Source organism: Cydia fagiglandana, chromosome 4, assembly GCF_963556715.1.
Source record: "Cydia fagiglandana chromosome 4, ilCydFagi1.1, whole genome shotgun sequence".
Classification (NCBI taxonomy): domain Eukaryota; kingdom Metazoa; phylum Arthropoda; class Insecta; order Lepidoptera; family Tortricidae; genus Cydia; species Cydia fagiglandana.
In genome coordinates this window covers 5,980,248-6,268,605 of record NC_085935.1, presented here as the reverse complement: position 1 = coordinate 6,268,605, position 288,358 = coordinate 5,980,248, and the positions used below count along the sequence as shown (strand labels likewise).

General features: G+C 37.5%; 6 protein-coding genes, 1 long non-coding RNA gene and 2 other non-coding genes across 15 annotated transcripts; 3 read left to right on the top strand and 6 right to left on the bottom strand.

The window, feature by feature from the left end:
- Positions 1 to 25,161: 25,161 nt before the first annotated feature.
- Positions 25,162 to 26,618, bottom strand: LOC134663543 (protein Wnt-4). The gene is made up of 2 exons (XM_063519939.1): positions 26,327 to 26,618; positions 25,162 to 26,138 (listed from the first exon to the last, which is right to left on the bottom strand). Exons 1-2 carry the CDS (start codon positions 26,395 to 26,397, stop codon positions 25,187 to 25,189), a joined length of 1,023 nt encoding a protein of 340 aa, XP_063376009.1. The 5' UTR covers positions 26,398 to 26,618; the 3' UTR covers positions 25,162 to 25,186.
- A 19,652-nt stretch (positions 26,619 to 46,270) lies between these two features.
- On the top strand, positions 46,271 to 148,699 carry LOC134663501 (sodium bicarbonate cotransporter 3). Of its 5 annotated transcripts, none has more exons than XM_063519876.1 (14): positions 46,271 to 46,433; positions 116,489 to 116,589; positions 130,593 to 130,700; positions 137,013 to 137,066; positions 137,550 to 138,032; positions 138,149 to 138,259; positions 138,868 to 139,946; positions 140,022 to 140,174; positions 140,310 to 140,459; positions 140,569 to 141,234; positions 141,312 to 141,551; positions 141,892 to 142,091; positions 142,290 to 142,389; positions 143,075 to 148,699. In XM_063519876.1, exons 2-14 carry the CDS (start codon positions 116,499 to 116,501, stop codon positions 143,165 to 143,167), a joined length of 3,528 nt encoding a protein of 1,175 aa, XP_063375946.1. In that variant the 5' UTR covers positions 46,271 to 46,433; positions 116,489 to 116,498; the 3' UTR covers positions 143,168 to 148,699. The 5 variants fall into 5 exon arrangements, with proteins under 5 accessions (XP_063375946.1, XP_063375944.1, XP_063375943.1 ...); XM_063519874.1 differs by lacking the exons at positions 46,271 to 46,433; positions 138,149 to 138,259 and adding exons at positions 96,194 to 96,402; positions 138,438 to 138,512; XM_063519873.1 differs by lacking the exon at positions 46,271 to 46,433 and adding an exon at positions 96,194 to 96,402.
- Positions 148,700 to 149,186: 487 nt separating this feature from the next.
- LOC134663494 (elongation factor G, mitochondrial) lies at positions 149,187 to 168,741 on the bottom strand. Its single transcript, XM_063519865.1, has 13 exons — positions 168,564 to 168,741; positions 167,908 to 168,054; positions 166,655 to 166,974; positions 165,970 to 166,208; positions 164,883 to 165,050; positions 164,244 to 164,455; positions 160,680 to 160,736; positions 159,889 to 160,070; positions 159,095 to 159,256; positions 158,415 to 158,533; positions 157,117 to 157,329; positions 155,905 to 156,106; positions 149,187 to 149,390 (listed from the first exon to the last, which is right to left on the bottom strand). The coding sequence occupies exons 1-13, from the start codon at positions 168,636 to 168,638 to the stop codon at positions 149,249 to 149,251; spliced, it is 2,238 nt and encodes a 745-aa protein (XP_063375935.1). The 5' UTR covers positions 168,639 to 168,741; the 3' UTR covers positions 149,187 to 149,248.
- Positions 168,742 to 170,838: 2,097 nt separating this feature from the next.
- LOC134663506 (leucine-rich repeat and calponin homology domain-containing protein) lies at positions 170,839 to 244,937 on the top strand. Of its 3 annotated transcripts, none has more exons than XM_063519885.1 (12): positions 170,840 to 171,057; positions 207,820 to 207,964; positions 225,251 to 225,483; positions 225,827 to 225,963; positions 226,423 to 226,669; positions 226,997 to 227,135; positions 228,036 to 228,110; positions 228,661 to 229,091; positions 230,161 to 230,357; positions 232,435 to 232,572; positions 233,081 to 233,158; positions 233,851 to 234,991. In XM_063519885.1, the coding sequence occupies exons 1-12, from the start codon at positions 170,868 to 170,870 to the stop codon at positions 234,532 to 234,534; spliced, it is 2,694 nt and encodes an 897-aa protein (XP_063375955.1). In that variant the 5' UTR covers positions 170,840 to 170,867; the 3' UTR covers positions 234,535 to 234,991. The 3 variants fall into 3 exon arrangements, with proteins under 3 accessions (XP_063375956.1, XP_063375955.1, XP_063375957.1); XM_063519887.1 differs by lacking the exon at positions 233,851 to 234,991 and adding an exon at positions 244,727 to 244,937 and having other exon boundaries at positions 170,841 to 171,057; XM_063519886.1 differs by lacking the exon at positions 228,036 to 228,110 and having other exon boundaries at positions 170,839 to 171,057; positions 233,851 to 235,098.
- LOC134663493 (cAMP-dependent protein kinase catalytic subunit 1-like) lies at positions 193,313 to 194,934 on the bottom strand. Its single transcript, XM_063519863.1, has one exon. The coding sequence runs from the start codon at positions 194,458 to 194,460 to the stop codon at positions 193,339 to 193,341; it is 1,122 nt and encodes a 373-aa protein (XP_063375933.1). The 5' UTR covers positions 194,461 to 194,934; the 3' UTR covers positions 193,313 to 193,338.
- LOC134663492 (uncharacterized) lies at positions 208,115 to 209,632 on the bottom strand. The gene is made up of 2 exons (XM_063519862.1): positions 209,367 to 209,632; positions 208,115 to 208,776 (listed from the first exon to the last, which is right to left on the bottom strand). Exons 1-2 carry the CDS (start codon positions 209,545 to 209,547, stop codon positions 208,241 to 208,243), a joined length of 717 nt encoding a protein of 238 aa, XP_063375932.1. The 5' UTR covers positions 209,548 to 209,632; the 3' UTR covers positions 208,115 to 208,240.
- Trnap-agg (transfer RNA proline (anticodon AGG)) lies at positions 215,808 to 215,879 on the bottom strand. The gene has a single exon. It is a non-coding gene; the product is annotated as a tRNA-Pro (tRNA).
- Positions 242,162 to 243,421, top strand: LOC134663547 (uncharacterized). Its single transcript, XR_010098153.1, has 2 exons — positions 242,162 to 242,948; positions 243,075 to 243,421. It is a non-coding gene; the product is annotated as an uncharacterized LOC134663547 (long non-coding RNA).
- Positions 244,938 to 277,264: 32,327 nt separating the features above from the next.
- On the bottom strand, positions 277,265 to 277,338 carry Trnat-agu (transfer RNA threonine (anticodon AGU)). The gene has a single exon. It is a non-coding gene; the product is annotated as a tRNA-Thr (tRNA).
- Positions 277,339 to 288,358: the final 11,020 nt, after the last annotated feature.

The window sequence follows — 288,358 nt, the reverse complement described above, 5'->3', positions numbered from 1 at the left end:
ATCAAAACGGTTCCATTACATAAACTACATATTTTCACATCACCATTCACTTCGTCAATCGGAAATCAATTACGACCATAAAATGGACATAAAATCATAACGCACCATAAAAAATACATCAAACTATACCAAATAACGAAGTACAAGTCCAAATTGAACGGGTCCAGCCGATGGAAATGAAGAGATTAAGAAGCACTGATATTCCAACAATGAAAAGTTCTATGTTATATTAAAAATGTATAAACTTAAGATGTTTTAATAAGCTGCAGTTAAGCATCGCTGACCGCGTCGCATTCCCGATTCTCAACGCACTTCAAGCAACCACTCTTAATTAAATAATCAAATCCAGTACTAATTTCATCAAACTCCTATCTTTCTATCATATAATTTTACAATATATACCTTATTTATTCCGTAATAAAATTTATTTTTGATTACACTGTTTCAGTTGGGAAGACAAATTTAGGATGGTAGCGGTCAAAATCTGGCCTACCCTTTATACTCTTCGAGCTTTAGATAAGAATTTAAAACGTTCTCGACGGTAATGTATTTTAGATTTAATCTGTTTTATATTGTTTTCAAATAGTTATCAACAATTAGGGATTATAAAACTCTGTTTGTAAGCCATATAACTTTGTAAATTATAATTGCATTTATATCCATACTGACTTTCGTTTCAAAAACACGACGTAATTTTGGATGCTTCAAAGTCCGCAAAAGAATTTGGATAATCGATATAACGAGTACTTGTGCATTTTACAAAGGTATTGTAACTCTCGGTTTTTAATCCACATCACCTAACATAACTGTAAATTCGCAAATAGAACAATTTCAAGACAAATCGCAGTAAGTGCAACAAAAAAATAATTCCGTTTCCAATTAAGTGCAGTTGAGTTAAGTAAGAAATTTGAAAGTGCTTCCAAACGTCTTAATGCTTTTCAGAGTTGAGGATACAAGTCTGTTATTAAGCCATCGGCATTGTTAGTGGATTAGGGTGTCCATTGAGACAGGTAACTGAGCAGGATATCGCACGTAAGTACGGTTTTTTAGGACAAATCCCTTTGCGGATGATTTGTTGTAGATTCGCTTCGGAACGAGTCTTTTGTAATGGAGAATACTTGACTGTTTGTTTTTCTAAGGTTTAATGCTTTTAAACGCTAAAATTAGAGAACTTAGCGAGGATTTAGTTAAATACACTTTTACTTATTATGCTTTAATGTAAGTGATCATCAATAACAACAAAGTGACTACTTAAGTAGGTATGACAAATCACATGATTGATACTGAATTAGGTAAACAAAAAATTACAAAAATAGTTAATCTAGGTATTTTGAATAATTAAATCGAGCTTGACATGTAATCACTACTAATTTCATGTCAAGCTCGATTTAAATACTAGGTACTACTACCTACCTATAAAGTAATATATTTATTATTTTTAGGTGATGATTAGATAGGTAAAAACGTAGGTAGGAAATAATATAATAATTCTACAAATATGTAGTAACACAAATGACTAACAACTTAAGCATCTTTGTTATCCAGAAAGTTTGATTCATTCGTAGCTATGCCATATTACAAAACCAAGTATATATGTATATACATACATAGTATAATACATACCTATAAGAGGAGCATCCACTATCTTTAAACGAAGCAGCAAAAATGCCTGTCCAAAGGAACTAATTCTTCCAATTAATATTGTATCGATTATCCCCAACACAATTCAACCCTTTCAAATAATGAATTTAATTACTGCGTCATTTTCCGTCTCGGTGACTTTGTATCAATTATGGGAGGCATTTAACCGCCATAGACAAAGAATACTACAAACTGACTACCGAAAAATTCGCTAAGCTTCGGACCCTCTAATTATTCATACTTGATCAGAGCTGTGAACGTTATTGTGAAAAACGAACTTATTCTTACCATTCGTAAAGCTATACGTTCCTTTGTTACAAAAGAAAAACGTCTTTAACTAAAGCACTTAAGTCTGCTGCTTTAGATTCCTTATCTTAGCCGGCGGTAAACGTAAGTTGGTAAAACTGTTAATTTTCTTCTAAACAGTTGACAATGAGTACTTATATTTTTTTAATATAAATCCCTTGAGATTCGCCATTTAAAGAATAACCGATCTTTCAGCGCATGGTTTAAAGGCGAGATTTAATTAGCAACTATGCTCGGTATTGAGTGGTTTGGTTGTATTGCGTTAAATTACCTTTGTGATATTAAGGGCTATTAGTTGTTTAGGTAAATTCTCGGTAGTGATTGTGGGTGGCACTTTGCGTTGCTCATTTTTAGGGTTCCGTACCCAAAGGGTAAAACGGGACCCTATTATTAGGGTTCCGTACCCAAAGGGTAAAATGGGACCCTATTACTAAGACTTCGCTGTCCGTCCGTCTGTCCGTCACCAGGCTGTATCTCACGAACCGTGATAGCTAGACAGTTGAAATTTTCACAGATGATGTATTTCTGTTGCCGCTATAACAACAAATACTAAAAACAGAATAAAATAAAGATTTAAATGGGGCTCCCATACAACAAACGTGATTTTTGACCAAAGTTAAGCAACGTCGGGAGGGGTCAGTACTTGGATGGGTGACCGTTTTCTTTTTGCTTTTTTTTGTTTTTTTTTTTGCATTATGGTACGGAACCCTTCGTGCTTGAGTCCGACTCGCACTTGCCCGGTTTTTAGAGATCCGTATACCCACTCAACCGTCCGGCCCGCGAGACTATTTTCCTGTCAACCGTCCGGGGTTTTTTATCGACACACGCCCCGCGCAGTGCATTCACAACTTTCTACAAAAATCATAACTACACTGCCATCTATTTTTTTTAGAGCTAACTATTCAATTAGGCTATGTTGTCGCATCAAGAGAATTAGTAAATAATGCCGAAACATTCCGTTAGATGGCTCTGAAATCAATTCTTTCTTCCACCCCTTTGGATAGTAAAGTAAGGTTCCCGCGGACGGTTAAGAGCATATTTTTTTCGGATACTATGCTATCGTCGGACGGTCAAGTGGATACAGAAGGACCTTGTTGAGATTTGCTTATTAAATGTCCTGTAGTTGGAAAACTTTTCGATGCCAATTTCCATTAGGATGGACATTTTTCACAGTTTCATTGGAGACCTTTGGGAAGCGTGACCTCTATGCTAAATTCAGTTTTAGAGAACGCATTGTATAAAAGCCGATGGAAACAAATCTTGAACGTAGGTACCACCTATTCCAACTGTAGACTAACTGCCGTATTCGAACTTCAAGATATTTACAAGAGACGACACGTACTAGATCCATTCTAGATACGTTATAGTTTAGATATCAACTAGATCTCTTTTGCAGCGCAATTCGGGCAACCAATGTCACTTTTACGTTAGATAGAGTAAGATATCTATTAGGTGTGAATTGGATCTCTAAGTCATACCTATCCTGTGGAAATCGTTCAAGAGTATCTCCAGAATCGCGCAAATGTCAAATTTGACAGGTTAGATCTTAAACATATCGTTATCGTATCTTGGTGATGTCTAAAAGATATCTAATAGATGTTTATTTCAAAATCCGAATCGGGCCCTATATTTAGTGGTGAATAATCCTTAGTTGAAGTTCAGACTGAAGAGAGATATTAAGAAAGTAGGTACGGCGCTACAAATTTGAAATGAGTCCTCTTTTGAACCGAGAGGACATTCTCTGCTGGTTTCTGTCTATTATATAATTTATTTCTTTATTTATTTAAATTTTATTGCACAAAATACAAATAAAATGTACAAATGGCGGTTTTAATGCCTAAAGGCATTCTCTACCATATAACCATAGGGCTAAACAGAGATGTAATAAAAATGGTGCGAGAAGAAAAGTAAGAGAATTTAATTAACTGTTAGGAACTTAGCTTAGCTTATTGAACAGATAAAACTAATAAAATATATAAAATGAATATCATCATCATCATCATCTCAGCCTATATACGTCCCACTGCTGGGCACAGGCTGTGACTGGCCATATGCCTATTACATAGTATTAAGCTTAATTATCAATATAAAACTTACATTTTAGCGGTGAAGGAAAGCTTTCGGGAGCTTTCTTGTCGGCCGTGTGTTTACGTTCGCGATTTTGATTGAACTTCTAAACAACTTAGGTAACTAAAAGCACTTGATTTCATAGTCCAGTCTTTATCACATGTATCCACAATAAAATTAATAGCTAATTGACTTAGTAAAAACAAAATAACAACAAGGGTTTGTTTACGAAAACATTTGACAGTAAGAGAGGTCGTTGACATTGACAGGTAAAGGCGCGGTGACGTCTAGGTATCGTTTTAAACCGCAAAATTCAAAAAGCGTGAGGTAGATAAAAGGTTTCAATAATTAAATAATTATTTTCTTATATATGTTTAAAAAACATTATTATAAAGGTAAACATGAAATACTTTAGTATGAACGCAATATTTGGAATCATAAAGGGAAAAATGTTAACTCAAACGTACTTTGGTTGTGCATGCGCGTACGTAAATACGATTTAAAACTACCCTCATCAGCATTTTATTATTAGAATATGGATCTTAACATGTAGGACATAAGGTTTAAGTAGTTGGGTAAGAGGTTCATAGATGGCTCAGATTAAGGTCATCATGGTTAATCAAGAGTAAATCTTAAAGTATAAGGCATAGGGACTACATGCGAAGCATGTCAAGAATCGACATTAAACGGCTTTATTAAATTATCCAACCAAAAATAAGCTTTAAGTAAAGTATGTAAGACTTATGTTTCGGTAAGGTAAGTGGGTATATTATGGGACGATGGTTTGTCTTCACTGACGACAAATGGAATGTCAGAGAACAATGGGTTGCACTCGCCAAGGTCAATTTTGTCGTCACTGACGACATTTTTGTCCTTGCCGAGGTCATTTATGTCTTCACTGACGACAGGGTGAATGACCGAGGACAATGGGATGTCTTCACTGACGACATGGGTAATAGTATAAAAGGATTGATGGGGAAGGACGCGAGTTAGTCTTTTACTAGCGTCCGGACCGACAACTGACTTTGGTTTTTGTATAGTACGCGGAGATTATTGGTGAGGGGTGGGGATACTCTATCCAATTTTTCTGAGTCGCTGGGCTTTATCGAGATTAAGACGCAAGTCCCAAATCTCATAGAGTAGCACTTGGAATTGTGTCTTTGTTTTGGCATGGCGGAAATATATTTCCGTTTTGTTGAAGCTTAGGCATCTTTGGTTAGAGTGTGCCCATTTTACTAATAGTTTTCTATAGGAGATTTTCAATAGAAATGTAGTTGTTTGGAAAGTGTTTACTTGTCCTAAATCTGAAAACTCCTAATTTTTATTTTTTCATATGATTCAAAACCAAATCAGTGCCTAGACATACAGTTTAGTCTAGCCTTTCATCTGCTATCCTAACGGTGACAAACAGCGGATGGAAGGAGGTCTATTTTGTTCCAAGATGAGGGTTGTCTTGGGGTCTGCTTTTTATCAACATAGCAGACTTAAAACGTCTCCCTCCCTAGCTTTTCGATGTCCAACTGTAGATGAATAGCAAGGACGTCACGTGCGCGTCATCCGGGGTAACCTGGGCTTGCTTGAAATCTACAGTATTCGAAGGCTTTGTATTTTAAATATATTTATTTATACCAATTATATACACAATAGGGACCTGCCCTATCCATGTTGCATCCCTGCCTTTGTGCAAAACGCCATGGAGGGGGGCAATAACTCGAGTTGATAGGTTGCAATCTCGGAGTCACTCGCCGAATGCTTAGCTTGTATTTAATAGGGACACACTTGCGTATATTCCAAAGTACCAGGGTCGATGGTAAGTACGAACTGTGCTTTGGTTATACTAAAGTAGGGACAGAGGATAGGGTTAATAAGGTAGAATCGCACACTATTACTAGGGAATTAGGGTTTCTTTAGAGATTTAGGGTCTAAAATTGAAACGGTTGATATTTTTCCTCGCTTAAAGACTTCAAATATGGTTTCTTCATTATAAAATTATGTGGAGTTAACTGTTACTGCTATTGAACTTATAATTTATCTGGGTAAAAGGGTATTTTCTATCTTATTCTAATTTTATCTATTAAATTTCTGGTCGTCTGGAGAAGAGATGAAGTACTGAGTAACATAATCAGGTTTCCAAGGTATTTATAAAACAAATTCTAAAATATCAAATTGAGTTGCTAGGAAATGCAGTCTATTCTGAGATGGAATATCAAAGAATAGCTGTTTTAGGGGACCTTTGGCAGGCAAGAGTAAACCAGAGGATACTTTGAGTGGAATTATACTCATTTTGATATTCATAAAAATTCGTTTTCAGTTTCATAGTAAATTTAGTATTTCGTTTATCGTTTTAAGAGACCAGAAATACAGCTTATATTTTAGTTTTGGGGAATGGAAATGGGATTAATATCCCTTAGCTTTTGAAATAAAAGATAAGTAATTTTGATGACTGATGAATATTTGGCACTTCTCTTCATAGTCATCTAGATACTGCTGAAAGGATGTGTAGCTGTCATATACAGAAACGGTGGGTAGACAGTCTCAAGGGGTGTGTGTCGTATGACAAATAGTTTTTTTTTTTAAAGATATGACTGTGATTTTAAATATAAATTTTTATTATGTGTTTTAATTTTTAATTTGTTTCTGTGCCTAATTTATTAATTTTAAATGTGATTTTATTATAATTTTATTTTTATTTTTAGTATTTTAATTTAATTTAACATTTATATTGTAATGGTGTTGTATGATTATTTATTATTGTGAGTCGAATGTATCAATGTATGGATCTTAGTTATCTGAAATAAATGTATTTTGATTTTTTTTGATTTTGATACGCATAAGTTCCGAAGTGTTGGTCAAAGCCCGTCTGGCTAACAAGTTAGGGTAGGTGTTCCGACTAACCTTGTTGACTGGACTAAGAGCCCCCAATCCTGCATCGGGCGTATGAGTAGCATCTTCGCAAGAAGCTGGTAGCTAATTATAATCTTGTAAAGTTAGGGTGTAAGCGGGCATAGCCCAGGAATGCTACTTATATGTTATCCCGGAGGCTTAATAGGCGTGGCAGGTTTTTACCAACAAAATTTTTAAACTCATTATATCAAGAATATATAACTTTCTTAATATTTTATATACTGCATTACCATACCATTCTAATATTTTTAGCAATACCATTTATACTTTACCTTAGAACACGTTGAATATGCTGCGACAATAACTTAATAAAATCTTCCTGAATTTTTTCTTTAATAACATAACAAATAATATTCTCAGTAATAAAATCTCTATTTTATGAACTAGGTAATAATAAAATAAAACAGAGTCCTAAATAAGCATTACTCATTAAAGGATCTAGGTTTCCGCGGTCCACTTCGAGGGGTCCTAACTGTAACTAGACGATTACGAGGCCAAATTTTAGGAGTATTTATTTAAGGGGATATTTATTTATATATATATTTATATAAGGTAGAGGGGACAAGGCCTCCTCTCGAGCGCGAGAGGGCTTGGGCTATAGTCCCCACGCTAGCCCAATGCGGAATGGGGACTTCACATACACCTTTGAATTTCTTCGCAGATGTATGCAGGTTTCCTCACGATGTTTTCCTTCACCGAAAAGCGACTGGTAAATATCAAATGAAAAATTAAAATTAAAATTTAAAATGAATATACTACTACATAATTCTCACATACATATTAATATATTACGATGGATACTACCTACTCATAATCTTGTTTCAGACTAGCCAGTAGAAGCGTTAGAGCGTATCAGATATTTCGGTCACGCTGACATTAGTGCAGCTGACTGTACCCGGCCACGAACTCACAGCAGTCCCCATTTTATCTCAAAACAAAAGCAAAACTCTCTAGCTACAAACGTCCTTAGCGCCCCAATATTCCCTACAAAATCCACCGCTTTGAAACAAGACTCGAGCATACTCCTCAGTCAGTGGCGCGTGTGATGGGATATGCATAATATCGCATTATTTAACATAATTAATTAAGCACCATGGACAGATCGACAAAAAGAAGTGAACGCAACCATGTTGTTCTAAAATGTCTCACTTCCATACTAATTCTGTAGAAACATGGGTCGTTTTTAAGTTGGACGGTGGAGCTCTTGGTATCGACATCTTCATCGAGTGCACTAAACATTAATAATCGGTGGTGACGGTCAGTTTCCGTTCTCGATTCGATACTCGCCTAAGCTCGTACTTTTATTTTTATTGATTATTTTATATTGGGATGTATCGATTAATATTCGATTGTAGTATTTGCGTAAGTATAGGTAATGAATACTTATTTTCTACCAATACTTGAATAGCAACAGCAGTGAAATAGAAGACCAAATAGATTATCATATAGAATGATGCTTTTCTTTTTAGTATTGTAACTCTGCATTTCTAATGCACGGAAATTAACTACCTAAGAGTTTAGGATATTTGGAACACAAATTCGCCATACCTAATTAATATAGGTATGTGCGATTGTAATGAAATGCACTCGCGAATGATAATTAATAATTTTGATGTCAAAATGTACGTTCGAATTGGCCTCCAGTTAATTATAATAGAGGTACTACTTACCTATAGGTAATCACGTGATATATATATACATACATAGGTGTATTACACATATTAAATATTATAGCGATATTCGTACGCAAATTGACTAAGTCCCACGGTAAGCTCACAAGTACATTTGTAGTGGTGGTTTGTTAAAAATAGATTCCTTGTCCTTAATTTATCCGAAAATGATATTATTATATCACATGCTAATAGGTATAGTTTTAGAGAAATGTAGTTCCAAGTGAAGCGCGGCAGCGTCGAACTTCTCCCCTCCCCCCTCCCCACTAAATGAGGGGTGGCTCTTGACGGCTCACGGTCTGTATCTGCTCATGACCAGCTAAGAATCAACTGTGCCAAGTTTCAGCACATAGGGGCAAAATGCAAGGTGTCGTGCACTAACAAACCAGCTGTCTGTATTACCCACTAGGCCAGACCGGTCGTTAAATACTCATATAAATTTACACATACATTTACATATACATACATATACATTTTGATATACCTAGTATATAAACTTCCAAAGTTAATGACCGTGTTTTAGCTTGAAATCGTATACCTATTGCCTGTAGATTACCTACTCACCTGTAAAATTCTGCCCGTCCTCCACCGCCCAGTGCTCAAAACAGCATAAAATGCCTGAGCAATATTAAATGAAATCATAAAAGGCCGGGCTTGATGGTGGGCAATTTAGACGTGTAACATATTTTTTATCAGTTTTGTCCCGAATTAGTGCTATCATTGGAACTCGATCGAATGGGTATTGGGTAGGTAGGTTATGAGGAACTCACGGCAATAGAATGGTAACTAGTACGGAGTATGGGCCCGATTCGGATTTTAAAATAGACATCTATTAGATACCTTTTAGACATCACCAAGATACGATAACGATACGTTTAAGATCTAACCTGTCAAATTTGACATTTGCGCGATTCTGGAGATACTCTTGAACGATTTCCTCAGGATATGACTCAGAGATCCAATTCTCATCTAATAGGTATCTTACTCTATCTAACGTAAAAGTGACATTGGTTGCCCGAATTGCGCTGCAAAAGAGAACTAGTTGATATCTAAACTATAACGTATCTAGAATGGATCTAGTACATGTCGTCTCTTGTGAATATCTTGAAGTTCGAATACGGCAGTATGGCCCAATTCGAACAATTCTTAGACCTACTTAAGAGATCACTGCGGTACGATACCGATCTATCAGTGTGACCCGGGCATGTCAGAAAGTGAACTACCTATCTTATATTATTTATTGATTATCAGCAGTTAATTATCACTACCATAGATGTGAGAAACGAGTTACGATCGAGTCATTTCAATGGTAGGTGCTCAATAGCCCAATCTTCAGGATCGATAAATAAATGAATCTCAACACTGCTGGATTTTTTCTTTTTTCCTCAAAAACAAACCACAATTCTGTGGATAACGGCCCGGCCCGGCGTCGATTATAGGCGTTATAATAATATTGTAGACGATACTTAGTCTATAATGCGTTGGTCATTGATTTAGTTATCCGGCTTTTTTATGAAATGGTAAATTATAATGAGAGTAATACGTATTTTTAATTAATACTTACATGCTTGTATTGTATTGTATTGTAGCTCGGGCGATTTTCCGCAACTCGACGTCTTGCGCCTATTTTGCGTGATAGGGGGTGGGCTAGTCTTGCCAGCCCAGCTCCTCGAGGAATCCTATCAAACCTTTGATGTTGAGTAGGACCTCGGGGAGGTCACTCGGGGATCCGAGATGTTTTGCCCTGTATGGGGCCAATCCGCTGCATTCCAACACCACGTGAGAGGCTGTTTCTTCTTCCTCCATGCATCCACGGCATAGGGGACTGTCTGTGACACCTGTTATAAAAAGATGTTTGTTAAAAAGTCCATGACCTGTTATGACACTGGTTACCATACTCAGTCGAACCTTTCCTAGTTGAAGGAGCGCCCTTGTGAGCTTACCGTTCATGCTAGGCATGGCCTGCTTGGCCTGTCTGCATCCAGTTTGGTTTAGCCAGTGTTCTGTGTGTAGTTTCCCTGTACGTGCCAGCAGCATTGAGCGTACCTTACTAAACGGTATCGGGAGGATCGGTTCCGGGCCTATCGCCCCCGCACCCGATCCTTGTCTGGCGAGCTCGTCCGCGGCGTCGTTACCTCGGGATCCACTGTGTCCTTTGATCCATTGTAAGGTGATCTTATTGTTCTGACATACCTCCATTAGTCGTTCGTGGCATTCGTGTATAAGTTTGGATGTGACTATATGGCTTTTTAGGGCCATTAAGACTGCTCTGCTGTCGGAGAGTATGCGGATGGAGGATCCTACTACCTTCCTTGCAGTGATGGCAGCCGCCGCGTTAATGATGCCCATGCACTCAGCCTGGAATACCGAGTTATGGGCTCCTAGCGGAGTGGTGATTGACATGTTCAGGTCTTCTGAAAAGGTTCCAGAGCCTGATCCGCTGTCTGTTTTGGACCCATCAGTGAAGATTCTCAGCTCCCGGGGATTGAGTCCTTCGTAGTTGTCGTCCTCAAATAATTGTATTTTGTACCTTTTGTCAAAGATGGCTTGTTTGTGAATTCGATCCGTGCCCGCCATGAGCACTGGAAATTCGCTGTATACTTTTTCCAGGCATGCTGTGTGAAGAGCTCCTGTGGTGTTAGACCATATATTGAGGGTTCGTAACCTTACCGCTGAGAGACTGGCCTCTTGTTGTATGTGTAGGTGCAGCGGTGAAAGGTTTAGCATGACCTCCATGGCTGCAGTCGGAGTGGACCTCGTGCAGCCAGTGGTGGCCGCGCATGCGAGCCTCTGGAGTCTTTGTAGCTTGTCTCGTACGTTGCCTAGGTTTGTTCTTGGCCACCAAACCAGAGCACCGTAGCAGAGTAGGGGGCGGATTATAGTCTTATAGAGCCAAAGGGTAATTTTCGGGTTGAGTCCCCACCTCTTACCAATCATCCTTCTGCACTGCCAGAAGACTACTCCCGCCTTGTCTATGCGTTTGTTGATGTGATTGTTCCAGTTGAGTTTACTGTCGAGCGTGAGCCCTAAGTACTTAACTTCGTCGGTCAGCTGTAGCTCAGTCTGGAAGAGTGTTGGTCTGGTATAGTTGCCAAGTGCCCTTTTATTGGTGAACATTACCATTTCTGTTTTGGTGGGGTTAACTGATAGGTCAAAATCTCTACACCAGCGTTCTACGATCCGAAGAGCTGCCTGGGTGAGGTCGCATACTGTACTGGCAAATTTACCTGATATTAATATTGCCAGATCATCAGCGTAGCCTATTGTGTAGAAGTGTTCCTCGTTCAGTTTGGTTATGAGGTTGTTGACTACTAGGTTCCACAACAGAGGTGAGAGAACTCCCCCTTGAGGGCATCCTCGCACCGCCGCTACGGCCTGCGGTTCACCTACATACCTTATTGTCCTTTGATTTAGCATGTTCATGATCCACTTTATTAGTCCAGGTTCAGCGCCGTGGCTTTCCAAGGCGTTCCCTATACTGGAAAAGTGAGTCTTGTCAAAAGCGCCCTCTATGTCAATGAAAGTGCCGAGGCACATTTCTTTGCCGTGGATGGCTCTCTCAATACTTACATGCTTAAAATGCTTCTAATAAAAATAGAGTCAGACCAGGAATAGTCTGCAGCGGATTTGATAGCCCACGCAATGAAAGTGTTATTTTAAACGTCAAACTTTTATGAAATTATGACGTATAAATGACACTTGCACTGCGTGGGCTATCAAATCTAGAGATGCCCCGAATAGTGAATTTGGCCGAATACCGAATACTGAATATTCGGCCCCTCTCTCGGCCGAATACCGAATATTAGGCGACCGAATATTCGGCATGACATGCGAACATTTTGAGTCAGAATTTTTATGAAAACTGTTCGCTAAAAAAGCACAACGTTTGCTAAAACATATTTTTATGTTGAACAGAATTAATGAATTTAGTTAGAGTCAATCAAATCAGAATCATGATAAAAATAAAATATTTTGTAATCAACGAATGCTCAAAAACGTGCCTTCGTAAATAAATACTTTTCAAGAATACATTTTAAATATTAAATATACCTAGTTTTTTAGTGTTCCGTACAAAACTTTGTTTATGGAACACTTATTGGATTATTGTGTAATTTTTCATTTTAGGTAGGTGCAACAGATATTCGGTATTCGGCCGAATACCGAATCTTCGGCAAAGAGGCCGAATAGGCCGAATACCAAATAGTTGCCGAATATTCGTGGCATCTCTAATCAAATCCGCTGCAGACTTTTTTTGGTCCGACTCTACGTACTTTTAAATTTATTGTAATTTTGGGACTGTAAAATAGAGCTGTCACAAAAGTTCCATTTTACGTTTCAAACTTTGGTTTCAAAAGTTATAAATAGTAGATTGCTGAGTAGGTAAAATTAGGGAATTAAGTTTCATGCCATCTGTTGGCCATTGTCCGTACCTACTTCTCAAACTAACAAGTTCGCGCACTGACTCACCTTATCATGGAGCTAGTTTTCCTACTCACCGCTAGAGGACAGAGTAGTCGCTATTGATGAAGTGCTTTCGCATTTTAAATATAGATGGCGCTCGTAAGTGTAACATTATGGTAACATTCAAATATTCAAACTAACAATAAGTATACATTTTTAAGGTTAGTAAGTGCATGTATGCATTTTATGCGTATAAAGTTATTAACCATAATCATTAATAAGTCAAGAAAATATTAATTAACGCTTAAATTCTTATATTTCTAATAAAAAAAAAGCTTATTGTAAGAAAACCCAGACTTGACCCAGACCTACGTAGTGTCTAGTATTAATTTACGCTTAAATTCTTATATTTCTAATAAAACAAACAAGCTTATTGTAAGAAAACCCAGACTTGTCCCAGACCTACCTATCATTTTTAAATTAATAGATATCCGTTTTATTTTTTAAAAGGTCCCATATAACCATTCCAGTCGCAGAATCATCAAAGTGGTAACTAAGTAAATGTCAGATGTGTCGTAACAGAGTCCACACAATGTGTCTAGAATTGTTTCGAAACAAAGTGTCGTCGCCGTGTGTACACTTTTCCGTAACAAGGTGTCGACACATTTGTGTGCACTTTGCGTGCGGTTTGCGACTAAATCTGACAGCAAATTTGTGACAGCAAATGTCAATATAAAATACCTCTTGAAAACCAAGGTTTGTCAAACTACTATTAGTGTCTCGTGTGCTCGTAATTCTAGTAAGTCATCATGGGCGATGCGAATGATAAAAATCGACCAAAACCATATAAACACCCAACACCCGTCAACCTTTTACAGCAAACTTTTTAAAGAAATGCAATACGCTACTAGGTCAGGCAACGAATGCTCAATAAAGTTGTAGAGGGAAATGCTCGGAACACAATTTTTGGCTCCTTAACTTGGTTTGGGCAAGTTAGGAGGTGAACATATCAAAAGTCCTCGGCCGTAGCCTTTGAGCGGGGGGGGAGAGAGGGGGCTTTGAAGGTCCCATTTTCCGGTTTTTCGATTATATCTTGGAAACTATGCATCGTAGCGACATGGCCACTTATAGAAAATGAAAGTTAATTTAATTTGTTACAAGTTTATTTAGTCAATTTTTTCCATATATTGAATAGTTTTTGAGATATCCGCTCTTGAAACTTTATTTAGGGCTCTCAATTTTATCTTGATCTCTACATCAGTGAAGGTGCTAGGCCGTGTTCCACAAAATTTAAAAACAATTTTTTTAGGGTTCCGTACCTCAAAAGGAAAAAATGGAACCCTTATAGGATCACTCGTGCGTCTGTATGTCTGTCCGTCTGTCACAGCCTATTTTCCCGGAAACTACTGGACCAATTAAGTTGAAATTTGGTACATATATGTAAATTAGGGACCCAAAGACGGACATATAACGTAAACAAATTGATTTTATACCCAAAAAATGACCATTGCCCCCCCCCCTTTATCTCCGAAACTACTAGGTCTTAAATTTTGAAAAAAAAATACACAAAATAGTCCTTTACCTATCACGATTATTAGGAGGACAGGAAAACCTATTAGAAATGTGCAGCCAAGCGCGAGGCGGACTTAATGTACGGAACCCTTAATACGCGAGTCCGGCTCGCACTTGGCCGGTATTTTTTAAACTCCTCTTGACGCTTAACCACTGAACCGATTTCGTTGAAATTTGGTATAGAAATAGTTTGCGTCCCGGAACAGGACATAGGATAGATCTTATAACCAAAATCATCTTTTGAAGGTGTGAAAAGTGGCGTGAAAATTTGTACGGACAATCAATAACCGCTGAACCGATTTATACGAAATTTGGGATGGTCTACAATTCTACATCTTTGATTTAGTTGAAAATGATAAAAAACATGACTTCAAACCTAAACTTAAACAGTAAGTATTAACTTCAAGAATTCAATTCTGAATTCCCCCCTGCACCACATTTCACACCTTTAAAGGATGATTTTTGAGATAACTTATTATGTCCTGTCTCGGGACTCAAAATATATGTGTACCTTTAAATTAAAACTGTTCAGCAGTTTAAGCGTGAAGAGGAGTTTAAAAGAAAGTATTTTAATAAGTTTATTTTTTTTTACTTCGGAATGGTGTCAATGTGATACCATAACTAAATTTGGTACTGTGAATTTATACGAAAACGATACCAAACATGGCCTCGTACCTAGCTTTACTGATGTAGAAGTCATGATAAAATTGAGAGTCCTAAATTCTTATTACTTGGCCTAACTTGTGTAGAAGGAAAAGGAAAAATAAAAGTCCTCGGCAGGAATATAAGACACAAATATAATTTTTAGAGTTACTATTTCAACCATCAAACATAAACATACCTTGATTATATTATTCTAGTGAGATACGCATATATAAACAAAAACATTAAAAAAATTACAAGGTCGAAATGTCACGGAGCTTGTGTGAGTTATATGTGAAAAATAAAAACTTTTATGACAAGAAAATCTGGACACAATTTAAGAATCATCCAATTGCGTCGAGAATCATCAGTATTTTTGCTTGTTTCATTACCTCCTTGCTTCTTTTTTTGTCCTTTGTATTCTGTAGCAATTGGTTAGATCTGAAAATAAAGATAACTTGCGTCGTCACGGATGTCGATTTATAGGTTTTAGGGAGTGCAGTATTCGAAAATGATGACCATTTTATAATCCAAGATGGCGGCTACGCATGTTGTCATAAAAGTCGTCATGAATATTGTTTTATAGGTTTTAGGGCGTGACAGGTCCAACAATAGGGTATATTACTGCAATGTTCTGCCGCCAGAGTGCAGCACTACCGACTCAGTAAATTCATAGACTAACTTATACATACTGTGCCTTAAACTGTTTTTTGACAAGTTTTCAAAGACAATAAAATATGACATTGATGCATCAAGGCGGTTTGTTAACAAGTGCCTACCGGTAAACGCGAAAATCGAAATTTAGTTATCCGCCTCTTTATCGCTCGAATATGCGAGAGTGATAGAGAGGCAGAAACCGAACCCTCGATTGTCGTGTTTCACGATAGGCGATATGTGAGTGACGTAGTGACGCATGTTTGTTTACTGTATGTGTACTACTAGTGCCACCTACGCAGAGCTTTGTCTAATATTCCCTATTGTCTACATCACTGTGATTGAAGTCACAGGCCTCCATGGGCTACGGTAATCTCTTACCATCAGACGGGCGGTGTGGTTGTTTGCCACCAACATGTTAATTAAAAAAAAACTCCACTATATCGCCAGTTAATAAGTACTTATTTTGCGAAGCTAATGACATTTGTCACAAGAAATACGACAATTGTCACGAAATTCCGACACAGAACTCAAGAATTACCGAAAGTTCTTTGAAATCTTGTGACAATTTCCATCATTATCATCATAAACATCGCAAAAGAAATACCTGTTTTTGCCGATATAATAAAGTTTTTAAAAATAATACAATGATGGTGATAAACAGGAATACGGCCCGCCCGATGGTAAGCGATAACCGTAGCCCATGGATGCCTGTGACGTCAGCAACAATGAGACTTGTCGAAATGTCGCACCTGTCACGTTACGTCACATTGTCACGCCAGGGAGTACATCTGAAAATTGTGTGTTCCCATTTGTCCCCATCCCGAAAAGGTGGGAAAAAATGGGAAATATTTACATGAAAATCCTATTCCATCTGTTCCCTACGGAGATAAATGGGAATACATCCGAAAATTGTGTGTTCCCATTTGTCCCCACCCCGATAAGGTGGAAAAAATGGGAAAGATTTACATGCAAATCCTATTCCATCTGTTCCCTGCGAGGATAAATGGGATTACATCCGAAAATTGTGTGTTCCCATTTGTCCCCACCCCGATAAGGTGGGAAAAAATGGGAAATATTTACATGCAAATACTATTCCATCTGTTCCCTGCGGAGATAAATGGGAATACATCCGAAAATTGTGTGTTCCCATTTGTCCCCACCCCGAAAAGGTGGGAAAATTGGGAAATATTTACATGCAAATCCTATTCCATCTGTTCCCTAGGGGTATAAATGGGAATACATCTGAAAATTGTGTGTTCCCATTTGTTCCCACCCCGATAAGGTGGAAAAAATGGGAAATATTTACATGCAAATCTTATTCCATCTGTTCCCTGCGAGGATAAATGATAAATGGGATTACATCCGAAAATTGTGTGTTCCCATTTGTCCCCACCCCGATAAGGGGGGGAAAAATGCGAAATATTTACATGCAAATCCTATTCCATCTGTTCCCTACGGGTATAAATGGGAATACATCCGAAAATTGTGTGTTCCCATTTGTCCCCACCCCGAAAAGGTGGGAAAATTGGGAAATATTTACATGCAAATCCTATTCCATCTGTTCCCTACGGGGATAAATGGGAATACATCCGAAAATTGTGTGTTCCCATTTGGCCCCACCCCGATAAGGTGGAAAAAATGGGAAATATTTACATGCAAATCCTATTCCATCTGTTCCCTGCGAGGATAAATGGGATTACATCCGAAAATTGTGTGTTCCCATTTGTCCCCACCCCGATAAGGTGGGAAAAAATGGGAAATATTTACATGCAAATACTATTCCATCTGTTCCCTGCGTGGATAAATGGGATTACATCTGAAAATTGTATGTTCCCATTTGTCCCCACCCCGAAAAGGTGGGAAAATTGGGAAATATTTACATGCAAATCCTATTCCATCTATTCCCTACGGGGATAAATGGGAATACATCTGAAAATTGTGTGTTCCCATTTGTCCCCACCCCGATAAGGGGGGGGAAAAATGGGAAATATTTACTTTCAAATACTATTCCATCTGTTCCCTGCGGGAATAAATGGGAATACATCCAAAAATTGTGTGTTCCCATTTGTCCCCGCCCCGAAAAGGTGGGAAATATTTACATGCAAATCCTATTCCATTTACGTACAAAAATGTCCCCCTGTCAACTTTCAATCGAGATTTAATCGATAATTTATTCGATTAATATTCAGATTAATGCAATTTCAATCTATGTTAGGTCGACTAAATTAATCGCGATTAAAATATGAGTATTAACTTTTTTTATTCCACGGCATGGCTCTTACACTTTGAGAATATCTGAAAACGAATGAACACAAGGAGCCATTTTGCAAATCCAGTAACTTTGTTATTACTTTTGACAGCGCGTGTCATGTGTCAACACAGAGTCGACACAAAGTCGAAACATTTGCGACTACTTTGTGACTGCAATATTTCTCAGCCTTAAACCATATTTATACATCATAATTAACAAGTTTCGTAGTATGTAAAGCGTTATTTCTGTTATTTAAGTATAGTATACGCATCGAAGTACTAAAAATGCATCAAATAATATAGTTATGAACACAGGCACTGAGAAGTAAACAATTTCATTTCCGGCTAAACTAAAACAATGTGGTGGCGCGTTGATTATATTACACTTAGTTTATCAAATCACTCGAGCAGTTTAATTCCCCATAATAATTTAAGTCCTATTGTAATATAAATGCAAACAATATATAATTACGTCTTGTAATCCGTTTTAGAGATGGCGTATTAATGTCACTTATTTTTATTTAAGCATTTTTCCATCTGACAGTTTCCATTTGACAGGAACAAAATGAACGAATGAACGAATGATTTTGGCATAAAGTAGTCGCAAACCCGAAACAATGTGTGCACACGGCGACCACACTTTATGTCACTTTGTGTCATGTGTCGACCCTTCCCCATTTCTGGTAACTGTGTCGACACGGCGACGACTCTGCGACTGGAATTGTGACCGAAACAGACGGTGTCGACACAAGATGTGTCAACACCGCGTCGTAACGGCGACTAGAAATGGTTGTATGGGCGTGCTTCATAAATAGTCTCCAAAATAATAATTCAGTTGCCAAATAAATATTTGGTACCTGCCTAAAAATAAACAAAAGCTGTAACGGCATTAAAATACAACTCATATTGATATATTTTAAGGCTCCGTTTTAGTCGCCAAACTATTAATTTTAGTACCCACTTCTATTATTATTCTCTTTATTTATTTTTCATCTTAAGTTAGGTTGTTTATAACATGAATATAAAAGTAAAATACAAAAGCACTTACAAAACAATGGTATTATTTTTTTTACTACGTTATAAAACGTTTGGCGAATTTGAATTGGGTTGGGGTATTGGGAGGAAGCACGTTTTCCTCGAGTAATCATTTCAAATGAGGGTAAGTAACTACCTAAGAAACTACACCATAAGTTTAGGTAAATACTACAGAAAAGCTTGGACAAGTTTAGTGTCAAACTGAGACAACGTGTACTTAATGGTTTATATTACCAGAGACTATATAGGTAGTATTTATGCCGGCGGCTTTCCTGGCCGCTGTCATATGCACAAAAATACAAATATAGCATAATGAAAGGATTTCAGGCATATTCTTATTTAGTGACTTTGTATTGGGGTTGGAATTCTTCTTTACTAATAGGGTATTTGACTTTATTTAAAATGGACTATATTACACCATGCATGAAATAAAGCACCAGAAGGTTGTTAGAGAAACGTAGACAGCAGTTATTTTTAGGCACAATTTCTATTTTAAAACCGGTATAAAACTTGAAAAATCGTTTTGAAAGTTCGAAAAAAGATACTTATTAGACTAGTACCTAGTCAAATACCCTATTATTATTAGAGTCTGCTAGTACTACAAACTTATATCATTATTAAGCCGATTTTGTTCAGTTTACACGCTTATCTAACTCTACTCTGGTCCTCACCTAAGCTTTGTTTCAACATTACCTACCTACTTCCAAACTAAGTACAGTATACACTGTATACTAGAACGCTACTTTGTTGGTTACATCAGTAATGTCACAGTCTATAAACAATACAGTGGTTCGACGAAGCCGCCTAGTCCGGGCAATCGTGCGGGGTGTGAGGGGAGAGGGGTGGGTCGCACCCGAGCTACATACATCGCCTTTATTAATAGCGCAGTACTATATTACTTACAGGTACGCTATCACCAAAGACATATGAGTCGCTTAACTTCAAACTCGGGTAAATCCATATGTCAGATTATGCGATTTTGGTATTATGAAAAGGTAATAGGGTAGATATTTGCTGAGAGGGTCGAATGGATTTACCCGAGTTTGATGTTAAGCGACACATATGTAACTTCGTATAAGATGAATAAAGTCTAAGGAGAAAACGTGCCTCGGAAATCAAGAAAAAGTAATTCTCGGATAGATGGCGCACACACCTTTAGCCTACGCTCGGCTAGATGGCGTGACGACTCCGTTTCATATTTAACAATTTTAACACATGGATATCAGTGAATGAACATGGATCAAAATGATATAATCATTTATCCATATACATACATTTTTTTGATAATTTTAAACGTTTTCGTTTTGAGTTTTAGTCGTGTGTCGATAGATGGCAGTAAATTTACTGTGACTACAAAATATACTATGACAGGACCCCTCTATACTATTCTTTTTGCTATTACTTACAGGGCTAGCATGTCCTATTTGAAATGTTACTGTTGTTAGTGCAGTTGTTTAAATATCTGTGACAGCCCTACTGTGTTATTGTGCGGTGTCGAGATTTACGCAAACATCAAAGGCGTCGGTCCACTGTTCCTTTTTTACACTGTGGTAATGTAATGTGTACCTACAGTCCACTTCGCAGATCACTTTATCCGCACGGGGCACGTGGCAGCTATCGATCCGATCCGTTCCTGGCTCCACCGTACAAAAATAAAATAATATTTTTTCCAATTCATTATTTTATTTAATATATACTTTGCAGGCCAATTACGTACACTGATACCAGAATCTCATCTAAATGATGTCGTTCAACTATCGTGCATTTCGCTCGTACGTGTCCGTACATGTATTGGCGCGAGCGAGACGCACAATAACTAGATGACATCATTCAGATATATCATTCTGATGTAAGTGTATTTCGAAGTGGTGGTGGCAAACACAGTGCCACTTATCCCTAAAATTTGTGTAGGTTTTATCTGAAGTAGGGGAGACCGAGGTGAGTTGTGACAGAGGAGAGTTGGAACATCGTCGATTTCTTGGAATCTATTAACTAGAAACTAGGTCGCAACAGTGTGCGTTTGTTAGCTCGTAACTTGAACTAACAAAAGCGCGCTAATGCGACCTAGTTTCCAGTTAATAGATTCCAAAAAATCGACGATGTTCCAACTCTCCTCTGTCACAACTCACCTCGGTCTCCCCTAACCAATATTCCTTTCTTTTCGAACAATAAAGTGTTTACTTAGGTTACTTTCTTACTTACTAGACTTGTTTGGTAATATTAAACATGTTTAGTATGTATGTATGTATGTATGTATGTAAACACTTTAGGTATCGTCTTGGGTCGTCCTATTCGTTTTTCGTCAAGTTCTTAAATTAGTCCTATTCTGCTTTCGTCACTCATTCTACATTGAAAGCCACCGACGATTGTGACGAATATAGAATAAGTGACGAAAGCAGAATAGGACTAATTTAAGAACTTGACGAAAAACTAATGGGACGACCCAAGACGATACCACACTTTATTGTACTTACATAAGATAGGTTAAATTACAATGTAACAAAAAATATATATAATGTACAAAGGCGAACTTATCCGTATAACCTATACCTACCTATACCATACCTATACCTATAGGTATGATATGACCTACTTACCAATCTATTTACCTCCCAGAGGCATAACAAAATTACCTTGTCCAGTAGGTTTACAAAAGACCGTACTTGACACTAAACACATATTTGAAGTGAAACAGTGTTTGCCAGACTGTGAATCAGTTTTCCCAGGATTGACGTAGGGAATCGGTGAACTAAGTGAGTCATGTTATACCCAGAGGATGCACCTTTACCTCTTTTTCTTCTTTTTAATCCTTTTCTATCTTTGAGATGTAGGCCTCCTTAAATTTTTGTCATTCTGTCCTAGGGTCCGATTCGGATTTTTAAATAGACATCTATTAGACATCTTTTAGACATCACCAAGATACGATAACGATATGTTGAAGATGTAACCTGTCAAATTTGACATTTGCGCGATTCTGGAGATACTCTTGAACGATTTCCACAGGATATGACTTAGAGATCCAATTCACATCCAATAGATATATTACTGTATCTAACGTAAAAGTGACATAATGGTTGCCCGAATTGCGCTGCAAAAGATAGCTAATTGATATCTAAACTATAACGTATTTAGAATGGATCTAGTACGTGTCGTCTCTTGTGAATATCTTAAAGTTCGAATACGGCAGTTATTTTGTGCCCTCTGAACCCATTTTTTAGGTAAAGACCTATGTAGTAATTGGCCTTTATTATTTAGGTATTTTTAGTGTACCTACCTAGTCGGAGACTAACAGGCCAATTCGAGTTTTAGTTATTCGATATGTTTCCATTATGATACTGATCTAATAACTGTAAAACTCGAATTGGCCTGCAAGTGTGGGCACCTATAGTCGCACCAATAAAAGTCTGCAGCGGATTTGATAGCCCACTCAGTGGAAGTGTTATTTATACGTCATAATTTCATAGAAGTTTATTGACGTTTAAAATGGCACTTGCCATGGGTGTCAAAATCGCGTGCGTGAGCTATCAAAATCGCGCAGACTTTTTACGGTCTAACTCTTATCTACATAGGTACGAGTACCTAAGATATTAAATTAACCTTTAGTAAAAAAAAGGAAAACCACTTCAAAACGTATAAAACAAAATGACAAAAACAATACGATCGAATTGGTAGCCTCATTCTTTTTTAAGTCGGTTAAATTCAACGAAATACCACGAGGGCTGAACAATTATATTCTACAGCTTCTACTAGTAGATACCTAGTTAAGTTTAGGTTAGTTAGTCAGGTTAAGTGATAGAAGGACTACTAAGGGTCGGTTGCACCAAACTGTTCGTATCGTTAAAGAGTTCGCTAAATTGTTATGTATGGAAAGTTTCATACTGCCGTATTCGAACTTCAAGATATTCACAAGAGACGACACGTACTAGATCCATTCTAGATACGTTATAGTTTAGATATGAACTAATTCTCTTTTGCAGCGCAATTCGGGCAACCAATTTCACTTTTACGTTAGATAGAGTAAGATATCTATTAGATGTGAATTGGATCTCTAAGTCATATCCTGTGGAAATATACGTAATATAATGCTGTGAGGAACAAGCAAATTTTATTTTTTATTTTGTAGATATCTAACACAGAAAAAACTGACACCTAACCACAAACAGAATTCACAGTAATACCATTCATGTATGCAAATAGATAACAAACATAGTTACAGCTGTTTTAATGAAATCAGTGGCGAGTAATTAGCAATGCAGATGGACTTGGCGGATCGTTTGCAATGCAGAATGCAGGTGCTAAGAGAAAATAGAACAACTAAAGCGCTTCTGAAAATAAGATTAAAATTTTCGTATACTTAATGATTTGAGACTCCGTTTTGTTAAGTTCTGGCAATAATAGGTACAGGTGTGCAAGACAAGTGACAAGTTTCCGAAAAGTTTTAGAATAAATTCACAAGAAATAAAGAAAGCTCTTTCTTTCAAAATAGACAATTTCGATTATAATACAAAAAATATGAGAAATACTCTTCAAATTGCTAGATCGATTTCTAGTTTTGTACATGTACATGCTTCTATAATGTATAAACAGTCTAGTCAGCATCGTTGATTATAAGTCAAGAGTATCTAGTAGTATACTATACATACATACATCACTGGCTCAGTGACCCAAAGAGGATCTTGGCCTCTGACACAAGAGTAGTATACTATAACGGCTCGATTCTGAAAATGTATTAGATCTCTACTAGACCTCAACAAGTTACGATATGGATAACTTAAAGATATTTGTAAGATAGATATGTCAAATTTGACGTTTCCGCGATTCTGGAGGCCCTCTTGAACGATTTCGACAAGTTGTGACTTAGATATCCAAGTCACATCTAGTCGATATCTAATGTAAATCTAGTTGATCTCTATATCGTTTCTAGATCTTGTGATTATCTGGTTTCCCGAATACGCTTGTAAGTCAAAAGTAGAGTCTTAAATGTATAATATATAAGAATTAGTGGAACTATGACATATACTTTTGAACGCGTATATTAGGAAAAGTACTCCATGGTGACTATTTTGTGTCTAATTAATTGATGTTTACTGTACTCGAAACTCGAAAGCTTTATGTTAGTACCTACCTATATTGATTTATTGATTTTATGAAGCCCAACATCTATCCATCATGTCCTAGTATTTGATTTGTCAGTATTACCGTAGGTAGCTGAACTAACTGAGGAGTTATATTTCATGAATTTTTTTTAAGATAGAAACATACATATAATTAGTCTTTATTATAATAGGTTAGAAATACAGTTAGTATAAAAATGACGCCTTACAGAAAATATTTAAACCTACTACGTACTATCACAGCTTATCACCCGGCACTCCCAAAACCTTGCAGGCTTTATCATAACCAGTCTTTCCTTAGAAGATACGACCTAAGGCTTACTCATCAGCAACTTAACGATACATTTTAAAAGCATGCCTAAAATCTGAACTCTAAGTTACGTTTTGTTGAGCTTATATTAAATATGATAAATGTATGTATTTTAATTGGGTTACTATTGTTTCCAAAAAGTTTAAAGTCATAATGTATTGTGTATTGTTTTCGCATTTTCATTAGTCATAATTTATTTGGTTCAGAAACGCGTCACTTTTCAGGATAACCTATCTATAGGATAACCTTACGAAAATCCTAAAAAGTTAACTGTTTCAGTTTTATGACTAAAGATAATATGACTAACAATACATTATGACTTAAAACTTTATGGGAAACAAAGGGACCCCATTTTAATTTTATATACCTATATACAACACCAAAAATTTTTAAGATACTTTTTGGATTCGTTCCAGTAAACTATAGTTTATAGTTTTAATTAGGTATACAACACAACGTGATCAATAAAGTAAAACATTTGTACAACAAGAAGATAAATAAATAAATTAAAAAATAAAGAGAGGAGCTCTACATATTTCATTTTGACTTCAATGGAGCATTGCCTTTACTCGATTAAATGCATATTTTCTCACCATCCGAATATCAGTAGTTGCACTTTATTTACACGTATAAATATCCACATCCTTGACACAAGTATCACACTTGACGATGCAGCAATTCACCATCTTGCACCTGCACCTAGAGCTCACAGGCTTCTTGGTCGTCAAGTACCCCCTCGCACAACACAAAGTCGCACAGTTGTCGCGGTCCCGACACACCCTGCCTCTCGTGCTCACACATAAATTAGGCGTCTTATGAAGATACACCAAGTTATTCTTATCTATATTCATTTTACGTCTTATTTTAGGCGCTATCGCTCTCTTTGTTGTGTAGTTAAGCAGCTTCTTCTTCACGGCGTGGTGATAGTGTTTTTTAAGAACGCCCATAGCGGAGTTAAAAGGCCCTAATCTCTTCCAGCAGGTTTTAGTAGTACAGGATCCGGAAAAACCGTGGCACTTGCAGACTTCTTTCATTTGCTCTCCGATGGAGTTGATGCCTATAACGACATCTTGCTTGAGGATCTCGGCGATCTGATCGTTGCCTGCGTGTTTGAAGTCCAGAAAGTTCCTTGTGATCCGTTTCCCGTATTTAAAGTCGTCACCGCAACCGTTTCTTTTCCATTCTGAGACATTTTTCCGAAAATTACCTTGGCAGGAACACCTTGTGAGGTCTCCAGAAGCACATCCTCTCGCTACTGCATGAGTCATAGAAGCTGCAGTGAGGGCATGTATAAAAGCAGTCTCTCTATAAATTTTGTTAAATATACTCTTCTTTTCTTTCCTATTAAATACTAGAGAGCAGTTCCATCGATCGTAGAAGAAAGCTTCCTCGCAAGCTTGTATAGCTTGTTCCTTTGCTTTCTCCAGAATGCTAGTTAAAGTAGCTTCCCTGCTGCACATCTTCGCTTGTCGAGGCGAAGATCGGATCAACTTGCATGTTCCCGGATGTATCACTTGAGATCTGTCTTTGAATAATGCTTCTATTGTCTTTTGTAGTACTGGTTGAGATCTGAAATAACAAACACAATTTGAAACACTGTAAGACGATTATTTCAATAAAAAAGTTTGTAGGTCATACTAAACTTAGGTAATAAAACATACAATTGTAAGTTTGTAGGTATTACAAAATTCTGTTCAATTTAGTAGAAATTATAATCATACAGTGAACAAAGGAGCAATTACATAACAGTAACTTACCCTTCAACAACTCTGGTCGCCATAACGGAAACCGAAAATAGTAAAACAGTAAGCACACTATAACTAAACATGGTTCAAATCTACAAATCACATTGTTAACTAACAATTGTTCCTAATTATTGCAATCACATCATGTCAGTGTTGGTCTGAATGCACTTTGACAATGAAGGAAGGTAACGCCGATAGGTTATCTGGGCTAGGTGGGACCATTCTTAAAATGGTAATTGTAAACTGAGAAATCAGTGTTCATACATGTGCGGTGTGCAAATAATGCAACGGAATGTCTACTATGGGAAAGAGATACAGCTAATATGATATTTTGCTGTTAAAATTGTAAAAATACTTTGGCGTAAGTGAATACTTAAGGACTGACACGCTTGTTGTAGTCTAAAGGATTCTAATTACACTTTGGTCGAAATTAGAGTCGATTGATTGATTTTCAACTGAAATTTTACTCTGAAACAAAAAGCTTTCGAACTCAAAAAAACTAGTGATCTTAAGTAACAAAGAAAAAAAAGTTTGCTCAATATTCTATAATCGACTCTGTAACAGATTTTCAAGTAGAAGTTCTCAAGTCCCTGTTATTTCTTTTAGCGTGATTAGATTTATTTAAAAAGTGTTTGGCTTCATTCTAGTCGATAAAAGACTATTTCTGTCCCTTTGTTAAGTAAGTATATATTCCTAGAAGGAATGCTGATTAACTTGAACTACCTATAATTCATAATTCATTTATTTATTGCTTTTTTTAACTAAAACCTAGTTCAAGATATTTTTTATTCTTGCCGGTAATTTAGGAACAAGAAAAGCAATTTGTGAAATTGTGAAGTATAGAATCCTCAAAAGTACAATGGTATTCAACACAAAATATTTTCCCTCAATATTTAAAGACCTACTCATACTGCATTCTAAATCACATGTAGGTATACTTAAACAACCTTTGAAGCAGAATCGTACGAAATGTAATTTTTCTTTACTTCATCAAACACTGATTTGTATATTCACATTTCGTATATTAAGATGTAAAATGTAACAAATCATCACGTAGACACCTAGAGGATAACTCAAAGGGCACAAACCAAGGGCACAAACCGAAGTCGTACTTAGTACTCATAAAACAAGGGGTATAATCTTTAGGCGGGGGTGACAATGGACCGCCAGGTAGCTAGTAAAATGACAATTTCCGTCTGCCTCGCGCGGGTAATTTGAGTGAGAATCGGAAAATACTCGATTCGTTGAATTAACACCAATGCTGGCACAAGGTGCGCTATGGTCGCTATGGATGATATATATATGTATGTAGCACTAGAACTCCACACCTATATTATTTTTTCATAATATTTTGGATGCACAGCTCTAGGTGTCTTCGACGGCGTATTATGGATGGCTTTATCCATCTTTATCCACGTCACAGAATAAATAATAGTACTAGGTACAGTACAGTACAGGTACAGTAATAGTACAGAAGACTCACTCTCTAACAAAATGCGTCTGTCACGATCAGCACAGATATGGCCGCTAGGTGGCGACAGCGCCACGCGCGGCTTATGGAAAACCCCAAAATTGGGGTCGAACGGATGTACTTTTAGCTACTTGTAGCAAAGCGACGAAATCGCGGAATGTGCCACGCCTGTCCACGTGATAAAATAACTGTCACTCACTGTTAACATAACACCCTGGGATAGAAAGTGACGGACACCGTTTTATCACGCTGACACGTAGACAAGAACGACCATCATATCCGTACTAAGTGGATAAACTAAGAGAAACCTTGTTACCATTATTATTTTAGGGGGCTAATTAAAATGGAATAAAGGAAACTAGTACATTACTTATAATACATTTATTTGACTAAACGACAAATATCTAAGTTTAGAAGTGTCAAATGTTAACTTATGACATTATAATATATTAAATAGCCTCGGCTAGCTTACTACAGACTTAACTAAAAATATGAGAGCAAATGTGGGTTTGGCGGCTACATTTCTTATGGTTGGGCACTTTGGGTACGTGGTATAAAAACAAAGGAAAATTATTTAAAGTAAGTTGGGCGCCTTGGAGAATATAATAAATTGGTTGTCTCTGACCTTTTAAGTAGTGACATTAGAAGGAAGGTACCACTGCCGACACACTAATGGAGACTCATGTCGCAGTGCCTCTGCATCCATGGTAGTTGTAGTAATAGCGAACAGGCCCCGACCGCCGGTACACCAAGCTGGCTGGGGGCTGCCTTACAGCCAAACTGTAGACTAAGTGGTAGGCCCTGTAACGAGTTACAGGTAGTAAGACAGGGTTCACAGACTTTTGACAAGCTGGAACCTAAATAAAGGAGAAAAATCGGTTCATGATTTAAAGAGCGGACCCCCGCATGGGCGTAAGGATTACGAATTCAAAAACAAGTAATTAACTTACCCATCGAGGAGAAGCGGCATACGTGGCCGGGATTGACCAGCATGTCGATTCGATGAGGCCTCCACCAACACACCATCGTCTCACACGACTTCCATATAGGATAAAAATCCGGGACTGTGAAATAAAATTCACCACGCTATTAAATGGAATCTTATGCACAAAACCCGTCGCAAAAATCACCAAAATACTCACTTAAAAAGGAGATGTCTCCCGATGGGATGTATTATAGCCATTAAACGGCTTTCATACGGCGAAACACCGCAAAAGAAAACGGTCCACGATCTTCATTTTGACAGGAAGAATAATGACAAGTCAAATGGCAGAGTTGCCACAGCCCGAACTGGATTCGTGCGATCCTAGGTGACTTTGGAAAGAAAACATTACCTTTCTTCTTTACTTTATTTGGACTAATATTAAATAGAAAGAAAAAACAATATTTGAAGACAATTTTAATTTACAAACCCCTTTCGAAAAAAAAAATAAACAAAAATGTAGGAAGGCACCGAAATTATTTTTAATCTAGCAACCCGGACCATGTTGTTATCGACTGGGCTCGCTAGATGGCGTTAAGGGTATCGAACGAAGACGGGTCACGTACTAAACAGTATTGAAAAAATGCAGAGTTAAAATTTTATTGTTACAGTGCTCCCCTACCCGAAGAAAATTTTGACAACGGCAAAATTTTGAGCTGGCCCCCAGCTCGCAAAACCACCCTCTCATTTTCTAGACGAAGTCCCAAAAAAAAAATCGACACTAAAGGCATAAAGGAAAGCAACGACCACCCAATTCGAACCCACGCATTAAACTATAATAAAAAAAATAAGCACAGCCGAGCTGTGCACAAGTTACCACCTACAAACTATAATATTACTGTACCGTAATATACACTACGATACCCTAAACGTATATTAACCTAAACGAAACTAAACGCTAATAAGCGAAGCTGTAAAGCTCCCTACCTACGCACTGCATCGCTGTATATCTTGGCGGCGCAGCGAGCGACCTGGGTCGCGGGCTGCACGTCCAAGTTATATGGCGGAATGTGCGTAAGGTAACAGATTATTCAATAATCTGTGGTAATGACTGAGTACAGTCAATTACCTATGTGAGTCAAGGACAGTGTTTGATAGCTCGGCTAAAGAGCCACTGAGCTACCAGTCGACACTCTTCACAGGAACACTGGCCCTGCAGTGCGAAATCAGGAATTTCGCCCTGCACTGCCAACGCTCACTGTGGATAGACGGCTTATAGCCAATGAAATTTAACTAACTAATATCGGTGACTGCTACTTTACACCATTCAAGTAACGCGCATTTATCAGGCCGTGCCTTAAGTCGACACAGGTCTGGACGCGGAAACGAGACAAAAACACAACACAACGATACGTTGACCAGCTGTGTCTGAACGACAGGCAGACGGTAACGTTCGAAACAACACGAGACACACAAGGAAGTCGACTGTACAGGCTCCATTTCAAGCAATGCAAGTCTGTCAGTCTGACACACAAAAATCCGATGTTTGCGGACGACGCTTTAAGGCATGTACCGCATAACAACCCCCTAACATCAACATTAACGTTCACGCATATGGTTTAAGTCATACCGCAAAGCGCTAACAAAAGAAGACGGCACTGCTATTAAGAGCTTGACGGTTTAAAATCCGCCAAAACCCGACCAGCCAGTGCCGATTGGAATACTGGTTTAAAACGCCAGCACCCCGGTAAAACACGCGAAGAGTCTTTAAATCGTCCTCTTCGCCCACCAACAACAAACAAACCACGTGACTGAGTTACGTTTGCTCAGACACGATCGAAAGAAAGTAATACGTAAACAAAACTCCTGCACGCAACCATAAAAAAAAACTCCTACCGAACATCAACAAAAAAAAACGCGCAATCACCGATAGTTAACTAATAAGTAAATATTTACTTCACCTAAAATAACAACAATAAGGAAAAAACTCGATTTAAGTCGAGACAATAGATAAGGAAAAGTAGGTAATAAACATAACTCCCGTACGAAACAATTGTGAAAACTACTACAATAAGATTCGACCTTAAAGGTAAACCGCTATTTGAATATCGGTAAGTTATTTAAAAAAAAACGTAAGTCAACAACAATAATTGTGACTGACTGTACCCAACCACGTCAAGAAACTATTTAATATTAATTTTATTTATTTTAAACTTCAACTCCAAACATCCCGTAATAAATTTAATAAATGTAAACTCCTGCTGACTGTACTTCACTATAACCTCCAAATTTGCTCCCTTTACATTATGTAATAAATTTATAATACGGTCCATCCTTTCAAACAAGATTACCATAGTAGTACAATTACCAGTAACTAATCCTTCACATCAAGTATATAAAAAAAAACAATGGAAATTAGGTATTACATTTTTAACACTACTACTAACCCTCCAGCAAATCATAAACTTTTGTTTGAAAACAAGTCACCAAAAAAAAATTGAAAGTAAAAAATAAATTAAAGTTTAAGCACTTAAGTACCTCACTACCCGGTAAGGGTTTAACCTTTTGTGAGTGACTCTCCGGTAAAACATGATATAAATCACAAAAAAAAATACAATAGTCAAAACATAGTGTGTCTGCTATCCGGTAAACTACAACGTCTTTTATGAAGTAAAAACTTTTAACATTAAGAGATACTAAGGAAATACATTTATAAAATAAATTGTCAAGTTTATGACATTTGTCTAAAATTGCTTTAAATTAATAACATCTGGAGTTTAAATACCAGCAAATGAATAAGTAATTAGACTACAACTCCTTTACAGTACAACCTAAGTATATAAGTAGACAATTGACAACATGTGGCTGTCCTAACCACAATTAAATAGTAATTATTTTGAATATTGCAGTAAACAAAAGTAGGTACAATAAAGCAAACAGGATGTCCAACCATAAGTTCCTTTAGCTAACTTATATGTGACTAAAGGGTGCTCGCCAAAAGAAAAGCCCCGCGATGGGTGACACTGTTACCATTATTATTTTAGGGGGCTAATTAAAATGGAATAAAGGAAACTAGTACATTACTTATAATACATTTATTTGACTAAACGACAAATATCTAAGTTTAGAAGTGTCAAATGTTAACTTATGACATTATAATATATTAAATAGCCTCGGCTAGCTTACTACAGACTTAACTAAAAATATGAGAGCAAATGTGGGTTTGGCGGCTACATTTCTTATGGTTGGGCACTTTGGGTACGTGGTATAAAAACAAAGGAAAATTATTTAAAGTAAGTTGGGCGCCTTGGAGAATATAATAAATTGGTTGTCTCTGACCTTTTAAGTAGTGACATTAGAAGGAAGGTACCACTGCCGACACACTATGGAGACTCATGTCGCAGTGCCTCTGCATCCATGGTAGTTGTAGTAATAGCGAACAGGCCCCGACCGCCGGTACACCAAGCTGGCTGGGGGCTGCCTTACAGCCAAACTGTAGACTAAGTGGTAGGCCCTGTAACGAGTTACAGGTAGTAAGACAGGGTTCACAGACTTTTGACAAGCTGGAACCTAAATAAAGGAGAAAAATCGGTTCATGATTTAAAGAGCGGACCCCCGCATGGGCGTAAGGATTACGAATTCAAAAACAAGTAATTAACTTACCCATCGAGGAGAAGCGGCATACGTGGCCGGGATTGACCAGCATGTCGACTCGATGAGGCCTCCACCAACACACCATCGTCTCACACGACTTCCATATAGGATAAAAATCCGGGACTGTGAAATAAAATTCACCACGCTATTAAATGGAATCTTATGCACAAAACCCGTCGCAAAAATCACCAAAATACTCACTTAAAAAGGAGATGTCTCCCGATGGGATGTATTATAGCCATTAAACGGCTTTCATACGGCGAAACACCGCAAAAGAAAACGGTCCACGATCTTCATTTTGACAGGAAGAATAATGACAAGTCAAATGGCAGAGTTGCCACAGCCCGAACTGGATTCGTGCGATCCTAGGTGACTTTGGAAAGAAAACATTACCTTTCTTCTTTACTTTATTTGGACTAATATTAAATAGAAAGAAAAAACAATATTTGAAGACAATTTTAATTTACAAACCCCTTTCGAAAAAAAAAATAAACAAAAATGTAGGAAGGCACCGAAATTATTTTTAATCTAGCAACCCGGACCATGTTGTTATCGACTGGGCTCGCTAGATGGCGTTAAGGGTATCGAACGAAGACGGGTCACGTACTAAACAGTATTGAAAAAATGCAGAGTTAAAATTTTATTGTTACAACCTTAAATTAAATATCATGTATGCCTGTATGAAAAATGTAGGTTCTACATACTTGTAACTATAAAATAAATAATATGTGCAACCTATAAGATCTCCTCAGCGCACTTAGACTCTAATAGTAAAATAGTTAAAATATGTTACAAAGATTATGAAATCAACAGAAATAAATTCACTCAGCGTGTCCGTTGTGAGTCCCGATCGCCACACGTGGCTCCGAGCGCAATTTGTGAATACATAATACATACAGAACCTACGGCCCAATTTGTGAACATGCTGTATATGTGAGTGAGTGAATGAGGAATTCGAATAGATTGTACAGGTTTTATTGTATTTGGAGCTGTAGTTAATGGTATACATATATGTATACGTGAGCTACGTATATCTAAGTAATTACGGCTTCAGTTCCTACTACTCTCTGGCGACTGCTGCGTGCTGCCCCATTGTGTAGGTATAGCAAAAGTATATTAATATTGATATATCACTGCGTGGAATGATGATGATGATGATTGACAAAAACTATCTTTTGTTCCCTGGGCCAGGCGTGGCTCACTCCGCGATTTCGTCGCTTTGCTACAGGTAGCTAGAAGTACATCCGTTCGACCCCAATTTTGAGGAAAGCCATAAGCCACGCGTGGCGTTGTCGCCACCTAGCGGCCATATCTGGGTTGATCGTAACAGACGCGTTTTGTTAGAGAGTGAGTCTTCTGTACCTAGTACTATTATTTATTTTGTGCCTGGGCCTTCAACTATGCCCATACCAATCTATGTTGTTTGTTAGCCAAAAAAAATCATTAGTAGGTACTCACTGACATATGATTACCAAATAGGTATCATTTAATTAATTTTTGTAGTGTGGCCTTAAAATTAACTCACAGATTACTTTTAAATTGGAAATATTAATATGGGCTACCTTTCACTTAAACATAATGTTTCATTCTTCAATTCTTGGTATAAGATTCGCCGTTTGCCACATCTAACGGCTCTATTCGAACTTTAAGATACCTACGTCAAACATTTCGGCTAGATATGATATGGATTAGATATGTAAGTGTCAAATGTGACGTTTCTTCAAACAAAATGTCACTTTTGACACTGACACATATAATCCATATCGTATCTAGCCGTAATATTTAACGTATCTTAAAGTTCCAATCGGGCAGTAAGGCATATCTAGATTTTCTCGTACACAAAATTGCCTTAACCTAGCCTAGGGCTTAAGGCAATTTCCTTAACAGGATCAGCGGCCGGACATGTCTGGGCATGTCCCGTTTACAAACGGCAACAAGTTTAGGACTCATAGGTCTAGTTAATCCAGTTAACCTTATGACCGCCAAAGTTTTGGATGAGTTGTGGTGCCCCTAGCACCATGACCGCTTTTAAATTATGGTCTTTATGTTAGAACACTGTCCAAGTAACCTATAAGTGTTCAGATTTTTAAGTAAGATTTATGCTTACTGATAGCCAATCTAAAGATGTTTTAACAAATTTTTATATATGTAATAACTTTTACAGGGTCCGTGTTTTCAAAAATAAACATTCGCTTAGATACCAAGGTACCTACCTACTTAGTAGTTTTTAGGTAGCCATGAGTATTATTTTTACTTGTTTAATGCATGTTGTATTTTTATGTACCTACTACGATGTTTATTGGGTATGAATGTATGATTGAGTTCACTAAACAAAGTCTCTGGAATATCTAATTAAACAAGTTTAAGACAGAAAATTGCATTCTTTGTTTGCTTTGGGCGCTGACAAAGTAAAAGTACCTATTTGAAAACATAGGCTGAATCAATCAATTAACTGGAATCCGTAAAAGAAAATGTTGACCCTAGTTTTTAGGGTTCCGTACCCAAAGGGTAAAACGGGACCCTATTACTAAGACTTCGCTGTCCGTCCGTCCGTCCGTCTGTCACCAGGCTGTATCTCACGAACCGTGATAGCTAGACAGTTGAAATTTTCACTGATGATGTATTTCTGTTGCCGCTATAACAACAAATACTAAAAACAGAATAAAATAAAGATTTAAATGGGGCTCCCATACAACAAACGTGATTTTTGACCAAAGTTAAGCAACGTCGGGAGTGGTCAGTAGGTACTTGGATGGGTGACCGTTTTGTTTTTTTTTGCATTATGGTACGGAACCCTTCGTGCGCGAGTTCGACTCGCACTTGCCCGGTTTTTTAGAAGATACTTACAATGTATTTTCTCATTAAGGTAAGTTTAATTATATTTCGAAGCTCCAAAGACAAACTAAGAGTAAATTCGGAATTTCATTTAGATCCTACTTGGAAAACATTACCACAGCGTCCACAGCTAGCTATTAGGGGATATATATTAGATAAAAGGGACAATAAACTGTAAGTACCTATGCTAAACACATAAATAATGTAGCAATGTAAAATAATCTGATTTTGATTAAAAAAAACGTATTTAACTGATTTGCAAGACCGAAGTGATCCCATAAGTGTTCCGTAAACAAAGTTTTGTACGGAACACTAAAAAATGTGAAAGTCGATTATCGAAAGAATGAATCTAACTAGAAACTTCTCAATTTCATTTGTTTTATGATATAACCCTGACACGCAGCGACTCCAAGTGCACTTCTCGCGAACGAATATGCGTTTATATTATATCAAAATCATAACATAACGCACTTTTAAATCTTAACAACGCTCCTGGAGGTCTAGTCAACTGAAACACCAGCATGTTTGGCATTTACTTAGCGATGCACTATTGTAATCTTGGCAATGCCCCTTCACCTACTTTGTTAGAATGAGTAGTGAAAACGCTGTAATGTTTTCGTGAGAATCACCCCTTGGATCTATCAACCCTACTTGTTGCTAGGTCGTTGCCCCCTGGCCCGCTGCCAAGTCGGCTAAGCCCGGTCTGAGAAACAACTCGGTCACCCTGGATTTCTCACGGCAAAGGGAATTCTTTTTATCTTTTTAATTGTAGAAATTAGATGGTTCAGGCAAAGAGAATCTGAAATAGAGATTTGCTGTCATGGTAAATTATGTAGCTACAGTACATTTACTGCCATCTTTAGACGGACAATTAAAACTGTTAGACCGCCATTTGACTTTGATCGTTATTCTTTCACTGATAACTTCTTAAATATTAATATTAACGCCCTCTACTCCAGAGTAGGCTGAAGGTTAAGGCGCCATCGCTCGAAAACATTGCACCATACCTGTCCTTTGGCCTATACATAATTTACTTTGACAATCCATCTCTATACACTCTATTCTCTTTGGTTCAGGTAGGTATACTTGTACTGGCTTTTCTTCGCGTAGTACGTAAAATTTCTCTACCCCAGTTTCGTCAAAAACAGTTCTATTACTTGGATAATAACTAATAACGTACAGTCTAAATTAACAGAAATCTGAAAAATATGAAAGTGTTATTTTTTATATGTTCGTAAGACCCCGAGCAATTTTTGTGCTTTTGGTACATTGTTTAGTTTCTAAAAGTTACACACAGTACAAATAGCAACGGCTCGATTCGGAAAATTTCCACAAGTTATGACTTAGATATCCAAGTCACATCTAGTCGATATCTAATGTAGATCTAGTTGATCTCTAAATCGTCTCTATATCTTGTGATTATCTCGAAATACGAATAGGCCTGCAAGACTCCTAAAACCCTGCCTCCTCCTCCCTGTGGCGATCCTGTGGGCGATGGGACACGTTAAGAGACATAAGAGTTCGAAATTCGAATTGAATTTGTTCTTTTACAAGTACGCGGGGACTGACGAGGATACATATTATAACATATATACAAACAGGGTGTTAGGTATAAACTTATTTAAAGTAAAATCAGTTAATCCTATTAACACTGATTATATCGGTGTCGCTTTCAGTACGGTTCTAACGAAGGTAGGTAAATACTTAGAGGAGCTAAGATCGATTTTATTGATATGAATAATGTTCTACGAAAATTAATTATTTCGGCACCTTGCCGAGGGGCCTAGGCTTAGAAGGTAGGTTTTAGGGATTTTTATTTTTTTGTTAGGTTCAGTTTTAGTTAATTTATTTTTTAGGTACTTGTATTAAGTTTGTTATATAATTATGATAATTAATAAAAAAAAAAAATATTTCCGAGAAATTCATTAATTGCTGAAACGCGCGTTGATTATATCAAAGTTATGAATTTAACTCCAATTTACCCGTACAAAATAATGTTTAGAATCAACTTTACATTAATCTGATTTGAGTGAAAACTGTTCTGATGTGTTATCAATTTATAATGATTAGCGTAAGAATAATTTATACTGTAATTTATCATTATGAAATAAATAAACTAAACTAAACTAATTAATCATGTAAGGCGCCAAATTTCGATGATTATTCGGAAACAATTATGTGGATAATATCGGAAAGGTTATCTTTCAGGTCAGTCTGCACCACAGAGTAAGTAATAGTATTATCATGTCTACAGTCTACCAGTCGGAGAACTAAGCTCTGTGCTGTAGGTAGGGGAGACCGAGGAGAGTTGTGACAGAGGAGAGTTGTGACAATATCGATTATTTGGGATCTAATAACTGTTAGTGAGCTCGCAACAGTGTGCGTTTGTTAGCTCGCAACTTGAACTAAGAAACGCGCGCTATTGCTACCTAATTCCAAAAAATCGACAATGTCACAACTCTCCTCTGTCACAACTCACCTCGGTCTCCCCTACCTTCAAAAGAACAGTAGTACCTATTGTTTACTCTAACAGTCTAACAAGTCTAACATAATGCCATTCGATATTGAGCTTTATTGAAAGGGCATAAAATGCTCTTTTGTTTTCTTTGGGCTCTGCTTCTAGTACTAGCACTACTAGCAACTACATCTGACCGTCGATAGACCTTATATCTTAGTAAATAAGGTTCTCAAATTGTCAGTTAACTGTGTGGGCGATGGTACATCGGGCGGTAATATACCATCACCCACACTGTTCACTGACCTTTCATAAACCTTATTACAGGTCCACCGATGGACAGTGTTACATGAATCACAAAAAAAAACCGGGCAAGTGCGAGTCGGACTCGCGCACGAAGGGTTCCGTACCATAATGCAAAAAAAAAACAACAAAAAAAAGCAAAAAAAAAACGGTCACCTATCCAAGTCCTGACCACTCCCGACGTTGCTTAACTTTCAAAATCACGTTTGTTGTATGGGAGCCCCCATTTAAATCTTTATTTTATTCTGTTTTTAGTATTTGTTGTTATAGCGGCAACAAAAATACATCATCTGTGAAAATTTCAACTGTCTAGCTATCACGGTTCGTGAGATACAGCCTGGTGACAGACGGACGGACGGACGGACGGACAGCGAAGTCTTAGTAATAGGGTCCCGTTTTACCCTTTGGGTACGGAACCCTAAAAAGTTAACAAAGGTGACATTGTGATATAAATATTTCTCTTTTATAACACAGACGCTGTCTCCGATGTAATAATATAAATTACCCGTGGCATTATTAACATAAGTAACGACCCTTTCATCGTCATAATAATAGGTACATACATACATCTGAAGAATAATATTTTGACAAAAATCTTTTTGCAGAGAAAACGACTTAAGGATGACTCGTTAGACCGGGCCGTGTGCGGGCCGGAGCTTCCGGCGCTTCGTTTTCTATGGAAAGCATCACGTGATCACCTAGCTGTTATAGAAAAGTAAGCTCCGGAAGCTCCGGCCCGGACACGGCCCGGTGTAACATGAGGCATCCTTTACTCTTAAACGTTCTATGATTAGTGCCCTCCCTAGTGGGAACATACGGCCCAATCGAATTTTAAGATACGTCAGTTAGTAGATTTTGAAAAGATATGGATTAGATATGTCAGTGTCAAAAGTGACGTTTTTGTTTGAAGAAATGTCACATTTGACACTGACATATCTAATCCATATCTTTTCTAGATCTATTAACTGACGTATCTTAAAGTTCGAATTGGGCCGACAGTTCAGAGCAGGTAATATCTACCAACTTTTAGTTTGTTATTGGTTATGGTATTAGGACCCCAAAACTGTAGGAAGACAGTCACGCGTATTCGGGAAACGAGATAATCACAAGATCTAGAAACGATATAGAGATCAACTAGATTTACATTAGATATCGACTAGATGTGACTTGGATATCTAAGTCATAACTTGTCGAAATCGTTCAAGAGGGCCTCCAGAATCGAGGAAACGTCAAATTTGACATATCTATCTTACAAATATCTTTAAGCGGGCCACAGACCATTAGTTTTAACTGTTCAGTCAAACTGTTCAGTTAAAACGTACGTGTGTAGGCAAATTTTGAACTGTGCAGTTGAACTGACGATCTAATCGAAATTTCATTAGATAAAGTTTTAACTGAACAGTTTGACTGAACAGTTAAAACTGATGGTCTGTGGCCCGCTTTAAATTATCCATATCGTACTTGTTGAGGTCTAGTAGAGATCTAATATTAGGTCCTTACATATGAAATTGGCGTTTCATATGGCAGAAATGAAAACGATTTTTTTTTATGCAACTATTTTTTTATTTAGTCAAAGTATGTACCATGGCTATCTATGCACTTTTGCCATCTCGAAGGTAGTTCATTGATTCCTTTACTAAAAAAAGTGTGTGAGCGAGAATCAATAAAATCTTTGAAGGCCGTTTGGACAGCCTCGTGAGAATTGAATTTTTTTCCTTGCATGAAGTTGTCCAAATTCCGAAAAAAATGGTAATCAGTTGGAGCAAGGTCCGGGGAGTATGGTGGGTGTCGAAGACATTCCAGTCGCAGCTCCCTTAGTTTTGCGGCCGTCAAACGTGCCGTATGTGGTCGAGCATTGTCCTGAAGCAGCAGTGGGCTAGATCGATTGACCAGTCTGGGTTGTTTAATGGCTAGCTTTTCCATCATCGTTTGCAATTGTTGACAATACATCAGCCGTGATTGTTTGCCCAGATCTTAAGAAACTGTAATGGATGACACCGGCACTAGTCCACCAGACACTTACCAGTACCTTTTTCTGAGTCAACTTTCGTTTCGGGCAGAATTTGGCTGGTTCACCTGGGTTCAGCCATTGTGAAGAACGTTTCCGGTTATCGTACAGGATCCATTTTTCATCACAAGTAACGATACGATTCAAAATGCCTTCATTATTGTGCCGGTTGAGAAGTGAAACGCAACACTCGACGCGTGTTTCTTTGTTTGCGTCGCTCAATTCATGCGGTACCCATTTTTCAAGTTTTTTCACTTTTCCAATTTGTTTCAAGTGAATCAAAATGGTTTTATCACTCACACCGAAGCCTGCCGCTAACTCTGACGTGGTTTGCGATGGATCTGCTTCCACAATTGCTTTTAATTCTTCGTTATCAACTTCTGTCTCCGGCCGTCCACGGGGCTTGTTCTGTAGGTCAAAATTTCCAGAACGGAAACGTTGGAACCAATAACGTACCGTATTTTCTTTTGCAGTAGCTTCCCCATACGCATTGTTAATCCTACGAGCCGTTTCTGCAGCACTAGTGCCGAGGTGAAACTCATATTCGTAAATATAGCGATATTTTAAGTTCTCCATATTGTGAACAGAACGATGTGAAAGAAAAACAAATGACGCGATAACAAATAAATTTCGTAATTCGAACACAGAAATACATGGTCTTAAATTTGAAATAAATTTGAATTTGGAATTCCTAGCCGAACGCCACATATTTTGAACCAAAGTTGCCAGTTCGCCAAACGCCAATTTCATATGTAAGGACCTAATACATTTTCAGAATCGAGCCGAGTGGCGCAGGCCATCTACTTCAGCGTAATGACGTCATCTTATTTCAGTCTGTAGTTCTATATAAGACCGGTAACTTCGAATGTATAGCGGCGGCTAAGTTCGCGTGAGACTTAAACTCTTGCCGCAAAACTAAATGACGAGTCAGATCATAATGCCATCTCTTTCACTCTTGGTTGGTCTTGACAAGGGTAAAGGAGATAGTATTATGATCTTAGTCGCCAGTTGGTATTGAGGCAAGTATAATGGCTCCTCTACACGATGGGCCAACGCCGGCCACTCCAAGGGACGCAGCCATGCGGTAGAATGAGATAGCAATATCACTTGCTCCCTCTAACGCATAAATGCGCCCCTTGGAGTTGCCGGCGTTGGCCCATCGTGTAGAGGAGCCATAAAATGAAATGTCGCTCCTGCTGTGCTACGCGAGAGCTACGCCGTAGCAAATGACCAAATTATACAGCCATCAGATATAGATATATCGGAGCGGCCGAAGTGCTTACAAATATGTGAACAAGGCGCTAGACTGTAGAGGGCATGTTCAGATTTCAGATGTTTTTGAACACCTCGGCCGCTCCAATATATCTGATAGCGACTGTACATTAAATATATTTTTTAGAAAGTTGGGTTGGAATTTGGGTCATTTCTGGTAAAATATATTAGGTAGGTATGACCTAGTTAATTCAATGAAAATCAGACTGGTTGGCTATGTAAAGATCGTTTTCAACATTAAATAGAGTCTGTTCGGAAAGAGAAGAGTCTTGGAATGTATTGGGCCCCATACCATATAATACATTCCACGACTCTTCTCTTGCCGCACAGACTCTATAGTTCGTTTTTTTTAGCATTAGAAAGAACTTGCAAAAAGGTAAGCGATCTTGACATGTCTTTTAATTGAAAAACGCTTTTTAAAAATCAAAAACTATTGCTTATGAAAGCAGAAGAATCTAAATGATCGTATTAGATTCATAATTGTTACATATTTGCCGTAACTTATTTTTAAAATGTGTTTTTCAATTAAAAGATACATCAAGATTGTTTACCTTATTTCTAATGCTAAAAAAACGAACTATAGCCAAAATTAAATGTAACGATGCTAATGTGTGGAGTGACGAAGTTTGAAAGTAGCCCCAGTAACGGAGGAAATGAGAAGCACTAGGTTAGCGTGGTATGGGCATGTAATGAGGAGGGATGAATGCCATATAGGCAAAAGAATGTTACGGCCTGGCCACGACATTGGTCTAAGGCGATCGGCGGCGGCGACCGGCGGTAAGTCGCAAAAACAATAACCCGGCGACGCATAATGCATGCCACGAGCCTTGTCGCCGAGCGGCAACGCGCGCGGCGTGCACCGGGCGACCGGCGGCGGCGGCGAGCGGGGAGGGGCGCGACTCGAACATTTGTATCGAGCAGCGCGGGCGATGCCACGACTTTAGAGCGGCGCGACCGGCCTAGGCGGCGCGACGGATCGAGCGGGGCGATGCGGAACAAAACATTTTGTTTTTTTTTCGAGCGACATGGAGACGGAAGGGTTTATTATTGAAATTTTAAATGTACTTTCGCGTATTTAAGTATGTTGTGACGTCTCCACACTTATTCTTGTGTAAGTACTCGTTTTTTGGGTGCTTCATATATACGATACATAAAATACTAAACTAGATGTAAATAAATTTGTCGTCCTGTATTTAGCCCATGCACCCATTGACAAACAATGAAATATATTCTAGGCGTTTTTGAAAAAAAAACATGCCTTTAATTACGTCTACGTCCCAGCCGCTCCTAGTCGCTGCCGTCGCTACTGAAAGTACGTGGCATGCCTGGCGGTCGCTCGCGTTTTCCGCCCCGCCCGCCGCCCCGCCGATCGCCTTAGACCAATGTCGTGGCCAGGCCGTTAGGGATGAATGTTGATGGACGGAGAGGGTATGGTAGACCCAAAAAAGGATGGATGGATTGTGTGAAATAGGATATGAGAAAGAAAGGAGTGAGTGCTGAGGACACGAAAGACAGAGGAGACTGGAAGAGAAAAGCATGTTGTGCCGACCCCACATAACGTGGGATAAGGGCAGGGGAAAGAATAACGATGCTAAGGGTCACAATAGGTATTTTTTTCTCTTTTTCATTAAGTACTAAGTATTTGGCTTTGACATCGGGTAAATATACTACTTTCGCATCAAAGCACAAATACATATTCATGTAAAACCTAAAATGTCTTCCGGCTTTTGTTTTCAACAAAGACGATTTGACGTAAGCGCCTAAAGAAAATTGGTCACATAAGCCGTTTGTTACAACGCAGCACAATAGACATACATTTACTTTTAAAACAGCGTACAATACAATACAATACAAATACTCTTTATTGCACACCTCATTACAGAAAACAATACAAATAATACAGGAAGAAGAGGTTAAACAACAGGCGGTCTTATCGCTAAAAAGCGATCTCTTCCAGACAACCTTTAGGTAGCGGAAATTAATAAATTTATGTCATGTCAGTAGGTGTTTCAAATTCAATATAAGAATTTTAGCACAGAAAAAAACACAATACAAAACAGTATAAAAGACATACAAATAAAAATAAAATAAAATAAGATTTACATAAATACACATATCATACATACATAAAATTATATACATATACACATATATATACATATATATACGTAAAAATGCCAGCTATAGGGAAAAGGAAGCAGGTAAAAGTATTACGGAGCAGATAAAAAGTGAACTTTAACGAGTCTCTTGAAAGAATAAGGAGACTGGGCGCACCTTAAGTCTGCAGGCAGAGAATTCCATAGTCGTACAGATTGAAAAGTGAAAGAATTTGTATAGAATTTAGACGAGGATGACGGGACAGAAAGAAGCAAATTCTGGCGCAAATTCAGCGTAAGTTATCTACAGAGTTGAACTCTGATACGCCATTGCGGTTTTAGCAGAGTAAAACACCCAATTAAAAAGGGCTTAAGTGCGCGAGTATTGCATGGCTGTTAAGTCCTTTTGGTTTAGGTACGTTCAGGCCAATGCCCGTCTAGCCAGGATCGACCTGCGGCTCGATTCGGGAAATGAATTAGACACTTACTAGATATGAAATAGTTAAGATATGAGATGTTCACCTGCAAAAGGTACCTACCTTACAGCGGCTGGTGCCGCGATTCGAGAAATGAATTAGAGATTCACTAGATATGAAAAATAGTGAAGATATGTGACGTTTCCCGGAAAAAGGTACCTTATGGCGACCGGCGCTTACGTCGCATAGCGCCGCAATAATATTAGAGCGGCGTTAGTAATAGCGTAAGCTTCAGCCGCCATAAGGTATCTTTACCTGTGGGACGTCACATATCTTTACTATATCGTAGGCATCTAGTTAATCTCTAATTCATTTCCCGAATCGCGCCGCTGCGCTATTTTCATTCCCACTTTAAAGTGGATGGTAAAGTTGCTATTAGGGATTGGAGAACCATTTGTTAAGCAAAGTGGACACAATGAATCCTGTTCGATTTTTATTTGAAACCAATACTAGATTCGGACTAAGCTAACTATGCGTGGCATTTCTAAACAAAGTCTGGCACTGTTCTAATGATAAATTTCTTTGAAAACATGACGTTTACAAATGGCACTTGCTCACTTTGTTCCGTTCAACTGGTTCAAGCCAGAGCGGCTACCGCGAATACCGAAATTCGCAAATTGCGGGGATCTTTCTCTTTTACTCCAATGAAGGCGTAATAAGAGTGACAGAGAAAAATGTCCGCAATTTGCGAACTTCGATTTTCGCAGTTATAGCCCGGTGCATAGTTAGCGTAGATGAACTCCCAGTCTTGACCCGTATCCCACCAGTAGGCCTAGGATAGGAGGGACGCGAGATAATCTCGCCCGCGAAACTCGAAACACCCTGACTAGCACATGATTGGCGCGACAGTATCTCGCGGCGAGATAGACTATCCGTACCTCTTTAATTAACATAGAAAAAGACGGGTAGTCTATCTCGCCGCGAGATACTGTCGCCCTAATCATGTGTGGCCTACACGGAGGGGTAGTTTATCTCGCGGGCGAGATACTGTCGTGCCAATCACATGATTGCACATGGCACATGCCTACAGGGACGGGTAGTTTATCTCGCGGGCGAGATATTGTCGCTCCATCAAACATGTTAGCCCCGCAGTTTCAACTTTCAGTCAAAGGTGTCATTACCGCGTCAAGGAGGTCATCTCGCAGTGGCCGTCAAGGTTTACCGCGACCCCGGTGAAAATTATATTAAACGCGAATTTATATTTCAGCATTACATCATTTAGGTACATGATGTAATGCTGAAATTGGAATCCTAAACCTACAATAAAAAATATGTAGACTTTGCTTTAGATAAATTAGCGAGACCTTTTTAAGGCGGCTTGGTGAGGATTATTTACCTCTTCGTCAGACGGTCAACATGACTTAATTAATCTTAGCGTTAAGCCGAAAATTAAATTAAGTATATCGTCACACCATTATAAATAGGCTTGTTGACACATGTTGAATTGTATAATTAAATCTAGTTTCAATAGATAGAAAATGAGCAATTTATCAGAATAAATTGGAAACTTAAAAAATATACCTATGGGAATAATAAAAAATACAAGACCTTTTTTTCCGTTTTGTTACGGTTGTACCTGTTGAAAACCTTAACCCAACGGACCAAAAAATGTGGGGACACTTTTTTTCAGTAAAAATGGAAAAAGCGCGTGATTTTGAGCAGAATTAATATAAAAATGCCCAATTCTAACACAAACATTTTTGGTACAACTTTAAATAGAAATGCCAGATTCATAAAAAAATGTCAAATACCCTATTCTCGTAAAGGCACGAGATCACTTACCTACAAGCATTGACTTTTAAATTACTTCGTAAAGACGGTGCCTTGTGTCTGTGTCAAACTGGTGGTAGCCGTGAAAGTACGAAGTGGCACTGAAATCGAATTTCTTGACTGTATACGTGTACGTTTTAAATTATTATTGTAATTTTTGGCAGCAATCCGTTAAATATTGTGTCATAACAGATACACCTACATCAAAGTAATCCCACAGATGCTTCCGACAGCCCAAATGGTACTTTTGATGTGTCTATTGTATTCGATACGGCTGATGTAATTTTCAGGGATATAACAGTCTTATTTCTACTCAAATAAGCGTAAAACTCACTAATATATCGAATGAACTTTCCACACAAAAATCACCTTTGTATCGTATGTGTTACAGCCTTTTAAAGTGCTTTATATTGAACTCGAAAGCTTTCCAGCTGTAAACATTGCGTTGAATTTTGTATGGAAATCGGATAGAATGAAGACATAGCTGTGAGTGTGCGTTGAGGCAAGGCGGGGTTATAGCGCATGCGTCGTGGCTCCAACAAATAAGGGATGGTATTCGACCGGGTGCTCGCCTGAACAAACCAGCGTAACCAAGACCTCTTCATACACCTAGTTGTTACGGATCTCCAGGTCTAAAGTGGCTGGTTCTTTGGAATCAAATTGCTGGTATGTGGTTATAGGAATGTACAGACAGCTCCCAAAGCCAGATCAACTCGCTGCTTCTACCGCGGTACTCATATCTCGTGTTTTATGAATGCATGTGTTTGATTATTGTTTTATAAGTGAAATATACAAGTAAACAAGTTAAGTGAGGTGTAGTTAATTTTTGTTTGAGGACTCGGAGATGTGCTGAATTGGTGAGTTTTGATTTTAGAATTAAATGTGAAAGTTTAATATTACACGGTTTTATTTTTATTTGATTTTAATGCCGGTTAAGTACGTTAAGTATTTTTGATGTGCCTTTGTTTAACACGTTTGACTGTATTTTGACTTAGCATACTAACCTAATACTGGTTTATACATATGTGGGTTACATGTACGATTGTACGTCCTCGTGAGTGAAATATATTGTTATTTTCATATATTCGTCACATAACAGTTATTTACAATAGGTAAACATTATTTGAAATTGTTTAACAATATTGAGAATTTAAGATTTATTTCATAACTTTGTAGCCAGCCGCAGCAGCTGTTATTGAGCCACCGATCTGATTTAAATTTGTGCAATCATCAACATTATGCTATTTTAACCAACTTAAAAGTTTAAGGCTTATAATAACTCCATAATAGGCAGTAAGTATTCTAGATTTTATAAATAAGCTATTAAACTCAATTTTACAAATAATTTTACTTTCATACTATACGTAAGTACACGGTAGGTAACTATATCCACAATCTGGTTGGGCATCGCCCTATGGGCATCTCATGACAGGTTTCGTTTAGATAACTATTCTAATATTTAAATATAACGATTCAATCATTGTTACCGCTATGTTACCTGCTGCTTCGAACAAAACTTTGTTCACGCATCACTTTTGGGACGGGTCTTGCAAAACGGTTAAAAGGTGTGTTTCAAATATGTGTCAGTATGACTAGTAGTATTTAGTTTAAATTTAATTACTTATTGTGATTTACCTATGAGTATGAGGTTCATATTTATGTCATTATAAGCACTGGTAGCGGTATTAAGTCCTTCGTCGATCCAGAGGTCGCTTTCAAATCCTCGCTTGTACCAACGAGTTTTTTGGGACTTTTGTTAGTACAAAAGTTCTGAAATACTCGTTGGTAAGTAGGTAAATATCGTTATTTACCATCCGCTTTTCGGTGAAGGAAAACATCGTATGGAAACTATGGAAACCGGACTAATTCCAGGCCTATTCGGATTTCGAGATAATCACAAGATCTTGAGACGATTTAGAGATCAACTTGATCTACATTAGATATCGACTAGATGTGACTTACATATCTAAGTCATAAGTGTCATAACTTGTCGAAATCGTTCAAGAGGACCTCCAGAATCGCAGAAACGTCAAATTTGACATATCTATCTTACAAATATCTTTAAATTATCCGTATAGTAACTTGTTGAAGTCTAGTAGAAATCTAACTCATTTTCCGAATCGAGCCGCTAGTTTCCTCTCCGGGTTGGAAAGTTAGACGAGTCGCTTTAGTAAAAACTAGTGTCTTGGGATTATTTGCTAAGCGACCCCAGGGTCCCATATCGCAAAAAGCTGAGATAGCGCGCAAAAGATGTGTGTGTATAGGTTTTTTTTTTTAATTTATTTAATCCAAACAAAAAATACAGTGTAATTATTGCACTTATCTGCCAAACTGCAGAACAGTTTGTTGGCAGAAAAACTAAGAACAGTTTGTTGGCAGAAAAAGGTATTGTGTTATGATTAATAAATAATATGTATGTATAGTAATAATGTTTTAGTTCTAATGCTATTTCGTAATATACTTCTCTCCAGTTTTAGTTTTTTTTTTTAAGGTACCTATTAGCCTTATATTTATTTTCTTTCTTTATTCATCAATTTTCTTAGGCTAGGGTTTTTATAATATGAATATAAAAGTAAAATATAAAAACACTTACAAAACAATTTATATTTATTTATTTTTAACCGACTTCCAAATCTCAAAGAAGGAGGTTATCAATTCGGTTGTATGTTTTTTTTTAATTATTATTATTTTTTTTTATGTTTGTTACTCCATATCTCCGTCATTACTGGATCGATTTTGAAAATTCTTTTTTTGATTGAATGTATATGCATACAGATTGGTCCCGTTTTTGTCAAAACCCAGTTCTGATGATGGGATACATGAGGAATCGAGGGAACTCCTCAAATCTTAAAGGCATACTGTTGTAGTTTGTAACCTCCTTTGTGAAGACAAACGTTAAGTTTTCTATTTTCTATTTTTGATATATTTTAAAATATTTTAAAATTGCTTAGTTACCTTACTTCGAATAAAACACTCGTGTCATAAACATCTCTTTCTTACGTTATTTTACAAATACCTAATTTTTACAACACGTTATCAGCACGAATGCTTTAATTTATACTGCACAGTTTAGTGTAAAGTGTATTTTCGTAAAATATTGAGGTGTAGTATTTGTGTGATTGGAAATAGTACAAATCGTAAATATGTCACACGAATCGGGAGATGCTTCGAGTGTTTCTAATTCCCGTTCAAGCTCATCTTTTCCATCGTTTTGCCTGAGGAGCAAAGATGGATACCCTGCGTTGAAATTTAAGATGCGCAATTACCTATTGCACGAGGATCTGTGGGAGACAGTCGGTGGCTACCCTGAAGGAGACACGACCCCTGCCTCTACAAAGGTACGAAAAGATTCGAAAGCCCTGGCAAAGATATGTTTGACAGTAGATGGTGCGGCAATCATTCATGTTAGATGTGCGAAAACCGCAGCCGAAGCATGGAAATCTTTGCAGAAAGCTTTTGAGGACAAGGGAATGGGACGAAGACTTTCTTTAGAGCGAAAATTGTACAGGTTGAGTCTGTCGGACTTTTCGAATATGGAACTGTACATTAACGCAGTTATGTCAACCGCACAGGATCTGGCGGATATAGATGTAGTCTTAGAGGATAAGTCTATTGCTGCGATACTTTTGGGAGGTCTCACTCCAAAATACGAACCTCTCATTATGGCTTTAGAAAACTGTAACGTCGATGTGACTACAGACTTAGTTAAGACAAAACTGCTAAATGAAATGTCCAAGGATGCAGCTATACCATTAGAATCGGTTTTTCATGCGAAAAGGAAGCCGAAGTCAAAGAAGAAGGATCTGGTTTGTTACAACTGCAAAAAGCCTGGACATAAGCGTCCAGACTGTCCGATGAGAGGCAAGAAGGAGAAAGCCAATGAGGTAACTGTCAACGATACGACATTTACAGCTCTTAATACTTCTGGCAGCTCAAGTAAGGACATCTTTTATGTAGATTCGGGCTGTACTAGACACATGACTTCTAGACGAGATTGGTTTTCGACGAGAAAGTCTTACGATACAGAATCAAGGTACCGTTACTGTCGCAAACGGAGAACAGATTAAGTGCTGCGGAATTGGAAACATATCAATAAACACACCCGAGAACGTGGTGAACAAGATCAGTGATGTTGATTTTGTACCAGATTTAAAAGCTAATTTGTTATCTGTATACAAAACTGTTCAAAAGGGTTTTATATGTGTTTTTGATATTAATGGATGTAACTTTTATAAATCTGATAATTTTCGTTTTACAGGTGAATCTGTTGCTCATGCCTCGCCCTGTGGTGGACTGTACGTTTTAGACGGTACTGTCAATGTTCCCGAGAATGTGGCAGATAATTATATGACACAGGATGTGCACTCTGACTGTCAGGATAGTTATCAACTTTGGCATAAGAGGCTAGGACATTTGTGTCGCATAGGCATGAACCAACTGAAGAATCACGAGGTAGGCGTAAAGTATTCAGTAGTAGATAAAAATAGTTGCATCGCTTGCGTGGAAGGTAAACAAGCGAGGAAACCTTTCAAGAAGGTAGCGTTTAATAGGGCTACTTCCCCGTTAGAGCTGATCCATATGGATCTCATGGGACCAGTGTCTACAACCTCTTTTCAAGGAAATAGGTACATGCTAACGATAGTAGACGATTATACGCGAAAGGTGTTTGCTTATTTCATTTCTTCCAAAACAGAGGTAAAAAATAAATTCTGTCTGTTTCAAACCTTTGTTGAAAATCAATTAGACAAGAAAATAAAAGCGGTTAGGACTGACGGAGGTAAGGAGTTCGTTAATAAAGAGTTTGTTGATTATCTTGCTTCGAAAGGTATCGAGCATCAAACGACGACGCCTTACAGTCCTCAACAGGTTGGAGTCGCGGAGCGCACACATCGTTCGATTACAGAAAAGGCGCGGACGTTGCTAGCTGAAAGCTCACTGTCGAAAGCATTCTGGGAAGACGCATTTCAAGTTGCCGTATACCTAAAGAATAGGTCTCCTCACCGAGCCTTAGGTGGACAAATTCCTTATGACAGGTGGTATGGTCGTAGAGGTGATCTTAGTCACCTGAAAGTGTTCGGATGTAGAGCACTTGTCCATATACCCTCGTGTCATAGAAGGAAATTAGATGTCAAGGCACAGGAAGCGATTTTCGTAGGTTATTCAGAAAATCCAGGTACTTATACAGGGTGAAATTTAAATCACTGGCCATATTCATTCCCGGCACTAGGTTACACTTAAGGAATCTATTTAGCGAAAAAAAAGAGTACACTTTTTTTTAATTTGAATTTTTCAATTTTTAAATATTTTCCACGAGTCGTGGTCACCCTATTACCACAAATGTAAACAAACCTAATAGTAGATTTTAACAACAACATCAGCAAAACCCTCATCTGACCTTCACTAAACCTTATAATCATTGCAATAGGGTCCACCCAGTTAGTGTTGGCGATGGTAGGCAGGTTTATCAATTTCGAGGGTAGTCTAAACTAAACCATTCCGCGCTAGCGGTAAACATAACGGTAAGCATAAATGATTAGTCACTAGTCACTCGCCAACATTAAAATAATAATCGCGCGCGTACTAAGGTTAAAAAAAATGTTTTCGAACCGGGAATATTACGAAGTGGTACGGTGTTAATTATTAAGTGGTGATAAATACGTGTTTACGTGGTGCACAAAGATTATACGAAATGGAATCCGTTCCACGCCTTCGCAGACAAGGATTGAATCCAAAAGTACCATCTCGTGGGACCTTCGTTAATTGCGTCGATTTTTAATCAAATGTACGTAAGTTGATTTAATTTTTTAAATACGCCTGAATGCAAAGATTCCTGACCTAGTTTTTACTCATTGTTTTTAAGCCACGGACGTTTTATTAATAATCATTAGTCAGAAATAACATTTTAGATTAAAAATGGGTTGCCTTTGCATTTTGACGGTTCTGAACCCGTTAATATGAAAGGAATTAGCAACTTATGTAGGTAATCTCGCTGCAATAGGGTTCATAATTGGTGACGCGATTGCAAACAGCGGGAGGGGCGGGGTGTCAATGACCTTAACTGATAAGAGAGAAGCGGGTGTAGTGGGTAGTTCTCGGTTCACCATAACGTACGAGGTTTTTAGGACAACTTGATGATGAGTTATTTCGAAAAAAATGTACTGAGCGGTATTAAAAGAAAAAACACGTGTTTAATATTTTTTCGAGTTCTTTCGGTTGTTTCAATTTGGCCAGTGAATTAAATTTCACCCTGTATATTTAGGGATCCTGCTTACCCACGAAAAATGTTTATGTCCAGAGATGCAACCTTTTTTGAGAATTGTTTTACAGAGCTGAAGCAGAGGTCACCAGAACCAGAGGTACAGTCAGACTCTATTTTATTGTTCGAAGATAAAAGAGAGACCGAGTCTGAAAACTGTCAAGATTGTCAATTTTATGACTGCGACGAGAGCAACGACCCTGCACCACCGCCTTCGCCGATAAATCTAGAAAGTGCCGAAGATTTAGGATCTATGGAAGAGCGAGAGCCCTTCAGTGAACCACGGCTACCTAGTGCGGATGAAGAGCCAGCAAGTGTGGAAGAGGAATCTCATACTGAGCCAAGATACCCCTCAAGAGATAGGAAACCACCAGATTTCCTAACTTACAACGTGTCTACGGCTGATTCTCGAGAACCTACAACATATCTTGAAGCTACTCAAGCCGATGATGCAGATAAGTGGAGGCATGCTATGGCTGATGAATATAGTTCATTGAAAAAACTCCACACATGGGACCTAGTAGATAAGCCTAATAAAAAGGTGATACCATGTAAATGGGTTTACAAAATTAAAAAGGACGCGTACGGTAATATAACCAAGTATAAAGCGAGACTCGTCGTGAAAGGCTTTCATCAAGTGGAGGGAGTAGACTACGATGAGACGTTTGCACCTGTGATTCGCCATTCTTCCCTCCGCACTTTATTTGCTTTAGCTGCAGAGATGGGGTTAAAAATGAAGCACTTGGATGTCGATACCGCGTTCCTTAACGGAGATTTAGAAGAAGAAGTTTTCATGGAGCAACCACTTGGTTTCATCGAAAAGGGCAAAGAAAACAAGGTTTGTTTGCTGAAGAAATCCCTTTACGGCCTTAAGCAGGCACCGCGAGCATGGAACAAAAAGTTAAATGAAACGCTTTTTAAAATAGGTTTTATAGGAACTCCTTCCGAGCCTTGCGTTTATACGAAACTTTTTGGTAAGGAACTCGTGATATTGGGTATTTTTGTCGATGACATAATTGTCTTCTTTAAATCTGATTCGACGTTTGACACTGTCAAAACGAATTTGTCGAAATATTTTTCTTTGAAAGATCTCGGAATATTAAAATGTTATTTAGGTTTACAAATTGAATGCGATTCCGAGTGTGTTAAATTAAATCAGCGGAGTTACATTCTTTCTATACTGGAAAAATTTAACATGAAGGATTGTAAGACTGTGGATACTCCTCTAGTTAAAAAGAATATGGAAAGAAGAACTGATGGTCAAGAAGGTGAGTCTTATCCATATCAAAACTTAATAGGATGCCTCATGTATCTTACGGTAAACTCACGACCCGATATCGCTTACGCTACGAGCTATTTAAGCCAGTTTAATACGTGTTTTACTAAGGAACACTGGAATGCTGCGAAAAGGGTTCTGCAGTACCTGAAGGGTACTTTAAATTACTCCTTGGTTTACAGGAAGAGTGGAGAACCTTTAAAAGGCTTTAGTGACGCGGACTGGGCAAATTGTCCGATTGACAGAAGGTCGTACACTGGATACACTTTCAAGTTAAGTGGAGGTCCAGTATCCTGGGAGTCCAAGAAGCAGCCTACAGTGGCTTTATCTTCAGCCGAATCGGAATATATGGCACTAGCGTCTGCCACGAAGGAAGCATGCTACTTACGACGGTTTATCTATGAGATAACAGGTAAATTGCATATAGTTAATTTAGCTTCTGACATGACAGTCAGAGTGCCATCAACCTCGTTCGAAATCCTGTACACCACAACAGGACTAAGCATATAGATACCAGATTTCACTTTATTAGGGAAAAGGTGTCTAATAATGTTGTTAAATTAGAATATATTAAAAGTAGTGATATGCCTGCTGATGTACTAACGAAGCCACTTAAATTTTTGTTTTGTGTTTGTCTGGCACAACCTCGACTAAGGGGGGCTGTTGTAGTTTGTAACCTCCTTTGTGAAGACAAACGTTAAGTTTTCTATTTTCTATTTTTGATATATTTTAAAATATTTTAAAATTGCTTAGTTACCTTACTTCGAATAAAACACTCGTGTCATAAACATCTCTTTCTTACGTTATTTTACAAATACCTAATTTTTACAACACATACATATAGTGATTTTTGGGTTTTTATCAACAAATCAAGCATATACACCCAAAAAAGTGACATTTGATGAAGTGGAACTGCTGATGATGATCAGAACGGAACTCTTTAACGACGCATAGTTCACGGTTGGCGATTTGTCCTCTTCGTTATGTTTGTTAAGCAAGTAAAGTTTTTAAGCCACATTTTTGTCAAGCTCGAGTTCTGATGATGGGATCCATGAGGAATCATGGGAACTCCTCAAATCTTAAAGGCATGCGTATAGAGATTTTTGTATTTACATCAGAAAATCAAGCATTTTCATTAAAAACTGTTGCATTTGATGAAGTGGAACTGCTGATGATGATCAGAACAGAACTCTTAAACGACGCATAGTTCACGTTTGGCGATTTTTCCTTTTCGTTATGTTCGTTAAGCAAGTTAAGTTTTTAAGCCACATTTTTGTCAAGCTCGAGTTCTGATGATGGGATTCATAAGGAATCGAGGGAACTCCTCAAATATTAAAGGCATACGTATAGATTTTTTTTGTATTTTCATCATAAAATCAAGCATTTACATTAAAAACTGTCGCATTTGATGAAGTGGAACTGCTGATGATGACCAGAACAGAACTCTTCAATGACGCATGGTACACGTTTGGTGATTACGAATTTCGATTTTGACTTGGACTGGTACCCGGACTCGGACTCATACCCGGATCCAGTTCGGACCCGGACTTGGACTCGGATCCGGGTTCGGACCCGGACTCGGACCCGGACTCGGATCCGGACTCGGACCCGGTCTCGGACCCGGACACGGACCCGGACTCGGACCCGGACTCGGACCCGGACTCGGACCCGGACTCGGACCCGGACCTTGACCCAGAAAACCACTATTGGTACCTTAACTAAATAAACAACTATGATTACCTACCATAAAATTAATGTAGGTATAAAGTACGATGATGCCAATCTTACTAGCCCCTCCCGCTTAAACCCCCGTACACCGCACGGCATGCGCCATTAAGTGGGTTAGGTTAGGTTTGAACTGCGATCCTCACAGAACCGAACAAGGATTAGGTTAGGTTAGAACTGCGAGCCTTACAGAAACGAAATGCTACTTGAAAAGTGGGTTTGATTAGGTTCGAACTGCGATCCGCACAGAACCGAACTGCTATCTGAGGAGTGGGTTAGGTTAGGCTAGAACTACCCTCCCCCCGCGGGTTGCTCACCTTGTCGTGGTGGAGGGGCTTAGTAATCGTGGCTTGGTCACCCACGGTGAAGCGAAGCAGCAACCAGGGCCGGCCTGTTTGACGGTCGGGCTGGCCCGAGGAGGACGCTCCAAGTGGGCTTGTTAAGCCCGCTTGTGACGCGTTGGAGGTGGACCGTCGAGGAAGAGGAGTGTCGGTATTGCGGTGAGCCGTTCTCCCTATCCTCGGCGGCCGAGGTGGGATCGCAGGGGAAGAGGCGTGATGGTATTACGATCGCCACTCGCCCTATCCCCTGCGAACTTGGGGCCTTCGGGCATATATATATACCGCGGGCCTCATTAGCCTAGACGGGAGTCCCACATAACCACTCGGGTCACCCCCCGCACCCGGGTGGTATGCGGAATGCATTTTCCCCCCTACAAAAAAAAAAAAAAAAAAAAAAAAAAAAAAAAAAAAAAAAAAAAAAAAAAAAAAAAAAAAAAAAAAAAAAGGCTAGAACTACCCTCATGGCTCCTCTTCACGATGGGCCAACGCCGGCCACTCCAAGGGACGCATTTATGCGTTAGAGGGAGCAAGTGATATTGCTATCTCATTCTACCGCATGGCTGCGTCCCTTGGAGTGGCCGGCGTTGGCCCATCCTGTAGAGGAGCCATTATACAGAAGCGAAATGCTAGTAGAAAAGTGGGTGGTTTTACCTCGTTTTCTACATAGTGTACCATCTACAATAATCTTTCATCGGCCCCCATGGAAGTCGGTTTTTTTTCTTAAAAATTATTAAGGTAACAGCCCTACTGTTAGTTGCCTGGTGAAGCGTGCATAAATTAAGCGAGATATTTACCTATTTTCCCAAATTACTTGACTAGGCCACAATCGGCGGTATCGTGCGGCAGGAACGCATTTATACCGACATTTTGATGAACGTTTTTGCCGTTTTTGGTGGGATAGTATTATTTATTTAAAACTTTATTGCACAAAAGAATAACTTAATGTACAAAAGGCGAACTTAATGCCATGAGGCATTCTAGTATTAGTATTAGTAGTATTAGTAGTAGTAGTAGTATTAGTTGGTATTAGAGATGCTTCTAATATATTTCGCAAAAAGAGTCTTTTCATATTTAACAACTTTTGAAAAATAAATTTTAAATGTTAAATACCTATAAGAAGCTAGTTTTTGGCAATTTTTATTGTGTAATTTTTCTTTGTAGGTATTAAGCAACATTCAGCCGAATACCGAATATTCGGCAAAGTGGCAGAATAGGCCGAATACCGAATAGTTGCCGAATATTCGTGACCTTTCCAGTTAGTATGAGCGAGATGAGATACATGAAGACTGATGATGACAGATTCATTTTGTTAAGCTTAAATAGGTCTCCAAGAAGGCACAAATACGATAATTTTGAAAGGTTATTCGAAAACGAACTGAATTTTGGTAAATAATAGGTGCGATATAAATCTAACGAAAGTCCAATAAGGCTTCTTATTTTGAAAAGCTTTATTGGAAACACAGGGCCGCTTTTCGCCGTTGTGCCTACAAAAACATCAATTTTCTATAACTATGATTGATCCGCGCTTGATGCTATTATAAATCATTCCTAAGTAGTTAGTGTCAAAATATTTTCTTCCAAAAATATTGATATCACGAACAATTCACTTTTATTCGATAAATAATAGAATGAGTGTATTTTACCAAAACATTTCGTGATTGTAGATATGCCTACTAATGACCATAGTGGGTTAGTAGGTACCTACCTAATGGCTTGGATTAGGTAGGATTAGGTCTATAATTGTTACCTGATTGATACTTTGTAACTTTTCAATGTCACATCGCTTAATAGATCCATGAAACACCAAATTCTGAATGGTAATATACTCCACGACAGTCACCGTTTAAGAATATTTTTATAAGTAAATACTTATTCAGCGGGTCGTAGATTTATAGGTCTCGTAAAATTAGAATGAGAATCATTATTCTTTTTATCTTTTTTCCGCTCCCCTCATCTGTAGAAGATTTAAGTATCGTTCCCTATTTAAATGTATAGATATATTAGATATAACTATTTAATAATGGATCGTTTAAGTTACCGAGAAAGTATTGTAACTACCGCAAACAGAATAAAGTGAAATCCGGTCAAAGTAAGAGAAATATTCGATAGAAATACCAACCTCATCCTTATTAGTATTAAAAATGCGAAGGTAATTCTGTCGGCCTGTCAGTTACCTCTTCACGCTTAAACCACTGTACCAATTAGGCTTAAGGATGACAAGGAAATGATGAAATTAGAAAGGAACGTCAAGTTGTGCCAACCCTAATAATTGCTCGGAGCAATGCCGAGCCGAACGGAGCCGAGTTTGCACGAAGTCAGGAGTGTCTCCCCACTCCCTGTACCCTCGGAAGTCTTTAACAACTTACTTCAATATCCGGACGCTAATCAAGGGAAATCTTTAAAATCGATGAAATGGCTATTCCTGACTCCTTGCAAAACACTGTGCTGGCGGGAAAATTAAACTGGTTTGCGAAAAATCAGGATACCTAAGTGTAACTAACCTATTATATATGTACCTACAAGAGTTTAAAGATTATGTACTTAGGAAAAAGGGCTGCAAGCTCACGCAGGACATATGTTATTTATACGTCAAAATTTGATGGAAGTTTGACGTTTAAAATAACACTTGCACTGCGTGGGCTATCTTAATCGCTGCAGACATTGCTTGGTTTAACTCCTATCTAAATATTATGTTATAGGGTTTTTTTTAGACGAGAGTTCTAAGGCAGTAAAATAATTATCGACCTTTTTGATAAAATTGCTACAGAAAACCAAAAAAATGCTAAGAAGAAGCATGACCGGACCTGAGCGGCTACCGCGAAAACCGAAATTCGCAAATTGCGGGGATCTTTCTCTTTTACTCCAATGAAGGCGTAATTAGAGTGACAGAGAAAAATGCCCGCAAATTGCGAACGATTTTCGCGGTTATAGCCCTGTACTAACAATAACGGATAATGCTCTAGCAACAACTTTCCCTTTTGAGTCCTTAGGACCGGAAGACCAGTTAGTTGCATCCAGGAAAGTTAAAAAGTGCCAAACCAAGGCCAATAAAGGTCAATCAAGAAATGGTTCAAGGAAGAGGCCCTTTGCTTGACAGGCGAAGGAATAGCCCAGTGGTTACCCTCGACTGGATTATGAGATAAAGTGGTACAAGTCAAGTTTAGAGGCGGAAATTACTTTGGAGTTAGCTTTTTGATGAGATAATTCCTTGCAAAGTTTGTCTTTGGAGTTTGTGCTGCTGACATTAATTATTTTCTTCAAAATCATAGCTTAATTGAAATGATTCAATTTATATATTATTTTAAACTTTCGCGTTTTTAACACATATTAAATGACATTTATAGACAAGTCTAATGCGAATTTATTTTATAACCTTTATTTACCGACGTTTCGAGATAGAGGTTTTACTGGTCGTGGTCGCGGTCACACGCACGGCATGGCACGTTTTATTGGTTAGCCGTGCACGACCAGTGAAACCTGTGTTGAAACGTCGTCCGCCGGACAGTATCGGCCTGTCAGTTAGAACAAAATTTTGACAGTTCCGAACAACTGACAGGCCGATACCGTCCGGCGGACTGTGAATCAGTGGGCCCCTTCGCGATAGACCCGTTTATAAATGTCAAAATGTCAGTTAATATGGATTCAAAATTTGTATGTTTTTTGCATAGAGAAAGACTGATAACTCCATACATCAGTTTTGTTATTAAAATGCGAGTTATTTTGTAGTCGGCATCTAACGTAGGTACCTACTCTATGATTTTTTGGTTATGTACCAATAATAAGTAATAGTAATAGTTGAGTTTGCTCAGAGCAAAAAAAGGTCAACCACGGCGTTGCATGAACAAGAGATTTCCTTTAGCAGGATTGGTCCTTAGGACCCAAGGATGGATTTAAGAAATATTTTTGATGCAGGTGGGGGGTGGGGGGGGGGGTTTAAGTGTCTGCGACGTTTGAGGTTAATATTTTTTTAAGTTTAGGTTCTAAGTCAAGTTTAGTATCATTTTCAAGTAAATCAAAGATGTAGACGTAGATTTCATCGAAATCGGTTCAGCGTTTATTGATTTCCCATACAATCCTACACCTTAGGTAGGTACCTTTCATTATTAAGGTTTTTTTTTGGAATAAAAACTATCCTATGTTCTTCCCCGGCACTCAAACTATCTCTATACCAAATTTTATCTAAATCGGTTCAGCGGTTATTGAATCCCCATACAAATTTCCTCCTCCCTTTTCACACCCTTAATGGATGATTATTGAGATTTTTTTTTTTTTTTTATTATGCATGGGTTTACTCATGGCCACAGACTAGCCGAGGCGTAGACGTGGCCTACGATGGAGCGAGCTCGCCCAGAAGGTGCCTGTTCACTCTTGATTTGAAGGTTGCCGGGTTATAAGATTCAAAGAGATTCGGGGGAGATTCAAAGTATGCTATGTTATTCCCTGGGACTCAAACTATCTCTGTAGGTACCAAATTTTAACTAAATTGGTTCAGCAGCTTAAGCGTGAAGAGGATACGGAAACGATACCAAACTTGACCTAGTAGCTTAAATGATACAGATATCAAGATCAAGTTGAGACCCCCCCCCCCTAAAAATTTACATCAAAAATCTCGGTGGCTCCACTTCTTGAATCCATTCTTGGGTCCTAAGGACCAATCCTGCCAAAGGAAATCTCTTGTTCATGCAACACCGTATATTAGCTCCAGCGCCATCCGCTATAAGAAAATATTAAGATTACAGCCAGTTTTACGTAACAAAACAATGCAATTGCTTCTAGCAATTGCCATCTTGCCAGAATATCCGTAGCATGAAACATGGAAAATGTTACAATACATATTGTTAAATATATTTTCTCCTTTTTTGTGTCTGCGTTAACAATACATCATGCACTTGACTCTGCCGAAGCCGAAGAAATTCTCCGAAGCCTTTTACAGAGTTGATCTCTGGCAACCGTATAAATAACCCTGACATGTTGAGTTCCATAATTGAAGGACTTTTCTACCGTGTGTATTCAAAGGGAAATCATTTTCTTGGAACATCTCCGAAGTAATAATTTTGAACTTGAATGGTATCGTTATAGTTTAGTAACAGTCGTTTGTCAATGTAGTATAGGCAGAGTAAATCATACTTATTTAATTAAATATTATTATTTGTATTTTTAGGTAGTCATACACACTTCTATACCGGGTGTGGCCTGTAATATGAGCAAAAAATTAAACTGTAGGCTGTACTCCTCATACTGACTAACATTTGTACAGCGACTTTTAAAAATAACTTGTGGTTTGATTTATAATACACTTTAAAGTTTATTTTAAGACGCAATGTATTGCGAATTTCGTTTTGTTTAAGACGTGACAAGCAACGTCAATCGCAATGATATGGCGCGATGGCGTCCATTGAAGATAATATTTATTTTGTATGAAAAATAGGGAGTCTAAATAATTCATAATTTTTAAAAGTTGTAGTACAAAATTGTCACCGTTTGAGGAGTACAATCTATGTTTTAATTATTTGCTCATGTTACAGGCCACACCCGGTATACATATTTACCTAAATCCTAATCCGTAATAGATACTAAAGAAAAAGTGACCGGCCCGGTCTAGTTAACGTGCCTCACCCTTTACGGTGGTACGTACCCATCCCAATATCTTGAGTATAGGCAATATTAAAAAGACTAGTGTCTTTGAACAACCTAGCCTAGCCTAAAATCACAATTACGCGATCGTCTCTATGCAGTTAGACGTCAACTCTGCGAAGAAGAGAAGAGGTACATTTTCTCCCGTTTTCAATCTACAGCGTCTAGATATTTATAGCTATCTGAAATCACAATTACTAACTTTAGGGCCAATTTGTTCCAATCACGAAAAGATAATATCTTTCTTAAGTGCCAAGTCAGACGCCTATTGCTCGTAAAGTATCTTGAAAGGCAAACTAAAGTTTTAAACTTTTATTGCAAATGTTCAATTTAAATATTTAACAGCGGGTGGGACTTGCTACGGGCTTCTTATAGATAAGAAAACTTTTTATAAAGTTTGATAATAGTCTTTTCTTAATGTGAATTTTCCATATATCAAGCAATGCTTTTTCTGCTGGATTTTATGTAATTTTTTTTATTTTTTTCTAAATTATATACCTATATGTGAATAAGGTAGTGTTCCTCTTCTATATAATCTAATAACTATGTATTTAATATTGTTTCCGATTACCGCGATAGTTAGATATTTATGAAAAAAAAGCTATTTTAACGGTTTGTATCGCGTACTCATAGTGAATTTAAAATAAACATTTTACGCTGTGTATTTTAAAATACACAGCGTTCGTAATCAGTGGAAAAGTGACAAAAAATAAATATTCAGCTCTTTCAAAATAACAATGAGCCAAACTTGTATTTAGTTCAAGATACGTCTCAATATTAATGCCATTTTTAAAAGTACTATTTAGGTATCTTATTTCGTTCAACCCAAATGTAATTAATAAGAACAAAATCCCTGAGGCCGCCTACACAGGTTACATGAATGAAACGTAATTTAATCAACACTGACATAATCCTATCACGAGTCATGATTTTATTTGTAAATATACCTCCAGGGACTTATGAAATTAACACCTTCGCGTACCAGGGCTGTAAACGCGAAAATCGAAGCTCGCAAATTGCGAGCATCTTTCTCTCTCACTCTTATTATTTTCATTGAAGTAAAAGAGAAAGATCCCCGCAATTCGCGAATTTCGATTTTCGCGGTAGCCTCTCGGGGGTAGTATTAAATTATGTAAAGGGCAGGGGAACAATTTAGACTGCGGGGTAATTTAAACTAATCGAAATATCTTCCATGTTTTACATTATTGACTAAAGTCACACACGACACACACAACACATCTTTTTCGCTATCTGGGCATATATGACACTCTAGTTAATAAATGTAAAACATGGAAGATATTTCGATTAGTTTAAATTACCCCGCAGTCTAAATTTCCCCCTACCTTACCCCTTTACCCGTACCTTATATGAAAATTATTGGCAATTCAAAGAAATATAAATCGGAATAAGTAGGAGTATATTCTGATCTAAGTATTATTCTCCCCAAAAAGTTGGTGTTGGTTGTAGACAGACTTTCCGTAGAGATTTATGGAGACAAATTTATATCTGTGTTATTGATATCGCGGAACCCAAAAAACTAAATTTTAAAGCTCTCGATTTCAGTCTTAATGTTAAAGAAAATCTGGAAAGTATAACTGGAAAGTAAAAAATGGTTGAAACAATGTCTTGCTAATCTATAACTGTATTGCTATAGATTAGCAACTTACTAAAAAGTTCGAGTTGCGAGGACTTAGTAAAAAGTAAATGTAAGGGGGAGGCCTATGTAAGGGGGAGGCCTATATTCAGCAGTGGACGTCTTGTGGCTGAGATGATGAAGATGATGATGATGATGACTAAAAAGTTCTAATAATATCTAATATTCACGTCGCCTTGTTAAATCCTTCATAGAATACCTAGTCACGCACGTAAGAGCTGATAATGAATATTTATAATATAAGGATATTACAGAGGCTTCTCCGACATTGATTACAATAGATACTCTTGAGTAAATACGGCTTGACGCTTTACTAATCCCATTTAATATGTAATTGTATGGAAATTATCGTCTGGGTCTCTATTTTATAAGTTAAAACACGCTTGCTTGATAATACCTATCTAAATCATTCAACAACTACCTAAATCAATGCTATTATTGTTACAGGTTTTCAGGTCAATTAACACATTCACTGCCTCCGACGCACATGTGCGTTCACCGTCATAAAAGTTTGATCCTAGGCCACGCCCCCTGGCAGTGAATTAGTTAAAGAATATCCCATCAAAAACATAAATGTAAAAAAGGAGAGCCAAGTTCAATACAAAAATTATGCTTGGCTATGGGGTTCGCCGCAACAAGAATGGAGATCTAAATGAGTGCCAAGTTCTATGCAAAATCCAAATATGTATTTATAGGAACAAAATAACATTATAAACAAGTATTAAACTCTATTTCTTTGCTTTATTGGATACCTATAACAATTGCTGTTATTTAAAAAAAATGCGAGATCTTAAAGCAGGTTAGATTTGACTTGGCCAGTTTTCATTACATCAGTCATTTTATAAAGTTATTCAACATATATATTTTGTAATTCTGATAAAAACTGGTAAAGCCAAATCTAACCTACTTTAAGATCTCACATTTTTTTTAAATAACAGCAATTGTTATAGATATCCAATAAAGCAAAGAAATAGAGTTTAATACTTGTTTATAATGTTATTTTGTTCCTATAAATACATATTTGGATTTTGCATAGAACCTGGCACTCATTTAGATCTCCATTCTTGTTGCGGCGAACCCCATAGCCAAGCATAATTTTTGTATTGAACTTGGCTCTCCTTTTTTACATTTATGTTTTTGATGGGATATCAATACTTTTTGTAAAGAAAACTGGGCAGGTATTGAGATTTAATGTTTTTTCTTGTGTTTCCGCTGCATGTTTTTTACTTCTGTTCTTTGTATTAATTATGTGGTGCCGCGCGCCGCCAACGACACACCGTTGGCCGGTTGTTTAGCGCGTATTACAGGTTTTTTGTATGGGGACCCCCCCTATTTTTTAACTTTTTTTATTTTTAGATTTTTTCCTACGCTTACACACAATTACCGAGCTGGATTCCAAATTTCATCCTTCTAGGTCATCTGGAAGTAGGTTAGGTTTAGGTACTATATGTCAGTCACAATAAAAAAGAAATTTGTATGGGGACCCCCCCTATTTATTAACTTTTTTTTGTTTTTAGATTTTTTCCTACGCTTACACACAATAACCGAGCTGGATTCCAAATTTCATCCTTCTAGGTCATCTGGAAGTAGGTTAGGATTAGGTACTTATATGTCAGTCACAATAAAAAATGTTTTTTTTGTATGGGGACCGCCCCTATTTTATAACTTTTTTTTTATTTTTAGATTTTTTCCTACGCTTTCACACAATAACTGAGCTGGATTCCAAATTTCATCCTTCTAGGTCATCTGGAAGTAGGTTAGGTTTAGGTACTTATATGTCAGTCACAATAAAAAATGTTTTTTTTGTATGGGGACCCCCCCTATTTTATAACTATTTTTATTTTTAGATTTTTTTCTACGCTTTCACACAATAACTGAGCTGGATTCCAAATTTCATCCTTCTAACTAGGTCATCTGGAAGTAGGTTAGGTTTAGGTACTATAAGTCTGTCAGTCAGTCTTCAAATTTACGAATTTTTGACCTTCATATCTTTATAACCGTTTAAGCTAGCTTCATGAAATTTGGGCTTCTAGATGTCCTTATGGATATAATTAAACACACGTAGTTTTATGTGTTTACGTTAAAGATGTTTTGAGTTATAGAAGGGTCAAAAGTGGCACCAAGTGGTTCGTGTAATATTACACTTGGCGCTGGCTAGCCAGTTCCTTTGCTTGAACTTGGCTTGACACGCTGCCGCGTGTCTAGATGAAAGGGTTTTTTCGTACCCCGGTTTGAAGGGTGCCATTTGGTATGACGTTTGATCCTAATGTTATATTAACGTCGTACTGTGACGTGACGTGTCGTCGTATTTTAAGACGTCACTTTTAAATATTGCAATCGGTTTTACAATGAAATGAACTGAATTATTATCCAATGTATAATAATGAGATAAATAAAGAAAAAAATCATTTATTTACAAACAATATATATACAGTGGTACAACTAAACGAAATTAATAACTAGCTTAAATCTAAAATAGGCCCCTGAGGCATTGTACCAAGGATGCTGGCGGCATTTCCCCGCTGTATCGCAATACTGATACGTTGTGCGATTTAATAGAGTAGTAATTACTTGATTTGACGTGAATTATAGTCAAGCATCAGATATAATATTTATATTCAGTGGTAATAAGAATAAATTAATCAAAGAGCTTTGCGAATAGATAATAAAGTTACTAAACCTCATTATAAATAATGTTTCCTTCAAGGATCAGTAACATACAATGTTTCAATTAAATTTTTCTTATTGCGATTCTAAACAATTCAATTAAACAATCTATTATGTTTTTGATCTGGTTTTGACACGACCTTGACGATGATCTTCTTTCTTCTAATTTCGCATGCACCAATCAGCGTGAGCGATCTACAAGGTCACATCAAACAATTGCGAGTTGGACTCGCCCACTGAGGGTTCCGTAGGTACTTTTTAGTATTTGTAGTTGTTGCGGCAACAGAAATACATCATCTGTGAAAATTTCAACTGTCTAGCTATCACGATTCATGAGATACAGTCTGGTGATAGACAGACGGACAGATAATCAGACGGACAGACGGACAGTCTAGTCTTAGTAATAGGCCAATATGGTCCCGTTTTTACCCTTTGGGTACGGAACCCTAAAAAAGATCAAAACCGTAGCGGGTCCTTAAGTTTGCATCGGGCTCTAGGTATTTTACAAAAGACCGAGTCCACGCGGTTGACCTAAATGTCATCTGATACTTATCTGCGGGGCCTAGATGCTAATCAGTCTACCTTGGTACTTACGAGTACTAAGCTTATGCAGTTTTGCCCTTAACTTTCGATTTGACTTTTAAATAAAGGTAAATTCTGTTGCAGATGTCGGTATGATAACGTATTCTAACCTTAGTTGATTTCTTTAAGGATGACTCACGCTAGACCAGACCATGCCCGGGCCGAGGTGTCCGACATGTCATTTTCTATGACGGCTGATCGGTGATCGCGTGGTGCTTTCCATAGAAAACGAAGCGCCATAGGAGGCTCCGGCCCGGACGCGGCCCGATCTAACGTGATGACGTACTTTTAGACCACCAATGTTGACACCTTAATGATAATGAAGCCACAAAGCAAAATAAACACACGCCAAAGCGGCCTAGGAATCAAATTAAAGAACTGTAAAAAGATGTAAAAATTAGATAATGAGAAATAAAAAAACCGGGCAAGTGCGAGTCTGACTCGCGCACGAAGGGTTCCGTACCATAAAGCAAAAAAAAACAAAAAACAAAAAAGAGCAAAAAAAAAAACGGTCACCCATCCAAGTACTGACCCCTCCCGACGTTGCTTAACTTTGGTCAAAAATCACGTTTGTTGTATGGGAGCCCCATTTAAATCTTTATTTTATTCTGTTTTTAGTATTTATTGTTATAGCGGCAACAGAAATACATCATCTGTGAAAATCTCAACTGTCTAGCTATCACGGTTCGTGAGATACAGCCTGGTGACAGACGGACGGACGGACGGACGGACAGCGAAGTCTTAGTAATAGGGTCCCGTTTTACCCTTTGGGTACGGAACCCTAAAAATACTAAACTTTATTACTTAAACTTTTTCATTAAGAATGCGTCAGAATGAAATGACTTTTCTGGAACAAGACCTATTTCGCCAAAGACCGACTGAAAAAAATTTCTTAGCAAGGAACTTGAAACAAAATCTTGTGCAAAAATTTATTTTATTACCTACTTAGTACCTAACATTGTTAACATTAGACGAGTCTTTGTTTTACACGGTTGAATTATACAAAGGCATTAATCCTTAACTTTAATTTATATAAAAACTTAAAGGGTTGTGTTTTTATTGCGGTACAGTCACCTGCAATAATATGTTACACAACGAAGGCCGCAAAAATATGTGACTCGCTCTTATGTCTCTACAATAAAATCGTGTCAGATATTTTTGCGGCCTTTGTCGTGTAACATATTATTGCAGGTGACTGTACGAGTAAAGATTCATTAATCTCTTTGATCCCTATAGTTTTGAATTCTAATACATGTAATCCTGAATTTTCTGAGTTATGAAGCCCATTGATCAACCACGAAACTGTGACTATAACTAAAATAACTAAGGTGCAGGGGCGTTTTGACTGCGGTTTAATTTCAACTAAACGAAATATCTTCCATGTTTTACATTAGGGGTCATCCATTAATTACATCACACGTTTAGGGGGAGGGAGGGGGTCAAGAAAATGTGACATATTGTGACATGGGGGAGGGGGGAGACACAAACTTTGTGACGTCACTTTAACTTCATCAGTAACCGAAAAATTATTTAAATTATTTTATTCGCTGTACATTTAAATAACAAGTTTTTAAAACGATAATCGTTTTTATTCGTTTAATTTTCTTTCCTAAGCAGTTTTGGGTTATAAAATTACTAATATTTATATCGTCAAAAACATTTTGATAAAATAGTAATAATACTTAGGTACTTCATTCGATTTGGCGATTTCGTAGAAAAAATGTGACGTCACACTAGGGGGGGAGGGGTTTGCCAAATGTGACCAAATGTGACAAGGAGGGGGGGAGGGGTCAAAAAACCTAGAAATTCGTGTGATGTAATTAAGGGATGACCCCTAATTAACTAGAGTGACATACATATACGTCGTTAGCGAAAAAGATGTGTTGCGTGTGTTGTGTGTGACTCTAGTTAATAATATAAAATATGTGAGATTTCGATTATTTGAAATTATCCGACAGTCGAAATTGACCCCCTGCAACTTATACACCTCATAATGGAAATCCCAAGTGTAATTATGAATGTGGTCGAGTGACCCACATCCCCACCATATCTAAACTTCATACGTCATGTTCCCCCTCTACACGTAAAGGTATGAACCATGTCATAAATATTCTTCTGCGTGACCAAGTTGATATGACTGCCTTGGTTGGCAGGTTGGCACACCCTCGTAAATCACTCACTCATTTTTAATTCATATTGTGGAATTGCTTCAGGGCTGGTATTCTTATAACTTACACAAACTACAGCTTAGCAAAAATTTGTAGAAATTAAAAAGTGGCAACACTGTAGTATCGTCCCTTTCAAACCAATATATATATAAGAAAACGGGACGACACTACAGTGTTGCCACTTTTTAATTAGTACTCTTTTTTGCTAAGCTGTAGTATAAGTGTGATACGTGTATTTTTTTATAGATACTTAAACATCATTTATTTGCATTAAACATTACCAGTACAAGCTAGGTACAATAATTCTTATATGAGTATATATTGGTAGGTTTACATGTTTAACCACATTTGGTATGCAAAAGGGTAACTAAAAACTATTTTTTTACAAATAAATGTATCATTCTTATAAACTAAAGATCTCAGGTCAAAGTTATTATGGTTTGCCAGATTTGTATACCGTCATTTGCGCTTGTTATGGCTCCTCTACACGATGGGCCAACGCCGGCTAGTCCAAGGGACACATTTATGCGTTAGAGGGAGCAAGTGATATTGCTATCTCACTCTACCGCATGGCTGCGTCCCTTGGAGTGGCCGGCGTTGGCCCATCGTGTAGAGGGGCCATTAGACGATTTCAGGGGGCAGGTGCGAGCCTTTGTAGAACCGGGTTTTGACCGGGTACAAGAAAATTGCATTTTATACGAGCTTTATACAGACTTGTAGCTTTTTAGAAAAACAGCATACCCTTGAAGAAGATTACAGAGGTTGACTACGTAATAATAAATCATACATGTTTTTATATTTTACTTTTATATTCATATTATAAATCACCTAGCATAATGTAATTCATACATGTCTGACTTGAAGAAATTTAGGTTCAGAATATTCAATGTTTGTATCATCAACACTCGGAGTAATTAACAATGGAGCCGCCATTAACAGGCGTTCCCCTCTGTCGAAAATAGGCGGCCAATGGTCAACCACATGACAACCATATGTATGGACTGACGTTTATCTGACATGACGTACCTATACATTTGATGTGCTCCTCCCCCGCAAAAAACGGCAGACTATTTTGTACCGAAAATTTTAGACATGGCGTCAACGTTGGTTATACCCTCTAAGCATCATCATTAGTATTTAAGAGCTATGCTCTTGTCGGTAGAGTAATCGCCACTCTTCTTTTTGCTGGGCTAGCCTTTTAACTCCCTCCTACGTACAATGTTTGTATAGGCGGGATAATTATTAACAAGTAGGTAGATAGTGTACCAACTACTTACGTATGTTTACGTTAGTAATGTTTTATTTCTTATTTTATAAGTTTAATGGTAACATTCCATTTCTAACCGCAGCTGCACTACCGATACTGAGGTAGCTGTCGTTGGAAATGGACTGTCACCTTAAGGGTCCGCTGAAAATCAGCGTCGTTGCACTAAGTGCTCCGACATATGCGGAGTCCTCTTTGAGACAACCAATTGCATAACTAATATCTATCAATTTTAAGATTGTGTTGTTTCAAATAAATTATTTTCATTTCATTACTTATTCGTACTTAAGAATAAGTGGCAATTTAAAGTTATTATTATTAGGCTACTTGATTAGGTACCTACTCAAAGCTGGCTCTCCTACGAGCTCGATCCTAAGAATGGTAGGTAAGTAAGTACAATCTATAGAGATTTTATAAAGCACCAAATTGTAAGAAAAAGTAGAATCGCTGTTTTGGAATTAATTAATCTCTTCATCATACAAAATTATATTATAAACAACAACAAAAGCAGGTCTCAATGTAAAATTAATTAGGTGCGTAATTACACCATCGTTCTCAGATTACAATTAAATAATGGGGTATTAATTAAGCTTACAATAAGATGAATTCGGTCATTAATTTTATTTATGCCAACAATTGTTCCTATAAATTCTGGAATCAATAAGTGCGGCCATTTAGGAGAATTGCATGATAAATACACACATAACATTCGGAAACAAAAATTTTATCCTCCTAAGTCCCTGCGGACAATTTTATGTACATATTCCAATATCTATTTTGAACTTTTATTGTGTAACCAAGGGCTCCAATTTCAAAAACAAAACAATTGCTTCTGGGTCTCAGCAAAATATTGAACACAAATAAAGGCCGATACGGATTTAACTCTTACGATTTAGGTCTTAAGGGGCCCACTGAATACCAGTTCGCCGGACGACATCAGCCTATGACTTAAACGCAAAATTTGACAGCTCCGAACAACTGACAGGCTGATATCGTCCGGCGAACTGGAAATCTGTGGGCCCCCTTAAAGTGACATGCCATTTCCAACTGCAGCTGCAATACTGTTCATTTTACTATGGAAATTGACAATGACAGCGACGCGTTTCCATAGTAAAATGAACAGTATTGCAGCTGCAGTTGGAAATGGAATGTCACTCTTATACTGACACAATCTTGACGATTGTCGTTCGGCGTCTCACGCATTAGGTACCTACTTATATTTTTAGGGCTCATTTATTTAGACGATGCGAGAACTTGCATACGAGTTTCATTACATTGCGGGTTTTGATCGGTCGGTTAAATTGGACGTAACCAATAGTCCGCGTTATAACTAAAATCGCATGCGAGTTCGCGCGCCGTCATCACAGCCCTTAGGGCTCATTTAGACGGCGCGCGAACTCGCGTGCGATTTTAGTTACATTGCGGACCATTGAGGTTACAACAATCCAGCCGACCGATCAAATAACGCAATCTAATGAAACAACTTACCTATTGAAATAAAGTCAGTCGAAGGTAAACAATTTAAAACTATTTAAAAAAATTGGCTTATTAATAGAGTCTTCTACAGCATTAAAGAGTTTGTCGATTATGATGATAGAGTATGATGCATGTAATATGTTACTAGTTAGGGTTCCGTACCCAAAGGGTAAAACGGGACCCTATTACTAAGACTTCGCTGTCCGTCCGTCCGTCCGTCCGTCCGTCCGTCCGTCTGTCACCAGGCTGTATCTCACGAACCGTGATAGCTAGACAGTTGAAATTTTCACAGATGATGTATTTCTGTTGCCGCTATAACAACAAATACTAAAAACAGAATAAAATAAAGATATAAATGGGGCTCCCATACAACAAACGTGATTTTTGACCAAAGTTAAGCAACGTCGGGAGTGATCAGTACTTGGATGGGTGACCGTTTTTTTTTTGCTTTTTTTGTGTTTTTTTTTGCATTATGGTACGGAACCCTTCGTGCGCGAGTCCGACTCGCACTTGCCCGGTTTTTATAGGTTAGTCATAAGAATTATATTGTACGTCCGTGATGGATAAACTGTTGGTTCATAATTGTAGTATTGTCAACATCTTTGTACACAGTTATACAATAAACTATTTATCTTATCTTATCTTATCTCGTATGCGAGTTCTCGCATCGTCTAAATGAGCCCTAGACTTCAGTATGAACTTCCACGCGATAACGCAACTCACGTTAGCCGATCGGATTCTTACCACTTAAGTTTTTAAAAGCGACTTCAACGTTACAGGAAGTAGGTAGGTATACCTGACATTTACTCTCCTCCAGTCCTTTTAGTCATAAACCGTTTGCACAAAAGGGTACTTATTTCCTAGCTGAGTTATATAAAATAAAGGCACAGACTTTTATTTGCCTTATCACGACACAGCTTATACGAATCCACCGTCTAGACGACACTTCGTGAACAGAAAGCTATTCGACACACGAAATTGAACGTACGAGACGTTCGAGACAAAAACAATTTAAACGGAATTTACGGAACTCGTACAGTCGCCATCAGATATATCGGAGCGGCCAACGCGCTCACAAATATTTGAACACGCCTCTATTGTTAAGGCGTTAGAGTGCGTGTTCAGATATTGTGACCACCTTGGCCGCTCCGATATATCTGATGGCGACTGTACATATGTTACATAGAAAATGTAGGTGTTAGCGTGTGTTAGTCTGTCTATGTTCAATAAGATACATCGTTTTCGTTAAATGCTTTAAGGAGCAGCGGCTGGTGGATAAAATTTCAAGTACTTACTTTGGCGGTTAACTTAGACTAATTTATTTCGTATTAACTAGTGTTTGTATACAGTTGTCAGTTGTTGTAATATAACGTAGGTACTAAATCTAGACCCACAAGATAGATGGACGACCTTGTTAAGGCCGCCGGAAGACGCTGGGTCTGGAAGCGGGTCGCTTCCAACCGGTACGAATGGAGATCCAAGGGGGAGGCCTATGTTCAGCAGTGGACGTCTTATGGCTGAGATGATGATGATGATGACTTAATCTAGGGCGATACTAACATTATCTTAACTGAATAAGCGTTAATTTATATCTAGTTATCGTAACGCGTAATATTTTATCAAAAAGAATAAATTTCTTACCGGCAAATAAAACCTTATCTAGGTACGATTTTCTCTTTTAAGATATGATATAATTTTAAATTACCTACATAATTTCATTGGTTACTTACGACATTGCTACATTTGAGAATACATAATTTACTTGAAAGTAACAATATTACATAACAAAATTTATAATTTATTACCATAACAAGTTAACATCACGCACAACAACAATAAACCGAAACTTTTGCTTCCGAAATAAACATACTTTTTACGAAGTTGCTACAAATTACTTACCAAAACTTCCAGACAATATATTACGCAATATCATAATTACGCAATTAGTACCCAAGTGGCTAAATAATGTATAGAATCAGGCGTAACTTTGCTGAAATCCATATTAATTAAAACAAAGGTGACCTGGGGAGCATTTTTTACCTATAAGTTAATTTAAGATGTGTTTAATTTTAGTTTTAATTTTAATGTTGTTTTTATTATCATTTTGTTTGTTATTGGTAAATAAAGTTTCATTGAAACAAAAATATGACTTTAAATGCTAATCTGCGAAAGATAACGAGCTAGTCAAAGTGCTCGTTATACTTACTTGCGTATTTTTTACACTCCCACCGCAAAAATAAATACGCAAATACTTATAACAAAACCGCCACCAAAAGAACAATACTCAACACGTGTTTCGGCTCGTAAGGCATCTTCAGGAGATGTTGATGGTCTCGCCCGGCAACGGAAAACGTTCCCGGGCCGGTCCTATTCAAGTAAAACTGACACATTGGGGTATTAGTGTGCCAGCCATCGGAAAAACCCTAAAACCCCACGTAGGGTTACTTCTCAGGAATGCTCTAAGGTTAATTTTTTTTTTAATTAGAACAAATGATAAAAAATGAATATTCAAACAAAAGATGTTTTCAATAATCGACAGCAAAAAGTAAACTTGGTCAAGCAGATCTTGTCAGTAGAAAAAGGCGGCAAATTTGAAAAATGTAGGCGCGGAGGGATAGCGTCCCATAGAAAATTTGAATTTCGCGCCTTTTTCTACTGACAAGATTTGCTTGACCATCTATAGTACAAAGTCATGTAAGGTTAGCTTACATGTACTCGTATACTTAAGCGTTTTGTTAAACTTTTTAGGAAAATTTTTCGTTATAGTACGTGCGAAAACTTTTAACATAGGGCCAAATTTAGAAGAAAAATGTAATTAACATCTAAGTCCCAAAGATTTATATTGAGGGATCATAACAATAAGTTAGGAGTACTTATTAAGTATATTTTTACGACGTAATTTCATACATGTGTGTACATACCTTGTGAAGAGCTTGTATTGTCAGAACCTTAAAAAGTACTTCTGAAATCAAAGGAAAATTTTCTTTTCACGATTTTATCGAGTTTGCCAATTAGTGGTATCAAGAGTTCATTAAAATACGCTTCTTTATTATTCATTTATTTTTTATTAGGTAAATTATTATGTTATTCATAATTCCTTAACTAGTTAGAGAATGCTGGAGCGCTTCTCGATTTTTAATAATCACAACTTTTCAACAAAAAATTTATATAATTTACTTAATTCCTGTATCAGTACCTGTATTCCCCTTCAATATAATAATCGCAAATATACAGTAACAAATAAATACATACTTAATGGTATTAATTGTTCTCCTGAGTATTACGAAATACAATAGGTAGAATGACTTTCATGCGTATTCGGGAAACGAGATAATCACAAGATCTAGAGACGATATAGAGATCAACTAGATTTACAATAGATATCGACTAGATGTGACTTAGATATCTAAGTCATAACTTGTCGAAATCGTTCAAGAGGACCTCCAGAATCGCGGAAACGTCAAATTTGACATATCTAACTTACAAATGACTATATCTTCTCGATATCGTATCTTACTCATCTCTAGATGATCTCTAGTGTTAAAGTTAGAATAGGGCCGTATATCAAATATGTTGCGAGGCAATTATTTCATGTGAACATTGTAATAATTGGATTATCTGTGATACAGCTAGGTTTTATGTAGAGATGCAACAGATAGTTGATTGGCCGGATACTGGATATTCGGCCTGACCATCGGCCGAATATTCGGTATCCGGACCTACATTTCGGTTTTTCAGGTGCGCATTGCACAGGTTTTGATTTGACCTGTTTCGTAGTGAACGTTCGCGCTGACTCATTTCTAGGTTCGAAATGAGTGCGCGTGCAAGTGAGTGGAATGTTTAAATTGTTATAAAATAATAAACGAGTACAATTATGATGGTGACTGTTTCTTATTCCAATTTTGTTTACTCCGAAATCAAGCAATGTTACTATCCGGTATCCGGCCGGATGTTAAAATAATGGCCGGATAGGCCGGATACCGCGGATAGTAACCGAATATCCGGTGCATTTCTAGTTTTGTCTCCGGGAATTCCACGCTTCGGCTTAGCCGGCAAACAAGATACATACATACATAATGTTCTGAATTATTAATGTCATGTTAGTCTGTTAGACTTATGTTGCGAAGCTTCCCCGTTGCAAACGGCAAACTGCCGTATTCGAACTTCAAGATATTCACAAGAGACGACACGTACTAGATCCAGTCTAGATACGTTATAGTTTAAATATCAACTACTTAGTTCTGTTTTGCAGCGTAATTCGGGCGACCAATGTCACTTTTACGTTAGATAGAGCAAGATATCTATTACATGTGAATTGGATCTCTAAGTCATATCCTGTGGAAATCGTTCAAGAGTATCTAAAGAATCGCGCAAATATCAAATTTGACAGGTTAGATCTTAAACATATCGTTATCGTACCTTGGTGATGTCTAAAAGATATCTAATAGATGTCTATTTCAAAATCCGAATCGGGCTCAAAAGCAGTGCATTGCATGTAGACTTGTAGAGGTACAATCAGCTGCAGAGATTATGGCCCATTTTTATTTGGTTGTCATTTTTTTTTTCGTCGGTTTAAGATAGAAATTGGTGGGTAGATGAGAGTTCTCTATTCTGTACAGTATAAATGTGTAAGCGGAATCAAAGTCAAAGTCAAAAATACTTTATTCGCGTAGGCCTAGTAACAAGCACTTATGCACGTTTTACATAATAATATATTATCTTAACTAAGCAAATTATCAGAGCAATTTATTGAAGTTAATATTATTCCATAGTAATATTGGATTATTATACAGATCAAATTTAATACTAAGAATTTCACAAAAGGATCGTCAAACATAAAAATTTTATAAAAAATACTAGTCTAGAATGTTTCTAGAAAAAAATGTACTTAAATGTCAATAACAAATGTCAATAAAACATAATGTCACCGTGTGCCCTAAAAAAATCTTCCATCATTCATGGTATTTTCGTATATTCTGTACAGCGAGTATAAATAACTAAGCGCAATTTTTTTTTATTTTCCCCGTAGTTCCGACAACGTGTGATACTCGGCTCGATTCGGAAAATGAATTAGAGATTTCTACTAGACTTCAACAAGTTACGATACGGATAATTTAAAGATTTTTGTAAGATAGATATGTCAAATTTGACGTTTCCGCGATTCTGGAGGTCCTCTTGAACGATTTCGACAAGTTATGACTTAGATATCCAAGTCACATCTAGTCGATATCTAATGTAGATCCAGTTGATCTCTAAATCGTCTCAAGATCTTGTGATTATCTCGAAATCCGAATAGGCCTAACTTTCTCTCTGAAATCTATGGAGCGCACCATTTTATAGCATTCTTGTACTTCTAAAATGTGTCACTTCTTAAAGGAAAATATATTAAGTAGGCACCTTGAGCGCATACATACCTTTACTAAGAGAACTACAAGAAACAAGAAAGTTCCGAGATAGATTTTCTCTTATTGTTCTCGACTCGGTAATTTAATTTGACACGTAGCAACAAGGCGGAGCAAATACCTAACTAATCAATAAACGGAGTTTGAAATTATTGACATAGAAGAAACAGTCTATATTATATATCTATATATAGATATTTAATGAGTTTTGTCTCATGTTCGCAACTTCAGATTCCTATTACGTAACTCATCCGTAACAAGTTACGAAGCGAGACTAATATTCTCTTATCTAAATATAAAACAATCAACATTAAGAATTTGCTTGCAATAAAATCCTAAAAACGTAACCATGACTACCGTCTGAAATAAAATAAGTAATAAGTAGGCAATATAACGAGGACGAACGAACTTACAAAGTTTACAAAGGACGACTGGACACAAATAGCCCAAGATAGGAAAAAATGGAGAGAAATGGAAGAGGCCTAATATACCCGTCGAGAGGTCTTTAATAATAATAATTCCAACTCGAACCAATTCCAATCGTCTCCAATTCTCCCTCAATTGCTCAAAGGTTAACTGGAAGAGATCCTTTAAAGGGATAAGTTAGAAATAATGCCGGATTCAATATTAATAATCAGACAGCGCCTATCAACCACAGTGGAGTCACGCATTCTGACCTTCTTCGGCCATGTTTCTCGTCGTGGTAATGACTCCATAGAGCGTCTCGTAGTGCAGGGGAAGGTCGAAGGCACCAGGCCACGTGGTAGATCACTAATGAGATGGACAGACCAGATCAAGGCCGCAACTAAGTGCTCGGTTTATGAAAGTCCCGGAAAGCTGCAGTCCGCGACGAATGGCGCCGTATTAGCAAGATCATCACTCATCGAGATTCACAATGATGACCACGACCACTCTGGCAAGAGTGTACCGACTAAGAAGAAGATATTAATAACTAAGTGGAAAAGCCAACAAAAGGCAAGCCAAAAATACGGTGGATAGACTGCGTGGAAAAGGATCTCCGAAAAATTAGAAAGTACACAAATTGACTGACTTAGTATAAGACTTATTTATTAAGAATTGAGTGATTTATTATAAGTGAAATTAACTCTATATTTTCATGCATACAACTGTGCTTACTTATACCAAATAAAATTTAAATGATTTATTGTACATAATTGGAGGAAGGAGGCAAAGGACCGGAGAAGCAAATGGAAAAGCAAGGGGGGGGCAAGACCCACAAACGGTTATAGCGCCTCAGAAAGAAATATACGAAACCAAACAAAATCAAAGACGTAAAAGCAATCTTTATTATTTTTCCTCACATATTCGTCATAAATTCTTTCAAGAATATACTTAGAATAAGTAGAGACAGTGATCTCTCGATGACATTTTATTTACCCGTTTCACTGTTCATTTGGCACTTGGTTGAGACATTTATGGCAGTTTGTTGAAATTTATTGACAAACAATCGCCCCAGATACGTGTTGAAGTGTAAACAAGAAGAGATAAGGTTAGATGGGGTAAGAGAAACCTTAGGTAAGGGAAATACTCGTAGGGAAAATAAACAGAGTTACATAAATATAGCGTTGTTGTTACACGGGTATTACATTTAACTCAACCAAACAATTGAAATCTGTGACATATCAATGTCATTTCGAACATCGATCGACCGAGATTGTACTTAAGTTTAGTAACAAATGTATGAACTCATTCTAAACACTAATTAATATGTAAACCTGCCCTAAGGCAAGTGTACACGCTTGTAGAGGCCGTATAGGGAAAAAAAATATTGATTATCTCCGAAATGGAGTTAATTAGAATGTCGGTGTTTTAGAAAGTTACTTTATTTACGAGTAAGCTCAGGAATGCACCCTTGAAATAAACAGAAATAAAAAACACGGTGTATATTAAATGTTAATACTAAAAATAAAACTAGTCCGTAAATAACATTAGCTTTAAAATACAAACACGGTTTTCCACATTGGTTTTCATACACAATACGGTTTCCCTTTGCCCTGAGCAAAGTAAATTGCGTTTCTCTTGCCTTAAGTATATTTTTTACAACAGCACACGCGAACTACGTTTAGTTTTATAGGTCTACAGTTTAACTAAGACGGTCGGTAAGAAGTGATTATAGTATTTTAGGATGATTTATAAAATAAATAAATATCATTTATTATCAGGCAACTAAGGCCCATAGATACATACCTTACAAACTAACATACATACAATAGTAAAATTTTACAAGCTAAAAAATTATTTCGGCGACACGGCCGATATAATGAGTGATAAAGTAAAATGTAACATATGAACTAAATTTACTTCCAAAACTCAGAACATCACCACGAAACATCTATACCAATAGCATGAGATAAGTGGCAGGTTATAGATAGTATTATGTACATGAAATCAGTAACCAAGGTGGAATGATTTCGTCGCTACGACAATCTCAATTAAATAAGTAAATTTTAATAAGAGAACGGTTAAGATTTATTTCCTGAATGATTAGTTAGCGATCACCATTTGTAAGTAAATTTAAATAAAAATAAAAATTTAAAATAATTTAAAATTTGAAAAATAAAAACTTTGCAAATCGCAAGTTAGCAAGCCAAGCAAGACGTCAGTGTGGCATACGAGTATTTTGCTAAGCGCGGGACACAGACAAAACATCCTTCAGACTGAGCATAATCGCGCTACCCCCTCTGCCACGCATACGGTAATTTTACTCCATGTTCGAGTCGAAAGTGTCTTTGTGTGACGTCCGTGTCTTTGAACGGACCATTCACGGCACGGGACCTCGCTCACCTCGTCCCGCGCGCTCCCGCATTTTTGGCATCATCGGTTGCATGAAATAATTGCTCTAAACTTGGTCTAGAGGATTCCTAGTCTATACCGAGGGATAATTACATTGGCTTGCGGTCTCATATGCCTGTCTTGGCATGCACAGCAAACTGACATGACAAGTAATTGAAAAGCAAGCATCGATAGAAAACTTAATACTTAATGTTATTTTCAAAGATGAAAGCCGTATTTATCTTCTTTTTATAGACATAAATAGTTTTGAATTATATGTTTTTAGTTTTTTTATTACTCAAAATGTTGTAATGGGTTTGTCGCTGGACAGCCTTTATAACTTTATATAGAACATATTAAATTGCAGCTCACTATAGTATTCCCAGCGCGACAATCTAGAGATTCAGAGAGCTTGCCTGATGTATGTAAACGTCCTCGAGCGTGTATAATGATCCTCCAGAGCCGAAGTGGGGCTTGAACGTCGCCCTGACACTAATCATGTATAAATTTCCGGATTATCGGATGGTGTATCTACATGTAATCCGCATAGAAGCATATGCCACATGCCATGGTTCTGTTGTTCACATGTTTCTACAGTAGGTACACAATAAAATAACATAACACTTCTTCTTCTTGAATTTATACAAGACGTAAACTAACTCGATACATTTGTACATATGGCCCCGACAATATGCCAAAATACATGGTTATAGAGCCAAAATAACTACAGTAACCCCTAACTTTATTTGGCTTGTACTCCCGACTATGGAGGTAGGTACTCGTATTTTTTTTTTCAAGTAGGGGAGGCAGGGGACCTTTGGGCTATCGGGAGGCTCGGTTACCCCCTTGTAAATCAGGACGATTTATAAGGGGGTGTCCGAGCCTCCCGACAGCCCAATGGTCCCCCTACAAGGTACAACAAGCTAAATATGTACCAAGTGTGTAAATACTGTTTATATAAATGACAAAACGCAATGGGGAGTTTCTAGAGAGTAGGTATGTCGTGAATAACAACCGCGAGTAAATATGAAAATAGTGAATTTACGTTTGTAATGCGTGTTATAGCGGGTGACATAATCTACTCAAGTTGTTATTTTAAACCCTGGCGTTAACTTTTCGTATATGCGTATGGTAATAACCTTGTGTACGGCCAAAAAGAATAGATAGTATAGAGGGGTCCTGTCATTGTCAATTTTGTAGTCACGGTACATTTACTGCCATCTATCGACACACGATTAAAACTTAAAATAAAATTGAAAATGTATAAAATAATCAAAATATGTTTACGGATAAATGATTCTTAATTTTTATTGTTCCCTACTGACCCATGTTCTTTCACTAATATGTGTTAAAATTGTTAAATACCAAACGGTGTCGTTAACGCCATCTAGCCGAGAATAGTAAAAAGGTAATGGCGCCATCTATTCGAGAACGACTTTTCCTTGGCCGTCCGAGGCACGTTTTTTTCTTAGACTTTATTTATCTTATACGGAGTTATATATATCTCTGGTACGGCGGTCTAAAATTGTCGTTTCAAACATCGGTCGTACCGTATCGAGCTGAATAAAATGTTTTAGAATAAAATGCAAAAAGATTAGGTACGAAAGCTTTGATCAGGATCTTCATCAATTTTATGATATACAGAGGTTAAAAAAAAAGAAAGCAAACACTCTATATAGGCATATAGGTAGGTATGTAGTTAAACCGAATTGTGTGTCAACTGTCAATATCATGTCCGTGATGTAGGGCCTATTCTAGCCACACTAACTTACACAAGGCATCACATATCAAACAGTTCACTATGTTAACAAAGCCTACTATTAGTTAGCTATTCGCAAAGTCTAAGACCACACGGTTGTTAGTACTTAAACCAGTATTAACCAGTGTAATTGAGAGCCCTTCAACGTGCACACTAGCGCCACAGCTAAATAATCGTGATTATTTAAATTTGACGAAAGATATTAAAAAAGGGGGTGGCTACGTACTGTATTGTGTATTTAAGTACCTTTTGAATACATCAGACTAGTTTTTATGTTGCTGGATTCGTCAATCTATGCGTCCAAAGTTAAAATGGCCGTTTTTGTTTTGAGGTCCTAGATCGACGAAACCAGCAACATAAAAACTAATTTAATGTATTCAAAAGGTACTTAAATACACAATAGAGTACGTAGCGGCCCCCTTTTTTCAATATCTTTCGTTAAATTTAAATAATCTCGATTATTTCGCTGTGGCGCTAGTGTGCACGTTGAAGGGCTCTTAAGTCAGATTTCGACCCCGCATCCCGCATATTGAATGCCGATGAGACGGAACAGAAAGGTTCTTGAGTACATAATACCTACCACTGGTCGCGTACCAAGCAAAATAGTATGAGAAAGCTCCTTATACAAGGTTCAGATAGTAGTAGTGACAGTTGCCGAATCAGTCCTTAAAATTCAACAGCTATTGCAACAACCAAGGATTTTTCTTTTATGAGCTCTCCTGTACGAGCCCCGAATGCAAATTATTTCGTCTAGTTCCACGCAACAATTTTGTTTATTTAATAAATTTTACACATGAACATAAAATGATCCAGTAATGGGAACCATAATAGTAATGTTTAATGCAATTTATTTTGATCGTATAATAAAATTGCATGAGACTTTTATTGCTGAAAAAACGTACTTTTCAAAAACGTTGTCCAAATCATATTGTCCTCTCCTACAGCACTGCTGCATGCATGGGCTCGACACAAAATTGTCAGTACATTGGCAGAACCCTGTTGCTTTCCCTAGTAATAGCCCTTTTCACATATGTTGTAATCCTACCCGTCAATAAAAAAATAAAAAATCGTTATTTTTTTCTTTCAGTACAAACGGTATTTCTTGTATTTGGATTTAGTGATTGCAGAGTATTACCATATAAAATTAAATTACATTTGTATAAGCATTGAATATTAGTAATTTTTAAACTAAAACTTTATTTTTGAACAAACGCGAGAACCTCAAAAAATGGTCTCGCTAGACGAAAACATGTGCATCGGGGCTCGTAGCTGATGGCCGAGCCATACATGCTTAAGCAGACAGTATTTATTGTTGATCAGCTGCGTACTTAGGCTTAGATCTTTCTTTTCGTAATTGGTATTATAAATCTAGGGTTGTGTAAACCTCACGCCGCACCTTTACATTAGGTAGAGCTCACACACGAGGACAAATCGTTCGTCAACAGACAACATGGTATTGATTACAAGTATGAGTATTTGCCCATTCGGTTGAATAACGATAACACGGTACAATTATCCCAGGATTAATTTCGTTACATCTTTCCCTTGTTTGCGAAACGCAATTATTATCACGGTCCACGTGCGTGGCAGCTTATATATAGGATGTCCCAGAATTCGACGTCAAGCCGTAAACGGATGATAGACCAAGCCATAACAGTTATCATAAAAATACAAAAAAAATCCAACTCATGTTCTTTAAAAATTATGGTCACTTTAAAAATTCACTAAAAAATCCACAGCCTGTAATTATTCAAGATTACACAATAATAAAAAAATTAGAATAAATTATGGAATTTGTAGTAACAAGAGTTAAAGAACCATTACAGGGTGTGGATTTTTTAGTGAATTTTTAAAGTGACCATAATTTTAAAAAAACACATGTTGGATTTTTTTTTTGTATTTTTATGATAACTGTTATGACTTGGTCTATCATCCGTTTACGGCTTGACGTCGAATTCTGGGACACCCTGTATGTTATTTATAAGCGTTTCCCATACCTTGAGATTAACCCTTGGAGCGCCCTAGCATCACGCGTGTGATACTAACTCAATTTGGGTCGTAGCGACACAGTATCAGATCAATATGGGTCAAATTGCTTTGCATCAATTTGTTGTATGATGGACGTTCGATGGGTTAACACGGGTGCGCTTGGCTAAAAATTTAACTTAAATATTGGTGTTGGCCACGTAAAGCAAAACCAGGCATCGGTGTATGCGATTACCTACTGGCATATTAAGTAACTCAAAAACACCGCTGCCGCAATTATTAGTGTAAGTAAATCTAAAATTTTCCACTTAGAGACTATCAAAACGCGTAATCAAATTACAATTGGCCATTGGTCTATACAGTCATCGCAGGCGGTGTAGGCTGTAGACTACCTCCTCAAAATACCTTCTTTAGCAGCTGCAACTATCATCTGCAAAGATACTGTGGCCAATGATGATGATGATGAATCAAATTACAATACATCTGGCACCCATTCCATTTTCTACGCAGCTTCCATATCACAAAGCGCTCGTGATGATGAATAGACTACATCAAATCCAATAAACTACGCTAAAAAAGATACGCTAAATAAGATAAAAGCTTGTACCAAAAATTTAATTTTTGCCAAAAACTTATTTTTCAAACCATATTTGTGAAAGCTTTGTTTTTTTATGTATCATTGTTTTATTCCTGTATTTTAGCTATTTTGTTGGTCTTTATTTATTTAATTATTTTTTATTGCACAAAACATATACAAAAGGCGACCTTAATTCCATTCCAATTTCGTTCGTATTCCTTTGGCCACGAATAAATGTGTATCTGTTTTATTCTAATCTACAGTAGTGTATGTATGATCGCAAGTAGACTATTACGTTCGATCTAGAAGAGTGATCTATGGTTTATAGGAAGCAATAATACACAAAGGCATATTTAAACCGACAACTCTACGCAGTTACGCCTTTTTGGTACGGAAGCAAGAAAAGCGTATTGTAGAACTTTCAGTGAAAAGCGTGACGTTGGAAAGGACGAGCACGCTTTTAACGCAGAACTACACACACAGCTGTCACAGCTGTTCACACACACACACGGTCACAGTATTCGTGTCACACGGTCAAGGTTATGTTGAAGTGGTATTTCTGGCACTTTAACCAAGACCCAGAGTCAATTTTACAGTTTTGAATTTGGAACCTTCTTTGATTGCATTATAGTTCAAAATTCGATTTTAATTTGTTATTTTTAAAGGAACTCAGGACTTAGGAGGTTGGCACTTGAAAGGTAAGGTCAATGCGGCCAAATCCGTTTCTAATTCCGTATTTGAGCGCCCTTTTCAAATAATATAGAGTTAGATCAAGAAAAGTCTGCAGCGATTTTGATAGCCCACGCAGTGCAAGTGTTATTTATACGTCATACTTTCATAGAAGTTTGACGTTTAAATTAACAACGAAAAAGCAGCGATTGCTTCTAGTTTCAGCAGTCAAAAGTACAAAGCTTTGCTCAATTTGCCTACGGTGAAAAAAAAAAAGAAAATCACTTTCTTGTGAGATATTTCCCGTGGACAGATTGCCGCATTGACGTAATGAAAGGAACAAAATGGCCACAATTACATTTTCAAGCACGAATTGATCTTTTCTACGGTTAATTGAGTATAATAATAAACGGAACCTTTAAAGGTAAACGCGACGGTGAAGGGTCAAGCGAGCAAAAAAGGGACTGAAAGGTTTAATGAAAGTGAAGTCCCGAAAAGTCGACGGTAGAGTGTAAGTGCTCAAATGATCTATAGCCGTTTATAAAATTCATCTATCTTCTATACATATAATAAAGCTTGACTTGTCTAGTTGGCGAACTTTCCCTGTTAGTTTCTAAACTGATTTAGTTTTACAAGTTTAATTAATTCAAACTAACAACCTATAAATGTGTCAGAGGAGAAGTCAATTTGTAGTTTCCAATTTTAGTTTTAATTGAAACCGTACAACGATTAGGTACTTTTGATTTCTATGATTATATTAATAGGTTCATCACTAAGTAACCAAATTATTAATTATTTACTCATGGTTAAAATTCAATATTACTCGCCGACAAAAGAATTGAGATCTATATGGGTGCCAAGTTCATTGTTGTGTAGAAAATCTTGAAATTTTAATATATACGTTTGACTTTTTTCGATTTTTTAATTGATATTCAACGGCATACAATATAGATTTCTGCAGGTTATGAAGATCATACGCGTCACGACTTCGTCACGACCCCTAAATACAAAGTAGGTAGCTAGAGGTAGACCTCTTCGTGTATCGTAAAAATTGCAATCTAAAAACACCATATATGTACACTCAAATCTTTTGAGCTGATTTGACGTTTGATTGAATCTTTTCAGAAATAGACATTACTTAGGGCTGATGATTTAGACGGCGCGCGAAATCGCCTACGATTTTAGTTACATTGCGGACTGTTTGGTTACGTCCAATTCAACCGACCGATCAAAATCCGCAATGTAACAAAACTCGCATGCGAGTTCTCGCATCGTCTAAATAAGCCCTTATTATACAAATATGCACTCCAAACCCAAATAGAAAGCGATGTAAAACACGACGCTGATTTGCAAGGCTTCCACACACCGAACCCATTTGCTATGCTTGACCCAGTAAACCGTGCACTCTGTTCCCACATTCCTGAAAATCGATATCTCTTCTCGTGCTCGGTTCGGCCGTGCCCACACTGACATAATGCCAGTTCGATGGAGCACAGACACAGTAGGATCCGTACCTAAATATTTGAGTAGCTTTTTACACGACAAGCGATGGGAGGGTAATGAATAAAATAAAATTTTAAATGAATGTGTTTGTTTGTATATCGAAAGTAGGTATATATTGCTTTGGAATGCCCAAACGCTTGACGGAATTTTCAATTTCTTATGACTTCACGGTATTCGGTTGGGCCACAGGGTCTTTTCCTAGGAGTAAAACGTGAGCATTATCACAATGTACCTACATACACCGTCATAATATGACATATACTACATAGTAAGGATAATTTATAGTTGTCTAAACGAAATAGGAGGACCCGCGCGAAATCGCCTTTTCATGCAAACGTGGTCCTCATTTTCCTCTCTGGATATTAACATTATTGAAAATATTTTGACACATTTTGTCGTATATCAACCACAGCTCTGCCCCTACGTTTGATATTTTTTGAATTATTAATTATTATAAGAATTAGAAGCATTTAATATTTTGTATGAAATCGGTTTTTCGCTCCTAATTTTTATTATAAAGCTAATATCGGCTTCTTAACTTTATCAGAAGTGTTAATAATAAGAAGCCGATATTAGCTTTATAATTTTTATTATAAAGCTAATATCGTCTTCTTAACTTTATCAGAAGTGTTAATAAAATAGCGTGACGTACTTAATCGACATTTTTCTGGAATGCCCCATAAATTCATCGTACCTACATTTCATCCAATTCCTATTCAATAACATATTTTTAGGGTTCCGTACCCAAAGGGTAAAACGGGACCCTATTACTAAGACTTCGCTGTCCGTCCGTCCGTCTGTCCGTCTGTCTGTCACCAGGCTGTATCTCACGAACCGTGATAGCTAGACAGTTGAAATTTTCACAGATGATGTATTTCTGTTACCGCTATAACAACAAATACTAAAAACAGAATAAAATAAAGATTTAAGTGGGGCTCCCATACAGCAAACGTGATTTTTGACCAAAGTTAAGCAACGTCGGGCGTGGTCAGTACTAGGATGGGTGACCGTTTTCTTCTTGCATTTTTTTCCGTTTTTTTTTTGCTTTATGGTACGGAACCCTTCGTGCGCGAGTCCGACTCGCACTTGCCCGGTTTTTAAAGTTCAAACACCGCTTCAGTGTTCTAATGCCTGGAAAGACATTGTCTGTTTTCCACGTGAATTATTTCCATTCTACTTACTACAAAGTTCGGCAAACTGAACGAACTGCGTTCAGTAAACAAATAAATCAACGGCACACGATGCATTCAGCGACGGTAAATCAGGTTTACAAACTCATTTATTCGGACACTTTACAGTTTAAAGCACACTTTGAATTAATTCGAAATTTGGGAGTTGGTCCAACAGATGTGTCAGTTCTTTTAGTTTAGTAAGCCAGTTTCCCCGCTTTGCGCATCGTTATAATTTGGTAACAGCAGTGCAAAATTTTCCCACTTATTCATAAAACGTAGCAATCATTTCTAGCAAACTTAGATGTCTAATTGTGACGTTGTCTATGAAAAGGGACCTTATTGTCGACGGCGCTTACGCCATTATTAACGATGCTCCGATATAAATAGTATAAATGTTAATACAACGCCGCGCGACGCTGTGCGGCGTAAGCGCCATCGACAATAAGGTCCCTTTTCATAGATAATGCCCCAATTGACGAATATCAGAGGTTTGCTGTTAATGAAAATCTTTTAATACTTTAAGATAAAGAACAAAATGTATATCACTTAACTGTTAAGCCTGCCTTCACAGCCTTTACAGGCAGTTTCATTTTACGAAATATTGCTTTCCGAGAGTGATTGCAAGAAGTACTACTACATAAAATATTTATATTTAATTTGGGTAGAGTTACGTGTCGTAATAGTACAGCAAAGTATGAAAATATGGGCGCACAAATCATCTAAAAAAAACCGGGCAAGTGCGAGTCGGACTCGCGCACCAAGGATTCCGTACCATAATGCAAAAAAAAACGGAAAAAAATGCAAAAAAAAACGGTCACCCATCCAAGTACTGACCACGCCCGACGTTGCTTAACTTTGGTCAAAAATCACGTTTGTTGTATGGGAGCCCCATTTAAATCTTTATTTTATTCTATTTTTAGTATTTGTTGTTATAGCGGCAACAGACATACTCGTACATCATCTGTGAAAATTTCAACTGTCTAGCTATCACGGTTCGTGAGATACAGCCTGGTGACAGACAGACGGACAGACGGACGGACGGACGGACGGACAGCGAAGTCTTAGTAATAGGGTCCCGTTTTACCCTTTGGGTACGGAACCCTAAAAAAGGCACCTATACGCTCTTATGTTAGCGAATTAAGAACTATGGGACATATTTTTGAGTAAGGGCCCGATTCGGATTTTGAAATAGACATCTATTAGATATCTTTTAGACATCACCAAGATACGATAACGATATGTTTAAGATCTAACCTGTCAAATTTGACATTTGCTTGATTCTGGAGATACTCTTGAACGATTTCCACAGGATATGACTTAGAGATCCAATTCACATCTAATAGATATCTTACTCTATCTAACGTCAAGTGACATTGGTTGCCCGAATTGCGCTACAAAAGAGAACTAGTTGATATCTAAACTATAACGTATCTAGAATGGATCTAGTACGTGTCGTCTATTGTGAATATCTTGAAGTTCGAATACGGCAGTAAGTGGTCTACACCCACTTTTTTACCCTTGACTGTACCTACATTGTGTTCATGACGTCAACCTACACATGATAATGACATGAAAAGTCCATATTTTCACCAGCGAAATACGAAACTAGATGAAAAGGCTCCTCTACCGGAAGTCAAACAAACTCTCCGCAAACAAACTCATAACATCCGGCTTTTTCACATGTCAGATCTACGTCGCTGTAGGTGCTTTTGCATTATTAAAAACATAATACAATCCAGTGCTATTTTTATTTTATACCCAAATATCAGCATTTTATTAATATGAATTTATAAGTTTTTTTTTTATGTTATTAAGAGAAGTGGATCATTGGGGCAAAAGGAAAGTGTGTATAGGCGCGTTCTACTTAAACATCTTTACAACTTTTACAAGCCAAGTAAGCCAACATTCCAGAAATATACTTATCTGGAAAATAACGGATACTATAAAAATTAGCATATTGTACATTCCAGAAATATACTTATCTGGAAAATAACGGATACTATAAAAATTAGCATATTGTAAGTCCCCATATAAATAGTAGGAGGCAGCAGAGTTATCATTAAGCTTTTGTCTGGGTTTGATAAGATTTCTGTTTCTACTAATTTTCTTTTTCGAGAACAATGTTTCTAGACCATCACCATCACACACATACGAAAGGTTAATGAACTGTTACTTAATGAGTAAATATGTACTTGCAATCTTAAGTTAAGATTTGTTATCTCGGAATGACGAGACCATCATCTAATAATCAGTCAGAACAGGTAAAAATAGGCCAAAACGTCTATTAATTCCCACTAAATTAATTTTGAACGTCAGTCGCTCATGCGTCACGCAAAGTTAACATGACATTTTACAAATACACAAAAATAAATAATAACCTAATAAATAATAATAAATCACCTACAATTTTTCATGTTTCACGACAAAAATGTGATGTTACAAAGGAAGCGATTTCCCACGGCTTTTTCCTGCAGACATGTTTATCGACGTAGACAACTGTGCCTTGATGGATTGCACTGGAACATGATTTGTTTGGGAGCTACTAAAGAAAACCACGAAAATGACAAGTCTATCCAACACAATGTCAGTATACCTCAAGGAAAGGCCATTATACGGACCTCTATGTATAATAGATCATTCTATTCAGTATCAATATAGAGAAAACGTGACGATAAAAAAAGACCGAAGTAAGTCCCATAAGTGTTCCGTGAACAAAGTTTTGTACGGGAAACCAACAAGTTATTGCAATTAAGATCATCGTAGCAAATTAGTTCGAAGGGCAGCAAGCCTACGAAGTTACTTGATTAAATTAAGCAAATTAAGTAGCTGTTTGTTAAGTCTGCGCTATTGATCAAGAGATATGGATTAACGACTTATGTTTCAACTTTTTTTCATACTTAAATAAAATTAATTTCTTTAGGAACATAAAGTTAATTTAACTCACATTTACAGACGGGGTCTATCGCAAATTTATTTTATTACCTGATACTTGTCTTGTAACCTGTGTTTAATCTGTATCGAAACGTCGGTAAATATAATAGGCCTTTTCATCTGTGTCAGATGTTTTAAGCAGCATCCCGGTAACGACACTTGCGTTCGTGGCTGTATAGCCCTATGCGGGAGAGGATCCCTCGTCCACACACGCGGCAGGTGTATGTTCCCCCAGATGGGTGGGGGTTGGAGGCCTGCTCGTGACGCCTCAAGCATTTTTCTTTTAAAGAGGAAAACCAGGCATCGTCGTGCTTGGATTGGCAATCATGAACAACACATCGCCACATAGGTCGATCTTCGGCCAGTTTCTGCCATTGGTTGCATGAGATATTAAAGGCAACCATATCACGCTTGACACAATCTTTGTAGCGCAGCATTGGTCGCCCGACCGGTCTTTTTGCATTTGCAATCTCTCCTAGCAGGGGTAGGATGTCGGTAAATAAAGGTAATAAAATAAATTCGTGTTAGAGGTCGTCTATAAATGTGAGTTATTATGTATTCAAAACGCGAAAGTTTTAAATATTATATAAAGTTAATTTATTTAGGAAGCGTAATTTCTGACTATTGTTTAAAATTATACCTACACAATTTATGGAGTAGCAATTAATAGCATATATGGGAGGTTTTTCCTGACGAATGTTTTGTATCCGGCCTGACCCTACCTCGAACTTCTTCATATGTATTTCAATAATATTTTTTCTATTCTTGCTTCTCGTATATCTCTTTATTAAAATACTAGCTGTGCCCGCGGCTTCGCCCGCGTGGAATTCGGTTTGTGTCAGTAAGCTGCTAAATATATAAAAAATAGTAAATTACATTACGCTGTATTTATTTATTTAAAAAATTATAACAATTATAATTTCCTGCATGCTAATTTCTGATAAGAATTCTATCTTATTGCCCGACTCTTTTAGTATGGGAAAGTCGAAGTCGCCTAGCTTTGGACCGCGTGCAGTGCGCCACATACGTCGGGCTACGCTCGACTCTTTTAGTATGAGGGTGCCTTCGGCGCCCAACTTTGGCAAGCGTACAGCGTGTCACGTACGTCGGTTTACGTCCGACTCTTTTAGTATGAGGGCGCCGAAGGCGCCCGGCTTTGGAACGCGTACAGCGCGCCACGTGCGTCGGGCTACTCCCGACGTTTTGAGGATGAGGGCGCCGAAAGCGACCGGCTTTGGAACGCGTTCAGTGTGTCACGTACGTCGGTCTACGCCCGACTCCTTGAGTATGAGGGCGCCGAAGGCGCCCGGCTTTGGTAATCATACAGCGTGTCACGTACGTGACGTACGTCTCTTTTAGTATGAGAATGTCTAAGTCGCCTGGCTTTGGACCACGTCCAGCGCGCCACGTACGTCGGGCTACGCCAGATTCTTTTAGTATGAGAAAGTCGAAGGCGCCCGGCTTTGGAACGCGTACAGCGTGTCACGTACATCGGTCTACGTCCGACTCTTTTAGTATGAGGGCGCCGAAGGCGCCCGGCTTTGGAACGCGTACAGCGCGCCACGTGCGTCGGGCTACTCCCGACGTTTTGAGTATGAGGGCGCCGAAGGCGCCCGGCTTTGGAACGCGTTCAGTGTGTCACGTACGTTGGTCTACGCCCGACTCCTTGAGTATGAGGGCGCCGAAGGCGCCCGGCTTTGGTAATCATACAGCGTGTCACGTACGTGACGTACGTCTCTTTTAGTATGAGAATGTCTAAGTCGCCTGGCTTTGGACCACGTCCAGCGCGCCACGTACGTCGGGCTACGCCAGATTCTTTTAGTATGAGAAAGTCGAAGGCGCCCGGCTTTGGAACGCGTACAGTGCGCCACGTGCGTCGGGCTACTCCCGACGTTTTGAGTATGAGGGCGCCGAAGGCGCCCGGCTTTGGAACGCGTACAGCGCGCCACGTACGTCGGGTTACGTCCGAAGGTTTGACTATGAGGGCGCCTGCGTACAGCGTGTCACGTACATCGGGCTACGCCCAACACTTTCAAGTACCTATGAGAAAGTCGAATTCACCCGTCTTTGGAACGCGAACAGTGCGTCACGTACATCGGGCTACACCCACGTATGAGGGTGCCTTCTTGAGAAAGTCGAGGGCGCTTGGCTTTGAACCGCGTGCAGCGCGCCACGTACATCAGACCTTCTTTGTATTTTAATAAGTATCCCATTCAATAATAATATTTGGTTTAATGAGATTAGCTTCTCTTAACATTTTTTGTCAATTCGTACCTTCTTAAACTCAAATTTGAACCCACATGTTGGATATATATTATTAATCGGCTTTCACAACCCTTCATTTTGATACCCTACTCGATGCTTTGCACGATATTTTTTCTAAAGGTTGCGTAATATGACGTATTAAGTCCGCAATATTGGTTTGATAATGTCGGCACATGTTCTCTGATCATCTCACCCGGGATGACGTAAGGATTCTAATGATGTATCGTACGTCTAAATCGGTTAAGGCATTCAGAAGTTAAGGTGGAATAAAGAAACTGACATAAATAAATATATACCTACATACAAACACGAACGCTGAAAACACAATACACACACACTCTCTCTCTCTCTCTTTCTCTCTCTCTTTTTTTGGGCAGTCGTGAAAAAGATGGCACTGTGCAATCAGGGGTAATTGATTTACTGTCGTTTAATTTTGTTGTATTATTAAATCAACATAATTATTCAAATAAATTTGTTGATATCCGTACCCCCTCATCTAAACTTATAGCTGCTTAGAGTTAATTTGGCAAAATCCTTCCTCGGTGGCTATGCATGTCACGACGTATTAAATTCAGCGCCATCTGTTAGTTTACCAGGGTACTCAATAGTGGTAGCAAATATTTGAAAAAAGTTTGCCCCTCCTTCCTAAGTAGCGCCATAAGATTCAGGGGCAAACTTAAATCAAGCGAGTGTTGTGGCTACCCCCCCTTTTAGGGGTTAGATTTTTATAGCCTATAACCTGGCCGGAGATTTTCTCGACAGATTAGTAAAGTTTGTATCAAAATCCGTTCAGCCGTTTTCACGTGATGCGCGTTCAAATAAACAGACAAACAAATAAACAGATAAACAGACAAAAATTCTAAAAACTGTTGGAACGTGTTCTGTTATCGATTCTAAGTATCCCCAGCCAACTTTTTTTCAAATATCTTCCATGTACAGACTTTCGACCCTCTACAGCTTTATTATATGTATAGATAGATAGATAGATGTATAGATAGATAGATAGATTACTAGTTATTGAAAGTATCTGTGTACGATAAAATTGACTTAAGTATCCAATCTCAATGCTCAATATCAGTGCAGGCGTATAGTTCAGTTTAGCGCATATCGTGACTCTAGGCGGAGATCAGGCGCAAAGAATAACGGTTTTGATATTGCCTGAAGTTTCCATTCAAAGTGACCCGTTTTCATTGTTCTTGTGTTAGTCTAGCTTATTAGCACCCTATGCTAATAAGTTAGGGCTACTTCATAGGCGATAAGTAGAATGGTTTGACCGCAATGTACCGACCGAAATACTGCGTAGAGGGAAATAAGTGCAGTAATGTATGGAGCAGTATGCACTTTTGTCTCAGGCGATGCCGCTAGGCACGATTGTCCTTGTAATATAATCTGCTCAATAATAAGCTGTTTTAATGCACTAGCTAAGAGATAAAATCTTGGCTTCCGCGCAAAAGAGGATGGGGAAATGGGGTTATATTATTATATTATCCACAGACCAGATACTAGGATCTGTATTAACTTTATACTATTAGGTATTATGGGCTCTAGTCAGGAATTATGTTATGATCTTTTACATAATGAATATCAACCCCTAATACATGTAAATGAATATCCCTATCCATTATCGGATCGGAGGCCTCTCTCATAATTAGAAAAGCCTTGTTCTAAATATACTCAAAGGTTTCACGGTTAATTAGGGGTTAAATAAACATTATACCATTAATTTAATACCGTCTTCTTCTTCCTTACGTTATCCCGGCATTTTTGCCACGGCTCATGGGAGCCTGGGGTCCGCTTGACAACTAATCCCATGATTTGACGTAGGCACTACTTTTTAAGAAAGCGATTGCCATCTGATCTTCCAACCCAGAGGAGAAACTAGGCCTTATTGGGATTAGTCCGGTTTTCCTCATGATTTTTTCCTCCACCGAAAATCGACTAGTAAATTCCAAATAATATTTCGTACATAAGTTCCGAAAACCTTATTGGTACGAGCCAGGGTTTGAACCCGCGACCTCGGATTATCCACTTACATTATAAGGCTATAAGCTATGCTATAATCCTAATAGCAATACAAAATCAGGACGCCAATGTTGCCTGAATATTTTACTCTTTAGGGGTACCGGTCCAAAACGAGTTAGCACCGCCTTTGATATTTCGGTTTGGTATTTTGCTCCGAAAAGCGCTAAAGCGTTTTATTGTAGCTTGGCGCAATTTTTATTGCTTTTTTAGTAGAAAGGCGAGTTAATGTGCCATGAGATTGTCTTGTCTGAGAAAAAGGCACCACAGATGCGAGTAAAGTTAAATAGCAGATTTTGCTTATGAATTCTTCGTTCTTTGGAATCAAATCTTGCATGCTTAAAATGATCCCGATTTTTTCGCGTTGCATCATAGCTGTCACTTTATAACAAGTACCTATGAATGAAAGTGCAACTAACACATGTAACGTAGTGGCATCAATGACAGATAGGAACTAATTACCTGCACTTTTTTTTTATATTCAAGAGAATTGCTGCACAATGTCATGTTAAGAATTCGGTTTCATTTGAAAGATCACATCACACTACTGGCAATTAGGCTAAGATTAGATTAACTAAGAAATGCAAATAACACTCGCGGCGCGATTCGGGAAATGAATTAGATTTTCACTAGATATGAAATAGTAAAGATATGTGATGTTCAACGGCAGAAGGTACCATTGCCCCGGCTGAATATTGGAGCGGCGTAATAATAGCGTAAGCGCTATAAGGTACTTTTTGCCGTGGATCGTCACATATCTCTACTATTTCATATCTAGTGAATCCCTAATTTAATTCCCGAATCGCGCCGCCGATCATGTAACGCGGTCCACCCTGACCCGACAGGTTCAATAACCTGAGATATTAATTATTACATCAAAGGCGGATTGTCTTCGGTTTATGAATAGACGGCACTTTGATTGGACTTGGCTTCTTTGTGCGAAACAAAGCGGTTCCCATGATCAAACAAAAAGTAAACGGTCGTGTTTGTTGGAAGTATTATTTAGGTAGTAGGTATCTAATAATTCTAATAAACAATATTCTATTAAAACTGATGGCACTTTGATATACTTAAATGTTAAAATAGTTAATTTGTTTTTGCTTTGCAAAATATATTCATAAATCCTTTCCATCTAAAATAGTATTTCAGTATTGTTTTAAAACACGTACATACTTACGTATTTTTAAAATAAACTATAAGATAAAATATTTCAGAACAGCCAAGAGGTGGTATATTGTTCGCGGCAGGTGGTATTTTAAAATTTGTCCCATGGAAAAATTATTAACTTTCATCATCTTCGTCACTTTTTGCCATTCTAAATTGTAACTTATTGATATCAGATTGGAATCTTTCGGAAGGTATCGATCTGCTGCTACCATGCAAAAAACCGGGCAAGTGCGAGTCGGACTCGCGCACGAAAGGTTCCGTACCATAATGCAAAAAAAACGGAAAAAATGGAAAAAAAAACGGTTACCCATCCAAGTACTGACCACGCCCGACGTCGCTTAACTTTGGTCAAAAATCACGTTTGTTGTATGGGAGCCCCATTTAAATCTTTATTTTATTCTGTTTTTAGTATTTATTGTTATAGCGGCAACAGAAATACATCATCTGTGAAAATTTCAACTGTCTGGCTATCACGGTTTGTGAGATAGAGCCTGGTGATAGACAGACGGACGGACTGACGGACAGCGAAGTCTTAGTAATAGGGTCCCGTTTTACCCTTTGGGTACGGAACCCTAAAAAGTGTACAATCTCGATCATTTTGTATCGGACTAAGAAAAGCATAGTCAGGCGACATAAAATAGTAGAAATGACATAAAATGGAACTAAAAAAAAAACATACTAAATTGTTACCATGTTTAAGCATTTTACGTCAAAAATGTGACAGTTACGTAGGAAGTGGCGCCCTTAATAATTTTCTACTTTTGAGCTGTTTCCCACTGACGCCCAGTTTTTTGCTGGTACGGTTTTAGTACTATAGGTGCTAATATAGTAACTTTCACACGAGGATTCTGTTTGCGGGATCCTGCATGCATACTACAGAAAACGGGATCCCGTACAAAACAGTGGGAAACAGCTAGCTCTTTCTTGTCGAACTATACTGCCGTATTCGAATTTCAAGATATTCACCAAGAGACGACACGTACTAGATCCATTCTAGATACGTTGTAGTTTATATATCAACTAGTTCTCTTTTGCAGCGCAATTCGGGCAACCAATGTCACTTTTACGTTAGATAGAGTAAGATATCTATTAGATGTGAATTGGATCTCTAAGTCATATCCTGTGGAAATCGTTCAAATGTCCAGAATCGCGCAAATGTCTAATTTGACAGGTTAGATCTTAAACATATCGTTATCGTATCTTGGTGATATCTAAAAGATATCTAATAGATGTCTATTTCAAAATCCGAATCGGGCCCACAGTTAAGCTAATAAGCCACGATTGCGACCTTCCCCTAATCACTGGCTGAATGCACTTTATCAACTGACCACCCGGCATCGAGCCGAGTCGATGACTACACTTTTAAAAGCGCGGACGTTAAATTTGAAAATCGAATTTTATTTTCTTCATGCGTTTATTAACTGCCAGTCATATTTAAGAAACAGTGTGTTGCTTGCCAGTGTCTGTTGACTATGGTGTATAGAAGTGTTTATTTTAAAGATGATGGTTACAGATATGTTCGATATGCTCATTTGGAGAGGTAAGTTTATAATTTATAGACTTTGTCAGTAGAAAGTTTTCTTATAATTTGAATTTCGCACCTTTTTCTACTGACAAAGTAGGCTATAATATAAGTTTTAATACAATTAAACGAAGTACATAATCTAAACATTACCTACATAATCTAAACATAAAAGTAGGCTTGCCAGCGTATAAAAGTAGACTTGTCAGAGAACCTATACAAAGAAGCCTTTATTTTATATTTAAAAATTATAAAACCGTTTAGTTGGATGTTGGAATATTTTTAATGTAAGTATGTTTTTAGACGAGGCAACAAAGTGCATTGGGAAGTTCAAGCTTTTCACTACGATAACCACTTAATAATATCGCCAGGCAGTTTAGCACTTCAGAAGATAAATTAAAATTAAAACAAGACCGAAGTGATCCCATAAGTGTTCCGTGAACAAAGTTTTGTACGGAACACTAAAAACTTGGACATATTTACGTCCTGTCATCATAAACGTCAAATGATGAAAATATGACGTTTTAACACCTCTACACTTTGTCATCCACAGTTAGCATAGACGGATTCTAATCTCTGGATTTGATTTTGTAGCCGGGTCATTCTCTGAGAATATGTCTGCGGTTGCGTCTAATGGCCACGACTCTTTTCATATATTTTGTATGGGTCGCGGCAATTAGACCGCAGACATATTTTTTGAGAATGACCCAGCCGTCAAATATTTAAAAGGCAATTAATGGATGGAACGATCGAGTAAGTAGCGAGGGAAATTGAAAATTTGCTGCGAACTCGCTTCAGTTGCTGGAGGTTTGAGTAGACTTACGTGGTACAGGGTTACCACTCACCGTCGCAGCACGGTCGCATTTTTGCCTGTCACGTTCTAACAAGTATGTAAGTGCGAAAGTGACAGGCATAGTGACAGGTTATAAAAACGCAACCATGCTGCGGCGAGTAAAGTTGTTGTACCCTGGGGCCTAGCCAATATGACAATCTTTGGTTGAAAACGTCGTAGATAGAAAAATGGGAGTGGTCACGTGACTTTTCGTAGCATCTGTCATCTCCATATATTGTTTATTTTCGTTTGGCGTTTGTTGATGTACGAATACCATCTTCGCTAGGCCCTGTGATCAGTTTGAAAAATATGTATCGACAGCAAAAAAAATTGGATGAAATTAGCGAAAAGTTAACTATGAAAAAATATTACCTAAACTCCATACAAAAACCGGCCAAATGCGAGTCGGACTCGCGCACGAAGGGTTCCGTAACATACGCAAAACGTATGGTTGTATGTAAAGTCGGTTCATTGATTCATGATAACTCACGTCAAAAAATATCACGTTTGTTATGTGGGCCCCACTTAAATATTTATTTTATTTTGTTTTTAGTATTTCTTGTTATAGCGGCAACAGAAATACATTATCTGTGTAAATTTCAACTGTCTAGCTATCACAGTTCATGATTATGCGTTACAGCCTGGTGACAGACAGACAGACAGACAGACAGCGGAGTCTTAGTAATAGGGTCCCGTTTTTACCCTTTGGGTACGGAACCCTAAAAATGATAGACGTTGGTACAAATGTAATATCCGAGTGCGTATTATATATTTTCCGGAAATCGTTTTTCCAAGTTGCGATTTCTGTCATTCGCGATTTTTACCACTTATTTTTTTCTCAAAAAAAGCTATTGAAGAATAAATATAATGGAAAATTATACGAATTTTTTTTTTTTTTTTTTATTATGAATGGGCTTACTCATGGCCACAGACTAGCCGAGGCGTAGACGTGGCCTACGATGGAGCGAGCTCGCCCAGAAGGTGCCTGTTCACTCTTGATTTGAAGGTTGCCGGGTTATAAGAACACGGAAATATAGACGCCGGCAAGGAATTCCATTCCTTGGCAGTGCGCATAAGGAAAGTAGAAGCAAAGCGCTTCGTGCGAATTGGTGGAATATCTACCAAGTAAGGATGGAAACCGGCCGTGCGTCTAAAAGTCCGATGGTAGAATGGGGACGGTGGAATAAGCTCGTGTAGCTCTTGGGCACACTCCCCGAAGTGCAACCTGTAGAATACCGACAGGCTGGCGACTTTCCGCCGATGGGCCAAAGACTGAAGCTCAGCCGTTAGCTTCTTGTCGCCAATCATCCTCCTGGCTCTGCGCTCCACTGAGTCCAAAGCGGCGAGTTGGTATTTAGCTGAGCCATCCCACAGGTGGCTGCAATACTCCATACACGACCGGACTTGAGCTTTGTAAAGTGTTAGAAGCTGTCCAGGTGTGAAGTATCGCTTCACCTTATTTAGGACGCCCAGCTTTCTGGCCGCAGTTTGTGCTTTAGACTCAATGAAGCTGCCGAAGCTGAGGACTGAACTCAGCTCCATGCCGAGGAGTTCCAGGCTGTCGGCAATAGGTACAGATGCACCCCGGAAAGAAGGAGTCAGGTCGAATGGACTCCGTTTTGCGGAAAATAGACACGTCTGCGTTTTGGAGGAATTGAACGTGACCAGATTGTCATCACCCCACTGGGAAACGAGACTAAGGGTCAAGTTCATTCGCTCAACCATGGCCTCTCTCTGTGAACGTATATCCTCCCTGCTGTCCCCTGCACTAGCCAAATATCTCTCAACAACCGTACTGTCATCTGCATAACCTACAATGCTGGGTTGCAGCATGTCGTTAATGTGGAGCAGGAAAAGGGTTGCGGAGAGAACAGACCCCTGAGGAACACCGGCGTCAATGGCCATGAGGTCTGAAGAGCAGCCATCAATAACTACTCTGATCGACCGTTCACTCAAGAAATCAGATAGCCAGCTACAAAAGTCAGCAGGGATGCCGTATGCAGGAAGCTTGCTAAGGAGACTTGCGTGCCAAACCCTGTCAAAGGCCTTCGAGATGTCCAGTGAAACAGCAAGCGCTTCACCGTTCCTCTCGATGGCCTCGCCGCAGCAGTGCGTGACATACGCTAAAAGATCCCCAGTAGACCGACCTCGGCGAAAGCCATATTGACGGTCACTGAGCAGATCATTTGCTTCGAGGTATGCCAGCAGCTTGCCGTTAAGTACCCTTTCCATGACTTTACAGAGCATGGAGGTAATGGCGATTGGTCGGTAATTGCAGGGATCAGCACGACTACCCTTCTTGGGTACTGGCTGCACGTTTGCAAGCTTCCAGGATTTCGGCACCGTTCTTGTTTGGAGAGAGAGGCGGTACAGGCGTGTCAGTACAGAAGACAACTCAGGCGCACACTGCTTTAGTACACGTGCAGGTATACCGTCTGGTCCACTGGCCTTATTCACGTCAAGATTCTGCAGAGCTCGGCGTACCTCTTTTTGATGAATAGCAACCCAGCAAACATTTTAAGTATTTTTTCCTAGGCTCGAAGAAGATTTTTCCAATTTAAGTGAAAATGACGTCCTAAGTCACCAATTATTTTACGTATTGTACACTTTTACTTCCAAGTCAAAATATAGGGATAATAAAACGTAAATTTCACTTCATAAATACACCATGAAGTCAGGGACTTAGGGGTTGAAAATAAGGCAAAATATTAGGTAAAATTAACCTTAAACCCTGACCAATAGGTCAAATCTACTAATAAGGTATTTTAGGTGTATTTGCGACGTAATTATTACTTATACGGGGACTATGAAGTCACGGACTTAATGGTTGAAAATAAGTCCTATTACTAGGTAAAATTAACTTCGTACCCTGACCAATAGGTCAAATATACTAATAAGGCCTTTTAAGTGTATATGCGACGTAATTATTTCTTATACGGAGACCATGAAGTCAGGGACTTTATGGTTGAAAATCTGTCGAAATATTAGGTAATATTAACTTCGAACCCTGACCAATAGGTCAAATGTACTAATAAGGCATTTTAGGTGTATATGCGACGTAATTATTTCTTATACGGGGACCATGAAGTCAGGGACTTAATGGTTGAAAATAAGTCGAAATATTAGGTAAAATTAACTGCAAAGTCTGACCAATAGGTCAAATGTACTAATAAGACATTTTAGGTGTATTTGCGACGTAATTATTTCTTATACGGAGACCTTTAGGTCGTCGATTTTATGTCGATTTAGCTACTAATTTTAGGTAAATGTTACTTAAAATAGATACCAAATTGCGACCATATAGTTAAAATCACTTGTAAAGTACTATCAATACCATAAGGTTGTGCCGCCATTTTCTTTCATTATAACGAGATGCTAAATATGAAATTGCATAACTTAAGTTGTTATATCTTGAATGGTGCCATCGCACGGTACTTCATTGTGCTAATATTCAAAATAAAACAATATTTTTGATCAAGTCAATACACTCACACACACAAATATTCAATTACAACACTCAATTACAAGCAAATATATGCATTTTGATTTTATAAAATGTTGAAAACTTAAATATTTCAAAAGCCCATCGATAGTTTTGTATGTAAACCTAACATACTGCACGAAAAAATTTTCTGTGCACTAGATTTCATCGTTCTTCATCAGCGTAATCGGCCTAAATTATTTTACATGACTTAGTGGCCGCCATTATCATTGCACAACTTAAAGTTGTTTTCTTGTTAGACATTTTGTTTCTGAGTGAAAAGAATATATAAGCGTAAAATGTTTGTGTCTCTTTTTCTCTTCATCGCGTCTCATCTAAATATTGCCTCGCAGAGTAATTATATGGATAAAAATATGTCGCCATCACGTCTAAAGGTGGTAAAGAATACCAAATTAGTACATTTTCACTACGCGGCACGTCGTGGCGACGTCGAATCCACATCGGAAACATGACCTAGTGTTGACCTAATGGTTGTAATCACTAATTTACCGTCAATAAATACGTCGCCGGCACGTGCGTTTTTTCCCCATTTATGTCGCCGGCACGTGCCCACGACGTCGATTCGACGTGCCTCATTTTGGTCTCCTAAATTGTGCGACCTAAAATAGGTGCCTTTTTCGGAATATCGACCAAAAATGTTTGCTGGGAATTCTCTGCATAGAGGAACTGCATTGAGGTAGCGTAGGTGGAAGTTTTGAGCCTGCGTCTAGACGTGAATTGCTCGCAAACAGAGAAGCAAACAAGTTTGCTTTCTCTGTCGCGGAGTGGGCCAGTGTCCCATCAGGTTTCTGCAGAGGTGGCAATGTGGGTCGGCAGAAGTTGGATTCGACCGCTTTCGACAGGGACCAGAACCGCTTGCTACCAGGAGGGTAGGAGGCGAGTTTGGCCCCTATTCGACTGACGTGGTCGAATCGAGCCTTTCGAAGCACCCGTTTGCAGGACTTGGCAGCTGAGTTAAAGGCTTTTTTCCTCGCGCGAACCCTCTGTGCTCCAGCTTTGGTATCGCGGGCTAATACCCAAGCCTGGTATGCAGACTGCTTAAGGGCCTCGGCTCGAGCACAGTCCGAATTGTATCATGCTCGGGTCTTGTGATCGAGCGATAGGTCGGAGAACGGAATGAAATATTCCATTCCCTGCCGAATCACATCCGCAACAGCCTCAGCAGAACACGAGGGGTCACCCGAAGAAAAACAGACCTGCCGCCAGGGGAAAGACGCAAAGAAATGCCGCATCTCATCCCAGTCCGCTGACTCGTATCGCCATACTCTCCTCGTGCCCCTAGGGCAGAGATCAGGAGGAGAGTGGATCGACACGGATTTCACTAGACAGTGATCGGACGATCCTAGCGGAGCTGAGACCGAAACCGAGTGCCTGTCTGGATCAGTTGTCAGCAGAAGGTCAAGGCAATTGGGTGTATGGTCAGTAACATCCGGTATCCGCGTCGCAACATTTACCAGCTGGGTAAGGTTTAGGGATACAGCAAATTTGCGCGCTTCCCTCCCAGCGTGGCAAGTATTCTTGAACGGGAACAGCCACTCCTCGTGGTGGGCGTTAAAGTCCCCAAGGAATACGAGTTGAGCCGCAGGGTACCGCTGTTGGGCTTTATCTGCCATCTCAGTAAGGTGGTCAAAGAGCCTAGTTGTCTCCTGGTTTCCGCTGTGCGATTGGTGGACACAGGCATACAGAGTTTTCTCTGAGCCCGAGTCAACCATAATCCACAAAGTGGAAAACCCGGCAGCCTCAAAGCAACGGAGACGCTTGCAGCAAATGTCATCGCGGACGTACACACAGACCCCAGCACGTGCTCTGAACTTATGTTCCAGTGAGTAGCCTGGGTAGTTGAGGTACGACGCGTCCGCTGGGGTTTTGATTTGCGTCTCCGTCAAAAAGAATAGGTGCGGTTTTTCGGTTTCAAGATGGTGGTGGACCGGATCGATATTTGAGTGCAACCCCCTGATGTTGGTGAGGTGCACTTTCGATGGGAGGAAGTGCAGCCGAATGGTTACCTTTGCTTTCAGGAATAAAGTGGTAAAAATTGCCAATTGCAGAAATCGTAATATGAATAAATAAAAAACGATTTCTGGAATATATGGTACGCACACTCATTTGGGAACCCTTAACGCGGTACTCATTTGATATATTGCGAGGTTGGCACTTCACTTGATATTCTATATTTATCTAATATCGTATTACGGTTTGTTGTTTGTTGAATCCACAGATCACATACCCTCTAGATGGAGCACACGGGTCGATATCTAATTATCTATATCCACCAAATTTTATCGAAATCTGACGAAACAAAAAATCGATAACAAAGTAAAAATGGACCAATAGGTACTTACAGGATGTTTTCTAAGTGGGATACTAAGTGAGATTTCTATGACAGCTTTAATTTATCTTTTATAGTTTAAGATTTCCCCTCAGTGTCACTTAAAAAATTTTGGGCCATTACTATAGTCTTTTTTTTCTTAAACTATGAAAGTACTGTCTATACTATAGGAAATACATAGTATGGAACGCTTATTTATTTCATGCATAGAAAATGTATAGCGTAGTAGTAGTTTAGGTATGTGACTATATTAGTTATTGATTTACGGATAGATGGCGTTAATGTCTACATCCGGTTTTCGAACTCGTTATACAATTTTAGTCTAATTTATCTATACATTTTATAAAACAAAACCTCGCCGTGTCTGTCTGTCTGTATCTATGGATGTTCGCGATAGACTCAAAAACGATTGAATGGATTTTCATGCGTTTTTCACCTATCAATTGAGTGATTCTTAAGAATGGTTTAGGTAATATAATTTGTTAAGGTTTACCCATGCGAAGCCGTTCTATATACTCGTGTTACTCGCATTATACAAAGACGGCGTATTTTAAATATCGATTATAGATACCTGTAAAAGTATTTACACGAACTCTGGCAATATCAATATATCACACACGTGACCACGTTTGCCGAAAAAAATATAACGTTCTATTTTCGTACTCGATACAGTCCCAAACGTATTCGTAAATGGAATAAACTTGACCGTGAAAACATCCCGGTATACAATTTGTTTCAATATGGCATCTGGGACGTGGGACTGGCCGGTTATGTTTTTCGATTAAAACAAAAACAAAAGGTTCTGAATTTGAATATTGTTTATGAATCTGTTATATATTGTGACTATAAATTAACCTCTCGTCTGTATTTGATAAGGGTCCTGGCCTGGTCGAATTTTTTGCCATTTTTACATTTTTATCCAGAACGATTTTTTTTTTCTGATCTGTTCGGCGCTAACAAAGTTTACTTACCGATTTAATTTAAGTACAATTTTCAACTGTAGGTCTATAACCATAATTGAAAGTCCCAACGTCCTTGTGTCATGGCGTGGGCCTCATTCCTGTCTTCCGCACGCGCGGAAACACCTGATTACTTGATTAGTTTTATCTCTGGCTTTACGGTGCAATCAACGGACGACGGAATCAACATCATTATTCTCCAATGTTAAAACGACGTAAGTGTGTGTAGACTCAGTAGACGGTTACTGCATTGCGGTTGTAAGGAAGGGATGCGAATAGCCACGCGCGTGACATTGTCTTGCACGTAAAGATTTGTCGTAAGATAAATTGTATATTTAGGGCTGGCTGGGTACCTAAGTAATATGATATCTGTAAGTAAACGAACCATGCTTATATTATTTAAATCATATGAAATATGAGAATTTATTAGATTATTATATAAAACTACATTGAGGCTGTAAGGAAGGGAAGCGAATGCGAATAGCCACGCACGTGACATTGTCTTGCACGTAAAGATTTGTCGTAAGATACATTGTATGTTTAGGGCTGGGTACCTAGTTTGAAGTCTGTAATCGAACGATGCTTATATTTAAATCATATGAAATATGAGAATTTATTAGATTATTATATGTAACTACATTGAGGTTGTAAGGAAGGGATGCGAATGCGAATAGCCACGCACGTGACATTGTCTTGCACGTAAAGATTATTTATTATTATTGATAAGGGTCCTGGCTGAACTTGACGAAATTTGAATATAAACCTTCATTACTGCACAAATTTGTACTTATTAAGTATCTAAATAATTTATCTATCTACATAAAAAATATATTTCGCAAGTAGCAAATTGATAATGAAATGTATTATAGCTACTCCGTCAAGTGGATGGAAACTGACACCGGACGGTAAACTGACGCAATTACCCTACAATATGGCCGAAAGAAAATTTATTTGCCATGTAATTTAATTTTAAGTTGAACGACTTTGATAACCGGTATTAGATATTGGGAAATTTGAAACTCAATTATTTGTCGTCTCTTCGAAAGTTCCTGGCAAAACAATTACAATTTATAATTACATTGTCAACGAAATTGGGGCATGTAATACAAAACAACTGCCAGCAATTATTGGGCATTTAATAATGTTTAAATTTTCCTAAATTGTATTATTATTCCATTATAATAATAACTCATTTATTGTATAATAGGTGTTATAAAACGAATATAAAACCCTCCAAGTGTCAGGCCATTGTCATAGGCGGCGCCCGACAGCTCCTTAAAGTCGATATTACACCTCCTGTATACTTTAATGGCACGCCTATTCCCTACAGCCAAAGTGTAAAAGACTTGGGTGTCTTTCTGGATAGTACCCTGAGCTGGAGGACACAGGTAGCCGAAATTAGCCGTAAAGTTACTGGTTCTCTTCATGCACTCAACAGGCTTAAACACTTTTTACCAATTAAAACAAAAATATTGCTCGTACAAACTTTAATACTGCCAATAATCGACTATGGTGATGTGTGTTATCCGGACTTAAATGAAGAGCTCCTGGATAAATTAGATCGTTTAATGAATAATTGCATTCGTTTTGTTTTCTGTCTCCGTAAATACGATCATGTCTCCTCATTCCGCTCTAAACTTGGCTGGTTTCCTATTCGTATTCGTCGCAAAATTCGCATGCTCTGCACCCTTTTTTCTGTTCTTAACGACCCTCAGTCCCCCGAATATCTAAAATCTTTCTTCCACTACTATGCACTATGGTGTCTCTCGTGTCCGTCAGCTTCGCTCTTCTGGCAATCTTTCTCTGTCTATACCATCTCACCGAACTGGTTATATGTCCGATTCCTTCTCAATTCAGGCAGCTCGCCTTTGGAATAGTCTCCCTGTCAAAATTAAACAGTGTCCGAACAGATTTGCTTTTAAAAAATCCTTAAGTGAGCACTTTGCTGGCAGTACTGGAAAATCTTGAATGTTTCTGTTTTGTAAGTTCATCTGATTTCATATGTATGTATGTATGTATATGTATATGTAAGTAGGTATATGTATTTGTATCAATATTATTTATATTTATGTATGTTTATATTAGTGTATTTATTATGATTGTATTGTGTTCGTACAGGTACCTAATTGTATCATCTACTACATGTTTTTGCACCGCCTACAACTTATCTGCTTTGCCTAAAGGTTGACTGGTAGAGAATGCCTTATGGCATTAAGTTCGCCTTTTGTACAGTGTATTTCCTTATGTGCAATAAAGATTAAATAAATAAATAAATAAAACTAACATTAACTACAACTAATAACTAAAGCTAAAAAAAATAAAAATATCTATCAAAGTTTTGCGCCATTATAATCGTTTTTCATTATAATTTTGCCAATAGCGCACCTAGTATAATTCTTTTACCTCTAAATATCTGAATGTCTATAGAACATTCATAGAACACTGTAAATACAATTTACTTTAAATTCACCTGTGCAAAATATAAAACGAAAAACAAAATTTGTAACAAAATTGGCGCAATACCATAAATCCCGGATTATGACGGTCCGGCTTCCGTTTAATTTAGACTTTATTATCTGAGTGATAAGGTCGTAACTGCCATACAGTTCCAAGCAACATTAGATATTTTGTAAAATATTTAATGTCATGCTTAACTCCGGGGAAGCAGTAACAAAGTCTATTAACACTTTTACTCTGCAGTTAAAGTATCGTTTCAAAATCTAATTGAAAATAATATTGCTGCTAAGAAGTGCAAGAAAATTTTACATCCACATCTCTTGTAAATTTTCTCGAACATTAGGATAAAAATTCACCAACAGTTTCATTCTTTTCTTTTTTGTAACTAAACCATTTTTAGGGTTCCGTACCCAAAGGGTAAAACGGGACCCTATTACTAAGACTTTGCTGTCCGTCCGTCCGTCCGTCCGTCTGTCACCAGGCTGTATCTCACGAACCGTGATAGCTAGACAGTTGAAATTTTCACAGATGATGTATTTCTGTTGCCGCTATAACAACAAATACTAAAAACAGAATAAAATAAAGATTTAAGTGGGGCTCCCATTCAGCAAACGTGATTTTTGACCAAAGTTAAGTAACGTCGGGCGTCGTCAGTACTTGGATGGGTGACCGTTTTCTTTTTGCATTTTTTCCGTTTGTTTTTTGCTTTATGGTACGGAACCCTTCGTGCGCGAGTCCGACTCGCACTTGCCCGGTTTTTATTCGCCGAGGACGCTAATAACATCTACATACAAATGTCAATCACCTTAAATTTTTGCATTGCATTGTGCAGTTCATTAGTTACCTAAATAAGCAACCGACATAAATATGACTTAAAACTTTTTGGGAAACAATAGAGACCTCATGTATAAAATATCATACCATACTGAGTATCATTATAATCATAATCACATCAGAGAGTGACACACTTTGGTAGCGAACCGGGGATGTGAGTTATTCAAATCCAAATGAAAATGCAAAAGTTCACAGCTTTCTCTCGCCGACCCGTGTTGAATGTCAGCGATATTTTCTTCGTCACGGTAGTTCAGAAGTTGTTACATTTCTTTGCAGTATTTTTATTTTTAACATCCATCTGCAACTAGGTTTTCTTATAGTTGTGTTTGCTCAGAGCAAAAAAAAGGTCAACCACGGCGTTGCATGAACAAGAGATTTCCTTTAGCAGGATTGATCCTTAGGACCCAAGGATGGATTTAAGAAGTGGAGCCACCCAGATTTTTGATGCAGGTGGGGGGTGGGGGGGTTTTAAGCATCTGCGACGTTTGAGGTTAATATTTTTTTAAGTTTAGATTCTAAGTCAAGTTTAGTATCATTTTCAAGTAAATCAAAGGTGTAGACATAGATTTCATCGAAATCGGTTCAGCGTTTATTGATTTCCCATACAATCCTACACCTTACCTTTCATTTTTAAGGTTTTTTTTTTAATAAAAACTACCCTATGTTCTTCCCCGGCACTCAAACTATCTCTATACCAAATTTTATCTAAATCGGTTCAGCGGTTATTGAATCCCCATACAAATTTCCTTCTCCCTTTTCACACCCTTAAGGGATGATTATTGAGATTAAAAGTATGCTATGTTATTCCCTGGGACTCAAACTATCTCTGTACCAAATTTTAACTAAATTGGTTCAGCAGTTTAAGCGTGAAGAGGAATTAAAAAAAAAGTATTTTTTTCATATTTCTGTGTTTTTACTTCGGAATGGTGTCATTATGATATCAGAAATGAATTCGGCACCCCCGATTTATACGGAAACGATACTAAACTTGACCTAGTAGCTTAAATGATACAGATATCAAGATCAAGTTGAGAGCCCCCCCCTCCTAAAAATTCCTTTATTCGGTTAAGGACAGATTCTGGTTTGGGCAGATTCTGGTAACGGCAGATTCTTTTTATGGCAGATTCGTGTTTGGGCAGAAATTGGGCAGTCGCGACCAAAAACTTTAAAAGTCGATCAGAACAATCACATTATGCAAATTTTTTTTTCATTTTCGTACAAATTGTATGGGGAAAGTTTTCTTCAATTTGTGGATTTTCTAACCGGAAATTTTTTTTTGGTATCATACTAGCTTTTGATCCTGGATGGAAATAGGATCGAATGGCATAAAAAAAGTTTGTCACAAATTATGTTTTTCTCGCACCCTGTATGTTTTTTCCAAAATCTGTAAACGCCAATCTTCATTAATTTGAAATCGGTCGATGGTCTCCTGAGACCATTTTCGCGTAGCAACACGGGATCTAGTAGCTGCCCTCACTGACCCATTTGGATTTTCCACCCTGTATACTGAAAATTAATTAATGCTAGTGACCCGAAACTTTTGCTATCGGGTATATGTATGTCGCTATGACGCTTAGTTACTATGACCATACTGTGACATTATTGTTTTTTTATTAGAGTCTGTGCGGAAAGAGAAGAGTCGTGGGATTTGAGGGCGCGCCAGTGCTATTTTATGGTTTTTGCTATGCTGACAACACTGGTCACGTGATTATAGTACGACACTAAAGGTCATGATACTTGAATCCCTTTTGTTCCGGTTTTTTACCACGGCTTACTAAACGGAGCCTGGTGATGGTGTCGGCTCGTCAACTCATTCCTCTGATTTAGCGCAGGCACTAGTTTTCTTTTTAAAACACACTTGTTTTTATGTCTCAGATACTAAAAAGTGACTGCGATTGACAAAACTGCTAAAACTAGTTAAGAATCTGCCCAATACAACTGTAATTTTAGTACCAAACAAGATAGAGTCTCATTTATGTACTGCCTAATCTGTGCATTCCAACAGTTATTTAACCCTTTACCAGGCCAAGGGAAATATTCCACCCACATCTTATATCGGTTACCGTAGTCAGGTTTTAACTCCAAACCACCTACAAAATATTTTGTCAATCCCTGAAAATATTATTTTATGATCTTCATTCACAACACGCTTCTAAATTGCGTAATATATCTTTGGCAGCCATTTCAATTCACTTGAACGCTAATTTCAGCAAACTACGGAGAAATTCGAACACTTTCCATAATTTCTATGAAACAGAAGTACATAGATCGAACAATTTTTTGATATTTTGTAGATTTTGAGTGTTGAAAGCAAATGTAATCGTAAACATTGCTAAATATTCATGCATTATTGTGTATGACCAGAATTAGGATGTGGGTTGACATTATCCCATGGCCTTATTAGAGTTTAACTGTGTGGGAGCTATTTTTCCCATGGCCCGGTAAATTGTCTTGTCATGTCATAAAAACTCACGTAAGTAATAAAACAGTTTTTGTGTTCAACCTAGAGCGAATTCATGTGGTTCGTAGGAGATTTGGAGTTAAACCTTGACTATTATAACCGATATAAGATGTGGGTGGAATATATCCCTTGGCCTGATCAAGAATATAATAAGACAAAATCTAGTATGACAGTTCATTACTTAGACAGGCGATGGGATAACCGTAACCCACATTTTTATTTCTGGTTTAGAGGAAGATCTCCGACTTTCATAAATACATTTTTTACAAGGCGTTCAATACGGTTGCAACAGCATATAAAGTACGTATTAAGACACGCTGGTTCTTCGGGGCCTGGTAAAGGGTTAAACCGGGTAGATCGGGTAGAAATTGGGCAATAGAACTGTAATTTTATCTGGGATATATTTCACCCATTGTAAAATTGACTTGTAATGTATATGTACATTATTATAATAATAAATATGAATATGAATAAAAATAGTGCATAAGTAGGTAGGCCTTATTGGGATATGTCCGGTTCTCTCATCTCACGATATTACGCCGTCAATCACGATACGAAAAGTCACTGCTAAATATGAAATATAATTTCGTAACTAACATAACCTACAAATAAATAAATATTTTATTAGAAAATGTTTTATTCAGAATCTAGTAAACGAACTTACAAATAAAGAAATATTTTATTAGAAAAAGTTTCATTCTTTGTAATCGAAGTCTGAATTAAAATATTCAATGTCACTTATGTTTGAGCTAGCTTCAAAACAACCAGGGACACTCATAGAACTATCTTCATCTGAACTGGATGTGCTTGAATCCGGCACGTAGATTACGAATTCTTGCATATCACCTACATAGCGGTCTTTTATTCGAGATACCGTAGGTACTTTTACACAATCCTGAAAAAGAAATTACATATAAATATGCATAAAATGGCAAGTATCAAGACTATTTGTCAGTTATTTTAAAGATCATGAATGACCTGCATATTTATAAAAAATAATATATTTTGAATGAATATACTTACCGATTATGTACCGGAGACAAATTACTTAGGGGGCTTATTAAATACGTAATTATTAAATACAACATCAATACCCGCGAATAGCGGAAACACGTACCGCGACTTTTTGTAAGTCGATAGTCGGCTTTTAGCCGTTTTCTTCCCGCTGACAAAACCGAACAATGTTAAATATAATTTTCCTTGTGGTTTTATGTACGGTTTTATCGTGTTTTGAAAATATTTTATGCATAAAACTTGCGGTTTTTGTTAATAAAAATATACATTGACAGAAGTTTGTTTACTTTTTACAAGACAGGTGTCAAAGGTTTGATTGCCATATAAAATTTAAAATGTTAGTTCCCGTTTCTGCCACGACTCTTCTCTTTCCGCACAGACTCTACATTGCTAAATTCAATGGTAATGATAATGACTAAAGAGGATTGCAATATCTTAGAGTACCTAAATGATTACTGGCCACTTGACAGTAATGAATAAAACGATGAAACATATTCCTTGTCTTTCAATGTCTGCCTGATTTAAACGTAGCTGATTTTAATTTGCGACAATTTATTATTTCTAACCGTGAATTGAGTAAAATGGACATACCTGGACCAAGTGGTGCCTATGATGTAAAAATAATAAGCAGTAAAAAAGGTAAGCCTGTAGCTCTTCATGGAGGGCATCGCTATAACTTTGTAAAAAAGAACAAATCAGGAAGTACCAACTGGCGGTGTTTTAATAAAAAGGAATGCAATACATCTATAACTTTAAATGCCCAGAATAAAATAATTAAAGAATCAAAACATACTTGTGCCCCAGATTTTGTCAGTAACAAAGTAGACGAGTTGATGGTTGGTTGTAAGAAACAGGTCTGTATCAATCTAGAACCGATACCTACGATATACGAAAATTACTTCAATAGCTGCGGTCTAAATTATGAACACATACCATTATTTAATACAAAAAAAGATTCCCTGTACAAAGCAAGACGGGATTATTTAAATCTTGACAGAACATGTTGCAGGAACCAGCGAGAACTGAAATTACCCAATAAACTGGTTGAGCATATTTTTTTATATGATGATGCCCAAAACGATGATGATAGAATTTTATTCTTCGGCACTGATTTGGCCAAGCAGTACTTTGAAAAATTCAAAACATTTAGTGGAGATGGTACATTCAGGGTAACTCCTAGACCATTTTATCAACTGTTTACTTTGCATGTTAATTTCTCTAGCGGAGATCATACTGTCAATTTTATACCGTTGGTATATGTTTTACTTCCAAAGAAATGTCAACAGACATACAAAAGAATGTTCAAGGTTTTACGAGATCAATTTAAAATGCAGATAACACATTATAAATGCGACTATGAAATTGCACAAATACAAGGCTTAAGAGAAATATTTCCTGAAGTTAAAATAACTGGCTGTTTTTACCATTTTTGTAATGCTGTGTGGAGAAACAGCAAAAAACTTGGATATTCAACAACAGCTGATGGTTATAAAATAACACGTCTGTATACCATGCTGGCATTATTTAATTCAAAATTCATACCTGAGAGCTATTTGGCGATTCACGAAGAAGCGAAAGATTGCGATGCCTTCTTAAACTTTGACAAGTATTTTGTTGGGGAATGGATGAAAAAAATTACGTGTGAAACTTTTAGCTGTTATCGAGAAAATATAAGAACCACAAACTCAATCGAAGGTTGGCATCGAAGAATAAATAGTAGATTTCCAAAAAAACCAACTTTATATTACTTTATTCAGTTACTAAAAAAAGAAGCTGCAATTCAGGATGAAAAAATAATACAGACTGAATTTACTTCAAAATTGAGCTGCGGTCAAAAAAGATTGAAGAAATTAATAGAAAAAAACGTTTTAATTAATGAAATAATAACAAATGTTGAAGCTAATGATATCACACCATTGAGAGGCTTAAAAAAACTTTCAACCTTAAAAATATTTAAAAATAAATAATAGACAAACAAGTACCTATCTAAGTACATATGAAATAAAGCTACTGAAGGAGTGACACAAAGTAACTGTTGTATTTTCTTTTTTCTGTATTGCATTTATGCTCTAACCAGGATCTGTTGTTATTTTCTTTCTTATATTTATGTAGACGTACGATTTATTCATAAGTTGCACCAATTGTATGTAAACGGTTATATGTTATATGTAAATATAAGGTCTTAATATACAATTTTTATTCATTAAAAAAAAATCTCGATTCCGAGCTCTCGCTGATTTATTTATACCTATGTGTGCTTACCATGATTTGTATTCGATTGCGACTCTGGCAATCGAAAATATGTCCGTCTCGCTCCTACCACTACTTTGGCACACTGGTGGGAGCAAGACGAGCATACTTTCGATTGCCAGAGTCATAATCGAATACAACTCATGGTAAGCTCACTATACACATGAAATAACAATACACTCCTTTTTTTGGGCAGTCCTGTAAAAAGTTAGGGTTCTAGACACTTTTTTCGATGATTGTATTTCTGCCCAAACACGAATCTGCCATAAAAAGAATCTGCCGTTACCAGAATCTGCCCAAACCAGAATCTGTCCTTAACCGAATAAAGGTAAAAATTTACATCAAAAATCTCGGTGGCTCCACTTCTTGAATCCATCTCTGGGTCCTAAGGACCAATCCTGCCAAAGGAAATCTCTTGTTCATGCAACGCCGTATATTAGCTCCAGCGCCATCCGCTATTAAGCCTGTGTAAAAAAGTATTTCATTTTATTACATTCTGGATATTTTGTTTGATAATAAAAATTACATTAGATTAATCTTCACTCGACTACTTTTACTACTAAGATTAATGCTACCAACAAATTATTTAGCAGATAATAGAATAAAAGCAAATTGAAATCTAAAACCGCTACCGTAAAATGGGGTGAGTAAGGACGAAATCGAAGTTCGAACCTGGATAAAAGTTTATTTTTATATTTCGCACATTGATTTAGGTATATACAAAAAAAGTGTTCCGGATGTATGAATTTTAGTTTGTCAATGATAATTTGTTGTTTCATTTCATAGTTTCAACGATAAACACGTAATATTAAGCAATCCCAGCTCATCCCGTAGTTGGAGTGACGAGGGATTTCCTACTAAAGTGAGTTTTGAAAATTGTTGGATCGACACTTTACTATAATAGCTTGATTTGTTATTAGAATATATAATTTACGTAGTAGTCGCCTGTAAACTCACTCCTCTGTCATCCCTCCTCACCCCATTCATAAGCCAACTGCCCACGTAATCCCTACTCACCCCATTTACGGTATGTCTTTACTTTTTAAAGGGCTTCAATTGCATGTAAAACATTTTGAATTGGAAAACTACTACGTATGCGAGAATTAAAAATCCGCTTAGAGGTCTAAACTATGGAGCACAAAACACAAACAAACCCAGTACTGGCCCATAAACGAGTACCTAAGAACAATATAGAATTAAACAACTAAAATAAAACGCATTATGTAGGACAAAAAAGTTTTCCTATAGTTACGACAAAAGATTGGACCTTATCCCCAGGTGGGTTATGAGAAAAATATCCACATTATCATATAACCGGTCACTCAACCCTACTAAATATTTCCAATAAGCCTTTACGAAGGGCTCCCATTGATAGTCGTGTCACGTTTCCGATATATGTGAGATTCTTAGAGCCGCCATACACGGACTGCTCGAGCAGTAATCCAGTGATCAACATACACGGACTGCTTTTGCAGCTTGACCGCATGATGAAATTTCACCGCGCAGCCAACCGCCCGAAGCAGTTGCAACTGCTTGAGCGGTTCGTGTATTGCGAATGACGATTTTGTATTGAAACTGCAGATCACCCAACGGCGACCGCTTGAAGCTGTTGGCACTGACTGCTCAAAGCAGTCCGTGTATGGCGGCCCTTACGGCTTTCGTGGCGTGAAACGTGTTAAAACGGCTTATAAAAGGGTAATGTAATTGGTGCTCAAATGTATATTAATCTCCTTAAGGGTGGATTAAATTAAAATTTAAAATTAACTTCGTTTGCCATGAGATTTCGTGAATGGGAATGAGTTTTAACCCTTTGTAATGAAACTGGCTAAAGTTACTGTGTTTGAAAAAAGTTACATTGGGGCGAAACATGCGTTTGCTCTGCAATTAAGCTGCAGCTTCCTTACGGGGGGCTGTGCAGTTAGCTTGTGATTTCCAGCTTAGTACCTAATTATAAAATATGTACTAACACTCTTCTCCGTAATGGTGTAATGCCAAACATAGGATCCCTTTGTCTGACATAATTATTGAAAGTCATAATGCACCTAATTAGTGTCAGATTATCATTTGTCATAATTCTGAAACCGTTAACTTTTCAGGATTTTCGTAAGGTTGTCCCATTCATACCTTAGGTTAGGTGTGTTTTATGGCAATCCTGAAAAGTTACGCGTTCCTGAGAAAACCAAATCATGACTAACGAATATGCGAACAAACAATATATCATGACTTAAAACTTTATGGTAAACAATTAAGACCCTTTAAACTCTCGTGTTTTGGTTTGTTTTGTTGTTCGTTGTTGTGTTTGTATCTCGCGTGTTGTGTCTAGATATCTTCGGACCAATGTGCGGATACTGTTATTAAATTGTTGCGTACTCGTATCGTGCCGTGGACAATAAACATTAAACAAAAACGGGTACATCAATTTATTTGTCTACCCCGAACATTTTATAAAAACGAATATCGGGTAGTTTAGTTTGTTTACCAATATCTCCATTGTCATTTTGTGACCACGGCTAGTGCAACCTGGCTGAAACGTCGGAAAAAAGGTAAAATAAATAAAATTTAATCGCGTTAGAACTTAGACCCGTTAATGACATAAATTATAGGCACACCTATGTATTTTAGGGGCTGTGTCAGACTCCTATTTAAGCCTCTGGATTTATTATGATATATAGTGAAAAAGAAATCTGCTGTTCCATCAATAACATTGATATAATTATGATTCACCGAAATGTGTTAGGTAGCAGATATTTTTGCGTTATGGGGGTTGGTTGGCCCCCTAATAAAAGTTGTTAAGTTTGACTCCGACTCAGAGTATGGTCAGACATGACAAAATCACTCTGTTTAGTGTTTCCTAGTGTCATTCTATGGAACTTGCTAACTATGTAAACAAAATTCACTAAATTCATTATTCAGAGACAATTTCAATGTGGCGGTTTGTGTACATAGTTAGCAAGTACCATAGAATGACACTTTACCTCTTAAGTTGTCCAGTATAGCTGCAGTCTGGTCACGAAGCTCAGATAATTTTGTGGGAGCTCCGCTTGGATACCACATTCCGTTCGGTGCACAGCGCGGCGCTTGCACCGAAAAATTAACGAAGAAGAAAACTCGTATGAGGCCTATCCTCTAGCCGCCCAAAGACCTATAAAAAGGTCTCCTGTTCCATTCTAATTTGAACTTTGTGTTGACAAAATAAAATTTCATTTTGCTTGGCAAGGTTTGACGTATGGGCGGCTAGAGGCTATAGGATACTTTTGATGAAAGTGCTTAAAATTTGCCGTTCTGATCTTATGTCTAATATTATAAGCATAATCTGTAACTAATTTACAAACATTTTTACTAATTATAATTATTTTCATGTATTTCGTTATTAGTCGATCGACGAACGACAACTTTATGATTACGATATTGGCTGAAAATTCCGATAGACCAGAATTCGTGTATAGCATTTGTTACATTGTTGCAGACCCTGGAACATGGAGACGAGGGCTGACGATGAAGAGGCCCCGACGGACCCGGCGGCCAGGAAACAAACACACCATGACTACACGGAACAGGATTTTGAAGGTCAGTGACTTGATGCAGTTAGCCAGTATTTACCCCCTTATAATATTGCAGATAATAACAAGCGCTGGTGGCCTAGCGGTAAGAGCGTGCGACTTTCATTCCGAAGGTCGCGGGTTCAAACCCCGGCTCGAACCAATGAGTTTTTCGGAACTTATGTACGAAATATCATTTGATATTTGCCAGTCGCTTTTCGGTGATGGAAGACATCGTGAGGAAACCGGACTAATTCCAATAAGGCCTATACCCTCTGGGTTGGAAGGTCAGGTGGCAGTCGCTTTCGTAAAAACGCCTACGTCAAATCATGGGATTAGTTGTCAAGCGGACCCCAGGCTCCCATGAGCCGTGGCAAAATGCCGGGATAACGCCACCAGCGCTCCAAGCCTGTGCATATCAAAACTAAAAGGTTCAAAGAAATTGAATTTATCCTCCTCTGTCCTGAATAAACTAAAAGCTAATAAACTCTTGTGAAGCTAGCTCAGAAACTCGATTATCTCGGCATTTTCTGCTACTCTCACATAATTTGCTTAACTTTAGCACGTAAAAGCATACCTACTGAAATTTTATAGATTACCTTATTGGGCCTATTATGATATGAGTATACAACATGAAAATTTCAGTCATATTTTTTTTTATATTTTTTTCGAAAACGATTTTGTCTTTTCACTCAACATTTTTGACCACCACACGTATTTGAAAAGTTAAAAGATGACTCACGTTAGACTTCGTTTTCTATGGAAAGAATCACTTACCGATTACAATTTTGCGAAATTTGACGTTTCTAGGCTATAAGTTATATGAATATAACATCTGTCACCCTACCCATCGAGTTTGAAAAAAAACCGGGCAAGTGCGAGTCGGACTCGCGCACGGAGGATTCCGGGTACGCACCCGCGTCCGGGTCCGGGTTTTATTTGCATTATGGTAATAATGCAAAAAAAAACAAAAAAAAGCAAAAAAAAAACGGTCACCCATCCAAGTACTGACCACTCCCGACGTTGCTTAACTTTGGTCAAAAATCACGTTTGTTGTATGGGAGCCCCATTTAAATCTTTATTTTATTCTGTTTTTAGTATTTGTTGTTATAGCGGCAACAGAAATACATCATCTGTGAAAATTTCAACTGTCTAGCTATCACGGTTCGTGAGATACAGTCTGGTGACAGACGGACGGACGGACGGACAGCGAAGTCTTAGTAATAGGGTCCCGTTTTACTTGGGTACGGAACCCTAAAAACTACAGATGACTATCTTTCTCTGAGTTTTGCGCTTCGACACACCATGGATAGGTACCTATTGAGTGCCCTACGCACTATGTAATCTCATTTATCTACCCATCTTCATCATGTCACTCAACGTGAAATGTACTCAAATCCTATTGTAACAGAGTTCAAAACCGCACAATAACTAGCATTGTCAGGTGGTATACATTGTTCTCGTGTCAGCCTATCTCATTTAGATAATGGCGTGTCATTATGTGGATAATCCACTTAGGCCTTGTTTTAACAAGTAGGTAGAAGCTTTTTTGTGAAAGGTTGTTGATAGACTCGACGTGTTCTTCGCTTTTCAGGGTTCCGTACCCAAAGGGTAAAACGGGACCCTATTACTAAGACTTCGCTGTCCGTCCGTCCGTCCGTCCGTCCGTCCGTCCGTCTGTCCGTCCGTCTGTCACCAGGCTGTATCTCACGAACCGTGATAGCTAGACAGTTGAAATTTTCACAGATGATGTATTTCTGTTGCCGCTATAACAATAAATACTAAAAACAGAATAAAATTAAGATTTAAGTGGGGCTCCCATACAGCAAACGTAATTTTTGACCAAAGTTAAGCAACGACGGGGGTGGTCAGTACTTGGATGGGTGACCGTTTTCTTTTTGCATTTTTTTCCGTTTTTTTTTTTGCTTTATTTTACGGAACCCTTCGTGCGCGAGTCAGACTCGCACTTGCCCGGTTTTTTAAAGGAATTCTGTCAGGTTCATACACACACACACACATACATACATCACTGGCTCAGTGACCCAAAGAGGATCTTGGCCTCTGACACAAGAGAGCGCCATTCTGCCCTATTCTACGCCACTTCACGCCAGTTAGGTATTCCGAGGGCGGACAGGTCTTTTTGGGTTTCGTCACTCCAGCGGTATCTGGGACGCCCAGACGGACATTTACCTTCCCTGTCAGGTCAGGTTCATAGAATCTTAATATACCTTTAAAGGAGCAATTCTTGTATGTATATTTCGGAGATCACGGCAATGGCTCTAACGATTTCGATGAAATTTGCTAGGTATGTTGAGGTTTTTGGAGGCGATAATTTGATCTGGCTAGGTCTTATCGCTGGGAGTTTGAGTTTTTATATGTATTCCGAACAGAGCTCGGTGTCCCAGATACCTATAATTGAATATTATATTACTGAAATAATATTAGAATAGATGTCATATAGGTTTCTTGATAAATTTTAACCTAAGGACCTAACTGGCCTGGTCGGTAGTGACCCTGCCTATGAAGCAATTCAAATCCTGGTCAAGGTCCTGAGTCATGGGTCTTTGCTATGATTTTAAGTATTTTATATATTACACATATATGTACCTATGTATCGTTGTCCAACTACCCACAACACAAGCCTTATTGAGCTTACTTAATTTGTGTAATAATGTCCTACAGTCCTATTAATATTTATTTTATTTATTGTATTTAGTATAAGCAAGTGTAACTGCCATTAGATTTGTCACAATATTCACAGTAATTATGTTAGTATTTATATACCATGCGTATTTTATTTCCCATGTCCAATAACATAGGCAAAGTTATCAACAATTTCAATATAGCATTGTGTTCCCGACGCGGCCGGCGGCCTCCGCTTGTAGCCCACACCGATAGATGTCAAATTGTCAAACGCACGCATTTACGCAAACAACGCCCACCGGGCATTCCCAATAGTTTTTAGGGTTCCGTCAGGCGTGGCTCACTCCGCGATTTCGTCGCTTTGCTACAGGTATCTAAAAGTACATCCCTTCCACACCAATTCTGGTGGCTAGCCATAAGCTGCGCGTGGCGCTGTCGCTACCTAGCGGCCATATCTGTCCTGATCGTAACAGACGCGTTTTGTTAGAGAGTCAGTCTTCTGTACCTAGTACTATTATGTGTTTCCGTATCCAAAGGGAAAAACGGGACCCTAGGACTCCTCTGTCCGTTTGTCTGTCTGTACGTCTGTCACCAGGCTGTACCTATCACATGAACCGTGATAGCTAGACAGATGAAATTTTCACAGATGATGTATTTCTGTTGCCACTACAACAACAAGTACGAATAAGTACCTTCGATATACCTTTGGTGTTTGCAGGTGTCCTTGGGCAACAGTAATTGCTTGCCATCACCATCAGGCATCATTTACGTTCTATATCATACAAAAATACTAGATACTTAGGTACTTGGTTTTAGTGTTAATATATAGTAGGTAGTATTTACGAAAATTTGCATTAAGTAGGTATATTGTAGAAGAAGAGTTTTTTTTTACATATTGAAGAATTTTAGTGTATACGAGTACGTAGGTAGAAACCTATAAGTAAATAATTTTCACGAAATGTAGAAACCGACCGAGAATTAACTTTCATCTTTATTTAAAAAAATACCATCTACGTAGAAACTAGAACCACTTAGTTTTCCATTAATAAATCAAGAACTATGAAGCTTATTTTCTCTTACGAAAACTGCTATCTAGAAAAGAAAGAAAAATCCTTTAATCTTCATAAAATCTAAGCTCAATGCCCTCAACACGTGTAAGCAATATTTTGCTGTTACATTGCAACTTCTGACAACGCCACCACTCCATCCCGTCCCTAAAGTCAAATCAAAATGCACTCAATTTGTCAGAGATACGGTTCAAATTTGTCAAAAACTAGTTGCTGGTAAGATGGCGGGCTGGAAATGGGTCAGAAGGGAGTATTATGGGGGAACCCCTGCTATATAAGTATAATCTTACCTAGTTAAAACTTTATGCGCCTTGATATCGATCGATATTTGTCTACAAACGGAGATTTAGAGGGCGCTATTATTTAGCGATAAAGTTGTCAACGTGTTTACAAATTGCTCGAACTTATTTAATTTGCAATGAGTTTGAGCTGTAAGTAAATCAATTTTCATATTAATTTTTAATTTTTTCAAATTTTTTATAAGTTTCTGTAAAAACATGTCAAAAACAATAAATTAAAACAACTTAAAATTACAATTAATCTAAATACAAACTATTTTAATATTACTTTCCAAATATTGTCAGCAATTAGTGGTATTCGAAGTTAATTTCTAACAAAGCAGCTTTAATATTTTTTGTTAATTTTTATTTTTAGTAATCGGATTAGAGTCTGGCTACTGAAATTTTACCTAAATTTTTGGCGGGAAATTCAAAAAATCTTGGGCTGGTCACACTTTGTGTAGTAGGAATTATAGTTTTGATACTAGACAATATTTTTTATATTCTGTGCACAAGTAAGGTAGGTAGCTTTCCACTGAGCTAAGTTCTAAAATTAGGTGTCGTCAAATCAAGTTAAAGGTTCACACAGATTCACAGGTTAGGATTAAATCACAAACTTACCACTGGCAAGATCTTAGGTTTAATAAAGTTTCTATAATATAATTTGTGTTCGCTTTTACATCTCCCAAATTAGGTTCCTCTAGCAAGCAATTTTAGACACCACATTTTTACTAAGTATTTAAATTTCATTTTTTTGTGCTAACGTGCTATAGCTTTCTTTGAACAAGCCGGAGCTTTGCAATTTATTTAACCCCTTTAAAATAGCACGTTTCACTGGCCTAAGGATATAAGTTAAATAAACGTTTACGTGCACTCAAAGTCAGCTCACATAATTTCTACCACTATTTAAAGTACAGACAACGACAAACACATATGTTTACGTTCCAATATTTAGATTTTATAGATATTATTCAGAACTTTTAGTTTATCCGTTTCATTATACACTTGTCCTGTTTATGAGATTCAGGCATTAATAAATTCACGTGCTTAATCAAAGTAATAGGCAAATGTTAGAACTAGTACTTAAAGTATTAAAATATTTATAGAGCACCAACCTCCTAATTTGTTTACATTTGGTTAGGAGTTGTAAACATTGCAGTTTTTCGTTATACAACGCTACACGTCGACTTCGCACATTGTCGTAATTATTTACGAGCTTACTTAATAGTTTGCGAACCTCACTCAGTATATAAATTATTAATATTATTATATAAACCGCAAACAATTTGAATGAATGACATAAATTGACGACTGACTTTTAGCTTTTTTTTTAATCATAGACAATTGGTGATACAACAACGAAATATGTATATGTCAACAATTTTTGGCTAGCCAGACTCTATCTCAAAACCTTTTTAGTTTTGCCTTTTGGATTTGGGCTGTGAGTGTTACTATTTTTTAATATTGACGGTTGTTTTGAATAGTGGAAAACTTGCTTAAAATCAATCTCTTAAAAGCAAAAGGCTGTAATTACATTCACACACACTTCGAATTAAAAATCAACCTCAATTTCGAGTTAATGGCATTTTCTTTTAGTTTTTTTATCCGGTTGTGATTGACATGGACAGTGTTCTGCTATTTACCTTTTCAAGATGGCCACCACTTAGCGTGGCTAACCCTGCCCTTAGAACAAGGTCAGTGCACTCGGCGCATGCTTGGCTGGTTCGCCTGAAATAACAACCATGCTATGCTATACCTGTAAATGATTGGTCGAAAATTGACGTTAATTTAATATTATTAAAGTCGTTGTAATGTTGGTATCGTCTTGGGTCGTCCCATTCGTTTTTCGTCAAGTACTTAAATTAGTCCTATTCTGCTTTCGTCACTCATTCTACATTCGTCACAATTGTCGGTGGCTTTCAATGTAGAATGAGTGACGAAAGCAGAATAGGACTAATTTAAGAACTTGACGAAAAATTACGAATGGGACGACCCAAGACGATACCGTAATGTTAGTGTTTTTTTTTAACAAAGCATGTTGTGGATATAACCCTTTAAACTCTCGCGTTTTGTACACATGTTTAATTACACAAACGAGTCTACCGCTATACATATAATTTCATTGTTTTTACCTTAAGAGAATTTAAGGTACCTACTGCTAATGTAGATACCTAAAGGTTTATTGAACAAAATGAAAGTAATAAATAGATTAAAATAAACTAAAACTGCAAACGACATAAAATTAATACTAAAATAAAAGAAACTTACCTATAAAAAACTGCTAATGTTAGGTAGGTAAGGTTAGGTGGTTAGGTCAGTGTTTAAGATGGATACTATTTTTGTGTGTAGCAACTATGCCGAAGTCTGCGCTGTGGATTGATACAATTATTTTATTGGGATTATTTGTTCATTATCATCATCTATAGTTCGTTTTTTTAGCATTAGAAAGAACTTGAAAGAAGGTAAGCGATCTTGACATGTCTTTTAATTGAAAAACGCTTTTTAAAATTCAAAAACTATTACTTATGAAAGCAGAAGAATATAAATGATCGTATTAGATTCATAATTGTTACATATTTGCCGTAACTTATTTTTAAAATGTGTTTTTCAATTAAAAGACACACCAAGATTGTTTACCTAATTTCTAATGCTAAAAAAAACGAACTATAATAGCCCTAGCCGTTTTCGGCCACAGCGACTGCTTTCTACCGCTGAGTGTCGCTGGTGCGCTCTCAGGTGACTGACGTAGCCAATCTTTTGGTCAGGTGCGTGAATTTGAAGCCAGGCGACGCACAGAACACGACGCTATGCGTGAAGATTATTTGTTACGTATAATAAAAAACATTTCTCAATATATTCCACCAACAGAAAATAAAATGTATTCTAAATAAATGTTGAATAATATCGGTCCACTTAAACGTATTATTGCTGTTATTCACAAAGGTCCAACGATTTTGCTTGGAAAAATACAAAAGCGTTTTCTTGTTTTTTTATGTTTTATGAAGGATAATTTATAGACAGAATAACTAAAGTATTTCTTTGAATAAAATTACTTTTAAGTAAAATAACGAGTAGTAAAAATAATAAAAATAAAAAATAATCTAAGTAAAACTGGTATGGAACAAAGGAATAACAATATTATAAGTGTCTCCCACAATATAAACACCTACTCCTACGCCCACCCATAGGTGGAAGATAGCTAGCTTTCGAACTATTTATATACTTAATGTATTTTTAAGAGACAGATCTAATGATAATGACCGATTACCCGCAAATAAGTTAAGACACAAAAATGTTACTGATTTGGTTTTTTTTTTTTGTTATTTATCTTACTTACGAGTGTTTCAACAAATCGTGTTACCTATCTTCAAAATATTTTCCTTCAGATTTGATTCACAAAATATTAAAATTATCAACAATTAACCGCAGTAAAAAATGTTGTCAACTTAATTTTGGGCCAAACTATATAAATTTGCAGAAAATTGTGCGCTATTTTATTTTTATTTAATACAAGTACATACTTGTTACATATTATTATACTACCAAGGCACTACGAAACTATACAAATGTGATATTTCATAAGATTTTAAGAATAAATTATAATTATTTTGCGTGAGTTATGTTAAACTTATGGCATTCAGTGGGTAGTGATTAAAAATGTGATTTGTGTTTACCCGAATATTTGTTAATTAATCTGTGGGTAGTCGCGAAAATGACCCTTCTCTCCTACCCGCCAATTCTAATGAGGAAAAAGTATAAAATGTAACTTACCATGGGATGGAGGGCTCATTCTCGCTTGGCGCTTGAACCAGTAACATGTAGCACGAAGGTTACGGCTTGTTAACTAAATATTGTTAAAGAGTGTTGAAGTAAGAAGTTGGAGTAAAATAAAAGTAATTGATTGTACGAAGGACTTTGATTCATCACACAAATAAAAATACAATGAAACAAAATATTTTGAAAGCCAAAATCTACCAATTTTTTGCCGATATCAAGAAATAAATACATTGTAACAATACAATCACCACCTACCAGTCTCATTATTTCAAAATTGCCCTTTCCAGATTTCGATTGACTATCACATTACCCGAATTATCCGAACCTCTCAGCCTACGAGCCTTATTTAATCTCTCAACCGCTATCTAATTATTCTTGTATTTACTGAATAAACGATATCGGTAGGTTTTTGTTTTGAGTCTCTTCCCTAGAAAAAAAAACGTCCAAGGTAGGTCAAAGACTTCCATTTGCAATGTTCGCCTGCAGCAATTTTACCTAAAGGTTATAAATTGAAATAGATACATATTAAATACAAATTAAAAAAATACTAAAACGCAACCTTATTTTTTTTATCTACTTATATTTGCAAAAAGGTTTCAACATGAAAATTAGCGTTCTAGTGTCTCGTCAGCAAAAGTCCGCGGAATGTTTCTCCCTGATGTAATGATGTAATGTCATTCATTATACGCGTAATAGAGGCCTTTCTCGAATTTCCAATTGGCTGCCACATTACGCTTACGGTCGGGAGAGACCTACGTCAGTGCCCTTTATCGTAACCTCAGCCTACACTCTGTTAACCTTAGATCAAATTGCCGTTACCCTTGGAAACACAGTATTTACTTACGCTGTAATTCTGTGTCCCTAGTGAAAAAAGGTATAAGTCTCGGGCAGCGCAGTTATAAATGGGTATAAGTTCCAAGTAACACCTATGCCCTTTTACTCCTAAGCTGCGTGAGACTTGTACCCTTTTTCACTAGGGCCACAGAATTACTTCACTAAATAAAGAAAATATCTTCGTACTTCTGCTTTTCATGAACTTTGATGGGTTCTTACATATTGTTATAACACTCGTATATTGTTGAAACACTCGTAGTGTTTCAACAAATCGTGTTACCTATCTTCAAAATATTTTCCTTCAGATTTGATTCACAAAATATTAAAATTATCAACAATTAACCGCAGTAAAAAATGTTGTCAACTTAATTTTGGGCCAAACTATATAAATTTGCAGAAAATTGTGCGCTATTTTATTTTTATTTAATACAAGTACATACTTGTTACATATTATTATACTACCAAGGCACTACGAAACTATACAAATAAAAATACAATGAAACAAAATATTTTGAAAGCCAAAATCTACCAATTTTTTGCCGATATCAAGAAATAAATACATTGTAACAATACAATCACCACCTACCAGTCTCATTATTTCAAAATTGCCCTTTCCAGATTTCGATTGACTATCACATTACCCGAATTATCCGAACCTCTCAGCCTACGAGCCTTATTTAATCTCTCAACCGCTATCTAATTATTCTTGTATTTACTGAATAAACGATATCGGTAGGTTTTTGTTTTGAGTCTCTTCCCTAGAAAAAAAAACGTCCAAGGTAGGTCAAAGACTTCCATTTGCAATGTTCGCCTGCAGCAATTTTACCTAAAGGTTATAAATTGAAATAGATACATATTAAATACAAATTAAAAAAATACTAAAACGCAACCTTATTTTTTTTATCTACTTATATTTGCAAAAAGGTTTCAACATGAAAATTAGCGTTCTAGTGTCTCGTCAGCAAAAGTCCGCGGAATGTTTCTCCCTGATGTAATGATGTAATGTCATTCATTATACGCGTAATAGAGGCCTTTCTCGAATTTCCAATTGGCTGCCACATTACGCTTACGGTCGGGAGAGACCTACGTCAGTGCCCTTTATCGTAACCTCAGCCTACACTCTGTTAACCTTAGATCAAATTGCCGTTACCCTTGGAAACACAGTATTTACTTACGCTGTAATTCTGTGTCCCTAGTGAAAAAAGGTATAAGTCTCGGGCAGCGCAGTTATAAATGGGTATAAGTTCCAAGTAATACCTATGCCCTTTTACTCCTAAGCTGCGTGAGACTTGTACCCTTTTTCACTAGGGCCACAGAATTACTTCACTAAATAAAGAAAATATCTTCGTACTTCTGCTTTTCATGAACTTTGATGGGTTCTTACATAGCACTAGCGACCCGCTCCGGCTTCGCGCGGGTTAACAAATTATACGCCTAAACCTTCCTCAAGAATCACTCTATTGATAGGTGAAATTCGCATAAAAATCCGTTCAGTAGTTTTTGAGTTTATCGCGAACAAACATACAAACAGACAGACGCGGCACGGGGACTTTGTTTTATAATAAGGTGTAGTGATTAGCTTTATCATGTAATCTCTAACAAACTGGGTTAAACCACTCAATTATTGCCACTGAAAATGACTGAAATTACATGGAACTACGTCCTTGTCCCAACAATATTTATTTATTTCGATGAAGAATCTATGTTTATCCTAAATGTCTACCTATTTTTAAGGTGTTGAAGGTACTGAGAGGTGTTGCATCTAATCTATAGTAAATTGTTAGATTATATCCCGCCGTAAAGGTGTACTTAGCGTACCTATTTACGTGCAAATCAGCAATAAAATTAACATTTCCCAATAGACCCAAATGCCTATTTTTAGGACAAAGTAGATTGAATAAAGGATCAGACGAAATTTATTAATGTCAAATTCATCATTGCTATATTGGAGAAGACAAAAATACTCAGAAATATTTGTTCATACCTAAATCTATTGTCTATTCATTTGTGCTTGGTTGCCCCAAGTTTCAAATATGTCTATTGTGTGGGCGGTACTACGTTTATAATTGATGGAACTGCCATCCTGGAATTATTTTCCAAATCGAGATAATATCTCTTCAGCTCGCGTCCTAAAGTATTTGTCACTCAATACTCGTAATTCTCCTTTAGGTAGAGGATATATTTGTTAACCTATTAACCCATTATCACAGAATAAATAATAGTACTAGGCAAAGAAGACTCACTCTCTAACAAAACGCGTCTGTTACGATCAGCACAGATATGGCCGCTAGGTGGCGACAGCGCCACGCGCGGCTTATGGCTTTCCCCAAAATTGGGGCGGAACGGATGTACTTTTAGCTACCTGTAAGAAAGCGACGAAATCGCGGAGTGAGCCACGCTGCCATTATGGCCTGATTTTGTTTAGGCCTCAGAATTGGAAAATGTTCTAATACAGGTCTAGAAGTCATTTTTCTATACAAATTATGGTAGGTACTATACGAGTATTTATGGCACCGCTAGAAGATAGCTACTTAGATATCTACTTTTGAAGCGTAGTGTGCCCCGTTACTTTTAATGCTGACTATATGTGCTACATGTCAGTAAATAGTAGTTTGTGTTACAAGGGATCAATATGATATATTTCTGTCAAGGGCGTACATTGATTCCTGAGCGTAATGAGGGATTCAAGTGTTAACGCCCAAGACGAAATAATTTTTATACCGTGTGACACATACTGCTTTTCACATCAACTATGAGGAAAATAAAACATCTTAGTGTTGACACAATCTGATGCTTAAACAGATTATTTAAGCTAAAAAAATTATGTGCAAAAAAAATTAAAAATAGTGTGCTAGAACAGAAAAGTGTTACTTTGATCCCTCCTAGCAGGGAAGAAAAATCTCTTTTCCGAATAGGCGGTGTGAAAAATAATTTTCCGATGTTGCTCCGTTGCCTGCTGCGCCATCATAACCTCGTTTCGCTACAGCAGATCGACACGATATTCCTATTTTCCCGGCCGCTGAATGCATAATGTGGGCATTAATGATTGCCTCATTACATATTCTTGGCGCGACTAAACAGATTTTATATTAATAATGCAGTCTATTAAAGTGTTAAATTGAATCTGTGAAGGCCCGGAAAATTGTTTTTCTTCTATATTTGTTGATAATGTTTTCAGCAAATACACGGTGGGAAATCATTTCTGCTTTAAAAGTTTGATTGACCCTGGATTATTGAATATTTCAATAAGTAGGTAGGTAGGTAGGTACGTAAGGGAAACGATTAAATGTCTTAATTTTTTTTTAAATAATAAAATAGATTATTAGGGGTCCCTTTGTTTCTCATAAAGTTTTAAGTGATAATATCATATTATTATCGTTAGTCATAAAACTGAAACCGTTAACTTTTCAAGATTTTCATAAAGTTATTCTATAGATAAGGTTAGGTTAGTTTTATGACAATCCTGAAAAAATTCAGAGAAAAACCGATAATGACTAACGAAAATTCGGACAAACAATATATTATGACTTAAAACTATTTGGGAAACAATAGAGACCCAGATTATTAGGTTACCTGTCTTAGTTTGTCCTTAGAATTTCGAAACCTAATACCGATTTAAGTTGACAAGGTTCCAAGATACGTAGTCTTGACCTTGAGCACGGCTTAAAGAGCTCTAGGGTTGACTACCGGCTTTGCAATGCGAGAGTGATCCGTATCTACATAGATCGAGTTAATACCGTTGGACGTGCCGACTCGATATCTATTTTTAAATTCCAATCTTGGTCAACTTATCCATTTACTTCATGATGTAGGTATGATTTAGGTACGTCTACCATGCCGGATCGTATGAGCGACGCATCTGCAACCACTCTGCATCTTATTTTCGTCTGCTATAGAAATAGTGTTATTATTTTCTGGAGGCGAAATTACGTAGACGGTTTTGCAGAGTTATGAGTCCTTAACCTTTGTGAAATTTTCGAGGAATACATCGGGAATGCGGGAGGAATGCCTATTATTATCACGTAGACGGATGACTTAGGATCTATTATTCAGTTGAAATAAGTATTAGGTGAAAGTGAATATTAGTCGAGTACCTATCTAAGCATGATTTCGTCTTTCTGTCAACGTTAAGCCTGCCTGAAACAGGTGTGGAAGTATTTTTATGTAGCAGGTTTAAACGGCGACAAATTCCTTCCAAATGGTCTTAATTGAATATTAAAGAAGTAGGTACGAGTAAATTAGACATTCATGGCAACTGACTTTCATCCAGACCTTATAAGTAACCGTGAGGTGTAAGCTAATCGATAAAAAAGGTCTGGGGTTTCGATACCTACATTTAGAGTCAAGTGGTTTGTAATCAATAAAACGTTTTAAGATCGTTGAAATGTTTAGAGTTAAGTTCATAGTTTGAGGTTAGATACGGTCAAACGTGCAAGTTACTTTACTTTAAATTGCGCACTTTTCCCATTCTCATCTACCCCGTCTGACTTTAATAGAACTATGGGCCCGACTCGGATTTTGAAATAGACATCTATTTGATATCTTTTAGACATCACCACGATACGATAACGATATGTTTAAGACCTAATCTGTCAAATTAGACATTTGCGCGATTCTGGAGATATTATTGAACGATTTCCACAGGATATGACTTAGAGATCCAATTCACATCTAATAGATATCTGACTCTATCTAACGTAAAAGTGACATTGGTTGCCCGAATTGCGCTGCAAAAGAGAACTAGTTGATATTTAAACTATAACGTATCTAGAATGATCTGGTACGTGTCATCTCTTGTGATGGTTGCCCGAATTGCGCTGCAAAAGAGAACTAGTTGATATCTAAACTAAAACGTATCTAGAATGGATCTGGTGCGTGTCGTCTCTTGTGAACATCTTGAAGTTCGAATACGGCAGTATATCATCATCAGATTTAAACTCTTCTCGGCGGAGCGAGTTTAATGAAAATCGCTCCTCTGCCATCTCCTTGACAACCTTATATGATGTTTTTGATAAATTCGTAGTCTTGTAACCAATACCAAAGACATATGTAACTTCGTACCTATAAGATGAATAAAGTCTAAGGAAAAAACGTGCCTCGGAAATCAAGAAAAAGTCATTCTCGGATAGATGGCCCACACACCTTTAGCCTATACTCGGCTAGATGGCGTGACGACACCGTTTCATATTTAACAATTTTAACACATAGATATCAGTGAATGAACCTGGATCAAAATGATATAAAAATAATAAAATCATTTATCCATATATATACATTTATTCGATAATTTTATACGTTTTCATTATGAGTTATAGTCGTGTGTCGATAGATCGCAGTAAATTTACTGTGACTACAAAATTTACAATGACAGGACCCATCTATACTATCTATTCTTTTTGTCAATACCAACATTACCATTAGCTTCCTTTCAGGTCACAGAGCGCACACGGTGTTCGTTGGCGTGCACGTGCCTGCCCGGAGACACTCGCATCGGAAACACAAACACCACCATCGCGACGGGGAGAAGGACGACCGACCTGGTATGTAGCGAGCGAGTCATAGTCTAATAAAACATGGTCTTCTCTTCCCAGAGTGACACAAGCCTACGTCACAATAACATGGCCGCTATATATAGCGCTGTCGCATGATGACGTAGGCTTGTGTCAGTCACGTGACCTAGAAAAGACGGGAAGAGAGTACCAGGCGGAGTATATTATTATACCATGGTAGCCAGTAATGTTTCCTACTTTGTCTGTCACTAAGCAGCGTGAGCGGTCGTCAAGATTAAAATCATGTCAAATGCTTAAATCAGAATCAGCCTCATGGTGTTTTCCAACCCTTATTGGACGCGGTTCTTATGAATAACTTTACTATGGGAGCAACTCTAAAATCTAATTGGTAATTTTCAAATTTACCCCCTTATTCATAAAACTTAGCGAATCTCTTTTTAATTATGTCTTTAACAAACTATTATCAGTACCATTTTGTATTTAATAGGTACTTCAGCACTTTGAAAAAAAAATATGTTTACTAAAAATAATTAATAATTTAGGAAAATGATGTTTAATAATATTTTTTTATTTATAATTTAGGAAAATGTACGGTATACAGTATACTTAACTGATAAGTAATCCATGTTTTTTATTAATAGGGCGAATAAGTGTAAAATACTTAGTAGCTAAGTGAGCTTTGCTTTTATAACGAACGAAAGTTTATGGGCTTTATGGCTAACGTTTCACTTCTTACGCTAGTAAAAGAAGTAAATGTCTTGACCCACCTCTCTAGTGTATATATTACCTCTCACCTCACCTGTGTTATATTTATTATAAATACCTATCAGTGTTCATATAGAAGCGAAACACATGTCGAGTTTGTTTGTGTACTTTTAGTGGTATTGGGTGTTATATTATATTTAATTGTCTTTTTAAATCTTATATATTCATCTTCCATTTATTTAGTTTAACGCTAACAAAATTAGAAAAATACATTGATAGTACATTAAAATTAAAATCGATATACAATTAAATTAAAAATTAAAACTAATAACATAAAACTTACAAATTACAATCCAAAGTATTATTACAACTAAAATTAAATACAAACAAACTTCATAATTCTTAACTATAAAACCCCCTCGCTCATAAAAACCTGCATTAAATTTTACCGGTGTAACATTTTCATATCGCCAAATTCGCAAATTAGTAACTAAATATTATTGTTTTAATGATAAGAATCCTGCAATATCGTTTGACCTTGTATTGTTTCCGAATGGTTCATTGCCTCTGAACGAGCCGAATCTAGAAATACGGGCAAAGGGTAATTCGAAGTCGTAGGTATTCGCTCCACAGATTTTGCCTCACAGACCACTTTCACTAATACATGGAGCATATAATATCTTAGTCTTGGTCGTATCATCATCTCAGCCATAAGACGTCCACTGCTGAACATAGGCCTCCCCCGTTTGGGGGGGTGAATGCCATAATCGCCACGCTTGGCAGGCGGGTTGGCGATCGCAGTCGAGTACACCGAATTTGAGGGACGCTGCTGCCCGTCCACCGGTGGTCCTGGACGTAGTTTAAGGACATACCCGGGTCCACGGGTCCGGGGTGGTGGGGCTTGGTCGTATACTCTTGTCAAAGTAGTCGTGGTCATTGAAGTGGCTGTGCGGCCTTTTTTTATTGGTTCCTGCCATGCTTGCCACGCACAGATAGACACAGGGCCGCATCGCACGCATCGGACGCATGGCATGCAACGGATCAGTGGACGCACTTGTGCGACTTCCTATACAAAGAATATCGTTGCGTGCGATGCGTCCGATGAGTGCGTTACGATGGGGCCCTGTGGACCTATAATAAGGGGGACGCGGTGAGAACCTTTACTTGGTCGGTCCATCGCATTGAGCAATGCTTGCAATTGCAATTGGACGTACGAACTTCATAAGCAACACTTTACGCTACTGCAAAGCCTACTAAAACATTATAAGTACTTACCGTAGGTAAGCAACAGTACATAGTGTTGCTACAGTAGAAAGTGCTTCTAATATAGTTTAGTAGAGAATGTAGAGATATGTCTCTTTCAAAATTACCTCGCATTCAAGGTCACCCAATGCACCTTATCCAAATGAATGACTTCGTTTTGCAAAAAAGTTTAATTCAATTGAAAGATCTTTGTGGATTGCACCTTTTCCCTAAATTAGGTCTAATTGCACCTGCAAATAGCAACACTCGTTAACTGTCCATCGGTGAACCTTATGCCTTTTGCAATAAGGTTTGCGAACTGTCAGTTATTCTGTATGTGTCCTGACTTCGCTCTTTTTGTAACTCTTTACGATGCGGCGTCTGTTTGCCTTCATGATCGACACAGCAATTAAGTTTCTCCCGAAGCCGGAACGCCGACTCAATCAATCCGATACGAGAACGAATTGAAGCGGCATTCGAACTAAAATCATCTGTTCTTGGTTTGATTTCAATTTCCAATAGGCCCAGGCCTAGTGCATGAACCATAGGGGGCAGCATAGGGGCCAAATTTTTAGCGCGATGTGTAAATGTGTCGTTTATGCTTCCGATGTAGCCCACAAGATGGCAGAACCTATAATGCTCAAGGAAACGTACCGACGAGAACGGTAGATGGTAGCACTTGTTTTGGCAATGTACATGTACAAATGTTTATGTACAAATGTTTCCAATTCAGGCCACAAGATGGCAGGCTCTCCAACGCGCACGGTAGCACGGTACCTATAGGTGTTCTTGAAGTTTGCTTGGCTCAGTGCAAATCGTATAGGTATCTCTAGAACTGTGCTATATGCATAATTATTAGACCACATTTGACACCTTAAACATATATTTGATCATATTTGATTACACTTTTGTATGTAAGACACTTGTAAACAAATGACTACGCAATAATTCTCATTTCAGCGGCCCTGGATTTATTTTTATCTTTCATATTAACAGTTCAAAGAAAACGTAGGCCTTTAATTAAATATGTACATATAACATGATAGAACAACATTTTTCCTTGTGAAGATCACATTCACAGTGTATATACGAGTGTGTACCTAAGTAACCAATTATCTAATACATAATAATATAATATATGGTACGCAAAAATAAAGTCTGACTGTTTTGTGACTACTTAAAGTTTTAATGGCGTTATTTTAACTAAATCGTAATTTACTAATTTAAAGTTACATTTTACGTAGTCTTAAAAAATACTACGAAGCAGATTTAGGTCTGCACGAATAATTAGTTTAGCTTAAAGATGTGTCGGTTGCGGAAAGTTTTCAAAAAGTTTGAAATGTTTTCGGAAATATTTAAAAAAAATCACAGGAAAAAGGGAACTTTCATTTTGGAAATGGAATTCTATTGTTTACACAAATATGAGAAATTTCTGAAATTTTTCCATGTGAAAATTTGGCAATTTCGGGAAATTTCCGATGATGGCACTTCAAAAGTTTATCCAAATCCTAGGGCTAATTCGAACTTATATATTCATGATGTAATTTGATCGGCGGCGTTACAGCATTTTGACATCAGAATTTAACTTCGTATTGGCCTTCTAGATATGATTTGTTAAAGACAGAGTCCTAAAAAATATGTCTACGAAAAATAATTTAAGACAAGATTCTGAAAACAGCAATTTCCACTAACGCATTAATACCATGAATACTTCGTTATAAACAAAGACACACACAATCAGATTTCTTCGAATCAATTTAATTACTTACCGGGCCTGAAGTAAATTACGGTTACGGTTAGGATTTTCTTTAATTGAACTGAATGTTTGATGTCTGATAAAATAATTTGTCACAGTTCCCTTTGATAAAGTTTATTCGACATTTTCCTTGCTTGCTATTTATAGGTGTACTCTTGAGATAAATTAATGTAGATACATAGGTATGTATGTAATAGTAAACAGTATTTGAGAGCCGGCCTGTTCACGAAAAGTCTTGTAGAACTATATTTTCGCTCATGTCGTCTCAGATATGGGTGAATATGGTATCGATGCATTAAGTGTAATGCCCTGAACACAAATATATGAAATGACAAGCGCAAAAGTGGTGCACTGAGAGAAAAGTACAACAAAAATACACTTAGAATTACAAAAATAAACTTAATCCGGGGACAAGGAGAGTTAACTAATAGGAACAAATTGACTTTTGCAATTCCTATTAGTTCTTGCAATTTGTATTATCTGTTTGTTGAAATTATATTTGGGACTAGCTGTTGCCCGCGACTTCGTCCGCGTGGAATCTTATCTTCAACATTTTACATCTTTAGTACCTATAATTTTCATATCCAAGCAATGTTGAAATTAAGTACTTTTCTTTTTTAGCAAGTTGTATGAGGTTTTAAGTCAAGTGGATTTTGATGTTGGTTGCTGAAATTACTTTTCTTGTATTCTCATAATAGGTACCTATGCCCTTATACAAAGACTCAAGTTCCGCACTCACAAAATATCTGATCTCCATACAAACTTTCAACCCCTTTCTCACCACCTTGGGGGATGATTTTCAAAAATGCTTGAATTAGTTTTCATGTTTTTTTTAATTTAATACCTTTTTTTTTGCAAATAGTTCAAGTTCCTAAAATTAAATTTACATCCCAAGACGAACTTTCATCAAATTCATCGAAGAGGACAAATCGCCAACCGTGAACTATGCGTCGTTAAAGAGTTCCGTTCTGATCATCATCAGCAGTTCCACTTCATCAAATGTCACTTTTTTGGGTGTATATGCTTGATTTGTTGATAAAAACCCAAAAATCACAATATGTATGCCTTTAAGATTTGAGGAGTTCCCTCGATTCCTCATGGATCCCATCATCAGAACTGGATTTTGACAAAAACGGGACCAATCTGTATGCATATACATTCAATCAAAAAAATAATTTTCAAAATCGATCTAGTAATGACGGAGATATGGAGTAACAAACATAAAAAAAAATAAAAAAAAATAAAAAAAAACATACAACCGAATTGATAACCTCCTTCTTTGAGATTTGGAAATCGGTTAAAAAATAATTAACCAGATATATAAAATAAGAAAAATAGGTACCTACATCAAATTGAAAAAAAGTAGGTAACTATATTTATTTATCTGATACATTAAACTGCAACTATCTATTTATGTACCGAGACTGACTGAAATAGCAAGACACGCTCGTACGTTTCCGTGAAAATAAGAAGGAAAATAATCATGCACTACATCTGTAAATAGATAAAGATAAAGATAAAAAATAGTTTATTCAAGTAGGCATATTACAATGCGCTTATGAACGTCAAATAAACCTTTACCGGCTCCAACCGTACACCTCTGCCCCGAGAAGATTTAAATCCCCCCTCAATTGGAGGAGGGTATCCCAATATGGGACCGGCAACAAACTCGGCGGGACACATCTTTTCAAAACATTATTACATCTTATAACATCTTATAAAAATAAAAACATTATTACATCTTATAAATATCATGTTTATGAATAAGGGGGTTATTCTCAAAAAGCAAACGCGACCTTGAATAAACAAGTTCCGTGTTCATGATACAAGTAGCTTTGTTAGCTTTGAAGTGGGATTGCAATTTCACGCGGGAGACGACCTTGGAGATAATGGGGTCTTATTTTTAGCTAGCGGAATTATCAATCCAAACATATGTTAGGGAAAATTGAAATATTTATGAAATCTATTTTTATGGAAAGTACTCGTACTTAATGGCTTAAATTTGTTTTAAAAATACCAAGAAAATATAAATATAAATACCTTCCGCCTACCCGTAAGTCTACAATAATCATAATCATAATCATAAATACATTTGAAAACACCACAATAAGCGTGTAATTTTTGTAGAAAGTTGGCGTTCATATAGTTGGACCAAGAAAAGTTTGCAACGATTTTGATAGCATACGAAATGCAAGTGTTTTTTTATACGTCATAATTTCACAGAAGCTTGACTTTTAAATTAACACTTGCACTGCGTGTGCTATCAAAATCGTTACAGGTCTAACTCTAGTGCTGTTGCCAAATATAAAATGTGTCGCTTTCTGTATGGATCAAACGATGGCCTGTGATAGAGGACCTCGGCAAAAATGAATGGTTTCGGAGTAATCCTCGATTTACTTTATTGCTGAACATACATGAGGGTCAAACCGGTAGCATTTAAGATCCTCATTCATTGACCTCCGTTTGATACATATTGAAAGGGACACTGCGTATCTATATATTTCGCTGCACATAATCAAGGCGGAACCCTTAAGGTTAAGATAGCCTCTAAGACTGTAGGTAAAGATCTATTAAAATATTGTTTTCTATGTATGTAAATGATAGTACATATTATATTAGTGAAATAATTAATTGTGTAGGGCCCATATTGCCTCGAGGCAGACGACTGAGCGTCACAGAAGATGGCGAAACATGTAAGAACTTATGACTTTACGGTTCTTCTTTTGATTTCAGTTTTACGATATACCATTTTCACCTTACGAGCATGAATCCATCTTTACTATCTCTGTCGTTTGTTAGGGCACAGTGAGAGACAAAAAGGAGGTCATCTTCAACAAATCGCCGCTTTTACGAGACGCTATTTCACTGTAGTTTCAATAGATTGTCCTCCGGCGTCCGTATATCAAAAGGCATCTTTATCTTTCATGTGAAGACTAGGAGGGTTGTGCGACTGCTAGCGCCGCTTCCACTAAAATAAACATACTTTTATCCTTTCATTCTATCTTTAATTATTGTAGGGTCGTCAAATCACATCGCATGTCCTCGATCATAACAGTAGTGATCACTGTGTATTTGTTTTACTTTTCCACTTTTTGCAATCTCGATGGAAGTGTTAGTGACCCTTGCAACTTGGAAGTATTATGTTATCGTTTTGTAATCACCTCTGTTTTTCGCAGTGACACCCCCGGCTCAACGAGTACAGTTTATTCTTGGAGAAGATGTGGACGATGCCACTCTTGAATCACACCCACTTTTCTCCGAAATGGAAGAGCTGGTTAAAGAAGGAGACGAACTGGAATGGAAAGAGACCGCCCGATGGATAAAATTCGAAGAAGATGTAGAAGAAGGTGGCAACAGGTGGTCGAAACCTCACGTCGCTACTCTATCCCTCCATTCGCTCTTCGAACTTCGAAGCTTAATTCTGAACGGCTCCGTGATTTTAGATATTGAGGCTAACTGCTTGGAACAGGTCGCGGACACTGTTTTAGACCATATGGTGGTCGATGGGTGCTTAGGTTACGACAGTAGAGACAAGGTTAAAGACGCCCTGTTAAGGAAACATAGGCATCAGCATGAAAAACGAAATCACAATAACATGTCACGATTGCCACTAATCAGGTCACTGGCTGATATTGGGAAGAATCATTCGTCTTGCAAAAGTAAGTTGTACTTTAATTGTTTCTATTATTTTGCAATCTTTCTAAATTATTTTATAAACTTTTCTGTCCAAGTGTATATTCTTAGCAAGGTTAACACGGATGTGGCGGTGCCCTAGATTTCCAGGACGGTGGGTCTCGACGCAGCTCGAGTAGTCGGTCCACCTCGTCTCCCAACACCGCTCTGCTGCGGGCTGCTGACGCAAGAGGCTCCTACCTAGCAGTGCCAGGTCAGGCGGCGTGAGAGCTGGTAACGCTCGACAACTCGACACAAATCACGCTATAAGACCGGCACGCTCGCACTTCAAGCTATCTGTATATTGTACATATGTATTGTATTTTAAACGTTTAAGCTAGATGGAGTCGTTTTTTAATGTACTATAGTAAAACATTCGTATTATATTACAGTCGAGGAAGGCAGTTCGTCAAATGGACACTCTCACAAAGGAGAATTCAGTCGTTTTCTAGGCATCCCTAACGCGGGTAACCGCTTCTCCTTACAATCGTTGTTCTACTAAGCCTTGTTTTTCTTCTTTCATAAATCCTTGTTTACCATTTTCAGTTATTTATGCTACTTGTCAAATGTGATTGTGTTGTTTTGCTTATTATACATAATTTCGTCGATGTTCGTCGATGTTAGTGGAAACATCAGCCATGATTTTGTATTTGAGAATAATACAGTATCCATATCCATAGCATTTTTATACTACAATGCTTAAAAATATGATTTCAACTGATTTGTTATGCACGTATGATTAAGCAAAAGTATGTATATATGGACTTTATATATTATGTAACAAAAATAGATTCTTCTGGTAAATTGTTGTCTATATTTCAGGTGGAACACAACAAGAAGAGGGGATGATAAAAAGTCCAAGCAGTCTTTCAATGCTTAGGAATCATAGTTCCGGCGACCTTCCATTGAATGGTGACATAAACCATAAATGCAATACGCATTTCATGCGCAAGATACCACCCGGTGCCGAGGCTTCCAACATACTGGTCGGAGAAGTTGACTTTCTAGAAAAAACTTTATCAGCATTTGTCAGACTCAAATCAGCTACAATTATGGGTGATTTAACTGAAGTTCCCGTCCCGACACGTTTCATGTTCGTACTACTCGGTCCACCAAATAGCAATTCTAGTTTTCATGAAATCGGCCGAGCAATGGCAACTCTTATGTCAGATGAAATTTTTCATGAAGTTGCATACCGAGCAAAGAAACGTGACCACTTACTAGCTGGTATAGATGAATTTCTAGATGCTGTCACAGTATTGCCACCCGGGGAGTGGGATCCCACTATTCGTATTGAACCTCCAGCAGCTATTCCATCCCAGGATCCCAGAAAACGTCCAAATGAAATCAATCCCAAAGAAGAATTGGACGAAGAAGAAGAAGAACAAAAACAAAGGGAGGAATCAGGTTTATCCAGGACAGGGAGATTATTTGGAGGCCTAATCAATGATCTTAAAAGAAAAGTGCCTTGGTACTGGTCCGATTTTAAAGACGCACTGGCGATACAATGCGTTGCCTCTTGGATTTTTCTCTACTTTGCTTGCTTATCGCCTATTATAACTTTTGGAGGATTATTAGGAGAAGCGACTGGAAAAAATATGGCTGCAATGGAATCCTTGGTTTCTGGATTTGTGTGTGGAATGGGGTATGGGTTCTTTTCAGGTCAACCTTTGACAATATTGGGTTCGACAGGGCCTGTGTTGGTATTTGAGACTATTGTGTATGAATTTTGCAAGCAACTCCATTGGGATTATATGTCCTTCAGATTTTGTATTGGCACTTGGACGGCGATAATCTTGATTACATTAGTGGCTATCGATGCCAGCGCACTCGTCTGTTACATCACCAGGTTTACTGAAGAAAATTTCGCTACACTCATAGCGTTTATTTTTATTTACAAGGTACGATATAGACAGAAACGAAAAATGATAAATGGTTTTGTGATAACGATAATTTATTCATTATTCTTATTTCAGGCTGTAGAAAATGTAATTTCCATCGGTAAGAAATACCCCTTAAAGACACGCCCCGACGAGGTTCTCAACTACGAATGCTACTGTTTGCCGAGCAATTACTCCGCAGTACCTCAGAATTTTAATTGGACAACAGTCGATAAAGACTCATGCCAGGTAGTTGCTCTATTTAATTCTAATAAGGATCTTCTTGGCCACTCAATATAATTAGTTCTGAGTACATGCTCACGTCGGTTCACTTAAAGACTTTCCGTAAGAGTGGCCCACTTTTATCAAGTTGTCTTCTTTCAGTTGTACAATGGAACTTTGGCGGGCGGCGGATGCGACACAAAAGTTTATGTACCAGACGTTTTCTTGATGTCCATTATCTTGTTCTTGGGCACCTTTACAATATCAATCATTCTGAAAGATTTTAAGAACTCTCTCTTCTTTCCATCGAAGGTAAATACAAAATCTTAGATTTAATGAAACAATTTTATAAATACAGGAACACCTTTAAAAAAATCAATACACTTGAGACTTCAAAACGTGACATTCTTTACTTTTGTAGGTACGGCAAATTATAAGCGACTTCTCCGTGATTATAGCCATTCTGTCTATGTCGATCCTGGACTACAAAGTAGGCGTAAAGACGCCTAAACTCGAAGTACCTTCCGAGTTCAAACCGACGCTCCCGTCTAGAAACTGGGTGATAACTCCATTTAATGGGAATCCTGTCTGGTCGGCACTAGTAGCAATATTACCAGCTTTATTAGGCACTATACTAATCTTTATGGATCAGCAAATAACGGCCGTCATCGTAAACAGGAAAGAAAATAAACTAAAGAAGGGATGCGGCTATCATCTAGACTTGTTTGTACTGGCTATCTTGATTCAGATTTGTTCAATCATGGGTCTGCCGTGGTTTGTTGCTGCCACAGTTTTGAGCATAAACCACGTGAATTCATTAAAAGTTGAATCCGAATGTGCCGCGCCAGGGGAGAAGCCACAGTTCTTAGGCGTGAGAGAACAAAGAGCTACCCATATTCTCATATTCCTGACTATTGGGCTATCTGTCGTGCTGACCCCAGTTTTGAGACATATACCAATGCCTGTCCTATTTGGAGTATTCCTGTACATGGGGGTTGCATCGTTGAAAGGACTTCAGTTCTTCGACAGAATTTTAATAATGTTCATGCCACAGAAATATCAACCGGATCACATGTTCTTGAGACAAGTAAGGACTAATTTTCTATGAATATTTCAGTCCGTCTTATAAATGAAATGTCGTACTCAATTAACAATATCTTTCAGGTGCCCATTCGACGCGTCCATCTCTTCACCGCTATTCAACTCACTTGCCTCGTCTGTCTTTGGGTGATAAAGTCTTTCTCTTCAACATCCATTCTCTTCCCACTGATGTTGGTCGTGATGATAGGCATCAGAAAGAGTCTGGACCTACTTTTCACCAGACGCGAACTGAAAATCCTGGACGACGTCATGCCAGAAATGACCAAGAGAAACCAAGATGAGTTACGCGAGCTAGGAGATGAGGTGGGATGGGTCACAAAAATATTAAAATTATGCCGACGGAACTAAACCTATATTCACCTTTTTGGCGAACCATTCGTTTATTTAGTCATCCCGCCATGTAGAACCAGTGCGCTGTTTTATAAATAAATTGCGTGTTATGTTACTCTTGCATTTTATTTTTGCCATTATTTTACTTTCCTTGTCCACTGCAAGTTTTCATCTTACACCTCACGTATATAGTTTTACGAACGTTGTAAAAAGTAAGTAGCATTCGTATCATATGATTATGTAAGCCCTCTTTATCTTTGTATTGCTGAAACTTTTATCTTGAGTGCGCAATATTCTGAATTTTTCTTTGTAGGAACCGAGCAAGAGTAATCCGCCGGCATATCAAGAAAATTTGCAAATTCCTCTCATAAATGGTAATATCATGAATATACCGTTAACGTCGATTAACATATCGGAGGAGGTGAATAAGACTGGTATTTGGAAGGACGTTAATAATAAGACGAAGAATAAAAATGGTGTTAAGGATATTAAGCCCAAAACAGGGAAGAAAAAGTAAGTACCTAAATATCTAAGAAAGCATTACTTACTATTTGTAATTCAAAATAGACGTTTACAATACAAGAAATAGAACATATTTGTACATAATGACGCTTGCGCGTAACATACATTTATCCCCAACCTGAGCTTTAAAATTAATAAACTACTTAACAGGGTAACTTCATACTAGACTTATACCTTTAACAATTCCAGCAATAAGCATAAAAAGTTGATGTCCAAAGATCTCCAATCGGAGATAGACAGGCGGTTATCAACCATGGACGAAGTCGAAGAAGACGATCCTCCAGTAAAGGTGTGCGTCAATGACACCAAATTCTAACTCCGAGCATGACGCTAGCCTTGTTTGGGCACTCGGACACGCATAGCATGGCGCACGGACCCCGGTTCACGAATCACGAATGATCATTCGACCAGGGAATGAAGGGTGCGAATTATTTTTCGTGAAATACGTGCATGTGTAGAGCACATTCCTATTCTAGTAGATTTAAAATTACTCATGCAAGTTCTTGTTATACTATACTTCGTTGTTGTGTAAGAAATGTAGACAAAATAGAATATCTAGTCAAATATTGTTTTGGAGTTTTAAATCCATATTGGTCTATATTTAATGTGGTTTTTCTTACGAATTAAACTCAATTTTACTAGGAAAATATTGAATGTTTAAGTAACTAGGGTAAAGTTTGTAAATATTGAAGAATCGCGGATAAACTTATGACGTAAGTAGAATTTCAATTTCTTCTAGTACTATTTTAGAGTGTTCTGTGTTCATATCGTTCATATCTTTTCCTCTTTCATGTTACGCTTTCACCTTTACACTTTTATATTTCATTTTATCTGTTGCATGATTTTGGTGTCTATTTATAAAAATATTTGCCCAGATTTTGGTACTTTTACCTTTCATTGTATAATCTTTATTAATGTTAGATTTAGCTGATTAGATTTACGAGTTAATTGTGAGGCCTCTGGGCGGTTTTCAGGGCGATATCGTAAGGCGGAAGGAATCTTGGAGTGGCGGAATAAAAAAAAGTGATTCTAGGAAAAACAGCACGTCAGCTGAAACTTCGGTCTAACCTCTTATCAGTCAATTTTAAACTTTATGCCATTTACCATTTAGTCCATTTCTCTTTGTAGATACTGTGTTAGGCTCAATCTATACACGGCGGAGGGAACGTTGTGTCTATGAAAGCTTTTCTTGAATTCTAGTATTTTTGTATCGCGTAGTGCGTGTATAGATAGTGCCTTAAAATGTCAATGTTTAGGATAAAATGTGATCCTTTACTGAATACTCTGTCTGCATGTTACTCCAGACTATTACAGCCTTAGAGGATATAACCAATGGAGACGCCATGTCTAAAATTTTCGGTACAAAATAGTCTGCCGTTTTTTGCGGGGGAGGGGCACATCAAATGTATAGGTACGTCATGTCAGATAAACGTCAATCCATACATATGGTTGACATGTGGTTGACCATTGGCCGCCTATTTTCGACAGAGGGGAACGTCTGTTAATGGCGGCTCCATTGTTAATTACTCCGAGATTACAGCCGTTTATTTAAGTACCTATGTTTTATTTGTACGGAAAGTTGAAATAAGTTTTGCCGATGCCAAATAGGGCAGTTTATGTATAAATTTTCAGCGATATCCATATGTTTTATAGCGATTTATCCGTGTTGTTTGAATGTAACAAACTACATATGTGTTTAATCGTAACTGTATAATGTATAAGCGCGTCCTCTATGTACTTTTGCGTTTCAATCAATGTTCTCATATACACTTGATATTAACTTGACTACAATGAAGTTAAACTTAAGGGGCACAGATTACAAGTTCGCCGGACGATATCAGCCTGACGTTGTTTGGAACTGTCACCTTTTGCGTTTAACTGACAGTCTGATATCGTCCGGCGAACTGGTAATCTGTGGGACCCTATAACCGATTCGTTGCTGATGACACGCCTGCCGGGTCATCGATGTTTTTTACGTGTGGCGCATGACACGGGAGGAGTGTCATCATATTCTATGGCGCATGGCATGGCTGCCGTGTCATGAAATTATTGTTCCGCGCCACAGCCCAAAGTTTTCGAAAATGGAACACGTAACGAATCGGTTAATTGTGGATGCGTCAGTAAACAAAAAATAACCAACATTTTGTTAACGAAGTCTGAGTGTCGTAAAATCCTATTACAAAAAAAATCTGCCCTCCTAAGGTAAATTACTGGCACAAAAATGTATATTTTATTTACCCTAAGTGTACATACACGTAAGTATAAAAACGTATAAACTATATATGGCTAATTGTATTTTTGGCGTATTTCGATGTATCCGTAAGAATATTTTTTTAGAAACGCACCTTGTACGTATCTTATTCTTTCTGTGTCTATGGTTATCTCCGTCTAAAGCTATACATATACCTATCTTATAGTTCGTTTTTTTTAGCATTAGAAATAAGGTAAACAATATTGATGCGTCTTTTAATTGAAAAACACATTTTAAAAATAAGTTACGGCAAATATGTAACAATTATGAATCTAATACGATCATTTATATTCTTCTGCTTTCATAAGTAATAGTTTTTGATTTTTAAAGAGCGTTTTTCAATTAAAAGACATGTCAAGATCGCTTACCTTCTTGCAAGTTCTTTCTAATGCTAAAAAAACGAACTATAATAATTACTGTGTTTCGCAATTAACCGTAAAATGTTAAGATAAGAAATAATGAATATTATTTTCGTTTCATTAGTATATTGGGATAGTGGCACGAACATTTAAAAAGCGTTGAAGTTTTAACGAAGCAAAGTTTTCGAATACAATTAAAGCATTTATAGTGAATACCTACTTAATGACGAAAGCCTTTGCGTTATACATCTAATTAAATAAGTATCGGATTGTTATGAAACTTATGAACTATAAAGTGCCTCTGGATAATAAGTTTATGCCTCTGCGTGAAAACATTTTATTTATTATTTATTTATTTAAATATGAAACAAACGGTCATACAAATATTGTTACAGTTTCTTCTCTTAATCTAGACCTAATAGTTCACATAGATCTATAGTGTAGTAGTTACATTTTGTTTATTTTGATCTGAATTATCTCAACTTTGTAATACTGACGTTTTAGAATTTGGAGTAATGATCCAGGCTTGGTTACCGGGTATTTGGTGGCGATAAAATAATCCAACAGAAATTTATAAGTAATTGAACGATGACTTACCCCGTTTGGTACATTTGTCCTAGTCAGTCATCGTTGGTTGCGTTATTTATTTTTTATGTCAGTTGTCAATTAGACAATTACGTCAGTGTATGTCAGCGTCTTATGTGGTCAGTTAGTCGCCTTTAGGGGCTTAAACAAAAAAGGTTTGTGCAGAAACGAAGTTTAACGCAATCATCATAGGCCTTTCAGTCTATTGCAGACTAATACAAACAGTGTCAGGCAGGGCGACAGCGTTTTTTTTTAATGCAATAGGGCCACCAAATAGCATTACAGATGTAGTGCATAATTATTTTTTTCTTCGTATTTTCTCGGAAACATTCGTATTTGTCATACTACTTCAGTCAACCTTAGTACTTTCTGTAGGTACCGAGACTGATTGAAATAGCAAGACACGTTGGTATGTTTCCGTGTAAAATACGAAGGAAGGAAGGAACATGTATCCCATAATTGAAAAACAAAACAACGTTATTTCATCAAAACTAATTTCGCTGCAGACCTACTTGTATCCAAGGTGCTTTTAATATAAGTTTATACGAACAAAACAAATAATTCTGACTAAAGATTTCTAAGAACTTACCTAAAGCATTCCGTTGCGAGAAATTTAATCAAATCTGAATCGCAGCAAACGAAACGTTTTGCACAAACGAAATTTACTATCCAAAGACTAAAACATAACTTTTTCTTTTGCGGTTGCTTCGGTATTTCTTTAACGTTTAAATGTTCGTTGCCCCTCACCAAAACCTGAGGGCCTACCGCGAACCACGTTCGATGTGTTGCCTCTCTATCGTACTTGTAAACTTGTACGTTAGTGTGACAGGGAGGCAACACGTCGAACGTGGTTCGCAGTAGGCCCTCTGAATGTGGTATGTTGTGATATTGAATGTGGTATGTAGCCTCGTCCATAGGGCAACTACTTTCATCTCGCATAGATCCACAGTACGAAGTGCCAATAGAGAGACACCATTAGTATAACTGTATGATACAATTTTGACTCTTTTACTATAGGATTTGTATGTATATTTATCGTTTAAGTATACATTTGTGTAACCTAGGGCGCTGTAACAAAGTTTGGAAATGATCGTGTGACAAAAATTGTACTATCGTTTTTAGACTTTGATATACATATAAGTAGTATATAGTGCCATTAGTTTTAACTGTTTTAAGTACCTACCTAATGTCCCAGTCCTAATCCTATATACCTAGTTGGAAACCTTGGACACTAAATCAAGTAATACGGTTAAAAGATGTCAGTAGGTACCTAACTATTGTTAAGTAAACTAGAAAGGCAATCCAAAAATCTTTAACTTTTTTTCTGTTTGATGAATGATAATACTACAGGGTGATTCATGAGACGTGAGCAGGATTAATCCTGCATACTCAGTAACTGATAATTGATCGATCACCGTCGTATTTAGGAGAAACAACAACACTTTTTTCCTATTTTGTAACTTTTTGGTGAGGGCATTTTTAATTCTCAACAATCATGGTCACCCTACAAGACCTAATTAATAAACATAAAACCTCTTTACCCGTAATGACAGCATTTTGATTACGAAGAAAATAAACTGTCAAACTTGAGTGACATACGACTTTTCAAAAGTAACCAGATCGTGATGAGAGTGATGATATTCAATTTGACACAGAATATCGGTAGTTTAGTATTCTAATTTTAGGGTGACCATGCATGTCGTAAATAAATTTATAACTTTTTTTTTCAACACGACTAGAAAATTAACGTTAACCTCACTAATACTGATATGAAACAGTTGCTTATAATTTACGAAATGCGCAGTGTTAGTCCTGCTCATGTCTCCTGAATCACCCTGTAGAATTAGGTAAATACCAGAAGGCTGTACATCAAAATTGCTCTTTAGACTGTCAAAGTGGATATTAGATATTAAATTAGTTACAATTTAACTTTTTAATTCGCAGTACCTATTATTTTTCGTCGCGAGCGTCAACGTAACCGTAAATGTTTTAATTAGTAATTTAGGTTTTTTTATTTGGTTAAATGTTAATGTACGTTGAGAAATACCAGAACAACTATCGTTACTAGTAAAGTCGAGGAAAAAATAAGCACCTAGTAACCAAGAAGCAGCAGGGAGGCTAGCCGAGATGACAACCGTGCATCGACAAACGCCAAACGAAAAGAAAAACTGTATCGGGATGCCAGGTGCTACGAAAATTCACGTGACTATTTCCGTACATTTTTTAAATTTCGACTCGTTTCCTATCAACGATTGTCATATTGGCTAGGCCCCCAGGCAGTACAAAACACGCATAAGCTAGCTTCAACTGTGCAACATTAAAATAGTACACCTACATATATACTATTACAATGAACAATTACTATAAGTACATCTGTACCTAATAATGTAGACCCTGAAAGCCTTTAGTAACCATGTGACCGTAGTTGTAGGGGTGTTTTCCAATAGTTACTACCCTCAACTTTTAACCTCAAACAAACGGAACCTCTCAAACCTCTGAAGAATTCGTATTCATGCGTGCATGTGTTTCGGTGCTACTTCTGTCGTCAGAAGTAGCACCGAAACACATGTAAAATTTCAAATAATATATTTAAAAATTTGCCATGGTTAAAATTCGCAGCTTCTATTGGGTACGAGTAGGTCCTACTGAAGGAATGTGGCCCAAAAATCTTGCTATCTCTGGCCCTAAGACATTACATACTCCCTAAAATAAGTACCCTATACATGGTCAGCCATGGGGCTTTAAATTCAGGGCTTGATTTTACTCGCTAAACTGAGCTACTTTTACTAAGGGACCAACCCTAAAATCGGGGAAAAATTTTTGGCTTTTCCATAGAAAACGTCGACATCTAATCAGCCTAAATGTATGAAAAAGTAAAAAAAATTCGGGATTTCGGGGTTGGTGCCATAATAAAAGTAGCTCAGTTTAGCGAGTAATATCGAGCCCTGGATTTAAAACTCCATGGTCAGACACACCCTGTATATAAACTAAACTGGGGTCCCTTTGTTTCCCATAATGTTTTAAGTCATAATGTATTGTTTGACATATTATCGTTAGTCATAAAACTGAAACCGTTAACTTTTCAGGATTTTCCTGAGGTTATTCTATAGATAGGTTAGGTTAGGTTAGGTTTGTTTTATGACAATCCTGAAAAGTTACGCGTTTCTGAGAAAAACCAATTATAACTAACGAAAATTCGGACAAACAATACATTATGACTTAAAACTATTTGGGAAACAATAGAGACCCATATAAACTGTACGGTAACTAATGGAATTAGCCCTTTTACTGTTAATTTGAGTAGGTTATGAATGAAAATCAATTGTTTGTACCTGCGAGTTTGTTATGGCATTTTTGGATATTATCATGTCGAGTGTTGAATAAATGGGTTTATATAAATATAATATTGCTTTATTTTACTTAATACCTATTTCAAATCAACTAAATCAGGAACATGAAAACCCATAAACAAAATAAACATTTTGTTATGATATCTGCAGCGTTTAGCGACATCTGTTATCGAATAGTCGAACTAATGGCACCGACATCTGTTGGGGAGTAGTTAAAATTAAGTTTCATCTATTTACTGCTAGGTGTCGGTAATCTTACTGTACGATTCTCCGCGCCGTTGATAGATGGCGTTTTATAAGAGATTGGTACAAAATATTTTGCTGCTGTTCAGTAATATCTGCTAATATTAATATTTCTTTGGAACATTCAAAGTAACACAGTAACTTAATTAATTTTTCTTAATATTAAGTAAACCGTGAAAACTGGATGGTAAAGGATTATATTCAATACATCTGTCGCTAGCTGTCTTGTTTCTGGTTAGAATAAATATGTAAAAGAAATGTTATGTTATTTCCATATTGCGTAGAAAAAAACAAGTAATAGATTAATAAATAAACATTTATTGCTTACAAAAATGACCTAGTAAATAATTCTAAAGGCGGTTAGTTTTTGTTTTTCTTTTTATCGGGGACTATGCCCATTTCCTCCTGGTATTTCCTGATGAGTTGTTCCTGTACGTCGGGGAGGCAGGGGGAGTAGCGGCTGTATTCCATGCTGAACTCACCCTTGCCTTGTGTCATTGATCTGAAAAAAAAAAGTTGATATTATCTAGATTCTCAGTAGCTAAGGGGGTAAGGTGGTCAAAATGTACACACCTTTTTGGTTAAGGTGCAGTAGGTCCAATAGAGAAAAAAACCGGGCAAGTGCGAGTCGGACTCGCGCACGAAGGGTTCCGTACCATAATGCAAAAAAAAAAACAAAAAAAAGCAAAAAGAAAACGGTCACCCATCCAAGTACTGACCCCTCCCGACGTTGCTAAACTTTGGTCAAAAATCACGTTTGTTGTATGGGAGCCCCATTTAAATCTTTATTTTATTCTGTTTTTAGTATTTGTTGTTATAGCGGCAACAGAAATACATCATCTGTGAAAATTTCAACTGTCTAGCTATCACGGTTCGTGAGATACAGCCTGGTGACAGACGGACGGACGGACAGCGAAGTCTTAGTAATAGGGTCTCGTTTTACCCTTTGGGTACGGAACCCTAATCAGAACGAGTGGTAACTCCATACATCAGTTTTCTTGCCAAAACGCGCGTTATTTCCTAGTCGACATCTAGCGTCATGTATCGGAATTTATCAGTACTGTTAGTGGACAATAGATGTCTCGGCGAACGAAAACTTAATGCTCAACAATTTTCAGCTAATATTATAACCGGATCAACTGGAATGGGGTTGGCAACTGTCAAACGTTTGCATAGATGGCGCCATCATAGCTTGCCCCTTTTTCTATGAGATTTGGCTTAAAGGGCCGGCATCCAGGGTATTAATAAAACAAAAAATTGACACAATTCTAGGGATTGACAGGGCAAGCTATGATGGCGCCATCTGCTAAAAACTTCCACCGGCCAACCCCATTCTATCTTCAAACCCTCCTGATTATATTAGTTGTAAATTGTTTTAGTAGTACATTTTTCGTCAGCTACACTTGTGACATCTGGTGTCAAGTAGGGGTACTGATAGTTCCACTACTTGACGTTAGATGTAGACTACGAAGTAACGCGCGGTTTTGTTAGAAAACTGATGTATGGAATTACCACTCTTTCTTTGCTTATATCTATGGTTCAGCCAGCAGTTATTGAAAAACCGAAGCGGGTATTTAGATCACAATACGGTCGGCAAAAAAATATTAGCAATTTTGAGGGCTTTCTCTAGATTAATAAATTCGAAAGACTGCCCATATAACCATTCCAGTCGCAGAATCATCAAAGTGGTAACTAAATGTCAGATGTGTCGTAACAGAGTCCACACAATGTGTCTAGAATTGTTTCGAAACAAAGTGTCGTCGCCGTGTGTACACTTTTCCGTAACAAGGTGTCGACACATTTGTGTGCACTTTGCGTGCGGTTTGCGACTAAATCTGACAGCAAATTTGTGACAGCCAATGTCAATATAAAATACCTCTTGAAAACCAAGGTTTGTCAAACTACTATTAGTGTCTCGTGTGCTCGTAAGTAATTCTAGTAAGTCATCATGGGCGATGCAAATGATAATAATCGACCAAAACCATATTTATAAACACCCAACACCCGTCAACCTTTTACAGAAAAGTTTTTAAAGAAATGCAATAAGCTACTTAGGTCAGCCAACGAATGCTCCAAAAAGTGGTAGAGGGAAATGCTCGGAACACAATTTTTGACTCTGTAACTTGGTTTGGGCAAGTTAGGAGGTGAACATATCAAAAGTCCCCGGCCGTAGCCCTTGAGCGGGGGGGAAGAGAGGGGGCTTTGTTTGAAGGTCCCATTTTCCGGTTTTTCGATTATATCTCGGAAACTATGCATCTTAGCGACATGGCCATTTATACAAAATGAAAGTTAATTTAATTTGTTACAAGTTTATTCAGTAAATTTTTTCGATATGTTGAAAAGTTTTTGAGATATCCGCTCTTGAAAGTTTATTTAGGGCTCTCAATTTTATCTTGATATATCTACATCAGTGAAGGTGTTAGGCCGTGTATGGTATCGTTTTCGTATAAATCTGGGTTGCTGAATCCATTTAAGGTATCATATTGACACCATTCCACAAAATAAAAATAAATCTTTTTAGGGTTCCGTACCTCAAAAGCAAAAAACGGAATCCTTATAGGATCACTCGTGCGTCTGTATGTCTGTCCGTCTGAATACACAAAATAGTTCTTTACCTATAGATGACAGGAAAACCTATTAGAAATGTGCAGTCAAGCGCGAGTCGGACTTAATGTACGGAACCCTTAATACGCGGGTCCGACTCGCACTTGGCCGGTTTTTTTTAAACTCCTCTTGACGCTTAACCGCTGAACCGATTTCGTTGAAATTTGGTATAGAAATAGTTTGCGTCCCGAAACAGGACATAGGATAGATCTTATAACCAAAATCATCTTTTGAAGGTGTGAAAAGTGGCGTGGAAATTTGTACGGGAAATCAATAACCGCTGAACCGATTTATATGAAATTTGGGATGGTCTACATCTTTGATTTAGGTAAAAATGTTAAAAAAACATGACTTCAAACCTAAACTTAAACAGTATTAACTTCAAGAAGTCTGGATTCCCCCCTACACCTCATTTCACACCTTTAAAGGATGATTTTTGAGATAACTTATTATGTCCTGTCTCGGGAGTCGAAATATATGTGTACTAAATTTAAATTAAAACTGTTCAGCAGTTTAAGCGTGAAGAGGAGTTTAAAAGAAAGTATTTTAATAAGTTTATATGTTTTTACTTTGGAATGGTGTCAATGTGATACCATAACTAAATTTGGTACTGCGAATTTATACGAAAACGATACCAAACATGGCCTCGTAGCTTTACTGTTGTAGAAGTCAAAATAAAATTGAGAGCCCTAAATTCTTATTACTTGGCCAAACTTGTGTAGAAGGAAAAGGAAAAATAAAAGTCTTCGGCAGGAATATAAGACACAAATATAATATATTTTTTTGCGTTACTATTTCAATCATCAAATATAAACATACCTTGATTATATTATTCTAGTGAGATTCTCATAGATAAACAAAAACATTTACTTAACAAATTACAAGGTCGAAATGTCACGGAACTTGTGAGGGTAATATGTGAAAAATAAAAACTTTTATGACAAAAAAATCTGGACACAATTTAAGAAGCATCCAATTGCGTCGAGGAATCATCTGTATTTTTGCTTGTTTCATTACCTCCTCGCTTCTTTTTTTGTCCTTTGTATTCTGTAGCAATTTGTTAGATCTGAAAATAAAGATAACTTGCGTCGTCACGGATGTCGATTGATAGGTTTTAGGGAGTGCAGAATTCGAAAACGATGATCATTTTATAATCCAAGATGGCGGCTACGTATTTTGTCATAAAAGTCGTCATGAATATCGTTTTATAGGTTTTAGGAAGTGCCGATTTCGAAAATGATGACCAGTTTGGAATCCAAGATGTGTGCCGTGCACTTTGTCATAAAAGTCGTCATGGATATCGTTTTATAGGTTTTAGGGAGTGCAGAATTCGAAAATGATGACCATTTTGGATTCCAAGATGTCTGCCGTGCACTTTGTCATATAAGCCGTCATAGATGTTGATTTATAGGTGTTAGGAAGAGCAGATTTCTAAAATGATGACCATGACCAATACAACGACATCCATGTCAACTTTTAACATAATGTATGGCCGCCATCTTGGATTCCAAAATAGTTATTATTTTCGAAATCTGCGCTCCGTAAAACCTATAAAACGACAGCCATGACGACTTTTATGACATATTGCATGGCCGCCATTTTGGATTCCAAAATGGCCATCTTTTCAAAATCTGCGTCCCCTAAAACCTCTAAAACGACATCCATGACGACTTTTATGACATAGTGCATGGCCGCCATTTTGGAATCGAAAATGGTTATCATTTTCGAAATCTGCGCCCCCCAAAACCTATAAAACGACACCCATGACGACTTTTATGACATAGTGCATGGCCGCCATTCTGGATTCCAAAATGGTCATCATTTTCGAAAGCGGGGCCCCCTAAAACCTGTAAAACGACATCCATGACGACTTTTATGACATAGTGCATGGCCGCCATCTTGGAATCCAAAATGGTCATTGTTTTCGAAATCTGCGCCCCCTAAAACCTATAAAACGACACCCATGACGACTTTTATGACATAGTGCATGGCCACCATTTTGGAATCCAAAATAGTCATCATTTTCTAAATATGCGCCCCCCAAAACCTATAAAACGACACCCATGACGACTTTTATGACATAGTGCATGGCCGCCATTTTGGATTTCAAAATGGTCATCATTTTCTAAATCGGGGCCCCCTAAAACCTATAAAACGACATCCATGACGACTTTTATGACATAGTGCATGGCCACCATTTTGGAATCCAAAATGGTCATCATTTTCTAAATCTGCGCCCCCCAAAACCTATAAAACGACACCCATGACGACTTTTATGACATAGTGCATGGCCGCCATTCTGGATTCCAAAATGGTCATCATTTTCGAAAGCGGGGCCCCCTAAAACCTATGAAACGACATCCATGACGACTTTTATGACATAGTGCATGGCCGCCATCTTGGAATCCAAAATGGTCATCGTTTTCTAAATCGGGGCCCCCTAAAACCTATAAAACGACATCCATGACGACTTTTATGACATAGTGCATGGCCGCCATTTTGGAATCGAAAATGGTTATCATTTTCGAAATCTGCGCCCCCAAAACCTATAAAACGACACCCATGACGACTTTTATGACATAGTGCATGGTCGCCATTCTGGATTCCAAAATGGTCATCATTTTCGAAAGCGGGGCCCCCTAAAACCTGTAAAACGACATCCATGACGAATTTTATGACATAGTGCATGGCCGCCATCTTGGAATCCAAAATGGTCATAGTTTTCGAAATCTGCGCCCCCTAAAACCTATAAAACGACACCCATGACGACTTTTATGACATAGTGCATGGCCACCATTTTGGAATCCAAAATGGTCATCATTTTTTAAATCTGTGCCCCCCAAAACCTATAAAACGACACCCATGACGACTTTTATGACATAGTGCATGGCCGCCATTTTATATTTCAAAATGGTCATCATTTTCTAAATCGGGGGCTAAAACCTATTAAACGACATCCATGACGACTTTTATGACATAGTGCATGGCGGCCATCTTGGAATCCAAAGTGGTCATCGTTTTCGAAATCTGCGCCCCCTAAAACCTATAAAATGACACCCATGACGACTTTTATGACATAGTGCATGGCCACCATTTTGGAATCCAAAATGGTCATCATTTTCTAAATCAGCGCCCCCCAAAACCTATAAAACGATACCCATGACGACTTTTATGACATAGTGCATGGCCGCCATTGTGGATTTCAAAATAGACATCATTTTCAAAATTGGGGCCCCCTAAAACGTATAAAACGACATCCATGACGACTTTTATGACACAGTGCATGACCGCCATTTTGGATTCCAAAATGGTCATCATTTTCGAAATCGGCACTCCCTAAAACCTATAAATCGGCACCCATCTCGACTTTTATGACAGTGTTTGGCTACCATCTGCATTTATATTATTTTTACGTACAAAAATGGCCCCCTGTCAACTTCCAACCGAGATTTAATCGATAATTTATTCGATTAATATTCAGATTAATTCAATTTCAACCTATGTTAGGTCGACTAAACTAATCGCGATTAAAATTTGAGGATTAACTTTTTTTATTCCATTAATTAGTCGAATAAACAGTTAATCTATTAAGTCCCATCTCTGACCACGGCATTTTTACACTTTGAGAATATCTGAAAACAAATGAACACAAGGAGCCATTTTGTAAATCCAGTAACTTTGTTATTACTTTTGACAGCGCGTGTCATGTGTCTACACAGAGTCGACACAAAGTCGAAACATTTGCGACTACTTTGTGACTGCAATATTTCTCAGCCTTAAACCATATTTATACATCATAATTAACAAGTTTCTTAGTATGTAAAGCGTTATTTCTGTTATTTAAGTATAGTATACGCATCGAAGTCCTAAAAATGCATCAAATAATATAGTTATGAACACAGGCACTGAGAAGTAAACAATTTCATTTCCGGCTAAACTGAAACAATGTGGTGGCGCGTTGATTATATTACACTTAGTTTATCAAATCACTCGAGCAGTTTAATTCCCCATTATAATTTAAGTCCTATTGTAATATAAATGCAAACAATATATAATTACGTCTTGTAATCCGTTTTAGAGATGGCGTATTAATGTCACTTATTTTTATTTAACAATTTTTCCATCTGACAGTTTCCATTTGACAGGAACAAAATGAACGAATGAATGAATGATATTGGCATAAAGTAGTCGCAAACTCGAAACAATGTGTGCACACGGCGACCACACTTTATGTCACTTTGTGTCATGTGTCGACCCTTCCCCATTTCTGGTAACTGTGTCGACACGGCGACGACTCTGCGACTGGAATTGTGACCGAAACAGACGGTGTCGACACAAGATGTGTCTACACCGCGTCGTAACGGCGACTGGAAATGGTTGTATGGGTGTGCCGTGGAACTCAGTGACCTTACCTCAGTTCTCCAGCGTATCCAAACATGTTATTCAGCGGGACCTCAGCATACACCGTGGTCCAGCCTTCCGCTCCCTCGTTTCCAGTAATAATGCCGCCTCGCTTGTTCAGCTGGCCAATGACTGTCCCATGGAACTCTTCGGGCATGGTCACTTCCACGTACATGATGGGCTCGAGGATCTGCCAGGCACCTTCTTCGAATACTGGGAAATCAATTAAATCCATGTCAACAAAAGAGTAAAAAACATTGTAGTAAATGGTCTTACTTTAATAATATCGAGATCAATATTTTGGCATTTTCGTTTTATTTATTTAACACGCCAAAAAGAACGCCAAATCGCCAGAATCCACGATATGATGGGCGCCATCTTGGAGTCGGAACTTGACGCCAGATATCTTGTGTCCGGACAGGTAACCCTTGAATAGTATGGGCATGTAAAAGTATCCATGAGCACACAAAATTAAAGCGTCTACGGTGTCTAACTTTAAAACTAACTTACCATTTTTGACAGCTCCTTTAGCCGCCAAGAAGAACGCTAGCTGACTAAAATCCACGATATAGTGGTCTTGAAATCAGAACTTGATGCCAGATATCTTAAATCCGGAGAGTTGGCTCTTCTGGCACGTAGGGATTAAGCAGCATATTTTAATATGCATTTAAGCATCCTAATTTTAGAACATACCATCTTTAACGGCTCCTTTAGCAGCCAAGAAGAACGCCAGCTCGCTAGAATCCACGATGTGATGGGCGCCATCTTGGAGTCGGAACTTGACGCCAGATATCTTGTGTCCGGACAGATAACCCTTTTGACACGTGTCGATGAAGCCGCATATTACTGCACGAATGGCTAGGGTAGCTTAGGATCCAAGGTTTAGTACAAAAACTTACCATCGTTGACCTTTTTAATCGCCTTAAGACCATTTAAGCATCCTAATTTTAGAACATACCATCTTTAACGGCTCCTTTAGCAGCCAAGAAGAACGCCAGCTCGCTAGAATCCACGATGTGATGGGCGCCATCTTGGAGTCGGAACTTGACGCCAGATATCTTGTGTCCGGACAGATAACCCTTTTGACACGTGTCGATGAAGCCGCATATTACTGCACGAATGGCTAGGGTAGCTTAGGACCCAAGGTTTAGTACAAAAACTTACCATCGTTGACCTTTTTAATCGCCTTAAGACCATTTAAGCATCCTAATTTTAGAACATACCATCTTTAACGGCTCCTTTAGCAGCCAAGAAGAACGCCAGCTCGCTAGAATCCACGATATGATGGGCGCCATCTTGGAGTCGGAACTTGACGCCAGATATCTTGTGTCCAGACAGGTAACCCTTTTGACACGTGTCGATGAAGCCGCGCTCTACGCCTGGCACGAACGGCTTGGGTATGTTCGTGCCTACGGTCTCGTCCACAAACTCGAGCACTGGGAAGGGTTAAACAATTTGGTTTTAGTATGCAATTTCTTATATGCGTGAAAGAAAAAGTTAATCTTAATCAATCATTTAATAAAGTAAATCAGTTTGTAGAAATTAATAAACTGATTTTCTTTATTAATAATTGATTAAGATTATATTTTTCTTACGGCGCCATACTCTTCGTATTAAGTCTGTGTGTGTATAATTGTGGAAATTAATAATCATAGAAAAAGCAATAACTAAGACGCGGGAAGTAATGTAGTTTTAATTGACAAAATTTACAGCTTAATTAGATGGAGCTCTCAACAGCTTAACCTAATTCAGTTAACACAAAGAGTATGGCGCCGTACAGTCGCATATAGTTACAACCAACTGTAAAAATATGGGTGTAGCCAACTTGTTCAAAAATATGTCCCATAGTTCTTAATTCGCTGACATAAGAGCTATGGGACATATTTTTGAGATGATTTGTGCACCCATATTTTTACACTTGACTGTACTTTATCTGAAAATTTTGCTACATTATTATTCAGTTACGGGTGTTTGTCTTTCTCTGCCTTTAGCTACCTACCCCAAAACTTACAAACCTTATATAAAGTTTTGACACAGGCGCCTTGGACACATAGTTAAACCTTTGATTCCCGACCCGTCCTACTTTGGTGGAGGATAAATAATTAAAGTACCTAAGTTGTACGTGACTAAGGACGGTATGCCATATGTCCAATTTCTTTGTCCATGTCTAATGTATTGCGTCTCATCATCATCATAATTTAAGAGCATGGCTCTTGTCGGTGGAGTATGCGCCAGTTGTCGCGGCCCTCGGCCAGGTTCTTTAGGTCCCTGTAAGACACGACATTTGCTTTTGCTTTTAGTTGTTTTGTATAGCTTGCTCGTGGTTTTCCTCTTCCTCTCCTAGCTTCGATTTTGCCCTCTAATATAATTTTAAAGAAAGTGTCGTCTCTTATCAAGTGACCTATCATTTTGCCTCGCATATCATTGCGTCTCACATTTTGCTTAATCATAGAGTGAGACGCAATGACACAGGACAGGTGGAATACCACCCTTAAGTTTAAGTTTATATAATAAAACTTACTGGTATTCTGATGGGGTGGTAAGGGCTCCATTACACCACAAACACGGGCGAATTGACCAGCGCCTCCCGACTGCTTCTTGTGTAGATAGTCGAATGTGCAAGGAGACATCATCGTTTCTCTGAAAGTTTAATGGCAAGTAAATAAACTACACGGTGTAACATGAGGAACCGAATAATTTTAACCACGCATTTCTGAGGTCAAAAGAAGGAAAAAAATGTAATATGAGTTTAGGTCAAATTCGCCAAAAAATATATTTTTTTTTGTTTATTTTATTCAATTGTTTGAATGTATTTGTACATAAAAAATAAACATTATTGGTAAACTTGTCACTTAAAATACATTTTTAGATCTTTTTAAGTTTTTTTAAATACCTACTTTTTGCAGTGTTACTAGTCACTTTTTGACATCTATCAATAAGGATATTTAGACTACGTCCCATAGCAGCAACACCACCATCAAAAAGGCCTTTTACACTATGTAACAATAAAAACTTGTTTTTTTTTTAAATTAATATTAATCTCTGAAATCGTTGCAAATCGGCTTTATGGTACCTAGCTCGTTTGTTTATTTTATACGCTCGCGGTGCTAGCATTAAGCTCTAGCGCACTAGCGTTTGTTCCGTAGCTTTTGGGTTGGATTTTTGGTTCTATAACAAGAAACTTAGCTAACTATGTATTACCTGAAGGCGACCTTAGGTTTCCCAAGCTCCACGGGGCAGTTGTATTCCCTCTCCATTCTCTGCGCGTATATCTCTAGATGCAGCTCGCCCATACCCGAAACGATGGTTTCCTTGTTGTCGCTGTCGTAACGGAACTGGAATGTCGGGTCTTCTTTGGTGAACCTGTTACAAATATATATCTTTATCAAGAGTAGAACTTAGACTTTAGACTTCTGAATGAGATTAGCCCAGGACCGGGACAAGTGACGTACTAGAAGAAAGACCTATGCTAGCTGCGCTCAGAGGCGAAAAAGGGCTGATATGATGATGATGATAAAGAGTCGAAGGTTTAGTAAGAGTATATTGTACATCGAAAGCATGAAACTCTGTAGTTTCATGCTCTCAAAAAAGGGGTATTTTATCCGAGACAAATTACCGAGACACTCGGCGATTTTTAATAGCAAAGGGTAAAATCACCTATGACATGAACACCTATGAAAGTCTTTCTTACGTAACGTCTCTCAGTCTGTTTAAATAGACTCTCAATTACTCTTCCTTTCCCTTTATCTCTCTTTATTTCGTTGACGAATGCCTCATCATCTCCTTCTATCACTCACTTTCTCTCTCCTCTAACTTCTCCCTGACCCCTTTCAATGCCTTTACCTATCTCTCTTTATTTCCTCCCCTCTATCTCTCATCTAAATGATGCGTTATTGTATCTTTCTTATACCACAGGATCATCAGGCACGACGAGATACTCCATAGCGAGGCTTAGTCTTACGTCATTCATAAAAATGTATCTCTCTCTAACTCACCTAGCGACAGCTTTAGAGAAGTTATCTCTATCCTTGTTGTTCTTCGGCTTGATGGCCATAGACACGACAGGGTCAGGTACGACGATAGACTCCATAGCGAGATTCAGTCGTCCGTCGTTAACGAATGTGTCGCCCGATGCGCAGTCTACACCGAAAAGTGCAAATATGTCGCCGGCGAATACCTGTATTATAAAATTTACATTAAGATACATTTAGGTACAAATGGTATGGTTAAATAAAAAATAATATGTACTAGACAAGCGGTCGGCAACAGGCGGCCCGCGAGCTTCCCTGGCTATTTTGTATGTAATATTGACAAACGACAAAGTCTGATAAAGTCACACATATTGACAAAGTTCGGCCCGCGTCAACTTCGTTATCTACTATGTGGCTCTAAAAGGTTGCCGACCGCTGTACTAGGCAAATAGTCATATAAGAAATTCTGACACCTGAATTTCGATACATTTTACAACTTTTAAAGAAATACCAACAAGAAAGTAAAGACACCCAGTGACGATATCAACCCGCACACAATGTGCATTGCGTCTCACTCTCTCACAAAGCAAAATGTGAGATGCAAATACACATTGGACAAAGAAATTGGACAGTTGAAATGTTAATTTACATTACAAATGAATTTTGATTCTTCCTTAATAAAATATTATGAGATCTTGCACTTCAATGTACTTTTATCATTCACAAATTCTGTCTGTGACCATAAATATAGTAGTATTGCCTTCGACTACATAATGTAAATATTTTAAATATACCTACAATAAAATTAAAGTTACCTCATTGACTTCTTCCATGTTGCTCGAGTGCATGCGGACTAAGCGAGAGATTTTAACCTGAAAAGAACAAAATACATATTAAAGTAGACAGGCACGCGCGCAGATTAACGGGTGTCGGGAATTTGAACACCCATTGAAGAAAAGTTTGTATATTAAACCACAGAATAAATAATAGTACTAGGTACAGAAGACTCACTCTCTATCAAAACGCGTCTGTCACGATCAGCACAGATATGGCCGCTAGGTGGCGACAGCGCCACTAGTCCGGGAGCCGGCTGCATGAAACAAACCTCATCAAAAAATAGAATATACCTACCCTGTAGAGGTACCTGACATTTAGTAGATTCCAACGCACTTGGTCGGCCTAGGCTTAACCTGGCAGATTTTGTACAAATGGCAAAAACGTTGGACAAAAATTCATCAAAAAAAACCTCATCGAAAAATAGAATGAAACTTGTATGGTAGGATACCTGACCTTGAGGACAGTAAAAAAAAAGTGGTCGGCCTCACCTTAGCCTGGCAGTTTTTGCAGTCCGACCAGATTTATTGGGTCACGTGAGAGCTACAATTTACCTCATCGAAAAATAGAATGAAACAAACGGATTATAATAGCTAAAATAAGCCTGTCGACGTATGTCTTGGTCGGCCTCACCTTAACCTGGCAGTTTTTGCAGTCCGACCAGATTTATAAAAAAATCATCAAAATTTTTTTATCGAAAAATCGTATGAAACTTGTATGGTACGATAGCTGCCTTTGAGAACAGTAAAAAAAAAAGTGGTCGGCCAAATCCTGTGTTTGCAGGTTCCTGTGTCCGACCAATTTTGTGGTACCACGTGAGAGCTACAATTTACCTCATCGAAAAATAGAATGAAACAAACGGATTATAATAGCTTAAATAAGCCTGTTGACGTATGTCTTGGTCGGCCTCACCTTAACCTGGCAGTTTTTGCAGTCCGGCCAAATTTATAAAAAAATCATCAAAAAAATTTTATCGAAAAATCGTGTGAAACTTGTATGGTACGATAGCTGCCTTTGAGGACAGTAATAAAAAAGTGGTTGGCCAAATCCTGTGTTGGCAGGTTCCTGTGTCCGACCAATTTTGTGGTACCACGTGAGAGCTACAATTTACCTCATCGAAAAATAGAATGAAACAAACGGATTATAATACCTAAAATAAACCTGTTGACGTATGGCTTGGTCGGCCTCACCGTAGCCTGGCAGTTTTTGCAGTCCGACCAAATTTGTGATACAACGTGACAGCTAGAATAGGACCACACATGCTGTATTCCATACGCATCATGACTTTGTGTACCTATCTGATGGGCGGGCGTATATGAAACGCCTTCTTGTACGTGCAGGTGATCCAGGTATACACCAAAGCTTAGTTTTCAATCGAACACTTGTAATATAAGAGGAAAAACTGCACGTGATCCTTCCAAAATTTAAATAAATGGTAAAATGTTCCTCCACGATGTTCTCAACGGGCATCTAGACTGCGTTGGATTGCTGTCACAGTTAGGGCTCCGCGCTCCCACGCGCCGAACTCGTCACACCACACTATTCCATATTCCCTGTCATCGTACCAATTATGGCCAAAATTCTATCCTGAGTAGAATCGCACGTACCTATAATAAATCGTTCCAAAACATTGACCCTTTCTTCTCCTCCAGACGTGTTTTCAAATCACAAATTGCAAAGCAACTTTCCTGGTAGTCACGCACTATCACACCCACTTACACACATACACTCATCTCTTAATGTCCAGCCACAATGTGTTGCATCAAATTTGATGCAAGTGGATTCTGCCGCACACTGCCACATTGAATTTATGAAAGCCGCCCGAAACAAGCCATACGTCAACAGGGTTATTTTAGCTATTATAATCCGTTTGTTTCATTCTATTTTTCGATGAGGTAAATTGTAGCTCTCACGTGGTACCACAAAATTGGTCGGACAGAGGAACCTGCCAACACAGGATTTGGCGGACCACTTTTTTATTACTGTCCTCAAAGGCAGCTATCGTACCATACAAGTTTCATACGATTTTTCGATAAAAAAAATTTGGTGATTTTTTTATAAATTTGGTCGGACTGCAAAAACTGCCAGGTTAAGGTGAGGCCGACCAAGACATACGTGAACAGGCTTATTTTAGCTATTATAATCCGTTTGTTTCATTCTATTTTTCGATGAGGTAAATTGTAGCTCTTACGTGGTACCACAAAATTGGTGGGACACAGGAACCTGCCAACACAGGATTTGGCCGACCACTTTTTTTTTACTGTCCTCAAAGGCAGCTATCGTACCATACAAGTTTCATACGATTTTTCGATAAAAAAATTTTGATGATTTTTTCATAAATTTGGTCGGACTGCAAAAACTGCCAGGTTAAGGTGAGGCCGACCAAGACATACGTCAACAGGCTTATTTTAGCTATTATAATCCGTTTGTTTCATTCTATTTTTCGATGAGGTAAATTGTAGCTCTCACGTGGTACCACAAAATTGGTCGGACACAGGAACCTGCAAACACAGGATTTGGCCGACCATTTTTTTTTTACTGTCCTCAAAGGCAGCTATCGTACCATACAAGTTTCATACGATTTATCGATAAAAATGTTTTGATGATTTTTTTATAAATCTGGTCGGACTGCAAAAACTGCCAGGTTAAGGTGAGGCCGACCAAGACATACGTCAACAGGCTTATTTTAGCTCTTATAATCCGTTTGTTTCATTCTATTTTTCGATGAGGTAAATTGTAGCTCTCACGTGACCCAATAAATCTGGTCGGACTGCAAAAACTGCCAGGCTAAGGTGAGGCCGACCACTTTTTTTTTACTGTCCTCAAGGTCAGGTATCCTACTATACAAGTTTCATTCTATTTTTCGATGAGGTTTTTTTTGATGAATTTTTGTCCAACGTTTTTGCCATTTGTACAAAATCTGCCAGGTTAAGCCTAGGCCGACCAAGTGCGTTGGAATCTACTAAATGTCAGGTACCTCTACAGGGTAGGTATATTCTATTTTTTGATGAGGTTTGTTTCATGCAGCCGGCTCCCGGACTACACGCGCGGCTTATGGCAAACCCCAAAATTGAGGTCGAACAGATGTACTTTTAGCTACCTGTAGCAAAGCGACGAAATCGCGGAGTGAGCCACGCCTGCTTAAACAACTAACACTTGTACCATAACTTTCATTTCTTTATTTGGCCTTATGTCACAGGGTGGACACGCCATACATCAAAAATCATTTTCGTTTATGTGTGCGCGGCACGTCTGTACACGCGTCATTGTGTATGTGTGCCAAGTCAAGTAAGTCGCTTTACTGAGAGGACGCCAGAAGTCCGCCAGATTCATGTCGCGGCCAGTCGCGGGTCGAGGTAATACGAGTCAGGGCGGGGCGGTGCGTGGCCGTTCTGTATGATTACACTATTACTTATTGGCTTATACAGCCATGAAAAACGTTGTCGCCCTGCCTGAATGCAATTTGACACTAAATTCGCCGTTTCGGTATCACAGTATATTACGTGCAAAGTTTTTGTGTAAAGATAAATAAATAAAGAAATTACCTTCTTCCCAGTCCTCGCATTGAATATATTGTCCCCCCTCTTCAACATCCCCTGGTAACACCTCAAATACGTCAGCTGCCCAAACTTGCTCACTTCCAGCTTGAAGGCCAAGCCCACGAACGGTTTGTCCCCATTCCTTGCGGGGTCTAACACTATCGTCTCCCCTTCCTGGCCTTTCTTCTCGTTTAGCGTGGCTGTGTTCTCTACTTCCCCTGAAAAAAAAAAATTAATTGTTCTGTGAGCCTTGAGTAGTACTTATGAATGAAAAAGTGTTTCACGTCAGGTCCCGTAGACAACATGCTAATTTCTAACGCTCCGTAGCGAACTAAACGCAACTGTCGCTGTCACACTAATATGGAAGAGTGATAGAGACACAAAGCGATTGGATTGCGAAGCGCAAGCGAGTGTCATCATGTCATATTTATCCTTAGGCCCACGGTCGTACCTATAGTACTTATTCAGCTCAATGAAATTTAAATCATATTCGATTGGAACAGAGTTGCTTTTGCTTTGTTTCGTTCAGTTTTTGAACAACGCAAAATCAACTCTAATTCCTACACTAAAGGTTCAAATTTCTGTGGTAAATATTGCATTTTTCATTTGTGTGGTTGGGCTTAGGAGGTTATGTATATATCTAACCTGGATGGGGAAGGTATTCCAATACAGCGTCTAATAGAGGTTGGACTCCTTTATTTTTGAGAGCTGTGCCGAGCAGTACGGGGGTGAAGGTACGTTTGAGCGCCGAGCGGCGTACGGCGCCTTTGATGTCGGAGACGGTTGGGGCCTTTTCTTCGAGAAACAGTTCACCTGCAAAGGAAAGTATGATTCAGTAAGAATACAATATCATTTATTTATTTAAACTTTATTGCACAAAAGAAAACTTATCGTACAAAAGGCGGACTTAATGCCAAAACCATTCTCATTGTGGTATTTACACACTAGTGACCTGTCCCGGCTTCACACAGGTTACACAAATCCTTAACAAATTAAACACCTAAACTTTCCTCAAGAATGACTATATTTGATAGGTGAGATCCGCATGATGCCTACGTCAAATCAGATTAGTTGTCAAGCGGACCCCAGGCAAAAATGCCGGGATAACGCGAGGAAGAAGAGAGGTGAGACCCGCATGAAAATCTGTTCAGTAGTTTTCGAGTTTATCGCGAACATACAAACACACAGACGGACGCGGAGGGGGACTTTGTTTTATAAGGTGTAGTGAGTGATATATGATAAACTCCTTGTGATGTGTTCAAAAAAACACAAATTACGAATACAAAAATACAAAATAATCTATTACAACAAATTTCTTCATAATAATGTGTATATTTTAATAAATGATAAAATTGCGTAATAATAATGTGGATATCGATTTAATAGTGACATTTAGGTAAATCTCTGAAAAAGAGAGGAATTTGATTTAACCTCATTTCTAATGACTTTTTATTGAGTGTGATCATTTGACCCTTTAACCCTTAACCCTTATTAACCCTTTTCATAAAGTCAGTATAACCACAGAATAAATAATAGTACTGGGTACAGAAGCTTCGCTCTCTAACAAACCGCGCCTATTACGACAGATATGACCGCAAGGTGGCGCAAGCGCGAGCAGGCGTTCGTTCCGCAACTACTACTGCTAGACACCGAAATTGGTGTGGGCCGCATGTACTTGTAGCGGCGCGACGAAATCGGGGAGTAGGCCACGCCTGGTATAACTTTAACTTACCTAAACTTTCATCAACATTAGACAAATGCTCAATCAACTCATGCCTCCTCTCCTGCACTTCAGCCCTCCTATCCTGTGGAACCTCATCCAATCGCACCTTCTCGCCATAATCACCGTCAAAGTATATAGCTTTCTCTTCAATAAGATCTAGAATCCCTTGGCACTCTTTCTCGAGGCCGATCGGTAGGTGGAGGAATGCTGCGTTGTGGTTTAGTTTGGACCTCATTTGTTTTAGTACCCTGGAATAATCAAAATTGCAAATATACACAGCAAAATATATATAAGAATAATAGAATATAATTATACAGTCTTAATATCGAAATGCAGTAATATGTGGACAGTGACTTGGATAAAACTTATGTCACACAGTAACTGGGAGTGTACTGACAATAGTTTGTTTTGCAATATATGCTCACATAGAAATTGTATACAAATACTGTGGATTTCTTTTTCTCACTGTGTTCAGCTATGTTCGAATTTATGAGGCTTTTTTAATCAATATTCAGTAGCTATCATAAAACAGGGGAAAGTCTCGTAGGTGGAGTATAAGGTATACTTAAAATAACTTTACATTCAAAATGGTTACTACCTACTTAAATATCTGTGTTTAGTAAAACTTAGGTACTTTAACCAGATGAAATGCCATAGACATATCCTTTCCACCAATTTAATTATAGCAACATACCTTTCTGGATTAGCCCCTAATCTATCCAGTTTATTAATAAACGCCAAGCATGGTACATTGTATCTCTTCATCTGCCTATTAACCGTCAATGTTTGACTCTGGACACCACCAACAGCGCACAACACCAATATCGCCCCGTCCAACACTCTCAACGCTCTCTCCACCTCAACGGTAAAGTCTACATGGCCCGGTGTGTCAATAATGTTGATATTGTGGTCCTTCCAGATTGTGTATGTGGCTGCTGATTGGATAGTGATGCCTCTTTGTCGCTCAAGTTCCATGGAGTCCATGACGGCGCCTACATTGTCTTTGCCTTTTACCTATAAATAAATAAATAAATATTATAGGACATTCTTACACAGATTGACTAAGTCCCACAGTAAGCTCAAGAAGGCTTGTGTTGTGGGTACTGAGACAACAATATATATAATATATAAATATGAACTTAAATACATAGGAAACAACCATGAGTCAGGAACAAATATCTGTGTCATCACACAAATAAATGCCCTTACTGGGATTCAAACCCAGGACCATTGGCTTCACAGGCAGGGTCACTACCCACTAGGCCAGGCTGGTCGTATAAGAAAAGTTATAAAGCTTATAAGCCTTGGTTTTGTTATAAAGCACAATACCATGGCTTACAAGCCATGTGCTGCTCCTTTGGGTTACTTCAAAATGTGTAAATGGTCATGCATAAATTATCATTTACTACATTTTGCGCTTTTCTTAACACATTGGGTGGCATACTGCAAGCATACGTGCGAGACAATTACCTCGCGCATGCTCGCTCTGTGTGGACCTGGCTATTGGAATGATATCTGAAATTGACTTAAACAATCTTTTCTCAACATCATGCGGCTTTCAGCATTACACATTTGTCAACCCATAACATGACCCAACTAGAAGTATTCACAGTTAAAACTTATCCATAGTTTGTTAGAGTTTAAATCTGTCATTGTCTGTATTATATACTTCACACCATTTAAATTAAATTAACCTTCAACTACAGTTAACAGCATCTTACGATTAAGTAGCATGGAGCTTAACTTCCAGCACTTTCATGGCTTCCATATAATGGATTACTTAGGATAAGCCTTTGCTACACTCCTACAAGGGGTGTGTTACCTCGCTACCTACAATTAAATTTTACCAGTCCCATTATTAGGCAGGAAAAATCTAGAAACTTCCTGTCAAGATCGTGTATCGTGTATAATTTCCTATAAGAAATTGAGCAATTTTGTTTTAAGTACCTCATGCATAGCATCTATTCTGCCGGTGTAGAACAATATTCGCTCTGTGAGTGTAGTTTTGCCGGAGTCAATGTGGGCTGAGATACCAATGTTCCTAATCCTTTCCAGAGCCTTGTGTTCTGCATATTTGACATATGATGAGTATTTCTGTAAAATAATTGTTTCTTAATTATTGGGAATTCAGCCAACAAAAAGCGGTGTCTATACGGTGGTAAACCATAAATCGCCAGCAAAAGACGCAAAGGCAAATGAAGGAATGAATGAATTATTGGAAAGCTTTGCAAAAGTTAATAAGTAGGTATTTCATGGACTCCCATGGGAGTCTACAGAGTTCACGAAAGTGGAGAAAAAATAAATTCACAATTAAGAAATGAACTGTTCTGTGTGAAAAATAGTAGTCCAATAAGAACCGGCATTTTCCTATGAGCTTTGTCACATGGGATCGAGAACACGTAAGAAATCGATTCTTTTCGATCCTAAATTCCATAAAAAAACACAAGAATGTATGGTCAAAAGGTCATAAAGATAGACATATTGGTGTATAATTGCTTATTGAGTAATAAAATTAGATTTCATCAGTTATTGACGGCGAATTACGTAAATATAATGCGAAAATGGAAACTAAAGTTATTATTACCATTAAAAATATTTCTTACCTCAATTTGTGTTATGCCTGACTTATTAACATTCCTAAAGGCATTTGCTACTTTTAGCGCGTTCAAAATAGTCATTGTTAAATAATTATCATAAATTAAATATCACAGAATAAAGTGTTTTGGATCAAAATTTGAGGTTATTCATATGTCATCCTAGCTTTAATGTTGGTAGCTATGAAACATGAAGTTAGCTTTTAATTCCTACCATCGACAAAATAAAGTAGGATATACACCTTCAAGAAAAAGGGGCAAACAACAAAACAATAAAAAAACATTACAAACCAAAATAGGAGCCAAGTTTCACGGACCAAAGAAAGGGTATCATGCTAATGCAATGATATCAATATTATTTTAACATCACACGGGCATTAAGTAAATGGTCAGTAGTCGCATAAGGCCAAGCGCGCACCACGATTTTAATTTTTGCGCCACGATTTTAGAATCGCGCTGTAATATATCGCAGAAAATTCACTGCGCGCACTGCGATGAAAAAGTCGACGATTTGTTCATTCTCGACATGGATGTCGTACCAGTCGCTTGTCGTGAAACAATATGCAATCGCTGTATGACTTTGAGTATTTATACCACAAAGGTGATCTCCTTCTATTTCTATAATTAAACGGTCAACATCTAGCGTCTCATCTTGTAACTCCATTGGAGAAGCAGGTTCCGATATGTTGACGCTTGGAGAGCTAATTGCCGACTGAGGTCCGGGGTGCGATTTTATTATCACAGTGCGCGCGGGGCCATACAACTCCGTATGCTGCAATTCACTTTGCGACAATCGCGTCGCGAGCAGTCGCGGAAAAATGTGACAAATCACAATTTTAAAATCGCTGCGATTTTTTTGTCGCATATGCGCGCACTGCCATATAAACACATACGTTACATTTCTGCGACTAAGTTATCGTGCGACAAAAAGTCGTGGTGCGCGCTTGGTCATACGTTACATTTCTGTGACTAAATTATCGCGCGACAAAAAGTCATGGTGCGCGCTTGGCCTAAAGGTCACTCTTGCTATTTTTTAATGGCCATTTAGTCACTATTCTGTACATAGATTTATAATATACAGAGATACCTTCCAAGTGAGCTGTCACTGGCACCACTTTTGTTTAGTGTACGATTAATAATGTGGCCCACCTTGCTCTTGCCATGTCGATAAAGTCATATCGATAAACTATCGACGTTTCTTACAATTTTAATTTTACTTCAAAGGTTTAACGATACTTAAAATGAACAAAAACGCTTTTATTATTTATTGTGGTTATCAGATCACAATTTTATAGTCACGCCCCAGCAGGGAACCAAGGGAAAGTTCAGATATTTAATTAAAATACATAAATACCTATTAAAATAGGTGTTCCTCAATAATTGAATTATTTTATTATATTATAATATATTCATTATCCATTAGCATTTCAATTATGTTTATGTTTAAGGAAGATATTGAAGCTTCAATTAATCGCTTTTTCGTTCCGCTGTGTAGCGTTTATCAATATATAACATGATTAAAATCGACTTTTTACATACCTAAAAGAGCACACATATAGGTACGTTTTTACGCACACATACACAACCTGGTTCTACCTAAAACGGGGACACCTGGATTTGAAGTCCATCTTGTCAACAGTATGGTTGTCCTTTTTTGACAAACGGCATTTTTAAAAGAGCAAGGAGAGAGAAATTATACTAGTTGCTGCGCCGTCAAAGAGAACAGACAGCGTTGGGGCCTTGATTCTGTATAAAAAACCGGGCAAGTGCGAGTCGGACTCGCGCACGAAGGGTTCCGTACCATAATGCAAAAAAAAAGCAAAAAATAAACGGTCACCCATCCAAGTACTGACCACTCCCGATGTTGCTTAACTTTGGTCAAAAATCACGTTTGTTGTATGGGAGCCCCATTTAAATCTTTATTTTATTGTTTTTACTATTTGTTTTTATAGCGGCAACAGAAATACATCATCTGTGAAAACTTCAACTGTCTAGCTATCACGGTTCGTGAGATACAGCCTGGTGACAGACGGACGGACGGACAGCGAAGTCTTAGTAATAGGGTCCCGTTTTACCCTTTGGGTACGGAACCCTAAAAAAGCTTGTTTCATCCCGATATCATCATACATAAGCGCAATAAGCGTTAGAAATGAACGGCTAAATTAAGAACGAACGGATGAACTATACCTTGTGTAGACTTAGCTTTATAATATTCTGAATGAAGCTAGCAACGATTTATAATGTTGGCACTAGTGCGCCGATGTCATAGACAATATTCCAAAATCAGTCAGTTTGATTTTAGTTCGAAAGAATATGGCCGTGTTAGGGCCTTGTGTGAATGTAAATATGAACGGTCAAAGTAATATTCATAGTCAGTTAACAAAATCATTAGAGAGAATTCTTGAGGATGCATATTTAAGTGGCGAATTAAAACTAAGTGGACGTAAGCTGAGAGAATTTCCAAAGCCAGTGAAGTTTGATTTGAGTGATACAGTTGTTGCTGGTAAGTAGTATTTATAAATAATCTTGTTGCATTTGTGTGGTATTTGGGTTTATTATTTTATTTCTCGTGCGGTTTATGTCATGAGTTTCATGTTAGGATGTTTACGGGCGTGATTATGTTATTTTTGCTTGTTTGTGGATACCGGCACTCGATGCGTTTCGGTGAATCGATCGGCTTCGATAGCGACCACGATAACGGTATGTTTTCTACGAATAAACACCAAAACAGAAACACGGTTTCCCGATGCATTACCTGCTATCTCGTAGATAACGATCTATTGTGTGTGGTAACTTTTTACCAGGTATGTGCAAAGTAAAAAATCTTATTGGTGTCGTGATATCTTTCTTCCGTCGGCAAGTTTTTTTTTTATCAAAAGCGGTCAGCCGTGCCTTTGCGTCCGTGTGATACTTACGTTAAATTGCTGTTATGTCTTAACTTATGTCGTTATAAAATGCCTGGACTTCTCTTAGAAGCTGGTAAAGCCGACTCGTTATGTTACATTTTCCTGTTATTTGTTTTCCTCCCGGTTATTTTCCCTCGATGTTTTGAGTGTTATACTTCGTTTTTTTTAGCATTAGAAATTAGGTAAACAATCTTGATGTGTCTTTTAATTGAAAAACACATTTTAAAAATAAGTTACGGCAAATATGCAACAATGATGAATCTAATACGATCATTTATATTCTTCTGCTTTCATAAGTAACAGTTATTGATTTATAAAAACCGTTTTTCAATTAAAAGACATGTCAAGATCGCTTACCTTCTTTCAAGTTCTTTCTAATGCTAAAAAAAACGAACTATAGTTTGGTACGACCTTTTTTTGAGGGATAATCTGATGTTTAAACACGCCTTCTGAGGGTAGATTTTCAATTTCAAATTCTGTGGCCCTAGTGAAAAAGGGTACAAGTCTCGCGCAGCTTAGGTGTAAAAGGGCATAAGTGTTACTTGGAACGTACGTCCTTTTACAACTGCGCTGTCCGATACTTGTACCCTTATTCACTAGGGCCACAGAATTATAGCTCTAAGAAAAAATATAGGAATCAGAATCACATACAAGCTCGTAGTGGAAGTTATTGTTATTTTTGACCACATTCCATCTATGTTAACCTTGTAATAAAATTAGTGGATTTCTTAGTTTTAAAGTGTAAGTGTAAAGTTACAATTCTGTTAATAAAATTAAACAATTGAACATATGATTTCTCAATCATTCTTCTCAAAAATAATTATTATTTCTGGGTGGTCACTTGGTTAGCCAGGTACACGTTATTACACAGCATGTTAGCTGTAAGTTTTGTGGACACAATAAGTACTCTTAATTGTGTGACATTGTGCAGTTAGCTGCAGAGTTATTTGACCATGTAACTTATGAAGGTGTGGTCAACTATCTCCACAGTAGACTTGTACCAACTCCTCTATAAAAAAAACTTGAGATACTACATAAGTACATATGTAGTGCATCAATTATTTTCCATCATATTTTCATAGAAATGTAAGAATATGTCTTTGCTATTTCAGTCAGTCTCGGTACAAAAAGTACTGAGATTGAATGCAGTAGCAGGACAAATACGGATGTTTCCGAGAAAATACGATGAGAACAATTATGCACTGCATCTGTTAGCTGATTCTACTATTAGGAAACCTCGTAGTTAGTACCTATTACTCTACTTATTTCAGTTGTAAGCTTAGACCTTGAACTCTTTTACTGATGACTTACCATTAAAGTTTCTTGTCTGAATGTTTAGCACTTTTAGGTGTAATTCAGTAGCCAAATACCTCCTTGGCTCCTTGAAGAATGCTTGGCATTCTGTGCACTTAGGCACACTTGCACCATCCCACTAACCCGGGGTTAAGCAGTTAAACCATTAACCCACTGTCAAATTGTACTAGTAACCATGGTAAATCCAGGTTTAACCCGTTAACCCGGGGTTAGTGGAATGGTGCAAGTGGCACTTAATTAGGTATATATGTTTATTGTACATATAACATTATTAACATAAGCTCTATATAAATATTATGTTTTGTAACAATGGTTTGATTACATTATATACAGGGTGATTCAGGAGACGTGAGCAGGACTAACACTGCGTATTTCGTAAATTATAAGCAACTGTTTCCTATCAGTATTAGTGAGGTTAACGTTAATTTTCTAGTCGTGGTGAAAAAAAAAGTTATTAATTTATTTACGACATGGATGGTCACCCTAACATTAGAATACTAAACTATCGATATTCTGTGTCAAATTGAATGTCATCACTGTCATCACGGTCTGGTTACTTTTGAAAACTCGTATCTCACTCAGGTTTGACATTTTATTTTCTTCGTAAAAGAGGTTTTATGTTTATTAATTAGGTCTTGTAGGGTGACCATGATTGTAGGGAATTAAATTTGTCCTCACCAAAAAGTAAAAAAATAGGAAAAAGTGTAGTTGTTTCACCTAAATACGACGGTGATCGATCAATTATCAGTTACTGAGTGTGCAGGATTAGTCCTGCTCACGTCTCATGAATCACCCTGTATATATTTCACATCACTCATGCTGCTGGCACTTGCATCAACATCAATATAAGGGTCAGCCCGGTTTCTATAATAACTACTAGACTAGGGTAATGTGCCCTAATATTGGCCACCTAAGCGTTTTTCTGACTTTACTGCTAATAATATTGTTATCTGTCATACCAAGTACTTAAAGTGGTGTTTGTATTATGTAAAATTTAATTAGCAATTGTATACATAATATATATAGTGTCATTATACAAATTGATTTGTGCCTGAAAATTCAACTTTTCATAAATGGAACAACGTCACCATTCGAATGGTTCTTAATATTGTATAGTGACACTATGTTTCTCAAGGAGCAATATGCATTGAACCTGTGGACCATAGTTGTAGTAATTATAGTTCTTCCATTGGGGACTATCCATCCACAACAGATAGAAATACACACATTAAACTTATAACAACCCTTTACATTGGGGGTTAACTTATTCTAGTTATAAAAAAATCATGCCATAACTTTAAAATTCTCTCTTTAACCCTAGACAGAGATTTTGTAAGCTTCAACCCTGTAGAAGTGTAGACATAGCTATAACTACTCGGGGTGTGGGAGTAGGGTGAGTCTGTAGCAAAGTTCATTTGATGTTTGTTAACATAGCGTAATTAAATTAGCAGCTGCGCTCGCTAATTGGCAAGGCAAACAGATTTGTTGCTGTTGAATTACTTAGTTATTATTTTGTACTACTAATTGTTAGTCCTAATGGAATAAAAAAGGGATAATTTCTTTTTTTCTTATATGCCTTGAAATGATAAGTTATCATTGATAAGTTAAGGTCTTAAGCCAAGTCAATGAAAAAAATTTTCCTGTAATACCTATAACTAGTACCTATAAATCACACAACCTATTTGACCGAGCGAAATCGAAGGTCTCCGTTTCAGCATGGGCAAACCTGTGGCCCTAGTGAAAAAGGGTACAAGTCTCACGCAGCTTAGGAGTAAAAGGGCATAGGTGTTACTTGGAACTTATGCCCATTTACAACCGCCCTGCCCGAGACTTATACCTTTTTTCACTAGGGACAGAGTCTTTCGTATGTCCGGATGTTCTCGTCTACAAGTCGCAGTTCTCAGCTGATTCTCCTGAAAAATGGCGAGCAGGTTCGATAAATATGTAGATTTTTTTGTTGATTCAAGTTTTGGAATTGTTTCATAATGGCGGAGCCATGGGGGTTCACGAAGTACACAACAGCTAACAGAGCCACTAGTTTAAATTAGAGATAGATACCTACAATTATTTTGTTCAGGACCCGGGTATGTCCTTAAACTACGTCCAATAGCACCGGTGGACGGGCAGCAGCGTCCCTCAAATTCGGTGTACTCGACTGCGATCGCCAAACCGCTTGCCAAGCGTGGCGATTATGGCATTCACCCCCCATCCGGCACGTATGGCGGTCCAAGGGGGAGGCCTATGTTCAGCAGTAGACGTCTTATGGCTGAGATGATGATGATGATGAATTATTTTGTTCAGTCACTCCATAAGTCAATATCTTCCTTAAAAGGAGAAATAACTTCCTTAAGACTAGTTAAAGCACAATAAATGTATCAGTACCTGCCTGTGCATAATATCTGCATTATTTGACGACCGGTCTGGCCTAGTGGGTAGTGACCCTGCCTGCGAAGCCGATGGTCCTGGGTTCGAATCCCAGTAAGGGCATTTATTTGTATGATGATACAGATATTTGTTCCTCAGTCATGGGTGTTTTCTATGTATTTAAGTATTTGTATATTATATATATATTATATCGTTGTCTGAGTACCCACAACACAAGCCTTCTTGAGCTTACTGTGGGACTTAGTCAATCTGTGTAAGAATGTCCTATAATATTTATTTATTTATTTATTTATTTATTTATTTACATGACCTCTTTTAACAGGAAGTTTAGCTCCATTTATGCATTGTAAACAACGTCTTCCCATCTCAACAGGCGTTGATAGATCGAGCGAAACAATAAATGAAACATAATATTGTTAATAACATTACAATAACAAGACCACACGTAGTGATCTTACCATCAGCAATTAGGTATATAATAAGAGCTGCGGATTCAGTAGATCGTTTCCTTATCATATCATTTGAAAGTGCAAGCGGTGGTGGCCGAATGGATATGACGTCCGACTTTCAATCCGGAGGTCGCGGGTTCAAATCCTGGCTTGTACCAATGAGTTTTTCGGAACTTATCATTATCATTTGATATTTACCTCTAGCTTTTCGGTGAAGGAAAACATCGTGAGGAAACCTGCATACATCTGCGAAGAAACTCAAATGTGTATGTGAAGTCCCCAATCCAATGGGACTATAGCCCAAGCCCTCTCGTGCGAGAGAGGAGGCCTGTGCCCAGCAGTGGGACGTATATAGGTTGAAATTATTATATTATAATCTTTATTTATTTTTCTTCTTAAGTTAGGTTAATTATAATATGGATATAAAAGTAAAATATAAAAACACAAACCATAAAAAAAAATTATAAACACATTATAAAAAACCTAACCTAGGGTGCCGCCGGCAGCGGGGCAGGGCCCAAGCTGCCGGTGGTCAGGGCCGCAGAGTGAGGAATCGACGTACTATACGCGCCGTGTCCAAAATTACCGCCTTCTGCATCTGACCCTTGATCCAACCACCTAGCGAGAGTCTCTCTAGGTGTTGGTCGAGACTCTTCGCTATGAGACCGTTCGCTGACACGACTATAGGAACAATGATCGTCGAGTCAACATCCCACATGGCGGTTATCTCGTGAGCTAAGTCTAGGTACTTGCTGGACTTGTCCTTCTCGGCCTTCACGAGATTCTCATCATGGGGGATGGTGACGTCGACGAGCACGGCCCGGCGCTGCGATTATTATATTATTATTATCATATAAAATCCCGTAGGTTCACTTTTGATTACAAGCAATATAAATAATTACCGAAAGTGAACTACACATTGTTCTAAAGTACATCAAGGTGCGCGACGCTGTATGGCCAAATTAAGAAGGATGGATATTTGAATTGCACGTGTTTGTCACCTAGTGTATGCGTGCCTTTATACGTGAGAAATATAACATACATTAAGCATCCATTAAAATATCATAAACATTATCAAATATGTACAGAATTAATTTGCACTTAACTTTGCCGCCTACAACATTTCGCAACAAGAGAAAATATACGCCTTTGGTGTATTTTCACAAACTAATTCTATTATGAACGCCATAAGTGGAATATTTTATTGCCATGGCGCCGGCCATAACCGCGCCATTACTCCCATTGTAACAATCTGTTATCTCATTTAACCAAGACTAGTGTGAGCTTTAAATCAGTAGCAACAATACGTAACTGAAGATCTGTCTGAGACTGGTTGGATGGATCGCAGTATTATGTTATATACTTATATCATTCAACCAACACAAGTGTGACCTCGAAATCAGTAGCAACAGTACGTAGTGAAATATCAGCCTTAGATTGGTTGGTTGGGTGCCGACGGGAATAGCCCTAGCCCTAAAACTGTTTTAGCTTTTATTTCGAATTCCCCGCGTGCGTGGGCGATGTGTGAAAGGAGTCTTGTTGGATTCCTGTCCTGTACCATTAAGTAATTTAGGACGTGTGAAACACGCTTTGTGCTCCCTTTAGAGAAACTGGTTAGGTAAGTTTGAATGTTGTAGGTAATAAAGATGTTTCTGTGTCATTCTTGTTGAGATTCTGTTTTTTGCGTAGATGATCTTTTACTAATAGAATCGGGTTAGCTATCTCTGTCAACATTGCAAGTGGCGTGTCCATGACTGGGTTATTTGGGATCTTCCCACGCTGCGACTTCCGATACGCGGTCATAATTCTTCGGTCAAATCGGTCCGGTTATCATTTCTACAAAACTCCTCCGCCCACACGGCTGCTTAAGTTGGCAATTTTTCTGTCAACATCTTTTCCACGGAACGCGCATGGCCTTATTTGCTCAAATATTTGTGTTGCTCGTCTTTCCATCGCAAACAAGTATGGCGCAGCCATACAACGCAATTAACAATCCAATTTCTTTATTTTCTGAAAGATGAGTTGTTGCTGTTGAAAAGCTTTGGCAAAACCCACTAAGTTAGTTTTATCATTTCAAATGAAGTTTAACCATCATCACTTGCAATGCACAGCAAAGTAAAACAAGTTGAACATTACTGACGTAGGTAAGGTAGTGCATAATTCTTTTGCATCTTATTTTCTCGGAAACGTTCGTATTTGTCATGCTACTTCCGTCAACCCAGTCAACCTCAGTACTTTTTGTACCGAGACTGACTGAAATAGCCAGAACATGTTCGTGAAAAATATATGTATATGCACTACATACTACATCTGTAATGTAATTAATAATTGATCAAATACAAACATCGCTTAATCTTATAAAACAACGTATCTATTGTATCAATTAAGCGGTCGTATCGTATCAAACCTAATTTTCGCATTCTAATTTCCAATGTGGGCAACTATTCAGGCCGCGTGGTTGTTGCCTTGTTTCTAGCAGCCGGGTAATTGTTATTCCCATTTATCACTAATTGCTACGCACCTATTTGCCTAACACACTTATTTTTCAATTACCTAACGCATGTATTGACTTAAAAACTCGTTTATTTCGCATCTAATTAACACTCTTTCGGTTAAAACAAATACTTTGTCAGCCAAGAATCAATGTGTTTGATCAAAACTTCCGGTCATTTTGTCATGTGTCATGTTATTGGTTTGGCTTCTAAAAAAGCATTACGAAACAGCGAATGACAGCTGTCATCTTGCGAAAGACGTGCATATATTTTACCGTTTGATGACATGATTATACCAACCTGTGAACACCGAAGTGTCAACTAGGTGCCGCCTACCATTACAAAAACATCTCTTGCCGAAGTATTTAACAAGGTTCATTCACCCTTTCTCTACATTGGGTAAAGTAAAATAGTGCTAGTATCTTTCATATAGTCTCATTAGGTCTTACACAGAACCTGAAACCCGCACAATAAACGATAAGATATGCAAAAAGAAACGAACGAACGAACGGAGTGGTTCGCGGTAGACTCTCTGGAACTGTACCTTTTCTCAATCTATCTCCCAACTTTAATAGTACATTATTGTCGAGGCTCGGAAGTAGCTACTTGCAGGCTGAGGATTCGTTTTAAACGGACGACCTTGGGAGTCCGTTTAATTGAATCCGAAGCCAGCAAGTAGCCTTCCAGCCGAGTCATATATAGTGCTTTTCTCAAAAATGGTGCAAGAAACATAAATATCATAGAAACATTTTACAAAAGCAACGTTCTTACGTATATATTTTCACAGAGAAAAGCCCTTGCCGCCTTTTTATTTTTTTAATAAAAAAATAGAAGTGTATTTTTCTGCCGAAAATACGCCAACCTATTTGAGACAACTAAATAGTCGCGGTACTAATCATCTGTTTGGCTGTGTAATGGGCCTGTGCCTTCATTTGATATGGCCATTTGAACTTTTAAAAAGTTTGGAACTCGACAAATAATGGAATTTGTATGCAACATTGCAGTCGCAAAATCGAGACTGCAATGTTTTTAACTTTTTAATTTTTGGTTGACCATAAACTTCGCGCTTCGCGACCTATTTCTTAGACGGCAAAGTCGACTTTGCCGTCCATTTTTGAGAAAAGTAAATTTTCTATTACCAACATGTAAACATTTTACAAAAATATCTCGCTGTACTCTGTAATCATTATAAAGCTAACACACCAGGTACTGGCACACTTAGCGGTTGCCACACGTTTTAGTGTAGTAAATAAAGGTAGTGGACCCCGCAGTAATTCCTCAGCCAGAAAAAGCTTTACAGTATGATAAAGTATCAATAAATAAAAAGTAATGTATAAATTTCCAAAGAATAATAATAATCTAGACACGCGGCAGCGTGTCAAGCCAAGTTCAAGCAAAGGAACTGGCTAGCCAGCGCCGAGTGTAATATTACACGAACCACTTGGTGCCACTTTTGACCCTTCTATAACTCAAAACATCTTTGACGTAAACACATAAAACTACGTGTGTTTAATTATATCCATAAGGATATCTAGAAGCCCAAATTTCATGAAGCTAGCTCAAACGGTTATAAAGGTATGAAGGTCAAAAAGTCGTAAATTTTAAGACTGACTTATGACTTATAGTACCTAAACCTAACCTACTTCCAGATGACCTAGAAGGATGAAATTTGGAATCCAGCTTGGTTATTGTGTGTAACCGTAGGAAAAAATCTAAAAATAAAATAAAGTTAAAAAATAGGGGGGGTCCCCATACAAAAAAACCACTTTTTATTGGGACTGACATATAAGTACCTAAACCTAACCTACTTCCAGATGACCTAGAAGGATGAAATTTGGAATCCAGCTCGTTTATTGCGTGTAACCGTAGGAAAAAATCTAAAAATAAAATAAAGTTTAAAAATAGGGGGGGGTCCCCATACAAAAAAAACATTTTTTATTGGGACTGATATAAGTACCTAAACCTAACCTACTTCCAGATGACCTAGAAGGATGAAATTTGGAATCCAGCTCGGTTATTGTGTGTAAGCGTAGGAAAAAATCTAAAAATAAAATAAAGTTTAAAAATAGGGGGGGTCCCCATACAAAAAAACCATTTTTTATTGGGACTGACATATAAGTACCTAAACCTAACCTACTTCCAGATGACCTAGAAGGATGAAATTTGGAATCCAGCTCGGTTATTGTGTGTAAGCGTAGGAAAAAATCTAAAAATAAAAAAAAGTTGAAAAATAGGGGGGGTCCCCATACAAAAAAATATTTTTTTATTGTAGCGTTGGAACCGTTACAAGCAGATATTTGAAACTACCCCAATATATGTATTATTAAATTTGCTATATTAAAATAAAGTTTAGTCAAAAAATAAGTGGTGTCCCCATACAAAAAACTTTTAATACGCTCTAAACAACCGGCCAACGGTGTGTCGTCGGCGGCGCGCGGTACCACATAATTATACAAAGAACAGAAGTAAAAACCATACAGCGGAAACACAAGAAAAAACATTAAATCTCAATACCTGCCTAGTTTTCTTTACAAAAAGTATTGATATCCCACCAAAAACATAAATGTAAAAAAGGAGAGCCAAGTTCAATACAAAAATTATGCTTGGCTGTGGGGCTCGCCGCAAAAAGAATGGAGATCTAAATGAGTGCCACTGCCAAGTTCTATGCAAAATCCAAATATGTATTTATAGGAACAAAATAACATTATAAACAAGTATTAAACTCTATTTCCTTGCTTTATTGGATACCTATAACAATTGCTGTTATTTAAAAAAATGTGAGATCTTAAAGTAGGTTAGATTTGGCTTGGCCAGGTTTTATCAGAATTACAATATATATAAAATGATTGATATAATGAAAACTGGCCAAGTCAAATCTAACCTACTTTAAGATCTCACATTTTTTTAAATAACAGCAATAGTTATAGGTATCCAATAAAGCAAGGAAATAGAGTTTAATACTTGTTTATAATGTTATTTTGTTCCTATAAATACATATTTGGATTTTGCATAGAACTTGGCAGTGGCACTCATTTAGATCTCCATTCTTTTTGCGGCGAGCCCCACAGCCAAGCATAATTTTTGTATTGAACTTGGCTCTCCTTTTTTACATTTATGTTTTTGGTGGGATAGTATTTAAGTAAATACCTAAAGTCTTAAATCGTTAATATCTTTTAACGGAAAATTGCTCCGTTTAAACTTTCTTCTCCGGACATGTTCATGTAACGTATTGCAACAATATATGAAATATCAAAAAAAAAAATCCGCGCAGAAATACCAATATTAACAAAATAGAATTTTTTGGCGTGGCTTGGACCGGAAAATTGCTCAGTCTAATTTTTTCACTGGAATGCCATTTTTTTGCCGATTTTTACATACAAATTGAAAATCTAAAAAATTTACCATGTAACTATACTTTTTTTCAGAAATTGCCTTTTTACTCGCTGTGGAAAATTTCTCTATCCATTTTATTTATTGAATTAAGTTCACAGTTTTCTTTCCATTCAACTATAAAAACATCCAAAAAAATAACGAGCGTATTCAAAACTAAACATATCGGGAGCAGTGTATAGGGAGCGGGGTGTACAAGGGATGACAGTTCTTTTGGATATTTTGGATTTAAGTATATACGTGACTACTTAGTATATATTTAAAAAGAAATCAGGCTGAGAAATTTTCCACTCTCAGTTTTTTATAGTTCTAAAATACATACACTTGGGTATGCATTTTTTTTTGGATTTTCTTACCCACTACGCCAAATTATATTCTAAGATCATATAAGAAGGAAAAAATGGCAGAGCAATTTTCCGATGAAAATGAGCGCCAAAAAAAGAATTATCGTAAAAAAAATATTCTCATGTTTGACAAAAGTTTTAGATTTTTTTCTAGTATCACATACTGATACAAATAACTTATTTGGTAAAATAATTTTGCACGGAGGAATTACTCGGTTCAATATATAAACAGATTTGTATTTTTACGTATAAATACCTAACTAAGGAGTGGTTTTTTTTTGGATATTTATATGTTAGTTTCGGCTCATACTATACAATAACCAAGCAAAATTTCATCGACTGAGAAATTAATGCATGGGTCTCCATACAACAACTTGCTTCGTTTACTACACTATTTAGCCAACTAGTTAATGAGCGTATAATACCATGAAAGAAAGGAGAGAGTAAGTTTAATTAAGATTTTAGATAATGATAAGGCATTTCGTCTCCTTAGTCTAACAAGTACTGTAAAAAAACACCCGTTACAGAGTCTAAAATGAAAGAAAGAGTTTATTCTTTTTAGGGTTCCGTACCCAAAGGGTAAAACGGGACCCTATTACTAAGACTTCGCTGTCCGTCCGTCCGTCCGTCTGTCACCAGGCTGTATCTCACGAACCGTGATAGCTAGACAGTTGAAATTTTCACAGATGATGTATTTCTGTTGCCGCTATAACGACAAATACTAAAAACAGAATAAAATAAAGATTTAAATGGGGCTCCCATACAACAAACGTGATTTTTGACCAAAGTTAAGCAACGTCGGGAGTGGTCAGTACTTGGATGGGTGACCGTTTTTTTTTTTGCTTTTTTTTGTTTTTTTTTTTGTTTGCGTTATGGTACGGAACCCTTGGTGCGCGAGTCCGACTCGCACTTGCCCGGTTTTTTTGACATCTCTGGAATAACCAGCTAATTGGCTTGAGTTGTAGAATCATAATCATAATCATAATCATTTATTCGATGCAATCCATGGTGTTTATAAAGGTGTTTAAGTTTCATTCAGTACAGCATGGACCCTACTAGGGCGTGGCAACATATTATACGTAAAAAAAGTAAGATATTTAAACATTCATACATTATATAACTATTTATAATTTGTCAAGCTATTTCCGTCAGTAGAGAAAAGCGGTAAATTTGGAAAAATGTAGGCGCGAGGAGTTCGCATCCCAAAAAAGGTTTAAATTTCTTGCCTTTTTCTACTGACAAACTTGTTTGACTGTCTATATTTATTATTTTAGGTAATCAAACTAATTAAATAGGTCACAATATGCTATAGTCCATATACTTTACTATTTAATTGTCCATAAACTCTTGCAAAGTGTATGGGCATTTGGTTAAAAGGTAAGTCTTGAGCTTATTTACAAAGCTATTATATTTATTTTCATTTTTTATATACTGAGGGATGTGGTTATATATTCGAATGGACATTGAGTAAGGGCCTTTGTTGAAGAAATGTAGGTTAGCGGGAACTGCTTGTACAAGTTTATTGCGGATACGTAAGTTATGTAGTTGTGGTATGGGATTTTGGGGTTTTACAAATAAGCTCTCGTGTTTTCGCACAAATTTGCAGGTTTCTATGATGTATAAGGATGTAAGGGTGAGAATATTTAATTTCGTAAAATGTGGTCTACAACTTTCCTCATTACTTATCTTGGTTAGAACTCGTATGCATCTTTTTTGTAGTAAAAATAGGTCTTTAGCGTTTACACTATTGCCCCACAAAATGATACCATATTGCAGCCATGACTGGGGGATAACTGATTATCATCTTAATATTGATCTCTGCAGCTAGCATTCGGAGTTTGGCTTTAAGGGGGTTAAATTTGGTTTAATTCAATGGGACACTTTTCTTTTAGTTCCTTTCTATATTTGATATTTATTTTAAAATCCTCATCTCATAATTCAGGTGGGAAAAGTGATGATGACGCCAAAAATATCGCCTGGTCGCTACTAGTGAGAGCATTTAGTACTCCATGTCGATTCATATATGAAGTATGTATACGAAAAGCTTTCTCTAATGATAAATAAACGTGAAATTCACTACACGCAAGAAAGAAATCGACTCTAATCAAATTACCGCATCCCATAAACTTCTTATTGATACAACCGCTTAGGCACCATGATATATGAGACCTCAAAAACAAAAGCAAAGTTTTATATTTGACATTTACTTTACGATAACAATGGACTTATTGAACCATGACCAAGCCAAAGAGTGTGGGACAGAAAACAATGGATCGTGTAACGCGGCCCTATGGTGTAATTGCCATGTCTTAGACGATTTGCTAAGTTAATTAGACGTTCTTAAACAGTTTACCCGATGATGTCATTACCAAGGTCTCGATGTTATTAAACTACGAGCTGAACGAACTATACACACAGTCGATATTCCGCCTTGAAATCCATTTGTATTGAATTTCGTGTAAATTAATACGTATATTACGTATCCGGTTTCAAGGACCATAATTTAATTTTTGGTCCTTCGAGCCGGATATTAAAAGTTCGTTCGTTTCGTTCATTCAATTTCGGGAGATTTATGATGTTTTGCGTAGTTATAAACAAATATTAAGCAGGTTCCCAGCGTTTCATGGGACTATTGTAATATTTACACGCATTCCGATGCTACAAGCGTCAATGACTCAGGGATGACTTCCTTATTACTCACTTCGATTACACTACATTGTTCTATCGCATTATCCACAGCTAGCTCGGTTGGCTCACACTTAATTAGTGATGTGCCGCAAAAGTATTCCCGGGGACTTTCTCCATTTGCTTGTTCGCCGGGTTTCTGGTAATGTCCCTCAAGCAGGCCACTGACAAGCCTTCCAAATGGATGCCGTTACAATGGCTTCATCCAAATGGACGGCATCCTAATATTAAACATTGTACGTTATTGACATTCACGGACCGATTTTGGATTGCAGCCACGGTATTTGGACTGTTGGAAGGCTCGTCAGTGGCCACCTTCAGACAAGCAAATAAATATCAAAATACGAAAGTGACATCGGAATATTTCTTGTTGAATGGTGTTTATACTTTTTATTATAGAATTTACAGAAACCTAAATAAATATCATGCCAGCCAACCAGCAGCCAAAGAAAGCCCTCAACACGGTAGACAATCTGGTTAAATCACAGGGAACCGTTGGATGGTCAGCGTACGACCGACCGCGGCTCTTGGATAGAACACCCAATATTTTCTTGAGTCTGCAATATTCCCGAGAAAGGCACATCACTATACTTAATAGCGTAAATTAACAGTGAAACTACTTTAATAAACCACCTGTCATTTTAAATCGCTTAGTTCTCCAGCGTTATATGGAAACTTGGAAAGTGGCAATTATCTTGATTCTTGACTTATCGCTGGATCTAGATTAGAGATTGCTAGACTTGACTCGGTCTGGCACCGCGTTTGTTTCTTTTATGCGATAATAATTATGTTGCCTGACTGGAATCATTATAAAAAGAAAATTCTTGAATCGATCGAATTATTATTATTATTATGAGCCTGTTGTGTCCCACTGCTGGGCAAAGGCCTCCCCCCTCTTCTTCCACTCGTCCCGGTTTTGAGCTCTCGAATCGATCGAATATCGTCCATCATTTATTCGTGTTAGTACCTAATTGGTACTTTCTTCATCATCATCATCATCTCAGCCACAAGACGTCCACTGCTGAACATAGGCCTCCCCCATCTGCATGATGGGGGGTGAATGCCATAATCGCCACGCTTGGCAGGCGGGTTGGCGATCGCAGTCGAGTACACCGAATTTGAGGGACGCTGCTGCCCGTCCACCGGTGGTCTTGGACGTAGTTTAAGGACATACCCGGGTCCGGGTACTTTCTTATAGATACCCAATCACAAAATTAGACTGTCAACTTGTCACGCGCTATTGATAATATCGATTTATAGATTATTCTTATCTATATTGGTCGTCAAACTTTCATAAGGAAGCGTTGTTTCCGTGTGCATTGTGCCATCCATCGTCCTCAATACTTTGCAATGTGATAAAAGGTTGCACGCTTTGTTTTAGGACATGGAAGTTCACAGATGAACACAACTGTCAACCTAAAGCCACTATAGTCAAAGTTGACTTTTCCGCATGGTTAAAGTTACAACACAATACAACTTTGCTACTATAATGGCGACAGGTGCATGCTCGGCCGAGCGTCACTCCGGATACAGGGGACGATAACACCAACGTAATTCCAACTGACTGGCTTACCTATGTAACCAATACTACTATAAAATTTAATTTAAACCTTAATGCTTCAGTAATACAACATAAAATTTACCTGTACAGACCAAGGGCTCAAATCTTATCGCTAGCTAGCGAGACTAGGGCATAAGCAAACCAGCCAGCTTATTATGGATGACTTTATCCATCTTTATCCACGTGATAAAATAACTGTCACTTTTAACACCGTGAGATAGAAAGTGACGGACACCGTTTTATCACGCTGTCACTTAGACAAGAACGACCATCATATCCGTACAGGATAAAAGCTCTCCCAAACAGTTGATTTTAAGAGTTCAGGATTCAGATTACACTGGATAGATTGAAAACTTGACTCCCAAAGCAATAAGAATGTTAGGAATACAAGACCATATATTCAACACGGAACAAGTTAGACTAGTGGCGTAAAAAACGAAACAGAAAGAGATGGAACTTATGGAATTGATGACAGACATAGTAAAGATAACGTAGAGCCTGTTTCGAGTGGATTCGAGTGGGAGTCATAAAAAAAGGTAAACAACTTTTTTGCCTTTGTGTCGGGATAAGATAAACACTGCTATACCCATTTCCCATGACTTAAAATAGACTCTTTGGTTGATTAATCCATAAGAAAAAAAAAAGAATCTAAAAAAGATGTGTATCATAATAGACATCTAATGGGCATGAAAGTATACGACCTCGAAGTTGCTATAAAAGGATGCAATACCTGGCCAACCCTTCTGATTTTCCAATTGATCGCCTCATTGCTCTATACTCTACAGTATCGGTCAATTAACGCAGACGAAAGGGTGCAAATTAATCAAACTGACCAACCGTTGCATATTCATGGAGGAATAGCAAACAGCATGCAAATTCGGCGCATGATTCTTTTGGCACGGCTGTTTAACAATACGTCATTCTTATTCGTACTTGATAGGCGCTATTGCTCCTTTGAATACTGATTGATTAACCAGCCACATCACATGCGTGCTCAACAATGAGACTGCTAAAGCATTTTTAGGTGTATTTTGTATGGCCGGTTAGCGGTGGTGTAATAAATCAGAATGCAAGTGGTGAGTTGTTGCTTCCACTGCAGCGTCTGGTCGTGTTCCAGAATTATCATAATACTATTTTGCATCAGTTTAATTATACGCCTTTTGCATAATAGTACTCATTAAGACGTCTACTTCAGCTAATAAGTTCTCTTCAAAATGAACAAAAAGTTGCAGTGCAGAGCATCTATTGTTCTCATTTTGTTAATATATTGCTGTATTATGCGCTAAATGTGAGATCATAGGCAAAAACGTCAATGCGCTGTTCAAGTGGAAATTTCTAAACTAGTTATAGTAACGAGCTTTGATCGTGAGAAATCCGTTCGATTAAGAATATTCAATTAATTCCTTCAGACGGTTTCGCCGGCACAGGCTTGTGTGTATTCTCATTGCCTATGCGTGTACTGGGAGTGGAGTACTTGAGAAAACTAGAGTACTAAGACCTCGAGTTCTGTAATAGCAATATGTAATCAAAGAGTGCTCCTATACTGGTTCCTTCAAGCGATTAGCTCGACCATGGTCAGAACAATGCCCCCGATGTCCAGATAAACAGATGCGCAAGAGTTTAACGCTCGGTTCGCGAGCATAAGGAGATCTTGTTCCCCATGTTTGATAATCCGCCGAGAAATAAACCTATTAGCAGCACTTGATGAGGGAGTGTTATCATCACTGCATTGCAGTGGCCACAATTAAGATAAAGTTACAGATCTTCTTTATAACTTTTACTCCGCAAATCCTTAAGCTTAAGCTGCTTAAAATGCTGCGGTTCATTAAATACATTATTAAATGCTATTTTTGTCTCGTTTAATGTTCCGATAATGAACTTGTCGACGTGGGGGTAATTAAATGAATATCCAAGTCGGAGAGGACAAGTTAAAGAAGCCAGACGCTTTCAGACAGTTTAAAAGGTATGATACGGAGGGAATATAATCGTCTACTGTTTCACCCTAACTTTACTTTCCTGCTGGATTAAGTTAGTCTGGCATTATTTAAAACTGTAGCTATAGATTGTTTTTATTTTCAATGAGATAGAAAATCATTGCGATTACTTGATTACGCTAATGCACTACCTAACTTATGGTTCACTGTAAGCTGCAAAATTGCCTAATTAGAGTAGGTCCGTGGTTTTCGGTTGACGCTGTACGTGCTGTACGTAGAAATACTGCTGTTATTCCATACAATGTAACGCTTTGCATGGCGTTAACCAAGGATTAATAGATGATCGTGAGATCCATGAGCTAAAAGCTTATAGATACCTATTGCCTCATCATTTTGAGTTGGTTCCCTTCCAAGTATCAATCGCAGATCGATCGACGCTTACGCTACCCTAGTTGGAACCCTCTTATCTCGCCCTTATACTGCACTGAACTGCATCTGCATGCGGTGACCCAAATTTCATGCCTTTGACAACTTGCAATAATGCATTATTTGACTGTTTTAACATAATTCGTCTCTGCCTAAGAAGCTCGATGGAATCTTGGCTAGGGCATTACATTGTGTTGAGCACGAATATGTTTACTAATCTTTAATGGTTTTGTTATAATTGCAATCTACCTTGGGGACCTTGGGGTTGTTCTCAGAAAATTCAAATATTTCTTTGTTTTTCTGATGCCTGCGTTAATTACTAGTTACTAGACACTGAATCCTATTGCGCCTGAAGTTTCATCTTTATTAGGTACCTTTTTGTACATGTTTCACTCACGTGAAATTTCATTTCGCTTGTCTGTCCTGTGTAAATTCAATTTGTGTCTCGTCTTCAAGCTTGCTTAATTTTATCAACATCGATTGAAAAGATGCTCTTGCCAATACGTAGCTAGAAGAGACGGATCAAAGTTATTTGGCTTTATTTAAAAACTTCATTTAGTTTCCCATGCACGATTGAAAATTCAGTAAATAGTACAGTGGAACCTGGATAATTGCAATCTCAAGGGACCGGCCATTTTTTGTCAATTAACCAGGTTTTTCATTTAAGCAGGTCGCGTCAATTAACGAGGTTCAAAAAATCGTTGTGTCAATTATAGAGGTTTTCATTAATAGAGGTTGCGTTCTGACAAATTTCTTTTATGGAGGTGCAAACAACCATTTAAAGTAGATTTACACGCTTACGTTCTGGGTTTCTGGTCTATATATTGCTTCTGTCTATACTTGCACTTTTACACTACATTAATTACCACTTTCTTTTCTTATCATTTGGGTTTAAAAAATTCCCTTGAATTGTAAAAGAAAGTTTTATTACAATGTAAAAAGCATACCTACTTTGTTTTTTATTGATCAAAACTATTTCACCTACTACAGGCTGTGATAGATACCCAATAAATAAATTGAATTCTGGTTGGAGATATAAATAAAATGATCATTGCTATTAAAATATTGTTTCTGCTGTCTACAACTACATTATTTCAATTACAGAGGTAATAAGTAAGACTCGTTTCAATAATAGAGGTAAAAACAAGACCAAAAATAACGGATTTTTTTAGCACAGTGTCAATTATAGAGGTCTTAAGTTGCGATGTGGTCAATTATAGAGGCAAAATTACGAAAAGCACTAAAATCCAAATTGCAATTATAGAGGTTCCAAAATTTCAATTATAGAGGCCTTTTGGTCTCAAGGGACCGGGACCGGACTTATGGTTGCAATTATTGAGGTTTTCCATTTATCCAGGTGCCAATTAACCAGGTTTCACTGTATTACCGCTTAACCAGACGGAGCAGACAGAGTAAATTTCTACACTAAGATACATTGTCTTGTCTGCAATAAAGTATCCAAACAGATTCTAACAGTAACTCTATCTTCAACTCTTAAACAATGTCTGCCATGTCTGCGACGGTCACAAATCACTTAACACCGGCTTGCTTGGTAACCCAACACGTTACTATCAATAGCTCAATAACTCGTCGAGCGTGCTACGAGCTACGGACATATATTCAGAATTAAAAAATATGATACTACGATCATATGATACCAATCTCAATATGGGATGCATTATCATCAATCCATTTGTCAGAGCGAGACGCGCTGAGATTGCTACGGATGGTGTATTTTTAAATTCTGAATGTGCCTCATGGGCTTTCAAAGCCCTTACTCAGCCTCTCATGTAATTGTGTTTTATGCCCGTCCATAGCTTGTGCAAGATCTCTAGTGTTAATTGTGTTAACATTCTTTTAGGCTCGGCTCTTTAGTGGTTGGTTGAAGTTTTTATGTTCGTTATTGAAGACAGTGTTTTGGCTGCCGTCCGGAGTATTTAAGTTACGATATACATCGATTGCATTATTATTATATTAACCACCTTTTCCTTCCTTGTTGCTTTAATTGTTATTTCCATAGTTTCATATATTATTTTACAAATTATAACATTCGAGTCGAGAGATGAAGGGTAGATAACACGGGCTAGCTACTAAAACCCGGAACACTTAATTAAGATTTCCGTGGGGAAAAACAGAAAATATAAAATGCTATTAGTACTAGACACGCGTGCTTAAAACGATTGTTTTGATACTTGACACGACACAACCAGGTTCTTGATTGATTGGCTAAATTATTGACTATAACATAAGCTCGTCCATACTCTTATGATCGTATTATCCCACAATAAAGTTACAGCTTCGCCATTGAAGTTTCAGTTGGCTTGGCTAAGTTTCTTGCGCAATATGCCATTGTGGAAGAATAGATCACTTGAACTTTATGACCGAAGATCATTGAACGGTATTAAATGGATACGGATATATGTGAGAAAACTGAGGAATTATTGTTTATTGACGTTCAACTTTTTGTTAACGATTACATTGTTTGGGTTACGTTACGAATTACATTGATAAGGTATCTATGATGTCATCGTTCCTGATAATATACTAGGTTGTCCTCAATATTTGTGTAGATTATGACTGTCTTCTTATGAATAATACTGATTCACACATTGCATAATTGGCATAGCAAACATATAAATCTGCTACATTTACTACAACGGTTTTCATGAAATTATTAAATTTAATGTTGTAGGTACTTAACTCCGAAAGTGGGGCAGAAAACCACACATCAATATCTTATTTACTTATTTGAAAATGGAACTGATGGCAGCTTAAATGACAGTTAAAAGACTTAAAAGTCAAAGGCCAAACATTACAAAAACCATGTCGATGTACCTCATCATAAGGCATGTAACCTTTATGGGCGCGGAAGTACCGCATTAATGCGCTAAACGTCACATTATAGCAACAAATGGTGTCTGCAGAAGGCTCTCGGCTAGGCAGGCCACTTCCTGTCTTCGTGCAGCGGAACTGCGCCGCCTTTGATTTCCACTTTTATTGTAAGACAACTGAGTGTATATAGACATTTATTAGGAAAAAAAATACGGTTGTCAAGTCAAGTCGGTTTACGGACGATAATTTTATAAATTGCCCTAACGTTACCATGGAGATGTGTCCAAAACGTGACACTTTTTCGTGCATGCTATATGCGTTTTCATCGAAGACGTTGTCAACGTCAAAATATAGGTGCAAAAACTACGAAGCAGTATCATGTACCTAAATGTGAAATCTGTGATGTAAAGAAATCAAAGAGCCAATGACAAGAGGAGTTTATTTATACTATAAGCCAAAACTAGAGACAACATAGGCAGAAACTTAACTTTGGATTTTGGAGTGTATTCGACTAACAAAGTTAGTTTCGACAGTAACTATAGACCTTTAAACCCTTTGCAAAAAAAGCAATATAGTCGATAAATGTTATTGTTGCTCATCCCACTCAAGTAGTAAGAACAAATAAATAAAGTCAGACGTCAGACATGTAAAGCCTTAGAATCGCATGCGTCGAAGGCCAAAGGACATTTCCTGGGCCCTTGTCGTGCGTGAAACGGAACTGCGCTTCCTTCACTTTCCACTTAGTTGACTCCACGTCCTACGATGACTTAATGTAAGCTCGTCTGGGTACTTTGGTACGGTACGGCCGAGTGCTATGCGTCACTTGAATACTTGCATTTATGATATTATCAACATTTTGCACTGGTAGGAATATTCGCTCAGACTGTTATTCTCAACCACCCAATCCGGGCTATTGAACATAAACAAAAAGTACTAATCATCAAACGAAAGGTGCGAGAGCAAAAAAATCTAAATCAAATTGTCCAAAAATATAAAGTTCATGTACGTATCCAATATCTAATGAAATGACCCACATGACCAACATGTTGCTTGAACAATTCACTAAAAGAAACGAAGAAACAACTTTGATTTGAACTCATTAGAATCCTTTTCCATTCTGTTGCGGATCCTCAACCAACAATTTCAAGTTTTGTACCGCACAATCATTACCAGAACATCAATATTCTACCGCCATCGTCTCATCTCCGCCACAGAGCTATAAAACGTGCCTGCATACAATAAAGGTGTCTCGAAAGCTTTGTATGCTAATGCTAATCCACCGTGGTCTGCGGATCTTGAAACTATAATCATCGGATTGACGACCTGCTTTCGACACTGGTTGCCATGGGAAAGGGCGACTCGGAATCTCTCTGATGTAAACTATTGTAAACATAAAAGTTCAAAGTCAAATTGTAAACGCTTGTCGTTTTTTCACCTCAAATACTATGGTTTGCGAATTTTTATCTCTTTAACATGATGTAAGCTAAAATTGTATGCTTGATCATAGTACTGTATTCTACTAATAAATCTTCCAAACATCACAAGAGGTGCTCGTTATACTATCATAATTATTTCAAGTACACGTTTATTACCACAGATACGGTTGTTAATTTGCACCCAGTAAACTCCCACTCGCAATCTGTTGAAGAATGCGCGAATATAACTAGAGCCAAACAAATATGCGCAGACCTAATATTTCATTAGTCATGCTAATCTTGGCAAAGCGCGAACACGTATTGGGGTCACTTCACATCGCATACGGTGTTTGGGCCAATGCCTCCTGAGAAAGTCAAAAGTATAATTTTGTTACGTATGCTCGAAGAGTAATTTTAAGACAATTGTTCTATCAAATCTAAAAATAAGAAATGACATGGTCGCGTGCGCTCGCCTTGTCTTCGGCCCCCTGCGCGGGCGCACAGAGAGGGGAGCCCCACGCACGTGCTACATTAGAATTTCAAATCGTGTCCAAATAAACGACTAAGCGCCCAAGACAACATCGTGGATGTAACGTTTTTTTACCAAGATTCAAATAAACGTATACCAATGTAAATCTATTTATTGTTAGACTAAAAATCAATAAACTGCGACTCATAGCGGCACGTCCTAGCAGGAACTATCGGCTCTTCTTCGTAGCGGTCGAAATTGCTCGTATCTCCTGGAGTCTTATACTTAGGTATAAAGGGAGGGGCTGTTCTGCAATTTAAAATCGAGTCCCATTCTATGCCTTTGAACCATGGATGATTTTTAAAATCCAGCACACCATTTCTCATCATTCCGAATCTTTTAGTTATATCAACCTGTAGCGTATTTCTAATCAAATCTCTTAAACTTGAGTTAAAGCTCGATGGACATCTATATTTTCCGGCGACAATCTTTTCGTAAGTCTTCATCGGATCGCTTGCATAAAATGGGGGATATCCTGAATTCATTTCGAATAACAGAACACCGAAAGACCACCAGTCTACTGACGCGCCATAGCCTTTGCTCAAAATCAATTCTGGTGCTAAATATTCAGGAGTACCGCACAGAGTCCACGTTCTGCCATGCACTTGCTTGCAGAATCCAAAGTCTGTTATTTTCAAGTAGCCAGTCCTGTCTATCAATATGTTTTCAGGCTTCAAATCGCGGTAGATAAGATTGCAGAAATGCAGATACTCCAGTGCCAGGATAACTTGGCTGGCATAAAACTTAGCCAAAGGTTCCTCAAACTTATGCATCTGTCTCAAATGCATAAACATTTCTCCTCCAGGCACAAAGGGCATAACGAAATAAATATAACTGTTATCCTTGTGGCTAAATTCCATAGACACAGTGAACGGGAAGCGTATGGCCTCGAGTATCCGTTTTTCGTTCAAGGAGTGTTCCACTTGTTTCATTTTAACTATCTTCTCCTTGTCGAGTACTTTCATCGCGTAAAATCTATAACTTTTAGAGTGTTTTAATAACACTACTCTGCCAAATGCGCCCGTGCCCAGCGTTCTTATCTGTTCTAGGTCTTCAAAGCACATGTTGAATGTTGGTTTTTTGCACCATCGTTCCTCGAACTCGAGTTTTAACTGGGTCATGTATTGCGTGTAAAGTTTCTGCTGTTGCTCTGTGTAACCACTCTGTACTTCCGATGTACTACCGGTTATTTGCGACACTGCTTTGTATGTCACCGAAGAAGCTGCACTTTTCCGAGAATACATGATTACCCATGTATATTTTTCGTTGATACAATTGACGTAATACTACGACATTTGGCTCGTGGCCATCGAGATTTCAAACGTACCTAAAACGTCTTTAGATTGCTCGTATCTCTCCTAAATCCCTCAGTACTGGCAAGCTAATCTTGTTTTCGTATGAACATAAATACGAAACAAATTGTTTATGGAGGTAAAATTGGGATTTCCTTAAACAAGTGCCGGAGGGGAACGCTAACGTAAATATTTCTCTTATTGTAGAGATGGAAAGTACGAGGGTGCATAAGGGCGAGGGGTGAGGGGTGAACGAACTAAGGGGGCAGGGGTGGAATCAGCTGTGTCTGGGGTGACACGCCATGCGGCAGCGGCCGTCCCGACAGGCATATTGATCAGTGCACGTGAAACTCATGTTCCACGAAACTTTCTGCCCCTTGTAATCAATAGCGCCGGTCGAATTAGAATTGTATTAAGCATGGGTGTAAACTGAAGAAGAAGCAAATAAGAAAAGATTAAAGAACAGGAAGAAAGTCTGTTGGTGACAGAGATGTTGGAAGAAAAGAACATGTTTGACCGACCCCAAACCCCAAACACCTAAATGGGTTAATGTTTTAAACAAGCGTGTGATATTGAATGACTTGATTGACTTCAATTATCATATTTCAGGTCAACAAAACTGAATGACAGATATTAACGAGCAACAATAGAAAACAATTAAGTAGAGCTCGCACTCGTCCCTAATTCGATTGAGTTATGATACGGAACGGTTGACCCGCGCCATTTGACGGCGATAAGTATGTTGGTTTAGGTTGGCTCGTTTGCATAAGCCGGTCGTAACAACTCTGTCTATGGCAGCAGAATATTTGATTGGTATTCCTACATGCTAAAAATATTTGCAATTTGTCGATGGTAATCACGTTTTTCATCTAAAATCACCTTTGATTTACGTGAGCTGAGGCCAAATGTCTATGAAAATTTTATAGAGCAGCTAAAAATCTTGCGCCAGCTGTTCATATCCTATGAATTTATTTTTCTTCGACTTGGTATGCATATTGCCTACACACAAGTTATTCTGCAGTTAAGTCTCTTATTTTACTCCCAATTTAAATAATTATCTAGGTACTTTTTTGATAACACTATCGTATCGAAGTTAGATTGAGTTTGACACATTAACTTTATTATATCTACCCAAGAGCTATAGTAGGTCGACGAGCAAAATAAAAGGCGCGCATAGCGTTCGTTATTATACCGTTACTGTTACTCGGTCACATTCGGCGCACCAATCGCCTGAGACCATTTTTTATTAAGATGACGCATTATCACTAAATTGACTACTAGTATGTGAGCAGCGCACGTTTGTAGTAAATACTTAAGGTTGCCTCCAGAATCTCACGAACTAAATTGACAGGTCAATGTGCACAAATGATACCACCGTTTGGCCAGTGCTGTTCATATCGATATTTTCAAAAAAGTTTGAATTAGAGAATATCGCGAGAATTCATCGCTAGTGGCGCTACTGTTGCGCGGTCAGTTGAAATGTATCTTTAAGTAATTTAAATTATTTTACACATGTTACTTGGTATTTCGAAAATTGTGCAATTTTATAGTAATATGAGTAGATACAAGGATATTATTTATTTATTTTATTTTATTTGTTAGGAAAACTTACAGCTAGAGTAACAAGTTGTAGGTGATAACATAGAAATAGTGATTTTGGCTCAAATTACAAATAAGGCCGACCCAGACAGGGAATAAGATAAGATTTCTCATTAATTTTGTGTGGTGTGGACGTAAAAATTAAATCGTCTCGGTTATCTCTATTGCTTCGATTGTAAAGAAGACCAGTCCCTAAACTGGACATTCAAGTTGACAATTAGGTCAGAATTTAAATACAGTTAGACCAAAAAAAAGTCTGCACCGATTTTAATAGCCCACGCAGTACAAGTATTATTTTACGTCAAAATTCTATGAAATTATGACGTATTAAATAACAGTTGCACTGCGTGGGATATCAAAATCGCTGCAGACTTTTCGGGTTAAAGAATTTTTTATTTTCTCAAAAAGAAATTTACATTTCACTTATATGAGAAACATTTTATATAACATTTGATGAATAGGTACATAAAACTTTACTGACTTTAATTATCGATCAATCTCATCTACCGGTCACATTGTATAAAATTAAATCACCAATTTTATATTTATGGCGACAACCGCGAGCTCTTGATATAAACATCTTGCCCCCAAACCTGCATAAACTTTTCAGTTTCACATCCGCACCTCCTGATTTGATTGGTAACGTCACAATGTTACAATTGAATCAACCGCTTTTCTCGTCACATTCATACAAATCGAAATAGTCTGTGACCCCTTTATAATTATGACATGGGTAGTGAGTGCATCTTACTTATCGATATCATTTTATCGACATATACCCCTGACTATTTTTTCTTTGCTATTCCTGGTATCATTTTATTTGTCAAACTCCTGTCAATTTAGTTCGCGAGTTTCTGGAGGCAACTGTAGAATCGTTCTTGATAACCATGTGTTCTCCGAAGAGTATAAGTAGCTATGATATGTAAACACGTATTGTGTTCTGGTAAATCAATACGCTGTTGTAATCATAGCCAACTGGACGGCATAAGATCGGGCTCAAAAGATAATAGCCGATCAAGTCGCGCATATGCCAGTGCCAATAGTGATTAATGTCCCGCCTTATAAGTCCACATTCTCGTATCGTGTAGCCAGCGATTATGGGGTACACGGCCTGTCATCGGACCAGTCGTGCTTCGATGGTAATTTGATTTCGATATGAGGACGTGGTAATTGCAATACGATGACTGAACATGTTGTAACCTTATACACTTCGCTTGCGATATGATGATGCGTCAAGGCCAAGGCTTGTTACGTGATTCGCTTCGAATTTAGATGTAGCATGCACAACGAACGAATAACCTAGCTTAGCCGTGTTTTCTTTAGTTTATTGATGTGAGTTGTGTGCTTTTGTTTGATATTCGGTATAAATTACGTCGAAATCCGTATTAACTATGCATTTATGAACAACAGATTTATTTTCCTGAACGTACGACTAGTCTGATCTGATCTATGTATTGAGTATTGAAATCGATTTCTGTAGGCCTACCGCTTAACTGATGGTTAGCGAGAAAGTTATTATTATTAACAACGGTATGATTGGAGGTTTGACTGTAAGTTGAAAATGAAATACTAAAGACTTAATCCCAAACATTCTATACAATGTATACTTTGTCATATACAAGAAACTGATCGCGCATATCGTTACCCTATCTAAGTGGGGTCGTATACAAATTCTCTACAATAGATCTCAGCGCCAGCCTAGCGTGTGTGCGATTGTCCGTCGAAAATTGAATAGATATTATTAATGGATTGGCCAGCCGGGCCGCAATCATTGCTCAAATGTACGGTCGCCTCGCCGGTCAAGGCTGTGGAGGCCCGCAGTCTTGCTTCGCGTATCTGCAGCTTGGCACGTCACCAAAATTGGCGCATTGCTGTTCTTTAAGATCGAGATCCTCCCATGTGAGATTAATTGAATAACCGGGAATGTATCGCTATGACGTGATGACCAGTAGAATTACACTCTGAGATTAGGCGTCTTTTTTACACATCTCTAGGTCACTGTTAGGCTAGTTTAGCTTGTATGCACTCGGTAAGCAACGAGAATATATGACCAGCTGTCAAAATTACGTTGTTTACTGAACTATTCAGTTGGCACGAGGTTCGTCTGCGCTGTTGAAAATTTCAGACGCTCGTGGGAAGTTTAGTCTTCAGCGCATAAACACCTCAAAGTTTAATAGCATAATGTAAACACCAACTTCATCTTCGTCTTACAATTACTCCTCGGAGATAGACTTTCTAACTAAAATAATTACCGTTCTTAAATAGATACTACAACACCGATCTTAAAATGTCACTCACGAACTTTTAAAGCGTGTTTATTTTTACCTTTCCGGTACGAGTGTAAATAGTAAAGACGTTTAGTTTGCTTTTAAAAAATAGGCTCGTTAGTGTTGCCACAGCGACGTCGGTTACTTTTCGAGGACGTTTGGTCAACACAAAAACTAGACGAGCAACTTCGGAACGTCCGATGACAGTATGTTGTGCATATCAGCACATGTTTTAATTTTAACGAACATGACGTCAATCGGAACGTAGAAAGTAACGTAATGTTTATTTCCCAGTCTATTTACGTTTGCCCTGTCTGACATGATGAAAATTTGAGGAATGAGAACAGACATTTAAAGTGCCAAGCTCTTGAATTGCTCATGGATTTCGTGAGAGATGGCCTGAATAATTTACCAAATAAGCTCGAAAGCGCACTGTGACCTTTAAACAGTTATGTCGCTAAAGGTTTCTTTAATCTTATTGAGTGCTTGGAGCTCATATACATTTATTAAGGCCAAAGTTCCTATGTCCCTGAAAAATTTATGGGTGGATCAAATGGTATCTGATAAATCACTCAGCTATTAAGTGCCATGCAGCCATGTTATCAGGATGGTATGTTTTATGCATGTTAGAAACTGAAATTGAGTTGAAGTTCTTGTACCTATTAGATTTTTATTAATATCTTTCTTCTGATTGGTTGAGTTTAGTGGATGAAGTGTTCACAAAACAATAAACTCTAAAATCCTTAAATTTTGTTATCGGCATGGTTTAGTTTGCGTAGGTACTTACTCGAATGTTTGGCACTGATGTGGAGTAGAGTTTATTGCACTTGTCAGATTTAATCACTTTTGTCTTATTGGTTGGTCGTAATGTGTTCGCTAAACGCAAACCCTTTAAAATTTTCATTTTTACGTTATCCATTTAGGTACCTAATCATTCTGAGACAGGGGAGAAATGTAACTCTAATAGACTTATTTAGAGTTACATTTCCCCCCCATCTCAGAATGATTCTAGACTTGTATTTAACCCATACATCAACAAAATTGCTCCTCCTTGCTCTTCAAACCGTCTTCAAAGTCAAATCTGATATTTTAATTACAAAGACATAACTGCCGTTTCCAGGTCGTTAGATAATTACAAACTGACAATGATCTATTCTAAAACGACCTTCGCCCTTTACGCGGCGTCAATCAAAAGTCCGCGGGTATTACGTCAACGCTAATGCCCTTTTAACCATCCCTTCGTCAACTATAAATATCTCACCTTTGCATAAGGTAAAAATAATCAGTTTAGGGTTTTAGATCAATATTGTCTTCGGGTGACGTAAAATGGAATGTTTTTTTGGTATTCTGTGGTGTAATTATTACATAATCCCCGATATGAGCGTTCGTTAGGATAGATAAATATTCGCAAATCAGGAATTTTGTCAAGAAATTCCAAATTTGGATCTAGTAACCCTAGGAGTGTGTCACCTGTGCGTTGCCGACCCTTTATAGGTTTAACCTAACCTAGAATTATCAACCTGCAGATTAACATACCAGAACACTTTACAAATGTGACACAAAAGTGCGTAATTCATCGCGAACTAGTTTTGATTTGGTTTCCGGTATTTTGCCGAATGCTAACATACCACACCAAACAGGTCTCACTAGTACCAGTTTTAAGTATGAAAGTTCAGCAGAGCACGGCAATCAGAAGCAATCTTACCAACCAATTAGTCTTGTATCTCGAAAATGGCACAGTGCTTAAACACTTAAAACCTTGCCATATATAATTATGCCGATGTATTTCCGTCGGATATCGTAAATACAACTTGCGAGATGCATGACTCATGCCCAGACTCGGCTGAGTAACCTCTAGCTAGGCCTATGTTGTATAGCAACAGAAAAGACGAATAGTAATAAAGACTATTAATTAGGTTCAATCAGCCAAGAAAGTGGTTTACCACTTTTTCACTCTAATCAATGAGATGATAGAGTCGAAATGTCGTAAACCACTTTCTTGGCTGACTGTACGTGAAGTGGAGGTACACCCATCTGCAAAATTGCATAGCCACTTTACTTATGAATGAACTAAACCTTCCTCAAGAATCACTCTATTGATAGGTGAAAACCGCATGAAAAACCGATCAGTAGTTTTTGAGTTTATCGCGAACAAACAAACAAACACACAAACAGAGAGACGCGGCGGGAGACGGGGGACTTTATTTTATAAGGTGTAGTGATTTCATTCATAATGTTTCCGTGCAATTTTTAGCTCACTACAATTACAGGACCCGAAATTAATGCTTTCATAAAGATGATAACGACAATCTGTATCAATTGAAATACCATACGCTAAAGGACAAGTACAAAGGTCACATCCATAAGAAACTCTTTTTAATTAAACAAACTCAACTTCGAATGTGTAGTCTTTATCATTTACTCGTCCATGGCAACAGCTAAGGCAATGACAGCTTATGAAGTGAATGAGTTAGGTCAGCTAGTCTATTGGATTGTACTATAGCAGATACTAAACAAGGGCACTTGCGTTTATTACCTACACCAACTGACGAGCGAAGTTGAAAAAACTATCTGGAAATATAAATGGAAGTCTGTAAAGTCGGTTTAGAGACGATAATTTTGCGTGATAACGTCATAAGAAAACATTGATGAAAAATTGCATACTTTCGCCGTAACGTTACCACGGATATCGGTCCACAACGTTACCATGGAGATGCTACCGGTGTTCATCGATTTATAAGACGCGTTATCACGTCAAAAAATCAGTTGCAGTCCCTCGCGGTTTACAGTGCACATCAGGTATAGGTAGGGTACCTATGCCAGAAATAATAAAGCACCTACATACTTCGCACGCAAAGGTTAAAATTCGGATTTCGTATTGTAATTTCTAATAAAAGGTTTGAAGGGCGTTGAAGTTGCATTTCCCAATGATGTAACACGCCCGCCGAGCTGTAAATTTTAACTGGGGCTAACATAAACACCGGCCGCACATCAACATGGCCTACTGCTTCATTAGTATCGAATTAGCCGTTTTCCATTTCACTGGCACTGTGTAAACATGGTAGTAAATGGGGCAGCCGATAACGTGCAGTACTAGCTTTTACTCGCGAGTTTGCGTTGAGCTTTTTCAATCGATATATTTATCTTCATCTTCTTCGTTGCTGCATGAGGATCGCGGCCGCATGTGATTTGTCGCCATTTTACAACAGAGATATCAATCCATCCACATCCATCCATCCAGACATCCATCTTTTTGATAAATATGATCTAAGTATAATATCTTCGAAGCAAGAGTGAATTGGCGCCGTTACGATTCCAGTGAATTAGCTTCTGTCGTCCCTCGGGTCACCTCAGGTATTTTTACTTGAGTGACTCCAGATGAAACCCCTTTGTAGGGGTCAATTATCTGAATCAGCTCATCATTGTTATCGGAGATCGATCAGTTTGACGACCTTTACTCAGACCTTTACTAAGTCGCGGGCAGGCAGAGCCTAGTAATGCAAGACACCACCTCTGTGAATATATTCTTATTGTCCACTACTCTACCACTAACATATAGTCCTGTCATAATAATCATAATCATAATCATAATCATATTTATTGGTAATATCATATTACATGTCACGATACATTTAACACTTAAGTACATAATATGTACATAATGTATATAATATTCATAATTTACAATTTAACACAAGAAAATAAATACAGTACAACAGGATATGTATAATCTTATCCTACATTAAAGCAAAATAGCTCGTTATGATTATAGAAGGCCTGCTCGACAAGCCAGTTTTTCAATTTTGTTCTAAATACTGACGCACTAGGAGCAGCAATTATTTCGCCTGGGAGGTGATTATAAACCTTGCGACCCATGACGTGCGCGAGTTTTTTTGATTTCGCAAGTCTGGATGGTATGAGGGGTAATTTTCCGGCGCGCGCGCTTCGGGTTTCGTACCTTCGGTGAAACTCATTATTAATTGGGGTGGACTCCAATTCACCTCGTGTGGTCACAGCTATTTGTAATAATAATAGCGAAGGTAGCGTCAAAATACCTAGGCTTTTAAATATTGGTTTCGCAGAAACAGTTTGTGGGACACGCGCTATAGCACGTACTGCTCGCTTCTGAAGCCGAAACACTCTCTCCCACTCCGCGGCCCCCGCCCAAAATTCAACCCCGTACTGCAAGTGCGCGTGTACCGAAGCGAAATAGCAGGCACGGACCGTTTCCACCGCCAGGACCCGTGCAAGTCGTTTTAACGCGAAACATGCTGTCGCGAGTTTATTGCACACCTTATTTATGTGACAACTCCAGGTGAGTCCACTGTCTAGCTCAAATCCCAAAAATGGTGAGTTAGTGACCTGCTTAATCTTATCACCTTTAGCTAGCACTGATAACGATCTCATTTGGCGTCCGGAAAGATCAAAATTAATGAGATGAGTTTTTTGAGTGTTTAGTATGAGACCATTGATACTAAACCAGTTTGCTATTGTTTCGGCCGTCATATTCAGCTTTGTTTCCAGCTCCTCATATGATGCGGCATACCACATCGACCTGTGCACGTGTGCATAATACAATACATACCTTTAAAGTCTTTTTCAATAGAACTTGCTAACTATGTAAACAAACCGCCATATTGAAATTGTCTCTGAATGATCAATTTACTAGTGATGGTCAAGACTCCTACTTACTACTTTACTAATGTCAAACCATATCGACTAATAAAATACCAATAGTAAAAAACAAGTAGTTACTTATTTTTAATTTGTTTAATCACGATCAAAAGACAAATTAGTACTTAAGAATGATGTATTGATGTATTTTATAACCGTGGCGGTAGGTACAGAGCGTGGGTTGGGTAGTGTGTAGTAGTAGTAGTAGCGGGTTTATATTACAAACTTTAGTCACAACACTACCCATCATAGACAATTGTAGAATTTAAAAGAAACAAAACCGCCATTCCATCAGGTCCTAATAACCTAACTTATGAAAGTTATGAAACCATTATAAACTTTTAATTAAATATCCAAGATACAGTTACATATTTATGTATTTTACGGAACGGACCGTTTCAATAGTGTATATGTGTATGGTTTCAATGGTATTTGATGAGGTGGTGTGAAAATTCAAAGAGAAACAGTGATAAAACAATATTACGTTGTTTGTTTACATAGTTAGCAAGTTCTATTGGAATAGACTTTACTATTAGTAAAGGTACTAAGCGTTTTGTAATACATACTATACCTCTTGTTCATTTATCCGATCCATTAAGTCCGACCGGCTTTGGTAAATGGACCTGCGTTATCCGTATAACAAGCCCCTATATTCTATAAGACTCGCTATAAACCAGCCATTTTGGCTTAAATTCTAAATTTTAATCTTTTTTTTTTTTATTATGCATGGGTTTACTCATGGCCACAGACTAGCCGAGGCGTAGACGTGGCCTACGATGGAGCGAGCTCGCCCAGAAGGTGCCTGTTCACTCTTGATTTGAAGGTTGCCGGGTTATAAGAGCACGGAAATATAGACGCCGGCAAGGAATTCCATTCCTTGGCAGTGCGCATAAGGAAAGTAGAAGCAAAGCGCTTAGTGCGAATTGGCGGAATATCTACCAAGTAAGGATGGAAACCGGCCGTGCGTCTAAAAGTCCGATGGTAGAATGGGGACGGTGGAATGAGCTCGTGTAGCTCTTGGGCACACTCCCCGAAGTGCAACCTGTAGAATACCGACAGGCTGGCGACTTTCCGCCGATGGGCCAAAGTCTGAAGCTTAGCCGTTAGCTTCTTGTCGCCAATCATCCTCCTGGCTCTGCGCTCCACTGAGTCCAAAGCGGCGAGTTGGTATTTAGCTGAGCCATCCCACAGGTGGCTGCAATACTCCATACACGACCGGACTTGATTTATCCTAACTCTTCCTATGTAATTAATAATAAAATGCGTCATAAACAAAGTTCCATTAAGCTGTCAAAGACACAACCTTGTTCAGACAATGTCTCGTTTCTTGAGGAACACACACACTCGAAAGTTTCATCAAGTCTGAAGTAGTTGGACCTCCGTTCATTGTTCAAAGGCGTCTCGTCATTAATGCTTAGGAGGCTGCCTTTGTCTTCTGCTGGAAAAGGACTCCTTTATTCAACCTTTGCATTCTCGGTTACGACGTGACAGTAGTTTTCTGGCTATCTAATATAACGTGACCTCAAGATCCGTAATTAGTTAGTTTTACTGGGCGTTTTCCGCAATCTACACAACGATTGTGGCACTATTTTGCGTCGCAAAATCCGTAATAACTCTGCGTAATGGAAAGGTATGTATGATGCTGGGCTAAGACGCGACATTTTTGGACTAGTCACTAGGTATGTCAAACTTGACGAGAGACCTAAAAGTAGACTGTAGAAACTCGAGGTACCTACTAATACTTCTTAAGATGATTCAAATATTTTGCAGAACTTTGAACTAATATAAAATATTATTAGGTAATACTTTATTAGTTATAAATATCGACTCAATGATCATACTCGTATGGTTTTGAACCGAGTTGAATGTGGTAGACAAGACTCTAAATACTCTATTACTGGTTTATTTGACTCACCTGCATTCTGTAAGTTAGTGGAACCTATGAAGGTCTGAGCTTTTCTCCCTCTAAAACAGTAGTGATTACTCCAGAAATGTGTGCATTTACAATGGAATTTTCTGACCCAGTAGTTTTTACGAAATTGGTCATGTTCATGTCTCTTAGGGATTAATATGGTATACCCAACAGAAACATGCATTAGCTTAATTAAATTACGGTTTCAGTTTCATTTCGTTACATTTAGGTGTAACATTTTATGCCAATTGAAATTCATAATTGACTTCGGAAATATCGTATATAACGTCAAAGAGGTTGAAACTATTCATAATTTTGTTAATTAATGAGATAATTAAAGCAGCAAATAAAAATTATGCTGCAGTAATAGGTTTCCTTTATTAGCATGTAATAGTGTTTGTGTCGGACAGAAGGTAACACATTATCTTTTGCCGAAAAGGTGGACTTGTAATTATATCTTTTTGGTAGTAGGGCCTTATTGACACCCGTCCATAAATACCTCTCGATATGACAACGGCTAAAATGATTGTATTTTTCTTTTGAAGGGTATTTGAAACTATGGCGATGGTACAGCACATGGCTCGTTTGGCCTAGAATCCACTCCGTGTGAGTTCAATTAGCGCTTAACTGATTATTTAATTGAAACCTAACTAGTTTCTCTGCTTATGTGAGAAAATCTCTAGAAACGGCATTCCGTAGAGCCGACATTGACTTCGACTTGGCGTCAGTTGACTCATTCTACGCAACTGTTGTGGCATTTCCTATTACGACTTGCGGTAGCGTTTTTTCTTGTTTCCTGCCATTTATTCCTATTTTGCATTGTTTTTAAATTGTTATATCATCTTGATGAAGTTTTATCAGCGTTTTTTTTACGTTAATAGGAAAAATGCCGGTGTTTTAACAATTTAAATTAGTTTAGGATAAGGAAGGGGCCATTATAACTATGTATTATAGCCATTAACAAAATCCATAGTCCTAATAAGTTTAATAGTCAATACAATTCTCAAGCTTTTAGGAATCATTTACGGTATTAAGATTCTTTATTCAGGCAAACACTAAGTATAAGTTTACAGCTCCAGCCAAGACACTTATACTGCTAATAGGTACAGTATGTTGTCAGTATCATAAAATTAGTACACTTATTGTATTACACACATTATACATTTAATGATTTGTTTTCAAACCCAGGTCTGAAGTAAATTATTATAAATAGCGGAAATGTAAATATCTCTTTTATATCTCGGAAATTACATAAATATGAGCTAATAATATTGCAGGACTTTATTACCTGCATTATGCCAATAATGCGTATATTATACAATCTAACAAGTTTTCTCGTAAACAGACATTGTAGCTGCGGTTGAGATTGTAAGACGATCTGTTACCGCAGTCCTCGGTGGTGTCAACGAACCTATCACTGGTTTATGTTAATGTAATGCGTGATCATAATTTATCTGGCAAGATGATTATTATTTCGTAGTAGTTATTAACTAGCACTTTAGGGAGCCCACTACCAGTCATCCGGACGATATCGGCCTGTCAGTTGTTCGGAGCTGTCAAATTTTGCGTTTTAAATTTTGGTCGATATCGTCCGGTGGACTGGTAATCAGTGGGCCCCTTTAGGTATGTAAAATTAGTTCGTCTTTGTATCTTCCTGACGACCGGGTATCTAAATTGGCTAGTTTAAATTTAACTCTGTCAAGTTGACACAGAGTGAAGGACTCTGGTCGTCAGGAGGGTATAGTAGCGTTTACTTCGAATGCGGCACTATCCAGCTCACACTGACTGACTGAGTCCCGTATATTTTGGAACGTGTTTAGGAATTGCACGACTTAATTTAGGCCATGTTAGTCCTATCTCCGGACATCCAGGCGTGGATATCGATTTTTTCATTACGTTGTTATTCTAGGTGAGAATCCGAATAGACGGTAATTGGATTCTCACGTGGAAGTCTGCTTAATTTGTACCTACAAGCTTTTTATTTATCAACAATCTACATTGTTGGTTTACTAACGACAAATTGTTAATTCGAATCGCTTTCTAGCTTTCGTCTGAAATTTTCACATTCATGATGAAATGAAATTGCCAATTCCCACTTTATCATTGGAAATGTCATGCAAAGTTAGCTTTAATCGACTCTATCAAGTGTTATGAGTATATTAACCTAATGTTCTTGTGAAACGTTTAACTATAAAACTTTAGCGGCAACCCCTTAGAATAAAGTATCAATAACTCCGTAATAAATAAAGCGTTCAATACAATTTGGTCAGCTATTTCACGGCCACCATTAAAGCATTAAGCTCGTAAACTTATACGTCGCTATGCCACAAACACGGCCCCAATTTCTTTTGATGTCCCTTCCCCCTTACAAGTAGTCCATAACAGGATTACGCTTATGGTTTCCAACTTAATCTTGACTTTGAGCGTATTGTGTTATTCAAATTCAAATTGAACATTTTTAGTCTTAGGGAAACCAGAACAATTTCGATTTGTCGATTAATGCTTTTGCTTACTTCGTTATAACGGAGGCCTTCTGCGAACATCGAAATTTATTCAATTTGCCTTCCTTTCGATCCATTATGCTATGGAAAAGCGAGAGGTAGACACTAGACAGGTATTAAATAGTAGACGAACGACTAAACAATGTGGTTCGGGGTTATAGCCCTGGCCTGGTGCTTCTAAATGCCCAACTGGTAAGAAATGTGAAATAATCACGTTGCAAAATTGTTGCGAGTCTCGAAATTCTTACACACCCCGGTTTCCTTGTATTTTGAACTCGTTGCATTTTGCAATGAGAATAGGTTAAATGACACTTGTATGTTTTCTAAAATTATAATGAGCGTTTCTCTTTTGTTACAGATTTATCGAAAAATCGCTTCTGTGAAGTGCCCGAGGAAGTGACGACGTACATTTTTTTAGAAAAGTTGTTGTTATCGCAAAATATACTAAGGAATCTACCTGATGCAGTCGGCGGTCTACAGTCTCTCACATTCTTGGATCTCAGGTGAGAATTCTAACACATTACTCATTGATGCAAATTCCTTTGAATAATTACTACATACATAACTCTATGACAAAAGGTGTATTTGTTATCTATATACCTTTCGTGGACGAGAGATGGTCTATGTTTATATCTGTAATAAAACGAAACATGTACGGTCATACATTTATTTTACACACGTTATTGTGTAACATAACTAATATCACTTAACAAAATCACCAATTAAAGTTACTTGCGAATGTACGAAATAATTAATTAAAACTAGTCACGAACCTAATATTAAATCAGTTTGTTACCACGCGCGGTATTGTAGTGAGCATTTTGCAATACTTGCATCAACTCCATCTTTACATTCAATCGGAACTCTTCAGGTATGGCCTTGAAATGGGGCAGTAATGACAAGAAGAACAACTTATCAGGGTCCTCTCCCTCCTTTGCTGTCTGCAGATCAACATTTGCAAACACAAATTCCTCAGTCGGTTTGAACTTTGTGACTTTAGTAACAGGAGTCTCTACCGTCACATCGTCATCCGAGTTATTAGATCTATTGTCCTCGTCAAAATTTTCTTCTTCCTCTGTAGTGTCTTCTTCTTCTCTAGGCGCTTTCTGCTTCCAGATCCTTCGCCTCTTCTTTACCTTGAACTTAGGTCCCTCTTCAGAATCGCTTGTTGCATTCTCTGTGGGTAAATCCTGGTCTTTGAGCAGGAATTGCAGTTGTTTGCAGTATAAATACGGGCGTCGAGTTCTGCTGGGGTTTGCGATGTACTTCTGGAAGCAGTCGCGAATGCTCTTCCATTTCTTCTGCAATTGTAGTTCTGGAATGAGAAAATATTGATTTTATTGAAGCGCCTGACAACGCTGAGCCGATTGATCAAACTGTCTCCCTAAGTCCCAACAGACGTCACTGTAATCGATTGATGCGTCTACCAGTGTAAATTTACCTACTTAGATTGCTTTGGAAGATCATGAATACGTAGATTATTCAGACTTCTATTCTATATTCGCTCTTTTGTTGCCATTGTTTTGAAAACGGAAATGAAGGTCAACATATTAAGTCATGTGGCATAAGTAAACATTTCTTATAAGCACTATGAGTACATCAGTACACAACACATATTAGGAATTTTATTATAAATACATTATAAGGAGTTGGCTTTAAATCCGTAACAAAACTTTTGTTTATTTATATTGCACTCAAGATACCCGGCGTTGTTTACAATGTCTATGTAGATAGGTATATTGCGGCCCAACCCGCTACTGCAAAGCAAATGCACTCTAATGGCCAAACAGTGAAAACACATCATTTTCGTCTCTATAATAAAATAAAGTCTAAGATCGACTATCTGGCACAGTGTTAGTTCCAAGTTATCGATATGTATAAGTAGTACAAAAGCGACATAATTACCTAGCTCACGCATTTCGCTCTTCGACACCTTGACGTTTGTCTGCAACAGTTCATTGACAACTTCATTCCACAGCTTGTGCCTCGTATTCTTCGTCCTGTACTCCACATTGTCGAAGTCCCAAATGCCGGGCCGCTTCTTAACCTCCTCTATGAGGCGTTCCGGGTCGTACTCGAACTGCATGGTAAAAAACGCGCGGGTTCGCACACGGGCGGGCGACGGGCGACTGACGCGCGGCGGGACGCGGCGGTTGAAGCGCCAAGATGGCCGCGCTAGGGTACCCAAAATTTGTGGAGTCCTTGAGTAAACTGAAAACAGGTTTATTATTAGGTAAGTATTTAATATGTTTTATAGTATCTTTAGATTTGAAGTATTTGTGAACTATTTAATATTCTATAAGTATGGAAATAGGTTCCTACATATTTTTTACTTATATGTGCTCTTGCGTTCTGCTATTGCAACAAGAATAATCGAATTCCCAATGCACAGACAGCTGAAAGAGTGCATAAGTACCCACTTTTGAATGGGATTCATTCATAATGTGGGTATGCACTTTTACAGCTCGCCGTACAACAATGTATCCCAATTTACAATGATAACTACTTTTTACACGACAGCCCACAAAAGTAGTGTATTGCTTTCAGGATTCGTGTTTGTAGGTATGTGAGTATTTAAAATTCTTCATTATTAATCAATCATATTTGTGATATTGGTAAAAGTAATGACGTGTAGGTTCACAATCAAACCACTGTGTATGGTTCATAAACCGTATTTAAATTAACAACTTTACTTCTGGGATATTTAAATAACTAATAAGATAAGATAAATAATTTGTATTGAACATAAAACATAAGTGAATTTTCTAACAGTCAAAACTGACGTGTCGACATTAAGTATGGTATATCATTCTATGGCAAAGAAACGGCCAGTGCAGGTTGGAACCTCTGAGCTTCCTACAGACGTAAATTTTCATACTTAAAAATCGTAATCTGTTACTGAAATATCCATGATTAAATATGAGTTTATAATATAAAGGACAATGTTACCATAACAGCTTGAGTAGGTAGTAATTGTTATTCAATAGATTTCACTTCACCTTAAACGCTCGCAGACTGTCTCGGCTGCGTCCGAAACGCACTGCACCCTACACTCGCTTATCGACCGACGAGCGGCGCGGCGCAACCGCGGCGCGGGGGGAAACGAGCGTTTTTATCCTCGAATAAATACAACCGCCCCGCTAACTTCTATTGAAAACGCTCGACTAAAATAATTGATAGGAATTTTATCGTCCCTTTGACGTTGTTTATTTTCGTTGATTTTCAATTTGTTTTCAAATGTCACATTGACTTTTTTTTTATAAGGCGTTGAACTGATAGTAACCGATGAGGTTGGAATTGAATCTTTTTTGTTCTTTTTACAATTTAACGGGTAGAATTGAATTTATTTAGAGTTTAAAGAGGTATTTACTTATTTATGAAATGTGTACAAACATATTATCAATGCTTACAAAGATTTTTATCGTTTCATCAGTAGGTAGCTACCTACTGATGAAACAATAAAGTAAAATTACAATACAATTAATTTAATTCTTAGATACCTGTGTTGAAAATTAGCATAGCGTTTACTGTCTTTAATAACTGTCCAATATAAAAACAACCATGTATTCCCTTAACTTCAAGTTAGGAATAACAAAATTGTTTTGTACTACCTACTGATGAAACAATAAAGTAAAATTACAATACAATTAATTTAATTCTTAGATACCTGTGTTGAAAATTAGCATAGCGTTTACTGTCTTTAATAACTGTCCAATATAAAAACAACCATGTATTCCCTTAACTTCAAGTTAGGAATAACAAAATTGTTTTGTACTAAACACTACGTAGAAGCTCAAAGGGTCTTTACGTTTTAACTATACCTACATATCTATTGACGCAGGCCTCCATTACGCATTGATGGTCCAAATTTACTGTTCCGTTAAATTTATGATCGGAAACATTCATGGTTTCGTACTTCCTTCCACACCGCATCTTTGTTTTGGTTTTGCTCAATAATTTTAGCAAAACATCACTCCGGCCTATAACAGAAGTCATTGCCCCCTCTCTAACTTTAGACAGAAATACTATAACAGAGCGATTTAGGAGATTGTCCTAATAGCGTTGGAAATAAACTCTTTGCCTGTGGATATGCGTAGCGCTTTTATTGTTATGAGGCCCTGGTATAAGCGGTCGACATCAAAGATATTTAAACTTTTTTGCCTTATTACAATTGCATTTGTTCCAGTAGTGTAAACATAATTTGCCGTCGACTGTTTCAAATGAGTTTGCGTTCAACACACATCTCCATACTATAAGTAGGTACATACTTACCTATGTATTTGATTACTATATGGATGTGGTCTTACTTTCTTTAGGGTTGTTTTGTCTCTGTAAACATGAATTAAAAACTGGTTTTAAGCTAACATAGGGGTATAACAATGAGCTGTTTTCTCTACCAATATTAAATGGTCCATTCTGTGTCGCTGGCGTCTTGGTGACTCATTACCATATTAAAACACCATGGCTTAACGCTTTATTAGAGCGCAATAATATTTACGTCAAAGGTAAAACAAAGGCCCAAATCCACAAGAAATCTGTTGAAAATTTATTAGACCTTGACCTGTACTTCTACTTCGGTACCTGGTACAACCAAGGTGACTTTTGTGACCCTTTAGGTGAATTTCGTAAGATAAAAAGCTTTAGGCTCGAAACTAGTTAGTCGACATTATTCTTGAGTTTCAAAATTGACGTAATTAGTTCCAAAATGTCTCGCTGCGCTCATAATAAGACAATAACACTCCGCAGCAGCAATATAGCAGGCAGCGAAATTTTCAATCTGTTATCGGTAAAACTTATTAGATAGTTGTAGAATTTAACCCTTTGAATTTCGATTAGATTGAAGTAGATTTAATGCAACTGATGTATTAGATACTGATACCTTAAAACGGCGTCTTGATTACTTTTGTTTTATGTTCCCCGATAAACTGTACCATGTCATAGTGAATAGGCGATAATGTGTACACCATTACGGTGCATTAACAGGTACAAAAAGAGCTTCACATTGTTATAGTTTGTGGGTCGGTATAAAGATCAGTGGGCGGGGTGAACGACCTGAGATGTCACGGCCGACGGTTCTACACACGTGTGTATGGATTGACTTGAGGAGCCGTTACCTTAACTGCTTTCATTCATATCGGGATGTCTCATTCAGATGTTTTATTGCACATCCTGACACGTATAGAATACTAAGCGCATAATCAGCAGCCGAGATAGTTTACTTCCTTGCGTACAACATTGACAGCGTGATGACTGTATTTTTATAAGATAAAGTAGCTAGTAATGTGTGCTAGGTAAGTAACTAGCTGTACCGGCAAAACTGCCGCTAAATATTGTACCCATTAGGTACTGGCCAGCGTCATCGTCGTCGTCAAGAAACACCCACGATATTAGAGATGTCCTGAGCTGACTATGCTCTCTGCAAACTAAGTTGTGCACAGTCGCAGATATATCGGAGCGGCCAAGGTGCTCAAAAATCGATATCAAACTTTCATGTGACATATTTTAAACTGTTTATCTAGACGACAATGATTTCACTCACTTGAACTTTTTGTCGCTAATGGCGACATTTTTCTGGCCCTTCGGGGATCGACTAAAAATTCAAGTGAGTGAAACCGTTGTCGTCTAAACAGTGCTCAAAAATATCTGAAATGCACTCTAACGCCTTGACAACAGAGGCGTATTCCGGTTTAGATACCTATTTGTGTTGATATATCTGATGGCGACTGTACCTATAGTTTTTTTAGACTTTCTTGAAAAACTTTGACAGTTTCTCCATAGCTTCTCCTTTGAACTAGCTGTTTTGGTACACTGAACTCCTTCATTCCCCGCAAACATTCTGAGAGCAGTTCATATTCTAATGTATTTAACATACAGCTTTGAGAGCATCCCAGAATATGACTGGCTCAGTTGAACGCATAATCAAATCATTTCCTCCTCATAATTGCAATCTGCAATACACGTTGCCGATGCCATATGAGCCGGCCCCCCGCATCAATTCGCTGTTCGCACGTTACGCTAGGGTGCCTCAAGGTTGCTATCGATTCTAGGGTGCTGAGAACTATGAGGCCATGAGGGTTCCTACGACTAGGTAGGGCGACTAGTGTCCTATTTGTTTAGGGCATTTATTGAAACTATAATTTACACTATTGATTTTAAATGATGTTAGAGAACTAGACGTGACTGATGTGAGGCCGTGGGGATTCATTCAACCAGGAACTTCATTATTTTATTCTGGGCATTTTTTGAGTCCCAACATTTTTTAGTCGATAATCTCATTGTTGTTATTGATTTGACGGTGCCAGTGAAGTCTAGCTGAGAACTCATTTATATCTATGCAGCTCAGTCAAAAACTAGAATTTCGTGCCTGTAAATTTTATTTTTATTTATTTAATAAATAATAGGTGTGTACCTATATTATTAAATCCGTCTTCTCAATCATTGGTTAATTAAAATAATTAATAGCGTGCAAACAGTTAACAGTTTTTCAGAGAAACTTTGTCACCGTTGTTTGGCCTACAAAGAACATCAACATAATTTTATCGACCCATTTGTTACTTTAATTTTGTAGAGAATTTTCATTTTACTAATGCCTTTTTTCTCATATGTTTAAATGTGCTTTCGCGTTCTGTCACTTTCTTTAATAAATCTTTCTGTTAATTATCAACGATCTTCGGTATTCTCTTGAGAAATTTATTTATAGTGTTCTTGGCAGCGCTTTGGTTTGAAGCTGTTGGTCCAGTATTTATGTTTGCTTGCTTAAACAGGAAAGCATTTTGTTAATTGGCTTCTGAGCTGGCTAATTTTTTTCCTAAAAATTGGCTGGCAACTGTTAGCGTCTCGCTTTTACTTCAAACACCAAACTTACTACCAGTAGGTATTACCAGAGGAAATTCTGGGAAAAAAGGAAATTCGAAATTTCTTAATCTGCATCTATATCGCTCGGATAGGCATGAGTTTACGCTTTTGTGTACGTGTGTACGCTTTTCGCTGATTGCGATTTGCGAGGTATTTTACGCTTTACTGATGTCAACAGGATTACGGTGTATTTCATGCTTTTAAATGTCAATGCAGTAAGCCTCTTGAAGTTATGTATGTGAAGCAGTGTGGGCGTTTGGAGAGGAAATAATTACGAGGGGTAACATTAGGCACCCACGCATCTAAAGTTTTACAAGAGATCAAACACTCGCCGGTTCATTTTGTGTCAAATTTGAACACTTTCAAAACGGTGTTCTCTGAAAGTCTGGCTTTATGCACAAACGTCTGTCAAATCTGAAATGCCGTTTATAATTATTTGCCCCTATCTGTCATTTTGGCATTTGAGTTTGTTAGTAAGGGACCACTGACAGATGTTTGTCAAGTGTTAGAAATAACGTTGAAGAGAACGTGGTTTATAAAATATTTGTACCTCCCAGGCCCATCAAGAGGTGTTGATTTTGTTGCGGATTTACTGCCAAAGATCTCCCCTCACCTATTCTAAATTAGTTATATAAGATGGGTATGCTCCCCTACTTGATGAAACATTAGGCTTGATAGACGATTTCGAGGCAATCTAGAGGTGAAACTGGTGAACCGCCAAGAACTTAACAAGTACCTAAGTGTAGGCGTTTGTAACTTGGGTCATTACGAGGGGTAGCATCGCCCACGTACAATTCCAAGTTCTATAAATTATTTAATAGTACAAAGACTTAGCTTTATTTGTTCAGTATAATATTCTAAAAGTTTCTTTTAATATTTACTACATAACCAGATCCTACATAAGTCGCGTAAAAAAAATCTGGTCACCAGTGATTTTATCACAGACTTTTCGCGACATGTTCTAGTCTAAATATTTATGCAGGAACTATTTTGAGCCTAAGATAATCATGAACGTACGCCTCGTACGGTTACTTGTGAGAAGAACTACAACTCTACAAAACAAGACCAGCTAAAAATCGCATCAATGTGTATATAGACACCTTTTTTGTAGTGTTTCTTTCGAAATAGGCAAACAACTAAAGACCATACACGGGATACAGTCAATTAACACCTATCTTTTATCTCAAAACAAACAGTAAACTGTTCATCGGAAACCACAAATATAGCCCCATCAAACAGTATACACCCATTTATAGACCTTACGTAATGATATGATCATTGTATTTTCCAAACGCATGTTCCATTTTCGAAAGCTCACGCGCCGTTTCCACAGTAGAAGTATTGTAATTGTAACCAGTATTTTGATTCTGTAATTGCACGCAAAACTACGCCTGAGGCACCTAAGGTTGTAAAATTAGCCTGGACTGAACTAAAAAACTTGTAATGATAAAAATAAACATCAAAGATAAAGAAAAAAACAAAAAGTTTGTTGGGCTCGTCCGGGATTTGAACCCGGGACCTCTCGCACCCTAAGCGAAAATCATACCCCTAGACCAACGAGCCGGTTATGAAACGCGCCGAAAATAATCGCCAGTTTCAAGTAGGTATGTCAGAAGCCATAAATTAAGATTAAACTTACGATAGGTACAATTGCTAATATTATTTAATCATTTTGGCTAGGGTTATTTAGTTACAAGATAACTACAACAGATTTGTGATATTTTCAATTCGTTATCCACATTATTTATCTGTAGCGAGACGGACGCTTGGTAGGACACTCTAAAAAATTATATAATCCTTATAATTTCTCCAACATGAAGGTATTAAACCCATTATTATACTGTTTGTCCTACCATCGCTGTGCTCACGCGTCACGCTGATGCGTGTGCGCCGAGGCGCGTTCACAATGCGCGATTTACGCCCGTTGCCAGCTTTATGACAGTGTTTCGTGAACGTGAAACCATACTATCGCAAACACCGTAGTTTCGCGCATTAACTCTTCCAACCATGCGTGCGTAGTTTTGCAAATCCGCGAGTGTAAAGTAGATATCAAATCCGAAGAATGAATTGGCCTGCTAAATAAGTTAACGATTACCCAATTCATCCAGAAGTAAATTGTGGTCTAAAGTGCATTTATAAATATTAGCGTAGTTAGCCGTGTTACGTATAATCATTAAATATATCGTAATAAATATTTATCGAATTATTAGGTGTCCAGTCGGCGTCTTAACCTACCTATCTGCTGCTGGAAATCTAATTACTTAAGCGTTTGCATTAATCCTATCACCTCATTTCCTTCCCATCTATTACCATTAGCTTACTCCATAATCTCCATATTATCTTCAGTACTTAACCATTTCCTAACACTTAATCTCATTCAATTAACCATTTAGCTGTATCAGGTACTCAATATCTTATAACCCCGGATAATCAAGAGAAAGCGTGGACTATGCCAATAAATATACGCCAATTCTGTTTCCGTCTGCAATGCGGTATTCAATTTTGCTCTGTGCTACGGATACGAAGATAGCGTGCATGTTAAACTGATTTGGTTGTATGCAGAGTTGGGCAAAATGTAATCGACTGACGATTAACGATTAAAATTAACCGACTTAATCGCGAGCAACGATTAAAAGTGACGATTAATTAATTTTAGTCGAAAAGCTCCGACTAATATTGTCACGATTAAATTAATCGTCGACTAATTACCGGCGATTAATTTTTTTTATCGATTAATTAGTTCGATTAATTTTCCCTCGATTAATTTTAGCAATACATATGGTCTTTTTAACCGACTTAAAAAAAAAAGGACGAGGTGCCTAATTCGTCTGAAACATTTATAAATAATATAAGTAACAGACGAATTTTTATGTATGTTCACTTGGAGACTATTAATTTCGACCGTCTTCGATAGGATATTATCCGTTCGATGTAAGTAGTAAGTAATTACTGCATTGACAAGTTGAAACCTTATAGAAAACAACTGATAAGAGGTAAATAATGTGTTTGCTCTTTCATACACATACGTCGTTCTCTTTCTAATTTTTATGCCTGCGCTACAAGCCCTAAACCCTTACCTAGAGATGCCGCGCTAAGTTATCCGCATTATTATAGTAACCAATGTAACCATCTTATATTATTGAAGCACATTTATAACACTGGAATGGTTTTTAATGTGTACGCAAGAAGTTTTGATTTTTAGTTACATACAAAAATGACCACCTGTCTACTTTCAATCGAGAAATTTAATCGATTAATATTAAGATTAATTCAATTTCAATCGTATGTTAGGTCGACTAAATTAATCGCGATTAAATTAATCGCCGATTAATTTTGACGATTAACTTTTTTAATCGATTGATTAGTCGATTAAAAAGTTAATCGATTAATGCCCATCTCTGGTTGTATGTCAGCCAAGAAAGTGGTCTACCACTTTTCGACTGAGTGATGCCCGTACATATGTATATTCAGATACGTACAATATGACATTTTGTTTTCAGTATTTCTGTGTCGTATATAGAGCATACCATTAAATGTCTAACGTTGTCTGATGTCTCGTACGTATAAGCAAAATTTCTGAAGATTTGCAAGTACCTATGGATAGTTTCTTTTTCTGTGAAAAAGGACCAAAAAATCCTCAAGAAATAATCATCGAATTAACCACTGAAAAATACGTTTATACGGCAATAACAATAATGTACGTACGTACGGGGCAGACCGTGGATTGCGTGGATTTAATTAGTTGATTGAAACTGGGTCCGTTGTCACGCATGATATCGAAAAAAAAACCGGGCAAGTGCGAGTCGGACTCGTACCATAAAACAAAAAAAAAACGGAAAAAAATGCAAAAAGAAAACGGTCACCCATCCAAGTACTGACCACGCCCGACGTTGCTTAACTTTGGTCAAAAATCACGTTTGCTGTATGGGAGCCCCACTTAAATCTTTATTTATTCTGTTTTTAGTATTTGTTGTTATAGCGGCAACAGAAATACATCATCTGTGAAAATTTCAACTGTCTAGCTATCACGATTCGTGACGGACGGACGGACAGCGAAGTCTTAGTCATAGGGTCCCGTTTTACCCTTTGGGTACGGAACCCTAAAAAGGGATTTATTCCAATCCTGATATTCTGCATTGAGAGACACGTTGCATAATACTTATATAAAAAAATAATGCTATTCTAAATAGCTCTCTTCACCCGAACTAAATATTCCTATCTCCTATAGATATGCGCATAAATCCATGCGGCTATATTCAAGATATGCACGCCGCATAATGCGACTATTAGGCATGCTTCAAAGTAATGTAGGTCGACGAAACTGCAGGATTTCACATGCATTTATCTAGAAAGATTTTTAGGCACGCGGCACACCTAAGATCTTAATTGCTGACATGATAGCGCTCCGTTTTTGAAGCTCGCTGTAGCTTCGCCTAATGAATGTGACATTTAGGGGAATTTGGCAGGTATTCATGTTCTGCCCAATTTGCCGAAAGTCCACCTAATTCCGTAGTTGAGATTCTTACTACGGGTATCAGGAAAATAATTAGCACAAAGTGGTATTGTGGTATTGATCTAACCTTATCAAGATGATTTAAAGAAGAAAAGCTTTACTGTAACTGGCATTCATGCCAGGATGTTTTATTACCCTTGCGTGATATAAACTGATCGTTGGAAAAGTCAGTAAATGAGATTTCAAGTGGAAGACACTTCCTTAGCTTTGCTTAAACGGATATACAATACATCAAAAAGGTGCGAGGAATTATTGTGCGCTCTAAGTTCACATAGTAGCGTCTTTTTCCTTAAATAGCAAGTGTAATTGTCATGGGGTCAGGAGTAGGGAGTGCTCCCGGTACTGGCTTTCTATACAAATACAGTACCGGAACCGGGAATTCCCGGTTCTCGCCATACAAACTCAGTACCGGGAGCATTCCCTAGTCAGGAGAATAGACCTCCAACGCCAGTTACCTACACCTCAAAACACCTACACGTCAAAATTATCCTCACATCGTACTGCATACGGCGGAATGATTAACCAGACAGACCCTCGTTCCCACACAGGTTCCCCTAGCTCGTAAACGGGTCTCATGGGCAAATGTTATCATTGCGCGTGCTAATTCCACGTAGCGACGTGTTTGTATGGGTCTCAATAAAGTACGGAGTTTGCACAGGGCTGTCTTTGAGGAGTTAATGACTGCTAGAAGTTTAGAGACATTATTAGTTAAAATGGGGAAAACTTATCACTATGGATTTACGAGTTTTTGTGATAAACAGAGTGCGTTGTAATCTAATCCCTATTATATAGTTACGTTAATATACACATGTTGAAATGTCTCATTCATTTTTCCGTAAAAGTAAGACGAAATTACGTTGTCACTAAAGCGTTAATTCTCAAATTTGTGAGATGTGTAGTGTAGTAATTATGAAATGTATTTGTAGCTTAAGAAATGACGGGCCAACGCGTGAAAAGGAACGGGAAAACATACTAGAAAAAACCCTGAGGAATTTCAACAACATTTATAAAGGAGCAATATAATATGAAAACAATAGACCATTATTATGTTTTGTCGTTTCATTGAAAAGTCTTTCAAATGACTGACCAGTCATACTGGAAATTATAATGAATCAGACAGTCACCAACCCTAAATAAAATAACTTTCTGTTGTTTGACAACAGAGGTTTTTGAAAACCTCAAACTTTTTGTCACCCAAAGATTGCAGTAACACGTCGCTTTTTTCCAAAAGTTGTCCCGCTGCCGTGGGCGTGCGACTTTTCCATTCACGTAGGTGGCGTGTTACAAGTGTATTTGTACTAAGTGGTGCCGCAGGGAACTCAGCGGAGTTAGTTATAGGTTAGTTCGGTGTTGATGATACTTTAAACTTTGCGGGAAACTAATTGTGGGAACGAAAATTTATTGTTATGAACACTTGAAGCAAGAATATTGATCGGTAAATGTGTCAAGATATGAGATTGAAGGATTCCATATCCAGAAGGTTAGCGGTAAACGTTAAAACGTAAATTGAATTAGGCTGCAGGCAACGTTGCGATATGAATATGCATTTTTCTCATTAAACAACGTATCGATACGTTGTTTATTTAGATAGACTACCAAATGACCAGAGAAAAATAAAAGTACAAATATACCGTTATATGGTATACCAACGAGAACAGAGAGCGTGAATATTTTTACTATTTAAGAGGGCTGTATAGCATAATTTGTACGTTATACAATGCTGTCAGAAGCATTCACGGGCCGTTAGCCCAGACATATTCATAATTTGACGTTGTATCGCAGATCGCAGTGTAAATGTCGAAACCAGTACTGTAACTTCACATCAAACAAAAGCGGCTGGTAATAGGTATGGTAAGTGGTACATGCGCTTGGCGGGGAACAGAACCCTATGGAGGAACCTGGTCTTCAACAGAAAGATAAGATGTCACGATCCTCAGTATTGAGGGACCGACTGAAGAAGAAGAAGAAGTGGTACTCCGCACTTATCGATTGGATATACATATATTGGCCTTGAAATTAAAGAAATATGTCATCGCCAGTTCTTAGAATGGAACTTTATATAAAGTACTTCAGACATTCGGAAATGGTAGGCGAGTTTAAGTCTGAAGTTCAAGTTCAATATCACTCGTAATTTAAACCCACCCACTTGTTGCATTCAAGTCTGATTGAGCTAACAACAATGATTGAATAACTCAAACATATAGACAGAAAACTATGACACCAGTCTTCCCACAAGCATATTTAAACAAACGTAATTACGATCGCGTTTTTGTGGAACCAGTCCTGATTCAATCTACTGTTTACAATACATGTATGGTGATGATACTGAATATTGCATATTATAGCCCCGTGAATTAATTACGTAGATGCACGGAGTTAGGGTGCTTTACCGTTCCGCCGCCGGAACCGTTGGAAAATTCCAGATAATTTTATCTAGCGGCTCGTGGAACATCAAATATTCAATCGGCAGACGTGATTCGTGAATTTGCAATCAGAGCGACGAATATTGGAGAAGTTTTGGCGAACCTAAAATCACTGAGCCTGTTGAGATTTAAAACACCGCCGTGCAATCATGGAAACTTTTCTGATTTAGCGCTGTAGGTAATATCACTAGCCTTCCGATTCTTCTTCTTTGTCGTCACACTCTTGTCAGAGTGATCGTGGTCGTCATATCAGGGCCAGTGGCAAGCTGCACAATCCGTCGCCATTCCTCCCGTACTGTAGCCCTTCTTGTGCATTCATGGAGTGGTTCATTGAATGCACTTTTGACTAGGTCTGACCAACGCATTGGTGACCTAAGGTAGGTTTCCTTCCAGCCTTCTGATATCGATGTTTAAACTAATATACACAATACTAGTAGTCCCAGATATTAACTTTTATATTGATAATATTTGGTAAATTGCCTTCAAACATGTGTCTCGGTTTGCCCGTTGCTTGGCCCCTTTTAGTCACTAGTACCAAAAAGTTTATTTTCGTAAAGAATACAAGAAATTCTCAGGCTTTATGATATTTGGTAAAGTTCAACAAGCTTGCCTTTCCCCAAGTGACCCTCTTAAAAAGGTAGAACATTAATATAACACTAGTCACAAAGCTTTGTCCTTGTGTAAAGCTCTGCTCGTTAGCGGAGAGCTTTTTTGCGTTGCGGATTTGCCCTGAGTAGACATTTTAGGTCAATTGCTGCATTTTGATCTTTCAGTGAAAGCTTTTACCTGTGCCTGTAACCAAGTAAATGTAAAAATTCTAGACTTAATAGTCGCAAATGTAGGTTAATAGTAGGAGCCATTTGCGGAAACTATTTTTAGAACAGACTTACACTACGGGTATTTACTATGGTGCATAACTGCATAGGAATGAACACACGACCGTGGTATAAATAAATCTCAAAGGCCACTACCTCGAATATTGACCTACGCTCACCTTACGCTAAACCACTACGCTGGACTATTCGCTTGTAAACCCATAAATAGTTAACTGAATAACACTCACACCAAATAAATTCAAAATGGTGTCAATTGAGTTTGCCACTATTTAAACTATATAATATAGATCACGAATAGACTTGATTTATCTCAAAAAAACCTGTTTCTTCTCAAAAATACCTCATCTCCATTAATTTTTCTAACCCGTTGTCATAAAAATGACGGACAGTATGTAAATGAGCTAGCCGACCCCGATTTTCTTGTCGTAGAGTTCAGAAACGTGAACAACGTCTATAACTCAGACGGTAGAAGATTTGAAAAAGCGTTTAAAGCGGCGATTTTACTCAATAATCGAGGAAACTTAGGATCCTGTAGAATTGTAGACTTACAACTTAATGTAATTAGGTAATGTCACATGTGTTAAAATCGTTCTTCCCGGATTTTTGTGTAAAAACGCTCTTCTCGGATCAGTGTCATCCGAAATATCAAACTTTACATGCAGTTATTGATCAGTGTTGTTTTCGCTTCTTATATGGCCAAACAGTTTCGTGTCAGACAGTAAGGTGGGCTAACTAGTTACTATACGACCCCAATACATTACATACACATTATTCATCGACTCAAGTATTTACAAACAATAATGTCGTATAAGACGTATCGAGGAATAAATACCAATCTTCAGCTCAGAAACTTGATTATCTGTAACCTGTATAAATCCTCTTTATGTATGTGCTATCAATCAATCAATCAATCAAAATATACTTTATTCATGTAGGCCTGGCAACAAGCTCTTATGAATCGTAATTAATCTTAATCTAATTATCTAATTATCAGAGCAATTTATTAATGTTAATATGATTCCATAATAAAATTGGATTATTATACATATCAAATTTAACACTAAGAATTTCACAAAAGGAATTTCTAGAATAAAATCTAAATGTCAAAAAAAAACATAAGTAACAAAAGAAGTAGATATTTTTTCGTACCCATACAAGGCGGTGCCAAGTTTTTCACAGCACCGTGCATTCAACCTAAATCTATTAATTCTCGGACTGAGCTCAATCCAATTCAGTTTCGAAGGAGCCTGCCTAGGCGTCTAGACTGCCAATTGGCTAAAAAACGATACGGCTGCATCCTTCTGTTGTATTTCTATTTTCTCTCAGGTATTCAGTTACAGTTGGCTTGTTGCAGACAGAAAACGATATGCATTCAAAGACCGTTTTGTAGGAGATCATTCGCTCTGAATAAATTTTGTAAACAATAAAATATGACGGTAATAATCCCATTAATATACAAAACATATGGTTGGATTTCCAAAGCCCATAACATAACACTGTCATAAACAACAGTTAACACCTTAAAATTGTTTACAATTTTAATTTAGAAGCCGTATCAAGTTCTTTTCTATTTCGAATATAAACATGCGATGCTATAAAAATGTTAGAGAAATTTTATGCCGTGCAACATCATAAAACCCAGGAAGCTTTCCACTTTGGCTCTTGGCACTGAATCCAAAACTGTCTATTTTACAAGATGGAGCGCCGAAATGTTTGACTCAAATCAAAGCAATTACTCTCGAAGTGGTGAGCATAAAAATAGTTTATGCACTGAATTGTTTATGTTTCCGGGCGTTCGCTGCCGGGATAACCCACATTGTTTTGTTTATTGATGATCGGGCTTATGTTACGGTAGCATGTTTCATTTTACTGAGTATAGACGGTTTATTTGTCAAATCGACCTTTCTTTATTATTTAGAGACGGCTGTACTATATTACAGCTACCGCACACGGCGACCTTTAATCGTTCAATGTTAAGAAGGTCTTAGGTGAACGATAGAACAAGCTTGCCTTTTGGTATCCTTGTAGAATCCCAAGGGTAGTATTCGACAACCTTGGCTCTATGGGGGAACCAAATAATGACACGCTTTATCAAGTTTAGCCATCTGAAACCAACCTTTTGCGGGGTTTTAACTGTCATATTTTGATTTTGTTAGACACTGTTGATAGTTTCAGACGATTGTGGGTATATAAAGGTTGGATGGAGTAGGTACCTTAATACCACCGGTAAAACTCGTATTTCAAAAGCTCTTAAAAATTTCAATATCGTTGTGATAACCGTGAGCTAACCCCTTTACCCTCCCTATAGTTCGTTTTTTTTAGCATTAGAAAGAACTCCACATAAGCAAGCGTGCAGTTTTTATCAGGCTCTTTAATTGTTAATAATTATTGAATTATCTAATGTAGCATGGTCAATACATATAATTTACTTCAAATTATTACCGCTAAAAGTGCCGGATTTGGAACCACAAGCTTACTTCTGCGAAGTTCTTTCTAATGCTACAAAAAACGGACTATAATGCGCAACGCGCTTTATGTTACTTCTACTTAACCTTTCTCCAATACAAAAGCGACACTAAGTGATATTAGTACCTACATCGTTACGGCTACATGCTGCGGGCGATCATTATGTTAAAAGCCAGCAAGCCTGCCTTTCATGATTTGCATCAAAAGTGATTGATACCACAACCGGTATGTCGCTGAGGAAATATCTAAACTGTGCCAGACAAGAAATTTATGAATCATATTGTTTTATGAAACTAGACCTAATTGTCATTCTGCTGAGGGCGACCCTAAGTCACGACTTCGGCAGTCATTAAACAGATTTATCGACACACAGTCAATAACCTTTACTGGCCATTCTCATTTGTTATAGGGAACAATGACGTCACAAAAACAACAAACAATAGACCAAAATATGAATTAATGGATTTGGGTCACTATTTAGTCCGTGGAGTTTTCGCTGTATCGCTTATTTTCCCGATGTATCCCTATTTCCCTGGTGATGTTAATTCAGAGGTCAGTTGTAAAAGGGTCACCATGTAGAGTAGTTTTCGCATCATACAGCCATGTTGGTCATGAAGAGAACAAAATGGAAATCACTCGCATTCATTGCATTCCATATCATACCAAACTAACTCTATGCAATATCATTGTCCACAGTTCAAATCAGCTTACCGAGCTGCCTCGAGAAATATGTCAAATGCCGCTGCAAGTCCTACTAGTGCCAGACAACCTCCTAACGACATTGCCAAAGGAAATCGGGAAGATGACGACCCTAGCGGAGCTGGTGGCGTCGAACAACAGGCTGACGCAAGTGCCGATGACGCTGGGAGACTGTGCTGGCTTGCGGGCGCTGGATCTTAGCAATAATCAACTAGGATTGTTACCTTTACGTGAGTTCTTAGTTTTTAGAAATCCCATTGTCCCGGTCCCATTGGACCTACCGTATCAATTGCCATAGTACTAGACAACCTCGCAAAGACGTTTCCAAAAATTTGAAGGATGACTATGACATCAAGTAATAACCAGCTAGCTACAATATCAATATACCTTCTTTTGATCAAATCTTTAACTTTTTGAAAAACCTCTTTTATAAAAACAAAGTGTCAACGGAAAAATATTCCATGCAAAGAAACTTTTGAATTCTAATGACTAGAGTCTTTCTCAAAGAAAAAAATCTTTCAAAAAGAGTCATAAAGCCAATAAAGTACTCAAGATTTATTTTGAATATTTCAGAGGTGACATACCTTCGACTGGAACACCTGGACGTCAGCTGCAACTGTATTTCCTCTCTGCCTTTGGAACTGCGCAACATGAGCACCCTCATCACGCTGAACCTGGACAATAACCCTCTTGTTTCCCCTCCCACAACGGTAAGTTATGTATAAGACCGACATTAAGAGTAATATTCAAACTGTAGCGAATTGTATTGATTTTGTTGTGTCGCTTTTACTAATCGCAGTTACACGCAAAAAAGCATCAACAAATAAATGTATAAAGAACTATTTCAACTACTTTTATTACTTGATTACTTGAGTGGAGATTACATCTGCACGGCTAGTGATCATGCCTCATTAGTCTATGCTGCATGAAATATGTTTTCTTCCTACTTGATACTGCTTGTATAGTTATAACTCAAATTCCATGTATTGATGATGAAAGAAGAACTGTGGATAGACAGGCTAATCCAACTACGCAAGTGTAATTGAAAACTTATCAAAATGCAACAAATCTTAATGTTGATTTAAATAGGAAAAATATAAGTATTATCTCTTGGTGTCCATTTAAATCTTGTGAATTATATGATTTAAAAAATCCGTCTTAATTTATAGGTATGCATGCGCGGGCGCGTGCACATATTCAAGTATCTAGAAAACATGGCGAACAAAGACACCCCCGCACACCGTCGCGTCGAAGACACTCGCCGAACCGCCAAACACACCTCCTACCTTAACAGTCCGACAACCAACCAAATAACGTCAGGCAACGCCACGATAGACTGCCTCCGGCATAAGCCGAGACATGTCGTGGATAGCGGGTACAGCACTGATGGCATGGAGAAAAGGTGGTTTAATGATGGTAAGCGGTATCTTGTTTATTAGCTGTGCTGTAGAATTAAGCCATCCCATCAAAGACGCCAGGAGAACCGTCAAACACACCTACCATAACAGATAACTAACAAAATAGCTTCATGAACGGTACGATATACCTCCTGAGGTGAGGTATTAGTTGTATGTCGTATGTTCTGGATTGCGGGTTTAAAATTGGTAGCGTCGATTGGTGGTCTAAGATCTAATGATGCTAAGCGCTTACTATCTTATTTGAGTTCAATGACTTTGAAAATTAAAAATAAACTATAAAATCTCTGTGTAGCAAGTTTTCACACTCACTTTGACCATTCCTTAGGCGGAGGCGAAGCAGGCGGAGGGTCCGGTCGTTCTACGCCCAGCACCCCATCCACCCTGTCTCCTGGCGCGGCGCTGTCGCGGGCACAGTCACTGTCCAGCGAATCCCCTTTACCACAATTGACTCCGCTTCTCACCGGGTAAGTGTCTTGGATTAAACCATCTTCGAAGCTAGTTGATGTCACTCTAAGTTCTGGGTAGTTTTGCTGTAGGTCGATAAGTTCTTATGTATGGCAGCTTTGATTATTTCATGCATGAGGGTATATCAATTTGTGACTCCAATGATAGCTATATCATTTTTAACTGGAGCATTTTTTTCTTTGGGTATTGATCAGTCTTCAAACAAGTTATTGTTATATTATAGTGCAGGTTTTAAATTGTTTATACGACAACGGTTTCACTCACTTGAATTTTTAGTCGCTATTGCTTTTATTTTTTTGTCGCTAACATGTCCCCAATAGCGACTAAAAATTCAAGTGAGTGAAACCGTTGTCGTATAAACAATTTAAAATATGTCTCACGAAAGTTTAATATCGATTAGTGCAGGTTTTATTATTAGAACTAACAATATTCTTTTCATATGCCGTCAATATGATTTGATGATGGTGAAGGCATTTATTACCGAGTGAATTTTCTAAAAGCCCTCACCTTAGTTTTTTCTTGTATCTGTTATAATGCCTAGGAGATCATAAAATTACAAAACTCGATCCCGATTGGCAGGTATATTAATGTTGGTGTAATCACATTACTGGGTGCCGTGACCAGGATATTAGGCAATTTCTGTTATTGATGTAGTTATCTTTTAATTACAAAAGTTGTAAGTTGTACTAACTTTATGTTATTAAATGTTTATTAGTTATTTAACTTACGTAGTGCTTATTAACGTAGCGTATAGTTTTTAATTTGTATATTTTTTATTTCTCGTTGGCCGAACCAGAGGTAAACTTCAAACCTAGCTATCACCACCATCACCTCCTCTGTCTCACTCGCGCTCCTTTTTACTTTGTTTTTATTATTAACCCCGGTGTTGTCCCTTTCAGCCTCCGTATATCACCCGAAGGGAACATTTCCAATGGCGACGATAAGAGTAAAGTAGCCCATCAGCAAACCTACAGGTACATCAATCATTTGCACACATACACGCACTTAGATGCACACTTGGTGTTTAAAGAAAATGTTCATCTTATAGGCAACCTTAAATATACTATACTGGTTAATTTTATATTAACTCTGCGTTATATTGTTAGCGTCAGACTTTGTCGTCGATCTAACAAAAAGTATATACTCGTAATGTACGAGTATATAGTGAGAAAATACTTCATGCAAGCTTTATTAAAAAAAAAATCCTTAAATAAATGCTTAAGTTATATAAAATTGGCCAGTACTTTACCCGTGACTCCGTTTTCATTTGAAGATGAACGTTTTCTTAATGTAGATGGAGTTTTATTGAGACTCAGATGAATAATATGTTGCACACTAACATCATTACTAACAAAACCACAAACTGGGTTTATATTTATATGCATGAAATTATATAATAATATAATACAGGAAAACCTTCTGACACGACTCAGAAGCTAAATTAGCTTAAGAACGTCTGAGTTTCATTAAAACGAGGCATAACTTCTAAAGTGTTGTATTAATTAAACATTTCACTAATTCCAGGCAATACAAAGAAGCTTTAAGACAACAACGCCAGCAAGACATCTACCGCCCCCGCACCGACCAATCATCGCCCGATCTCGACTCCTCCCCCCACCAAAGCCCTGTCCACAACCCCCACTCCCCTGTCAACGGTCACAGTAATGTATCCCCCACATATCGTTCCACTAGCATATCACCAAATTCCTCCCAAGTGCCAAACTCTCCCCTCCTGCACTCAACACCTAGAAGATTCCAGAACCAAAATGGGAACTCGGAGAAAGAAGAGAACAAGCGGCCAGTACAGAAAGTTGTGCCTTCGAGGAATGTAAATAAGATATATTCTGCGGTGAACGGGAATGTGGAGTATGGGAGGACGAACGGACACGATACATATACAAAACCTACGTCGCCTACTAAGTCTCCGACGAATACTTTAGGTTATAATAGCATAGGTAGGTAACCTAGGCTAGGAATTCTGTTACTTATATGTGCATGATGATGATGATTAGAACATGGCCAATCTTGGAATATGGCCAATCTTGACCTAAATATGGGTATACTCACATATTCAACTTGCTAGTTGTCGTTTTCCTTTATGTATACAAAGTCATGCTCGTAGCAGTGCAGGTATAATCCCTGCAAAACGACTAAAATAAGAAGATAGGGTACATGAGCCATCTAAGGGCGCACCTGAGAGAGAATCAACTACACTCTAATAGCGCGAATTAAAAATTGCCTACTCCAGAGCACACAGTCGCTATGGTTGAAATCGGTCAGGAGAGCATCATCGTCATCATAACGCCTGCTTGGGGACAAGGGGTCATCCATTAATTACGTCACACGTTTAGGGGGAGGGAGGGGGTCAAGAAAATGTGACATATTGTGACATGGGGGAGGGGGGAGACACAAACTTTGTGACGTCACTTTAACTTCATCAGTAACCGAAAATTTATTTAAATTATTTAGTTCGCTGTACATTAAATAACAAGTTTTTAAAACGAAAATAGTTTTTAATCGTTTAATTTTCTTTCCTAAGCAGTTTTGGGTTATAAAATTACTAATATTTATATCGTCAAAAATATTTTGATAAAATATTAATAATACTTAGGTACTTACTTAATTCGATTAGGCGATTTCGTAGAAAAAATGTGACGTCACACTAGGGGGGGAGGGGTTTGCCAAATGTGACCAAGTGTGACAAGGGGGAGGAGGGGTTTGCCAAATGTGACCAAGTGTGACAAGGGGGGGAGGGGTCAAAAAACCTAGAAATTGGTGTGACGTAATTAATGGATGACCCCCAATTTTTCTTCTTATTTTAGTAGTTAGTTGTAGGTAACAGTTCTTATTTTAGTTTCAAATATATCTGACTTAGGTCTGAAGTTAAGATTCAGATATTCAGATTCCTGTCATGGGACATCTCATACCTGTCTCAAATATCCATTCACCGAAAGTTAGAAAGTAAATAAAGTGTGACATGGGTCGAGAAATGACAATAATTGACTATAACACCGTTAATTTCAGGCACCAAATCCAACATCCCCCGGCAAACCAACGGCGAACCAAAGCTGCTTACAACGACGGTGTCATACCTCAAAGGCGCCGCGCCCAAACCCGCCGGCAAGGTTCCGTGGAGTAAAGACGATAAGCTCAGCTTTACCATGAAGAGAGAGTTCGATAAGCAGAAGGAGGAGTCAGATTTGCTAGCGCAGTTGAGGACAGTGAGTTTTTTTTTGCGCTCAGTAACCAGAGTAACAACATTTCTTATCTGAGTCTGATCTACTGGCGCGGTCAGTAGGGTCTTATCTCGCTTATATTCTAAACTGGCCAACTTCGAACACATTTAATTTCGTGATAAATTAAGTCGCTAAAACTAAATGTTGAAGACAGTATAGACATAATCTAGTCAGAACTCACTCATAAGTACCTAATTTAACCATCACCTACTTTGTTTCTTTCAAGTTCAAGCCCCCTAGATTTAATTTTAATGTAACAACCTTTTTTCATAAATTAAATATTGACACCTTGAACAATGCACTCGGTGGACCAACCTATTTGCATTGATTGATCATAACATTCGCAACACAACAGTATCATTTGAATCAATTGTCTGCCTAGTGTCTACAAAATGATTGGCGTTCAGTTTATAAATCAAGTATTGTTATGCCGTCCAAAGGTTATTTGATCCGTTGATTGTTTTGACAGCTACATCAAATGTGATCAACAAATTACTAACTACAATTAAATCTTCACAACTGGGCATTTACAGTCAATTATGAACTCTGAGTACTGCATTCATTAAATGACTAAGGGCACATTTGGACGACGCGCGAACTCACATGCGATTTGCAGCCGACCGATCAAATAACGCAATGTAATGAAACTCGCATGCGAGTTCTCGCACCATCTAAATGAGTCCTATATAAATAGTATCTGCATTAGCCAAGAGAAACATCGCACGATTATTTAGATAAAACATCTCATCTACTCAAAGCATCACAGGTCGATTAAAATAATGTATAATTCATTTTAAAGTCCTGCCGTTTTACGTGCGTTAATTTTAACTATAATGCGTGCGCAGATAACCAGTGGGCATCGGGGCAAGCCTTTGAAAACATGTGCATATGTATGGACAAGTGCGAGTCGGACTCGCCCACAGAGGTTTCCGTACTTTTTAGTATTAAATTTGTTGTTATAGCGGCAACAGAAATACACAGACAGTTGAAATAGTACATTATTGCAGAGGCCGGGAAAGGGCAATTCGTGGATGAGTTTCGATTTTGTCGGACAACGCGAAGCGGAGTCCGACAAAGAAGACGAATCCACGAATTGCTATTCCTGCCGAGGCATATATAGTGCTTTTCTCCAAACATGCGAGGAAATAAGCTCAAATAATTATTATTTAAGCATCAAGCATCACTCAAATCAAACCTTCACATCCAAAATGTCAAAAACAATTTCCCTTTAATTAATTTTTAAAAGTTAAAGGCACTTATTCTGCCATTCAGTACCATTCAATATTCGTTCATTCAATATAATTGCGCAATATAGTTTGTCAAACCAACTTTTCAGTCAGTAAGAACCAGGAAAACTACACCCATCCTTTTCTTTTGGGTGCTAGTACTAGTGTAAGACAAAGATAGTATGATTCTCTTTGTCTGTTTGAAATGAGAAAGTCCTTTGACAAACTATGTAAGCTTTATGAACACGGATGAGATTTAAAAAAAATATAAAAATAATCTTTGATTTTATTAAGCAGTATTCGCACGATCTTACACGTGAAATGATAGCTGATCGGGTCGTGTAGAAGCGGCTCGCGGCAATAATAATTGGCTGTTTGCGTTTTTTATTATTAAAAAGTAAAAAACACTACAGTAATAAGTTATTACTGTAGTGTTTTTTTACTTCCCGTCCGCTAGAACAGGACAGCGATAGTTTGATGTTTTTTAGTTAGAGTTTGACATTAACGAAAAACTTCCCGTACTATTTTTGCTACAGTAAGGTGAACATTTCCGAGCATATTGGAGAAAATGAAGATTTCAACTGTCTAGCTATCACGGTACATGAGATACAGCCTGATGATAGACAGACAGACAGACGGATAGTGGAGTCTTAGTAAAATAGGGTCCCATTTTAACCCTTGGGGGACGGGACCCTAAAAACGACCAAGATTCAGAAATTTGATCTAATCGTATCTTATTTATAGGAGCTTATTCTGTCCATTCAATTTGTTTGGTTGTAGTATTAACGTTTAACTGTTTCGTTGCCTACTGCATTGATTATTGTTGATTGTTCCAGATAATCGAAAGCCGGTTAAAGATGAGCTTACCAGAGCAACTAGCGCCAGTGTTGGCCGACGGTGTCGTCCTTTGCCACCTGGCCAACCACGTGCGGCCGCGCTCCGTGGCTTCTGTACACGTACCCTCTCCTGCGCAGGTGAATTAAAAAAAACTTGATTCAAGGCCTGTGCACACCGGCTGCGTGTGTACACAGATCCTTATGAGAGATGGCACACCGCTTGCGTGACGTGTGCGTGTGCGACGCCAACATTTTAGCGCAGCACACGCGCACGTCACGCACACGCAAGCCGGTGTGGCTCGGCCTTTAAGCTACAAGGCTCATGACCAGTTTTAACCTTTTCGACGCCGTGTCAAACACAAAACCTGTCACTACGCTACGCCGCCGACGCTGACGTGTCAAAACTGAAATTGAACTTTATTATGCATATAGGTCTATGTTGCTCTGTGGTCTGTGACCGATTAATCCGTCTTTGGCGTTGGACCTGCGGTGCGGCTACATCGGTCATTGGCGTCCAAAAGGCTAAAATGTCTTATTTCATGAGTCGAATCGACCTATTTTTTAACACGTTTCTCAGTTGTCTGCCCCTTTACCTCACACTTTAAAACCAACAGTAAATTAAGCTATGTTTTGTTTTCATTTTCAGCCCAAATTAACAATGGCAAGATGCAGGCGGAATGTCGACAACTTCTTGGAAGCCTGCCGGAGGATTGGCGTCGAAGAAGTGAGTATTGAAGGCATTTATTTACCCTACATCATTCGAGGTAAACTTTCCGATTGAACACATAAGTACTTACCTATGGCTTCCTAAATTGCAATATTTATACATATTGTATAAAGTATACCATATTAGACTTTTGGTTGATTCGGATAGTTCACCATTGATAATTTGCTTTAGTTATTTTAGTTTACATATCTTAGTTCATTGTGAAAGTTAGTACTGTCATAATAGGATTTACGACTATATTCTACAGATGTATTTTCCTTCGTATTTTCTCGGAAACGTTCGTATTTGTCATGCTACTTCAGTCAACCTCAGTACTTTTTGTACCGAGACTGACTGAAATAGCACGACACGTTCGTACGTTTCCGTGAAAGTACGAAGGAAAATAATTATGCACTACAATACAACTGTAATTTGTATGTGTGGGGTTGAGATCTGAAACGTTATTTGTCTAGTGTGAAACGTTATTTTTGTCGTTTTATCGTTGACCTTGACGCTATGTTTGGTAGTTACATTTTCATTTGAATTATATTGAAAAGTTATCACTATTTTTTGTCGTGTGACGCTTCGCGGTTATAACATTAACCCTCCGGCCGTGTATTCGAGTGTTACAGGGTTGTTTATCCTTTCGCGAGCAAGATAACAAACAAACAAACATTACATAACTAAGAGACGGGTGGCGTGTGTTGCAGGAAAACATCTGCTCGCCCGAAGACATTCTGGGCCCGGAGCGAGAGCGGGACGGCACCATCCTACCTCTCGCTCGCACTGTATGCGCCCTCCTCTCACACGCCACGCCGCGAAAGGATAACCAATCAGAACACTACCATTACGACCAATCGCAGGAGGAATACGAGTATTACCGAAGCGATGTCGCTAACTCCATTGAAGTGAATTATTATCAAAGAACCGTGGGCAGGTACGCTGAAGACAGAGTAGTGAGCAATTTCAACACGTTTACTGAATACCAGAGCCAAAACTACACTATCGACGAGGCTGACGAATACCAAAACTACGAGAACAACAACACAGACGCGCACTATTCACCAGTCTACGATGGCGTAAGGAACAGAGGACCTTACTACCACAAGAATAGAGTTCAATTCGTCACGCCGTTCTTCAAAGGAGACGGTCTTCTGAAATCCGATAACTTTGACATATACGATACTGACGAAGTAGATTTCCCGATAGAATTAAGTCAGGAGGATACAGAGAGATACGACAGGGGTAAAATGAATTTAGATATACAGAACAATTTGAACAGGGATCTGACCATAGAGACTGAAGCTATGAAGAAGGAGAGGCTGTTTTTCACTTGTCTATGCCTTGGCGCGTTTTTCGTGTCCGCAATCTTGCTATTTTTCTATCCTTTATAATTTGATGCAGTAAAATTTAGATCTGGGTATGTACTGGTAGAAAAGTAAGGATGCTAAGCAAGTAGAATTTCGTACATTGACCCGAGATTTCCTATTTATCTCACGCGCGTATATACATATATTGCTGTCTAGCCAATGATGCCGGCAGTGCCAATGACTGTGCGAGCGGGACATCTATATAATTATGCGCGTGCGATAGAGATAGAAAATCGAGGGTTGATGTACGAAATTATTCGTGCTTTGCGTCCTTACTTTAGGTAGATGTTAGTAAATGTTAGATGATGGAAAGTATTAAAATTTGTGATTGTATATGAGGCAAAGGTAGATTGTTAATCGTTTGGCGAAATGTATGGCTTTTTGGCTTGGCAATATTACTACTTACTAGTAAGATAGCAACGTTTCAAAGATATATCGCAATTAAAGCAATATTTTTAAGTGGGTGTTTTAGTTGTGACTTGGAGCGGATGGCAGCTTTAATGAAATTTAAATCTTTAAACTTAAAATTGTATTTAACAAATTCATGCCTATAGAACGTGAAAACTCGTATGTAAAAATTGGTTTTCCTAAGATAGCGGTGCCGTCATATAGCGGCCGTCTCCGTACTAAATAATACGACTAAATATGGATGTCCGCTATATGATAGACGGCCGCTATATGACGGCACCGATTTCCTAGGAAACTAGAGCATAAGTGAATGTGTTAAATGGGAATAAACACCCGTACCAATCACGGCGTTATTCATAAACGCACGATAAGCGTCAATTAACTGTTAATCGTTTGTCTTGATCTGCCATTTTGACTTATACCGGGTGTGGCCTGTAATATGAGCAAAAAATTTAACTGTAGGCTGTACTCCTCATACTGACCGACATTTGTTCAGCGACTTTTAAAAATAACTTGTGGTTTCATTTTTAATACACTTTAAAGTTTATTCTAAGACGCAATGTATTGCGAATTCTGTTATGTTTAAGACGTGACAAGGACAAGCAACGTCACTCACAATGATATGGCGTGGCGATGGCGTCCATTTTGTATCCATAATATTTATTTTGTATGAAAAATAGGGAGTCTAAATACTTCATAATTTTTAAAAATTGTTGAACAAAAGTGTCACCGTTTGAGAAGTACAATCTATGTTTTAATTATTTGCTCGTGTTACAGGCCACACCCGGTATATTCTTAAGAAAAGTTTAAACAAAAATTAACTAATGGAGGCTTGGAAATTTTTATGATTTTTATGAATATGCGTTAAACATAGCATAAAGATTTTCATAAAATTTTTGAGTATGTATTTCAAATGAATTTCAATGTACTTCTGAGACTCAATTATCTTTGGAACGTTAGAAGTGGTCCAGTGATTGACAAGTAGGTTATAAACCTGCTAATTGTATCGTTATAGGTTTAGCAATCGTTAGGCATCAGTACATGCCTAGGTATACTAAAAATGCCTTATCTGACACTGTGATTTGATTTCCATTGAAATGAGGCTGGATTTGATAGAGGCTGAAGGAATTTTCAATGTATTAAGGAATTTCTACACCTACAGGGGATCAATTATTGATGTATTTTTTTTTGTATTAAAAATTCCAATTCTATGTATTCATTCCGCTGAAAAGGCATTTATTATCTTTGCACTGATTAGGTTTAATTTGGATTGCTTGTTTTTTTTTTTATTGATTAGTGAGTGTTTTTTAAAGTCTCAAATGTATTGGGATAATTTTTAAGGTGTTCTGGTAACGATTAAGTTCATGTGTCCTTATTATATAAAACTATGTTTTGCTAATATATTGTATATCAAGAAACGTATTAAAATTTCTTAGTTAGCTAACATTACGAAGAATTTTTAGCATAAAATTAAAAAAAAATCAGCTAATAAACTTTACCTTTGGTAATAAAATGATAGATTAGAATCCTCTGTTACAATTAACTTCGTCGTTTGTTTTCCCGTAGTATGGCTGCGTCACTTTCGTTTGCCATATCAAAGAGATTTTGAAATAGAGGGATATTGTCAAAGTAAATTATGTACCTAGTCAGTACATTTACTGCCATCTTTCGACACAAATGATTAACTATGAACTTTATTTTTTCACATATATGTGTTAAATTTGTTAATATGTCAAAAACTATCGCCGTCTACTCGACAGTAGGCCAAAGGCATGGCGCCATCGCTCGAAAAGATGGCACCATGCCTTTGGCCTATCGTCACAGAATAAATAATAGTACTAGGTACAGAAGACTCACTCTCTAACAAAACGCGTCTGTCGCGATCAGCACAGATATGGCCGCTAGGTGGCGACAGCGCCACGCGCGGCTTATGGCAAACCCCAAAATTGGGGTCGAACGGATGTACTTTTAGCCAGGGCTCGGAACCGGTATTTTTTAAAAACCCCGAAATAGACCAATATTTTGAATTATTTTATGCTTTTTACGTAAGACTGGATTAGACGTGCGCGCCGCCGCGGCGCGCCGCCGCCATAAGGAGTCAGCGCGCCGCCGCCGCCGCCGGTAGTTTAAAATTCGCGCCGAGACAAAGCCCGCAAGAGTACAAATTTAAAATCAATGGACATAAAGCGCATGCGACGTGCCTAGCTTTAGCGTTCCGACTGTTCCGTTTTTTTTAAATTCATTGCTTGATTTATTTTAACACTTAAATCGATAACGTCCACTATAATGGACATCCCAAGAAAAAAATTCTGCACCAAATATTAAAGCATAGCGTTACTTTCCTCTGGTAGCGTACTTACACTTGAATGATATGTTATTTTTAAGTATGAGTTTATAAGACAATATTGGGAACTAGTGTGAACATAATCTTTTTGTCAAAGTCCTACAGAACGCAGAACTTGCAAGGAAGCATTCGACAGACTGACATTTTACCCATATTGCATTATATTTTTTATATGACAGTATTAAGCAGCGTTAAAATAAAACGTATAATAGGTTACTAACTGGTCTGTTTATTACGTGGCAATGTGATTTACATAAAAATGTTTTTTGTTTATGGGTAAAACATGTGTAATGTCCAGTATTTTGCCCATTTTAATCGACAACACGGCACTTTTGCTATGTCCAATATGTTAGACGTTGCCAAGTATGCGAACAGTAAAATTATTAAAATATCTGGTAGTTTTTGTGGTAAATAAATTAAATAGAGGGATGTTAGGTGTTTCAAAACATTTTAAAAAGTCATTACTTGCCGTATTACGTAATGAACCAAATAGATAAAAAAGTGTGTTTGTTTGTTTCCTGTTTATGTGTGGATTTGTTTTCATCAAAATACAGACCCGATTTCATTTGAAATATTTGCTGGAAATTTTTGATAAAAGTGCATGCATTATTTTAAAAACCATTGCTTAGATGTTACTGCTTCCTAGGATAACCCGCTGTTTGATTAAATTATGTCAATGACTGGTAAAATTTTACCACCTACGAGCTATAAAATACCAAAAATATAAAAATAATAGGTTTTACTTCAATTCATTACATAAGTTGACATTTTCAGTAAGTGTATTTCTAATTAAAAAATGCAATTATTCTATATTTATTTTAAAAAACATAAAATGGATTAATAAAACCTTATGCACATAAAGTAGGGTTGTCTATACTCTGCAACGTCCAAAATACTGAACATCTTTTCATTACGCGGCGTATCTTTTTATTTATACCGATCCTGGCAACGTCCACCAACATACTGACATATGTTTTTTTCATGATATTTCTACAATAAACCAAAAAAACGATGTAACACAGTTTTTTCGAGATTTTTCCCGTGTTGTTTTAAGAGTTAATCTTGGTTTCTGATTATACGTATATTGAAAAGTTGAAAATCCCACGCCGCCGGCGTTACGCCGCCGCCGTGGATTTTTTCGTGGCGCGCCGCCGCCCGATTTTTTTCGACCGGCGCGCACGTCTAGACTGGATCATGTATTTAGGTAACGAATTTGTGTTATCAGATTGTCCAATTAAAAAAGAAATAATAAACCAAAGAACGAAAAAGAACGTAATAATACCGGTATTTTTGTATGGAGCAAATACCGGTTTCCGAGCCCTGCTTTTAGCTACCTGTAGCAAAGCGACGAAATCGCAGATTGAGCCACGCCTGCTATCGTCGAGTAGATGGCGATACTTCGTACACGAACACACATTGGACAAAAATATTGGATAGATGGAAACCACCTTACTTAAGTTTTGAATGATTATAATTGACTAGTCCAAAAGTCAACATTGACTTGAACATTTCGTTGCCATTATACCTCTTCGTCATTATTTCAGCTTATCTGAGTTTTGTTGGTATCGTCTTGGGTCGTCCCATTCGTTTTTCGTCAAGTTCTTAAATTAGTCCTATTCTGCTTTCGTCACTCATTCTACATTCGTCACAATCGTCGGTGGCTTTCAATGTAGAATGAGTGACGAAAGCAGAATAGGACTAATTTAAGAACTTGACGAAAAGCGAATGGGACGACCCGACCCAAGACGATACCGTTTTGTTGTGTATGATTTTGTCTATGTTCCACGGATCTCACTTGTTTGGTTATTGACAGAGCTATAGTAGATTTAGTTTTTTTTTCGTATACCTACTACTCCCGTCCCTGTCTGTATTTGTTCGAGGGAGATGGTATTACCTTCGTATTACCTTTCTCACTCTAGCAGCTGTTGCAGGATTTCAGGACCGTGAGTACTAGGTTTAATAATAATGCAATTTAGGTGTAGTCAGATTATTACAACATACGATTTTGCACTATAGGCTATAGGGTCTATAGGTAATGGCGCGTTCACATCGAACAAACGGACGTTTGCTATCTCTTTCTAACAGATAGCATTTTAGATGTTGGTTTGCTTAACACTTTGACTACCGAGAACCCGCCTGGTAGGCACTCGTAATGTTAGCTCAGATGCCGGACAACCCGCCCAGCGGTTTCTTTTGTACGCAGATATAGACGACCGGTTTCTGGGGTAGTGCGCCGTTTTTTGCCCGGTTGCGAAAGTGTTAATGTGGACTCGCCAGTAAATAATGTAATGCCACACCACTGTAATTACTAAACACTTACCCCCTTATTCATAAACGTTTACTAAAGTTGACAAGCCGATAATAATCGTTTGTCCCTTTCCATCATACAAATACGTCGGAAAGGGACAAACGATTATTATCGGCTTGTCAACTTTAGCAAACGTTTATGAATAAGGGGGTTAGGATAGAATCTCAGACCCTGGCGAAGTTTTAATCAAGGTTAGAAGATTCTGCAAGTACCTCTAATTTCCACTAGAAACAAGTTTTTTTTGTCTGAATCTTCCAATGAACCTAGCCCATGGGTTCCTAAACTGTGTGTTGTAAAGAGGGGCGCCGTGAGGCAATCCTCCTCACCGTGTTATGCTCTGGTTTCCTAGGATAGCGGTGCTGTCATATTGCGGCCGTCTCCATACAAATACTACGACATCCATATTTAGCCGTATTATTTAGTATGAAGACGGCCGCAATATGACGGCACCGCTATCCTAGCTTTACCCATCAGGTTAAATTTTAAACTTGCAAGCGCGCCGCGGACTATAAAAAAATTGGGAACCCCTGACCTAGCCTAACCTAGCTTCCATTAGATAGGATCATCAATATTGATGAAATTGTATGAGATGAACTTTTTGTTTTCTCTTTTTAACTTGAATCTTATTGTCTAGACAAGAAGGTTCAATTTTTAATAACAATATTTGTTAATATGGTCATCTTAAATGAGTATACAAACAAGATATATACAGTGGTATTACTAAAACAAATTAATAACCAGCTTAAATCTAAAATAGGCCCTTGAGACATTGCACCAATGATGCTGGGGGCATTTCCTCGCTGTATCGCAGTGCTGATACAGTCATCTTAAATAATTCAATTAATTAATCGCCAGGGTCTAAAACGCTGACAAACATGACGTAATCTTCCACCAAAATGTAAGCTAAAAATAATCCTAAAGTACAATGATAAAAACCTCATTTTGATGGTAAATGTGGTGCAGAATGAATAATAAAATAAAGGGTAGAAGGAATAGATATAAGTTAGCTTAGCTGTTTAATGGATCTTAATATTTCTTATATAATAAGAATTGTATGCCTTAATCGAAACTTCATATCGTTATTGTATTAACAATGCAAGGAAGTAAAATTAGTGCTGTAATATTTATAGGCTGTTTTTGGGTTATAGACACAGCGGCGAAATTTTTATACAAAAAAGTTCATTAAATTAATTGTATGAAAATTTTGACTTAAAATAAAGCTAATACATAGTATGTAGCATGAGCAATTTATGTTATGAATGTCGGCGGCCGATCGTAAGGTCAGGCATATCGTAATTTTCCTGTGTAATGTTTTGAAGATAGTCACATTAAACCAATATATAGGCAGGATAGATTCGTTAGGTTGCTTCAAATGCCCGAAGGGCAAACTGCCCAGAAATAGGAGCCCCGCGTCGACTCAGGGAACGAGTCAAAGATTTTCACGTTTCACGATATGCCTAGGAATTTCACGATATGCCTGATCTTACGATCGGCCGCCGACATGAATATCTAAAGGAATTGCTTATACGCTTAAATAGAAAGTATACGTCTAGTTAGATGGTTAGGTAGAATTGGTCTATTACCAATTTTTTTTATTTTGCGTGCGCTTAAAGAAAGCTGTGTCTATGCACAAATGGTCTTAATATTAACGCGTAGACATTTACCGCCTTATTCATAAACGTTTACTAAAGTTGACAAGCCGATAATAATCGTTTGTCCTTTTCCGACGTATTGGTATGATGGAAAGGGACAAACGATTACTATCGGCTTGTCAACTTTAGTAAACGTTTATGAATTAGGTCCACTTGCACCATCCCACTAACCTGAGGTTAAGCGGATAAACCGTTAACTTAGTGTCAAATTGTATGGGTAACCATGGCAACTCCAGGCTTAACCGGTTAACCCCGGGTTAGTGGAATGGTACAAGTGGGCCTAAGGGGGTTAGACTGTAACCTGAGGCTTTCCATTGCAATAATTGGATAATTATAAGTAAAATAAAAAGACATTTTATAACAATTTTGGATTATATAAATTAACTAATATAACTAAAGTTAGCCAACCGACGAACGGATGCCAAGAAACAGTATAGATTTTTATATATATTTATCGTCATTATGGAGTTGTTTTAATCAGATTAATAAGTTGCACTTTGTACGGTTTTAAAAATGCTAAGACCAAGTTGATCATGTTACATAAAAAATACCACTGAGTATCTTAAAAATCAGATTTCAAGATGAATTTATTATAATTTTCATGCCTACTTAACTAACGTGAACGTGTTTAAATACATGTTTAACCCCACCAAAGATAATTTTGAAAACATATACCTACCTATGTTTTTTTCTTAAAAAACCTCCTATCAGTTTTCATTGGATTTTTATGTACATAGCTTTTTATGTAACATGATCAAAAATATTAAATTTAAATGCATTCCAAAGATAATTATATGAAAGACTGGATTTTTGCACTTATCCCTGCCACTTCAATGCCATTTCCAACTTCTTTACTAATATGGGGCATTATCTATGAAAAGGGACCTTATTGTCGATGGCGCTTACGCCGCACAGCGTCGCGCGGCATTGTATTTATATCTTAGCATCGTTGATAATGGCGTAAGCGCCATCGACAATAAGGTCCCTTTTCATAGATAACGTCAGATTTTATATACATATGTAATGTATTTCTAACGTATCTTATTTCTGGTCAACTATCTATGTGTGGTAGCTTTCTTATTTTTGCTTTTTGAACTTATTTTGAGCTTTAACATCAAGTACAATGGTATGTTAAGGATGTAAGTTAGGTATATTAATATATAATTTATAGCTTGCATAGCATATTAGCATATATTTATTAGCTTGTGGTGCTTGGGTACTTATTTGTGTAGTTTATATTGAACTGGATTTAATGTTTGAATTTGTCATACATAAAAAAAAACAAAAAAATATTTAAAGTCAATAAAAACCATTCTGTGCAATATTAGTTATTGGCAAAACTCTAATTCGACCAACTTAATTGGTTTGCCGGCTTAGCCAGAATACGAACGAATAATATATTGTTTTAAGATAATATTTTAACTCCAACCACAGAGTTAAAAGATAAGTATAGCTGCGAACGCCAAGACAAAACTGTGATGTCATAACACGCAGATTTCACACATTTCGATTTTTTTTTCGGTAGTGTTAACGCGCGCCACGCACACATTAACAACTCGAGGGCGAGCGGTGAGTGGCTCAAACTAAATCTAAAGTAAGTATGTGTGCGTGCAAAGTCTGCTTGACATGAAGTCACAGTTTGGTACTAAGCGACTCACTTATCTTTATGTCAATACTGTGGCTCCAACTAGTATTATATTGAATTTTACTTCAAAAGCAGCTTGGGGTATTCCATCTGTCCAATTTCTTTGTCCTATGTGCATTGCGTCTCGCTCTCTCATTAAGCAAAATGTGAGACGCAAATACACATTGGACCAATATATTGGACAGATGGTATACCATCCTTACATAGGTACTTAATTAAACGATTAAATCCAGTTTGTCTTTGTATTCCATTATAAAATAATTATGATCATTAGGAATGATAATTTGTTAAATGACTTTCGTATTTTTCCTCACGTCCAGTATTACTTTTTCTACTTAAATATAATAATATATTTTGTGTTCTCCTGTTTTTTTGATTTTTGTATGCATTTAAACATAGATTAGCTTTGGACAAGTGTTTGTATTTTATTGCATTAATGCGTGTTGTTATAAGTATTTGGCTATAGCTATTATTGCTATATTAAATTGTCTATGCCCCGTTCTTTTTGTACTTACAAGGTTTTCTCATAAATAAATATTAAATTACTTATTGGCCACGGTGTTTTATTTTATAACTCTACGCCCAGGTGAAGAATCTTAAGGACTTATTTTTATCATCATACTGTTGTAATAGTAGAGTGCAAACAAGGTAAGACATAGGGCTGATTTGGACGATGCGAGAACTCGCATGCGAGTTTCATACCATTGCGGGTCGGTTGAATTGGACGTAATAAACAGTCCGCAATGTATCTAAAATCGCATGCGAGCTCGCGCGCCGTCTATATCAGCCCTTAGACACATCATGAGTCATGACATATAAATTTATGGCGTCTATAAAAACATCAATCAAGATGGTACTAGATGACTTTTTAACTTTTTATTCAACATTTAAAAACATAACATGTTGTTTAACCTTTTGAACGCCAAGAACACCTAAAGTCGTCGTCGTCGTTACGTCGTGCCCACCGCACCATGGACAACTATAGGTGTTATGAGTGTGAACTGTCTCTGGTTAAGAAACCTATTAGAAAATTAAGCTATTGGAAAATTAAAATAATGGGAAAATATGCGAATGGTTAAATATGATTTCGGAAAAGGCAAAATCGATAAAAAGCAAAATGGTAAAAATTGCGAATGGCAAAAATGACAATCTGGAAAAAAACGATTTTCGGAAGAGACAGTACACACTCGGTGTTATGACGTACGCTGTCAAAGTAACCCTCACACTTTCAAGTAAGGTTTACATTAGCTCGCTTGCACACCCGGGACCTTGGCGTGTCAGTGACGTTTTTGTTTATAATAATGTAAAGAATGCAACGCAAAGGCTTAAAACATTCACTGCCAATAACACGCTAGGAGTATTCATTTTGTATTCGTATTGGCAGGGATTTGGCGGGTTAGAAAAAAATGTCGTTTTAAATACAAAAGTTCCTGTACAAATTCCTCATAAATAATCGTTTAGGTTGGTCTAGGTGGGCATTTTCACTTAACTGTAGAAATGTTAACGGTCGGTTAGCAATCGTTACAAAACTGACGGTCAATGTCAAATCCCATACATTTTGTCAAGAATGTAACGATTAGACGTTACTGAAACAAGACTTAAGTCGCGCTTTAAAGTACAAGTTAAATGAAAATGCCCATGCACATCTGGCGCATGCGTCGTCTCGCTATTCGTGAAACATTTGTACACATTTATTGTATTCTCTCTGTGTTATGTACTTGTTTTGTGCAATAAAGTGTTTACTACTACTACTACTACATTTGCGAATGACTTGTTGACTGCTCGCGTGCAGGTTATTCACTTGCGCTATAAAGACTTAAAAGTAAGGATGGATATCATCATACCATTATTTATTTCAGAAACTAATGTGCTGCGCAGCAGACGTCCTCGAAGGCAAAGGCACCGTACAAGTCGCTATCACGGTAACTGAACTCCTGCGACGGCACGGCGCGTTACGGGCCACGCAGGCACCCGCCTAGCGGCTCGCACTCGCGCCGCAGTCGCAGCTCTCGCTCTAACCGGGGGCACAACGTGTGTGAGTGATAAAGACGGCAATATAGTTGAGTTGTAACATTAAGGTCACGGAACATCTGCGAAGGAACGACGCGTTACGAGCGACAGCGACCCAGGCACACCCGCCTAGCGGCTCGCACTCGCGCCGCAGTCGCAGTTCTCGCTCTAATCGGGGGCACACCGTGTGTGAGTGATAAGGACAGGAATACAGTTGAGCTGTAACAGTAAGGTTGCCGTACGTCACGGAACGTCTGCGAAGGCACGGCGCGTTACGAGCGACAGCGACACAGGCACCCGCCTAGCGACTCGCACTCACGCAGTTCTCGCTCTAACCGTATGTGAGTGATAAGGACGTCAATACATTTGTATATCCTCATGAAAGCACATCAATACAGTTATCGCAAACTGCTGTGACGACACGGCGCGTAATCAACGACTCAGGCGCACGTTTAGTGGCTCGAAATTATATATACGCTCTCGCTCTAACCGGTTTAGTATACCGTGTGAGAGATAAGGACGTGAATATAATTTAGTTTATCGATACGATGGACTCTAACCGTAATGATGGGTATTACACTTTGCGTGTTGTGTGCCAGCAATTTTCTAATGAAGTCTTTGAACTGAAGGTTTTGCCTTTGCTGGTTTACCTAATAAAAACTAAACTGAATGTTTGAAATTTTCAATGAAGTTATGAAAACGATTTTTCACCAAAAAGAACCTAGGCGGCGTACGATGGACGCGATTAAACTATACGATAAAGCAAATGTTGCCGATTCGATTAATAAAGAGAGACGAACTCTGACCACGTCGATAACCTCAGGTCATCATCTTAGGCCAACTTGCACCATCCCACTAACCCGAGGTTAAGCGGTTTAACCGTCAACCCAGTGTCAAATTGTACTGGTAACCATGGTAATTCCAGGTTTAACCGGTTAACCCCGGGCTAGTGGAATGGTGCAAGTTGGCCTTAGTCAAATTTCTTATATGTAGTAATAATATTTTTTCACGCTATCAGGACACAACTGAATTAATCAGCAATGCGTAGATAATAGATATACACACCATCGTAAGAAAGGATTTAATGATGTTGTTGGTAGTTCTAATTTTCTGTAACTTAAAGCTCATAATAGAATAAAGACATGTCAATGTGATGTCCAAACATATGTTAATATGAGTAAGGCCCTCAGCTCACGAGGCGTACCTAAATGCTGATTTAGACAGTGCGTGAACTCGTATGCGATTTTAGTTACTTGAGGACTATTGGTTACATCCAATTCAGCCGACCAATCAAACACCGCAATGTAATGAAACTCGCATGCGAGTTCTCGCACCGTCTAAATCAGCCTTAAGCGTCGCGTAAGCGTGCCGTAATACGCGCGTAGAACGAGCGTGCTACGAGCACGTACAATCTCGAACAAGTCCGGACATGAAGCGTAGTCGTAGCGTATGAGGTGTCGTTGTAACGACAGGCGTAAGCGTGAAGAACTTGTATGCAAATGGAACGATCACGCTTACGCGACGCTTGGTGCCCAGAGGGGCTACCGCGAATACCGAACTTCGCAAATTGCGGGCATTTTTCTCTGTCACTCTAATTACGCGTTAATTGGAGTAAAAGAGAAAGAACCCCGCAATTTGCGAATTTCTGTTTTGGCGGTAGCCCCTCAGAACTCTAAGCCTGTCGAACTCGTATCGTTTTTACGCTACGCTTACGCCACGTTTACGCTTACGCCTCGTGTGCTGAGAGCCTAAATAAAATAAGGGACACGTAATATATTCGTTTTTAAATGGGGATTCTAAACTACAGCCCGCAGGCCTTTTGGAGCCAGGGCCTTTTGTTAAAACATTTGGAGACGATTGTAACATAACGATCTACTCACTTGATAGTCTAATTTTGACAACTTATTTTGGGTGCATCGAGCATCCTTTTTCAGGGGGTTCGATCGTTATGTTACAAGGACGTCTGATTAAATTTGTGTAAAATTTAAGTTTAGAAGTATGATTCGTTCAAATTGTGTTTTTTGAAAAACTAATTATAACCAGCATTCTATGAATGTAGTAGATGTGTGTGTTTGTTTGGGTATGGTGCTTTACGCAGGCTAGCGTCCCGTCCCCTCCCCCTGACGCAACCCCCCCCCCCCTTTTACCATAAATATGTCCCTTTTGGGAGTTTTTTTTGTTTTTTGGGAAAAGTATACAATATAGGAAACAAGTGTCAATGAAAGAAATGTTTCCTATTAAATTCTTAACAAAAAAGGTTATATTCATTTTTTTGATACGATGCACCATATTCATGTTATGGCTAGTTGAACTTCGACAAAATTTAACCGTTGAAAAACTTGCAGAAGATCAATATAACATAGTACGTGATAGTACTAAAAGAAATCATACAGGACAATAACCTTGCAAGCTTATTTTCCGTATAAGATTTTTTTCAGTACTATCACGTACTAACTTATATTGAACTTCAACAAGTTAATACATGAATATGGTGAGTCTTACTAAAAAGTTGTATATAACCTTTTTTGTTTAAAATTTATTAAGGATTATTACTTACCTTGACACTTATTTCCTAACTCTAATACTTTTCTCAAAAATAAAAAAATACCGTAAACCGGGACATATTTCAGACTAAAAGGGGGGGTTGCGTCAGGGGGAGGGGGAGGGACGCTAGTGTGCGTAAAGCACCATACCCAAAGGTATCATACTACATTCTTTAAATGCTGGCTATAATTTGTTTTTCTTGCCCATACATTAGAACATAATTTAACCGAATCAGTATATGACTATCATGATTTGTTTAATAGAAAAAATCAACGTTACAAGATCTAGGATAAACCTAGGATTGTTATCTAGACGATTTTTCAAGTAGGCTGTTATGTACTGTTGGGGTAAATAGTTCTTAAATAATTAATGATTCGGTATTTAGAATACTTGGTTTTGTACTAACTTCTACGTCAATCGTCACAATGAAACGAATCGATCAATTGATGTGGTTTGAATTATTATATTTTATACCGTAGTTAGGTCAAAATTCTTTACGTTGTCTTATTTCTGACCCCTCTCTCACATATAACATAACGATTCTATTTTTTCTTTTATCAAAAAAATAAAAAAGTTGAGTGCATGTATTTCTAGCCGTAGATTATAATTCTCTTGAGAAAAGGTAAAAAGTAAATTTCACCCCACACAGAAAGTTCCATTCCGTTACATTTTTTAGGATAAAAAATAAAGAAAACGAAAAGCATTTTGACCTAGTTACAATCTCGCTATTTTCCGAGTACATAATTTGAAATATTCTACGGTCCAGATTTTCCTTGTGTCTATTTGTAAAAATTAAATACAATGCGTTAAATAATATATGATTTATTAACGGTAGACGGCTTTTTAGAAGTAAAAAAATACAGTGATGAAAATGAAATAAGGACCATTTACCTCAGCACAATAATCGTAATCAAGTTAAGGTGCTTGTACCCTGGCACAAATCACGAATTTACTAGTGACTTTTTCGAGCCTCTTTTTACACATGTTATGCGGCACGTAGCGAAATTGAATGACTTTGAAGTGCCTAGCGATGGTTGAATTGACGTTTGTACCCGATTTAGTATACCGGGTGTGGCGTGTGGCCTGTAACACGAGCAAATAATTAAAACATAGATTGTACTCCTCAAACGGTGACACTTTTGTTCAAAAACTTTTAAATATTATAAAGTATTAAGTAGACTCCATATTTTTCATACAAAATAAATATTATCGTCAATGGACGCCATCGCCACGTTCAATGGACGTTGCTTGTCACGCCTTAAACATAACAAAATTTGCAATACATTGCGTCTTAGAATAAACTTTAAAGTGTATTAAAAATCAAACCACAAGTTATTTTTAAAAGTTGCTGAACAAATGTTGGTCAGTATGAGGAGTACAGCCTACAGTTAAATTTTTTGCTCATATTACAGGCCACACCCGGTGTGACGCACATTGATTAGGAACATTTTGATATTGTTGTACCTATCGTATGGTTAAACATGAAGTTTTGGGCTGTCGTTCTCTTCCAGCTCGCATTTGGACGTAGTTTTGCAAAAGGGAACCAACCCCACAAACAAAAATTTTGGAAATTGAACCTTAATGTTAAAACATAAAGTAAAAATTTGAATGGATACTTCGTGTGGGTTGGTTCCTGTTTACCGGAGAGTTTGTTTGAGAGTTTTACCAACGGCGACAAAGGGTGAAATCAAAAGATTGGTCATTAGGTCATTACCAGATGAAAGTATGAGGTTGCAATACAACCGACATTTTTTATATGTCGAACGACACCGAGTGATTGTTAAAAATATAATTTGTGTTTTAAATCTGAGATAACTTCATCCAAAAGTGGACCATGTCCCAATGTCATAAAATGTATTTTTCTTACTTGATTCAACAACACAATTCGAATTTGAACTTCGGTAAGATTTTAATTGGTCTGAACCTGAACTTCGATAAAAGATTTAAATGTTTTTCACAATTTTATCAAAATGTTCCATACCTTGTGTGTCCAATACGTTTTAAGGTATTGGAGATAGAGATAATAAATAAATAGGATTGCAAGTAGAGACCAAATTGACCTTTAAGACTTGTACTGAGGTGTTAATCATATGTCTATCTGCTTAATAAGTACGACTACTTTGCATTAAAATAAAAAGTTTCTTAACCTAGTCGAAAATTTGTCACAAATTTTCCTTGCACACGAAGTTCAAGCATTGTTTTACAGAAAAATAATCTTGCAGTTTTAAGACCAGGGAGAGAGACTTACCATTGGTCTCTTTTGCCAGAAAATGATACATAATAGAATTCATATTGGCTTATAAGGCTTTTTAACATCAATGCCTGGAATTTATGCAAGTGGCCGTATTTTTAAGCGGACGGAAAGTAGGCTGTAGGTTCTCACGCCTTCGTCCCTGTGAAGATAGAAGTCACGACCAGCCTTATGTATGTTAGAGTTAGAAATAGTCAAATTTTGGATGGTCTTAGAGGTGTTTCAAGAATTGCTTAAAAATTTAATGTCACATCGAAAACGATGCTCTGTTTATCTGTTACAGCTGTTATTATTTCGTGCTTAGTTCAATATTTTGTAAATATGAAATTTGATGATGTCATAAACCGTAGTATAATAAATTGACATTTTTAACTTTTGTAAATAATGCGCTGAACTCTCTATCTAGGTCATTCTTACGAATACCTTTTCACAAACTGCGGTGGGCATTTGATGGTCGCTTTATTATCACCTGTTATGGCGGTCGGTACGTTGTAACAAGTATGTAAGTGCGATAGTAACACATGATAGACATTAAAAGCGTAACCATCATATACCTGCAACACTATAAAATAGTAAAATGTCCAAATTTTAGTTACACTTTAGATTTAGACATGTCTAAAGAGTGCTAATTATCAACGCTTGATGTCTCTCAATTTTGGTTTAGAGCTACATATTATTTAAGTTCAAAATAATGTAAATATTAACTTGACAATATGAAAGAACCAATGGGCATTGTAGTGTCACAATTGAACCATTATTTCGGCTGTGCAAGTGTCATAGAATGTACTAGAAATCCAGTAGATATTTTCGAATACCATTTGTTGATAAACATTGTGATGGAGGCGTTTGTTACTTAATAAGTTATTAAATTATACCCGATTTCCATAGTATAAAATTATCTAAGATGAATACAGACCCATTTAAAAATCATTCTAATTAGTTGGAAAATAAGAGCCAAATTGTAATGACAGTTTTTGATTATCTGTTCATCTTAAAGAACCTACGGGTAAGACCCTCTGGTAGAACCTTTTTCCATCTAGATAAATTAGAAAGGGATGGGTATCACTATCTCGTTATAAAGTTTCATCATAGAAGCGTCTCAAAATGTTCTTATAATGTTACTGTTGGTAGTGAAATTGTCAAATAAGTGTTTTAAAGACATGTTTGCTAGTAGATAGTGACCCACAGTATCAGGTTCTTACGCTAATTTTACAATATTTTAAGTTGACATAATTACCGGTATTATACTTTTTTAATATGGACTGGTTCGCTATTGAATGGAACTATCCATTATTAGCGAAAATCTTTGACTATTGTATGAATTATGTCAACTTGAAATGCTATTGCATATTGACGATTTCTATACATATCTTTCGTTTACCACCGAAATGACTCAATAAAAAGTTTCTAAACAATGTAATACTCAATATTTAGGTAAGATTACATGTATTTTAAGATAAATTTTTGCTCTCGTCATAATTGTAGTCAATTCTCTATACTTAGGTCACAATATTGTATAATCGATTATATTTCACTTATAATTACTTAATTACCTATATGATTCACTTCAATTGAAAATTATTCTGCTTATTCGTATTTATGTTTGTTTATTTTATGCAATGAAAATTTTATGGAATTCTTTATTTATTCGGTTATGCTTTCTTTTTTATTATTAAGTACTATTATTTTATAAAGTGTTACCACAAAATGTGAGATGTATGTAATTATTATACCGCCCTTGGCGTAGAATAAATAGATTTGTTAATCATTGTGTCATACTACCCAGTCAGGGCCCCACAAGTTTTAAGTTTTCAGTTGTAGCACAATTAATATCAGTTGCGAATTGGCATAGAAATTATACCTTTCAATTTGTACTCATTAAAGTTGTGGTGGTTCTGTCAGGTTCAAGCAGGGATACACTGGCTAGCAAGTATCATACTATCATTTTTTGATTCAAAATCCAAAGTAAGCAACTACGTGTTTAGTTTCTTATTGAAGTTGTTCAAATTAACGTATAAGTCACAAATTATTTTTTTCCTGGTCTTTTATGTGAAACGTTTATTTAGTGACAATTGACGATCTCTCTTGTATTTACTTTTCTGTTATTAGTTCTGATTTGTCTGAAAGTTTAGTAGGAATTCAATTTCAATTACTACCTGTTGTTGGGATAACCTTGTTCCATGCCAATGATGGTGACAATTACGCAAAACGGGACTTGGTAGGTATTTTCGGTGTCAAACAACGGGTATGCTAGTGCATAGGATATAAACTCTTCTGTCTCTAAAATTCTATGCTATGACATTTTAAAGTGTTCACAGACGGGTCCACAGGACTTGGTGCGGTCCGGCGTACATTGGGTCGTGTGACTCGTGTGTAAGGTGGTCCGCCGTACGTCCCGTTAAGGACGCAGCTATAGGTGAGAGCGAGAAAGGTTGCGCGGCCGTCTGTAAACACTATTAGTATGGTACAAATGTTCGATTGTCACTAAATAAATGAATAGTAACCCTGTAAAAAGTAGTCGTAAGGTTTACCGAACTGAATGCTACGAGTAGAGTTGAGTCTTTGCCCGTTCAAAGATGCTGTGCCAAAGACTAAAGTTGAAGGTTTTGTATAAAGATAATTGTAACGCACTGGTCTCTTAGGTTAAGCCTGTAGCAATATCCTATCGTACACTGTGTTTATATGTAGATAAAATAAAGGTATATACATTTTCGACATCGTCTTTTCTTAAACATTCATTGAAAAGTAACTTTCACCTCCAAAACAACCTTATTGATAAGAGTATAAAATGGTTTTTTTATTTAATTTTGAATAAAAAAACAGACAGACACATCTCATAGGGGTGAGGTGAACACATCATACAAGAATGTAAAAGAATCCGTTTTGTTAATGGTAATTGGCGCTACCCATTCTGCCCTCCTAAGCTAAAAAGCAGTATTTGCATTAAGTTTTTAATGAAAATACGGTCTTGTAGCTTAGGAGGGCAGCATGTACAGTCGCCATCAGATATATCGGAGCGGCCAAGGTGTTCACAATATCTGAACAAGCACTAACGCCTTGACAATAGAGGCGTGCTCAGATATTTGTGAGCACCTTGGCCGCTCCGATATGGCGACTACCTATGTATTTTCATACAAAATGTACCTATGAATAGAGTCGTGGCAAGAATGACCCTATCTATTCCTACCGGAACCCATGCAATGAACCAGCACAACACCACACAAACCGAACCCAAAACAAACAATTACCGAAAAAGCTATTTATTAAAAAGTTGCACGGTCATACGGTATTATGTCGGTGATTGCGGCGGGCGGGGCCCGAGCAGGAGCCACGCCCTGGCTCCTCTGTGCCACTGTTAAGTAGCTATTCGATTACTCTCACACATGTTAACTTCGTTTCAATTATCTAACTAATAGGTCTAAATCGGGCTTCTAGAGATTCGTCAAAACCACGCTTAATCAAAAAACACTGACATTGGCATTGCGAACCACGTGGTGAGGAATAATCGCTCAAGGCAAAATTGTAAGCTTTTGTTAGATCGAATTTTCATGCCATTGAGATTTCTTTACTGTTACGTAACCAACGTGTTCCTTGTCACACGCATCAAGCCAGGTTAGGATCAATCTTTGGCCAGTTTGTTACCAGGCCAATTTAAATATGCCAAGGATGTTACGTAGACTCGCAAAACAAAATATCAACAGATGTCGCTAATAGTTCAAGAAAAACTTGCGCCCCATAATAATAGTACAGATGTAGTGTGTAATGGTTTTCCTTCGTATTTTCTCGGAAAATTTTCGTATTTTCATGTTATTTCAGTCAACTTCAGTACGTACATAAATTTGTAGTTAAACTGACTGAAATAGCAAGACAAGTTCACCGTACGTTTCCGTGAAAATACAAAGGAAAATAATTATACACTACATCTGTAGGTAAATACCTAACTTATTGTACTTAGTTACTTTAGTGACAGGTAAAATATGCTTTCCTGCCTGGCGCTGTCGCACTGTGTAGTTAAAGGTAGGTAATCTAAATTTAGGTACCTAGTAGGCTATAAACAGATTTAGGTTCTAATTTGACAACCCAAAACAACGCTATATCTTTCCTTACATAAATTTCGGAAACGGTGGAGACACTATGGGTCGTGGTAGTTTCAATTAGGATAATAAGTTAGTTATACCGTAAAAATAAAGGTTGTAAAAGGCTGGCGCGGTGCGTGTAATCCCTACGCCATGATTCGCAAGTTGGCGCCACGCCCTGGGTCAGTTCTGGCATCAATCTGTTTCCGGCGACTTTGTGACTAGGCACATTTTATAATTGAATAATTTGGAACTTGGGTGCGCTATGATAGTAATTAGTAAGCTTGGGACAGTTGAAGGTTGGGTAAATTAAATAACTAAATGAAAAAAAAATCTACCGCAGGCCCGGGGGCTCGGAAACAGTAGGTACCAACCTAATTAAAAAAAAATGGGCTCATGAAAATAAAGACCAAACTTATAGACTAGAAACAATCCGTACGGGATAAAACAACGCACCAAAAGTATGAGCACCTACATAATATATGCGAATTTAATAATTTTCCAAATAGTGATATATCACTAGGTACAGTTCGCTTTCAAATTTTTGCTTCTGTCTAATTGTTACATCTATTGGAAACTGGTAGGTAGGTACCTACTTTTTAATGCTGACTTCTTGTATCTAACATAGTGTGACATAACATATAACTAAGTAGATATTTTCAATTATGTGGAGTCGACCGTCTATGTACAACGTGAAGTAGGTATGCTCCATTTATCTACTTAAGATCGGTAGAGCAGGAGTGTGAAGCCTTCCTTTTTGACTGTGCTTAAGCTGAACGAGATGCTACGTAGGTATTGTGTCCAATACCTAGAAATACGAGAGTACTTACCCTATGACGGTCTTTCGAGCAATACATTTTATATGCTGGTCTTCACCACATTGACCGTTACATTGTATTTAGGAAGGTAGCCAAAAAATACAGGAACCTACATTACATTTCGTCGCGCCCATTCTATTTACCGAAACTCCAGTTAAACAATCAATCTAATGTAATTTCGTAGATCAACAAAAGAAAGGAAACAACGGCTTCCTTTTGAAACGTGCTATTTTAAAGGGGTTAAATAAATTGCAAAGCTCCGGCTTGTTCAAAGAAAGCTATAGCACGTTAGCACAAAAAAATGAAATTAAATACTTAGTAAAAATGTGGTGTCTAAAATTGCTTGCTAGAGGAACCTAATTTGGGAGATGAAAAAGCGAACACAAATTATATTATAGAAACTTTATTAATCCTAAGATCTTGCCAGTGGTAAGTTAGTGATTTAATCCTAACCTGCGAATCTGTATGAACCTTTAACTTGATTTGACGACACCTAATTTTAGAACTTAGCTCAGTGGAAAGCTGGGCCGCTTAACAGGTCCAGAATAAAGCTTCACACAGAATTCTACTTATTTTAAGAACTAATTTATTTTTATACTAAATACTATGTACCAGGATTTTCAAATGTCTTTATCTTACTTTAGTGGTTGCTCAAAATTCTAAATTTACTCTAAACTTTGCAGCTGGCGCTGATGCCCTACTAAATTAAATCATGGAAAGGACCGACCTCAGAATTTAAACGTTCCTCAGATGCAGCGGGGTGACAGGCTGCTTTCCCCGGTGAAGCTAGATGCTGAGCGGAGACGTAGAGCTCAGGGGCCGCGCACGTGGTACCAAAATGACGTGGCAGAGGCAGATGGCGTGTTTAAATTCTTCGCTCCAGGAGGTCTCCAAAACTAAATTGACTTCCAGGATTTTTGAAGCTTTTGAGATAAATTACTCAACGAATGAAATAAATGAATGAATAAATCAGTAAATCCCGGCTCCTGAAAACCGAGAAAAGGTTATATTAGCCTACGCCCTTTATGGCCGCTAGAAAAGAGATGAAACCATTGGAAATTTGGCTCACCGCACTGGTAGCTGCTAAGCCTTCTGGCGGAGCGCTCCCTTCCCTCGAGCAGGAGTCTCTCTGCAAAGAACCAAAATTTGGTTAAGAACAAACCCACAACGTTTCGCGCCATTGTGGAGTCGATCACCACGAAATTTAATTTCTACTCACTCAGTGGAGCTTCCGAAGGACTCAAGCCGTTTCCATCTTTCAGACCACCATGCCGAAATTGTGGTCTTCCCACAAATTGGGCTCTTGCGAGCGAGTGTCCCCAGAGGGGTTCCCAAATCAAATGTGCCTATCATTCTCGAATGATCTCCAATATGGAGTCCCTGAGAGCCCTAAGGTAGGGTGGCAGTCCCTTGAAGACACAAATCCCACGAAAATTCTGTCTGAATTATTTAGACAATATCACTCCTGAGCCTAAGAAATATATTTTTACCATTTAATCTAATATTGTTTCATTCCCGAGCCACTTTGTAAGTCTGTAATTTCTATGTTTTGTTTTAAATCAAAATTGTTTTTTATCTTATAAATCCTACCTACTTCATACAAAGTTTTCCTGGAGTGACAACATAAATATCTCAAGTTTTAATTAATTTTAGTCATATGACAACCCCGACAACAGATAAGCATCGAGAGATGCATCTGAATGCAACAGATTATGCATAGAAATGCAATCAATGAGGTTTGTTTTGGACACCGTTAAAAACGTTGAAATAAGAAGAGGTATTTTTCTTTTAATTTTCAATCGACCCAAAATATTTATTTCAAATTTAGAAAAATGTACTACGTTACACTTTGTCCAATGAAATTGACGCCCGATTAATTTCGACGCCACAAAAAAGTAGAAAATCAGGTGGCATTGTTAATTTTACGCCGACTAAGCTTTCTACGATTATTATTTGCTTTTCGTAGAATCATCGCCCTTGTTTACTACTAATTAATTACTTACAGAATGGGGCCTTTACGAGGCATGGACTCATTCGCTTTATTTTAATTGGCTATACGCCGCATGACGAGCTAGTTTATGGTTATATAGATTAAAAAAACGCTTATTTGCGGTCTTATTTCCTTATTAATAAGGTTTTATTTATGTTGCTTCTGAAAGGAACTTTAATAGAGGATGTGGAACTTTGGGCGCAAATCGAGCGGAAAATTGGAAGCTTTTTAGCGCCCTTAATTTTGGATAGTGGAGAGGGTGAAACGGCTTGTGGATGGGTACCGAAATCCTAATGAGGTGTATAAGAGAGTGCCTGGTCAACACGGTATAAAAATATACTGAATTCAAGTAGCGCCATATTATTTAAAAATAATTGGCCAAGCACGAAGTCAAGACTACGGTGTTCAGAGCACCGTACGACACATCCCTAGGTGGTTTTAAGTTTGGATACTAATACTAAATTATCCCATAAGTACCTACATTTTATTGACTAGGAAATAAGAAGGTAATGTCTGGGAGCTCTGGGACCTTGGAGTTTGGACTTTTATTAAAGTCCTCTGGGCTAGTATAGGTAATGTAGAAGTTACAAAGCTTCTACCTTAGATATATTTTTGAGAGATTAAAGATTTTATTTACCACCTTGTCGGGTTGATTGTATATCCATACCAAATTTCAGCTTTCTAACACTAACAATCAACCTCATCTTGGAGGTGAAAAGAGGAAGTCCCATTTCGGCCAACCGAAATCAAGAACGTTTATATAATATAGGCCTAATACCGTTTATCTAAAACGTTTGGTGAAGGCACATTTCTAGTAGAAACAAATTATTATGAATTTCTCTGTAATTTGTACAAACCATTTCGTAAACTGACATTCCGCTAAACTGTTGTTTTTACATCTTACTAGCATCCATAACATATTGAAGTATGATATTCTTCCACTTGTCTGAACATTTTCATTATTATTGATTCTTTTTTGTGAGAATGGCTTTTTCTGCCACGGCACTTTGCCAATTATTGATTCTTTCAAACACCAAAATAGTTGACAATTTAATATACGTCAGAGTTGACAGGCAACTTCGAGCATGAAAAACTAAATCCGTCAAAAATACTGGGTATACATACAACATCATAATCTTTGATATAGTCGCAATTGTTGCATTTTAAACTTGTAAACTGGGCAGGCACGACTCAAAAAGGAATAATATTACAATTAAGTCTGTGATTCGGCATTTCTTGGTTTTTGACGTTAGGCTTGTTTCTGACTCAAAATATAATTAACGTAAAGTATTAATCAATTTGCTCATGTTTCATATATAAGTCACAGAAATAAGTACCTAATAATAAATGTCTAAGTTTTAGTACAAGTAGGGTAACTGCGTCAGGTTGCCGTCCAGTACCTGTTTCCGTCCACTTGGCGGAGTTGCTACAAAGAATTGCGTATAATTTGAATATAAACCTAACTTACCGGACAATTTTGGACTTATTGTACATCAGTTTTTAAAAGCAAAAATATTTTAGTAGAACTGGAATTCATGAGTACCAAATCTTAACTGACATTTTTGTCACTCAAACAAATTTGATCAAGATCGGCTTACTTTATATTTCGTCAACTTTACCTTTGTTTCCAAAAACTGTGAATTGTGAATTTTAATTTTTTTTTCGTAACAGAACAGTATCTAGTTGCTGCTCTCACCGATCGGTTCAAAAATATACATACTTTATACAATAAATACATAAATGTAATGGTACTTAATGAAAAGGAATAGGTACTGTTTCGACGAATCAGACACTCTCAGTAAAATCTATAGGTAGATGACGCCATAGCTGTTAATAAATATTGAATGACTTTATTATCTCTATTCTATCGCTTTACTAACTCTGTGTGCTCTAATGTGAAAAAAAACACGACGACAGTGAAGAACGGAATTCTTAATTTAAATTTGAACTGATAAACTCCAATAATAAATATAGACGGTCAAGCAAATCTTGTCAGTAGAAAAAGGCGCGAAATTCAAATTTTCTATGAGACGATATCCCTTCTCGCCTACATTTTTCAAATTTGCCGCCTTTTTCTACTGACAAGGTCTGCTTGACCAACTATAATTATGATTCTTACTGAGCACACTGCGTTAGTCCATTGGTTGGAAAGCCCGTTCGAAATTTAAACTTATTTGCTTTACAATAAGGTTGCATTTTGCAGATCTTTTACTCTCTCATACTTATAGTAGGCTATTCAGAAAAAAATGAAATATCTCACAAAAGTAAGTAAGTAGAATTAAACTTTGTATCAAAGACATAAGTCATAAATTTCAATGTCAAAGTTTTAAGTAAGGATCTTTCTTACTAAATTACTTCTTAATATGAATGACCAGTGTAAGCATCAGTTAGCTAGCCCTAGGCAACCAAAGATCAGGCTGCAGTTTAAAAACTAATAAAGTTAGAGTTAACCTGATAATTTTCCCGCCGTCTCCATACTCGTTTTAGTTGGTTATTGACTGGTCAGCTGCCTGTTAGCTATAGTTTTCCCGAAAATCGCCAGGACAGAGGTGAAAATTTTTGTATGAAAACTTGCAACTTTAAATGCTTTTTTTATCGAAACTATTGCATTCTAAAATGAAGTCAAAATCAGTCCATCGACTAAATTTTTTGCAAGCTTTCTAATGGTACCTCACACGATTCTTACAATTGAAAATAAAATTCAGCCTACCCCTCTTAACCCCTAAATTTCCCCCTAAAATCAGAAATAAGCAGTTTCGATTTATTCACAGTGTTAGTGATGGTACTTGCCATAACTATTCCAAATTTCAGGTACCTACATCAAACGGTCTTTGAGAAAAACGCATTTAACCGATTTGCAAGACCGAAGTGATCCCATAAGAGCACCGTGAACAAAGTTTTGTACGGTGCTCTAAAAATTGATACCTAACAGATAGATATATGTTGGTATTGTTGGTTATCTATAAGTAGACAATATTGTACATAGGTATAGTAACAGCACCAGTCATGGGACATTTAAGAGGGAATTTGGAGTATTTGTGATATTTCCCTAATACATGTGAATGGTCTACTGCTTAGCGTATTGAAAGATGAAAGTCCTACCCGTCTTTCATGTTTCAGGCGTGTTGTATCAAAGATACTGCAATGAGTTTCCACATACTTAACAAATTAAAACTATGCTATTTTTCTCCAGTCATGGACACCAAAGCTCCAGTAATGGGCCCCCCGGTAATGGACACTACTCTATCAGTATAAAATATTGAAATAGGTCATCAGATCTGGTCCATGTTATCATAATATTGCATTATCATCCGATTTGCATATTTAATTACGAATACAAAATTTCAACTCAATCGGAAAACGGGAAAGTGGCTCAAACTCGGCTACCAAGATTTGACCCACACTAAAAAACGATATTCATTTATCCGAAGTCCGAGCATACCTCCTGATTGACATATTTCGTAACTACATTTTACTTCTGTATTGTTTAAACATGAAATGATGGCATGGCAAGCATCATTATGTAAATTTCCCATTATAGGAGGTATGCAGTTTTACAGCTCCTATAATGGGATTGGGCCAAATACCACTATTTTTTTACATCTGTGGACTCACAACATAGTATGTTGAATACCTTATCTCATGGTAAATGCAATTAACAAAACACATTTTAGTTTTCATCAAGTATTAATTAATTAAAATTTAATAAATTAACTCACCTCTCTTAGCGAAGTTGTTAAGAATTCGTAGTGGTATTTTTTTTCAGTGACACGACAACTTTTGGGTTGACGCCAATTTCTTAAAAAACAACCAAATTTAATAAAAATTCAAACTGAAACAGCTCTAGGACTCTTATTTATGATAATATACAGGCAGTGTTTATAAACTACTTTTAGACACTTATTTTACAGGATTTGTGGTTTTTTGTCCCATTACTGGTTCCACGCCCATCATAGGGTACACTACTATACATATCTAACACATATTAACTCGTTCAAGTCGTTGTAAAAAGTTTTAGTTCAAAATTCTACCTTCCCCATCTTAAAGATATAATCAAAAATAACACTGCAAATCGTATACTTTACAACAATAGTAACATTTGTAAATGTATACCAGCAAAGTGTGAATAAATTGTAAGCATTAACGTTTCAATAGATGCGTGCGATAGGCAGCCACGCGCGTGCGAGCTGTCGCATAATTTGAGGCTGTTTTGTCGCATTATGACACCCTGGATAGAGGCACCACGAGAGACGTAAATAAAGGAATTTCCTTGCCATATAAATAGGGATCTAGTTGTAATGTTATAAATATGACTTTGTTGCTTTTGTACGACAGCTGTATATTAGACTTTAGCTCGAATGATATTGATTAAGTCATTTGTTGGTATTTTCAAAACCAAATATATAATATCGTCTCATCGTCATCTGCACCTTTCGCTGTGGATAAAACCGTCCGTCAGGTTCTGATGAAGTAGATAGTCGATCGAACCTGCTAGAGATGGGTAGGGGTGAGTAAATACTGAGTATTTACTCGGTATTTACTCAAAGCACCCGATAAATACCCGTATTTACTCATTTAGGTGGGTAAAAACGATTGCTTATAAATTATTCAAAAAGTGAGATTTAAGAACAAAATTGTCTTTTATTGAAGAGTGCTAACGTGTATTAACAATATCTATAAAATAAAAAGCATAGAGGACGCTTAATTTAGGAAAAAAATGTAATTATTAGTGAGAGGCAAATTTTGTTAACAATTTTGTTTTAAATAAGAAGGTATATACTTTAAAAATATGAGAACTTAAATTCTACCGATGTTCTAGATAAGTGCATGTCGCGCAAAAGTGCGTGTTTACGCGGCACTTACGACCTTTTATTAAGGGTTTTTTAAAGAAAACTCAAAAATGGCTCAGCCGAGGATGTTCAAAATATTGTTTTTTGTACTTTATTATACGGCTAATCTCCCAATATGTTTTCATATTTTTTCTGAACTTTGGTTCTAAAGTTATAGAGAGATAAACATTATTTTGGCCTTTCGAAATGTTTTTTTTCCAAAAATATTTAACTTATCCAAAAATGTTCTTAGAAACATTCCAGTTATTTTTAAAGACCCATTTAATGATGTGCAACATGTTGGTGGTTTCTGAGATTTTTTTTTGTGACAATTAGTTACATGTATGGAGTGCCCCTCTTAAAAATACATTTCTTACAATTTTGAGTACTCAATCCAGTAGCGGCTTACAAAATACACCTATATTTCAAATTTATATGCCCCTTTCAGCACTCTAAATAGTTTATACCCACCAATTTGGGTATAAACGAGTAAATACGGGTATATTGAGTAAATACTGAGTATTTACTCGGTATTTACCCGTGAGTATTTACTCACTACCCATCTCTAATTACCTGACGCACGGCTTCACACACACACACACACACACACACACACACACACACACACACACACACACACACACACACACACACACACACACACACACACACACACACAGCGAAACACACGAAACACACACACACACACTTTTCTACAGCGAACGGTGCAGATGACGGATTGCTACTCTGAAATGGGCCTTGTCCGGGCACATATGTCGCAGAGAGGATAGGAGATGGAGCAAGCAAGTCCTAGCATGGAGGCCTCGTTCAAAAAGACCAGATCACAGACCTCCAACAAGATGGGAGGATGATTTTCAAAAGATTGCAGGCCCACTCTGGAAGAGAGAAGCAGCAAATCGGGCTGCTTGGAGGAGATTTGGAGAGGCGTATGCCCAACAGTGGGCGCATACTCGCTGAAGAAGAAGAAGAAAAAGAGTCGATCGAAAATCCAGAATGCAACCGGAAAAAAGGCTCAGGAGAACGGCTTGTTTGAGACCTGCAGGCGTATTTTAGATGGCTTTATCCGCGTGATAAAATAAGTGCCACCTTTTAACATCAAGCGATTCAAATAAGGAGAAACTATCATAATCAACATCATGCTATCAGCTACCACGTACTCTAGACAAATACGACTACAGACTACAGATGTGCAAGTTGCAGAAAGTTTCAATTAATATGTGAAAGTTAACGGAAATTTCAGGAACATTTCATAGGAAATTAAATTAAGGAAGCTTTAACATTTTGGAAACAGAAAATTCGATCCCCATTCAAAAGTATGAGAAGTTTACGAAAATTTTCAATGTGGAAATTTCGGAATTTTATAAACTTTCCGACGGCATAGGTAGAGTCGGTGCAGAAAGAGAAGAGTCGTCGACTTTTCTCTTTCCGAACACGCTCTATCAGTAAATACGGTCAGACTATCCGTACTCGTGTAGGTAGATATAGATAAGTGTCATGACTTGTCACACATTTAAACATCCTGCTTAATTCAACTGTCTATTCGGTAATTTATTTTTAAATCCCCAGTATTGACACTCAAGTTGTCACCTACCAACGCCACGCGGCGCACGCGCAGCATGGGGCGACCGACTCCGTTGTCGACATTATACCACGTGGGCTTGACAATTGAATTAGATAGTGTCGCCTCTAGGACTCATTTGCATCGACACGGCTGATTTAAAGCGATGATATTGAATAATTATGATCATGCTTTGATTTACGAAGAGGTGAGTATGACTATGACTAATCTTGATTCTGGTGAGCGGAATTAATATTTAAGGGCCTTTAGTTGTTGCTATCAATTGAGTGATAATACTGATAATAATGTGGCAGTCTTAAGTGGAAAATGGAGATAAGTATGTAAGTAGGAAGACGCAATGATTCCAAAATATGAGCGAGCGGGGTGAAAAGGCTCAGATCTATTTGTATAGGTATTTGTACAGATATACATTTCCGTTCAATATCTACTACAATGTCAGATTGTAGTGGATCGGCTTATCGAACTGTATTTTATTGTAGTATGTAGATGTAGGTATTAGGGAAACAGTTCAGATACGTATAACCATGCCCTTTGGGCGTATTCCTAAATGTTAAATTTTATTGTGATTATATAAACTCCGTTCCGATAGTAAAGACACCGTGATACATTATGGTCTATATATTTAAACAACATGTAAACATACTTAACACTTTAAACTCTTGCGTTTTGTACACATATTAAATTACACAAACGGGTCTACCGCGGTATAATTTCATTGTTTTTACCCTAAATTCTGACGGTTCAGCTGAGTTGCACAAGCTGTGGTCACGGAAAGTCTTTCCGGTAAAAACAATGAAATTATATCGCGGTAGACCAGTTTGTGTAATTAAAAACATGTAAACAAATAATGTAACTAAAAGTATCTTGTTAGAATCGTAGCAATTGAAACAGTTTGTACTCAAACTATCAGAAATTTGGCAAGTAGGAAGACTCTACCTACTACGGTAGATAAGTACCTACTTGTATCACTTACAAATTATATGCACAACTGTTCAAACAAAGCAACAAATCAGCTAATCTCAAAAAAAACGTGCAAAACCCATATCTTCCTACGTATTATTAGTACATGATTTACCTGTATTTACACATCGACGCAGAAACGGCCCTGTAATTGGAAAGGGCCGCGGGCCAGAGTTATTTATGCGGCCATACATCAGCCAAAGTGGAAAACAAACACAATCAGTTGAATGCAAATGCGACTAATGGTAATGCGTCTTGATTTTCGTTGAAAGGTTTAACAGTGTGCGAGGAAAGCTAAAATAAAGTTAGAAACACGACTGTTACTTACATAATTACCTACCGTATGTTAAAAATAACATTACGGGCCCGATTCGGAAATAGACATCTATTAGACATCACCAAGATACGATAACGATATGTTTAATTGTTTAAGATCTAACCTGTCAAATTTGACATTTGCGCGATTCACGATACTCTTGAACGATTTCCACAGGATATGACTTAGAGATCTAATTCACATCTAATAGATATCTTACTCTATCTAACGTAAAAGTGACATTGGTTGCCCGAATTGCGCTGCAAAAGAAAACTAGTTGATATCTAAACTATAACGTATCTAGAATGGATCTAGTACGTGTCGTCACTTGTGAATATCTTGAAGTTCGAATACGGCAATACATTTATTTTTTCTCTCTCTGAGAATGAGACATTAGGTACAAGATAACATAATATAGAACGCCATGTCCAATATACCTAGTACTTGGTGCAAAAAGATACCTACTGTTTTGTTCGGGTATAGACTTGAGACGTTAAAAGCCAGAATGAACTGTAGGGACCAACGGGACGACGTGACAAATCACAGCGACAATGACCATTATCTTTTCTTAGACATAGAAAATGTTTAATGACCTTTTGTAAAATAATGTATTAACTGTCACCAAATATCACCAAGGGGGAGGGGGGTCAAAAGTAGCCGAAAACACCTCGCGTGATTTGTGCACAAGCCCTAACTGTTACCTGTGATGACGAAATAAAGGAAAAACATTGTGATGTTAAAAATAAAGTTTGTCTATGTCTATGCCTTATTTGTTTTAGTCACTAGATAATACAGTAAAATTATACATTTTGCGTTTGCGTCAAATCTGGTGTAGTTCTGATTTTTTGCAGGCTTGTTTATGATGTTGGCCCAATGAATAATCCAAGTTTGTCACCTCGAGCGCCGAACGCAACTTTGTCAAAAATCGAATAAACCGCAATTTTTTTTAGATTTGGGCGATTATAACCCTAAAGTTCTAGTTTTTGATAGTAACTTCCTAGGGCGCTTTTAAAGTAGACTAAATTTGCTACAATAAGACACTGGAATTGTCTCTGTACACCTAATATTTTCCGAGATAAAGCCTTTCAAAATTTTATAATTTTACATCAGTTCTTCGCTATAATATAAGGGTTAGGTAGGTAATTTATATGGAATTCATCACCGGCACGTTCTACAAAATATTTATTTTCCTTAAAAAAATGTATGATTGCCTATTTTGAAAAAATATTTAAAAATATAAAAATTTAAATATAAAACTTTGAAAGGCTTTTCTCGGAAAATATTAGATGTACAGAGACAATTCTATTGTCTTATTGTAGCAAATTTAGTCTACTTTAAAAACGCCCTAGGAAGTTACTACCAAAAACTAGTACTTTAGGGTTATAATCGCCCAAATCTAAAAAAAATTGCGGTTTATTCGATTTTTGACAAAGTTGCGTTCGGCGCTCGAAGTCACAAACTTGGATTATTCATTGGCCCAACATCATAAACAAGTCTGCAAAAAATCAGAACTACCGGATTTGACGCAAAAGAGCCAGGCCGCGTAGCCAAGATGCCGATCGCTTACGCTCCGTAGCGATCGAAACGCAACTGTCACTGTCGCACTAATATGGAAGAGTGATAGAGAGACATAATGGTTTTCGTTGTCGAAGCGATAGCGATTGTAACCTTGGCTAGGCCGGCAGGTTACAAAATTCGACAAATTTACTGGATTAAGATACGATCATCAAAACAAACTACGATCACATAACAGGACGCGTACGAAATTAAAATGACATTTTTGCACACTGACGACATGAATTTCCTAGGAGAGAAGCTAGTATTATCCGCTTTCGAAAGAGCCTAGATTGTAAAACTAGGTATTAAAATTTCAAAGCTTGTAAGCTAAACTATCTAAAGGATATAACGCTCATTTAATAATATTGGGTTAATGTATTCAATCCGGAGGTGGCGGGTTCAAATCCTGGCTCGTACCAATGAGTTTTTCGGAACTTATGTACGAAATATCATTTAATATTTACCACTTGCTTTTCGGTGAAGGAAAACATCGTGAGGAAACCTGCATACATCTGCGAAGAAATTCAAAGGTGTATGTGAAGTCCCCAATCCGCATTGGGCTAGCGTGGGGACTATAGCCCAAGCCCTCTCGCGCATGAGAGGACGCCTGTGCTCAGCAGTGGGACGTATAAGTATAGGCTGAAATGATGATGATGATGAGAACTAATTTACTATAAGTTAATAAATAATTTTTGCATGGTTAGAGTCTACAACCATTAGGCCAATTCGAAATCGTATTCCGATATCAAAACGATGTTATTTTGTTATCATTCCACCGCGCGCACCAATACACTACAATTGTACGAACAAGTAAGAGCAAAAGGCACGCGCGAATGATATCATTCTGATATCGGAATGTAAGTTCGAATTAGCCTCCATGCCTGTAAGTAGGTAGGTAGGTACTTCAACAGTTAACCAGCCAATTAAAAAATCTATTTAACCAAAGTAATTAAATGTTATCTATTAGTTTAAGTCAATTGGAGACCTCCGAAGCGTTCATTAATATATTTAAATAATTAAAGAGCTCGTGCAAATCTGCATAGGGAACTAATCCGTCAGTCTGTCACGACTGTTTGACTGTTTGACAGATGTTGGGGCTAATTGATAATTTTGAGCCTCGAGATCAATGGTAGGATTCCATGTGTTGTAGAATGGGTTCCGTGCAAGTTGATTTTTCTGAAAATCTGAATTCATTGGTGAGTACCCTTGTACCTACTATTACCTGTATTAGAGTTCCGTAGCCAAATGGCAAAAAAACGGAACCCTTATGGATTCGTCATGTCTGTCTGTCTGTCTGTCCGTCCGTATTTTTAATTCCGGTCATGCACTAGGTATACTCTAGACTAGAGTAAGGAATATGAGTCATGGTAATTTCATTAGGTGTCATTCTAGAGTGTATTTTAAAAGCCGGTTTTAGTGTTAGATTTCGAACACATCTTACACTGATTTACACATATTTAATTACATAAACGGGTCTACCGCGATATAATTTCATTGTTTTTACCCTAAATTCAGACGTTTCAGCTGAGTTACACCAGCTGTGGTCGCGGTAGACCCGTTTGTGTAATTAAATATCTGTACAAAACGCGAGAGTTGAAAGTGTGACACTGATTTACACCTTCATGTTAACTCAAGTCTTAACTTATGAATTCGGTAGTTATGTAAGTATAATAGTAATTAGGTAATGGTAATTAGGTATAGGCACTGCTCAGAAATCTACACTACAACCATTGGCAGACAGACGGACCCCTAAAAACTAAATGAGCTCACAAAAACACGAAACTTATTAAACCCTTTTAGTATTCGGTCCGTTCGTCCTAATTGAGTTGAGGCAGAGGTTAATTTCTTATATAGATAAATTATTGTTGTTTTATGCAAATGTCTTACACTTTACACCCTCAAGTGGCACCTTAACTCAACCCCCTAAGGGCTATTTTTGAATGACTACTTCAGTCAAAGTATAAAAGATGTTAGAGTTCTGACTCTAGAGTAATTAAATTCGTTTTTGGCTCGAGGCAGGGATAGTTGGAATACTGTTTGTAAATGTTTTATGTGATTAGGAAGTCCGTTTGTATGTATGTCTAATTTATCAGCGTGGGCAGGCGTAGATCTGATATTTTTGTAGATTGGGAGTTGGAGCCAGTACAGGTTTCGGCTCATACTATACAATAACCAAGTAAAGTTTCATCGACTGAGAAATTAATGCATGGGTCTCCATACAACAACTTGCTTCATTTACTACACTAATAGGTTTTCGTGAAGTCCGATGCCTGTTAAAGTTATAGGTAAGGTTAATGTGGTTAATGCCGTCATAAAAATCATACAATTTAAATCATAAATTTATTTCATAGGAACTATTCCGTCTACGAGCGTATATTTCTGTAATTTTCAATGGTAGAAAACTATTTGCTTTTGATTGCTGAAACTAAAAGCAGTCGCTGCTTTGTCGACGAAATTATCAATGCCTGTTCGTTGTTCCAGAAAAACGCTAGTGGATGGAATAGCTTACACTTTACACCCTCAACTGACACCTTAACTCAACCCCGTAAGGGCTATTTTTGAATGGCTACTTCAGTCCAAGTATAAAAGATGTTAGAGTTCTGACTCTAGAGTAATTAAATTCGTTTTTGGCTCGAGGCAGGGATAGTTGGAATACTGTTTGTAAATGTTTTATGTGATTAGGAAGTCCGTTTGTATGTAAGTATAATTTATCAGCGTGGGCAGGCGTAGATCTGATATTTTGTAGATTGGGAGTTGGAGCCAAGTGGAAGCAATTACTGCATAGGTTTTCGTGAAGTCCGATGCCTGTTAAAGTTATAGTTAAGGTAATGTGGCTAATTCTGTCATAGGGACTACTCACCAGAGGTCGGACAGGGTGAGCTATTTACCTTATAATTTGACATGTATTACGTCATATTATAAAGCAAATAGCTCACCCCCGCCGACCTCTGCTACTCACCGTCTACGAGCGTATATTTCTGTAATTTTCAATGGTAGAAAACTATTTGCTTTTGATTGCTGAAACTAAAAGCAATTGCTGCTTTGTCGACGAAATTATCAATGTTGTTCGCTGTTCTAGAAAATGGCTAGTGGACGGAATAGGCCCTATGACGGACTTAGCCGCATTGACCTTACTAAAGGCCGGCGGTTACTGAACTAGTGAGCTTCATCTTAAGACCCTTCACCTGCAGTCTGTATATGATATGATGTTCATAATTATTATCAACGAGATAACGTGATAATGGCAGTTATCTCACACAATCGCGCGGTGTTAAAAAGTGACGCATGATGCTCTACGTCGATAACTGCGTCCATCATTATGTTCGCAGGTGAGATTAGAGTCAATCGCTAATAAATCAGTAAAAAAATATTTGCTTTTCCGTTTTACGAGTTCATTGAACGTTTTGCCACTGTTGCCTAGTCTAGCTTTGCGATTCATCTAAGATTACAATCAATGGGTGGGTTGCGATGACACGTAGGCAAAGTAAGTTTTCAACAGAAATGCTTAAGGAATTGTTGAGACCCGTTTTGCGATTGTTATTCCGTATACATGTCTAAGTGGACATATAAGAGGAAAATTAACTTGCAAGAAGGGTGGGCATTCTAAAGACTAAGGTACTGTTAGAGATAAGTGGTTTTTGATAAGTGGTGGAAGTAAGTTTTAGATGGGATATTAATGCACTAGCTACGGGGAAATTTCAAAGTAACTTTAATATCTAAATATTTATTTTGGCGCCAGGAAAATATCTTTTCTACACACACGTGTGGTTCTTGTTTTTAATTTGTAAGTATATTTACACAATGGGGTTTCTTGTAATTTAATTTGGGAATTATATGTACCTAAATATTAGCCTACTCCCCTAACCTAGTTAAAATAAAATGAAAAATCTTATAGATACTTAATAATAGGTACCTACCTACTTTTATTCACTGCCGTCGAGGTTATTAAACCTACTAAAATAATTATTATAAATATTACAAGCATCAATCGCTTGATTCTTATATTTAACAGCACATTAGTTCAGCCGCTCTAAAAACCCTCACAATACGCACTTAAACAAAATGAAGCCAATAACGTCCAGTATTTGCATTCCTAATGAAATTCCCTAATAATTGTTATCGTAAAAATTAATCGTATTCCTGTATCTGATGGCAACCAATCAAGGCGCGTTATTGCTTTTAATTATGTTTCTTTAGGCCGAGCCGACCACGCGATATATTTATAATCGAAAACGAACGCAGCGTAGCGCGTTTGCGTTTCGTCTTAAGGCGCGTTTACACGAGCAATTGCACACACACACACACACACACACACACACACACACACACACACACACACACACACACACACACACACACACACACACACACACACACACACACACACTCACACACCCATGGGTTAGACACTGCACGGTTAATACCAAGCACATTGTTGCTATACCCAGGTAAGTAAGTCTGGGCAACAAGTGTCATTTTATTATGATTCCACGGCTATACCAAGTAATGTTCGCGTTAAACTCAAAAAGCAGGTACTGAACGGATTTTCATGCTCTTTTCACCTAAAGGTTTAGGTGTATAATTTGCACTGAGAGAAAAGTACAACAAACATACACTTAGAATTACAGAAATAAACTTAATCCGGGGACAAGGAGAGTTAACTAATAGGAACAAATTGACTTTTGCAATTTCTATTAGTTCTTGCAATTTCTATTATCTGTTTGTTGAAATTATATTTGGGATTACTGAGCTGTTTGTAGAAATAAATAAACTTTACAGAAATAGTGAAACGTCGATAATTATTACTAATACTTCATTTTTTCCCCCAGTACAGAACTGTTTTTTAATTCCTGGTGATGATTTTTCTCTCAGTGTGTCAACACTGTCAACCCGCGCGAATCCGGGTCGGATCGCTAATAGTATTAAGGCAAAACGCCTAACTAGGTACGTAGTATTTTTTTTTGGATTTGCTGTTGTTGTTGTTTGTTTGTTTGTTTGTTGAATCAATTGCTGATTTTTATTGGAACTGTTCTAACATACTCCAAAAAATCATCTAGATCGATCCATTACTAATGTCAGGCAAACTTTCCTCTAAAAGTGGCGACATGTACCTAAGTGCACTTTTATTGATTAAAACTATAGGCTCTGTGCATGAACTATAGGGGGCAGCATAGGAGCGGTCAGATTTTTGGCGCGAGGCGTAAATCTGTAGTTTATGCTTCCGATGTTGCCCACAAGATGGCAGAACCTACTATGCACAGGGAAACGTACCGACGAGAACGGTAGATGGTAGCACATGATTTGGCAAAGTACATGTACATTGTGCACATGTGTTTCCGATTCAGGCCACAAGATTGTAGACCCTCCAACGCGCACGGTTCCTATAGTACAAAACGAAAACGCACACGTTAACGTGAAATACACTCTGTGACTGCAAAGGCGCGTTTGGCAGTAAATATCTTACATAAGTAGGCCTTAACAGACGTTAATGTTACAACCGACGTATGGGCCCCAAACACGGGCGGCTAGTATTTGTTTTAAAATAAACTGACATAAATTTAATATCATAAATAACGACTAATTTCGTTCATTATTAAATTTCGAACCGGACTGTCCAAGCGCCTCAGGCTATTAGGATACTGAGCTTGATTTGTACACATTCCTTTTAAAGTTTAATTATTTTTTAAATTAATTTAATTAGTTCATAAATTTAACTATATTCCAAAATGACGTATTGCGCGGCAATTGTACCTTACCACAATCTTTTCATCCTTTCGTAAAAGGGCATAAATAAAAACAGATATTTTTTTCCACGACGGGGTTTTTCTAAAGGGGTATTGACAATCAAAAGAAGAAAAACAGCATATTTTGGACATGTCTATAGGAATACCAAATATGCGTTATTAAAAAACAGTATTGAGGGAAAAATTGATGGAAAAAGAGGGAGAGGAAGACCCAGAACATCATGGTGCGGTAATATAAGGAGTTGGACCGGTATTACGGACGCAACCACTCTGGGCAGAGTGGCGAAACTTTCGCATGGTGATCGCCGACACCCGTTAGGATATGGCACGCTGAAGAAGAAGAAGGTTTTTTTTCGAATTGCCGCCATTTTTCAGAGAAACTCATTGCCGGCCAGACTATACATGATAATATGTAATAATATGTATTCAGGTACATACATGTATTCAAGATTCAGCCGTAGGCGCTCGAAGATTTTCAAAAAAAGAAAACCGGACGCATCTTTCACAATCAAAGGAATAACACTCGTTCGCGCCGCGCCGCTCGGCGCTCCAATAAAATATGCGTATGCGTCACAGATCATTTACCCACTAGATGGAGTCTCCTAGAACTCCTAGAAGGAACAGTCGTGGTCTCCACGTGGTTGAAACAAAGGTTACAAAGCCATCCCGAATTGTTCTCTATAGATTTATCTCTAAGGTTCACATTTTAAATCTACTCGTCACAGTCTAATTGTTCTACATACAGGGACTTGTATCTTCTTGTTAAGCTAATTCTTTTAACGCATAGTCTGATCCGTTACTTTACATGCTGACTGTAGCTAATAAGTATGGGTGCTGTCATACCCACTAAAATGTAGCTAATCTCATACTAAATGTATGAATAGATCGTGATGTAGGTAGTAATCTACAGGAACAGGTACTTACCAAAACCCCTTGTTATGTAGTGACTGTGAACCTTCCTAAATGCTTTACGGAGTCTATTTGAAGTAGTCAATGGTACACGCATAACGAGCCCCTCCATTTAACAATTAACTTAACAAACAAATGTAATATATTGTTGTTAAATTTCAATACGAAAATGGCGGCTCGGCCAACGATAAGTTATTTTGTATGAGTTAAGAAATACCGATCGTTCTGAGTTATTGTTTTTGCGGTTGAAGTTATTTGTTTCATTTTAAGGATATGCAATCGTTTGTTTAGAACTAATTGGCGCTTTGAGGCGGGATTTAAGGATGACTCACGCTAAACCGGGCCGGGGCCCTATTTTTCTATGGAAAGCACCACGTAATCACCGGTCAGCGTCATAGATAATTACATGTCGGACGCCTCGGCCCGGGCAAGGCCGGGTCTAGCGTGAGTCATCCTTTAAGCTATAAAGAGACTTATTAACTTATTATCTCGCATTGAAATGGTGTGCCATATGGTATCGTCATGGGTCGTCCCATTCGTTTTTCGTCAAGTTCTTTTCTGCTTTCGTCACTCATTCTACATTGAAAGCCACCGACGATTGTGACGTATGTAGAATGGCTGACGAAAGCAGAATAGGACTAATTTAAGAACTTGACGAAAAACGAATGGGACGACCCAAGACGATACCTGCCATGTCTTGGAGAAGTCAAAACATAGCTGAAGCCTTTTGACAATTTAATCAAATTCAATACAAAACTCCGTTATCAATGTTGCAATTCTTCTTCTTCTTCTTCAACCTAGCGTTTTCCCGGCCTAGCGCCAGGGTCCGCTTTCCTGCTAAGTCTTCTTCTTAAAGTTAAGTTCAGTTAAGTCAAGTTAAGTTAAGTTCTTCTTTGTAATTCTTGATAAAAATCAGGGCAAAACTAACTGCCGTAGGGAACCCTCACTTCGCCGTTGTGGCGCAACTTCGCCCAAGTGAATTAGGTAATCGCCATCAGATATATCGGAGCGACCAAGGTGTTCACAAGTATCTGAACAGAGCCAGAGCTACTACCAAAACGTTAAAGTGCATGTTCAGATATTTTTGAGCACCTTGGCTGCTCCGATACATGTGTAACGTCTGTACACTCAGCATAGGTGCGTCGGCCATAACTCTGCGCAAGTAATGAGGGCCTTATTAAATGATCTCAGCGCGGCGCCCGCTGCGCGCGCAATTGCGACTGAAATGTTAGTTCACACTGCTCGTGAGGATTTCAACTTTATATATTTGATCTTGATATTTACAGTTAAGGCACAATACTACATTTCTTTGATTCACATTACTTTTCTTTGATGTATCCTCATGAATGAGGGACGAGACGACTGTGGACACTCACCAGTGCTCTCCAAGCCACTCTCGGCGCGATTCGGGAAATGAATTAGAGATTCACTAGATATGAAATAAAAAACCTATGCCTATGGAGCCTCTGGAAGAGACTGGTCAGCAACATTAGGACATGATGTCACGATCCTCAGCATTGAGGGAACGACTGATGATGATGAGATATGAAATAGTAAAACTATGTGACGTTCCACGGCAAAAGGTACCGCATAGCGCCGCAATAATATTGGAGCGGCGTTAATAATAGCGTAAGCGCCAACCGCCATAAGGTAACTTTACTCATGGGACGTCACATACCTTTACTATTTCATATCTAATTCATTTCCCGAATCGTGCCGATACTTACGTCAATTAATAGATCTAGAAACGATATGGATTAGATGTGTACATGTGTGTGACATATCTAATCCATATCGTTTCTATATCTATTTACTGACGTAAGTATCTTAAAGTTCGAATAGGGGCGTCTATCTTGGGTCCGCTGTATTCATAAATGCGCTACAAACTTCAATTAGCTAATAACCGGTTGTCTTTATCTGTCATTTTGACTTACGTATTTGTAAGAAAAGGGATAAAACATAATTTAACTAAATCAGGTCCGTAAAGTTTTATGAATAAGGGGTTAGCCTGTAATATGGGCCCGATTTGAAATAGACATCTAACTATTAGATATCTTTTAGACATCACCAAGGTACGATAACGATATGTTTAAGACCTAACCTGTCAAATTTGACATTTGCGCGATTCTGGAGATACTCTTGAACGATTTCCACAGGATATGACTTAGAGATCCAATTCACATCTAATAGATATCTTACTCTATCTAACGTAAAAGTGACATTGGTTGCCCGAATTGCGCTGGAAAAGAGAACTAGTTGATATCTAAACTATAACGTATCTAGAATGGATCTGGTACGTGTCTCTTGTGAATATCTTGAAGTTCGAATACGGCAGTATTTTAATTTAGTTCTTCATTTTAGTTTTTAATCTATAATATATGTTGGTGTATATGTAAAATGAAAAACGTTATGTTCTTATTAAGTCGTCCGAAGGCGTTGGGCGGGGCGAAACTGGGCGGGCCGCCCCTCGCTAACTAAATATGTAGCATCAATGATACATGGAGGGTGGTGTGCTGTGCAAGTTAATTCCATATTTTGGGTCTTTGTTCAACACACGGGTCAATATAGAACAAAGAAAATTTACTTAATTTTCACATACTTAGGTACTTATAATTCAAGGTTTACCTCATGTTCGTTAGATGATGATTGATGAAGCAAAAAATAAATAAAATAAAAACTATGTGACAAATTATAATGGCTCCTTTATACGATGGGCCATCATACTGGCCCACTAAAATGGGCCAGCGTGTTTAGAGGGTAATGATATCATATCAGATGGCATGGCGCGGCTGGAAGGCGATGGGATTTTTCCCTCACATCCCGAATTCCCAGACCCATTTAATTACTTAATTCCCATTGATTGAAGAAACAAGCTTTAAAGCACATTACGCATTTCCATGGACAATCAAACCAATTAATGCCTAGGCGCCATCATAACGACTTACTTAGAAATCGATACTAAAACGATTATCGACGTCCACTATCGAGATTCGATGGGCGCCGTGACGGTACCTACGGAAGTAATAGAGTTATACCAAGAAGTCTGCAGCGATTTTTATAGCCCACGCAGTGCAAGTGTTATTTATTGCTCCGTCATAGTTGCATAGAAGTTTAACGTTTAAAATGACACTTGCACTGCGTGGGCTATCAAAATCGCCGGAAAAAAATATTTAACCGGTTAACCCCCAGTTAGTGAGATGGTGCAAGTGGCGCTTAGCTCTCCAAATATTTGATTTGACATAATTTTAATTCCCGGTAAGGACATTTATTTGTGTGTTTCTCATGTAGGTACATTTGTTTCTGAGTTATGGATGTAATCTAAGTATGTATTATATTTGTCTACATAAGTATGTATTCATATTTTGCGGCGACAAAAAAGAATATACCTGTATAGCTGCTTATTAAATATGGCCTTTAAATACAGTAAAGAGATAATAGTGTCAAAAAATTAAATCGGCCGACGAATCTCGCCAAAGAATGTAATTAACAAAACACCAATAAAAATAATTGGCTACAAAAAGCGATCCGCCATGGTCGTCATTTATTATTTTGATTACCCTTGTTATTGTTATGCTTATGGCTGTGTTCCAACGAAATAACCATAACACACTGTGGCACACGAAAAAGCTATCTTGCTATCAAAACTGTACAAATTGTAAAACAGTTTCATAGTAATATCAACCTTAAAGTGAGAGACAAAGAATCGAAAATTAAATAAATACCAGGCAGAAGTTTGCTATCGTTTATTTTTTTAAAGTCTTAAGTTAAATAATGACGTCGTTCTAAAAGCAATCCTAACTTGAGCAAATTAAGGTATCAAATTGTGAGGCAATTGATTAAATTAAAGGCTGCACTGACATTCTATAATGCCATTCTCATAGCTTGTTGCTAGTCGCGTTCCAAAAACCATTATAAAAATAAAAGTGACAGTCCATTTCCAACGACAGCTGCATTACTGTTCATTTTACTATGGAAATTGACAATGACAGCGACGCGTTCAGTACCGGTAGTGCAGCTGCGGTTAGAAATGGAATGTAAGCCTGATCTTTCGTAATACATCGGCGGAAGGCTGATTAAGACAGCGCGCGAACTCGCATGCGATTTTCGTTGCATTGCGGACTGTTGGTTACGTCTAATTCAACTGACCGATCAAAAACCGCAATGTAATAAAACTCGTATGCGAGTTCTCGCATCGTGTAAATGAGCCCTAAAAGAGTCGCGGTTGCATTTATACTGGTTCTTAAATAATTTTTGTAATGTGTAGTAACAAGAACCGAGCATTTCTGTCACAGTGTTCGCAATATAGTTGGAAAATGGCTGCCGTGTCCGTATATATTTATAACTCTTTCGTTTGCCGCCGAACCAACGCGTGACGACGCGGTTCTAAAAACTATGGCGGTTATTGTTGAAAAGCGTGTTCATTAAATAACAAAGTTATGATTTTATTTTATTTCTTGCTCGGTAGTTTTGGCCCGAGATATGATTAGTATGTTTTAATTAAATGTGCTTTTGTTTTAATTGTTTTTCTTTAATGTTCATAAAAGCGTATTACTTTGGAGAGCAGTAATTATTTATTAATAAAGGGTTACCTACTTTATATACTTTGTACTTTGTATGGAGCTTTTAAACAGACGGTAAAAATTTAACCTTCATTAATTTTATTGTTTTCTGTACCTACATTTATTTGAGGTAGTTAACACACTTGAATATAATGGATAATAACTTAAAAAAATTAAAAACGGTAATAAATCGCAACAGAAAAAATTAAAAAAGTCTCACACCGAGATTTGCTAAGGCCCCGACGAGATTCGAACTCGTGATCTCCTGTTTACTAGACAGGCGCTTTAACTAACTAAGCCACGGCGCCGCTGAGCTCGCGGGCGAAATACCGATATTATACGCGCCGATGAAAAAAAACACTATCTTCTCAAAAATCCCCGACGGCGATCGGCGACGATCAAATATAAACTCTTAACACGTTGATTTAAGGTGAATTTTCTTTTGTAGTGAGGCCTCGCGTCTAAAGCTTTGATTTTTTTCGGGCGAGTCACAAAAACAATCTAAGAGCTTTTGAAAGTTAGATGCCAGTAGATAGATTAGGGATAAGGATTTGCTAGGATTTATTGTATCGTATTCAAGCAAAAGGTCAATCAATAAGGAGGTGTTTTTACCTATGACCTAGGGCAGCGGTCGACAACCCGTGGTCCGCGGGCCGCATGCGGCCCGCGAACCTCTCACTTACGGCTCGCGAGCCTCCCCGGCTAATTTGTATGTAATATTGACAAATGACAATGTCTGATAAAGTCATAAATATTAGCAAAGTGCGGCCCGCGTCCACTTCGTTAACTGCTATGTGGCCCTTGGCTGCAAAAAGGTTGCCGACCGCTGACCTAGGGTGTAGGTAATTGGAAATCACCCTTATCGACATTCGATGATTCAGTTAAAAATAGTTCTATGTACTTACTTATAAAATACGAATTAGGTAGCAGACTAGTATTAGTAGTAGTATTGCAGACTTTCATCTTTAATCCTTTGCAGGCATCTATAGTACGATTCATCGACCACATACGCGCCAATAAAATTTCAACTTTAGCATTCCGATTTAAGGTTCAAATTAGATTGTACGTTCGGGAAATGTGACCAGTCTTCAAATGAATTGACTGAGGTACTTATTTAGAATGTTGATATTTTACTTCGCTCAAAAGTTATGTTTTTTTCTGTTTATTTCTCACTGCACCCACATGGACGCTTTTCTGTTTCGCCCTATGGTTGACTGGTAGAGAATGCCTATAACGGCATTAAGTCCGCCTATTGTACTTTTTGTATGTGCAATAAAGTTTAAAATAAATAAATAAATGAATCATTAAAACTGAATTAATTGGAATTTGGATTTTTTTGGGAAAACGTAGTTTGGTGCGGCTTGGAACAGGGTTAAATATGAGAAATCTAAGTAAATAAATCAAATATTTCATTATTTTAGGAATTCGGAAGGTGTATTGTTATTTGATTCCAAAACCATATGCTATCATGTACCTACGTGTTATCAGCAATTTCATTAATTGAATTATCGTATTTATTCAAGTGTGTCAACAAATGACTGATAAGCAATCGTTAACCTTTGTATTGACATAAAGACAAGATAAGTAAAGTACCTATTATATAGACTGAACATTATGTAGACAACGCTCTCGCCTCCAAAATGTAGGTACCTACAAGATATGTATACAGGATGTAACATGAGGAAACCGAATAATTTTTCACGCATTTCTGAGGTCAAAAGAAGTAAAAAATGTAATATGAGTTTAGGTCAATTTCGCCAAAAAAAAAGTTTTTTTGTTTCGTTTTTTCAGTTTTTTTAATGTATTTGTACATAAAAAATAAATGTTATTGGTAAACTTGTCACTTAAAATTGTTTTTTACATTTTTTTGTAACTTCTTAACATCTATCAATAAGGATTTTTAGACTACGTCCCATAGCAGCAACATCACCATCAAAAAGGCCTTTTACACTATGTAACAATAAAAACTTGTTTTTTTTAAATAATATCTATATCTCTGAAACTAGGCGAATTTCAAAAAGTTTATAGGACATTTTTGTCTCTAAATATGATCAGGAATACGCTGTTAAAATTATTCGGTTTCCTCATGTTATGTACCGTGTATTTTAATCAATTTAAAGATCCTAAAGAAAATTATAGCTAAACACCTCATACGATCCAGGAAGAATCCATCCTAACCAAACAACATTCTTAAACACTTCCAACAATCATCATTTCTCAAGGCAGAATTAAACGCTATCACGCAGACATTGTAGCTTACAGCGGTAATAATGGATGTTATGGGCGGTAATAATCAATATTACCACTGTAACAATCAATATTAACCGTACTTATAGTGAGGATTATCGCTTTATTTAGAGTAGGGTCACCAAATATCTCGACTTTTCTTAGAATGACTGAAACTTTGGGATGGAGAAATTGTTCTGAAAAATAAATGCAAGTTCTGAACGGTGAAGTAGGTACATACAGAATGTAACAAAAATATTGCGGATCCATTTAAGGATTTTAAGGGCATATATTTTATTTCAATCTTCCTAATCAGAACACGATACCCTTTAACGGACCAAATATGCCCTTAAACAGATCCCCACTATTTTGGTACACCTTATGTTTGCGCATAAATTTAGGAAAAACATGAGTAGCAATAAGAAAGAGATTTTACATATAAAATTCGTATTGGACATTTTACTTTCAAATTAGGAGATGGTGTTATTGGTATCAATCTGCAAAAGTGTGTGTCTGGCCGTCTTATACTGTGTAATTAACTGATACCGGGGCATTCCACAAAACAAGGTCTACTTTTTCGGAGACAATTTAAAGCTTAGTTATCAAACGTTATCATGCCAAATGTCAACTTCTTAGCTTTATCAGAAGTTTTAAAAAATTGCGTCACGTACTCGACACTTTTCTAGAATGTCCCACCTACTTCAATATGATTTTATCATCTTTTTCTTCAACCTGCGTTTTCCCGGCCGAGTGCTACATCCGTTTTCCTGCTCAATCTTCCACTTTGGCCGGTCTTCGGCATCCTCAGGTGTGAGATTGTTCTCTTCCATGTCCGCTATCACGATTCCAGTCAGCGCTTCTTCTTTTTATCATAAATTAGAAAATGTTATCAGGACTTTTGACATTCGAAGATGGTAGCCCTATTCCACGGGGCCATTAGCCACAACTTTATTGTTGTAATTCTGTAATGACCCGTCTGGCACGCTAGGATCGGTAGGATTTTAAAGTTGCTATGGAGTTTGCAGTTGGGGCTAAATCTGGGGATTTTTCACTTGTAATGGACGCTTCAGTTTAGGTCCTTGATATGTGATGCTACAGATTAGAACGTACTTTTACACGTTTTACGAATTAATTTTACACAGTTAAAGGAAAAACATCGATAATTGTGTTTATCGATATAGGAACTCTTTCAATTTTTGCTCACTAACAATATTAGTATCCTACCTCGTTTATAAAAAAAAACTTGTTTTGTGAAAGAATTTGAATACGTACTTACTTACCAAAGCCTTTTAGCTACTGCCTCATCTTACCTGTATTTTTTTATTTTAAAATTTAAAAGATTGCATAGTAATCTGTAACCCTTTCAATTTCAAAACCTTAATCTTCGATTAGAAGATTAACAAGTATTTTGCACTCCTCATTTAGTCGGACAAAGAGTTGTGGGACAATATTAAGATGGGTTTTATGATGTTTACATAATCCTGTTAAAACTATTGTGTACATTATTATGCTTCTTGAAAAGTTAAAGAGTTATTTGAATGGTTATTTGGTAATCAGTGTAAAGCTTGACTTAGGTGACATTTTTCTTGATAAACTTTTTAAACTTTGTGGGAAAGTTGAAATTTAACAGGAAGTTTCATTTAAATTGCTCTTGACGTAGGCATTGAAAGAAGAGATAATTGTACTTTGGTATATTAAGTAATACTTACCTACCTATGTAGTATTGGTTAAATTATTATTTAAGTAACAAACACAGTAGACAATAAAGCAAAAGTCTTAACAATATTTTTAAGTAGCGTTCCTTAGTGATTTTTAAGGTTTATATTATACCTATACCTACCCATTTATTTTGGTATTAGTTTATTCGAGAACTAAACTAAATTGAAAAAAAGCACATCTAAAATCCGCGTCAGCTTTCGTAAATCAGTTAAAAGAGTTAAAAATTTAGTTACTCTAAAAGTAGGTATTCATAAAAATCCCTTTTATTAGCAAATTATAACTAAACCTGAGTTCAAGCTTAGCTTGCTCCTGATAGAGCAAAAAACGCTCTACGAAAAAAAATACAAAAAGACGATGTAAAATTATTTGTTCGTAACGTTGCCAGTAAACGGTTAAGTAAACACACATAACGGTTAAGTAATATTCTCACCAAATACTAGCTATACATAGATATTTATAAATACAACAATTCTATTTAAAAATCGGCTCAGTTCCGTAGCTACAGTCGAACATGCGAACCAGCCATAAAGCACAAATGCAGTCGGCTAATCAAGCCCACAAATTGAATTTGCTACTTGTTTGTTTTAGTTAATGCAGCAAATTGCTTTTTCTTTCTTTTCGGTGCAAATGGAAATTAAAGCGTATGTAGGTATGTAAATATTTAAGCAGGTAATGAAACATTATGTCTCTGTTAGTAGGTTGCAAACGGTTTTAAAAAGTGTCACCGATCAACTGGTAAATACAATGTTAAAATATCTAGGAAGGTCAAACTTTATTACAATTAAATTAATATCATAAGTATTTATAAACTATTATTAAAATTAAGTATAAACTAAATAAATTAAAACTAATAAAATAAAATAAATAAATAAAACTTACCCACCTAGCTTAGGTCCCCCAGATCTGTCCCCTGCGGAAGGGTGCCCATAAGACTGGCTACATTCCCACGCTGAATAGCTATGCCTATTCTTTGGCCTAGGAATGAGCCTGCCCTAGGGTCACCCGTGGTTTCCAATAGTCTTTTTTTTAGGCCCTTAAAAAGATTGTGAGCGTCACGACACCACGGCCCCAGGAAGGTATGTATTTGAAACGTATACGAGTAAGTATTTTTATTTTTGCAAAATTATTTATAATAAATTTAATATTTTACCTAAATATATTTTCGGATAAATCTGTTAGTTAAAAGTTAGGTAGGTAAATAAGTAGGTAGTAATAAATATTACCCAACTCAGGGGTCTAAGTACATAGCTCGATAGGTTGGTATAATTTTTTAACACATATTTACCTATTATTATTTAAGTAACCTGGTGGCACTTCCATAAAACATTTAAATGAAACATTTGTATCCGTTGCATGTTGAAATTTTCGTGAATCCTCAAACTAAACGAACCTAACTTTCCCGCCATTATACCTAAAACTAACTAATTATATCGTTAAACTCAATTCAAGCAACCGCGTTAACTTGTACTATTAGTAACTTTTAAACTAGAGCTACTAAGTAAGCACGCGATCACTGAATGTAATTTAGCAAGAATTTAACTGATAAGGCTTAGTTTAATAAGCCCGTTGTTTAGTTTCTGCAAGTTTTTATCTTGTTTAATCGGATTATGGATTATGGACCACCCAGGTCGACTGGTTTGTCTCGATGACTGATGTTTTATCTGTTTGATTGAAAGAATGTGCTTGAGGACTTTTATGAGTAACTCATAAAACATTATCTATTTATTTGATATTAGCTTCTGCCAGCGACTTCTTTTGCGTGGAATGGTGCACTGAGAGAAAAATCATCACCAGGAATTAAAAAAGAGTTCTGTACTGGGGGAAAAAATGAAGTTTTAGTAATAAATAATTATGGACGTTTCACTATTTCTGTAAAGTTTATTTATTTCTACAAACAGCTCAGTAATCCCAAATATAATTTCAACAAACACATAATAGAAATTGCAAGAACTAATAGAAATTGCAAAAGTCAATTTGTTCCTATTAGTTAACTCTCCTTGTCCCCGGATTAAGTTTATTTTTGTAATTCTAAGTGTATTTTTGTTGTGCTTTTCTCTCAGTGTGGTGCTGATTAAAACAAAATCCGTATGTCCTTCTCCAGGCCTCAAAATCCTCAAATTACCTTCATACCAAATTTCATCTAAATCATTTCGGCGGTTTAAGTGTGACAGACAGACAGGACCCACTTTGTTGCTTACCAAAAGGGCGAGATTTGCTTGTATCTTTATATGCATAACCTATAAAGGCGTCCTTATGGCAAGCGACAAATTGGAACTTTTTGATTGAAAACGACACATTTATTAATAACATTTTAAGATCTATTGAATGTTTAATGTGTTAAACATGTTTTCTCAATGTGGATTTCATTCCGTATTCAGATCATAATATTGAATGTCTGTATGAAAAATTAAAATTTTGTTTTTATTAAATAAAGGTGCTAGTGTGACCTACCACGCTAAAGTCAAGTATGGCACTTATACGGGATATGTATGCATTGTTACACTAAAATCAGTGCAAATTTATCGTAGTCGGAGTCTATTTCACAGGTTATACAGGTACTTAATAATTTGACAATCATTGATTCTATTAAGCAACTAGTTTCCATCAACTCATCACTCTTACAATAATATTTTCAACCGCATCACCTGCTAACTTCATTCACAATACGCAAGCGGACGGCAACAAGCGGCCCGCGAACCTCTCACTTGCGGCCCGAGCCCCTGGCTATTTTGTATGTAATATTGCCAAACAACAATGTCTGATAAAGTCACACATATTAAAAAAAGTGCGACCCGCGTGAACTTCCTTAACTATTATGTGGCCCTTGGCTGCTAAAAGGTTGCCGACCGCTGCAATACGCTATTGTTCCACCACACACTACCTATACTAGATAATAGTGATAACAAGCAACCGCCGTGATACCTAATCAGGCCAATACCCCGCGTATCACTAGCATTATCGGTAGTAAATGAGACATCAATGCAATCGCAGCCGCATTAAATGGCCTGCAACACGCAACGCATCGCGCCCCTATGTTGGAGTAAAGAAACTGATCAGAATGACAGAAGGGCTCATTTAGACGGTGCGAGAAGTCGATGGGCCAACGCCGGCCACTCTAAGGGACGCAGCTATGCGGTAGAATGAGATAGCAATATCACTTGCTCCCTCTAACGCATAAATGCGTCCCTTGGAGTGGCCGGCGTTGGCCCATCGTGTAGAGGAGCCTTTAGATAACCGCGCTTCGAGATTACTTAAGGAGATATCGAAATGAAACCAAGCCTCTCTATACTCTAAGAATAAATTAAATTACTTCCTATGTTTTAATGTTTATTTGGGCACAAACGGTACAATAATATTCACAGAAATTAATTTAATATTATTCAATACATGATCCAATGAAGTTGCCACAACTTATGAAAGTTGCCACCAGTTGCCAATTATGAAAATCAATCATTCATTCATTTCGGTTCAAGCCTCTCTAATGTCTAAAGTTGGTATTTCACCTGTCCACCTTTCACCGTTCACCTTTCTTGGTACCTACAATGTGCATTGCGTCTCACTCTCTCACTAAGCAAAATGTAAGACGCAAATACACATTGGTCAAAGAAATTGGACAGGTGGAATATCACCCTAAGGAAAATACTATTAGGTACTAGCAGTATTCTTATTCTTAGTAGTTGAAATAAAGAAATAGGTAGGTACTTGTACTTACGTGTTAATTGACTAATTAACCATATAGGTAGGTATTTGAAAATCTCTCTTGATGTCACTTTTAAGTAATTTCAAGTGAGATTCGGCGCGATTCGGGAAATTAATTAGAGATTCACTAAATATGAAATAGTAAAGATATGTGACGTTCCACGGCAAAAGGTGCCATTGCCCCGGCTGAATATTGAAGCGGCGTTAATAATAGCGTAATAAGCGCCAGCCGCCATAAGGTATACCTTTTGCCGTGGAACGTCACATAATATATCTTTACTATTTCATATCTAGTGAATCTCTAATTCATTTCCAGAATCGCGCCGATTGTCAATTATACTCTAATTAATAATTTCAGCTGAAATGACCTCCAAAAACTTCTATAACTTATCTACGTTGTTAAATCGTGGAATTCGGAAATCGGAATATACATGTCACTCTGTTAGGTATATTTACTCCTATGCCCCATTTAACTAACAGTTCAATAAATGGGTTACAAGAAATAGGTGATGTGTAGACATATCGTTGCTTTGTAGGCATGGTACAGTTAGCAGCAGAAGTTGCTATGCGGACGAGGTGTTCAAAATTACCATTACACGCTCTTATTCTATTAACAATTAAGTCCATTCAAGATAATTTTGAACACCTCGCCCGCTTAGCAACTTCTGCTGCGGACTGTATACATTATATGGGATAATCTACCCTTCTATCGACATTGACAATTTAGCAACTTACGTTAAAATGTGGGAATATTGCTGTCTTCTTCATGCTAATCGAGAGCATTGCAAGATCTAAGACCTCCTTCAAAGATCGCCACAATGACCAGTCACAGCAGCTGCCTTCCCGGTTATCCAAACTATAATTAGATGAAATGGCAGATGTTACAAGCAAAACGGCTTCGCGAATATCATGAAAAGAGTAGGTATCTACTAACGTTTCCCGGTTGGAAGATTTCTAATTAGCAGTGTTCGTAAATATGTAATTAACGCAGAATTAATCTCGAAATTAACGACGCATGACGCATTCCAGGGAGTGGCGGCAAATTGAAGAATGCAAAAAAGTATTCCTGATGGTTTAGAACTTTGTTTAATGCAAATAATCTTGGATCAGAGTTGAAAAAGGTCAAAATAACTGTTTTATATTACAGGAATGAACGCAACCAAGCTGGACAAGTAATTAAAATAAGATTTGGCCTGTTTGAAACAGGGTAGAGTCCGTCTGAGCTAGATTTAACTCGAATTCTAATTTTAAAATCAATAACAAATAACACGAGCATATACAATACAGAAATAATTTATTCGTAACGTATACAAAAACAGAAAACATAAGAAGGAGAAAGTGCCACAAAACGGTCTCATCTCAGCATAATATTGGAGACTTCCAAGTTCCAGCGATGATTTTCCGATGAGACCGTCAGGTGAAATAATTATGGCAGGTAACAAGAAATATTTAATCAACTAAAAAGATAAAAAAAAAACATAGAAAAGACAGAACTAAACTTGCTTATAGTGAACTAAAATTAAATAAATGTTGCCAGTTAAAGTTAACGGAGTGTATAACTAAGTTCTAGGTCCGAATCGTAAATAGAGTCGTCCTATTAACATTTTGCGTACAACTTGTTTCGCCCGGGGGTTTGATAATTATCGAATAATGTATGGCTTTAACAGCTTATCATAGAAGTACTTTTGTATCGATGTTAAACAAGTCAACCGAGACTAATAAGCGACTTTCTGTAAAAGACAGCAGATGGTTGATTATTGGTGATCCGGATATTGTAACAATGTAACATTTATGACTATCGCCTCCATTATATAGGTACAATAACTACTTACATGATTTTACACTATTTCTTGTTGTTATTCTGTCCCATCAGCCAGGAGACAAAAATAGTACCATAGTTTCTTAGAAAAACTTATGCACCATGTTCTAAAAACGTGCTTAGTAGATGTCCCATTATGGAAAGGCCTTGTAATCACAAAAATGCAAGTTTGGTTCATTTAAATAAATACTACGAATAAACTAGGATTTTAAGAGTGACCCAGGAGACCTTATCCATGGCAACGAGTGACAAGAAAAAGTTGATTAACCCATATACATACTTTCTCAAAGAAATTTCTCAAGATCTTAATTTCATAATTCAATATTAATTCCATTATTCATTCCACGTCCCCAATTATAAACTTAATGGCAATTAGCATTAATTGATCCAGCTCAAAACCTATCAATTATGATGATATCGCAATTAAAACCACCAATACCTAATTATCAGGCATTATTGATTTGCCGGCCTCCTACCAACCGCGAAGGGGTAATTTTGTGTTTGACAGTTGGCATTTCACGAACCCAGTTTCTGTTAGTTGTTTAACAACATTTTTTCCCTCAATGTAAAGGTCGCTGTGTCCATTTGAGCGAGAAACACTAGATGTACCACGATAGAATTGCAGACACTAAACTGTATTCTAACAATTGTCATCCTTCTTCATTTGGTATACGATTCAAAATAGGTTTGTTTTATTTTTGCAACTGTAATTGTAAGTGGGTTCCTATTATGGTTATTTCCGCTATTGGAAGCAACTGATGCTATAATTGACTTAACTTAATTAACGCTTAGTACTGTTTGTTTTTGCACAACATTGACAGGAGACAATCATACTCGATAATTGCGATAAAATATTGTTTTTTCATAGAGGGGAAGACAATTCGCAATGCAATATCGTAATTCATTTATAACAAGTTTTGTGCAATCTTTATTTTTTTTCAACTCCGTATTTTCTGTTTATTTAATTGTTTAGTTCTTGGAAGATATCTAATTTGCTCTATAATGTATTTTTTTCCTCCGATTCATAAGTTCCCGATAACCATAAAAAAATTCTAAAATAATTGGCTGGTCGGAAATAAATCTTCAAAAGTTAATAAATTGAACACAGTTAGCCCGTCGGCTAATCTAACCTCTCGTTTCACAAAGTAAAATATGACAGCTGTAAGGTAAACGTACTAGTGCTCGACATGCTAATAATATATGACACCTTGCTGTCACCTCTATTGACAATGACTTAAGTTTCAAGATGACATGTATTGGGACCGCGTCGACCACCATTACCTTTATAAGATTGTTGTAATAACCATAACAATAAGGCCTCTCAAAATTCTGATTTCTCACCCACCAAATTGTCATCTAATGTTATATAAAAAAATCAATTTGTTATGAGGTCGTTTTGGCGGGCAACGGCGGGTAATTCGTTTCTAAGTGACCATGTTTCCTGGCTCTATTGTCGGTTCACACCTCGCTTCATTATGTGGCCAAGCGGCGTGGCGAGGGCTGACGATATATGTATGGAAATCATGTTTATTGTTGTTTATTAGAACCTACAGGTCAGAGAAAGTTGAAGTCACAAGGCGCGGTAAGTAGATCACCGATGCGTTAGACCTAATCAAAAACTCACTCAATGGATGCTCAATGGACCACTTCACGAATGTACTGGCGTTCAAAAGTGCATGGACATGCTTCAACCGTAATATTAAGGCATTACGGTCGACATCTATCCATGCACTTTTGAACGCCACTGTACAGTCACCACACGGGATTGTTATGCCATTTAGGGTTCTTGCTAAATTGGAAATTCTGTAGCGTAAGTATTGAACAACCAATTTAGCTAGGACCCTAAATGGCGCAACAACCGCGGA

Bases quoted from the DNA above. Each gene is read 5' to 3' on its own strand.
- LOC134663494 (XM_063519865.1), bottom strand. From the start codon at position 168,638: ATGACTATTTTGAACGCGCTAAAAGTAGCAAATGCCTTTAGGAATGTT. The intron at 166,975-167,907 runs GTACTTAAAACA...ATTTATTTATAG, and splicing joins GAATAGATGCTATGCATGAG to GTAAAAGGCAAAGACAATGT. The intron at 159,257-159,888 runs GTGAGTTAGAGA...TATTTGTAACAG, and splicing joins TTCTCTAAAGCTGTCGCTAG to GTTCACCAAAGAAGACCCGA.
- LOC134663506 (XM_063519885.1), top strand. From the start codon at position 170,868: ATGGCCGTGTTAGGGCCTTGTGTGAATGTAAATATGAACGGTCAAAGT. The intron at 226,670-226,996 runs GTAAGCGGTATC...ACCATTCCTTAG, and splicing joins GAAAAGGTGGTTTAATGATG to GCGGAGGCGAAGCAGGCGGA. The intron at 230,358-232,434 runs GTGAGTTTTTTT...TGATTGTTCCAG, and splicing joins TGCTAGCGCAGTTGAGGACA to ATAATCGAAAGCCGGTTAAA.
- LOC134663501 (XM_063519873.1), top strand. From the start codon at position 96,335: ATGGTGTATAGAAGTGTTTATTTTAAAGATGATGGTTACAGATATGTT. The intron at 142,092-142,289 runs GTAAGTACCTAA...TAACAATTCCAG, and splicing joins CCCAAAACAGGGAAGAAAAA to CAATAAGCATAAAAAGTTGA. The intron at 142,390-143,074 runs GTGTGCGTCAAT...GGCGGTTTTCAG, and splicing joins AAGACGATCCTCCAGTAAAG to GGCGATATCGTAAGGCGGAA.
- LOC134663492 (XM_063519862.1), bottom strand. From the start codon at position 209,547: ATGCAGTTCGAGTACGACCCGGAACGCCTCATAGAGGAGGTTAAGAAG. The intron at 208,777-209,366 runs GTAATTATGTCG...TTCTCATTCCAG, and splicing joins GAGCGAAATGCGTGAGCTAG to AACTACAATTGCAGAAGAAA.
- LOC134663493 (XM_063519863.1), bottom strand. From the start codon at position 194,460: ATGTATTCTCGGAAAAGTGCAGCTTCTTCGGTGACATACAAAGCAGTG.
- LOC134663543 (XM_063519939.1), bottom strand. From the start codon at position 26,397: ATGTTTAGTTATAGTGTGCTTACTGTTTTACTATTTTCGGTTTCCGTT. The intron at 26,139-26,326 runs GTAAGTTACTGT...TTGTTATTTCAG, and splicing joins GCGACCAGAGTTGTTGAAGG to ATCTCAACCAGTACTACAAA.